Consider the following 288358-nt stretch of genomic DNA (forward strand, 5'->3'; position numbering starts at 1 on the left):
CACAGGTTACAAGTGTTTCCTTCAACTCGCCTCATTAGCGTTTACCTTTTACCCAGTGGTGTAGCCAGAGGCTACGCTTAGGCTGTAACAAACAAAACAAGGCCGGCCTGCACAGCAAGGTGACTGTGTCTCCCCGCACGTGTAATAAGGTTGTGCTGTGATTTCTTCCAGGTCGCTTTCTGAAGCTTCCTCAGCAAAAAAATGCAGGGGAAGGCGACAACGCATTCGTCCACTGAAGGTCACAGAGAGAAAGAGTAACACACAGACGGCTGCTTTGATTTCAACATGACATGCTGACACACACACACACATTAAAACGCCACACAGGTCATTACTCTGACGCAAACCACGCCACGCTGAAGATTATGAGTCTTTCAAGTCAGCTTCAGCTCCCCCCCCCCTCATTCTCACACTCCCCTTCACCCGGCCGTCAGATCAGAGGAGTGAAATATTCATGAGGTTATCTGACTGACAAAGGGGGCAAAGTGGGGCATGTTCAAAAAGGCGGCTTGGCTTTGTGACAAAGGACGGCAAACTGTCACCCTCCTTTTCCTCTGTTCTGCTGAAAAGAGCTGAACGGCATGTAAGCAGCCAATTAGCACGCAACGTGCCGGTTAATCATCACCGTAAAGCGACGAGCTCGTTCTTTAAAAAAGGAGCAAAAACTCTTTGGTTAATGCGGGAGCTCAGAGGTCGTGACCTTCTCGAGGATGCGCCATGCCTCAGGACCCAGGCCTGTTTTAGTCATCTGCATTAGCTCTTATGTGACTTAAAGCCACCGTTACTGAGGGTTAGTTAAGCAGCAGCAATCCATTAAAGAAATAAAAATAAATTCAAACACATACCCCTCGAACTTTCTCAAGTCTCTGATTACTGGGTTATTGACAGATAAATGTTGGCCCTCGCATCGGCCGCTGACAGCTTGGTGGTGACACCTGCTGCTGAGATGAGTGTACTGCCGCAGCCATTATTTCTGTCTGGGAAGGTTTAGAGGAGCGAAAACCTTCCTTGAATTATATATTTTTTCCTTTTAAAGAAGCATCAATCGACTTGCATTCTTGCATCCCGTCAGATTAACCTTTAATCACCTGTGTGGACTTTAAATATAATAATCGCACTGGCGTACGAGGTGTACGTCTCAATTTCCTGCAAGGTCAAAAGCTCAAACCCGCTTATCCGTGCAGATCCAGGGATTGTGCCAATCTCCCGTTTCTCCAGCAACAACACGTGGGCGTTGGACGATAACAAAGAGATCTAGCAGCTCGGGCGATGCGAAAGGAAGCCTCGAGCGCAGGAGTACCCCCTGCTGGCCCCCCATCAGCTCCCTCACCAAAGCCAGACAGTCTCACCAAATGGTAATGTCCCAGTGTGTAGCGGGGGTGGGGGGGATTACAGGGGGTAAGGGAGCCACAGTAGTGCAATTAATGCCCAACAGGGGGAGCAAACAAGCAGGCAGGGAGGAGCTGGCTGTTTGAATGGGAAGGAGGGCTCCATATTTAGGGTCTGGCTGCACTGAGGATAAAAACCCAATGATGGCAATCAAGGGACATTAGGGAGAGCAAAATAACTTTTCTGATAATCTGTAATGTCTGGAGCCAGCTTCCAAAAGAGGATTTCATTCCCAAAGCATCTCTTCAGAGGTTTTAATCATTCTTCACTTCCTCATTCGGCCACACGAGGGCATCAAAGAGCTCACCGTATAGACAGTGCAACAGAAAGCAACAACAATGGCCTGTTTCTGCTCCTGCAAAGCCAACTGCACCCCTGTGCTGCAGTACGTTCTCCTCAAAGACGGCCTGGGAGAAGAAAAATATTAGAAAATTATCTCGGTGTATAAAACAGGATGCGTTTAACCCTGCAACCCGTTTAACCCTGTATATATCTTTCTATGTAGCACTCTTAATTCTTATTCTCATGTATATATCTCATGTATAGCTCATGCACATATCTTTCTACGTAGCACTTTTAATTCTTATCCCTACTTTTATTTTTTCATGTCTATTTAAGTGCTATTTATGACACTATTTAAGTGCTATTTATGACACTATGTTTGCACTGAAGCACCGCAGCAATTTCCTAATGTTGTAAACCTGCTCAACATTTGGCAATAAACCCCCTTTCTGATTCTGATTCTGCAAGCTTTTACAAAACTTTCCAAGTTGTTCGATTTACCCATCTTTCTCTTTATAAACTCTTTAAACTCTCATCAGTAAGTGTGAGCGCCTCTTTAAAAGCTAAGGTTGTGGCAGCTTGTTAGTCTGGTGCATTCAGGTGTGTTAATAAAATGACACAATCTTCCCAGCAAATTCACCCATATGTCAAACTGCGCAATACTCAGAGTAAGTGCAAAAACAGCACAATTAGAAAACTTCCAAGAGAGTCAAATGTGAGGCCATCTCTGCCACAGCTAAAGCCCAAATTTGATCATACAACAGGACAGTGATCCCAAGCACAGCAGCAAATCTACAGTCAGAAAAGAATCAAGGTGCTGCAACGACCCAGTCAAAGCCCAGACCTCAACCTGATTGAAAAGTGCCGATGGGACCTGAAGAGAGCGGAACATAAATGAATGTCCCCAAACTCAATAAACAATGAGCGTTTTAAAGAAGAGTGGGCCAGAAAAACTTTAATAGGTCTGTGAAACCTTCCTTTGTGACATGACTGTACAGCATCTTAGTGATGATAAAAAAAAAAAAAAAAGGGTTGTCATTAGTGTATTGATGGAATTTCCAGCTTTATAAATGTATTTTTTGACTCTACTAGAGCAGTTTCCATGATTCAGAATTAAAAGAGTTATCTTATAGCCCTGAGCCTGGTTCTGCTAGAGGTGTCTTCCTGTTAAAAGGGAGTTTTTCCTTCCCACTGTTGCCAAAGTGCTTGTTCATAAGGGGTCGTCTGATTGTTGGGGTTTCTCTGTCTTTAACTTACAGAAAAAGTGCCTTGAGGCGACTCTTGTTGTGATTCAAATGCTATAGACGAAAACTGAACTGAATTGAATACTGGGTCTTGATTAAGGCCCCCAGTTTGTCCTCTATATAAAAACAAGCTTCTTTAGCTCCTCCCCCTCTTTAAGCCAAATGCCTTCTGATTAGCTGACCCTTGCAAACAGCAAGTGGGCGGGGCTTCTTCTCTTACAGTCACAGCATATTAGGAATATCCACTCTAGCTGACATCACGCAGATCAAAGAGCAGAAAAAAATGTCTTAAATGGAGCGTTCAGAGCCATGTTTTTGTTATTATGTTTTCACCCGTTCAAAAGAAAAATCTAAAACTATCTATAGTCAAAAATTCAGGTATTAACATAAAATTCTGTCTTGCTAATTCTGACGTCTGAGAACGATTTAATTTTCACAAGTATATTTACAGTGGTGGAAACAAGCTTTCTTAAGGAGCGGCCTATCACTTCCTCACACCCTGACCTCAGTATGTCATGCAGGATAAGCTTATTATAGGCATCCATCACCATTAGAGTAGATGAAAACTACAACAGGTCACCTTTAGTAAGAGAAAAATAATAAAATACTGAAACATTGGCTTTTTCTCGCTACACCGACGGCTAAAACGTGTAGCATGTGACGCCACCTTTTCTCAACTCAGTCTCACCCACTTTAAACCAATGAGACGAGAGAATACAGAAAAGAAACACAGAGAGAAGGATCTACCTGAACTATATTTGAACTAACATGGCTTATAGTTTTATGTAAATACAGGACAGCATCGCTCAGAGTGATTCAGGAAACCGTGTCAGGGCTTTTAAGGCTCTCAGTGTGAAAAGGCTGGCAGCTGTGGGTGTTTATGATCAAGGCTACAAAAGTTTGAACGCAGAACAAGTGGATTAGATATGAATGTAGTCACATTTTTCTTTCTTTGTCTTTCGTGAAGTTCATAACGGGTAAGAAAAGCTTGCCGAAGCTACATATACTTGATTTCTTTGCGCTTTTTAACCAATGATGTGAAGCAAAAGGCAGAGAGAAAGAAATACAGAAAAGAAAAGGGGCGATTTTGCTGCTATGTGCAGAAAAAGCAAAGAGTGAAATTGGCACCGCCACTGAGGTATAACGCACAGCTCCCAGTGGCAAGGTTTACATACCAGAAGCCACGAACCTGCCCTCGTCAACATTATTGCCACAGACAGATGGGGTGCACTAGGGGGAATATGGACCGGGCACGAAGAAAAGTCTCACTCCCTCCCACCACTGGGCCCCTCTCCTCTCTTTCTTCAGTTTAATAGCTGCAGACAAAACCCAGCTCAAGCCGCTTAAAGGCCAGAGCTCTCGGAAAGCCACTCAACAGTCATCAGCCGCCATCAAAGGGACTGTACAAAAGCTCGCAGCGCTGCACCTTCGCTGAAGGGGGGATTAGAGAGACGGAAAGTACGTTTTGGTACCGAGTCCTTGCAGCTCGGCATATGTAATGAACAGGAACCTGCAGAGAAAGAGAGAAAAGTCTCCCATGACGGCTGAAAATAATGGAGCATCTGCTGATATTTTTGTGATCAAAGTAGATCGGCACAATACACTGTGAGGTAAAAAACGTCGGCACAAAGCAGCAGCGTTCCCATGGATATTTTTTGCCACTAAGGCATGTTAAGCACCGAACCTTAGAAGCCGCAGATAAGAAGTTTAGGGTCGACCTTGGCTTTCGGGGGTTGTTTGGGACAAAGCATCTTTATCCAGACAGCGTTTATGCTTCGGCTGCTGAAGAGACGCCGTGGGAGCAGATGGGAAGAGGACGCAACAGTAATGAGCCAAGTTTCCCCGCAAGCGACAAGCTCCACACTGGGACGAGCCTGCGGCGTTACCTGCCTCGGGGTATTTCCTGTTTGCTGTAGCCATGACAACGGGATAATCTGCCTTGTGTTCAGAGCTAACAGCCAATCCGGTGAAAGAGACTTCGCTGACTTCAAAAGTGGAGCAGCAGCTGGTGAAGCGCGAGAGGAACCATTTCAGATCTTAAGCTGTGAAACTGAAAAGAAAGCTGAGTTTTAGAGAGAGAGAGAAGACTTCGGCTCGTGTTAGTCAGCGGCGAGGTCAGCACGATCAGCTCTGACACAAGCATACAGTGAAAAACAGCCGCTCAGTATGAATAAACCTCGCCAGCTCCCATATAAAATTCTACAGGATGAAAAATAAAGCTGGCAGGATAATTCCCCCCCCTACTCCAAACTCTCCCTCTCTCACTGCTCCCCTTCCTCTTCTTTCCTTCTCTGCATCCAAGCTAAGTGTTAGCCCTGATCTTTCAACACCACTCCGCCCGTGCCGGACGGGACACGGAGACGACAGAACGAGGGCAGGATCGTTACGTGCAGGGCAGAGTTAAAAATCATGGATGAAGAGCAGAGCCACATCTTTAAAACTGGACGCACTCCTTCAGTGGTAGTTTGTACCTCCAATATGCAGAAATACAGCTCGAATTTCTAAGCCAGCTTCAATAAAAAGTATTATCTAATGTGAATACAGTGCAAAAAAAAGTATGATTTGTGAAAAGGCAATTGCCTGCTAAACCCTAATAACCGGTTGTTCCACCCTTGGCAGTGAGAACTGCAGTCAAGCATTTGTGATAACTGTTAATGAGTCTTTCACATCGCTGTGGAGGAATTTAGTTCCACTTGTCTTTGCAGTACTGTTTTAATTCAGCCACATTAGAAGCTTTTCCAGCACGAGCAGCCCGTTTAAAGTCGTGCCAAAGCATCTAAGTCAGATTTAAGGCTGTACTTTGACCAGGCCACTCCAAAACCTTCAGTTTGTTGAGCGATCAGAGGTGGACTTACTGGGGTGCTTTGAGTGCTCTTGAGCTTCGAGGCACAAACTGATGTTCAGATATTCTCCTTCAGGACTTCGGGCAGAGATACGAACTCATGGTTCCCTTAATATTGACAGCTCTTCCAGTAATTGAAGGAATTTTGATAGGCTGGCCACTTTTGGAAAGGTTTCTTGCTGTTCCAAATTACTCCATTTGTGTTTAATGGTTCTCACTGTGGTTCACTGGATGGTTTACATCCAGACTAATAGCTGCTTCACTTTGTCAGACAGGTTATATTTAAGTGATTTCTTGATTCAGCTGTGCTGGCAGTAATCAGGCCTGATAAACTGAAATCAGCCTTCCAAACAACTTGATCGTTCACAGTTAATCTATGATTTAATAATTACCTGTTCACATAGGTCCAGGTAGGGCTGCATAGCTTTTTTCCATTCATAAATTCAATCATCATTAGGAAACTGCATTGTGCTCAGGTAATCTTTGTCTAATATTAAAATTTCTTTGATGATCTAAAACATGTAAGCGTGACAAATATGCAAAAAACCAAGTCAAGTCCTGAACCAAATCAGGAAGCAGAAAATGCTTTTTTCATAGAACTGTATCTCTGAAAAACCAACACATTTGTTTAAACCTTAAAGCTGTTCTTAGGTCATTTCCAAGGCCTGAAAATAATTCAAACTTTAATCATAACCTAAGCTTTTAGTAATTATTTTTTTCATAGTTGAATGATAATAAAAAAGTTCAAGGAAATCCTCTTTTTCCCCACAGACAGTGAGTAGATATGTTTAATAATCACAATCTCAGTAATAACCAAAGTAAAAAACTGATAAATCTATTTAATATTTCGGTTCAGCTTGTATAAACTGAAGCAGAATATTGAAAATAAATAGAATAATAAGAATAATAGAATAAGAAATCAAAATGAAATACATTATAATCAGTTATTTTCACTCGGACGGTTAGGAGTTTGTGGTAAGTGACCTTCTGGGTTTTAAAAGATTGACAGGTTTTTATTTTTAGAAGAAAAAAAATCAATGTTTAGCTCTGTGACTCGAGTGCAGTGGTGACACACGAGACGACGCACACTGGAGTTGATGTGCTGTACGGTTACATAAAAAGCAGCTAACACAGTTGTGTTACTTTGGGCCTTGTCATCCATAGAAACAGCTCCTCGGAGGTCAGGTGATTTACTGTTGTGGTGTGAGTGAAGATGAAGTCTGGGTCATATTTTACAAAAACTTGCACGTTCCTCTCGGAGGATTAAATCAGTGTTTTGGTGCCTTCAAATCCACATGGCTTACTGTGGCTCATGTCACTGTGACAGTTTCCAGGTGATGCAGGATAATCAAAATACGCCTTAAGAAAAACACAAGTTCAACACAGCCAGGCTTTCTTTGTGTTAGATGGCTAACAGTAGGACAGTATGACGGTGGTTAGCAACGTTCTCTGTTAAGCCAGGCTCTCTGTTTTTTGGGTGCTCGCATAAAAATGGAGCATTTCAGGCATTATCCATATCTTTCTGCCCCACAAAATGATCCCCGTGAGTGCCACCCCCTCCATTTAGAGGTCCTATCAGATGATGACGATAAAATGGTGAATATAACAGCATAAAACATGTAAAAGTTAAAAGCAAAACTGTTGCAAATAAGACATTAATGCTGCAGAAAATAATCTATCTGGCCATTTAGCCTACAGAACAATTAATATTTTAAATCTGAGTTAATTATTTTAAGGCTGCGTGCGCTCCCAACGCTGCTGTTTGTTTCTAACATGATGGCTGCACGTTAAAGCTTTGAAACTTTAAACTGGATACATTTAAACATTAAAGCTTACAGTTCCATAGCCTGATAGAGAAGACGGGGATATGATATGTTAGTTTGTCAGCAGATCAAAGGGAAATTATTTTATTGACTGAACAGTAGGGCTGCACGATTTTGCATAAAATGAGAATCACGATTTTTTTGGCTTAGAATTGAGATCACGATTCTCTCACGATTTTCTTTTCCAGTATAAATATTTATTGCACTTATTAACTGCACATCAACTTCGTAACAGTTGAGACTGAACATAAAAACAATAAATAAACATAAAAACAACAAATGTCTCACATTTTGTCTTTGGCGCAAAATGTTGTACTGCTTGAAATTCCGTCTCCACCGTTGCTCACTGCGTGTATAGAGCAGGTAGTGCAACAATAGAAAAATAGTTGCGGGACGGCACTGTGTAGCGTTTGTCTAGGGTGTTGATCATTTTCCTAAATCCCTCGTTTTGCACAGTGTTGATGGGAGCCATATCTTTGGTCAGGTGATAAGTGATAGCCTCCGTAATTTCTTTGAGTTCGACGTGTATAGGGAAGCGCTGTATAAGGTTCCCATTATTGGTGTTTGGGTGGTTGACCGGAACGGATTTCCTCCTGTCACTTTCTCGTCATCCCTGACGTGCTCTCCGTTGTTTTTTCCCTGCTAATATTAGCATCACACGGCACAGCTTCTGTATCACGTGGTATAAGGCTCCGCCCTTGTCATTTGTTGAGCAGGAAGAGTGAGCGCTTGTTTTCATGCAGAGTACGTCCCGGATCAAAATGCGGTACAATCGTCGTCGTCGTCTTTTTTCTTTTTTAAAAAAAAATCGTTGTCATTTGGAAATGAGATCGCGCATAAGTATGACTCGAGATCGCGATTTTCTAACGATTAATCGTGCAGCCCTACTGAACAGGTATTCTTGGTGTGTGTTCTGTGTTGTAGCAGTTAAAAGGCTTGCGGATGTAAAACATATTTGCCCAGCAAATAAATTATATTGTGCTTCAAACATGCTGGAAATAAATGAATCGCTTCCAGATGATTTTACCTGAAACTTGAAACGTACCCTGAGGTTATGTGTTCATCATAAGTTACCATGGTGATTTTGCCAGGTAAAAAGAAAGCCGCTTTCATGTCATGAAAAACTTACTTTAAGCTCGACACAGCTGGCTAAACCATTAATCTGGCTTTATAGCATACCTCTCTGGACTATGAAGCCGAACTAGGAGCTTACTGGTAGCCTGGCTCAGGTGTTCTCTCCTCAATACAAACACAAAAAAGCAGTAATAATATAAATATGTACTTTTATATATATTCTTTCTTTAGCATTCTTTAGGTTTAGGTTTTTCCTCCATAAGCATTAAAATATGATACAAACAAAGAGAGCTTATTTGATTTTTACTTTGTGACCTTACATTACATGAACCTTGCACAAAATCTATGTTTGAATCATGTTTTTATATTTATTCTTCACTTTTTCTCAGGCTTTTAAAAAATAAACAAACTGTCGTATGCATGTCTACACATGAATTAAATGCAATTTCAATTGTAATCCATCAGAATCTCATGTCTTAGTGGCAGAGCTGTGACACTGATACATCTGTTAACCTTTTTTTTTTTTTGCCTGTCCCATTTGGTTCTTTACCTATCAGAATTGTTGTCTGAAGACCAACAAGGATACCCAATGGATTTACTTTGCCAAATGGATCATCGTGGCATTGCTGTATTGGTCCATTTGATCGACCTTTGTTTTTATTATTTATTATATTTTATTTTCAGATGTCACAGACGGGACAGACATGAGTGAGGGGTAGGAAAGGGAGAAAGAAAGAGGAAGGAAAAGAAAAACAGAAGGGGAGAGGGACAGTGAGAAAGGGGGGGAGAAAAAAAATCTTGTTAACTTAAATGAGCTTAATTTCATTAATTACAGCAGCTAAAAAAATGTTGCTCTCAGCTCATACTTTGTGATCTAAGTTTTTAAAATCAGCCACTCTGCTGCAGGCGGGCGTATCCATCACCGGTTTTTGCATGTGCTCATAGCTAGATCGGTAAACCTTGAGTTGACTCATCCAGCTGATAACCACCTTAGTCTGATTGATGTTGATGTCAGGATAAGTGAAGCCAGACAAGAAAAAAGACACCCTGGGTAAACTTGTATCCAGTTGCCTTTCCCCTCTCAGGCTGGTTTGAGCATAAACTTATAAAATATTTTTAAAAATCGCTTTAGTTTCACCAGCATCACAAATGTTCCTCACTGCAATTTCCAAAATACCAAAACTTGCACCATCAACCTATCAGCAAACTGGGAGGAAGCGATGGTCCATGCCAATGGCTATATAAAAGGTCAGTCACAGTCTGGATCTCCTCTCAGCAATCCTACTTTAAATGCAATTCCCGAACAGAGATACACAAGTTTCTCTGCGACTGGCATTGCCAATCACAGCTGTCATTGCGACATTACACCGCACTGTTACAGCTTTACGTTAGTAATTAAAATCAGCAGAAAGATGACCCCTTAAACCCAAATCAGTGTGATAAGACCTACTTAGAATGGAAGAAAGCATCTCTGAGAAAAATGTGTCTGCTTTAGTTTGAGCACCTGAAATGATATACCGTATTTCCCGGACTACAAAGCGCACCTGAATATTAGCCGCACAAGCTAAAATCAGGGGAAAATCCTGTTTTGTACATACATTAGCCGCACCTGACTAAAAGCCGCAGGTGTTTCAATGTTGACTTATCATATGTAAGAGAATATGCACAAAGGGAATTGTCAGGAAAGAGATGGCTGTTTGGAGACACACCCCTTTTATTAATATTTTGAAAAACAAGTTATGGGTACATACTTGCAAATGTAGTACATAACAATAACCTACAGCACACCAGAAAATAGATTCGGACTACCTTTTAGGCTCAGGTGCAGTGACACGGCTTTAACAAGAAGAAAAGTCAGTCATTCACCACCATCTTCCTGCGCACTAAAACCACCAAAGTCCTCTCCTCCAGTGTCGGATACAAACAGGCTCAGGATGGCTTCGTCATCCACTCTCCGCTTCTCTCCTTCGTTATCACTTTCAAAACCAAAGAAATCCTCGTTGTCAGTGTCAGAGTCGAACACCCTCAGAAGGGCCGTGGCGGTGTCCTCCTCTCCATCATGCAGCAGTCCAGCCCTTCAAAATCCGTTGGTGATCGTGGATGCTTTCACACTTTTCCACGCTGTCAGATTCCACCGGTGGAGTTGGGCATAACTTGCTTTTCGCAAGTTTATCGCCGCTCATCATCCACGCCTCCCGCTGAACGCGTAGCGCTACTTTGAAGTTTGTTTTTCGCGCTACTTCGTACGGCACTACGTTGCCTGGCGGACGGACATGTGACTAACATACCACTCTTGAACCCCGATCCTTCCGCCAGGCAACGTAGTGCCGTACAACAGCGGAACAAACAAAACAAATCGTCTTACGATATGACAAAAATCATGGACAATCCATAGAAAAGCCGCACCTGACTAAAAGCCGCAGGGTTCAAAGTAGTGATGGGATTTCCGGCTCTTTTTAGAGATCCGGCTCTTTAGGTTCGGCTCACTAAAAAGAGCCGGCTCTTTCGGCTCCGAACCGGCTCTTCAGGTTGTTTTGTTGCTTTAATTAATTTATTATTAACAATAATATAAAATTATGCACAAAAGGAATTACTAACGTAAAAACAAGTGGTTTTATTTATATATGTTTATATATAAATATATGCGGTGGCCCCTAGAGACAAAACACGTACAAACTCCAAAACACATTTCTAGCATGAACTGAACTTCCAAAGCAGAGCTACTAGATCACTTAAATTACACAATTGAAAGCATGTGTGTATTGTTTGTGTATTTATACACAGGCACTCATATATATATTCAAATAATTTAAAAAAAAGTTCATTTACCTGTTATTACCACACACCAAATCCGGTCGTTGGTACTTGCTGGCTTGTGTAGCCACAAGATAACAAAGGCTCAACACTGCGCCCAGCATCCTGGAGCACTTCTGTTGTCTTTTGTACGTGTTTTGAGTTTTTATGTGCTTCTGAGTTTTTAAATGCTTCTGAGTTTTTACGTGCTTCGGAGTTTGTACGTGTTTTTACGTGTTTTGGAGTTTGTACGTGTTTTTACGTGTTTTGGAGTTTGTACATGCTTCAGAGTTCGTACGTGATTTGAAGTTTGTATGTGCTTTGTCTCTAGGGGCCACCGTAAATATACTTTTATTTATTCACTCCACATAAAATGTAATAAATAAATCATATAATACAAAAATCAACTATTCACATTTCAAGTTTTAACTATTTAAATTTTCAGCTTTTTCCTTTTACAAATTTAAAGTGAAAAGAACACAAAACACTGCAAACCACAACACAATTAAATATAAATTATAATATGAAAACTAAAAGAACATGCATATTCTCTGTCATATGGACCTGCATGAATAAACTTTCTCAATCCTTTATCATCTGCAACCGAAAATAGTTGTGGATGATTACTATACCTTTCTAATGTTGTTGTCCCTGCCTCTCTTTCTCTCTCTCTGGCTCTGTTCCTGTGCTACTGAGTGTAACTACCGCCCCTCCCCCCTCTGCCCAGCGTAAAGCACAAGGCTCGCGTGCAGAGTGAAGCGGAAAAAAAGTGCGAGAGAGAGGCTGAGAGAAAGAAAAAAAAAAAAAAAACCCACGTGACGGCTCGCGATAAGGAGCCGGCTCGCGTCGTTCACGTCAAAGAGCCGGCTCTAAGAGCCATTTCGTTCGCGAACGACCCATCACTAGTTCAAAGCTTGTGCAAAAAGTAGCGGCTTATAGCCCGACAATTACGGTAATTTAGTGCTAATGACTTGAAGCTTGAACATGAAAAACATGAGCATCAGCAAGGATTTCGACTGAGAAAATATACAGTCGATGAAAAACGATGAAACTTGATCCCAGATACTGATGAGACGCACAAGAGAACAGTTCACGCTCACTTTTGTCTGACAATAATCGCTACAAAGAATTCCAGTCTGGTTTCCACCAGCTTTACAACTACACCTTTAACAATTCTCCTCTTCTTTGATCCAAATTTACACTAAATTTCATAACATTCTCCTGCACATTGTCTCATTTACCATTAACCTCCTAAGACCCAAACTCTTCCACGGCATGCATTTTTAATTTCTCTTTGATATTTGGGCATATTGGGGCCCGATGAATGTAAAAACAAAGAATTACCAGATTTTTTTTTTTACGTTATTTTCGTTTTTAAGAAAAACAAGAGCCACATATGAGGATATTCGTTTAAAATTTTGATAGAATAGTAGCAGTATAATGTCTTCGTAAGTGGATATCAGGCCCTTGTAGAGCAGAATTGAGTATTTTAGTCTAAATCAGCGGTCCCCAACCTTTTTTGCGCCACGGACCGGTTTATGCTCAACAATATTTTCACGGACCGGCCTTTAAGGTGTCGCGGATAAATACAACAAAATAAAACTAGTACCGGTACCGAAAAAAAGAATATTTATTCATAACACACGTGAAAAGACCCAGGAAAACCGAGTTAACGATAAAAACGATAACAAAATAACGCTGAAAACCGATAAAAACCCTGAAAACCATACATTTCACACCTGAGCCTCAACTCTCGCAGCCAAACGACTCACGGACCGGTACCGGTCCGAGGCCCGGGGGTTGGGGACCGCTGGTCTAAATAACCCAAAATGTGATGTCCACATATACGGACGCCAGGTCCTAGGAGGTTAATACATTTATTTAACTGGTTTCCTCCCAACTGACCATCATCAGGTAACTATTATATACTGTAATATATATTGTAATTTAAATTGTAAATTGTATCGTAACTGTTTTGTTCATTTTATTGAGATTTTTGAGAATCTCGAGAAGGTGGTGTTCCCAAAAACACCTAAAAATAAATAACATGTATTATTATTATTGTCATCTTAACATTGTTGACTGACATCAGCTCATCAGCAAATATTATAACATTATGATGAAGATTGCCTTTTGCCTGGCACAAAATACCATCAGGGGCAAACCCAAACTGTGTTGATCTAATTATTTTTAATAGTGACATTTCTATTAAATTTTCACAAGCACTGCATGCCTGCTAGACACCAAACAAATCATCATTTATCTAAGTAAAAATGCCAAAATTCCCAAGGTTTAGCCTTCCAAATGCAAGTAAAATTATTCAATTATGCTAGTGACTGAATATGTTTGGCTTTGGTCAGATAACACCCTTTTGTTAGGAACATTGCTAGAGGCTGAAGTGCAGTTCTGCTATTTTCTAACTGTGGGAGTAGAAAAAGCATCAATTGATTGAGAAAATAATCAACAGACTAAATGATTACAAAGACAATAACAAGCTCAGTCTGTCTGCGTAAAACAAATACAAGTTTTTCTTATTTATTTTTATAAAATAATTGCTCATGCACCTTTTATAAGAATTAAAAGCTTTTGCAGCTTCATTGTGAAGATGCACACGTATTGCAGCTACTTTTAAACCAAACTCTACAACAAAGAGTGCTGCAGTATTGAGCGTTAACATCTAAATGGGTCAACCAAGCGCTCGGCGAACTGTAGCACCATTAGGACCAAGACAGTTTGTCTCACAGCCGAGTGCACAATCTCATTATCTGCATTATAAATGGGTTTAATATACAACCGAGAAAGTAATATACAACTGAAAAAACACAGTACGAAACCAAGCTATGGCTTTAGGTAAGATGACTATGATTAAATAACACTGTTATAATCTGTTGGTTGGTATGGAAGTGCAATGTGAAATCAGGTTACAAAGCGCTCTACTTAAAACGCAAAAATCTATAATCTGTGAAAATGACACAGTGGAGGTTTACAGGATTATTTGAAAATGGTGTTTATGGGTTCAGTGTTGTGGCTGCAGACATACGGCGTGTTTGTGTGTCTGCTACAGTGCAGTACTGCAGATATTATCACAGTACTAGTGGCAAAAAAGTGCTACATTTTTATCAAATCTATGCAAATATTAACACACATGATTTTATATGCTTAAGTTTGTTTTCTCAACTTAAAATTGACCTATTGAGCTCTTATTTTCCATCATTAATATATAGTTACGGTCACTTTGGTAGGTGCATCCGCTCAACTGCTCATTAATGCAAAAATCTAATCAACGCATTAAACATGTAGACACAGTCAAGATGACCTGCTGAAGATCAAAGAAAAGTGATGATCTCCAGGGTTTACAGAGAATGATCTGAAAAAGGGAAAATATCCAGCAGCTGTCTGGGAGATCAGAGATCAAAGGCGAATGACCATACTGGTTCAAACTGATAGGAAGGGAACAGTAGCTCAGATAACCACTTGTTCCAATCGAAGTATGCAGAAGAGCATCTCTGAATGAACAACATGTAGAACCTTAAAGCAGATGGACTACAGCAGCAGAAGACCACACCAGGTAGGAACAGAAGGTGGCGTCACTGACATGAAGCATGGATCCATCCTGTTTTGTATCAGCAGTTCATGCTACTGGTGGTGTAACGGTGTGTGGGTTACTTCCCTGGCACACTTTGGGCCCCTTAGAACCAAATGACCATAATTTAACCACCATGTCCTGCCCGACTGTTGTTGCTGATTATGTCAGTCCCTGTCATGACGACAGTGTACCCATTTTCCGATTGCTGCCTTCAGCTATGTCACACAGCTCAAAGACTCTCAAACTGTTTTTTGATCATGACAACGAGTTCACTGTACGCAAATGACCTCGACAGTCAAGAGATCTCAATCCAATATTGCACCTTTGGGATGAAGTGGAACAGAAGATTCTAATTATGTATGTGCAGCTGACAAATCTACATCTATATGAACCAAAATCTCTGAGGAAAACTTTCAGCACGTTGTTGAATCTGTCCCTCGAAGCATTATGGCAGTTCTGAATGTAAAAGGGGTCCAATTGAGTATCGGCAAGGGGTACGTAATGAAATGCCAAGCAAGCATAAGTAAATGGCCGTGTTTTATATAATGAACGCAGCATGTGCACAAGTAATCACTCTGAACCCAAAGTCCTTTAAATCGATGTAAATGCTGTGTTTCAAGCAGAGCCGATATGCCTAACATGCACATCTAGCCTTCATTGCTATGGCTGTCTGCGAGGAGCAGCCAATCAGAGGAAAGCTTACTGAAATGAGAGGAAGTGAACAGCTTGTTTCAGACAAAGGATGCATTAAGGGGCTACACCAAGATCCTGTATGGGATTAATAGGGTTGTTTTGAACTATAAATCATGCAAAGCTATTATCGTAGAGTCAGAGAAGAAAAATATGGAGCTGAGGATGACACGACGCCTTTAAAATGCTGGAATACACAAAAGAGTTGTTTTCCAGAAGCAAAGATATTCAAATTGTTATCAGATAAAACCATTAAAAGAAGCAAATCTTCATATTTCATCTGAATCTTCGTTTTTTTGTTACATTTTTCCTTGAAAACCTGATCGAATAATCATTACAAAAGTACTATTGAATGAAATCAATCACATTTCTAGGTTTTAGTTTAAGCAGACTTGAGTCCAGGGCAACAAACACCCATTGAACCAGCACATTCCTCTCCAGCCCAAAAAAACAGAAAGAAAAAAAAGGAAGTGCTCTATTGTTAATTTATCCCTACAAACAACACAAAACACAAAGCCAGGGAACATTTAATTGGGTGACCTACTATTTGGGAAACAAAGCCAAATGTGTGTGGCTTCCAGTCTGCCTAATCAATCTCACGGCTGGTGGAAAAACAGCGTGATAAATAAGATTGAGAAACTCTGGAGGTGAATCCACTCAGCGAAACATTGATTGACCTCGATGAGCGTCCCAAACTAAATTTCAAACATCGCTGAACAAAGTGACTGGGGTGTAAACGTGCGCGTGTCCGAGGTGGGGGTGGAGGAGAGGGGGAGTCCTCCCGTGCAACTTTCCTTAAAAAGCCACGTGAAGCATTCAGCAGACTGTAAAAGGAGCCGATCCTCTGATCCCCTATCAGACCTCAGAAGCTGTGACGGCACCTTGCATACTAATAGGACTGTTCTCCGTTCTTTATACTGAAGGGAATATCTGTGCCAGCAGCTGGGTCAGGGAAGACTGCAGTTTGAAACTGAGCTATTTTAGTCCGTTTTTTCATATACCGGGCGCTGACAAGGACCAGCCGTTTCGAGAGAGAGTAGCTCAAAAGCTTCCTATACCATCTCGAATAAGAACGAATGGGTAGGACATTCTTCCTCAGCCACATGGAAACCTAATGTATATGCCATATGGAAAAAGTCTGCTGGAAATATGAATGGGATCACTTCCAAGAGACTAAACCTATGGAAAATGAACACGCAGGCAGCCGCTTTCCTAAATAACAGCCGTTATGCAATATTCTTTGTTGTCTAATTGCACCCAAATGCCTGCGTCTGTGTGGTTTTTTTCATACAGAGCATCAAAATGAAGAACATCTGATATCAGCAAGCAGCTGAGTCACCAAGTCCTTCATAACTCCAGAGAGTGTATGTGAAATCAGAGTGGAGCGGCATAAATCAACACATTTACAGCTATTATGCAAACCGCTTAAAACCAAGTTTTAAGGCTCTTCTGAGCTTTTTCGCTTTATTGCCTCCCAAAGCATCCAGTCGAAGGAAGAATGGCGAGGGCGATGATGTGATAGGGAAACTGATCAAATGGCTTAGTTTGCTTTTTCAATTAAGGGTTGCGAGACCTCGAGAAACTGAAACGAAATGATACGCAAAAAGAGCAGCGTAGTCAACAGCCCATGTGCAATTCATAAGGTTGGAATTAAAATGTGGTGACTAGACAGTCAGCCCATTTTTAAAAGACATTTCACAGAAGGACAGAAGTTCAATTCATCTTCTACATTTCTCTGGTAAAAATAAAGCTACAGCTTAGCTTAGCATAAACAGGGAAACATTAGAAAATGGCTACCTAGGATCTATCCAAAGATAAATCCATTTAGTAGACTGATACACTGTGGTCATAAAGGGATGGACGTGGTCAGCAAAAACACTCAGTCGGTACTAAAAGGCCCAAAATGTGCTAAGAAAATATCCCCAACTCCAAAACACCACCGCCATCAACCCGAACCAGTGGTTCAAGGCGGGATGGATCCAGTCTTCCATGCTAATGAATCCAAATTGAGACCCTCCCATCCGAATATCACAGCTGGAATCAAAACTCATCAGACCAGTCAATATTTTCCCAGTTTTCTATTGTCTATTTTTGGAGAGCTCAATTTAAATTTTATTGTATTTATATAGCACCAAATCACAACAACAGCTGCCTCAAGGCGCTTTATATGTTAAGGTAAAGACACTACAATAATACAGAGCAAGCGCTTTGGCGACAGCTGGGAAGAATAAACTCCCTTTTAACAGGACGAAGCCTCCAGCAGAACCAGGTTAAGGGAGGGGCAGCTGTGTGCCACGACCAGCTGTTCATAGCTAACAGTGGGGGGCACTCAGAGCGGTCTTCTGCTGCTATAGCCCATCTGCTTCAAGGTTCAGAGATGCTCTTCTGCCATAAACATAAACCACCTTTCTCCCTCATGCTCAGTGTGAACTTCCTCTTGACTGTGGCTGCCATGTGATTGGCTAATTAAATCTCTGCGTTAACAAGCAGCTCAACACGTTTATCCAAAGATTTTGCCAGTGACTGTATGCTTGGCTATTAATCCATAAAACTACAACTTCAGCCAAAACTGATGCCGCATTGCTGCTCGATACGTACTAGAGATGGACCGATCCGATATTACGTATCGGTATCGGTCCGATACTGACCTAAATTACTGGATCGGATATCGGAGAAAAATAAAAAATTTAATCCGATCCATTAAATATCACGAAAGCACCTCACAAAACTTGCAACACGCCGTAACTCACCTCAGAACGTTAGCACGTCGGAGCAGTATGCATCACGTGATAGAGCGGCTGTGGCATGCGGGACCTGTCGGTGGTCTGGATAGCATGTGGAGCTTCGCTAGCAACCCGGCATTTCATCTCCGACAAAGTTATCCCCGAGAGAAGTAAAGCAAGTGTGTAAGTCCATCTCTGAATGTTTGTAAAGCATTCCTGCGTTAAGCTTACCAAACATATATGGAGCGACTGCTTCTTCTGGCTGCTACTTCAATCATGAAACTGCTTAACGATCAGCTGATCGGCTTTTCTGTCGCAAGTCCGTCTCTCTTGTTTGTTTTTGGTCCACTTTGCACCAGAAAGAGGAAACTAGCGGCTGAACAACAGCAGCACGTTTAAGCTTGATAAGCTGTTGTTAGAATTTATTTATTATTACTTTCTACTCGAGGATCTTTTTCTACGTAGCTGACGGCTGGTAACTGTGCAGGGGCGGATCTAGCAAAGTTTAGCCAGGGGGGCCGATAGGGCATGAACAGGGAAAAGGGGGCACAAAGACATACTTTTCTTTCTTATTCTCATTTAAAATGTCTAGCTTTTAATAAATAATTATCCGAATCTTACACCCAAAGTTTTAATTTGATGTAAAATGAATAGAAGTCCATTACTGTATATAGTGACTATTAAGTCTAATATATATACCCTAGTAAGCTATAGTACTTTTTCCTTTGGGAAGGTACCATCTGTGCAGTCTGCAATTTTGTTGAAGAAAGATGTTGAATCTATTTAATATTTCTTGAAAAATAATTGATTTCTGTGCATTTTTTTTCACACTGCATCAAATTAAGGTTGATTACGTTGATTAAGCATCATGAGGTGGAGTGTGAGGGGTGGTTCCCTATTTTTTATTTATTTATTTTTGTTGTTGCTGGGACTTGGAACCCTATTAGTTAGGTTGCTTAATATTTACGCTAAGTACTCTTTAAAATACCAGAATAGGGAGGATGGTGTAGGTTTAAGTTTATTAAATTGATCAGTATTGCTGAACTATGAAATATTTTTTTTTTGCATATAGGTATAACAGAATAGCTTTAGTGTAGTTGTTGTTTTAAACTTGAGTATGAACTTATACAAAATGCAGCAAGATATTTTAAAAAAAACAGTTTTGTTGATTAAAAAACATTATATCGGATTCATATCGGTATCGGCAGATATCCAAATTTATGATATCGGTATCGGTATCGGACATAAAAAAGTGGTATCGTGCCATCTCTAATACGTACTCAATTTTCTCTAAGCACATGCAAAAAGGACTACGCTGCTTCCTTTCACAATAAAAGTCTTGACAAATACACTGCATAACTGCTGCAGATAAAAGGGTTTGTAGAAGTGTTTCAAAGAAATTTATATTTAAATATATATTTAATTTAACTAGTTATTACATAGAAGATGAGCTTTTTTCTGTATAAAAAAGGCACATTGTTTTCTGGTTTTGGTTAATATATGGATCTAATTAAGCAAATAAAGAATTTCTATGAAGCTGGTTTTGTGCTCCATGAACAAGAATGTTGGCTTTAAAAAAAAAACAAAACACAAAGTATGAAAAATTAATTACATCTGTGTAAGTATTCATCAAACTGTAAAAAAAAAAAACTAAATAAATAAAACATACTAACAGAGAAAAATCTACTTAAAAAGATACGCGAAAAAAGCAAAAATATGAAGTATAGAGCGTTACAGCATTGATATAGATGAGAACACAGACATCTGGCAACAGCAGGAGACTAATTTTAACCCAACACCTTCAAGAAAACCAGTCTTTCTAATGTGTTGCAATCTGCTGTGATGACAGGAAGTACATAAAGTTTTGCACATGTGTAAAACAAATCAGGTAGTGACAGACCTTTTAGAAGCAAGTCGCAGCCAGAAAAACATGCAAACTTTGGCCCCAAAATATGTTTTTCCAAGCGTTTTCCTCTTGGATGTTATACTTTGTGTACCCTGTCTCCTCCTTATATAATGTCTCTGGCTAAGATTAGCTTGAAGCCTGAGGGCAGGTGGAAACAGCAGCATGCACCTTGAAATCTGTACAGCTTAAAAAGAAAAAAATAACATGTATGTAAAATCTTTTTGGAATAGAATAAAGTGGCATTTACACCCATTTTTGCTCTCTCATTGATCCCTCCAATTAATCTAAACTACCCACCACATTAACCTTTGTAACGTGTGCTACACTGACCACACCTACAGCCAATGTAGAATCACCAATTACCCCAGTATTTTCAAACTAATTCTGACAGGCCAGCTGCTACTGAGGCTAAAAATAACAGAGCATGCAACATTTTTATCAATTATTAAAATAAAGATCCCAGATAAATTTTAGTGATACAGAGGACAAACTCTTTCTTTATATAGGTTCACCCTGCAATATATATCACCTGGCCATCCACGTCTACCTGCAGTGCCTTGGGGCCCGCCCCACAGTTTGAGAACCACTGAGATAAACAAAGGCACAGCGAGAATGTGCAAACTTCTCAAAGAAAAGCGGTCAGAAGATTCAGGAACAGTTCGATATTTTAGGACATTTCCAGCATCCATATTAAGACAGGCCAACAGGCTTCCTGTTAAATGGGAGTTTTTCCTCCCCACAGTCGCCAAGTGCTTGCTCATAAAGAATCATCTGACAGTTTGGGTTTTTATCTTTACTTTGCAATATAAACCACCTTCAGGTAACTTGAATCACATTTAAGAGACAAACATGGGAGTGGTAACTGTCCTAAGCCAGATAGCATCAATTATTTCACTCTAAGCTGCATAGAGGTGAATGCCTTAACTATGTTGGCAGACTCTCCTCAAAAAATAGAGAATTTATTTTTCCTCCAGATGAAATGTTGCTGACTGCAGCTTTAATATAAAAATTAGATTTTCCTTGGGATCAGCAGAAGCAGATCTGGCTTCAGCAGCTGTACACCCCCAAATCCCCCCCTGCTCCTGAGTGCACCGCAGACTGCCAGAAGATTAACACAGTGAAACTGAAACTTTCTTCTTTCTCCCCCCTGCACCGGACACACTTAGAGAAGCAACAGCACATTATATTGTTGTTTCAAAACGGGGTGACGGGGGGGACGGAGGAGGGAGGGGTAATGGATTAAAGGCATGCGTAAAAAAGAAGAAGAAGGCGAGAGGATGGCAGGGGCTTCGCCGTGCATCCCATCTATTACTCCTCAAGTGTCTGTTTCTCACACCAGTCAAGGTTAACAAGCCGAGCTGCCTGGTGTCTGCGTGTGCTGCAAAAAAAACGAAAAAAAAAAAAACAAGGGAGGGGGTGGGAGGTGGAGGTGGAGGAGGGTGAGGTGCTGCAACTACACACTGTGCCTTGTGATGATGCAGACAGGCTGAGAGAGAGCCTACAGTGCCCCCCTTAAATATTGCCAACCACATCACGCTACATTTGTACACCGAGGCTAAAATCACCACGAGGTGGAAATTGCAGTTTCCCCTGTTTTTTTCTCTTCTCTCTGTTTTTTGAGGCTCACAATAAATTGAAGCGAGACGAGGTAAAAAACTCCGGTGCGCACTAATCCGACTGCGCCTACAGGATGAAGCCTAAACGCATAAAGAGTAGTTTTAATGGTGGATGCGGCTGGCAGAGCAGCGGAGACTCACTGTGGGAATAAAACAAACCGCGCTAACGTATCGCGAGGTAGCATAAGCGTCATCCATACCTTTCTCTCCATCACTGTGCGCTTTTTTTCTCTTCCCTTTTTTCTTTTCTTTTCTCTTTTTTTAAGGGCTACTCAACAACGGCAACTGTAGGATGTGTTTCTGTGGAGCTGTCCGGTCCGGCGCGGCGTGGAGCTGCTTTTCTCCCCTCAACTTCCTCACGGGCTTTCACACAGCAGCAAGCGTCTCCCCCCTCGATCACTCCCCCATTACTGGACAGCTAGGCGACTTATTAGCGCTGGCCTGTGGGACGCCGAGCCGGGGATGGAGCCAGAGCCAGGATTGGTGAAGCCTTGTTCGGAAGGGAGCAGGAGCGCAGGCGCGGTCTCTGCTGGAGAGTCGATATAATGAAAAATTACCAGTGGCAGGGAGTGTCATCAAATTATCCTCATCTCTCGCTCTCTCTCTTTTTTCATTTTTTATTTTAAGGGAGGAAGGGAAGATTTTTATTTAACCCAAAGCGCACAGTGAAATGATTTCAAGTTATCCTGCTCCAAACACATGCTGTACATGTAAATGCAGTGCAGGAACAAAAGGGAGGGAGGCGGGATGAGGGGGGGGGGATAAACCCGGTGCACTACAGCAACAAAGGAGCAGCAGCACCACCAGCTCCCTAACCGAGAGATCTGTTCCACTTTCTAATGAGGAGCCGTCGATAAAGAGGCTGTTAAGTTGTGGCTAATTGCTGCTTTAATGGATAATTTACTAATGCTTCACGCGGCAGTTACAAGTTATCACTTCACACATTTTTTTTAGTGCCAGAGTGAAGATTTATGAATGAAATGAGCCAGATTTATAACACGTGGTGGATATACTGTGGCAGCTCATTGTCCGGCTCTTACCTCTGACTTTTGAACTTGATTCTTTATAATATTGGACTTTCTGTGTAATTATTACCAAACGTTTTGTTCTACTAGCTTCATTTGAGCTGTAAAATATTCATGAAAAATGATTTAAACAAAACTAGAAATGCGTGCAAAAATCAGAATTGTGTCTGCAGATTGGGGACTGTCTGTGTAAATATGCACTCGTTTGCATAAAGTGGATAAAGCCAGCATAAATAATATAGTTTTATATTTAGCAGCAGTTCTGCCTGAGTCCTGGTTATTATGGAGCAGGGTAAAGAAAATCATCTGTGACCTGAATCCGCAGCCTCTCCCATAGCTACTGGTGTCAGTGGTTTTAACTATGTGGCCCAGCAGTCTGCTGGTGCCAGGTTTCTGGCACTGGTAATGGTCCTTTTAAGGCTAAGGATGCATGGAACCAGTTCTAGATTGAACACTGGCACTTATGTGGAAAAGGGGTATTTGCTGACATATTAGGAATATCTTTTTATCACTTCATGAATCACGAAATACAGACAACTGCCAGAAAAAGTCTATTCCTGCTGTGTTTCTACTCTGGAACTCAGGATGGGGAAGAAAAAAAAGAAACCTTCAGGATTGAAAGGAATCACTTTGGTCAACAACTGTTGTTTTTAAAAGTGCTATATAAATGAATAACCTTGAAACTTGAAAAAATAATTGAATAGTTTGGTGTATGCAGGTGCTGCTGAAGTGGACAAGTGAAAAATGTAAAGAGCAACATCATGAAACCAGACTCCACTTGTTCAAATATCTAAATGTTGAATTTTGTCAGTGAATGAGTACTAATTTGACTCAAGAGTAGTAAAGTTAACACATAAATTACCCGTTATCACCCATTGGCCAATTTCGAACCAGTTAGGTCCAGTTAATGAAACATGGATGTTTCTGGACTGTGGGAGGAAGCTGGACTGCACAGAGCCAGGCGGTGGATTCAAACCCAGGACAGTCTTGCTCTGACCACTTCATTAAAAATCTCTCATCAGTAAATATACCATTGTACATTAATATTACGCACTGGGGTTATTTATTTATTTTGACATGTGCAACTCAAAATTTCAGGTCATTTTCACAAAACTTAATAACGCTAACTCGTGGTTGGTCTGAGACAAATTTAAAACGCTGAGAAGATAACTTGAAACTGACAACAACAAAAAAAGGACAAAAACAACTTTCAGTTAATAATCTGAGATTTTGATTTAAAGATTTTGTTGGATAAGCATAAATTTACAAAAAAACTAGAGTATAAATTATAAACAACAGCAACAAATCTTCTCCCACTTGCTTACTAACATTAAAGGAACATTTATTCATCTCGTGAGCTTCCTTCATTTCTAAATGTGTTAAAAGTCATTGTTTATGCACCAATTTGACAACATGTGTAGAAGTAAACACCTAAATGTGTATTTTCCAAATGTCATTGATGCAAAAAAATCTTGAAAAGCCCTTACAAGAAAAAAAGATATTATTGAATTTAAACAAATATAGTTATGGAGAAAATGTGAGTTGTCATGTTATCCATCATGTTGTGTTTATTTATGCGGCTGCCAGGTCTCCACTGTGGAAGAGATTTGACCTCAGTGGGATTTCCTGCTTAAATAAAGGTGATAAAATAAAATGAGAACATCTGTACAGAAAGCTGGTTAGTATCCTGAAATCCATTAGCATGTACCTATAGAGAGGAGAGGCCTTAATCAATGAGAACCTTTAAGTCGGCAAACACAGAGTGTGCGAGTAGCTGTCCATCCTGTAGTGTCCACTCAGTGCTGGAGTCTGCCTGACTCAGCATCCTAACCTCACAGGCCGCAGCAGTGGGTGAAACAGTCCATTAGCTGGAGAACAGGATCTACGCTCTCATCTCATCTACGACACACATCCTGCTGCATCAGCTCGACCTCCGAGTGCCTTCACGTTTTACCCAGGAAGAGTTTTCACAAAGTGCAGCGCCACATCTGGGTCATAGTTGTGTTTGGAGCAAAGCTTTCTTTATGCAATGCAGCCCACTGACTCTTACCCACCCGCCCTCCTGAAGCCTTGCAGAAAGAACAACAACACATCCCTGCCATACAGACTTAACCCTGAGTAAGCGATAGAGCACCTAATGTGGACATCGGAGATATTCTGGAGCCGATGTATTAAATTTCATATCAACATCTGCACCCATTAAATAGGGAAGAATTCGCTTTTTATTAAAACGCATACCAGGGAGGCAAAGAAAACACGCAGGAGCTTTTCAAACAGGGAAAGTCTTCATGGACTTTAATGTCAAAATTCAAGGGCTCAATTCATCCTCCCACATATAACAAGAGTGAGAGTTCCCCAGAGACCATTGCAGCTTTGAAATATTTCCAAACATTTATTTTTTATCAACAAGAAGCCAGAGAAATTATGATTATTGGTCTCAGATGAATGCAAATGAAACGAGTTTTGGACTTTTTGGCAGAAGATTTGTTTTTACTTTCAGTCCTGGACGTCAAAATAATCGATCGCGGGCTCTTCTTTAACCATCTTCGACCAGGTGCTTCCACCGGCAGACCTGGCAGGAGATTAATTGATGAGAAAACACAAAAAGAAGAATCACAAGCAGGCAGCGAAAGACACTAACAAACAGCAGCATGAAAGTAAGACAGTCCGTCTCCGAGTGTTGTTTAAGGACATTTTTGGAGTCGTATAGAAGAGTCTCTCTAACCACAGATTAACACTTACTTGCTGCTGTGCTGTTTGATATGAGCGATGGGAGGAGGAGCCCGTGCAGCTGTCTCTCGCTCTATCAGTGAAGTCAGGGTTGAGTTCGGGCAGGCCGACTTCCCCCTGGGCGAGAAAAACAAAACAAAACAAGATACACAGGCACATCCTCGACTCCACGATTACCGCATTTCTCATCTATGATAACGGCGCTCGTATATTTAGTCGCGCTCTCACTTGTGAGCCGTGATGACCACGTTGCGTTTGGGCTCGTTATCGTAGCTCACGCTCTCCACGCCGTAGACCTCGGCCAGCTCGTGGATGATCTTCCGATGCTCTCGGTTCATCGGCGGGAAACAGTGGCTCCTCTTCGACTGCTTTCCCTGCAGAAACGGATGCTTCATAAGGCTACGGTCATGCTCGCTTTTCGCATGTTTAGTTGCATTTCAGCTACAAAGCCGCATTCGTGGTGATGTCGGGCACCTCTAAAAGGTCGCAGCTCAAGTCTGCAGTCACAAGATGACAGGGAAGAATCACAAATACAGATTTTTTTTATTTTACCAGACTTTCTTTGATTGTTGTTTTGGTTTCTTATCTCTTCTTCAGGCCTTAAATAACACTGCTTTGTTTTAAGTGTCACAAGACAGAAACGAGGCAAACAAAGAAAAGTCTAATCTGGCGCTTAATTTAGTTTTGGGGTTTATTTTTAGTGGTATGTCTGTGTATGTTAGTCCTTATATCGACCCCCTCACCGTCATTATTACCAATAGCAGTAAAGAGCAGGTCTGCGACCACTTATAACTCACTTCTGTGTGACGTTTTTGTTGTGTTCCTGTACATATTTGTTCACTGAAGTCTGATCTGACCTGGGCTGGGAGCAGTTTTGCTTCAGTCTAGCCCGTTCACATCTTATAGTTTCTGATGTCCATTAACAGGCGCTATCCCTGTTAATTAAAGAAATATATCTCCTGCTAAGAACCTTGGTAGCATTTGAATTTTTAAAATCTCACATTTCGAAGCTTCTTTCATTCACTGCAAAAATCAAACATTTATTGTGAGACTAGAAAAAGTTACATTTCCTGGGAAAATGCCGTGTAGTGGAAATCATGAGTTGAAAACAGGTGAAAAAGTTGAACTGTCTGCTGAAGACGGCCGAGAAAATAGTGTGAGTAGTTAAGCGGCAAAGAGTAAAGAAACAGGAAAACAGCAGGTTTCACAAAGGATATAGTCTTCTTTAAAGCATGATGGTGTTTGCTGGTGCTGATGGCTGAAGCTAAAACTCTTAGCCACCGCCTTCAGCACCTGGTCATAATGCCACAGATAGCGGCTGTCTGTCAGAGCCTTTGGGCAGCTGCAGAGAAGACGGAAACTTGTCCAGAGCCAAGTTGGACAGGAAGTGTGCCCAGGTGACCCTGCGCTGGAGGGTCCCCTCCCATCTTGTCCATGCTCCTTGCTATCAGAGCTCCACCACTGCTCACGTTCTCCACCTCTACACCTGCTTGGACTTTATTTCATGGCTCTGTTGCATTGGACCTTTCTGACCAGACCTGGCTCTTTGGGAACAAGCCCAGACCTTGTGTACCCATCACCACGGTGACCACCAGTGCCTTTTGTCTCAAGTGCGTTTCCACCACCTCCACCGCTTTTCTCCACCCTCCATTTCCTGCCTCTTCTAACCTCAGTGCCAGCTGATGACCTGCTGAGACCTTACCACAGCAGTCAGCCTCTCTAATCATGTGATTTTATTAATTGCATATAAAGCCCTACACAACTAGCTACATAATGGACCCGCTGTGACCTTATAATAGCAGTCTATAATAGCCTGGTCTGATCATGTGATCAGGGTCTTTTAAATGCTCCACACTCTTCTTTGAAATCCAGGGGTGATGGTGCTTTTGGAGCAGGCTCTCTCAGGCTCAGCCGGTCGGCTCAATCTGTTTTTTAACGACTGTGGAAAATTCCCCCCCAATATTTTCATCTATAGTGCATAACCAAACGCTGCTATGAAAGTATGCATTTATGAACAGAGAGATGCCTGCATGTTTCAGTGTACTACATGTACAAAACTGAGAATTAATAAGCAGGGAGTCTGTGTTTCAGGAGCAAAATGCAAGTGCTTCAGGTATAAGAGTCCAGACACAGTGAAGGCAGCTGACTCACAGTCCCACAGACACACTAGTCTCAACAAACATGATGTTCACATGCACCACAGTCTCCTCGGGCTGGTTGTGTTTAGTTAAGGACATTTCCTGCACAGGCTGTACACAAGAAGGGGATTAACAGGCTCCATTTCATAACGATTGTGGGGAGCTCAGCGTACTTTGCTGTGGTCTGCTGATATCACGAGCAGACTGAATTAACTGATCGGGAAGGCTGGCTCTGCGATTGGCTGCAAGCTGTTGAATCAGAGGTGGCGAGGATGTCGCTGAACAAACCGTCATCTATCATCGATAACCCCGACTACTCTCTGCACCGCTTACCGGACAGGCAGTGGAGCAGCTTCGCTAACAGGGTAGCACATCATTAACACATCTGTCCAGCTGCGAAACATCCTGCGCTTGGATTTTTCATGTTTTCTTGGCTTTTAAATGGCCCCAATTCAGTCACTCTAGCAGGTAAAGCTGCAACCACAAGGGGAGCATTTAATGAGATTGTATGTTACCAAATGTAAAAGAACATTTGGTCGGTCCTCTTTTAAAATTCAAGGTCCACAAATTTGAAACACTTTGCCACCGGGAATAAAAACACATCTGATCATTGGAATGGGTCTTGTTACTGTCTTATTACTATCATCATCCTTCAATGTTTCCATTTTACTGTACATGCCGTTTTCTGTTTTATTTCTGTTTTTTATATTTGTGTTGATATAATGCATCTTAAAAACAATGCTAACTTTTAATGTCTGTTTTTGTATAAATAAATAAAATCACAAAATAAAAATACTTGTTTTGCTTTTTTTAAAATCACTTTTTCAAGTATTATCTCATTGTTATTTTATTTTTTTTAGCAAACACTACTTTTTATTTTATTTGCTGATTTGAGGACAACAAACTTTTTATTTTGTTTTAATATAACTTTACTATAATAACTTTGCTCCAAACTACAAACGTGAGTACAAATCACGTTTTGTGAGCTGACCTCTGGTATGAAGTGATACAAATCTATCACTTTCATAAATACTTTCAGCCTTGTCCTCACTGTTTGGGATCCTCCTGGTTCAACGTGACTGTTTCACGCCCAAAAGTCACGTCCATAAAGAAATGTGTTTGTTTTCTTTTAAATTTGGTGGGGGGCTTAGATCCAAAACCTTTGGGATGAACTGGCCTGTGATCCAGTTCATGTCTGTCAACATCTGTGCTGCCCTATCTGATGTTTCTGTGGCTGAATGGGAGCAAATCCCTGCAGGCAGGTCCCAAAAAAATCATGTGAAAGGTTTAGGGAGAAGAGTGGAGGCTGTTACAGCAGCAGCTTAATGTCTATACATACGAGTTGAAGCGTCCATGTACTTTTGAGCTTGTAGTGCACGCGTGGCCTATTTTATATAGACTGGTCAGTAGGCACATTTGACCTGACTTTTCAGAGTAAAAGAGAACAACAGCTGGTACAAAACTGAATCGCTTTCTTTGCCAGAGGGCTGTTGGAGGGGATTTTAGCAAAATTTAAGCAGAGGAGTAGATTTAATAACTCGTTTTTTTAGGGAAGAAAGAGCCCAAAAAATGAAATCAGTGAAGTCAGCACAACATGCCTTGAGAAAATAAGATAAAACATTTCACTAAGCTGACTCCCGGGCAGAAAAAGGTTTCATTCATGACCCGTCGTTCCAAAAAGAGGCTCAGCTAAGTAATAAACAAGTCCTTTGGAAAAGAAATCAAAGCAGTAATGTCGGTCTCTCAGAGAGCCTCGGTGAATCACAGAGGACTGGAAGAAATAAATAAATACGTGGAGACGTTTCCACCTGCCCGAGAAGTCTCCTACTCGCTTATTTGAGCTTGGAAACTGTGACAAAAGAGCTGAAAATACAACAACTGGGGCACAAAATAATGAAGCTAAATAAGCTGTTAGTGACACAGCCGTAAAGGGCCACTGTCTCCACCTCGGGCTGACACCAAGTTTAATGACTCCATGCGGATCAGAAATGATAGTAATAAAAGTAATAATCAATCATTTGTAATAAATAAAAGAAAAGTTTTTTGTTTTGCTCCTTAACAAACCAGAGCCATTCATCCATCACTCGTGATAAAGCCGTTTAAACACCGGCTGCAGCTCTGGATGGAGCGCGCTCAGTGCTCAGCTTATTTAGCAAGTCACAAATACACAAACACTGTGATAGTACACATTACCTACTACTGCCTCCTAGGTTTTACACTTTTACTGATATTTACACACTGCTGCCATCTTGGATTGTGAAGTCGGGGTTGGTGGGGGTTCTCCAACTTCCTGAGTTGGAAATCCGACTTGAGGAGCCATTCCATAAAAATCCAGACTTTCCGCTTCAAATGGCAAGCAACAATACTGAGCTCGTGTGCTCAACAGAGCCACTTTAAACATAACATATTTTTGTATTTTAATAGTTTTACTTTTTAAACCTTCATTTTCTTTTAATTTTTTAATACTAAGCCCCCTACTGTATTTTACGAAACTTTTTATATAGCATGTCACTGAATTTTATTGAGATTCTTCCTAATTTTGACCTTTTCTTGCATTTTATTTACATGTTTATTTTAAATCATCATATATTATTTTTAGACTTATTGTACTTAATCCATTTATTGATTTCTTTTATTATTATTATGTTTTTATGTTTAACCTTCATTAAAGGTTTACTTATTAAGTGCTCCATATGCATTATACAGTGTTTTACTCTATTTTATACATTTTACCTTATCAAATTAAAACTTCTATTTTTAAATTTCATATTATCTTTTCCCTTTTCTTAAATTTATCTCCTCTCTTCTCTGTAGTTTGTACATTGAGGTATTTTGTTACATCATGCCATTTTATTTTATTCGTCTACTCCACTTTATTTAAGCTAGAGTCTGTGTTTAATGTTTTGGCTGCTCTAACAGCTTTTTACCAAAGTTTGGGATAAATAAGGTATTTCTCACATTAAGCTTAAAGCCCAGCTGTTTTACTAATTATATCCCTTAGCAGTAAACAACAAAAATATAAAGAAATCGTGGCTAAACGGAGCAAATGACATTAATTAACTAGAAAGAACATGATATACATGTTATATTAATGATCATTAAAGTTTCAAAAATTTAAAAACTTAGGGTTAAAGTTCAGTTTAAAACAAAATGTTTTATGGGGTAATTATGTACAAATGCTGCACTGACTTGAATGCAAATATACTGACTAATGCGAGTGACTCAGTAAAATGCTTCACCACTAAAAACTTGGGACTACAGCAGTCTCCCAGATTCTCCACCAGATGGAGCATTACATCACATTAGAGCTCTTAAATAACACCTCACCCCTAAACAGGAAAAGGAGACTCAAATACAGATCGTACCTTATTAGCAAGCTCTACAAGATTGTTGATCTCCTCTTCCACCTCTGTGACAAACTTCAGGTCTTTTCTGAAACGCAAGCAGAGCAGAGTTGCAGTTTCAGTGCAGCGCTCCCTCTGACTTTGAATATTAACCCAAACATGGCGTCACATAACCGTCACCGTGGAGTAAAACAGATATCAGACCTGGCGTCGTCTTTGAGGCTGTCGCTGTACGCAGAGGTGGAGCGAACGTTGAAGGGGTCAGAAGACGAGTCGATCTGCAACGCCTCCGCCAAGCGCCTGTTCCTCTCCAAAGTGGCGCACTCTTGATCGCACTCGAGCCTGAGAAAGCATCGCATTTCTAGGATGACTGCTTTTCACACCTCAGCTGCAGTTCAAAGTAATCCACTGAATGGATTAAAGAACGAAATCTGGCCCTCTCCAGGAAATTATTTACATAATTACTTTCAAACAAGAGCTGCATCTTGGCCATCACACATAAGGACTCGCCTGTTGTTCAAATAATCTTGAAATAATTAAGCTCGAACATCCTGTTCAGCAAATGTTTCACATCTTGAGTTTGAGACCTCTGGTTCGAGCTTTAAATCATTAATTCCCTGCACCACTCTACCTCGTCTGTTTCAGCTCTTTCTTAGAGATCAGCGGGCCGATATCCATGGAGTCACCGAGCTGCATGTCCGAAAGCTTACTGGCCATGGCAATGGCAGCATACCTGCACAACAAAACCAAAAATATCGGATAAATGTTGCTCGTTTCAAATTCTAATTTTATTCCTAGATGCTACATTAGTAGCTTTGCATCATTCACAGTCTAATATAATCTTTACTTATTATTAAACTGGGCCATGGTGGTGCCCTTCAGCTCATCCACTGTCTGAAACGAGCTCTTTAACACTCCTCTGACTTTAAGCCAGCTTTCTTCTGATTGGCTGCTCCTCAAAAAACACTGAACTCCTTGAATCTGAGCTTTTACAGGAGCCTGAAGACTGAGGGTTTTTTTCACAGCTATAACAGAATATATATGTCGCCAAAAAGAGAAATGCCAAACGAGGTCTAGAATAAAACACAAAAAAAAAGCTGAACACATGGGAGCAGAGCTGACCTCTGGTATGAATTGGCTGCTTCTGCACAGGCCACGGTTTCCTTTCTACGACCGCACTCACACTGTACCGCAACCTGCGAACGACACAAAGGATTAGATTTCTCCTCCCTGGAGAAGAAGTGTTTCTGTAAGAGCACAAATACGCAAATTAAAAAAGGTCAGGTCAGTTCACACGAAGAATTCGTGCAGCTGTGAATGGCCTCCCTCTGGAGTCTGAAGCCTGCCACTGATGTGTTATTATTTGTTCCAAGTTAACCATTTATGACAGTTACACAGCACCGCGCCACATGTCCTCAGCCTTCATGCAAAAACAGCGGGTTCACAGCTGGACTATTGAGCAGATGTGACACTGAATTTATTCACTAAACATTTGCATGAGGGAAATAAGTTATTAGAGAGAGGAGGAACTTTTGATGGTGGGAAAATGTGCTGAAAAACCCAAGCCCTGATGTGACAGAGAACATCTGTACAAACTCTGTAACCTGTTTTTGAGCCACTGGAAGTCCAGCTGTTCTCAGTGGCACTGCTCTGTACCTTGGCAGTGCAGGTGGTGCGTGGACAGCTGCTGCCTTTATGACAGGGAGCAGCGCACGGGTGGCCGCAGTCTGGACGAGGCAGCGTGCAGGGCTGCTGGCAGCCGCCTTCTGGCAGGCACTCTCCCCGGTGACAGATGCGTTTGCAGCGGTGCGTCTCGCAGGGCAACGTTTTATTACACATTAGGCCACAAGAAATGTCTTGGAGATGACACGGGATGTTGCTGCGTTGCTGTGAGTCAGAGAAAAGGGTGTCGCTTCAGTTGCAAGAACAAAAACAGGAAACAAGTCGTGCCATCAGTGGGCTCGGGGAACATTACCTCGTGCTTTCCCATGCACCATTTCTGCGTGAGGTAAGTGCAGGGAGGACATTTCTCCTCACTGTGGCAGTTGTGAAACACTAAATCAGAGGCAAATGTCAGGAGCATATTAACAGTTATTCGATACAGCTGCTGTGTGAACCGAGGTTATCTAAACTAAAACTATCTAAAACATACAAATGAGTCTTTGATGGCCATGTTTACTGAGACTGAGTCACTGAAACTAAAGAAAACTGAACTAAAACTGAACATTTTCAAATCTAACTGGGAAGCACACAAACTACAATAACCCTGATGTAAGGAGCTACAGCTAAATCCCACCTGGGTGGTCACACTCGTGTCTTCTCGTGCACACGTTTTTGCACTCGGGTGGCTTCGTTCCACAGGGGATGGGTGGATACAGCACCGTGGACCCGCAGTGACACGTCAGCTCATCAAAACCTAAAAACCCAGTGGGACTCGTGACACACTCGTGGCATCTTAACGCCAAGCAAAATACAGCTAAAGCTTCAAATTAGTGAGACAGAATAAATCTGTGGTACTTCAGAGACTTGGCTCGTGAACTCGATACTCACTGGACTGCCAGCAGGGTTCACAGTTTCCACGGTGACAAGGCTCCTGGCAGCGGTGGAGGCCACAGTTGAGCTTGTAGCCGCAGATCATGGAGCACTTGTGCTCCACGCTCTGAAAACACACGGACAAAAACATTAACATCACCTCACGCGCTTCAAAAAACACTCTTATCAGAAGGCTGCTGCAAGCTGAAATTTAAACGTAGAGTCACCCCCGCATGATGCAAAGTAATTAAGAGCTACAAAGCAATTCAGCTTTCAAATTCAGTCATATCCCAACCCAGTAACATATCCTCACTATTCTTTCCTTCTTACTAATGTCCACCCATTTCCTTTATTACTGTTTATTCTGGCTGTTTCTCCTCACTGCTCGTCTGTCAGCTGGATGTTGTTGGACAATTACACAGCAAGTCATTCCTGTAGTGCTTGCCGTGACTGTATAAAGGCAGCGAGTGTGTCGAGATGTTTCCTGCCGGCTTTGCATTTGCCAGACCCTCAATCTAATTAAGAATTGTTAACTAAAAAGCTAAATTATGCATAAATCAAATACAGACTGGCTGCTATCAGCTGACGATTGCAGTCAGTGTGAAATTAATATGCATTTAATGACTCCCTAGGGCACGAGTGTCAAACATTAGGACCCGGGAGTCAGAATCTGCCCGCCTAAGATTAAAACATGGCCCGCTTGGCACCATTTGCAGTTTTGAAATTGGCTTCTTTTTCTGATATTAAAAATATCTCAGGGATTAAATTTGTCGTTAAAGTTCTTTACACTGACAAAAAGGAGGTTTCACTGGTGCAGCCCACTTAAGATATAAGTGGGGCCACACCGCTGTTCACATGTGGTAAAAAAACAAAACAAAAAAACATTACAATTACTAATAATGTTGATTGGCTAATTTATACTTAATTAAGGCAACACAGCAATAACAATATAGAAGATAAGAGAAGACATACTCTTTATCCCAAAGTTGGGTTGGGCTGGTTGTTATAGCAGGTAAAACCATTAAGTTGAACAGACCAAACATTACAAATACGTTGGTTAAGTAAGTACTCACTTTAAAGCAAAATATGCTCCATGCAGGTCTCTTTGGGTCTAGAGCTATTTAAAAATAACTCTTCTGGTGGTATGGTTTGCCCACCGCTGAGACAAACCTTGTTTCTACAGATGGCACAAAGTCAGACTAACATCCGTAACATCCCTGCTGCACCTGTCACATAATCTTGCTGGTTTACAATGATTCTGTGTCACATACACACCTCTGTGTGTAAGGAGAGCTGAATGGGTGCAGCTCTGACTTAGGACGAGATGGGGAATTCACTGACCATCTCACTTAAACCAGCCATGTGTGTCACATGGTTGCATTTCATTGAGATAACAGCTATTATGTTTAACACACACTTTCTTCTGGACAATAACAATGGTTAGTTGGTTCGGGTGAGACAAAAATATTGGGGTCAGAACCAGTCAGGGAAAGAGAAAAATAAATGTATATGTGTGTGTGAGAACAGAGAGCATAAAGTCGAAAACACTGACCCAGATTCAATGAACACTCACCACACAACAAAGCTCCCCACACTTGTGTCGGCCACAGGAGCGCTTCTTGTTGCAGCGCTTCTCGCAAGTGAAGACGAGCTCCTCTGGAGAGACAAAAGTCAGGATTTAAACACAGGACGGCAGCTCAGGGTGGGCTATACTCATATTTATTAAAACCTCACCTTCTTTTTGGATTTTCTCACATGGGACCTCCTGGAAAGTAAAGGAGAAATCTTTCAAATCTTCAGTGTCTTCAAAATAAAAAAATTTAAAAAAAAATGGAACTGAGAAAAAACACAGCTGCTGATATTTCTGCAAACCTTAGTCTTGGAGCCACATCTGCACCTGATAGTTGAGGTCAGAGAGCAGGGCCCACAGCTGCCCTCGTGGCACAGCTTCTCGCACAGATGGATGATGTCTGAAATAACACAAGTTCATTATCTCACGTCAGGCTGCAAGAACAAAAACAGGCCTAACATGATGTACATCCTGTTTGCACAACCACAACAGGCCACAGAGAAGAAAGCAGTTGCTTTCTTTTAGAAACAAAAGCCAGTTGAAGATTGAGAATAAAAAGAAAAAACAGGATGTTTTACAGGGGAAAGATCAAGGAATTCATTCAGCTTTAGTGACATGATGTTTGCCGTTTTCTCATTGAACTTCCTCTGGCTTTCTTCTGGATTTTAAAAGCTTCATCGCCATTTTATCAATATTACTTTAAAACAGATGACAGAAAAGAACCTGTTTTCTCCTGCCACAGCACATATTGTTGAAAAGCGTCACCTGTCACACATTTTCAGATCCTGTTTTTGCAATCTTAATGAGGCTCAAATCATTTCCTAATTCTAACTGATGCTATGAGTATTTCGACATGACAGAACAGCACTTCTTCTCACCACTCGAGCCGCAGGCCAGGGGTTTGTTGCAGGTCTTCCCGCAGGAGGGGATGGGATCGGAGCAGCTCCGTCGCTCAGAGTAACCCAGCTCCAGGAGTTTTGTCAGCGGCGTCTGACCGCAGGGACACGTATTCACCAGGCTTGGTGAGCGCGGGCACGACTTGCACGGGCCACGATGGCATGCCTGCTGACACCGGTGGGCTTCACAGTTTAGCATCCTGAAAAGAGCAGTTAAATACACGCGGCTGTGATAGGAGCAAAATAAAAGCTTTAGATGGGCAGAATTAGTGCTGAAGAGTTGGACTTACTTCCCACATATTTTTCCACAGGAGAAATGTCCCGAACCATCAAATCCTGCTTTATCTGTGCCACACGGGACTTCCCGTGCGGTCACGCCACAAAAGCAAACTGCCCATAAAAACAGCAAAAGAGTTCATTACATTTATAATGTTCCATAAGCTAAATTCAGCTATTTATCTGCACCAAAGTGAGACTCACCCTGCTGAACTTGCAGCTGGCATGGCTGACAGGTCCCGCTGTGGCACACCTGCACACAGGTGTGTTCAGCACAGTTGAGTACAGCACCACACACTTTGTCACATTGGAGCACAGTGGCCTGACCGCAGCGCACTGGTTGACTTGAGAGACATAATTTAATTAGAATTAAGAAATATTTAAAGTAAAATCCAAAAGGATAAAAAGACAGATTCACATGTGATCAGAGGTCGAGTACCTCGTCTTCCCGCAGATGCAGGATTTCGTTGCAAAGGCAGGACACTGAGGACAAGGTCCAGGGTGGCATAAGCTGAGAAGACAAAGAACATATTAACGTACGGGTTTGAAGTATAAATGTGAACAGCAGGTGTGCGAGTTACTCTAACCAAACCTGGTAAGACAGGATTCTTACCAGCCTTGTAATACATTAATAAGTCCAAGTAATGAATCATATTTAAAATATGGCTCAGTCCCCATTAATTTAGAGATAGATATATATATATATATATATATATATATAAAAAAAATAAATGTCCACAAGCATTAACAACATGGCTGCAAAGTGAGAGTTACTAGTTTATGAAGCCACTGAAGTCATCTATAAAATCTGTCTGCAATTGAATTCCATTTTATTTTACATCTGCTACCAAGGACCCCAACCCCAAATGCAGATAAAATACATTTATTGGCAATGAAATAACAAGCTCAGTCAGAAACTACAGTCTGTCAAAGGCTTCACGAGTCTGTGGGGCGAGTAAGAGTATTTTTAGAGATATGACCACAAAGGGAGTGTTTGGGGTGAACTTTAAATAAAATATCTCCCATACATGCAATCTGTCTCTTAAAATATAACAGCTTATGCTCCCACAGTGTACCATCAAGTAGACCTAAAATTGCATCAAATAAAAACAGTTTCACAGCAAACCTCACAAAGAAATACATTCTTAAAAGTTATCGATGAACTTCTGAAGCCCTACTGTCTTTTAATAACGTAATTTGAAGCTAGAAGCAGCTTTGTGTTTTTAAGGCTCACATATTGCAGGGGTGGTTGCAGTCCACTCCACTTCTCTTCTTCCCACACATGTCACCGCAGCTGTGGGGAATCTCAGTACGCTGCCACTCAGGGTTTGTCACTTTACCTGCCAATGAAACAAACGGAACAACTCTTCCCATCACTCTCTGTGGCAAACTTAACGTAACGAAGCTTTGGGAAGGAGTCAGTGGGATATGATAACAATTTCATTAAATCGTCTAACCCGAGAGCAAGTTCATCACCATTTCTCAGCTGTGGTGTATATCTATGCTTGAATTAAACAAATACTCACCACAGAAGCAAGTGTAGGAGGTCGGGTGTTTCATTGAAACATTCTGGCAGGCTGGACAGCGCCAACCTTCAGCTGAATCTGATACAAAAAAGCTGAACTTTAACATACATGCATCCATTTTTCCTTTCTGCATAACGCTGAATGAAAGGGTCACCCTCTGGGAAGGATGTGCTTTCCCAGTACACACATTTTCAGATCCTGTTTTCATCTGTGGCACTAAAGTAAAAATCACTTAGCCTTAAATGTAGCTTAAAACATTTTTTCTATATTTTTTTCCTATGATGAAGGACAGAAGGTGACGTGTTGTATTGTATAGCGCAGATTCATAATGGGAACAATAACAGAAATCCACTTGGCCTCTCCATTTTCAATGTAACACAATGCACTGCAGAAGCAGCAGGAATTTCACTGCACGAGTTACCGTCACAGTGACCATCCCTGAACACCGAGTACCAGCCACTGTTAGGAGCTCGCTATGCTGAGTACACAGACTACACTAAAATGCTCCCACACAGAGTAAACACTGTGTTCACACGCCGCACCGTCTGCCTGTGAGGCTGGCGATCGAGCCCATTTCTTGATGCAGTTGAGGTGGAAGACGTGGAAGCAGCTCTGACAGCTCCACACCGGCGCCATGACCCGGATCACGTCACAGCACACCATGCACTCGTATTTCTCCTCCGACAGCTGTTCAATCAGACACCCTGCGGAGGAAGAGATCAGAGGTTCAGAAGATGGCAACAAATACTTCGTTTCCACCCACAGAGCTTTATCCAAAACTTTCTGCTCGTATGTCCTTTAGTTCACTGACAGACTCATCAATAATTCAGGTTGCTTCCAACCAAACATCCTAAGATTTTTACACTAAGTAAGCACTATAAAACATGGGCTTGGGCTTTTTTTTTTTAGCTTGATTTGCATTTTTAATTATTTTCTGGCCTTTTTACAAACAAAATAATCAATAAAACATAACATTAAACATTGGTTTCAGGCCCAATATTAAAACTAACTGAACTAGAGTTACTAAAAAGGGACAAAAAAAATCCTCCAAAAACAACCAAAAAGGAATGTTTTCTGCAAATATAGTGAATATGAAATACTTAACAGCAAAATACGGGGAAATTTGAACTAACTTATGTTAGTTTGTTAGGAAACCAGGTTTCCTAAAAAAAAAAAAAAAATCAATAAATTCTGATTAAACATTTTGTGTCTGACAAAACTGTAACAATATAAAAATGTAAAACGTTGATAGAAATGTAAAATAAGTTGGGGAATTTGATCGCCAGACAACATTTTACAGAAGTAAGAGTCAAACCTGTCTGCGTCTCTTTGCTCTTTGGCATCTTGTTCCAGCTCCTCTGACCAGGTTTGTAGTTTTGATAGTTTGCTCTTCTCCCCCCTCTGGCCTGAAGGGGAGCATTCCCTCCTGAGCCTCTTCCACCTTTGCCTGCAGAATCCTGAGATGCTCGCCCCTGATCAGAGTCATCTTGGCCACTGGCTCCCTTCTCTGAGCCTGGCTCCTCTTGTGATGGTTGTTTGGGTGGTTTGATTGGTCCTTGCCGTCGCTTTGGGTCAGTGTGTTTCCTCTGATTATTGTCATGTTGGGACTCTGAGTCTTCTCTCTTCCTTTGATCCTCCACTGTGGTGTTGTTCTCCTTCCAACTGCCATTATGTTCTCCCTTTCGCTGCTCCTGACTAAACTTCCTTGGTTTTTTAGCCTGGGCATCCTGGTCCTCATTAGTTTGTTCCGTATCCCTGTTTGCACTTCCTCGCCGCCAGTTGGGTCCATCAGCACCACCCATGGGATGTGCAAAAGCATGGACACCACTCATGTATCTGTTGCTGCCACCGTATGGATCACCTCCAGGTCTTTGCCGCCATGGCACAGAACCTCCTCTGTTCCCTTCTCTCCATCCTCTTCCTCTGCCTCGCCTTCTGCCTTCATCTCCTCCTTGGTAAGGAGGACGATGATGATCTTCATAATTTGATCTATGGCTAAAAGGGGGATTAGTGCCCTGATTAAAGGGTCCATACTGATGACAGGTCTCATTACTGTTGTTACTGAGGTGTCTGTCATTGCTGTGTCTGGGTCGGCCTCTTCTGGGTTTGTGCTGATGTGACGTTTGATGTTGCGTCAGATCTGGATTGAGGTCAGGTGGGTCTGCAACAAGAAAACAGAACCAAGTTATGAGCAACATCAAATATATTTAGAGCAAAAACACTTAAAACTTTAAACTAGGCAGGACAACATCATTTATTGTCATTTTGCAAGAATTTCGGGGATCGTTGTGATCTATTTACTTATGAGATGACATTTTAAATTGCATAGGACAAATAAAGAGTGCAATAACATTTTGCCATGAGCAAATAATGTTATAGACAGATTTTTTTTTCCTGCATGTGGAAAAATGTTTGCACCCGCCGGTGTAAAATTATCATGACCATTTTTTGTGGTTTGCAATACCGTTTTGTTTACGAAACCCTAAAATACATTTCGGTATGTCAAATGGCCAAAATCAAGAGTTCTGTTGAGTAGAGTAAACCCAGACTCTATGCCTTAACTATATGGGGACGATCTGTTCTTGTGTGCAATTTAAAACCTTAAGGTCAGTATATGTACAAGTAATGAAACTATGGAGTTTGAAATTAGCATGACAGCTCTCGATTTTATGGATAGCAACGCGTACCATCATCTGGCGTGCTATTGCCTTTCAAAGTTCCCCGGCTGTCACGTGTCGTTACCTCATTCACGAACTGCACGATCACTCGGAGATGCTAAGCTAACATTAGCAACCCAGAGCAAGTGAACAGAAAACTGCGTCAGCTAAAAGTTTATGTTTAGGCTGCTTAAGGTTGTCCAGCTAACACAACTAGCAAGAGAGTGTGTAACTGTTAGCGAAGCTGCTAAAGTCAGTACTTCAGAGTGATTTAAGAGTCGGTTTAGGCTGCTTCAGGTTCCTGTGAGTCACTGTTATTAAAACTGCACATTAGTTACCTGAGAAGCCCTCGGCCATTCAGTCTGAGCACAGCTTGTTGCTTGTTCCGCAGCACGTAAAGGGCAGCTTTAAGAGAAATGACACGCGTGTCCACGCCCTCCGGGACCGTATCCACCCTGTTTCCTGTCTTCTGGTTCTTAAAAATGATCCGAAACCCCTTAAAAGCGACAGTAATCTTCCCTTGCCTGCCTCGCACCTTATTATTATGAGCTAGCTAGTTAGCTAACGTTTTCCGCAGATGTCACAAACAGAACTTCCGGTCAGCGGTTAAAAAAATAAAACCAAAATAAAACGTTTTCAGTAAACTTTCAGTTTAAGTTGATATTACTACTGCATGGAGCACACACCAAGAAATAAACGGAGGGATTACAACAAAGTAAAAAATAAGACAGTCGTGATAAAAATACATAAGGAATGAAGTATTTCATTTCTAAGACTTTACACATTATGACATAATATAAAAATAACACTTTTTAGTATAACCTCAGATGAACAGCAAGACGTGACATACTACACACAATACATCGTGTCACAGTTACACAAAAAGCCAAAATGAAGAAACAGTGGGGCAAAAGCTAAGTACACCCACCTTTGTGGCTGCAAATGGAAGTTATATATATATATATATATATCAACTCAAAATCATGCCCACAAGGTGGCGCTTCGTGTTTGGGTTTGTATACCAGAGACTAAGGAGGGCTTTCCCGATTGAAACTTTGGGGAAAAAACAATATCAATGTAATCTGTACTTCTGCTTATGCTTTAATATGCCCTGTGCTGCATACAGAGGTACTTTCATGGAGTAGATTTATGCAGTTTTAAAAAGGAAGTGAAAGTCAATATTACTAACTAAAAACTAGATGGAGTTAATAGACTATACTTTGCCCTTGTCATTATGACCTGAAAAGTGATAGAGGACTAATTTGCAGATGTGTTTTGTAACCAGTGCAGTCCTCTGGACCAGAACCCCCCGATCATGGCCCCGTGGACCTGTACCTAGTGGGCCTATTTAGTCATCCTGGGATGGCTGGGAATCAGTGTCATTGCCTCAAACATTATGCAGATAAAAATAATAGCAAAATGTCTACCAGGCTCTATTACATTAATCCTACCTTTATATTCAAACAGATGACCTTCAAACTGACACACATTTCCCTGAAAAAACCATTGTAACACTAGTCATTTTCCCCAGGTGACAGTTAACAAGCTAAACTACAAGAAAAACCGAGAACAAGGACCACAGAGCAATACTAGCATTAGGGAAATAATGCAATGACATATTTGCTGGTACTAAATCGTAAGTGAACTTAAAAAGCTGCTACTGAGCAAATCCTGAAATTAAACTGGAAAATACTGTACTGGAAACCCAAAGGACATTAAGTCAACTGGCGATTTTTCCACCTTTGATGGCAGCTAAGTGAACCTACAGTGCTTAGATGGGTTTCTAGTCTACAAAATATTACCCAAGAATAAAAACATCCCATAAAATAAAAATTACTCGTGTGTTTGTGGACATATTTCTTTTCCCTTTCAGGCCTACAGCTACACCGATTGACCATTCTGCAGTTACTAAGTCCAGATCACGCATGCGTACAGCAGCCCCCCCTTCCTAGTCAACCAGGCGAGGTGGGCGGGAGAGATATTTGTAAAACATTCAGTTTATGGACAGAAAAAACGGATATTGTAGAATATAATTTCAAAATAAAAGTATAAAAATCATGTGACACGAACACATTTCCCCTTATAAATGCTTACTAGCCGCTATGATACGTTTTATATTAGTACACTGAAAATTCACGATAGAAAAATCAAGCTATCGTCAGCTCTACTGACAACAATCTGAACAAAAATGGATGATAAATGTTATTTTTGTGCTTATCTGTCTCTTAAACACATATTTAGACGTTTTAAGCTTACCGCCTTTTATATATATATATATATATATATATATATATATATATATATATATATATATATATATATATATATATATATATAGTCTTTTCCATTCATTAAAAATGCATTTACGTAATGTAAAAGCGTTAGCTGGTGTTTTATATTGAAATTACTGCCAGGAAGTCGCGCTTTGTCTCAGCGCAAGCTTGACAGCGCTTCTGAGCAGCTCCGAGCGCAGGAGAGAGTGGCAGTGAATGTGTCTGCGGCAGCGTTTAGCTTTTAAAAAACCCTTAAACTACGACAGAAGAAAACGGGACCAAAGTACCAGACGAACTCGGCAGACCGTGGACTATGATAAAATTTAAACCGAGCCTGGTAACGTCGCGCGGTTTTGACGACAAGCGGCTTTTTGCACATCTGTAGAGCATAATGAGGGCATCCGCTATTCTTTACGCCGCTTTTCCCTCCGTGGTTTAGTTAGACGCAGAGTGACACTATTTATAAATGTGTCGCTTTTAGACATCTTCTCGCTTTAAATACACATCGAGAGGGGGACCCAGCCTGCAAATATTTGGTAAATTCCCTCCTGCCGTGGGCCCTTGGGGAACAGTGAAGTCATTTGAGAAGTCACAGGAGAAGAAGACACGTCTTAATCATCTCGATAGTTTAACGCAGTTTTGCAGGGGGAAAAATCGGCTTAGCCTTTCCATCGGCCGTACAGTCCCCCCATCGTGCTTTCTATCTATTTTTAAATCTTACATGGTTTTGTCTTTCTGAGCATTCATCGCCAACCCTCCTGTGGGCATTTACCCCCTCACAGTTAAAGGATGCCGGATCAAATATCGGTGTCCGAGTTTCTCTCGGAGACAACAGAGGATTACAATTCCCCGACAACATCCAGCTTCACCACCCGAATGCAGAGCTGCAGGAATACAGTGAATGTGCTGGAGGAGGTAAGGCCACGGTGTGAGCCTGTTGAGGATGGATGGATAATTACAGCCACACAGACTGTAATATTATTGTTGTTGTTATTTAATAAAGAATGATACTAATGAGGCGAAATGCACCATCTCTGAACGGGGATGCATTTTTTATAGAGCCAAGGCTGCATGCAATCCACCTTAAATTCCGCTGGTAATGTTTGAAAGCTTTTAAAATCCCTTCAGACCTCCAGATGCATTAATATGCGCAGAGGAAAGGGGAAAATAATTGCACCTGTTGCCCCTAAAGTGCACCTATTTCAGCCTAAGACCTGATGCAAAATAGTGTGTTATCTCGCTTGATATGAAGAGTAAGAATAGACGGGGTGGATGGCTTTGCTGGAATATAAAGATGTGCATTCAGGCCTGCAGCTCACTGTGTTCACTATTACATAACTCAAGGCTTTAGAGCATGCTGCCAGGCTGTAGCAGAGAAAACCCTTTTCCTAGTATTCAGATCTGGATTCTGTGTTATTCCTCATTCCTTGCTGTCACACAGGCCCAGCACACTGATTTGTATCTCCAAAAAAAAAAAAAAGCAGAAAACGTTTGCAGGGGAAACACACCCAAAGTCACACGCTGTGATGCTGTGTCACCTCTGATCATGCAGGAAGAGGTGTAATCAGGTCAGGCAGGTGAGCTGTGAAGTGTTTGCCTCCCTTCTTCCTGCCATGATTAAATGGAGCATCAAACCAGGGGAGCGAACACCTTCACCGCCGTCCATTAATGCTAAAATGTGACTCATTTCCCGCTTTGAAGCACATTTAGCTGCAGACGTGAATGACTCCAGGCTTGCAGGAGCGTTCGGTGTGATACCAGCTTTCCATTTAGGATGAAAATGAGCCGGCTGGTGAGTGTGGAGGAGAAAGCACAGGCCCAGTCCCCTTGCTCCAATATACAAAATCACATATAAAAGCACACAATCTGTGCCATCTGTCATGTCTTCTTCTACAGCTTTATCATATCGTAACAATAGGAAATCTACCAAAACAGAGCCGGGCTCGTGTTTATTCTCAACCTGGAGCCGTCTCTCAGTCTGCTGACTGTAACAAGAAGGCTCGCATCATGAATCACCTCTCTGGCTCTGTGCCTCTGAACTGAGAGACTGCAGCAGCACAAACGAAAAACATCTGTTAGAGAGGGCCGCCATGTGCGCTGGGCTTCAGTAGCCGCTCTGGAATTTTTTTTCTTTTCTTTTGCATCGAGATCACGTGACAGAGGAAGAACCGTTAAACTGGCACCAAAGAGCGAGCGACATGCTTTTCAGTGTTTTAAACAATGGCGAGATGCGCCTGAAACATTCCTGGCAGAGAAAACGAGCCTGGCGGGTCACTCAGATTGGGATACACCCATCAGGCTGTGGCAGACACAGGGAGCAGACAGCCAGCTTAAAGCCCTGAATACTTCTAGATTCATGTCTGTTTTATTGAATTAGCAACCCTGTTTGATCCCTGCAGAGTCTTGCAGGGACTCACTTGCATCATGCACAGAAAACCGCCTTCAGCTTCACTGTGCCTGAAGAGGAGTTTGTTTAAAATGCTCTGGAGCTTTTGTCCTCAATTCAAAGCATTCAGCCCTCTTTTTCTCCAAGTCATTTCCTTGGTATGTTGACATGGTGAATTATGCAAAGGTACGGCGTGAATATTTAATATTGTAACCTGAGGGGGTGAGTTGACCCCGCAGGAGAGTTGTCACTCTCTGTGTGCTTCCGTTGAGTCATCTGGAGGTGCAAAGAAGAAGGGGGGGTTGCCGCAGCATCATATCGTCTTAATTCAACACCACGTCAATAATTGATCAGTGCGTAGTGACACACAAGTATTCGTGACTCATGGACCTCCACCCCAGAAATTTTCTCTCCCTGTGGCCGCAGCAGATCACTCGTAGATGTTTACTGTTTACATTTGGATCAGTGCAGAAATGTGGAAAACAATGGGAAGTCAGATGTTGAGATAAAGTTTTAAAAATAACCTTCCTGGCTCGCTGTCTCAGCTGCTTGAGACACAGAGGATGGGGGGGCATTGTGTGCATTTGGTGTGTGGGTGGCAGACCGGAAACAGGCTGATGTGTCTGGCTTTTATTTTGCGGTCATTGTTGGTGCAAAGCAGTTATTGCTGTGTTGTTTTTGTTGTTTGAGCAGTGTTTCCCAGAAAGCATTTGGCAGTCGAACAGTGTGGGGATGAGTTTTTTTTTTCTTTCTTCTTTTTGGCTGTTTAAGTTTGATCACTCATTTCAATTTCTTATCAGCTGCAACTGCCTATTAACTTGAAATATTGTCGGGGCAAATCATTTGGCTGGAAAAACATCAGGAAATTGTGAAAAATGGCCACTGTGATGTTTTCCAGTATCCTGTTTTGTCTGACCAGCAGTGAGAAACCCCCAAAATATTGAGATTCCTTTTTTTTTTTTTTTTTTTGAAGGATTTCCTCAAATGTTTACGTGATTTACGTAGAGACAGGTTAGCAACCACTGGTTGGTATGGAAAAAAGTTTCCCCAACTGGTTGCCGAGTGGTTCCTAGGTGAATTTGTACAGTTGGCTCATAAATTTGTGGATCAGGTAACCTATGTCAAGCCTCAGTTGCGCAGGCCCAGACACAAGCCGAGAACCACAACCAGTCACAAGGGAAAAATGTTCCCTGGCTGATTTTGATTGGTTGCTGGCAGTTGTCAGGTGATATTGCTTGCAGTACATGGTATATGGTGCTGCAACAAAAACCTCCTTGTGATATCTTTGGTCACCCATGGTCTGAAAGTGGAGATTGTTCACCTTCAAATTAAAATTTGGACCTTTTCAAAAAGGTTTCTGTTTGTGATGTGCATCACACTTTCAGTACAGCTCAGCAAAAAGTTCTTGAGTGGTTTTTTGTTGTTGTTTCTTTTCCAAAGCAAAGCTTATTTGTATTTATTAATTTTCTTATGATTGTGATTATTATTTTATTTTATTTTTTTAGGATGTCCATAATTAAAAAAAAAAAAAAAAGAAGACCAATGTCAACGCTCATTCTGTGTAAATCGGGTTCAGAGTTGGGCCTTTGTAACACTCGTGCAACCTTAGATTGCCAGTCCAGTTATTTATATAGCACCAATTCACAACAGGCGTTGCCTCAAGATGCTTTATATTTCAAGGCATAGACCCTACAATATAAAAGAGAAAACCCCAGCAATCAGAATCCTCTACTAGCGAGAGTAGCTGTGGTAACTGTGAGGAGGAAGAACTCACTTTTAAAAGGAAGAAACCTTTGGCAGAACCAGTTTCAGTGAAGGGCAGCTATCTACTGGCACCAGATGGGGTAAAACTAAAACAAACCCAAGCAGAATACATAAAAGTGAAGCACAGAAAATAAAATGTTTGTTGTAACAGGTTTCCCCCGGCTTTTATCGTGACTCAGCCAATGGGAATGTAGCATGGAGACAAAGAATAGAGCTCCAAAATCCATCCCCTCAGTCAGTAGGTATCACGATGCAGTCTTTTTTTTTTGGTGCAGTTTAGTTTAGTAAGACTCGAGTCTCACACTGTGAATTGTAAGATTACTAAAAATCACACTCCTTAACAGGGAAAATAACTAGCAATGAAAGTGTTCATCAGTGCGGCTCAACAATCAGTGTAAACCTTGTGATAATGTGCGGATGGGTGTGTCTAAAAGTTTTCTCCATACACAGCAAAAAAATGAAAGAACAAACCAAATAACTCGACTCCCTAAAAATACCACGGCACAGATTGTTCAGCAGCAGAGAGCAGCAAACCTGACATTTGCTTATATAAAAATGCGGCAGCTTATTGCTCCTGCTTTGTCATACCCTCTCTGATGTAAGTTAATATTAGCAGCGGGCACTTGCTATTCCCTTGAGGGGCCTTGTATTGTCTCTACCCCACAGATGGCACTTTGCGTCACTGGGTTTGCTCTCCTAAAACCACAGAGAGCCGCAGCAGCGATACAAGGGAAACCCTCACTGCATAGGCATTCCTTTGAGCATGCCTCTCACACCACATCACATGGGCTTGACCAGAAAAAATGTTGACTTTTCACAGTCCCTCTATTCAAGCATGGCTGGGCTTGACCTAATGGGCAGGGGCCTTTTATACTTTTACTTTTATATAACAGCCTTTTCAGGCGCAGCATTTTAACCTCGAAGACACAGGTTCTGATGCTATCCAACGTTTGAAAGAAGAAAGAAATAAATGAATGGAGAGTTTTATTCCAAACCACTGCGTATGTATATTGGAATGAAAATCATTGCCTGGAGTCGTCACTCATCAGTGTGCGGTTCGCATATTGTTTTCTTTTTGCTAGAAACAGACTTAACATTCCTGCCATTCCTTTACAGCTCCTCTCTCTATTTACAGAAAGACATTTTATATGACACTTGACTCAGTTTTCGGATCTCTCAGCGATTCCCTGTGGAGTATATATATATTTTTCTTTTACCTATTGATGCAACAGAATAATATATTTTATGCTCAGCTACATGTGTGTTATGAATATCCACGATGGGTGATGGTGAGAGGTCATAAAAGGTTGCAAAACACCAGGGAAAAGGGAAGAGAAGGACAACTGAAGCTGAAAACTGTTTTTAAATTATTTATGCGTTACAAGCAGGCGCAGTCAGACTGAGTGTATTCATTTTTTATTTTCATTTTTTTGGCGCAGTGTAGGAGGCCTAGTTGTCACTATTTCTGTTCAGTAGCTCCTGCATTCACTTACTCAGACATAAATCAACGCTAATAATGACAGAGTTCGTGCAGGTCCTTGAATGGTCTCAAAAGGCAGCGAATTCATTGGCCTAAAAATAAAACCTTAGTTTTTCTGACACTGACGTTTATATTTTCAATATACAGTTAAAAAAAGAGAGAAACGGAATGCTCAGGGCAGGTGCGATATCTGAAAAAGTGAGGATCTTGCAAACTGACCTGAAACTGGGACCATGCAAAAGTGCATGAGACTCGGTGTGTTTTGTGCAGGAAGTGTTTTAAACTATGCACGATGCCATGATGGGAATGGAGGCAAATTAGAGCCTCGATGTTACAGGCTGAAACTGCCTGCATGTTCCTATAAGACAGCCTACTTTCACCAGTTTATTGGATTAATGCAGATTCTAATCTAACTAGACTTGATATGCCTTTCTTTGTTAATTTGTAAGTCATATATTTACCATGGTAATATATATACTATACACACACACTATCTACAGTGCTAAATTCTTATATTAAATATGGCTAAAGTTTCAAATGGCAAAGTCAACATAGTCACTCATATTACCTGTACCTATCTTAACACTGTTTCGCACAGTTTTTCTATTCTTGGCTCTGTATGATGTCATAGAAAGTGGATATCCATAATTGTAGCAGCAGAAGAAAGCAGTTTTAAGGCGTTGGCGGACTTAACGGTAGATGAGCTAAAACAGCTGGTTTTGATGGTGGATAAACTAGAAGGCTGCTTAAAAAAGGCCTTGTATGCGGAAAAATAAGGATTGTTTTCAAAATTATAGAGATACTCTAGTAAATTCCTAAATAAAAAATGTTTGTTGAGATTCTCACAACCACAAGAAACAAACAGCTGGTGTCTCCAAGTGTAACTAATTAATGCTGTTTGATTTTTGTGTTGGTAATAAATTTGATGCGGCATTATTAAAACCTTAAGTATAAAATCTGACTTAAGCTGCAGGAACCTTACTAGTCACAGTCCCACAGTTTCCACCGGCACCCCGCTGGTCAACAGTACCAGCGGTCGCACTGTTAACCCGAGCCTCTGCTGATGATCCACGTATTTGATTTGGCACATATTTTATGTTGAATTTCCTTCCTGACACAGCTCTCCAAAAGTGTCTAATTTTTGGCAAATCTAAAGTAAATGTCAGGATTTAATGAATTATAAAAATCGGAGTAATAAAAAAGACCTTATTAAACAATCTCATGTTTTAAAAAAATGCCTTCAGATTGTCCAGTAGACAATGGAAAACGCAACAATACCGAATGAATGAATCATCTTTATTGTTATTATACATGAAAGTACAATTAAATTTGGTTTGGCTTTCTCTTGAGATAAAAGATATCAATTTGTATTAATTTAATTTATTTATTGTTTGGTAATTATAAATAAATGTAAACTTAACAACTTGACAAATGTTAGTGTTTTAATTAGTTAATTATTTAATTTAGCAAAATAACATATAAGACATAAGAATAACATAAAAAGAGGAATCAGTAGGCGGAGTCCCCTTGAGTCACAGCTACATTACATGAGGTAGGAAATGGATTTAGCATCTCAACCCCTCCTCGATTCACACATTGACATAGTAAAAGTCACTAAGTAAACAACAAAAGTGTACTTGGTCCCAATAAAACATCTGTGGATGTTTAAAGAACATGTTTTAAAGAACTCAACTGTGTTTGTTTGTTTGTTTGTTTGTTTGTTTGTTTGTTTGTTTGTTTGTTTGTTTTTTAATGAATCACATAATCATCACGTTGTCATTGAGTTCAGAGCAGAGCAGGAAGTAAAACATGCAGCGTTTAACGATTAAAATCCTCAAGCTGTCTGTCTGAAACGTTAACATCACCTGAGGATACAGCCCGGGTGAGACGCCGTCATGTGAGGCTTGAGCCCGTCACATGTGACATCCAGTCCAGCAGCACGGGATCAGCTGCCTCAGCAACACCACAAATAAAAGATTTATTCTCATATATTTGGTCGTTTAGCTTTAGAAAGCGAGTTGGCAGCTTCCACCCACATTCAGAAACAACCCAGTAGACTTTGATCAGCAGTTTATCTGAAAGCTCCTCTTATTTGTCTCAGTGTGCTTCAGCTTCTTTTACTTTTTTACTCAGCGTTCAATATTTCAAAAGGAGGAGACAAGTTTTTACTACTTGGCTTTACATAACAAAACGGAGTGCCGGCTGTTTAAGGCTGCTTTCTGCAACATTTACAGCCAGTGAGCACAGCAGTGTCACATTCAGTTATTACTGAAGTTATGGCTTTTTATTCATCATTTGTCCCCTGTGTCACCAAACCCAATGAATCACACGGTCTGAGAGAATGGCAGCATTTTTCATCTCTTGGCACCGTTTCTCACATGACATCTCGTTCCAGTTAAACCGCGCTATTTAAAAGTGGATGCTTCCAGGATTCTCAGTTCGCAGTAAAAGCCCTGGTATTCCTCAGCTGCATTTCCCAGAGATGAGTGTAATATAAAAGTGTTTAGAAAGATCTGTAAACTGTAAGAAGCAAACCTTGCAGGTTTTTGTGTAGAAATATTGCAGAGTTACAGTTATAAATACAGTCATATTACAGCTCTTAAAACTGTAAGCTCTGGATTTATTCTAGAGCTTTCTATTCTAGCTTTCTATTCTATTCTATGCTTTGTCTAATGCTTTGTGCTACCCAATATTCCTATGAAGCTCGTCTTCTCTTCTTTCCGAAACTGCTTTAATTTTGTTTGTAGCGCAAGAGGTCGCAGAGTTACGTTCATTTAACGAGCACTTGTATGATTTTTAAAAAAAATAAAAAATATTAAGGACTCCTCCCTAAAGTCTACTTTCTTCTGATTGGTCAATTTCTGGGTGCCTTTAGAGGGGTAGCACTAGATGCTTGCGAGCTGCCTGTATCTTATAAGGCTGCCGTGTTTGTACCAGGTGTTTTGTAATAACTGACAAGCTAATAGAAGCTTTTTCTGTGAAAGTAGAAAAATTACATGAATCATCAAAGACATGCATGAGTAATTGATTAATTTGGGAACCTCAATTGACTGTAGGTGTGAATGTGAGCATGAATGGTTGTCTCTATCTGTGTTAGCCCTGTGACAGATTGGACGACCAGTCCAGGGTGTACGCTGGCTCTCGCTCTATGACAGCTATAACACCCTCCAGCCCTCCTGATGAGTGTGAAGCAGATGAAGGTGGATTATATACGACAGAATAAATGGGACCCTGTTTAAGCTTATTTTTGCTATTTTTGTTTGCTAACAGATGAGACCAGGACCAAATGCAGCAGTGTCAGATTATGAGCTAAATGTAGATTTTATTTGGGTAAAACTGAACTTGATGAGAGCTTTATTACTATTTTCACCAAGAGGTTTTCAAATTAGGGGTACCTTTTAACATTTGTACCAATACCTGAAAATCAGCACCCAACAGTACCTTTATTTAATACTTTACTCATTTTGAAATAATAAATTCTATTTTTTTTCTTGCAAAGTCTTTACTTCTGAGTTGAAACTTTAATGACAACGAATAGTGAGCTGTAGTGTTAGTCTATTAGTGGTTATGGTTGCATACCAAGGTTTTAGAGGTACTAGCTCACATTACATGTCTGTTTACTGTAAATAACAAGCTGATTTAAAAAACTCAAGTGCAGTCAGGGTAAAAATCCAAAGTTTAAACACCCATTTCTCTGACAACAGTTTGTCCGTCAAATGAATACTCATCAGATTTAATACCTGAAGAAAATGCCTCACTAAAAGTTTCTTCATCATCATCATCCTTGTGTTCATCTTCTTATCAGTTAATGGTGGATGTTCTAACGTTTGCTCCCTTCTGTGAGTTTTGCTTACAGACCTTTGTTTCTCTCAGATTAGATGTGTTGCCTTGGCCAGTTTTGTAGTCGGCACTTCAAACGTTGCAGAGAGTTTTGTCTGCGTCGAGTTTTGAAAAGTGTAACCACATCTGAGCTTGCTTTTGGCTCGCCACCACCATTGCCCTACATGTTTGTCATTCTTCAACATGTCGCAGTAGTGATGTGAGGTGGTCCTAAAATTCACCATAGACTGTAGGTGTGAATTAGTACTCGGTAGCACAAAAGTAATTCTGTTTGTACCCTAAAAAGTACAGCTTGGTACTTAACGGTAACCTTAATGGTGCACTCACGTCGAGTGAATGCATGCAGTTGCATTGGGAACCCATGATTATCTGGCTCTGCCAGTCTTAATTAAGAGCTGGAATCAAGTTACAGTGATGTGTTACCAGAGCTTAGCAAGAAGTCCTACGATTTCGCTCACTTTTTCCCCTCTCCATCTAAAAGTGAGGTTGGATCATTCAGCTCCAGCTGGCCTCAAGCAGAGAGTCCCAGCTGATGGGCTTCAGTGATAAAGTTCATTTTTTTCCAAAGTTGCAATATTTGAACTCACATGGATTCTCTTATATTTCAGTTCTATTCAATGTTATTTATAAACCGCAAAATCACAATAACAGTTGTGTCAAGGTGCTTTACATTGTAATGTAGAGATCAAACAATAATACAGCGAAAACAGAGAAAATCGTAACAATCAGATGACCCTCCCCCCCTCTGACAGAACCAGACTCAGGGAAGGGCGTCCATCTACCATTTAATTCGAGTTTTAAACTGGATGCCCTTCCTGATGTAACCCCAAAGAGCTTGCACTACACTATAGAGCCACTGCTTAGGTCTGCACAATCTTATGACCTATTATAACCATCCATTTTCTTAACCACCTATCCAATCAAGAGTCCCAGCTGTCTTAGAGCACTATGGACAGACCACTAGTCTGTGGCAGGGCTAAGATGGCCCATCTCCCTCACATGTACACTTATGAGCAGTTTGCACTCATCCATGTCTTTTGCATGTGAGAGGAAGCTGCAGTACATGGAGAGAACCCACACAGACATGGGGAGAACATGCAAACCCTAGAGTTACAGTGTTAGCATTTGTAGAACTGCTGTTTGTATTTTTTGAAGATGTGTAGTGTTTTAGGCTCCAGGAATTCACAGAATGGTGATGGTGAATAAAAAAAGAAAAGAAAAAAAGAGCATTTAAAGACGGGGGATGTGCCTTTAAATCTCCCTCTGTAAACCTTGAAGCCATTTTTTAATTTGTTCTGCCTCTGTCACAGCGGGAGGTGAGACTGTGTTGTGTTGCCTGTTTGTTGGCTTGTTTGCGTCTGTAGCTGAAATCTGATAATCGGTCTGTGGGCCACAGCTGTTGGCCTACCTTCCTGCCGCAGCTGCACCGCGTATATCATCAAGGGCTATGAGCTGGCAGCGGATAAGCTGTGGACCAGACTCTCCTCTGGCACTCTGATCCCCCCCCCCCCGCTTTTCTCCCTGATTTAGACAAAGAAGAGTGGGTCAGTGTTCACATCTGTCTGCAGCCTTCCTCACACGGATGGATGGTGTTAAAGTTCCCCTCCATCGACAGCCATTTTAATCTCAGATGAGGAATGGCATGCGATGAAGGGAGCTAGCTAGCTGCAATACAAGTGCATGAAATGATGATTTACATGATTATTAACTTCTACGTTATTTCTATCACAACAAATCACAACAAAAGTTGCCTCAAGTCTCTTTATATTGTAAGGTAAAGATCCTAGAGTGAAACAGAAAAACCCCAACAATCAGATGATCAACTTTGAGTATTTGGCAACAGCGGGAAGGAAAAACTCCCTTTTAGCAGGAAAAAACTAGGCTAAGTGAGGGGCAGCCATCTGTTGTGAGACAGGACAAATACACAGGAATTATCTCGGGAATTATCCCAATTTAGGCTTCAGCAGTGGTTGTTTCCAATAACGTTAACTATGTTAATTCTTATTCATAATTAAGTATATTAAGGTAACGTATTTTGCTTATTTACTGTAACACATTGCTACTCTCAGACCTTGGTGGAGCCAATTGATTCAACCAACATGCGAAGCAAGAGAGTGAAACTTCCATTCCTTTACGTCAACTTTCTTCTGATTGGCTGACCCTCACAAAATGAAGGTTTAAAGAGGAGGTGGGTGGGGCTTCTGTGCCAAAGCTGTGTGCTTGGGACGACCATATTAGGGGATAGCTGCTCTTAGTGACATCACATAGACCCCAGAGTGGACTCTCAGCTAATCTTTGTATTCAATGCTAACTTAGCAAATCATACTGGATATATTACTTGCCACAGCCCTCAGTGATATATAATAAATGACGTATTCATGGTGGAACAAAGTTATCATAATCAGGACGGAGGCAGTTGGTGCCATAGATCTGTTAAACAAACCTGGTTTGTTTTAGGTGCATTTAACTTGCACTTTGTTGTTCTTTGGTTATTGGTGACACTGGTTTGCAGCAGTTGTGTCTATCTCTTGTATTTGAGTCTGACAGCTTCCATAAGCACATTAAATTGCACTGTCATATGAAAGGCATCAGTACATTGGATGCACATTGGTATCGGCTTATATCACAGTGTCTGGCAGTAGCCAATCTTAATCTGTTGTGTTACATCAACCTGTTTTTGCTAAATGTTTAAAGAATGTCTCAGTGAAAAGAGAGATGAATAAAAGCAAAAGCAACTTAACATTAACGGCTTTCTTAACTGGAGCATTCCTAATAGACAGTCTGAGCATTCGTCACAAAGCCCTGCTGTGCCTCAGTGGTGTGCGGTCACCCTCTTTGGTTTAGATTAATACAACTAGTCTTTTATTGATTTATTGAAGCCACAGGGGGAAAAATACAGTCTGACACCATCATGTAGTTATAAGCTACACTGGTACTCCGTAGTGACCCTTCGCCTTCTTTTCTCTGATTTTGGTTTGTACTTGTGTTTTAACAGTAACAAAGCTCACACAGATCCTCTTAACATCCTCCCCCTCTTCCTCCTCCTCCTCGCTCTTCGGTTTTCTTCTCCTTCAGTGATTACATCAGCTCAGTGGTAACACTGTTGTCCTCTAAGACTGGCCTGCAGAACCAGGAGACGGTGTTGTCCTGTGACGGCTGGCTGTCTTGTTGTGGCCTTGGGGATAAACAGTGCATCTCTGTCTGCGAGCTTTCATGGTGTTTGGCCCTGGACTCTCTCTCCTTTGTGTGTGTGTGTGTGTGTGTGTGAGTGTGTGTGTGTATTGCAGCTAAGCAATTGATACACACTTTCAATGTCAAATTTGAATGCTACCTTTCCCAGAACAGCCGAGTCCCCGCTGAGGTCATTCAAGCCTACCTCTTTCCCTGATGTCTTTTAATGTTATAGGAAAGTCTTACATCACTTCCTTTTCAAAACCATGACAGCAGCTGTCAGAGCTCGGGTCTGTGAGGGGAAATCGAGGTGGAAATGAGCATTGATGGGAGTTGGGGCTTTTTGTTGGACATCATGGTAGTGGGGCTTATTTTTGTCCATCTGTGCATCAAGTTGCTCAAATGTCTTTGCATCCAAATGGCCCGTGGGAGTGGATACACCTGTGGGTTTTGGAGTAGCTCACATCTCACCCATTGGAGTCCCGCAAAGTGTGAAATTCGAGACTCAACTGTATGAAAAACATTAAGGAATGCCATGAAGCGCTCTGCAGAACCTGTGCAAGAATTCAGAGGCAGGAAAAATAATGTTACTTCTAATACAGTGTGTTTTTCATCACCCTCTTTGGCTGCATGCCCTGAAGATTTACAACAGGGGTGGCTGGTTGGTAGGAAGCAGAGCTGGCAGGTTCATCGGCTGATCAATGATAAGTCAAAGATTAGAGTAGTTTATTTTAGATGTTTCTTTGGTTGACCCACGCACTGTTGATCTGTTATGAAAGAGATGGGCCTTGGACTCTTGCCTACTCTGAGAGTGATAAATGTTATAAGTGATCAACATCCTGAGTATTTAATTTTAAGATAAAACGCTGGATTTTATCTCCTTGATAATGCATTTAAAATGTGTTTGTTACTGTTGCTAAAACCTTAAGAATCTCAGCCGTCAGTAGTTTAAGCTTGCGAGCAGTCATCCCCATTCTTTATAGTAAATATTTATTAACTAGAGTATCCTGTTTTGTCTATGAAACAGTCCTCAAACAAAAATTATTTTAGTTTAGTGTCAAAGAAAACCAAGAAAAACATCAAATATTTACAAGAACCAACATTTTAGCTTTAAAAAAACAAGCTTTCGATTGCTTATCTGCCACAGTCGAGGAAGCCAGATCTTGACTTTAATACCAAAGCAACAGTTCAGACAAATGTTATTAAAGAGACGGGGATTATAATCTGCAGAGGAACTACATGCTCTACATGAAAGAGATTGTTAGTTGCTGGAGTCAGAGTGCTAAAAACAGCCTCTGCGTTGTTCCTCGGTGGTTTGTTATCGTTATCATCATCATCTCACGTCGGTTAGTTCAGGTGGAGTCAACTCACTCTGAGGTTTGTGGGCCTAAAATCATCCTCTTACAAAGGCTCGTATTAATGTGAGAGTGACGGCATCCAGGGCCTAAAGGAGATGGTCTTAACAAGATAATGTGATCAATCAGCCTTTTTTCCTTTATTATTTAATGACAAACAAAATGATGAAACCCTGTTTTTCTCGGAGGAAGATGTTTCAGGGTTTGGACTTTGGTTCACAGTGGAGTTGCCTCCAACAGCTCTGGTTTCTTCCCAAAGTCCGATGTCATGCTTGTTGGGTTAATTCACCTCCTTAAGTGCCAAATGGTGTTGGCAGCCATGATCGTCCAAGATAGGCTGTCTCTCACACAGTGCAGCAGCTCAATGGGTGTTTTCTTCCTCCACTCTCTCATTCCATCAATGATGGTTTCTCTCCTTCTGCCTTTGCTTCTCTCCCCTTCGATTTTTCCAGATGTGACATCATATTCCCATCATCCCCTCCTCATCATGTCTAATGAATCTTCCTCATCTCTCTCTCTTATTCTTGCATAGAGATCTTTTGGTGTTTGCTCTTTTAAAACTTCTTAATTAGCCTGTCTTTTCATTGATGAATCACCCTCCTGATGAACCCACATCTCTGCTGCATTGATGCTGTCCGCAGTTTTCTTGTTTATCGTCCATGCTTTGTTTCCGTACCTGAGGATAGGTGTTATGCCATCTAGGACTCTTTCTTATCTTTAAGGGCATTTTGTCGCTTGACTAAAATATTTGCAAGGTCAAAGAAGTCTTTCGTGACAAATACAAATCTTGATTTCATGCAGTGATCTTCAGTCGATCTTACTCTTCAGTCAGACGTTACATGTTGATTGATGAAGATGATCATTGTCTCAGTTTTCTCAAAGTTGTCTGTAATTAGTGATTCTAAATAGGCCAACAGACAAACTCGCATCCAAACAAACGGCCAATCTCTGTGTGTTTGTGAAAGGACTGACGACCTCCAATTTTTATAAGCAGTTGGGAAAATGGTTAACAAAGCCCCCTGTTACCAAAGATGTTTTTAAAAAAAGTAATTTTACTTCATTGGTTCAATTATTAATTATTATTAATTGCTGGCTCTCTTCCACAGCATGCATTTGTCCCGTCTTCCTCCCCTCACCCCCAACCGGTCTCAGATGAGCCTGGTTCTGCTGGAGGTTTCTTCCTGTTAAAAGGAAGATTTTCCTTCCCACTGTCACCGAAGCGCTTACTCATAGGGGGTCATCTGATTGTTGGGGTTTCTGTTTTCTCTGTATTATTGTTGGGTCTTTACCTTAGTGTAAAGCGCCTTGAGACAGACGGTTTTTGTGATTTGGAGCTACATAAATAAAATTGAATTGAATACTGCAGTGCAGCAGACTTGAAGCTCTTTGCTGGATTCTGCAAACCCTTCTTTGCAGACACAACGCCTTGTTGTGACTGTTGTTTGCTGTTAGCGCTAAAAACAATTGTTTGATTAGTTGTTGTTATTTTTAAGCAAAAAATGTCAACTATTTCCTTGATGCAGCTCATTTGTCTTTGAGCTATTGGTCGAACAGAAGGTATCACCCCGGACACGTATAGATTAAATGAACGGTAATTTAGCCAAGGAAATGAACTACAGATGGGTATGTGGTGAAAATAGTTGTTGATTTCAGTGTTGTTTGTTTTTATTTGGCATTTCATCAGCTGGAAGAGTTTGCTGCAGCCTTGCTTTTGCCACGGTTGAGGTTCAGTTTTGCCCTGAAGCAAACAACCTTTCTGCTCTGCTGCTGTTTGTTTTCTTTCTTTTATCAAATCCTACACAAAAAGGATGCTAGCTGCCATTTTTTAATCATCAGCTGTGAGTTTCTCCCGCTATAGTAATCTAACAGCTGCTTCACATGAATAATGACTTCCTGACTGAGAAGCACAATAAACAAATAAAAGTATGCTGCTCGTCTGATGTTAGGTAAGTGCAGTCGATTGCAGCAGTGCGTAGGTGTGATTGTGAAAACATCGCTCGAGAAACAAGCAGTGGGCTGCGTGAGAGCAAGCAGAGTGGAGGGAAGCCGCCAAATGATGTGTGAATGTGATACTGCAGCGTGCACCGCTTGAGTTTTCACCGGCCGCAAGCATGTGTGCGTGAGCCTCTGGAGATCTGCAGCAAAGAGTCCTTGCAACTCAGGAAGTTGGCTTAATCCTCCGCGTGGCCTTCGCAAATCTGCAGAAAAGCACACGGCTGAACAGCTCCTTTCTCTGAGTGTTGAGAGAGAGCGAACAGCAATACGTCATGGAGTAATATCAGGGCCTTATTATTTATGTTAGTGACCAGAATCATTAGCAGGTGGAGATTTGTGTAAGAGATACAAGCTTGTAAGCCATTAAAAAAACTGACACTGATAGTTTTGAATGCTGTTGCCCATAAACAGCATACAGCTCATGTTTATATAACCACAGACTTCCCTAAAGCAATTATTCTTTCCTTTCCCTAATATTTCTAATTCAACACAGTCTGTGTTATTTTTTAAAGGGAACATTATTCTCATGTAGTGTTGCAGCCGACAGCAGCGACTGTTGAGATTTCACTGTGTTTTTGGCTTCCTTGCGGGTCGTTCGACTGCTAATGGGACGTTGCTGCTTCTCAAATGGGAATTTGAGAGTTGGCGGCTGAAAGGCATCGCATCGATGAGCTTTGTTGCTGGAACATCTAATCGAAAGGAAGACGGAGAAGGCTCAGTGTTACAGGCTTTCACCGTGTTTAAAAGATGGGTGTAGCCACCAGAAAGGCAGTGTGGAAGTGCATTAACTGTTTACTTCTTCAAAGCCTATTTTGGAGATCTTTTGTGAACTGAGCAGTGTGTCTCATATTTCACGCCTGCTCACAAAACACAGTGACTGGGTGTGCATCAGACGTTAGTGAGGGTGGTCTCTGAATACGCAGCTACCCTTGGAAAACCCCAGAAGCTGTTGTCAAATTGTCCTCAAACCGCACCTTTATTGACAGATGCTGAGGTGTCAAAACTCATCATTAAGGGTACTGGGGAGATCTTAATAATGCCAGGGAGAGAGAGTGAGAGCCTATACAGCTCATGGTGATGAGTTTAAGGTCTCAAAAAAAGGAGGTAAACTAGGGTACAGATAAGGGTGGGCCTACTTTGTGATTGACAGGTCATTACCACATGTGTGTGCAGTGTCCCAAAGTTTTTCAGTCATGTCAGCTTGATGCTTCACAACTTCCCTTCAAGCAACAGATGGCTCCACCCATCCGTCCATATGGATGAACGTAGCTGTAGTAGCGTGACACAAAGTCCCAAGATGAGGACTTTGAGCGTCTCCATGTTAGTGTTTTGAAGCTTTTAATACTTTAATTTTTAAACACCCTGTCTTTAAAATTATATTTCAAGAACAGCTGATCCTGTCTTTGGAATCATTCTTTGGTCAATGTGCTTGTTATGCAAAACAACTTTAAAAATTGAGGAGGAGCGAAGCGGCCGTGGCGAGCGCTCTGGTCGCGGTTTGTGATTCTTGAATAAATATTTCTTGACTCAGAATTTAATTCAAGTATCGCCGGCTCAATTGATAGGCTATGAGAAGCCAGGGGAAGCTCTGACTGAGAAACACATGGACACGTTCATAGGGTAGCTATTTGTGAGTCACACAGGAGGCCCACCCTATGAGATCAGCATCGTATCCATCCATCCATCAAGAGGTGGGGTTCATCCGGGATAAGTTCCCAGTCTATTCCAGTGCTAACAGAGAGACAGACAACCACATTGAAGTGACTAAAATTTAAAACTACCAACTGAGATCATAAACCTAATCTGCGAAAGCAAGCTGAGGCCTTCGATGAAGGAATATGAAGGTTGATTTTTCTCATAGACCTCTGCACTACTTTACTTCTTTTTGCAGCTCGAGGAGTCGACCCTGCAGGCCATTAGCAGGAATGCAGGTTTACGGCACCTTTTATGCATTGGCTTCACTTTCCAACAGGGAAAAAACATTGCGATCCTTTTAGTTTTGAAGTGAAGCTGATATATGAAATATTGTTAAAACAGAACCTAGCTTGCAATGCATCAGCTTGTGTGTTTTAAAAACTGTGGGTCCGTGTGTGTGTGCAGGCCAAGCTTTGGCACTGACTGCACTGCAGCTGCTTCTTATTTAGGGATGTATAGATTTTCTCTCTAATTTGGCTGATTTGAATAAAATGATTTTGTTCCACTGATCAGATGTGGTTCCATAGGTTTCTATTAGCATATTGATTTGATGGAATCCATTGAGAAAATGTTCTCTGTTAGCTGTAGAAGAGATCTAACTTCATCCAGTTGCTGTGTCAGATACACCCAATCAGTCATGCGGTCGTCCCGATGCACCTCGTAACCAAAACCAAAACCACTGGCAGTTGATCATTCTCTTTCTTCCTTTGTGTGAGAAATAGGCCATCTGACCTCAGCTGCTTTTGGAAATGTTGCATCCTCTCATTTTTCCCCATTCTTCTTGGAGCGCTGATGGGCTCTCCGGCTGCAGGCCAGAGAAAGGGATGTGCATTTGTTTCCTGCCAATGAAAACGGCTCCCCGCCCTTCCTGCTTTTTGAGTCATGCCACATAGACTCAACCAGCAGGCAGACAAAATTACTTGACAGACAAACAGACTTATCTTTTATATGACTTTATCTTTATGACTAAACAAGCAAGGCGAGATTCGTTGCTCTGATATACATTATGATGAACAGGTGCTCATTTTTTGTGTGTGTGTTTTTGTAGTGATTGGTGTGCAGTTGGGTCCAGAAGGGAAATGAAAGAGCATTTCTGTGGAAGGAAGCAGAAATAAAACTCAGAGCTGGTGTGGATAATGTTATAAAAAAAGAAATGCCACTGCAGATGTCTGAACTCTGAGGAAGTCCTTTGATAATTGTGCCCTTTTCCTGTTTTCTTCTTCTAGGAAATAATTTACATTTTAGCAGCTCTGAGAGGTTTAGTGTTCGCTCTTTGCTGGGAGGAGAGTGAAACGTGTCACAGTGGCAACACTGAGGCCCAGACAGCTGCTGACAAACAGGTTAGTCAGAGCAGCGTCCCTCAATCTCCACGGCGGAGAATATAGAGCTGCTGCTCGAGACGGCCACATCACATCTCTATGGTAACCGCATAGCTATCCTGCTGCCAATGTGATACCAAACATGGCAGAGGAGAGGAGCACGGTTCAAAAAGGGGATGAAGAAGAACAGCCAGAAAGCGCCTTTTTTGTGTTGTTGGGTATTTTTTCTGTTCCTCGGCTGTCAGCAGAGAGCAGTTGGTGTCATTAGACGGACACAGGACAGGACACTGACAAGCCTGGACGCTTCCTGCTTCCTGTCAAAGGACGGCTGCAGGGGAAGCGGCAGGGCTGCTGAGGGAGGATAAGGCCTCGGGCAGGAAGCGTGAAGCTGAGACAGCCTCCAGTCAGTCATGCCCAGTCACTTGAGCCACCAGTTCCCCCTCAAAGCTTTGACCTCCTGGGCATGACTGTGTGTTTTTTATGTGGTGTTTGGGAGCCAGGAAGTCGGTCCCATTAACCTTTTTGGTCACTTGGGTGGTCACTCTCCACCCCCCACCCTTACGTTGCTAATGTAATATTTAAAGGCTGCAATTACCAAGAAGTTTCATGTGATTTTTGAAAATTTTAGATATCATACTTTCAGTAAAGGAAAAAGTTGTTGAAAATGCCCTCACAGTTTGTGTTTTGCCTTTCACTGGGTTATAAAATTTCTGTTTGCTTAAATTATATGTTGGTATGTCAGACACTGCCATTTTGTCAGATGCCGCTCTCCTTGCAGAGATGTGCACACAGTTTTCTTTGTTGTTGGAGCCTTGATGCACTTGCACAATAATGGATGCTGCAGGATAATGGTCCACTTTAAAGGGGACCTATTAGTTCCAGCTGTCTACTTTTATTCTTGAACTCTGCTTGAGTAACTTTGCGTGATTCACAGTTCAAAATGGAAGGCAGCCCTTTTTTTGGACTTCCTGCTCCTTTCAACTCGGTGTTCTTCTCACTGGCTGCCCCCTTGCAAACAAAAGGTTTGGGCAGCAGGTGGGTGGGTCGTCTGCATTCACGACCGCAGCTGTGTGTCTGAGCTGTATGATATAAAAGAGCCAAGAATGGGGGAAGAAACTGCCCGAAAGTAGGTGTAAAGCAGGCTAAACGGAGCTGAATTGCATATACAAGGTCTCTGGCCATGTTTAATATGAACCTACACCACTGTAAGGTGTGGTGGATATTGTCGAGTGACCGATAGGTTTCTTGCCCCTTTGGGAGGCACTGTGTTTCCGACTTAGTTTTGCTTTTGTTTTTGAGTAGTTTTGGTTTCACTTTCACTTGTTAATTAATTTTATGTACTAAAATGATTCCTTTTGTGTCGGTAAAAGAATTGAAAAGTGTGTCTATAAATAATTGTGTGACCAAGGAGTCCATTTCAAGCATCTATATGTGTGGGTTTCAAAGAATGACCAAACTACAGGACATCGTCATCACATCTTGTATATATCAGTATAGGAGGATTTGTGCTCATACCTTCTTGTTTTTTAGTGTGAGGCTTCAAAATTTTTGGTTGAAGAAGTAATGTCTTCAAGCAGGTTACTGAAGGTAGTCTAGGTAGTCTTTTACTCACATATGATTGATAGAGTCTATAACTGTCTAGAGTTATAACTGTCTTGAGTTATAACTATTAAAAGTGGCTAAACGATTCATGACATCACTTACCCCATTTATCTTTTATATTTACAGTTGGGGAATTTATCTGTAACTAACTAACTAACTTTATATCCACTAACTAATGGTTGGGTCGTTTTTTTGCTTAAGGAAAAATGCCTAAAGGTTACAAACCTTCAGCTCTCAAGTATGAACATTTTTACAGAGTATCAACTAAACAGTAAATCGATTGCTTACTGAGTCATGATCTTGATGATTGATATCAAATTAAATATCTTTGTTTTTTTTCTGTCCTTAGAAAGAAAACAATTGCACAATTTTTGCAAGTGAGATTGGCTCATTCTTTCTTTTTATACATAAAGCAAGTACGTGACTCTTTCATAGAGATGCTGCAGGAGTTTGAGTTTACTGGCCAACAAAGGGTTGAAACGTAAAAGACTGAAATTGTCACTGAAGTGTCTGAATTTCTTTAATTGGGCATTTTATGAACTTTTAAACTCTGTGTTGCTGCTGGTTAAAAAAAAATCTCCTTTCAAGTGTTATCTCCCTTCTTCATCTCTCTTAAGTAAACTCTTGACTTATTTGACTCCATATCTCACAAACCTCCCATAAAAACGTCCCGACACTCCTGCTGGAATCTCCAGGATGGATCATCTCTTTTCTGTGCTTCATTTTCTCATTAAACACTTCATCAACATGCATCACTTTGTGTATGGGTGGAGAGATGAGCAGCTGCAGATGTTTTGGCATCGTCATACTTGAAGAACCGTTGTGTTTTTTTTTTCTTCCTCATGTTTAAACTGAACATTTAATTAAGAAAACACACTGAATAGATTATGGGTGACCCTTTAGGTGGCGGTGCCAGCTGCTCTCAACATGAGCACCACATAGGTCATCCGCCTTATCAGCCTCTGTTTAGTGTCTTCATCCTAATCAGCGCACACTGCACCATAGCCTCTGAGGAATCACAGATCTACTGACCGAATCCGAGCGACGAGGGTGGGGTTTGGCATGTTGCAGAGAGGCGATTTGAGAGGAAACGCGGCTTGTTAGCGAACGTGTCAGCTGTTACGGGGACCTAATCTGTTGTCTAATCGCTTACATGGAGTCGGCACAGTTAGAAAAAAAATGAATAATTCCCCTTTACAGCATGTATAAGACACAAAGCAATAGTTCTGCTCTAATTTTGAAAGATCTGTTTGATAACTCGAATTCAGATTCATATGTTTTCATAGTGGAATAGACTAGATTCTGTTTACATTTTATTGAAATAGAGGTAAACTTTTATACAAATCAAAGGAGGAGATGTCAGCAGAAAAATGGTAAATGCACAATAATGAAAGCTGAATGTGGTGAATGTAAAGTTTTGGCTGTTAAAGAGGAGAAAAAGACACAAAGTGATTCTCTAAGAAAGGTTGATGTTGCAAACTTATAGCATTTCCGGTTAATGAAACTTCACTTGTTCTTATCTGTGGTTTGATTAAAATATTTGATACCTCTCTTATCTGAAGAGAGGTAAATGGTTATATCCTGGTCTTTTGAGTTTTTCTGCTATGCTAAACTGCTTTGCTGCTATCTGTAGACTCAGTGAACAGAAAATGGAGTAATGATGTTTGATTTTTAAACCCAGTCAAGACAAAAAACAAGTGTTTTGCTAACCTATCACACTACTCTATGTTGGTGGCTGCATGGACAAGGGGCTCCACGGTGTAGTGGTTAGCACATTCACCCAACATGTGAAAGATCAGCTGTTGGAGAGCAGGAGAGGAGATGAGCCTGACTCTTACGGATTCTTAAGCTAATACTCATTCTTTGGTTACAGCGTTTATGTCTATTTGCTTGCACAGAGCCTATGTGACCAATGCAAACGCCGGAAAAGTGCGCCGGAACAGGGATGGGCGTAACAGTGTAAAACAGCATCAAAGATAAAGAACTAGCATGAGAAACTGTTTCACTGCAGCTCTGTGTTATAACTTTGATCAACTCGGATGGTTGCCAAGGACTAACAGCAGAGTAACATGTAAAGGATGGTGTGCAAAGGTGTTAACTGGTTGTGTGTCGGTCACTGCAGAGACATGTTTGAGTCAAAAGCCAGCAGCTGAAAGTACCTCTTAGGGTGGTTTCATGGAGAACTCTTTGTAGCATCAAGCAGTTTGCCTGCATGACTCTCGGATACATGCAGGAGCCCATTCCTGGAGTTTTACTGTATGGCATGATTGCTGTATTTCTTCTGTTTACTTTGGTGAACAGAACACGATAAACTAAAACATCAAAGGCTGGATCCATGAGTACTTATTGACACAATTTAAAAATGCTAAGTAGGGGAGGAGGTTATGACTGTGGGACACTTATAATGACTTCTGTAATAAATTATCCGCTTATCCATGACCAGCGATCAGGTTTATCAACAGCTTACTTCTTTCTGTTAATAAAACTGTCCCGAAAACCGTTATACTTGTATGTTCCTGCAAAATGAAATGTCAGAAATCTGTGCCTATATACTAATAAACACCTTCTTAGATGAAGCTCTCAGTTGTTTAACCAGAACAAATAGGTGACAGGTGGTGTTTGATGGTGTGAAGAAAGAAAGGAAATGAGCACAAGTGAAAGTAGCTTATGCAGCGAGTACCCTGACAGCAAACATTGTATAATGCAACCTTTTCTCTGATAATACGCTCTATAGGTAGATGTATAAACACTTGACAAAGTCCTCAAAACCACTTTTGTGGTAGTTCCTGCTACGGTCTCTGGGAGATTTAACCATGAAGCTGCACACATGCATGCACACAGATTTGCATGATAATATGATACAATCTGCAGTTCTGCAATCACTCAGCTGTAACTTGAATAAGACAGCCCCACTGTGCTTTTTGAGGCTAGGCAGTCACTCAGCACACATGTTGTTATCAGAGAACAGGGGTTACAAGATATGTAACCTAATGTTTGTGTCATCATTGAAGTATGTCTTCATACTCTTTGAAGACTTTTATCATAGTAATTATCAGGATAATATCATATACGAAGGCATTGTTGGAGAGATTAGAGGTTTATTAAATTTTGTACTGGCCTGTTTGGACCGCTGTTTAGCCAAACAGACACGGGGCTAAGTAATGAGGCTGTGTGGGGAGGTATGTGGCTGCAGAGACTGTTCCCATGTGCAGAGGGTTCAAAGGGCTCAGCCCTGGCAAAAAGGGCCCTGCGGCAACAAGCTACTGCTGCCATAATTGGGGAAAAGCCATGTAAAACTGTCCAAGGGAGGCCAAGGACAGCTTAATTATGTTGTGAAATTTAATTAGCCAACTGGTGTGTGTGTGTTTATACGTGTATGTGCACGTGCTTCTGCTTTTAACTGAGTGACCTTGATGCAATAGAGCTTTTTGCTTGGGTTTTATTGTCTATTTTGAGAAAACGTGGCAGATTTATGGTTTTATTCCCCGCGGTTAAAATGGGTGGATGGGAAATGCTTGTGCCGTCAGAATGCATTATTCTAAAAGCGATCAATGCAGGCTTACAATTTAAATCATTCAGCAGAGGCAGGTAGCACAGACGTGCATTTGTGTTCCTCGCGTGTCCACTTTTCCTGAACGTCGCATGTTTTTCCAGTTATCTCTGCTTCTCCTGCAGCAAATGAGCCGATAATAGATGTCACACAGGCAGATGGTTTTCAGGGTGTCACAGGTGATTTTCATGCTGCTGTTTTTGCAACACATCCAGTTTGTTTAGCTCACTAGAGGGATAAATGCTTGACCTCAGCGTTGTTGTGCCTGCTCTTTCCACGTGTGCAGCACTAATCTCTTGTATTAAAAGTAAACATCTACCTTTCCTTTTTATTAAGCTATCTTCTAATTAGTCACCCGGGAAATACGACAGGTAAACAACAATTACAGAGAAGGTGCTATGTTAGAATATTCCAGGGAATTATCACTCGATTAAACACGTTGTCCAGAATGAGATATGCTGTCAAATAGGGCTGCCACAAACGATTATTTTGATAGTCGACTAGTCACCGATTATTTATGCGATTAGTCGACTAATCAGATCATCATCCACTGGACGTAAAACTACAGCTTATTGCACCAGCAGCATCTGCTCTTATATAACTATCATTAGCTTACAGCTTTAAGCTTTTAAGGTGCTAACTAAAAATAAAGACAAGATGATAGTTTATTCAATTTTAATGAAATTTGCAGATTGTTTTGGTGAAGTTTAATAAACTCCTTGCTATCTAAAATATAACAGGACACCGGAGTATATTCTCCAGCATCTCACACTTCTGATAATCAGCTGTCTGCTTGACGTTTATTCAGCTGTGTAAAAACTATACCTTTAATCTCAGCCAAACCGATTTACTCAGGAACAAATAAAATACTAAAAAAAAAAAAAAAGCCAAACAACAACATTTTTAATTTATCTAAGTGACTCATATATATTTAACCTGAGTCGCGAAAGACGGCGGTGGGTTTGAAAACAATTTGCCGGGAGTCCGGTGTTCTCACGGCGCTAGTGACCTAGCCCCCGGCTAGCTATCGAGCTAGTGGGTAACAGACGTCTCCGAAAACGTCAGAGCGCTTTTGAAAATATGTGGTGTCCTGATAAACTGAGCCGATATTTGAGGTTTACACAGCTACATTCTCGCCTGAAAATATGTTAAACGTTTATTTTGTGACCCAGAAAGAATAATAAGAGTAAAATTAAAACTAACTAGCTACCGCCATTGTTGGAAACTAAGCTGGGCCGCGCTATGAATTCTGGGACACAGCAGCTTCTTCTTCTTCGGGGTTTAACGGCAGCTGGCATCCTTGTACATGCAGTGCTGCCATCTTCTGTTTCAGTCCGTTATTACACTCTTAAATCCTGCTATTATTCCTGCGTCTTTTGCGATCTTACAAAGCTTCAAACGACACGTCGACTATTAAATCAGTCGTCGACGATTTTGATAGTCGACGTAATCGTGACTAGTCGACAAATCGTGGCAGCCCTACTGTCAAATAAAAAACAAAACAAAAAACACTTTAATGAGAATTCACTGTTTTTATTGGGTGTGAGGTCATCATTGTTCATTCACTCCCTTTTTATTCTTGGTTAGATCATTTTGAGTAGGTGTGGCAGGTTGGAAATGGTCTTGCGTAGCTGTTTTCCTCATGCATTTAGTTATTATATTGATCTACTTCATGCTGCAGCATTGCCATTCTGAAGTTATGTAATAAAGGCAAACAGCAGATTTATGATTGTTTTTCTGGTGTGTCATAATGTCATGCAGGGGAAGAAAGTTGGTAAACAGCACCAACTTTTTTGGATACGGACTACCAATCTGATACCAGTGTTAAATTAATACGCTGTAATGGTCACTCTGAAAGAGAGACTATGAGTGCATTGTTTTACATGTAAGACCTCAGGCCTAGAGATTGGCTGGCAACCCCTTAGAAACCACTGGTTGCTAGGGTAAAACCTGTATTCCCTGACCAGTTGGCGCATTGTTAGCAAAGGCAGTAAAAAAACTTGTGATTGCTTTGGTTCCTAGCAGATTGCAAGTGGTCTCCCCCAGTTCGCATGAACAATGCAGACTTGTCTGCAAACATGATGAAGTGCCAAGTGCAAAAGAAACTGGAGAAAAACTGTTCACCTTCAAAATAAAAGCTGCACTAGGTGATTTGTTATTATTATTATTATTATTTATTTTATTTATTTTTTTAAACTTAGCCTCAGCCTGTACCCTCTAGTAAACAAAACCTAACTGGTTGGGGGGATGTTTTTTCCTAGCGACAAATGGTTACCAGGCGGTAGCCGGCCAGTCTCTAGGCTTGTGTAACATGAGGCCTGATTTAAACAGTACGGTCTCCTAAAATAAAACATAAAACTGTGAGGCGATCACTGCGCATCTGGACAAGACTTGAAAAATCAATCTTTAAGTTGTGTTCAAGTTGTTCTGAATGTAAAGAAATGACTTCCCGTGGGTATTGGACATTGTAGTGGTTAACACACTGAAAGGAAAGAGAGATTCCTGGTTCGATCCTGGGAGAAGAGACAAACCTCTTCAGGGTTACGTCAGGAAGGCGATCTAGCATTAAAAAAATCAGCCAAATCAAACACCTGCTACCTGCTGTGGCGACCCAGTGTGAATAACAGAGCAGCCGAAGTAGCAACAATCTGATCGGTACTAGAGATGGACCGATCAGATATTACATATCGGTATCGATACGTAATATCGGCTGGTAACTGTGCAGGGCCGGGTCTAGCAAAGTTTAGCCAGGGGGGCCGATAGGGCATGAACATGGAAAAGGGGGCACAAAGACATACTTTTCTTTCTTATTCTAATTTAAAATGTCGAGCTTTTAATAAATAATTATCCGAATCTTACACCCAAAGTTTTAATCTGATGTAAAATGCATAGAAGTCCATTACTGTATATAGTAACTATTAAGTCTGATATACCCTAGTAAGCTATACTACTTTTTCCTTTGGGAAGATACCATCTGTGCAGTCTGCAGTTCTGTTGAAGAAAGATGTTGAATCTATTTAATTATTCTTGAAAAATAATTTATTTCTGTGCATTTTTTTTCACACTGCATCAAATTAAAGTTGATTACGTCGATTAAGCATCATGAGGTGGTGGGGGGGTTCCTTATTTATTTATTTATTTTTGCTGGAAGTTTGCAACCCTATTGCTTACTCTTTAAAATACCAGAATAGGGAGGATGGAGTAGGTCTAAGTTTATTAATAATAATAATAATGGATTGGATTTATATAGCGCTTTTCAAGGCACCCAAAGCGCTTTACAATGCCACTATTCATTCACTCTCACATTCATACACTGGTGGAGGCAAGCTACAGTTGTAGCCACAGCTGCCCTGGGGCAGACTGACAGAAGCGAGGCTGCCATATCGCGCCATCGGCCCCTCTGGCCAACACCAGTAGGCAAGTAGGGTAAAGTGTCTTGCCCAGGGACACAACGACCAGGACAGAGAGCCCGGGAATCGAACCGGCGACCTTCCGGTTACAGATGCGATTCCCAACCCCCTGAGCCACGGTCGCCCGACTGATCAGTGTTGCTGAACTATGAAATATTTTGGGTGCAGTGTATTTTTTGCATACAGGTATAACAGAATAGCTTTAGTGTTTGTTTGTTTTTTAAACTTGAGTTTGAACTTATACAAAATGCAGCAAGATATTAAAAAAACAGTTTTATTTATTAAAAACACACTATATCGGATTCATATCGGTAGAGCTGGGCGATAGAACGATAACGATATGTATCGCGATATAACTTTTACTCGATAGAGAAATTAAGCTATCGCGATAGACCTCGCCGCTCTTGTCCTCTTAAAAAAAAAAAAAAAAAAAAGGTCAGCCAATCCAAATTAAGTAGCGCAGAGCCGAACCAATCACAGCCGCAGCGTCACGTCGCGTGACGTACAGCACAAGTGCCAAGCCGCACGTGTGTTTGTTTGGGAAGCAGCCAGCGCGTAATGGAGGAAATGAGTGTGCCGACTAGAAAAATCAACCGAGCGTGACCGAAGAGAAAACAGATGATGGTTCCAATGCCGGAGAGATTGTCGAACGGAAGAGCCATAGAAGTTCCGTAGTGTGAAGGTATTTCGGCTATTTCAAGTCTGACAAAAAACAGAGTAGCGTGCGCTGTAAATTGTGCCGAAAGCAAGTCTGGAAATACAATAAACTGGTGCATGCGTCACACTGTGCGCCACGTTATTGTTTCGGTGAAATGAATTTCTACAATACTGTTAATTCTACTCTCTGCAGTGTTTAAATGCTTACATATACACACAGTTACTGTCCCTCCACACATACGACTCGGTTCTGCTTCTGTGCCCCAGCTTTGTTTACTTTTTCCCACCGAGGCTTCTAGACTTCTGATTGGCCAACATTTCTGCACGGTTAGGAATCTAGCGCCACCTGCTGCTTTGGCATGTTCATAGCAGCGTTTTCCTTCATTTCTGCCTTTATGTGTGGACGGGATTATTTTTTAAAACGAAAACGGAAAATCTCAGTTTTCAAAAATACCCGTGTACGTGTGGACGTAGCCTCAGTCTCTGACTGGAAGCGCTAATTCGTCATTCGGCTTTTGTCAGACTAAAGTAACTGTTAAAACTGTTTGAAAAGCTAAGCTATACAACAAGGAGAGATTGAGAATTTCCTTTTAGTTCTCAGTTTATTTGATATTGACAAAGGTTAGTCAGTTTTGTCTGTTCTTCTGTAAAACAAACTAAGATTTATTTTTAGAATTAATATTTTGTTTCTAAGTGGAATTGACAATTTAGTCTGTTTCGTTTGTTCTATTTTGAAACTTAAACGCTTTAGCGGCTGCCTTTTGTGTAGTTTGCAATATTTGCCTTTATTTATCTGAAAAAGTCTCATGTTCCTTAAGTACACCTACCCTGTTGAACTTATTATGGGAAATAAATATTTAAAAACAAGCTGCTGATTATTTCACATTTTACTTGTGAGCAACGGCACATTTAAATCTTACAAATATAGTTATTTGGCTTATATCGTGATAGATATCGTTATCGCCTGAAATGAAAAAAACATATCGTGATATGAAAAAATCTCATATCGCCCAGCTCTACATATCGGTATCGGCCGATATCCAAATTTATGATATTGGTGTCGGTATCGGACATAAAAAAGTCGTATTGTGCCATCTCTAACGGTACTGGTATAAGAATTTGGAAAAGCTGGGATTTCTGTATCCCCGCCTGCTTCAAACAACAGTGACCACACATTATGAAGGCTGGGTTGCCAAGCTTTGCAGAGTCAGTTGACCTGTGAGTGAATAAATGCTGATTTTACCCTTTCCCACTGAAGGCAAAACCCAGATGTTCGTGGGTGTTTTGTTTTTTTGTTTTGTTTTTTTAACCAACTGAGAAAAGATTTAACAAGATAGGATGGGGAAAAAAGCAATAAAAATGTGAACGTTTATAATTAAATTCTGAGCTAAGAGGGCGTCAAAATCTAACATTTCACTTATTCACTGATGTAATTGACTTTAGTCTTTATCTTTAAGCGGTGCACAGGATTATGTCAGTCAGTGCTGGGATTTCTAACGGGGAAATGTGAGTTATGGGGTGTGTTCGAATGTGATGTGACTTCAGATGTAGTTGTTGTTTTCTCTGGCAGGGAATGAGCTGAGCGATACGGCCTCATGGTGAGATTTTCTTGCATGTGGATGATGTTTATGATGATGAATTTTCCTTGTGTGAAGCCATATTTTTTTTTTGGGGGGGGGTGACGGTAAATCAGCTCAGGGGTCACGCTTGTGGATTTTGCATTGAATGGCTTTTGTAGTACTTCTGTACATGTAACCACCAGTGGAAGATGCATGTGTTTTTATTATTAATACTGGTCATTATTTTAAATCCCTGGTGCTTTGTTTGCAAAGCGCTAAACATTAATCTGTGAAACTGCAAGAAAGTGAGATGTATAGCGTGCAGTAACGGCAGGTCAGCCTCATTTTCGTGTGAATAATTTGTAATAATAAACAACCAGTAATTGCACAAAAGTTCTGCTTGAAATGATGATTGATGCCTCGTTCATTATGAATGAGCACTTCAGCTCTATTATTGAGCAAATATTTGTTGTTCTTATGCCGTAACCTCTTCAGGTTTGGTCTACCATTAAAACAAATATTTAAAGGTTGCAAAGTGTCTTTGCTGTTTTCTGATATGAATGTTCACAGTCACCTTTAAAGGCATGAAACCACTTCAAAGGTGTTAAAAAGCATCATCTCTTCCTCAGGCGCTGGACCAGGACCGAACCTCCCTGCAGAAGGTGAAGAAGTCAGTGAAGGCCATCTACAATTCAGGTCAAGGTGAGAGTCTGTTTCTAAATCTGTCAGGCTTTGCTGTGCTTTGATTAATGTTTGGATACAGCCTTGTAGCCCTTTCCTGAAAGTCAAATCCCCAGAGCCCAGGATTTGTTAAATATCTTTAATAAGAATGAGGGTTGCTGCTTTTTTGTGTGTGTGCGTGTCTGGAATGCAGCCTTGTGTTGGACAGATGGTGTTTGTTGCATGTATCGGGCAGTCCCAGAAACCAACACCTGAGTTTGTTTAGTGTGTTGCTGTGACATGGATCCTCAGTAATTTTCCACTGAACGCTTGCGAGAGCCTCCTTCCTGTAAAATGACAGTTTGTGATGCTTGACCCACAAAAAAAGTTTATTTTTTCTCCTCAGAAAAGAGTCTGTTTACCTTTGTCTCATTGTGGCTCTTTTGGAGAAACAGCTGGGTTAACTTGAAGCCAGCTGTTACGCAAGTTTTTAGTTTCCTCCGAGTTAAAGTAAGATAAAGGCCTTAATCCTGTTAGTGTTTCATATGTGATACACGAGTTTTTGAGACCTCTGCATCATTGGTGTGATTTATTTATCTATTTTCCCATGAGAAAGCTGATGTATACTATCAGATAATGCACAGAAATGCCAATAATTTCATAATTGAGGCTTTAAAGGATTAAAGTGATTGCAAAACAGAGACTTGGACGTCGCTCTGATGGTTTGCTCAGTTAAAATATATTTAAAAATTGTGATATCAGTCCCAGCAGTGTGCCAGCAGTGCTGTGGTGGCAACTGTTTGATCAGTTTACCCCGAGGCCACACAAACTGAGATTTTTCTTTAACCGAAGTCAACTTCTCCAAAAGCTTTTCATCATTTTTGCAGTAGCTGAATCACTGGTGTAGTGAGAATAATGCAAAGTTGTATATAGAAATGTATGTTTTAAACATCATCTGGGATTTCCTACATCTTATCACTGTGTTGTCATGTTTGACATTGAACCCTGGCAACAAAGTAGGAGTAGCAAGATTTACAGCAGAAGCCTTGAGACTAATCCTAACCTTCCCCTTTTTTTCTTTCTTTTTTTGCATAAAAATGATTGAAAACGATGATCGAAAACTTGTATTATTTTAGAATATGTGTCATAGATCTTACAGATCTAACAGTCCTGCTACTGTGATATGAGGATTTTAAAAAAAAATATCAAAACAAAACCAAAAGATGACCAAACGTCGACTGTCAGGGCCCCTAAGCCTGAGCGAGAAACTCCATCTCACTTTGTCCTGATCTTATTTTAAATAAATGCGATATACCTTCGTCCTTATAAATGTTTTCCTGTTGTTTATATTTTTAATCTAACCCATTTAAAAATGTTAAGGTTGTTTTATTTTTTTGCTATTTATCTTATTTTGACTTTGTGTTTCAGTCTTGCTTGGCCTGGATTAAATTGATATGAAAATTGTTTATACAGGACTGTGCAAAAGTCTTGAGCCACGCCTCATTTCTTAATATTTTGCCATAAGAATGTGAAATGGGTGCATACACGCAAATGGAGGTTCAGGCATGAAGATGGGTGCACACTATGAAGCTACAGCAACAATATATTAATGTATTAAAAGATTTTTTTTAAATGATGCTGGCTTTAAAGACACATCCCAGAAAGTTGATGTAGCTCATCTGGATTCAGTGTTTTCCGTGGTAGAAACTTTTTGTCACGTCATCCAAGTAACTTCTTCAATCTTGGTCATAAAAGTCTGAGTTTGTAGCCCATTGTTAGACAGCTACTTCTGGTCATTAAGCAACAGTATGAGGTTAGAGGAACCTGCAGGCAGATAGATGAGTGATGAAATATTTCTCCCTCTGAAAATGCAACGACCAAACGAACCTGGATTTTTGAGCGTGCATCAAAACACCTCCAAAGACGCTCTTTACCAATCAGAAGCAACAGTGCTTAGTATAAAATTACCAAAATTAATGAAGATACATATAATATTTTGTGTTCTGTCTTATCTTTGGTTTTGCTAGGATTTTATTTAAATCCTCGAGGTCGTTTCAATTTTTCTGTGAGCTGTTTTGTAATTTTTCCTCTACAACTCCAACAGCTAGCAGCAGCAGGTGCTCAGGTTTTATACGAGGCATGACGAGGTCACGTCGCCTCAGACGGAGACGCCAAGTGTAGTCTGCATAATGGCCGTCTTCCAGGTGGCTTGTTTCTGTGTACTTAAATTTTCAATTTCATTCATGTAGAAATCACATTTGTATGGAAAACAACAGAGAGCTTGCACTCCTCCCAATTTGACCCTTTTGTGTGACTCCTCTTTGGCCTGAAACTCAACAGACGATGTAATGTAACAATGAAAGTGGAAGGATATTAAGAACTTGAACTTCTAAGCTTGGTGAATCTAAAGACCTCTCATGCTACCCCTCCACTGTAACCCACTTCTTTCCTGCTGGGCTCCTAAACCCCTTAAATACCCAGAAAATCTGTAGAAAATACAGAAAATACAAAACGTCCTCAATAGTAACTTCAGGACTGTTTGAACTTTGAGTTTCCACTGTGACGCGCGTCCAAATTGGCTGCTGTGGGGACTAAGCTCTGCGGGTTTCTAGTCTCACCTGACCTCCCTGCCAGGTCTCCTCTCTAGATTTGGCAACAGTCTAAACACGTCCCCCTCCACCTCCTCTCCAGCTTAACGACAGTGACAGATGGATGCTGCTCTTTGACTGACGGCTCTCGGGGAGTCTCGCAGACCCTGAGAACAACGTGTCTTGTTCCATTGACAGTAACTGTATATAAAGAGGACTTGCTGTTGTCAAAATGTATAAAACAAAGTTTCTCAGGAGTGAAGGTCATGTGTCTTATTTTATTGCTTGTGTTGCTGCTCTGCTGAAGGAACTTTCCACTGCAGAATCTGCTGAGTATTTCTGCCACATTTGTCTTATTGGAAACATCCCTAGGAAAGATTTACACTTCTGTTTGTTTCAGGTGTGTGTCTGTGTTGCCTTTGAGAACAAAAAAAAAAAGCTGGACTGAAATACTTTCTCTATCCACAGCCTTTTTGTTTCTCACTTTCTTTAACTTGAGCTGTAAAATCTTGGCTTTAGAACATTCTTGGTTATAAATTTACAAAGCTCTCCAACTCACATCCAGATCATCAGAAATAAATATGTGCAAAGCTGAAAGCAGCTGAACTTGATTCTATAAAGTGAACTTTATGGTCCTCTGACAAACCTCCTTCGCTTTGATTAACTTTGTTAGTCCATGTTAGAGACCGGGTTTGCAAGAGGCTGCATATTCTTCTTTTGGTCTCTATTAGAGTAGCTTTGCATACTTTTCAGATCAAAATAATGCTTATTTATCTTATTCTGGTGCAGCCCCTCAGTTTATTCAGCTCCTCTCCCTCCATGCTCCAGTCACATGATCTCAAACATTTGAGACTGATCGCATGACCACAAATTATTGCATTATGTTCACTGAACCTGTGATGTCACTGCCTTTGAAACAGTTCCTTCAAAGACGGGGATCGGGTCTGCGGCACCTCGTAGTCAGCTGCCGTCAACATAGTGAATTTGGTGTGCCAAGACAGCAATAAGACCGAGTCAGTCTGCTATCAGTTTGCTGTTTAATGTGATCAAGTTGGCAGTTTCATGCAATCTGTGACATTTTGGTAAATTCACATTTACTAATTACATTTGGAGTCCAGCCAGAACCTCACAGATCTGAAGCATTAATTCAGAGATTGCGCCATAATTAGTCACATAGTTGCATCAGGTGGCTATTTAACAGCAAAACCCCATAGGCATTTATTGCAACCTTTCTTTTGAATAGACTTATAACCATAATACAATCAGCTGGGAATAGGGCTACCACGATTAGTCGACTAGTCACGATTACGTCGACTATCAAAATCGTCCACGACTGATTTAATAGTCGACGCGTCGTTTGAAGCTTTGTAAGATCACAAAAGACGCAGGAATAAGTAGCAGGATTTAAGAGTGTAATAACGGACTGAAACAGAAGATGGCAGCACTGCATGTACAAGGATGCCAGCTGCCGTTAAACCCCGAAGAAGAAGAAGCTCTGTCCCAGAATTCATAGCGCCCAGCTCAGTTTCCAACAATGGCGGCAGCTGGTTAGTTTTAATGTTACTCTTATTATTCTTTCTGAGTCACAAAATAAACGTTTAACATATTTTCAGGCGAGAATGTAGCTGTGTAAACCTCAAATATCTGCTCAGTTTATCAAGACACCAAATATTTTCAAAAGCGCTCCGACGTTTTCGGAGACGTCTGTTACCCGCTAGCTCGATAGCTAACCGGGGGCAAGGCTAACTAGAGCCGTGAGAACACCGGACTCCCGGCCTTCACTTAGATAACTTTAAAATGTTAGTGTTTGGCTTTTTTTTAGTATTTATTTGTTCCTGAGTAAATCGGTTTGGCTGAGATTAAAGTTATAGTTTTTACACAGCTGAATAAACATCAAGCAGACAGCTGATTATCAGAAGTGTGAGATGCTCCAGAATTTACTCCGGTGTCCTGTTATATTTTAGATAGCAAGGAGTTTATTAAACTTCACTGAACCAATCTGCAAGTTTAATTAAAATTTAATAAACTACCATCTTGTCTTTATTTTTAGTTAGCACAGACCTTAAACACTTAAAGCTGTAAGCTAATGATAGTTATATAAGAGCAGATGCTGCTGGTGCAACCTACAGCTTGTAGGTTTTACGTCCAATGGGTGATGATCTGATTAGTCGACTAATCGCAAAAATAATCGGTGACTAGTCGACTATCAGAATAATCGTTTGTGGCAGCCCTAGCTGGGAACCAGTTGCAGAGTATGAGATGAGTTGCAGATGATCATCGGTGCAGACAGTCATATTTACTGCAACGTGTTGAGAATCTGTCTGTGCTTTTAAATTAGATGATGCTTAGACTGGTGAAGGTTTGCAGTTGTCTGAGAGTGACTGTAGTCAGTCCAAGTCAAATCAAAGATTGTGGGTGATGCAGGCTCAACTTCTGGGAACTATTTGGTTGCAATTTGCAATTGGTCGTTAAATAAGAAAAGACTCGATGTAATCACTGATCAAGCGTTTTGTTTAGTCTAAAGCAGAGATGTCAAACTCATTTTACATCATGGGCCACATACAGTCCACTGTGATGATGAGTGGGCCGGAGCATGTATCAGAAACGGACAGAAAATAAGTAAAGGCATAACGGGTCCGCTTTTTAAAAAAAATGTCGCAGTACTGCCCACTCAAGGATTTGGCCACTGGGATGTGAAGGGTTTGGGTGAAGGGCCTCCAGGTGTTAAATGTCCTCAATGAAATGACAGGGCAAGTTTCCGCTCTTGCTATTTGGAAGATAATAATAATATTATTATTATTATTATTATCAATAAAGTGTTATTATTTTTTTATGTCTCGTCAATTGAATTCTGAACTGTTCGTCGAGTGAAGAGCTGCGACTTGAGATCAAGTGCGTGAGTTGGCCCAAATCTCTGGGACGGAGACTGGGAATCTGGGTTGATGATTTCACTCGGAGTCGTTTGCCATCCACTTAGGCTCATCTTCCTATACCTGACAGCCAATGTGTGGTACATGGTGTGTGCGACACCTCTTTTTGATTGCAGCTAGATACAGAGTGGGTCAGCGACTGTAGCAATAACTACGGTATATCAGAGGTGTTGTCTTTTCTTTTCTTTTCTTTTTCTGAACTCATAATGCAAGCCGAGCGCTCTCCTCTGAGTGGGTTTTAGAGGTCATTAAAGCTCATTCTTCTTTCTTAGAAACATGTAAAAGGATCTCAAGATTTTCTGATATGATGTGGAGAAAAATGCCCCAAGAAGCAAAGTTTCTGGCTTTGTTTCTGTTCTCGATGTTTTTTAACAGTTTCAAAACAGGACATAAGAGGTTTCACTTCCTTTTTTTTTTTTAAATAAGCTTATACTTCTTAAATATTAAATGTCTAAGCAGAAAGAGCTTTTAAGGAACTTAAAGCCTAAAACTGATTCAAAAAAACATATAATTCACTACCTGGTCGCTGTGTGTGCACCTGAAGAAGGACACTGATGTTTTTTCCCCTCAGGATGTCATTAAAAGTTATAGCATTTAAACTGACCACTGCCCCATCCCCTTCTTTAAACAGACCACGTCCAGAATGAAGACAATTACGCCCAGGCTCTGGATAAGTTTGGCAGCAACTTCATCAGCCGGGACAACCACGACCTGGGAACAGCCTTCGTCAAGTTCTCTTCCCTCACCAAGGAACTGTCGGCACTCCTGAAGAACCTGGTGAGTCCAGCCTGTCAGCACTCAAAGTGTCATTAAAATAAATGGCTTGGAGAGCCTTTACTGCTGGCCTGGTCTATGCAAGGGTAGAAAGAGGAATCCTTTCCATACACAGCTTACGTTCGCTGTCTTCACTTGGATCAGTGGGATAGATTAGGATTACTTTAGTTTAAAGGTGAAGATTGAAAGGTTGGATGAAGCAGCTAACACCCGAGTTATGCGTTTGTACAGGTTCCAGCTGAATAATACATGTTCATCAATCTCTGCTCTCGCCTACGCAGTCAAAACCATCATGGCGACTGGACAGTATAGCTGACTTTATCCACCTTTTTCCTTACCAGACGGGCTCTTATCTGCCTGGTGTGGATTTCCCCTGACGTTTCTGTTGAATAATGTGTCCTGTTTGAATCCTCTGAATGATTGTTGTTGGAAGAGCCAGACCACGCGCTCTCTCTTTCTCTTTCTTTTGCTCTCTCTCTCATCCTGTGTGGCTCACGGGGAGATTAGACTCCATAAATAAACTTGGCAGCACCAGGAACAACTGCATGCGTGTTTGTGTGCATGCGTGTCTGTGTGGAAACCACCTTAAATCACTCACCTGTCTGAGCTGCCTGCATATTGAAGCAAACATCTCTTGACTTTTTCATTTTGAGTATTTCATCGAGTGCATTTTTCAGACTTCAATAACGGCGCCCTGAGGGCAGCTGGTGTGTGCGTGTACTACAAATGAGTATCGATGAGCGGCGCTTGCCCTAGATGTCCTACATGTGTCATCAGCTGAAATTTAAGGATTTCGCAAACAGATAGAAGCAGCTTTTCTGTGTCTTCTTCTCTGTTTTCCTTCTGAGAAGACAGTGACAGTTTCCAGGATGGCTGTTAGAGCACATCGGCAGCCGGCCAATGAAAGATTGATTCTGACAATAGCATATGCAAGACAGGCACTTAAGAAGCACATTAGCGCCCATTAAGCATTGTTTACTTCCTCGAACGCTGCAGTGAGGCGCTGTGGACTTGGCTAACAGCAACAACGGGACTTAAATGCTTAGTGGTGTTGTGAGTGACCTTGCTGATCCTAATGGTTAGAACTGCTGAGCCTAGCTGCGGCAACCCGAGCTGCTGCAGACATCGTTCTTTGACGGACTCACTTGCATGTGCGCCATTTTCCTGTGGCGTTTGCTCGTTGCTTCAGCCAGCTGCAGCAGGAATGTGTTGATAAAGTGCAGTGAAGGTTAAAAAAACAAGGCTGGTGCTGTTTTGTTTTTCTCTCAAATCCAAAGATGCACTGAAGATGCACTGCTTTAAAACTGTGCTTTTTCATTTCATTTTAATGGGATCAAAGGCCTGTGTGTAAAGTGGAAGGAATGGTTTGTACTTATTACTTAACTGCGGACCGTTTTAGCATTTTTCAACTCATTGTTTTAGTTTCACATCCCCCGCTTTGGTTTTGATTCATGCTCATTACTTTAATCTGACTCAGGATTCATTGTTTATCAGTTTTCTTATTGATCCCTGATTTTATTTGTTTGTTAAAAAATGGTCCTACTTATGTGTTTAGCTTTTTTTTTTTTTTTAACATAATGTTGAAAGCTTGTATGTGAATCAGCTGTGCAAAAACTCCACCGACATGTTTGATGTTACTAATCCTGATTTATTGAACAAATCGGAGCTGGTTGCCAATTCCCATTATAGTCTAGCCCCCAGTAAAAGTTGTATTCAACACTCCATGACCCAGTAGCAGACAAAGCTGGTGATTTGCTGCCACAGCCTTTAGCAATTAAACCACGCAGTGCTAACTGGAATAGTGGAAACAAAAAGTGGGGCACACAAGAGATGACTCGACTTCCCGGCACTGGACATTCGATGGGAGAGCTCCTTTCCCAACAGGAGAAACTGGCAGTGTTGTGGTGGGCTGCAATAATTTCATGTCATCTTTATGAACTCCTACTGCTAAGAGTAAATATTACACTAGACAGTCATGATAGATGTTGGACAGGTGCTCTCACGTCTGCAGCTTCATGCAAACACTGAGCTGAAACTGATTAGACGATCACCTCTTGCAGGATCTCTACTTCTGGATTCCATACTGAAACCAACATCAGAGACTGCTTGCAAACTTTCAGTGAAACTTGTTTCTGAGTTCGTTTGAGGTGATGAAGAAGTCACGCAGATGTTGGTTATTTTTTAGAGCCTGAGTACGACTACATTCAGAGTTTGTCATGAGGTCCTAGAACAGGAGTGCCAAACATAAGGCCCAGAATTGACTCTGATCCGGCCCACTGACAGTTTTTCAAATGCTAAACATTTACTGTCAATTTATGAAAACTAGTTCTAATAAATGAGAACTTTATATGCTAAAATTGGAGTTCCAGGACCGTCTATGCACGACTTAAAATGAGTTTCACATTCCTGTTCTAGATGCATTGGATCATGTCAGATGCATTGCATTTGCATAAAATAATCTAGAGTTTATGCAGATGTCCCATCTCTGGATGCGTTGCACAGGCAGTAGACAATGAACGAGAAACACAGAAGCGAGAGATCCTGTGGACACAGTAACACTCACCAGGCAGCCTGAAATGTGTCTAAGCCTTACTGTTGGTGTTGTGTGATGTGTACAGCCAGACTATTACTGCGTTGTTGTTTTTTTAAGTGCGACTGATGGTGATCCCATTTTTTTAATGTATCTGCACAGCTGTGATTCTATTCTGCTGAGAGCATTTGAAACAATGAAACTGCTCTGCTTGTCAACAATGTGCTGACACCATTCAGCAGTGTTTACCCCAAGTTTCTTCCTGTGTGTAACGTTGAGTATGCTGTCGGCACTTGTTGGACATCATATTAGCTAAAACCGACATGTCTGTTGCAATATTTTTCTATCATATGTGTGTGACTTTGTCTTTGTTTGCAACCCGCCCTACTCAATCACGTGTTCAACAGCCCAACTTGGCACACAGGTACATCTTAGGACCCTGAAGGTCCTTAACTATATTATGACGTCATCACGTTGCCTAGCAATAACCTGGCAATGGGATAAAATTACCCTTGCACTTAGGGCTGCACGATTTTGCATAAAATGAGAATCACGATTTTTTTGGCTTAAATTGAGATCACGATTCTCTCACGATTTTCTTTTCCAGTATAAATATTTATTGCACTTATTAACTGCACATCAACTTCGTAACAGTTAAGATAAGATAAGATAAGATAACCTTTATTAGTCCCACACGTGGGAAATTTGTTTTGTCACAGCAGGAAGTGGACAGTGCAAAAGTTATGACGCAAAAATTAGAATACAATAAGAATAAATACAGTACACAGCTGTACAGAATAGAATAAAATAATATACTATATACAGTAGAATAAAATAGAATAAAAAATATACAATAAGATAAAAATAGAATACGAATGCTATATACAACTGAGTAAAAATACAACGATGCCAGAAAGGATTATTGCACTTAGTGTTATTGCACATGTGTGGATGTGTGTGTTTGTTCAGTTAAAGTCTTTGTTGTGGAGTCTGACAGCAGTGGGGAGGAAAGACCTGCGAAATCTCTCCGTCCCACACCGTGGGTGCCGCAGTCTCCCACTGAAGGAGCTGCTCAGTGCTGTCACAGTCTGCTGCATGGGGTGGAAGACGTTGTCCAACAGGGATGACAGCTTAGCCGCCGTTCTCCTGTCACTCACCACCTCCACTGGGTCCAGAGGGCATCCTAGAACAGAGCTGGCCCTTCGGATCACCCTGTTCAGTCTCTTCCTGTCCCCAGCAGAGATGCTGCCGCCCCAGCAGACCACACCATAAAAGATAGCAGAAGCCACCACAGAGTCATAGAAGGTCTTCAGGAGTGGGCCCTCCACCCCAAACGACCTGAGTCTCCGCAGCAGGTACAGCCTGCTCTGCCCTTTCCTGTAGAGGGCGTCTGAGTTATGAGTCCAGTCCAGTCTGTTGTTCAGATGAACACCAAGGTACCTGTAGCTGTCCACAGCCTCAATGTCCATACCCTGGATGTTCAGTGGTTGCAGTGGAGAATGCTTGTGCCTGCGGAAGTCTACCACCAGCTCCTTGGTTTTACTGGCGTTGATCTGGAGGTAGTTCAGCTGGCACCAGTCCACAAAGTCTTGAGTCAGTCCTCTGTACTCCTTGTCGTCCCCATCAGTGATGAGGCCGACTATTGCAGAGTCATCAGAGAACTTCTGCAACAACTGTTCAGTCTCAACTGTTGTTCAGTAACAGTTGAGACTGAACATAAAAACAATAAATAAACATAAATACACTGGTTAAATGTCTCACATTTTGTCTTTGGCGCAAAATGTTGTACTGCTTGAAATTCCGTCTCCACCGTTGCTCGACACTGCGTGTATAGAGCAGGTAGCGCAACAATAGAAAAATAGTTGCGGGACGGCACTGTGTAGCGTTTGTCTAGGGTGTTGATCATTTTCCTAAATCCCTCGTTTTGCACAGTGTTGATGGGAGCCATATCTTTGGTCAGGTGATAAGTGATGGCCTCCGTAATTTCTTTGTGCCTGCGGGAGTTCGACGTGTATAGGGAAGCGCTGTATAAGGTTCCCGTTATTGATGTTTGGGTGGTTGACCGGAAGGATTTTCTCCTGTCACTTGCTCGTCATCCCTGACGTGCTGTCCGTTGTTTTTTCCCTGCTAATTTTAGCATCACACGGCACAGCTTCTGTATCACGTGGTATAAGGCTCCGCCCTTGTCATTTGTTGAGCAGGAAGAGTGAGCGCTTGTTTTCATGCAGATTACATCCCGGATCAAAATGCGGTACAATCGTCGTCGTCTTTTTCTTTTTTTTTCTTTTTTCCTTTTTTTTTTTTTTTTTAAATCGTTGTCATTTGGAAATGAGATCGCACATAAGTATGAATTGAGATCGCGATTTTCTAACGATTAATCGTGCAGCCCCATTTGCACTACTATAAACAATGCATGAGTTGTGGTGTAATAGTATGAGTCGTCCTAAATGTACCTGGGGGCTGCAGTTTTTAGTGTTACCCAAGAATTTAGCAAGGTCTATTTTCAGCTGTGGATTGCAGTAAATAAACATTTGGTCCTCTAGTGGCTGAAGGTTTAGTAGCAGGATTGTAACCTACAGTGTATTTATGGTTAGACTTGCTATGCTCATGAGTAAGGAACATTTAACCCGGTGTTTTAATACTTTTGGACAGATCTGTGGCACAGCGGAGTGAGTTATATCGAGCTCTGGCTGCACAGACAATACTTGTTTGTAATAGAATTTCATTGTTGGTTCTTTTTGTGGTTTTACTTGGCAGTCCCTTTAACGTCTGCCTCTGATGCTATGGTTTGATATACGAACTAAGTTTTCTCTCCTCATTATAAATCCTCTCCCTCCTCCTCCTCTTGTCTCTTTCAGCTCCAAAGCCTCAGCCACAATGTGATCTTCACCCTGGACTCGCTGCTGAAGGGTGATCTGAAAGGCGTGAAAGGGGTAAGATTTACTTTAAAAACAATTTCTCTTCTTCCTCCTTTTTTCTCTCTCTCGACTCTTCCGGGGCCCCTAATAGTACATCTCAGTGGGGCAGGGGGATAGATGGCCGGTCAGCCCATCTCTCTATCAATTTCAAGTTGTGTGCCTGTGATTAAGAGACTTGGAGGATAGACGGGGGAGTTTAGAGAAGAAACTAAAGATCACACTGTAAATCTGGCTGAAGTAAACACTGCTTTTGTGTTGTTTAAGGCGAATAACTGGGCCATGAACTCTTGATGTTTGAGGTACAAGGAGGGGCGTGGGTGCTCGTTGGGCATTGAGGCCATAAATCGAGAGTGTAGTGAAGCATTTGCTGGGCCTCAAGCAGCGATCCAACTCTTCAAATAACTCCGTCCCTCCTGTGACCTCCTTTGTAGTTTGCTGATTCTTGTTCTTCTGTGTTTCTGCAGGACATAAAGAAGCCCTTTGACAAAGCGTGGAAGGACTACGAAGCCAAGTTGTAAGTGGATAACTTAAGTGTGCTGTTGTATCTGCGCTGTTTGTCATTATGAGTCAAGCTTTATTGATATTACAGCAGTTCTGCAGGGGCCCTTAAAGAGTATCACAGAATTTACAGCACGCAAACCTAATGCGAAAAACAAATAAAGGTCACATTTAGAAATGTAGCCCTTGTAATGATTAGTCCTGTGGTTTTTTTTGTCAGTACAAAGATAGAGAAGGAGAAGCGAGAGCACGCCAAGCAGCATGGGATGATCCGCACCGAGATCACCGGGGCCGAAATCGCAGAGGAGATGGAGAAGGAACGGCGTCTCTTTCAGCTCCAGATGTGCGAGGTAGGCCTTTGTTTACGTCTAACAGCTCTATATTTGCAGGAGGCTCGCTTGAGAGTCAATGATTAAGATTCAGTTTAGAGAAAAACAGATACAAAAGCAACAATTTTGCCCAAAATTGTAAAAAATAAATAAATAAATCACAGAGGTAAGACTTTATCTTAGTGGGATAAGTGTTAAAACATACAGCAGCATACCCACTAGCCTGCTCCTGTCACTTCTGTCTTTTACTTTAAAAAAGAAAAGGATCTAAGCTGATTGAAATAAGGGTCAGTAAAGGATCTACAAACTATTATTTATTGATATTAAAAAAGATCACTCGCTTAATTTCATTCAGTTCATATTTTTCCCCTGGTCCTCAAGATCCTGTCAGGGTAGCTGTCCACAGTTGGTGTGTTTTCATCAAACCCACAAAAAGTCGCTCCAACAGCCAACGGGGCAAGAGGAGCACGACCAAGAGAGCTGAAATCAAGTTATAGAAACAGATTTTCAAAACTTGACCATGATGCCTTTCATTTTTTTCCTCCGACTCTGTAAAAGCAAAATGTAACCACAGTTGGTAAGCTTGTTCTCTATTTCTGAACATCAGTGGCGTCAGGCGAATCCACAGCCTGTGGGGAGAATCCCAGCTGATTGGCTTTCGTGACGTAGCATTTTTTTTCCTCAAATATCTTTATTTCAGGATTTTTCAAGTATTTTAATCACTGCATGGCCTTTCCCTTTGACTCTTTTCTATTAAAACTCCGATATATTTCAGGATATCGAGGCTCAAAAGTTTGTCATACAAAAAAAGAAAAGGTGATTCAGGCAAAGACTGAAACGAAATGCAGGAAATTCAAGAAGGTATAAATATAGAAATATGTTTTTGATACTGATACTGTCACCTAATGTCTCCTGCTTCCTGTTAGCTTGAAATATTAAGACAAAACCACCACTACACACACACACACACACACACACACACACACAAATGAAGAGCAAAGTTTATTAATAGACTGTATAAAAGTAAACATTTATGAAAAGCAGGCCAAAGGTTAAGCTCTGCCAAACTGAAAACCAGTAGCAACAGGTGAGAGGAATTGGTTAATTGAAATTTACGGATAAATTATCATCATCAACTTGTGCAGAGGAGGTCAGGAGAGAGGTACAATTGTCATGGTTTGGGCTGTTTTTCAGTCAGAGGTGTTGGTGTTGTCAAATTTGATGAAAGTATCAACACAGAAAAGTGCAATCAGATTTTGATCCTCCATCCAACACCAGCTGAAACGTGTCTGATCGGTAATGGTTTCACCTTTTAGCATGACAATGCTCCCAAACGCAATGTAACACTAAGGCTACGTTCACACTGCAGGTCTTAATGCTCAATTCCAATTTTTTTGGATCAAATCCGATTTTTTTTTGTCTGCTCGTTCACACTACAAATAAAATGTGACAGCAAACGCGCTCTAGTGTGAACGCTCAAAGCGGCCCGCATGCGCAAAAGAAGACGTCACACACAACGCGCTCTGTTTAGACCCAGAGCAAACAGTACTGTTTGACTGCTTCGGACTTTACGTTTCCCAATTTTGCTTTAAGTTATAAAGTTATTTTGTTATTTACATATGGCCTAATAATTATCCGTATTGCTGTTTTAGAGAGGAGCGGTGCTTCAAAGGATAGTTGCAGATTTCTGTCAGAATCTGCAGATTATACAGTACAAATAAAGTGTTCACGTTTCTCCAACGTTGTCTTCCCAACAGTTTCACTGACATCTACACCGGATGGCCAGGAAGCGTTCGCGATGTTTTCTCCGGCGCTGATAATTGCCGTCTGTCTTGTGTCAGTGACGTAAAAGACGGATTTAATGCGACATGACCGTTCAAACAGCAGTCGCTTTCTAAAACTTCAGATATGTATCGGATTCAGTACCACATACGAAAGTGAGGTCGGATTTGAAAATATCGGATTTGTGCTGTTCACACTGTCAAACCATGATCGGATATGGGTCACATAGGGTCAAAAAAGTCGGATTTGATGCGCTTTCGCCTGCAGTGTGAACGTAGCCTATGTCATGGATCGGCCTAAGAGAGTTCAGACTGTGTTGAAAAACAAAGGTGGTCGTCCAAATAATGACAAACTCTCTTTTTGCCTTTTATACTATATGTCTATGTATATATTCGCAAAATTTGTCCACCTATTTCCCATTTTCCTGTAAATATATAAAGAAATGAGGGGTGGCTCAAGAATACATGACAGTGAGAATCCACGAGTTTCTTCTAATTAATGTTGTAGTTTAGCAAAATATGAATTAGTAATTTCTTTTGGTTAAATTAGTGATTTGTCAAAACTGTAATGTGCAGCACCATGTGTAGGGTTTCAACATACACCTCTGCTACAGTAATGCAAGGCGTGTATTTTCAGTCTTTGTTTGTCAGCACTGGAGCTGAACTGGTTGTTGCAGTGATTGCATGTCAGAGGATAAGAATAAGAAGAAAAAGAGTCGATGACATAAGTTAGATATTTGAGCTCTTACTAAACAATCAAACGTTTGTCTTTAAGTGCTTTCAGATGTTCATCTGGTGCCGTGAACGTGTTTGCTGTTAAACATGTTGTAACTCTGTTTGATATTAGCGCACAAAGAGCAAACTTAAAGAAATCTGACAGCGAGAATTAAGTGTAAAACAATTGCGAGCTCCTTATACGCCCATGAGAATCAGAACAAACTGTTAGAGCTCACTCTGCTCTGCCAAAAACGTCTCTAGTGGTGGGTGGTGACGCCTACGCCTCGTTCACTGTTTTATCCTGGTAGGATTTTTTACATAATGGACCAATGGCTGCTGCACTGCTGTTGGCTGTGTGAATTATTCACTACAAAACTCGCTGCACTTCTTTTGTGCCCTGCCATGCTGATCTGCCCCCTTCTCACTGTGGTTCTCAAGTATTTCCTTGCCCACATTTTCCACCTGTCTTCCAACTTCTCCTTACTCTGTTACAGAGCACGTACTGAATGGCTGATCAAGTCATACTTGATTACCACTGATGTTTTCCAACGACTTCTAAAGCTAAACATGAGCCAACATGAGAATATTAAGAATCTCTGAGCTAATCGCTAACAGCTCAGCTTCACATTAGAAAAGGAAAGTACACCCTCTGTCAGTTCTAAGGTTTTATGTATCAGGACATAATAAAAACAATCTGGTCCTTGGCAGGTTTTAAAATTAGATAAATAAAACTTCAGATGAATAGCAACACTTGATATATTTCACCGTTTTAATTTAGAAAAATTAGGAAAAAATCTAGAAGTAGTGTGTAAAAAAAAAACACTGATTACATCTACAGGAATTAAAAGGATGAGTAGCAGCCAGGAGCTTCCAATTCAAATGCACTTGATTAGCTGATTATCAGCAAGTAGAGCACCTCCATAAAAGTGAGATTTTGGCAGTTTGATGGTCTGAAGCAGTAAGATGTGTTCACACCCTGCAGAGGAGGACCGATATCTGCAAAGACTGCTGCTGCCCATCAATCTGAGAAGGGTTTTAAAATCATTACCAAACAATATGAAGTCTGTCACTGTACAGTGAGAAAGAGTATTTACAAGTGGAAACCATTTAAGCTCTTGTAGTGTTGCCATGCTTAGAAGAATTAGCCACATCTCGGACTCTACAGGCCTCAGTTAGCATGTTAAAAGTTAAAGTTCATGAGAGTACATTTAGAAAAAGACACAACAAGTATAGCTTGTTTGAAAGTATTACCTACCTCTCAAATCTCTAATGCACAGAATATCTGCACAAATGCCTCATACCAACTGTTAAGCAAGGTGATGGAGAAGTGTCGGTTGGGATTTTGCATCCACAAGACCTGAGCACCTTGCTGTCGGCCATTAACTCCTTCAAAACGATGTGAGAGACCGATAAAGCCATACAGAAAATGATTACTTCCTGTTATTGCTGCTAAACGTGGTTCTACAAAATGTTTAGTCACAGGGTGTACTTAGTTTTTCACTGCTTCTGGACTTTGAGTTTTTGTTGAATAAATAATAAAATAGTGTAATCTGTCATGTTGTTGATCACCTGAGGTTTTTTTTATTTTATTTCGGTAATCTGGTAAGGTACCAAATTATATTTCATTATGTCCTGTTATGTAAAAGTGAAGGTGTACTTTTTTTGCACTACTGTAGATGCTAATATGCTAACCTTCTGACAGGTATTCTCACCAACTCTGTCAGGATGCCAGCATATGGTGTGTTAGCGGTGTTATAGGATTGTGGCTCTAAAACCAAAGCCCTTATCTCATAATAGTTTTAGCTCTCCTAGTAACGGCTTTTAATGTGGTAATACCAGCTGCTAATCCGCTTGGCTGCTCTGTTCAGTGTTTGGAGATGCTAGTGTGCATTTTAGCTCACTTTCACATGACCCTTACTTGCATTTTTTTTCTGGTATCATGGAAACTTTATTTGAATCTCAGCTTTTATAGGTCCCCTTAAGGTTTATTAAGATGGTATTTTTTTTAATCTTGTGTCCCTGATGCACATACTTGGCGCCTAATGGCGTGAGCTCAGCTAATCAAGTTTATTTTCGCCTCTGAATGTCTTACAATTAAAATCGTGCTGCTCTTACAGATAGACATGGGATTGTTATCAGCGGGAATCATTTACGCCTTTGCAAAGCAAATGATGTTTGCATGCAACAGAACCTCTGTAAGACAAGCCAAGGTAAAAATAAACCTTGATTAGCTGAGCTGTCATTATTATGCAGCGGCTTTGTGCATCTGAAGTTGTTTGAGACTCATTTGAATTCATAATAAATTATATTGGGCACACAAGTTTTAAAATAAATACATTCTGGGACTTTGAGGAAACTATGGAGCTCCTAATCTTTAGCTATAAGTGTCTATGTGAGATTCCCTCACTCTTTAAGTTTTTATCAAGCGTAGTATTCACACGTTTAGCATTTAAAGAGCTTCATTATCGTGAATTTGAAGTTGTTTATGGCCACTTAAATACAAAGGTCACTTTATGTACTTATTTCTTTTTGTTCTGCTTTTAGTCTCTTCTGACTTCACACTATGTTTATCAGCTAGTCACAACCGTTTCCTGCTGAGCAGCCACTGTTAAGAGCTGCAGACAACTTGATCTGCAAATGCTGCTACAAAAGGGCTGAAAAATGAAGTGAAACAGTAAAAGAAGAAAAACATGAGTAAAAAATGCGAAAAAGTCAAATTATTAAAACATCAGATTTACAGATTTTTAGTAACAGAAAATTTTAATGATGTGGACGAGTGAAAAAAGTAAATCCAAAATGGAAATGAATGGAAAATAATTAGTGCTCGAATTGTGTTCAAGAATATTTTGCAGAAATAAAACAGCTTGTAAGATAAATAATTACAGCTACAGTTCAGATTGTCAGCCAAACACATGAAATGTGGCCTTTAATTCTTTGGTTATTGATTCGAGTTACTCCTGAAGGTAAAAGTGGTTTTAGTGGTTGAACGTTGTTGCTTGATTAATTAATTAATTGTAGAGAAGTCCGGCTCAAATTTGGGTTTAAAAATGTGAATATTTAACAACATAATTTTTAGTTATAAATAAACTTTTGGCATATTTATAAAATATTTGTGTTTTCCCGTTTTGATCATTTAAATTTGTTGCGCACTGTCAAATCTCCCAAAATCAAGATGAGATCTATTTATTAGAGGGATGGCACCGAAGCAGAAGGTTGGAAAAACATTAAAACCTCCTGAATTAATTAAATAGAAAAATATGATACAGAAAGTTAAGTTTACAGGAAGAATGTCCCCAAAATTAAGGAGGAAGCATTTGAGCTATTGAGATATGGCTGGAAATTATAAACATCCTTTTTCTTTCTTGTAAGGCGGCATGTAAAAACATGTGGATGTATTTGGATACATATAATGTACTCCTATCCTATCCCTGCCCCCCCATTCAGATGGCATGTTTGTTTTTATATATAAATGATGTTTTTCCCCCCTTTTTCCCTTTTTATCCTTTTAAAATGTCAAGTATTTAAAAAAACAAACAGGAAAGTGGTTTTACAGCCAATCACTCTAAAGCACCGTAAGAAAGAGGAGAAGCCTTTCATTCATTTAAGCCTACAGAGAAGCTTCATATTGTTTATGATGATCATCTGCAGGCTCAACACGGCGCCTCCTTTCACGTTGTGTTTCATACGCTGCTGCAGAAATGTTTGAACCGGCACTTGAGGGAGATTTATCTTCGCATGATTCCAGAAGACCATCACATTATCCAATTTAGCAGTCCGCCTCCAGCTGATGCTGAATGCCAAAGACGAGTTGTAGCTCCTACATTACATTAGCTCCGACTTCCTCTTTCGCTGGCTTCCTCAGTCCCAGATTTGATTTTAAAATTCTTGAGAGCGTTGCACATCCGTGCTGATTTGCTTTGTCCTCCCAGACCGACAGGAGTCCTCTGAGCAGGATAAAAACATCTTTGTGGTTTTGACCACTTGTGTTTTGTTTTTGTTTTTTTTGTTGTTTTTTTTAAAACGGCCTCACTGAAAACGCCAGTTTGATGACTTTGTGGTTTCAAGAATATATTTATCTTTAAAAAGAACATGTTAACGCACTATAATGAGAACATAACTGCTTGGTTCTGTGTATTCGGGACAAATATAGCTCAGTGTAGAGGCTGAACACGGAGTTTTAAAAACTCCATGACCCACCAGGCGCTGGTGTGCCTGTGGACTCATTAATATTTATATTCAGAGATGTCAAACCACTTCAGATAATGTATGAGCATGAGCTGGCAGGGCCATGGATGTTTATGTTTTTATCATTGTTTCACATGGTCGTGCAGATTTGCTGTAAGATGAGATGAGCTGCGTTCAGGGACGTTACCTAATGTATACAATGGTTGGTGTCTCTGAGTTATAACATGCATCGGTGTTATAAAAGTTCGGATTTGCAGCTAAAATAATATATAGATTAGAGTTAAATTCTACTGATGGGAATTAGATGATGCTGTTCTGTAATTTTAAAAAATGTTGTCTATGTTTTGAAGCATTTTGTAAGTGTACAAGGTGTTGTACCAAAAAAAAAGAAAGAGGAGCTACAGTAATCATTGGGATCAAAAATCTCTTAATCAACAGCCACAGAGGCTGGAGATATCAGTGGTGCTGCTGTTGTGTGCAGGGCGTTTGCTGCAGTCAGTGGTACAATCTGTTCATCCCACTTAACCTCATTTCTCTCACACTCGCTCGTGCGCTCGCTCTCTCGCCGTTACTCAATCACCAGATTACAGGACGCTGTCACTCTCTCACCCTTTTCATCCCACGTTGCCGGTGAACGAGCGCGGAAAGGCCGGGCTCAGCAGGCTGTGCTCTGCTCTGCCCAGACGCGGCAGCAGTGCGAACGTCGCTGCTCATTAACACAAAAGAGTCCAAACTCGCACATTCGGCAGCTCGCTGCGAAACACTGAACCTGCACAAGCCTGGCACAAAATGTGGATAATCTCCCGTCCAACAGGCTGTGTGAGGCAGACAAAGCGGGGGTTGCGTGCATGCACACACGCATATGCACGCATCCACACGTGCTCAGGCGTGTGCTAATGCACCCAAGCATCTGAACACAATACTAGGAGCAAATTGAAACTGTATGTTGGCGTCACAGGCTTCAGAGCGGTATTGTGTAATAGAGTAAAATTTCCCGTAGTGCTAAAAGTGGTCTTTAGCTGTGACTCTTTGTAAATCTCTGGATTGGCACACTGAAGGATTAGTTTCAGATTAAGATCCTCTTTTATTTGTTTGTTTGGTCGGAGCGTCGTCTGAAGGCACCCAGACTGAGCACACAGCCTACAAAGCACTTTCTCTAGAGGCTGTTCCTTTTTTCTTCTTCTTCTTTTTTTTAAAATAATGCTAATGTTAAATATTTCCCATCAACCCTTTGAAACTTTATTTAGATCAAGGCAGACGGATGGTATTCTCCTGCTCTACAAGGGAATTTCACAGTGTTTGTCTGGTCTCGGCTCCCACAGTGTTGAGGCAGGCTTGGCTCGCACATCAAAGGTCTCATGAACATATGTGCACCCAGATGAGATTATCATAATGCAAAGTGCTCATGTTATAAGTATCTAAGGCAAAAGCAGAAGCTTTTACTGTCTGTGTAACAGTGCTGGCATGTTATACCTCATTAAACCCAGAAATCCTTTAAACGTACCCTACATTTCAACTCATGGCTGAACTCTGCTTCTCCCCTTCTTGCAGTACCTGATCAAAGTAAACGAGATCAAGACCAAGAAAGGAGTGGACCTCCTTCAGAATCTAATTAAGTATTACCACGCACAGTGCAAGTAAGTACCACCTTAATCCCCCTAACCCATATGTAACGCTCTCCTGGCATGTCCATCACACCCACCAACGAAACTCTTTCAAAAGAAGTAGGTTGCTGCCTCACTCTCCGTCTTGCCGTGCAGCTCTTGATGTCAATTTTCTTGCTCCTGCATGAATCACAGCTCTGCAGGGTGCACAGGAACACATATATAGCTCTCATAAATATGCACAGGTCCTCACAAAGATGCGTTCTGACACCTCCATGGTTTGGCGGGTAAATAAAGTTGGTGCTCTCCACGCCAGAACTGTGGCCCATGACAGAATGACAGATCATCTCTCAGCGTTCTAGTTCCTGTCATAATACCGGGAGAAAACAATACACTTCCCCTTTAATCTGTCCAACCTGGGCCTTGATGGAGAGAAAAACTGCAGTGGTGATGGATTAGAGGCATAAGGACGCCGGATGGCGAGCTGAGGAAAGTGCAGGAGGCAATTTTGTGTTCACTTCAGCTTTAATTCGACTTCTAAAATTAAGAAAGTTACAATCTAACACTACCGCAGTGTTAGATTAATGTTTCCCTCAATTCTGCACTAAAAGTGGCAAATAAAAGGTTGTCAGAAACTGTAGTCGTAATGGGTGTCAGTTATTAAATTACCCAAAAAACGCCAAGTAGAATGAATCCATCGCTAACTATGCAGCACAGCAAAATGTGCCAAGGGAGGTCAAGTCAAGGGAGGTGAATCCTTTTCTAAAACTGCAGTATAAACACTTAAACTGTGCATTCTGACACTCTGCAAAGTCAACAGTACTTGACACGGAGAGCACGCTGGAGTGGGAGGAGAGATGTGGGATTGTCGGTGCAGAGGCTGAAAGAAAACAAGCAGAGGGAAAGCGGTGGCAGCGAAAATAATGAAAAGAGGAAGGGAGATGTATGTTTCGAGAAGAAAAAAGCATCGACGGAGAGAGAGAGGGATGGAGATGGAGATCATTAGTGGTGATTTGCGGCCGTGGAGCTGCATCGAGGTGTGTACCGCTGACACATCTGTAATGGATTTCAGGATGTGCTAAGCACCTCTGCAAATCTGCCCAGCACTCCTGTGCCAGAACGAGCCCGGCTATACATTAAACTGCCTCCATCGCCCTATCCCTCTCTCTCTCTTTCTGTGACCTTCGTAAAGGCCAAACCAAGCTCACTGTAACACATGAGATTTGATCACATGTCACGCATCTGGATGACTTTTAATGCCAGTGAAGTTCACGTGTTATCTCTGTTCCCCCCCCCAGTTTCTTCCAAGATGGCTTGAAGACAGCAGATAAGCTGAAGCAGTACATCGAGAAGCTGGCAGCTGATCTCTACAATGTAAAACTCCTCTTCGCTCTGGTTTCATCTCCTGCTCATTATAGGGTTTAATTTTTCATAGAAAACAACTTCTGAGCTATCCCAAGAGTCGGTCACCTGCTTTCCTGGACAAAACTAAGAAGTATAGTTAGAATGAGCAAACCGAATTATTTTCACTTCACTTTAATTACACATTATATATATATATATATATATATATATATATATATATATATATATATATATATATATATATATATATATATATATATATATATATATATATATATATATATATATATATATATATAGAGCAAATGTAGCATTCTGACACAGGCGAGGATAATCCTTCACCAAATGCTGACCACCACTTCTTATTTACAGCACTGCTGTGCTTTCTCCTGAAGCAGCAGTTTTCTCAGAATATCATGCTCTTGCACTTTTTAAAGCAAGAAAAGTTGGGCAATCCTGCACCCACTGTCATGATTCAGGAAAATACTAGACCTCACATAACTTGTTGGGCGAGGGAGGTATAGGCTGGTCATCTGCTAGTCTACCAATCTGCCAATCCCTGACCACATCAGTCTGTAAAGCAAAGTATCCTCGGGCAAGACCGTGAACCCCGAGATCCTCCTAATGCGTTCAGCGGAGTGTAAATGTAAGATGGTGTAAATGTAAGATGTAGTATAAAGTGCTTTGAGTGCCTAAGTAAAGAAGAAAGTGGAGCTATGACAGAACCAGTCCATTCACTATAACTTTTTTTTCAGCACCTGTAAACTGTTGTTTTCAAGCCCTGAAAATTTCCTGACTTGGGCCACGTTTGGATCAGACATTATTCAGTCTTTCAGCTCCTTATTACGATGTTTGGTTGTGCTGACGTGAGAGCAGTGCAGTTAATAGTTTGGTACATTCACTGCGCCTAAGTGTATCTTCACAAATCAAAAGTAAACTCTGCGATTTAAGTGATTGGATCATTTGGGCTGTAGATGTTTTGCCTGAATATTACTGCCCTTGTTTCTGGTATAAAACACTGTCTTTTATTGATGTTTCATTTATTGCCTTTAAAGTTTATACATACTTTTTGTTTTTTATTTTTATCAGCTAATTATACTGCTGTCTTTCTTGGCCAGGACACTCTTGTAAAAGAGATTTTTAATCTCAAAAGTCACACTTTCCTGGTTAAATGAACATTGCATAAATAATAAAGAAGGGAAACTAAAGTTCTGTAAAAGTGCATTATTAGCCCTCTTAGCTTTCCTCTTATATCTTTACTTCACTATCTGCAGATCAAACAAACTCAGGATGAGGAGAAGAAGCAGCTGACTGCCCTGCGAGATCTGATCAAGTCCTCCCTCCAGTTGGACCAGAAGGAGGTAAGCAGGTCACACCCTACCACACAAAGCCAAATTTAAACTCACAACTTGCCAGCCCAGCACAAACTAAGCTGTACTGGGCTGAAAACAGGCCTGACTCAGTCATCCCAGTCATTCTGAAACCTCCTTTTTTTTCACGTCCTCTCACTCTGGCCACCACCAACTTTTGGAGCTTGTCTCCAGCAGCACCGAGCGAGTGCCCAGTGCTGTACCATGCTGGTAGCCAGTGTGTGGTAGGCTTTGCTGGTGACCAGCGTTGTGCCTCACTGGCTGCTCAGTGGAGAGCCACTCGCTGCCCGACTCTCACACACTTTCCAGCACTCATACTTGCCAACCTTGAGACCTCAGAATTAGGGAGACATTGAAAAGGGCTGTTGGGGGGGGGGGGGGTGATAAATACATTTTACAGTGTTTATTTATCGGATAAAATACGTTAAATGTCACCGTTATTATTGGCTGGGGTGTCCAAATTCAGAGGCTGTGTGAAAACCCCGGAGGAACCCTCCCGAGGGATTAATAAAGTTAAATTAATCTAATCTAATCGAATAACTTTAATCTCAGCCAAACCAATTTACTCACGAACAAATAAAACACTGAAAAAGCCAAACAATAACGTTTTTAAGTTATCAAAGTGACTTATATATCACGTTTAACCCGAGTAGCGAAAGACCGCGGGGGTTTGAAGACGATGTGTCAGGAGTTTGGTGTTCTCGCCGGCTCAGATATTTGAAGTTTACACAGCTACAATCTCACCAGAAAATATTTTAAAAGTTTTTTTGCAACCCAGAAAGGGAAATAAGAGCAATATTAAAACTAAATAGCTGCTGCCATTGTTGGAAACTGGAATTGGCTGGCCGCGCTATGAATTCTGCGATATGGTTTTTCAATTTTGTTGTCCGGGTGGAAAATCGGGAGAAATTCAGGAGAATGGTGGCTCCGGGAGATTTTCTGGAGGGGCACTGAAATTCGGGATTCTCCCGGAAAAATCGGGAGGGTTGGCATGTATGCCAGCACTGCCGGCTCGTTTTACTTATCAGCACAGGCTGCTTCGGCTGTGCGTTAGCTCACACCCTCTCGGTTCACACGTTCACACTCTCGGTGTGCCTGTCTGCATGAAACAATATATACAGTTTTTCACATTTCAGTTATTCTGTCTGTAGCACCACTTTTAGACAATAAGCACAGAGGATTGTAGGTTTGGTTAACACACGGGCAGGTAGCACACTTTCTCGCACCTGAGCCGGATCTTTCACGCCTCTCCCCTCTATCTCCCCCTCCTCTCTGCCTTCTGCTTGTCTGGAATCAAGTCTAGAAGAGTAAGTGTTGGTGCATGTTGAGCATGCTGGCGTCTGTGTTCTTCAGCTTGACAGTAGAGTGCTTTATCCCTGTAGAGATGTTGCAGAGCATGCCTTTTACCTCCTTTTATTTTTAAGTCTTCACTCTTGGTTTGTTTTTCAGAAGCACTTTGATGTCAGAGAATCCTTTTTGTGTGTGTGTTGTCTATGTGTTGCATGTCTTTATTAAGCCTCTCTGGTCTGTGCACACAAAGTGTTTATTTTGTGTTATGGTGTGGGTTTGCGCAGGACTCGCAGAGCAAGCAGGGTGGCTACAGCATGCACCAGCTGCAGGGAAACAAGGAGTTTGGGAGTGAGAAGAAAGGCTACCTGCTGAAGAAGAGTGATGGGTAAGCTGCTAACACAGCGAATAAATAAAAAAACGCTGTAGTGTGCGTTCACGACGCATTAAAATGTAAAGCAGGCAGGAAATATCTCTAATGATTGACCCCGCCCCTTCGCCTCTCACAGGCTGAGGAAGGTGTGGCAGAGGAGGCAGTGCTCAGTGAAGGGGGGCATCCTCACCATCTCTCATGCCACAGTGAGTGTACACACACACACACACACACACACACACACACACACACACACACACACAGGCACAGCTGCTCATATGAACCCCGTGACCCTCAGCACTGACTGTGTGGATCAAAAGGAGAACATCATGTGGGGAGGTTGTTGTTGTTTTTTTTTTCTCTCTCTCTCGTCACAATCTGGAGGCTGGCAGAGTGGAATTGACATAAATGGGTTGTCATGGCAACCTTGCCTCACCCTCTTACCCCCCCTTGCTGCCTGCTGCGCCTCGGTGACTCATCTCAGAGCGAGTGTGAGGGTACCGCCACCGCTGCCGCTCTTGTGCAGCAGGCAAGTTTCAGTGTGATGTTTTCTTTCCCGCTCCGGACCTCGGGAATCTAACGCGGGGCTCGTATATCTGGGTTAATTCTGTCAACCGCCGGCCACTGAGGTGTAACCTACAGAGCCTCGTAACTCCCACGGGACCAGCTGGACTGTCGGGGGGGGGGGGGCTTAGCGCAATCAGTAGCTCTTAGCTAATTGTGGCAGAGCAGTGGCAGGTGTCTCATCACGCTCGGACAGTCCGTCTGTTCACAGGAAACGATGCATTGTTCAGGAATTTATTATGTTTTTGGTGCTTTTAGTGTTTGCTGAAAGCTCCTAAAGCTCTTGAATCTTACTTACGTCAGTGTGGTCATCAAAAACATTTGAACCTTGTCAATATTAAAAGCAAGACTTTCTGATTGAAATTCCTCTTACAGCTTATAAATACAATTCAGATTAAAGTGACCCCCCCCCCTCCAAAACAAACAAACAAACAAACAACCTGATAACATAACCAACAAATAAACTGAGCTTCAACATTAACTTGACTTTTAATATTATTTAAATGTATCCAGGAGAACCGATTTAGCAATTAGTATCATTTCTATGTGATTTATTAATTCAGACAGCTTTGACAAGTCGGCGCGAGACAACTATTGAAATGTTGTTTTATTAATCCTTTGGGGGAAGGTTGGGGTGTCGAGAAGGGCATCCTGCACAGAAATCTGCCAAATCAAATCTGCAGAGCTACCAGCTGTGGCTTATTTTAATATATGCACTTATTATTTTTAATTAAATTCTTTCAGCCTTGCCTTTTGTTATAGAGCACAGCAGGTACTGGATATATGTCTTTACCAATATTCCCATACCTGTATTCAGTTCAGTTTAGTTCAGTTTTTTCCTTCAGAGCTGCCTTAATTTTTCATGGCATAGATTCAACAAGGCGCTGGAATCATTCCTCAGAGAGTTTGGTTCATATTGACGTCGCAGCTTCACAATCTTGCTGCAGATTTGTTGGCTGCGCATCCATGATATGAATCTCTTGTTCCACTGTACAGTACAGTGAACCATCATCTCCCAGCAGTCCAGACTTCTGCTGCCCAGCTTTGGCGAGCCCCTGAGAACTGTAGATTTTAATTTTGTGGGATTTTTTTTTTGTAAGAGAGGTAACAATGGCACATCACTGCTGACAGTGAAATTCTTAGACTCAGACCCCCCTCAGTATAGCACACAAGGAAGCAATATTGCACTAACACTCACATGTAAACTATACTGGTTTTTAGTAAAAATGGAAAAAAAATACAAATACTATAACAGCTGTAGTGCAGAGATAAAACGTCAAACGTATACATGATAAGGTTCCCACGTTTTTGTTTTTATTGTCCAGTTTTCACAAACTAGTTGGCGACAAGCTGTTAGTTGTGATGCTCGTCTGCTGGTAGGAAATCAGAGCTTCTTTGCTGGACAGACAGTACCTTCCCTAACTGTGCATAGCAGAAAGAAAATAGCCAATAACACAAATGCATCTTTGTATTGGCAGATTATATCAACCCACTGATTGGGACTGGTTCCAATTTGCAAGTTAACTGTGTGGTTTGTGCGTGCAGATTAAAAGTAGGACGGCTTATATGCTGCAGAAACCCCCAAACTTCCAGAATTGAGCTTGAGGAAGACACACTTACCACAAACCACACACGGGGGTGAGAAGCAGAGTTTATACATATATTCTGTTGTTTGTAGCTGAAATACCGAACAGAGCAGATGTTATCCTCTCATAAAGTGTTTACATCACCAGGAAACTTTAGATGTGTTTTATTTGTCGTTATGCTAACAATTTGACTCCGGGGACTCTGGGTCAGTCATCGCTGCGGTCAGACTGAAATACCTCAACAAATAAACTAATGGCGCTCCCTTCAGCCTCAGCTGTACTTTGTGTTTAGAGCTAAGTAGCAGATGATGGCTAATGGTCAACACCATATCTGCTAAACACTAGCATATTGTCTCTGTGAGTGTGCCGGTGTTAGCACAGCCTTACAAATCCGCAAGCATGTCTGTGTAGTAACAGCCTGTGGATTAAATCAGATAAATCATCCCTGACGGCTTTAAGCATACATGCAAATGTTTGAATTCAGCCTTATTTACTTCTAACCGGTGAGGATTGGCAGCGAGTCGGGCGTGTGGGATGAGCTTGGTGGAGTTGGCACTCTGGCGGCTTATTTCCCAGCAGACACAGCAGTTGCTCCAGCTGTAACACAGCGGGGAGGATCAGGATGGTCGCGACTGACGTGAACGTGAGCTTTGTTGTTTTGAACTTTCACGCTGCTGCTGCAAAGACGCTCTGAGGAAGTGGTCGCCTGTGATATGAGAGGAAAATGTTTTCTCTTGTTGCGTTTTGTGATGGAGGAACTGAATCTTTGACCTCAGTTTCTAATTTAGCCCACTGAGCGGTTATCATACTGAGCTTGTAATCGTTTTTCTCTGTCCGAGAGCAGTTTACCGCCGCTTCAGGTTTTTCCCTTTTCTTCAGGCCTCAGTGCAGATGACCTTTAGGTGGCTTTAGTTGGATGTGGCATCTTGCCAGCAGGCTAACACCAACTCCAAGGCTCATAACAGCCTGTTAGCATTTCATTAGCACGTGCCCTCGTCCCCCCTCTGCCCGGGCACTGGCAGGAGACAATGCTCAGTATGTACGTGCCAACTGGACCCAATTATTACAGTACACAGCACAGCCAGCTCAGTCCACTGTCTTAATGGGGGCACCTTGAGTTCAGCTTGTAGTTCGGACCGCAGAAGCTTTGTTGAATAATAAAAACATGACTTGATACAATTATCTACGAGAATTATGCAAATCCTTTTAAAATGAAAATATACCCACCATCTGGTGGCTCCAGCTACTCAAACATGAGCATTTTTCTCTCCTTTTCTATATAATTTCTTTTTGTTGTTTCTGACAAAATGAACAATATGAAGACCCCTCAGTTTGTGGGAAACCCAGAAATGTTTTTCATTCACCAAGTCAGCAAAACGAATTGTGCATATGTTACTCATGTTTTATTTCCTACTTTGTTGTGTTTAAGCGCAAATTGTTCTGGGAATCCATCCTACCTGACAAACCATCCTACCCGTTGTTTCTGCGCATGCGCACAACATGAAATTAAGTGCCAAACCAATCCTACCTTTGTGAATGTGACCGACAAGCATACTTTAATGGGTAAAATGAAGTGGCAAACCATCCTGGCTTTATGAATATGAGCTACAAGCTTACTCTGATGGGCAAAGTTAAGTGGCAAACCATCATACCTACTTAAATTTGTGCTGGAGTTACTCTGTGAGGGCAGAAATGTGCATAAATTACTTAAGGTAGGACGTTTTGCCAAAGTAGGATGGTTTGTCAGAACACCGGATCTGGAAACAAGATGGGCTCTACTGCCAAACATCAAAGGAGGTTTCTGTGCATTTCTGTTATCACTGTTACACCTGTAAAAACACATCTGGGTCACTCTACGTGGACAGGAAACAGACTTGAAATCAATTTTTCTTTAAAAGTGTTTCTTCCCTTCAACCAAACTTTTACTTTCACCCGCCATATTTCTGCATGTACAGCGTCAACAATCGGGTGGATTGTGTGTGAAAATGTTTGCACACTTTGAATTCAGCTTGAGGAGGAGCCTTGATCACTTGTTGAGGCCTCTGTGAGGCTGTGCTTGCTGTATTAGCTGAATGCTAACATGCTCACAATGACAGTGTTAAATGCTGATGCTTAACTGTGTTCACGATTGTTGTAATTAATCGGCACTACAGCTAAGGGTGATGAAGTTTAACCTTTATTTGACCGTATGATGCAGAGAATAATCCATTTATTTGGTTCACAGTTTGACGACAGCATCATATTAAAGATAAGACTACATGTTCCAGGACACAGACGCACAAACATACGGCCTTGCATTCATTCCTGCATACACACTTCCAGAGACGCTAACTTATAGCAATGACTCTTCAGCAGCTTCGTTTAAAACAAACCAGAGATTCAGCCGACCTGATAGGCTGAGGAAGTTTGTTCCAAACATTAGGAGTTACAGCCCTAAAAAGTGTGGAACAGTTTAAGGGCTGCTGCATGTGCTGAAGCTTGGCCATGTAGGGCTTCATGTGTTCTCAATAATTTTCTTTTTAAATGGATTCTGAGTTTCACTGGATGCCAGTGAAGGGAAGCAAGAACAGGGGTGATATGTGAGCTGTGGCTAGTTACCACTCAGACTGAAGGCTTAAGGGCCGAGCGGGTGGGCGGCGTGGACACCCAACTGTTTGAATGAAACCATAGATGCATCTATGAAACATCCTGCACGAGTTCTTGTGAACCCAAGTGTTCAAATAGACCTTTGACAAAAATAACAGGCTATGATGTATAATCGCTCGTGTCATGACAATGCCGGTACTAATACGTTGTGATTAAGGGAGCATGCATACATTAAGGCTGAATTTGGTGATGTAGGCGTTTCAGTGGTGACCTGGCCAGGTGGGTGTTCTTGAACTTGCACTTCCAGGCAATTTGTGCCACCTTAAGACGCTACTGCCAGGAGGCTTAGCCTAGCTGCTGCGTTCTGGACCAGTTAAAGACTGGCTGAAGAGAAAGAGGGAATCAGACGGGAGAAAATTAAGGCGACTGCTAAAAGTTCTAAATTATTGGGTGGCAGTAGAGGTTTGAGTTTTGCAAGGATTCTTAGATTCAAAATTCAAATGCAGGGGAATAATATTGATAGCAAAATTCCTGGTGGGGATCGTAAGAACTGAAAATTAGAGCCTCAGTTTTGCCGGGATTAAGATGAAGGGAATTTGAAGACATCCAGTTATTAATGGCAGTGAATTATTCAATGAGGTAGGAGAGGCTGACGGGTCGCCAGCTCATCCAGGTGATGATATTACCCACAGATATTACTGTTTCTGTGGGTAATACGACGATGATGTCACTGAACGATGAAAAGTGATCCACACAGTCACTGCAGTTCATCCAAGGAACACCAGCTTACATGCATACACATGTCGACTGCTTCTCATTTTGAGATGTTTGACTGAACTTAAATCCCCAAAGCAACGAAATATTTATGTCCCTGATGTGAGGACGGTGTTGTGCTTGTGTGTAATATTTCCACTGTGGTCCAGTGTGTGATCTTTGTGTTTGTTCTTACAGTCCAACAGGCAGCCAGTCAAACTCAACCTGCTCACCTGCCAGGTGAAACCAAGTACTGAGGACCGGAAATGCTTTGATCTCATTTCTCGTAAGTTACACACACACACACACACACACACACACTTTAACGCATGCCTGAATGGCTCTGTGACAAACACTTGTAATATGATGAGAGTTGCCTCTTGTAAAAGGACCTGTGGAAACTCCACATGCAGTTTTCTTTGTATAATAGTGTATTAAGAACACAGATAAGCGTTAGAATCGTTTGCTGCATGCTGGCTATCATAAATGCAAAAGTAGACATTTGCATTTTTTAACTCCACCGTTTATTGTTTGCAGATAACCGGACGTATCATTTCCAGGCCGAGGATGAGCAGGAGTTTGTCATGTGAGTACTTCAGGGTAACGACAGACACATGATCCTCGTTCTGCTTGTTATCGCTGTTTGAATCAGTCTGACACCACTTCGCCTCAGTCTACACACCCATTTATTCTTCTATGTGTGATCTCGCTAAAGGTGTCTTTAGCTGTCAGCTAAAGGTTTTTCATTAATTGGACGGCGGTTAGTCGCTGGTGTGTCGCTTCATTGTCACTCTTGAGCACAGGAAGTGTTTTTCACTTTGTAGAGAGCAGTGAGGCTGCGACTCTGTGGCAGCGAGGATGGCAGTGGGATTGGTGGTCTGGAGTAATTCAGGTCGCTGTAACTTCATACTGTTGCTTCCCCATACCCTCACGCACGAGCAGACACACATACACAGGAATAACCACGGTTGTGCTACCTATTTAAGAGATCCTTTCACACACTTAACGGGTTTAAATTCGTTTTACAGCAATGTTATAGTGACTGCACATGAAAAATAAGGAGGTGTGATATAAAAAAGTGCCTTAGCGTTGTTCACTTTTGCCGTTTCTGTTGAAGTCGAATCGTATTTATGACACAAGAAGTCATATTGTTAATTGGCGAGTTGTCTGTGTAGTCAGACTCCATGAGGACAAATTTAGTTGTCATTGTGGCTAAAAAAACAAGCGTTAGATAATTGGTGTCTGCGGTAACCATGTAACGTCGCTAATTTGTCATCGTGTTGTGGAAACCGGCCGCCTCAATTTTCCAGAAATTTCAAGTGAAACTAGCTTTGTCAGTTTGTGAGAATAAGTCACAGGATGATGAATGCACGAGTTTTCCTGTTTGCTTGACGGATTATGGATCAGATTTTGATTTAAGTAAATAAATATGTTTAGAAAAGTACTGGTATGTGTTTTGAACTACAAGCGCACTTGTTGCCAAATGCGCTGGTCTGATTGGTCAGATCTGTTTATACTCATGTGAAAATCTGAAAGACCGAGTGTCTACTGAAAGAATAAATATCACAGATTCATTCAGTGAAAGTACGCGGTCAGTGTGAGCGGCGGACTTAAGAATGAGTCAGAAAAATATTTTTAAAGCATGAAAAATTCACCCAGATTTTACACGACCAGTGTTTAAAGGCCTTCACTTCTCGAAGCTCAAAGCAACCCTACTTTAACTTAAAACAAAGGCCACAACACTAAAATAATAAAATAAAACACAAATAACAATGAAAGAATAGAACTGAGAAACTGGGATTAATCGATTGTCAACGTACGTATGTGATTTTTAATGAAACTATTAACCCTGTTAATATAATACACGTTTAAGCAATAAAGTATTCTTTTAAAAGCCAGATATTTGTTTAATATTTAATTATTTTTTAAAAAAAAATTGTCACAAGGTTCAATTAAAACTCCATTTAAAAAAAATTATATTTTGGTGATTTTTGTTTTCATGCTTTACAGGCTTTTTAATAGCTTGCCCAACAAACAGGAGCTGGGATGAGATCAGCAGTTGCGTACAGATAAACAAAAACAGTTGAATGCAGTGTTGTGATGGCGTTGTTGGACATAAGATGTGATTCCCCCGGAGCCGAATCACTCATAAACACAGAGGAGTGAAAACAAACCCGAGTCTGAATACTGTCGATCTGCCACTCTGTGATGCTGTGGCTGTTCTTCCTCTGATGGTGGAAACTTTCTTCCAGCCTCGCTGTGGCTTTGCCTCTTCGCTCAGTCCTGCTTGAACACTTCATGTTGCTTGTAGTCCTTTGGGATGCCACTCGCGGCTCTGCTCTGCTCCTTCCGTCACGCAATTCCAACTGCAGTGGTGTCGGCGATGGCGTCGTCTTCTTTGTAGTTCCCTTCAAATATTTAGTGTTTCATAGGGCGCTCGCTTCACGTAATCACGCTCTTCCGCAATTAGGCCGGCAGCATATTATAATGCATATTGTAAGCAAACACGCAAACACTTTTGGCCTGGCATCTGCACACCTACGCATTAGTGGATTAAAATATCTTGTTTTTCCACAGACAATCGAATGCATCGGTTTGTGTGCCCACTGTCTGTCTGCTCTGAGAGGGGATTGAGTGGCAGTGACAGAGGAAGGGCTGTGATCGGCTGTGTGTGTGCAGATTGTGCTTTGTGTAGTGAAATGCAGGAGGTCGTGTTTGTACGCCCGCCTCGTTGTAACGGCCACAGGCCTGCGTGGGTGCACTGGTTCCTCTTTAACCTTTTCGAAGAAACCAAAGAATGGGCAAATATTTGTGTGTTTTAGCATCTTTGTAAAGCAAAAATGCAACATAATCCCTCCTTTTAGCATCCCTGTTGCTGCTTTTCTGTGTATTTTTGTGATTTTGATGCATTTAGACAAGATAAAAGGTCACCGAAGGCTTTAAGAACCTGTGATGGGCGCTTTCCTGACATTTTATCACAAAATGATCCTATGCTGAATTGCTCTCCTTAACTTTACCCCTAGCTGTTTTTATCTCAATAAAGTAAAACTTTATTTTATTGTTTGTAATGTCTCTAACAATGTTCCCTCTTGCAGTTGGATCTCGGTGCTGACCAACAGCAAGGAGGAGGCATTAAACATGGCGTTTCGTGGCGAGCAGAGCAGCGGAGGGGAGGACGGATTAGAGGACCTCACCAAAGCCATCATAGAAGACGTGCTGCGCATGCCGGGCAATGAAGTCTGCTGCGACTGTGGAGCTGCAGGTGTGTTTGTGGAGCTGCGTGAGTCCATTTAAATGTGGACCATGTTTTATTTAAAGCCGCTCTCCTGTCTCGGTAGCTTTACAATGTCACCGCTGCCTTGAACTCCGTGTCCTTCAGTTAGATGGTTGCTGAGCAAGCTACACTGCAGTGTGTGTGCGCGCATGCTGGTGTTGTTAGCATTCAGGGCGCAGCTCTATCCCGATACTCCCCCTCACATTAGAAAGCAAAGAGTCAGCACTCAGGAGTGCCGTGGACACTCAGACCCTCTGACTCTCAGCACACACAGGCTTGCATCCACACACTCCACTCTGTCTATATAAACACACACAGCAGCTTGCAGAGTACTGGGGCGGTGGACTTTATCTCTTGGGGGAGAAAAAAAAAACATTTCTGGGCTTTGAGAAACAACATCATTACATCACGATGTTACATAAGTCACACACGCTTCGTCGACCCCTGCGGTCCTCAGAGAGCGGAGGTAATTTGTCATGTCTGCTCTCTTGTTGCTGCATCCGTTCATATACATGGCTTTGGCATAACACATGTTCCAGATGTGGATTTAAGCATCTGATTCCTGTTGTTTTCCTTTATCTGACCGAGAAGGTGACGCCCATGCTTCCCTTTCCTCAACACATAAAATTAATTTGGTGGTTGAAGGACCTTTTTATGACTTTCAAAGGTCACCTCGTTGTTCCCTCTGCTGCTCATTCGATGCTCTGACTGGAAATTCATCTGTAAGATAGCATTAATCAGCTATAGAGGACCCATAAATTCACAATGCATCTGTTAATTGTGTTGTGTAAATGTGTGCACGTGCCTTCCTGCAGTCTGTGTTTGTGTGCATGACTCACCGGGTTATTGGGCTGTCTCTATCATTTCCACCAGCCTCCTCTGGTGTTAACTTGTCAGCTTCAGACAGAGCAGCACCCCTCGCCTCACAGCATCAGCATCACTGAGGTCACAGTTTAAAGCTTCCTTAATTCCCCCGGATTGCATCAGAACATCAGTCAGCAAAGTCGCTCAGTCTCTGGAGGTTTCGAGGATCTGCCACATCTCTGTGCGCGTGCGCCTTTGTGCTTTGCAGTGGTGATGCATTAATAAATAAAGTCAATGAATATAGTGGAAAAATAAGCTGTGGTTTAGCAGCTCAATCAGGGCTAGTTTATTCACAAGATGGTTGTTTTCTGTTGCAGTGATTTGAGGATATGGTACATGTGGACATGCAAAGCCTAACTGGCAGTTTATGCTTAGTGCTGTTACCCTTACGAATGGTCTGGCTTTACATGCATTTCAGTGTTAATGCAGGACCACAGATATTTCCAGAAAACTGAGGGAGAGAGTGTTGCATCAGTTAGAAAAGATGAGACATTCTGTGGAGGAAGAAAAAAACCTAAGCAATCGCTTTGTTTCCTGTTTCAACTTCTTCTTTTGTGTCATCAGAGTCAAGCACGCCTCAAGCATCACTATAAATGCTTTTGTGGCGGTTTTAAAGTCACAGTGCTTGCGGCCAGTGACTAGTGCGGCAAGCATAACGCAATACAGAACAGGCATCAGTTATATAAGAAGTCAGGAAGAGCTTGAAAAGAGGCATCTGTAGCGGAGGTGGGTTGCAAAGCAGATTGCAGGGCAGCAGCAATTTAAAAAGGAAATAAAACTGCATGCTGCATGTAAGATTTGCTACATGTGGGGAGGTTTATCAGCTGAGCCCTCGATGCTGTCGGATAGGGTTGTCAAACATAAGGCCCGGCGCCCAGAATTGTCCCGGCAAAGACTCTAATCCAAACCACTAGATGGTACTGGAAAATGTGAATGAGCGCATAAAGTTTGGACTTCAAACTGTATTTTCATACATTTTACAAAATTTTTACTGATGGCTGAAGACCTACCTCATTGCTATTCATACTATACAGAAGTAATTAAGTAATAAATAAAAGTCATCTAAAGGTTTCTGTTTGTTTGGGGGTTGTTGTTTTTTTGTTTTTTTTACACAGTATGTGCACAGTGAAAACATTGTTTTTAAAGCAGCATTTCTTTATCATTTAGAAAAACTGAGATTTATTGTTAAAATTGCACTTTTTGTATTAAAATGTCTCAGGAAATAAATACATACTTAAAAGGAAGAAAGGAGAGTTTCTTTGATTTGGTCAACTTAAGATCAAAGCGGGCTGTATATGTGGCCCACAATGTAAAATGAGTTTGACATCCCCACTGTAGGAGGTCAAATCACCACCTGTTTATATATCAGCCTCCTGTAGCCGTAATAACTTGTGTTACACTGTTGTCTATAGACCCAAAGTGGCTGTCCACCAACCTGGGGATCCTCACCTGCATCGAGTGCTCTGGCATCCACCGAGAGATGGGAGTCCACATTTCCCGCATCCAGTCCATGGAGCTCGACAAGTTAGGAACCTCAGAACTCTTGGTGAGTCAGACAAACGGCCTGTCGAGGGAACTGATCTTATTTTCGAGGCACACCCTTCACTGTTTTCACCTGAAATATGAGGAATCATGAAAGAGTATTGTGAAGACAGGATGGAGCCAATTTTAATCTGTAAAGCTGCAGGGATACATCATGTGTCTTTCTTTGGTTGCTGATGTTTCCCTTCTTTCTCCCACAGCTGGCCAAGAATGTAGGGAACAGTAGCTTCAATGAGATCATGGAGGGAAACCTCCCCTCCCCATCACCAAAGCCCACTCCCTCCAGTGACATGTAAGTTTTATATATAAACAAATCTTTATCTCTCAACTCAACTCTCTAACTTTTTTTTTTTTTTTGACATTTTGTCCACAGGACAGTGAGGAAGGAGTTCATCAACGCCAAGTATGTGGACCACAAGTACGCAAGGAAGACGTGCACGTCTGCGGCAGCTAAAATGATCGAGTTGTTTGAGGCGGTTCAGTCCAGGGACCTGCTGGCACTTATTCAGGTCTATGCGGAGGGGGTGGAGCTTATGGAGCCGCTTCCAGAGGCAGGACCGGTGAGTCAAAGAGACATCTAAAGGTCTGATTTATCCAAAGTTAAAAACACGATAAGATAATTTTGTTTCAAACATTTTTTTTTTATGGTGTCGAAATCAATGTCAGTAGAGGTGAATCGAAAAATAAACATTAGTGCTTTTAAAGACTGACGGTGTTAGATTTGTCCAACAGTTTTCTTAGTCTTATAGATAGATAGAACTTTATTAATCCCTTGGGTAGGTACCTCTGGGAAATTCTATAATAAGTCATGTTTTTTGAAACTTTTTAGTTATTTGTTTAACTTGAAGGAAATCTCTCTTTTATTGTGTGTCCACAGTTTAGGAACTGTAGACTATCAAAGTTTGCAGAAACCTAAATTATAGGACTTTTTATAGGTCCTACAGGGCAGAAGAGAAACTTTTTATTGGCAACAAAAGCTCTGGTGTACACAACGTACTGTTAAAGAAAAGGCTCTAAACGTGGAACATAGCCCAGAAAATGGATCAACAATGAAGTCCAGGCTTTATTAACTATATGTTATGGAAGAAAAAAAAAGAAATACTCTTGGAGGCAAAATAGAATAATTTTCAGTCATATTTCCCTTCAACTTGCTGCCTAGGACATCTCCCCAAAGTGATGCAATGCGGAAAGAAAATGGAGAAGCGTAATCTTGTGATTATAAGAGAGTAAAACACCACATCTGCTTTGTAATAGCACTACACATAAAATTGCACGCCTAAAACAATTTGCTGAAGATCATAAAATTGTGCCTTAAAAAGTGCATCTTTACAGATGGGGACCATTTATGCCAGTAAAGCAAAACATTATATCCAACTCTGACGACACCTCGCTTCTCTGTAGCCAGCTACAGATCACACTGTCAGGTAACTCTAAGCCAAAATCAGCCACAGGGTTAAAAGTTTAAAAGGCCAGTAGAGGGTCATACAGCGAGCAGAAATCACAAATAATCAAGAAAAAAAGCACATGAATGAACCCTGTATGGAAATGGGCAGTAATTAAACCATTAAATGGCTTGAGGAGCTCAAATGAATTCAAACATGAACACTTGAAGCCAGAGCTGTCCGCTTCTCCTGACAGGACTATGCAAAAACATGCCTGGAATCATAACACGTGCAGACTGCGACGCTCAGAAGCCGCCTGGTCAGTGCTCTGTGCGTGTTCCTGCAGTGGTTTCATCCTCATGTGTGGTTTCTTCCCAGCAACACCACCGCTGCTGACACGTTCTTGCCAGCTGGTGAATTATTTGGCAGTTAGAAATGGGTGTAACAGTTGGAAAATTCTGAGTCATCCGGGTTAACTTCTCCAGCAGGTGGTGATAGCCAGCAAACCTCCACCACATTGCAGGGCATCATGTGTTTTGGGTCCACATATATTTAGATGGCGACATCTGTAGCGGCTCAGTTCATGCGTCTGTTTTTTATTTTGTGGTTCAGCTTGTTTTGGGTTTTTTTCCCCCTCTCGCTTTTGTTCTCTTGCCTTTTTGCTGTTTTTAGGCAAAAATGAAAGTTGAATAACAAGCAGTGTCTGGTGAGGATACAGTACCGTGAACAACATGCGTGATAAGACTTAATCTGACGTAAATGGGTCAAGGTTTTATAACCCGAACACGGTCGTTCCCTAATGAAAAATTAAGTGCACAATGCTGCAGAGGAATAAAAGAGGATATCGTCTGGTGACGGAGAGTGGGGGGGTGGTGCTGCTGAACGCGCTGTGAAGTCTGACTCACCGATATCTGATCTGCTGCTGTCAGTGCATCCAAAGGGCTGCACCGTGACTTCCCACCCCCAACTCAAAACACAGACAGCGTGACAGCAGTGCGTGATTAAATCCGACCCCCTCTCAGATGCCAACAGATCCACTAAATTTAAGCGTTAGCTCCATATGTTTCGCCTTTACCTCCATCTTTAATGCTGAATCTAAAACACCACCACCTAGATCCAGCTTTGGTGCTGCAAGGCAGATGAAATAAAAGCAAGAGACTCCCAGGAATGGACAAAAGCCGGCATCAGGCCTGCAGAAGTATTATTTTTAGGAGCCATTTTGTTTACTGCAGCTTGTTTAAATGCTGAAAGAGTCGCAGACAGAGAGAGAATACAGAATGGATGCTCCCCAAGATCGCCCCACTGAGTCTTTGCTGTGTTTGATGGCCCCCTGCAGGAAGCTGGAGAGACTGCACTGCATTACTCTGTACGGACTGCTGACCAGACCTCCCTGCACTTGGTGGACTTCCTCGTGCAGAACAGGTACATTTTGTTTTTTAAAGAGCTGCTAAACCTTTTAGAAAATGCAGCTGCGTGCATTCAGCTTGGCTCAGGAGGAGTGCAAAGAGCTGTTCAACTTTCATAAAAACACGCGCGAGTACTTTGGAGTAAAATTGTGTATAAAACAGCACAGCTTGGTGTAAACACTCTGTATTAAATTTGATCCGTCTGTCTGCTGCGAGTCACTTTCTGTGCTCTAGTCTAATAAAGCAGTGCAGAGGAAAAGCTTCACGTGGCTCAGCTCAGCTCAGATTCCCACAAGGCAAACAGAAATGGGTCAAGCACTTGTTCTCTGCCTTAATTTATTCCTCTCCTTTCAATTGTTTACCCACCACTGCTCCAACTGCACACAGTCTCCACTGCTGAACTGAGACCCCCTCATTAATTAAACCCATGTCTAGGACTTGTCTTTTAATATTTTTTTTTGTTGCCTTCATGGGAATTGCAGAAGATCTAAAGATTGCTACTGCGCCATTAGCTGTAGTTTGTAGTTTTTCTTGAATGATTTAATGTCTCACCTCTACTCAAGACGTCTAATGTGCTGTTTCCAATCCTCTTCTTTCATGCTAAACCTCAAAATCCTGAGCAATAACATATTAACCTAAAGCTGCACGACTGTGGAAAACACCCTCAGGCATGTGACCTCACTGCGCGAGTCTTGTTGTTTTTGTTTTTTTCCTAACTCAGCGGTAACCTGGATAAGCAGACGGAGTGGGGGAACACCGCCCTGCATTACTGCTGCATGTACGAAAAGCCAGAGTGCCTCAAGTTACTCCTGAGGGGCAAGCCTGCCACCGACATCAGTGAGTCACACGCCGAGCTTCGTCCTCCAGTTAATGCCATCACCTATCAGACTCCTAACTGTTGATTGTCCGTCCTCGCCCTTTCAGCCAATCAGAATGGAGAGACGGCGCTGGACGTTGCCAGGCGACTGAGGAACACTCAGTGTGAGGAGGCAGTAAGTATAGGACCTCCCCCAAACATACACACAGCCACATAAAGGGTGTTCATCAGTTACCGGGCAGTTTAGTGAGAACACTAGATGGCAGTCAGAGGTCTCTCCAGCCGCGGGCGGTAGCAGCAGCAGAGTGGAAGTAATGGTTGATATATGTTTGTTATTAACAGTCATATGAGCAAAGAAGACAGAAAAACACTTTAAATGCTGTTTGGAATCTCTGAAAAATAAACACAGTTGGACAAATCTTTTATTGTTACAGGAAAATGTGCCTATAACAACATTTTATTTACATATTAACTAGATTTGTACTTGAATTATATCTGTGATTAAGATTATTGGCTATTAGCTCGAGCACATATAGACGATCTAAGTTATTGATCTTTGTGTCACACATAAGTCCTTATGTCCTCAGATGTAATTAGTGGTAAGCCGAGGGGACTTCAGTCTATTTCACCCGCACCTTTCCCGACAGGTAGACAGTATAAAAGGTGAAATCATCCTCTGTACTGACATCAAATCATTAATTTAGAGCCAGATAGTGTGCAGCATGTGTGTATTTTACTAGTGCGTGCCCATGCTGCAGTGTTATTTGGTCTATTTGTGGATTTGGTAAGCTGATATTTTTAATCACACTGAGAAAAGTAAAAAAAAAGTATGGAGTTATCTTGTTTATATGAATAAAGATAAATATTGGACTCGCTGTGTGATCATACACAACAAAGTGTATTTACCTCTTCGTATGATTAAGGGACCACGACCACTTATCATCCAGACACTGCCCACCGCCATATGAAGTATATAATGACAAACTGGCATGCAACACTTTGTCTGAATATGCACCCATGCAGTAGAAAGGGATTTCGTACGTTAGCTTTCTTTACAAATGTGCTTGCACATTTTTAAAAGTCTGTAACATCCTGGAAAAAAGCTGATTTGAAATCTCATCTCCACACCTTCACAGCGCATTTATAGTCAGCTGTTGATTTGACATTAAACTTGTAAATACAGTGAACTTCACTTCATAGGCTGAGTATTGATAGTGTAAATGTCACAGTTTGCAGTAATGAAAAATAATATTTTTCTCTAAATAAAATGTTTTGTTGTGAAATTAATCTGATGCGATGCTTTTATGAGGTGTTGCAGGTGCTTAAACATTACAAATGGGTCATTTTTGCCTGTTGCTAGGTGGTTGCTAGGCAAAATGATGACATCATGAGAACCTGCAGGGGCCTAAAATATATCTGTGTGCCAGTTTTAGTTGCAATCATGTAGCAGGAATTTACAAGCAAACAAATTTTCTGTGTTATGGTAGAATTTCAGGTCTGGTGCCTCAATAAAGAAGATAATTTTAATTCCAGTTATTTGTAAAAATAAATGAAAGACTGAAACATAAATAAAAATTAAATAAATAGAAACTATTATCTAAAAAAAATCATGTTGAACTGTTACTTTAGCTACGTTTTTTTCCTCTGTTTGATAAATTTGTTTAGCAGTTGTGTTGCAGTTTCATATTTCTGTGCCTTATTTTATATTTAAACAATTTTCAAAATCCCTCATATCTATTCCTCACATTTGCCCCTTTTACAAATAAATTTAATTCAATATTTTTCCTGCCCCCTCCTTTTTTAACATACCTTCTCCCCCTGAGTTAATACCATATATCTGTAAAATCTCCATCTCTATACAACCTCCAGATGTTCATGTTTGTGTCCTGTGCATCATCAGTGGCTGCAGAGAGCAGTTAAATCTCCAAGTCTCAGGGTTTTTTTAGTTTAACGATGTGCCAGACAAGAGAAAAGAAGTAAATAATAAAGCCAAATCAGTGACTGTTAGGATAATGGGTGTTATTGACTGGGTGGGCAAAGCTGTGGATTATTATTATTGAAGGTACACGTGTGGGGAAAAGTAAATAACATCTTTAAAATCTTACTGTTTGAGAAGAAAAAGAAATAATAATAATACATTTTTTAAAAACTGCTGTTGTTTTTTGTGTTCACAAACTGGATAATTACTGCCGTCTAGAAAAGAATGATGACTGATGCTCAGCACTCACTGTGGCTCTGACTCAGTCTAACCTGTGACATTAGTCTCTTTACGCTGCCTCATTATTTCTTATTGCGCTGCTTCTTCTTCCCATTCATAGTTTTTTGGGGGCTTTAATTAGCAGCCAGTTTTGATCCACCTTCTCTGTCTCGTAGCCGTAATGATCTGTTTGTGTAGAGCTGCAGTTTGAGTTAACGGATTTGTTTGTGTGTGTCAGCTCGTGCAGGCCGCAGAGGGGAAGTTCAACCCGCACATCCACGTGGAGTACGAGTGGAGCCTCCGACTGGAGGAGATGGACGAGAGCGACGACGACCTCGACGATAAGGTCTGAGCACGATGCCGAATTTAACAAGGAATCTGGTTATGAGTGAGGCTGAAGGTCAGATATGACTGTTCAGATTTCCTCTGCAGCCCACTGGCTGTCTGGCTTTGTGCTTTATTGTTGTTGTTGTCGCCTCCACATCACCAAAAAAAGAACTTCCCCATAGATTCATATATGTAGAGCACGGCTGTGAAGCTCATTTTAGTACATACGTGGGTCACATGCAGATAAATTTGACCTTAAATGAGCCAGACTGATGATAATCTATAAAGAAAACATTTTTTGGGGGTTAAGAAGTCTAAGTACGTTCTGAAAATGTCCACATTTCTGGATTTCAGTATTTGGCCAACCTAAGGTCATTACACAGATATGTCATTCTAGTAAATCAGCATGGCTGGGTACGTTCAGCCTAAGAAATTAATCTGTAAACTTTCCTAATATAAAAAAACTGCAATTTTCTGTTAATTCGAAGAAAATGTTCCATTTTTCCTGTTGAATAAAATATGAAATTGTCCACTGATTAATTTATGTTGAAAACCCACCTAAATTTGTGTGTTTTTGATGGTTTCTAGTATTTATCTTTGTGTAGTTTAAAAAAGCATTCACCGGTTCAGATCAGACTCTTTAATGACCCGGTTCTGGTCCCCGGGCCCTATGTTTGACACAAGGTTAATATAATTAGCTAAAACTAAACAAAAAACTACAAATAGATGTGAAAAACAGTTTAGCTAACTTAATAAAAATAAAAAGCAGAATTTTAGAAAAAAATAAAAGCTAAACGAAATGGCTTTGTGAAACCGGGAAAATAAAATTTTTATTATTTGTTATTTTTGTTAAAAAACTGTAATATAATTTTCCTGATGAGGTTTGATAGACGTGTTTGAGACTCTGGATGTCAACAAGATTTGAAAAGGTTCTGCGTTTTTGTTGTGCTGAACACAGAAACTCATTCAAACAAAACTAAAACTAATCATTTCCACGCAATAAAAACTACTTAGAAAATACACTATTAGAATAAATCTGGTTTGACACTCTGATGTAGAGGCTGAAGTTAACGGTGGATGCAGATGCGTCTTCCCTTTAGAGTAGGTTAAATGCACCGTGGCGTAATGCGGCATGAGTCAGGAAAACGGTTTAATGTTGTAGAAAAAAAAAAGATAACTGAAGATTTGTAAGACTATAAAAATGGAGAAATAAGGCGAGCTTAAGGAAATGAGACGGAGTGTAGTGATGCTGTGTCATTTGTAGGTCAGAACAAGCAGATGTCGGGCTTTCTTCGACAGGCTTTTACGCTTTAAGCAACAGCAGGTTAGATGTAAGCTGCAAACTACTCCAGAACCATACTCATCAAACTGCTCTACTAGGGCTGTTCGATATATATCGGATGACGATATAAAAACATCTATCGTTTCATTTTACGCTATCGTTTGTTTCGTGGTGTTGCAAAATAAACTGTTTACGGTAATATTTTTTCATCGTTTTGATGGTCACTGTAGTGGCTATATTCATTTCTTAAAGTTCTCTCTTTCTCTTATATTTAATATAACCACACTACGGACGGACAAGCGCCTGTTTTTATGCGTTGTCGTTAGCAACAACGACGGTAACAGCATCGCGTGTCCGCTTGTTTATGTTCCACATAAACCTTTCACAATAAAGCTCAAGATCCTGTTGAGACTTTTAAAAATAAACTGAATCACGTGAAAAAGCAGATTATTTACGGATGAGAAGTAAAAAAGAGCCGCCAGGTGCTAAAAAATAAACCTTAGACTCAAACGTTAGAACAGGCTTTTCCCCGCAGCACGCTGTGTAATAAATACCCAAAAAGAAAACGGTGGCTGTTACAACTTATGTCTGAAAATGTATAGTTTCATGCATCGGTTAAAACACTCGACTCCAGCTACATGACGCGCAGCTGGAAACACTTCCCGCAAGTCGAGCTGCCCGAGATTCACATAATTTACAGAAAATGTTACATTTTTGTGATCTATATCGTTATGGGACGATAGAATTCTTATATCGGGATATGAGATTTTGGTCATATCGCACAGCCCTATGCTCTACATAAAAGCTACGTTTGTGTCGGTGGTAAGCTGATATCAGCTCATAGTTCTGGCTGAGCAACATCATCTGTCAGGCTCTGCAAAGGATACCAAATGTTGTAGACTTGAGGCATTATTTTAACACTTCAGTTTGCAAGCCTGCATAGAAAAGTGACTGAAGTAGTTCATAGTGACTAAAAACCTTCTCAAAGCAACAGTTATTTGTCATCTCTGTCTTAAAAGCATTTCAAAATAAAGTGTAAAAGCTCCCTTGAACATCACCAAAAATAATACTAGAGGTTCAGCATTACTGATGGCATGTATATTTTAGTCATCTTAAAGCACAAATGTGTAATTTTTTTGTCGCAGCATCAGTTCTGTAGTATTACAGAGGAATTTTGTGATTGGTAAGTGGTTAGCCAGTGAGTATATTCTGTATAATCCTCCTTTATGACTCTTAGAATTATTTACAGTTGACAAAAAACATATTTTAATAATTATGACCTGAAACTAGCAGGTGAGCTCATAAAATCATCATGGAAATGTTTGGAAACGAGCTGAGGGGCTTTTTACCAAAAATCTAGACGTCTGCTTGTAAACAGAGGAGTCTCCACCTGCTGGCCACTGTAAAGAATGCAGGTTTGGGGCATTTCTGCATTGGGTGAAAGCTGCATCGATCTTTTATCGCGTCTATGCTCAGGTTACAGTGACTGATGTCAGCTTGGTCTCATCTGTCATGTGTCCTTCTGCAGCCCAGTCCCATCAAGAAGGACCGCTCCCCGAGGCCTCAGAGCTTCTGCCACTCCTCCAGCCTCTCACCCCACGACAAGCTCTCCCTGCCGGGCTTCATCAGCCAGAGGGACAAGCAGCAGCGTCTCTCCTACAGCGCCTTTACTAACCAGATGTACAGCGCCTCCACCGACCTCAGCTCCTCCCCGGTGGCCGACGGGCCGCCGCTGCCACCCAGGAACCAGGGCAAAGGTCAGACCTAGCTGCTCCGAGCGGCTTTGAGCCTGCATCGGTTTTCCGACCGCATTCAGTTTTATCAGGCTCTAGCTCGAATAAATTCAGGAGGTCACATTCTGCTAATATCTCCTTTTGCAAATGTCAGCCTGTGATGCAAATGGTCTAAAGGTTGTATGCATGCTCTGCTGTGGCTGATAACTGTGGAGGAAAGATGGCCTGTGGAAATGACTTTATTATGTCTGTTAATGTTTGATTATTTGCAGTCAGGATAAGGTTTGTGGGAATGCTTTGTAAATGACTTTAATGGAAAGTTCCTTCTTTGTGCTGTCAGTCAGTTTCCACACCCTGCAGTGGTATGCAATTTGTCAGCACACAGATCAGAGGGCGGGAAGCGGGTGTCATTAAGATTGCTTACACTGTAAACGTTCAGGAAAACACGGCTGTAGCAGAGGGCAAGGTGGCAAAGGAGGATACACACTTACTTAATCGTTAGCCTGGGCAAAGTATCCACAGAGTGTACTGTGGGCGTGCTGTCTCTGCAATATTGGAATTAAAAATAACACTCCTCCCCCTGTGGACCTGTACTAGCTTTCTCTGAAAACACTGCATAAGCTTAACTCTGCCAGCATCCATCTTAACAGTCATTTAATCCATCGCATAGCATTCAAATCTTATTTTTCCTAAAGCAAAGGGGTGTGAAATTTCACTTGTTTCCAGTTCAAATTAACCTCTTTCTGGTGACCCTTGGCTAAGCCTGCTTTCCACAGTAGCACAACAAGCACCCAGTGTGTAAAAAGGAGAGAAATTATTACATAAAAATGTGAGACGTTGAATCAAAATATGAATTTTTTTTAATACTATGGATACTAAATTTCACACAGAAGTAGATTACAGTATTAATCTACTTCTGTGTTTGCTTCTCCAGCAAAGATGTGTTTGCTTCTCCAGCCAACACATCTTAACAGGAATTATGCAAATTTTCAGGCCCCTGAACTCATTAGTTTCCTTAAAAATGAAATGAATTAAAGGAAAAGGGAGTTTTATCTTCTAGCATCAGTTTTAAAGGGCAATTTAAAAACCCCGTCATCTGGAAAACTACTTGAACTAAGACCTTAATTTTATTTTATTTTTTTTTTTTTTAGATATCTCTACGGTGGCTCAAAAAAAAAAGCTCACGTTAACACAGAGTGATGGATGAATTCCCTAAAATGTTTGGACGTCTGATCTCTGACAGCAGAGATGGAAACTAGAGTTCTCTCTCATTTTCACAATATGACTTTTTGAAGTCCTCAAAAGTCATTCACCCACACAGCTCAGTTAGAGGATGTGATGTAACGCCTCTCTCCCGTACAGCAGCCACAGTCTTTGGCTGTTATACATAACTATGAGCATATCACAGAAGTTCAAGCAGTGCTTGTTATTGGTTTAGTAGCTGGGGATAGTAGCTAATAGCTAATGCAGCTTTATATTAGGTATGTTTGCTCCCTTTGCTTAAGAGTACAGATGAGCGTACTAAGCTATACAAACACAATTTTTCCATTCATATTAATTTTAGCATTTTTTTTCTCACATTTTTATCTTTGGAAAAGCGATGACAAATGCTCGTAGGTACCAAGTATCTTCCTCTCTTCCTCTTCCCCTCTGCGATCTGATATTTCTGTCAGTGTTGTCCCCAAAACATCATAATCAGAACTGACCGGTCGTGCTTTTGTAATGTCAGAGCTTTACGCCTGAGAAAAAATTCCTGCGCACGGGGAAATGTTGTTTTTGAAACCATAATCTTTGCTTAAACCCGGCTGAACTTTGCCCATTATGTCTAACAAGCAGAAGATTAATAATTCCACATTTACTTTTGGTTTCCTGTTGGTCACAAATCCCAGTGTCACGGGTGAAAGCCCACCATAACCTTATCTATAATTAGCCTTTATCGCTTCAGCCACGTTGTAGTGTTTTTATCCTTGATCGTCACAATATGATTGGTCAGTCGGTCCAGTGTTTATGATGCTTAAGGGACAACGCCTGCGGCTGTGTCAGAGACGTCTTCTCATGTGAACTGTGCTTTGATCTTTTTAGTTCCTGTCCTCCTAAATAGAGCTGGGCGATATATCGAGTTTTTAAAACATATCGATATATTTTTATACGAGATATAAGATGTGACAATATCCTTTATATCGATATAGTCTATGTTACGTTATAATTATAGTTGTGGAGCCGCAAGTTTGCCTCTCTTTCGTCCACTTTTGTCTCTACGCAACGTTACTCCGCCTCGCCTTCACTGAAGACAACTCCCCCTCCTACCCCATCGCTTCACGTGCAGGCAGCGACAAGACGGACACGGCAAATCTCCGTTAAAGAGTTACTGCGCATCGCCCCATGCGTGGGGCTGGACGGCGTCAACGTGCTAACGAGCTAACAGCGCTAACCCTAAAATCCTTTCATTCTCTCAAAAGTTGATAGCGCGCCTTATGTATGAATTCTGGTTGTGCTTGGTGGCCGCGAACCGATTTTATGTGGTACACGGCGTTCAGCAATCTGTCAAAAATGTTTGAGTACGACTTTGGTAAGCTACGGAGCTGCACCGCTTGATAGATTGTCGGCGCATTACGGCTACCGAGGAGCTTCGCGGAGTGATACGTACTGTGCATCAACGTAATATTACCGTATTGTGTGTGTATAAGGACCATAAATGGCACCTGTAAGAGACGTGGTTATGAAGCGGATTTCAAACTCCAGGCTATCAGTCACACAGTAAAACTTGGGAACAGAGCAGCTGTGAAATCTGTCTGTCTTTGTTATTACGCTCAGCGTCTTTTAGTTTACATTTTGACTGCACAATTGTGAGCTCTTTGTTTAGCACAAAAACAACCTTGTTTTCTTTTATTTATGGAGCATTATTATTTAATGAATGCTCATAATTTAATTTTGAGTAATTTTTCATGTACATCTGTGCTGTATGTTAATAAAAGTGCCTGTGTGACATCTGGGACACAGCTTTGACTAAGAACTCTTTTTGTTCTTACTTTATGGCTTAAAAAAAATATCGAGATATATATCTTATATCGCCATCCAGCTAAAAAATATCGAGATATGAATTTTGGGTCATATCGCCCAGCCCTACTCCTAAATGTCCCTGAAGAATGAGCATTAATATTTCTCACAGGTTCAGCTACCCGTAAATAACCAAAACGGCACTGGAAACAAGTCATTTTATGCAAAAATAAGATTAAGAGGGAAAACATCATAGATGCATTGAGAATATCACGCTAACCCTTCATTGGCGGCGCTCTCTCTTTCTCCCTCTCTCTCAGTGGGTGCTGAAGAGCTGGCTCCCCGGGGGGCGGCTTCACACCGTTTCTCCTTTTTTTTTTTCTTCTTCTTTTTTTTGCTTTGCTTGCCACTGATAAGATTTCATCTTGTTATTTTACAGCGTGTGGGAGCAGCTCTTTTATAAGACTGACATACTGTAGATTCTCTCCCACACTCCTCATCTCGCTCTGTTTTCTTTCTCTTTTTTGTTTCTCTATTCTTTCAGCTCCACACTTGGCATTCCTTGGCTCTCATTCGCACTACGCCACACTGGCTGGCACTCGACCATACATCAGTGAATATCCTGGTTTTATGTTCTCCCTCCTTACTCGGCTGTGTGCCCCACATACAGTTGTCCCTCAGTTGTTTCTTCCTTTTACAGCTCACTTTTACGGGGTGGTGGCATTTATTTAAGTGAATAACGGCACCACATAGGCAAGCTTTTAATTATTTATTGCCTATGTGATTTTTTTAAATTCTATTTTCCCACCATCCATGGGCTGTAAACTCCTAACCACAGCTGATTCCTCTCTGGCTGAGCTCTCTATTAGCTGCTTTCACCCTACTCTTCTCTGTACTGGTGACCAGTGACTGCTTTGGAGTCCCAGTAGATAAAGGCAGGCGTATTTAAAAAATAAAAGTCCCCGTCCAGACACTCCTGTGTGTATTTATATGTTCAAACAATATTGTTTTACTTGCATTAACTTGTCTCCTCCTCATTATCCTCTCCTTTATCTCCTTTACCTGTCATTTTTTTTATTTGTTTATCTTTTTGGTGGGCTTCATCACCTCATGTGTCTTATGTATCGCTCCTCCAGCTCCTCCCCCATCCGGCCCTCCCTCTTCACTCACACCAGGAGGCAGCTCCACCCTGTCCAAGAAGAGACCGCCGCCCCCCCCTCCTGGACACAAACGCACCCTGTCCGACCCACCCAGCCCACTCTCTCACAGTCCACACAGTAAAGGGGGCGTAACCGGGGGTGAGATGCAAGCACACGTTCTGTAACAGTAGGGCTGGTTTCACTCAGGCGTGTGGTTCCAGTCTGAAGATAGAAGATCACGATTCTCCAGAGAAGTTTTGTTCATTTTTTAAGTTAATTTCACTTAGGAGAGGAAAAACCGAATGTTAACTCTGCGTCCACTTCTAGGTTTTTCCAGAGCGTTTTGAGTTCATACGCTCTTACCCAGAGATTCATAGGTCATGTATCCCACCGGAGGTAGACTCCATTGAATAATTACCACCTTAAAATGTGTTTTTAAAGCTAATAAGTGGACATAGTTTAGATTTTTTTTATTTTAGCTGATTTTTTTTAGTATTTTGACTTTTGTTTATTAAGTTCCACAAACTGTTTCTTCCATTTTTGTCTCTTATGCAGTCTGAAGAGCCATAAACAGTCCCTCTACACATCCTATACATTTCTGTAGAGCTGCATTTGTCGAGTAATTTGTAGTTAATATCTACTGGATGTCCAGTCCAATCCAACTTTATTTAGTAAGCACTTTTAAAAAAACAACATAGTGCTTTCAATTTAAAAGACACCAATAGAATATAAAACACTTGTTTGTTTGTTGTTTTTGTTTTTTAAAGGAAAGTAAAAACCAGTAAAACATGAAAATAACAGAAATAAAATAATTCAAGTAAGTTTTATTTTATAGCTCTAAATCACAACAGCAGTGACGTCAAGGCTCTTTATAGTATAAATATTATAGCAAAGACCCCAACAACTCCATAATCCGATGACCCCCTTTAAGCAAACACTTGGCGATAGTGGGGAGGAAAAACTCCCTTTTAACAGGAAGAAACCTCCAGCAGAAACAGCCTCAGAGAGGCCATCTGCCCCAACAGACTGGGGGAGATGGGAGAACCAAATGTTTTGTCGCTGAAAGCATTAATCCACAAAAACTTAGCATTACAGTGTAGCAACGATGCTTCAACCACTTAGACTATTTAGACTCTATGTCTCCAGCTGTTCGAGTCCACATCAAAGTATAATCGTGTCGTTAGCCTCTGGCGGGAAGTTTTTCAGTTTTCTGGTTTAGCCAGATGTTACCCGGGCCGAGCTGTTGTTTACAGTAGCAGCTAAATTTTAAAAAGCTAACAAAAGACAGATTTTGGTGGAGTTTAATCGATGATTCTGAAATTGTATTCCAGCAAATATGTTCAACCAAAGATCGCTAGATCCTGATTGGCCAACAGCATTTGGACTACAAATTGACTACAAATGGTACCAAAAATCTGTTCCTTTATCTACAGTCTGTATGTTTAAATATATACAGAGAACTTCCATATGGTTGCATTATAAACCATCTAATTCACAACTTTGTGAACATCCTCAAATCACCATTCAGAATAGCTTTAAAGTGCATATTGAGACAAATATGCTTATACAACTGTGGATTTGATTTAAAAAACAATCACATTTTACATGTGGTCATATCTTTAGGGAAATTTTTACTGTTATTGGGGCTACGTTCCCATGTCTCTCACACACGCACACTCTAAACCCAACCACTAATAAAAAGATGGTATTTAGTTGCACAACAACCCCTGTTTCCAAATAACGAGGGGCTCATGGAAAGCTCAGCCAGATGACGCCTTCCTCATTGTTTTTTTTGTTGTTTTTAACCATCACAGCATGTTGATTTATTTCCATATTTATATTAAATTAATCTCTTGGCCAGCGCTCCAATATGGTGTTAAATAATCTCGTATTGCCATCATCGATGTTAATTTTTAGGAAGCGACTCCACCCCTCCTCCGGTGACTAAGATGTCTCCTGTTTCCAACAAGTTTGAAGGCATTCCTCAACAGCAAAGGTATCAGACAGAAACTGTGTGGATGTTGAAGCCTCTTCTTTGTGAAATAGTTTTGTTTTTGTTTTTTTCAAATATAGTTATTTCACTTTTTTTTTCTAGCTCTACTTCAAGCAACACAAAGTCTACACTTGGTCCAAGGGTTCTTCCCAAACTACCTCAGAAAGGTACAGACGTTTGGATATTTTGTGTTTTTAGTGCAAGGAGTTGAATTAAAAAGGTATTAATGAGCCACTATGCGGTTACCTCTCCAGTGGCATTGCGTAAGATTGACACCATACACCATCCGTCTGTGGATAAGCCTAGCCTTCCTCCAGAGGTCTTCCAGAAGTCTCCGCCGCCAGCTGAAACCCTGCAGAAGGTTCCTCTGGTGGAGAGGCCTCAGCCGGGAGACCTTCCCCCAAAACCGCAGGTGTCGGAACTCCCCCCTAAACCTGGAGACCTTCCTCCGAAGCCGCAGCTCTCCGACCTCCCTCCCAAACCTCAGCTGGGTGACCTACCACCTAAACCCCAGCTCAAAGACCTCCCTCCCAAGCCTCATCTTGCAGACATCCCCCCAAAACCTGGGTCAGTCGAGTCTGCTCCCAGGCCGCTCCACGGAGAGCCAACGCCAAGGCCCCAAATACAGCCTCCACCTCCGCCTCAAACTCATCCTCAACCACAACCTCAACCGCACCCACAGCCTCAAGACTCGCCGTCACCTAATCAGCAGGCAAATATAGGGACCCCATTTCAACAGTCTGCTGAAGACACCAACGGGACCCCTGCAGGCACCCAAGAGACACCTGTGCCCCTCCCAAGGAAGATCACAACGGTATGGACTCGCATATTATTTCTAAGGGTTCCTTTTTAAAAAAGAAATAACAGTGTAAACATACACATTTTTACGTCTTTGTATATTTACTCATATATAATATTTCAGCTATCACGTATATAGATGTTAATCATTGCAAAAGTCCCTCCAGCATAGACTTTCTTAATGCAAATAATGTTAACGCAATGCAAAATTTGTTAACATCAACACACTACAAACTCCTGCATTCCTAAATGCCTGCCACTTCACAGTATATCAGGTAAACTTGCCATTGTTTTTGTCACCGTATAATCCAGACTGGACCTTGTGTCTTTTTTTCAGATTGAAAAGTACAAAAGTTACAAACCTACCTTAAGATCCTGGATGTTTTGTCCTCTGTGTCTGAGATAATTTGTAGTTTTAGAGTATAAATGGGTTGAATTCGTTCCCAGTGGAGACTCTCATTGACTCTGCCTCTGAGTGAAGCTGCTTTTATTTAATAAACTCAGTGAAAACACTCCTACAGATCTTTTTATCTGTTGGTAAAACCCCAGAATATACATTTGCTCTGTCACTTCCTCTTGTTTGGTGCGAAACTTGTTGATAAACAGCATATTTGAGGTTAGGCGTGTAGGCGTTTGATACAATGTGCCAGATATGGCATGGACTTAATTTACAACGCCTGCATTTACATATGCAAAGATAACTATTAGAGTTTGCATGAACATGAGATAAAATGTACAGCTGTGGTGTGTTTTCCACTAAATCAGCTGGATTGCTCTATGCCAGTACATGACTATCGGATATAAAAGAAGCACCACTTGACACCTATGCGACATGTCTTTGTAAACTGTTCCTGTCTTCAAAGGTTTGTTCAGATCTCACCAGATGCTCGGGGGACATTTCAGTCTTACAACAAAAACATGGTTACTCTTAAAAAATATCTGTTTTATTGTGTTAAATGTGTCTGGACACATTGTGTTATACTAAATTTAAATACATCTCCGTTATTATTAATAAATGGAGTAAACCCTGCAGGCTAGTTAATTAACACGCCTCACTACTACTCGTCATATTCCAGAGACGCCATCCCAATATGTGGAGAGCGGTCACCTTGGGTCAGCGCTGTCCCCGACACCATTAAAGTTAAAGTAAATTTAAATATAGCATCCCAGATACGAACTTCGCAGACAGACTTTTTATTTCATCATCACTCCCCATTTTTTCGGTGTAACATATTTGTGGGGAGTGATGATGTCGAAGCCTAGATGGCAAACTCTAAATGCGTAATGGTGCTGTTATGAATCGCACAAAGCCAGAGTGGTCGGACTGAACTGGTTTTGCTGTTTGTTTCTGTCCAGGGGAAGAACAAAGCCCGGCGGGTGAAGACGATCTACGACTGCCAGGCTGACAATGATGACGAACTGACATTTGTTGAAGGAGAGGTGATTATAGTAACAGGGGAAGAGGACCAGGAGTGGTGGGTGAGTGTGGCCTAAGCGTATCTTGTACCTTTTGAACATCTCGCAGTTTAAACTAATAGAAAAAAACAAAATCACACAATATTCCTTTGCTTTGCCTCCAGATCGGGCACATTGAAGGAGATCCGGAAAGAAAAGGAGTATTCCCCATGTCTTTTGTGCACATCCTGAGTGACTGACAGCCAGAAAGACTTGCACTACACCTCTGTCCCTAAATTGGGAGGTCCTGTAAATAGCTCTCATAACACCTCTTGTCACAAGACAAGTGTCCTAAAGAAGAAAAAAAACAACAACACACCAAGAAGAAACCCCACGAAGGCTCATCTAGCCATGGATGCCTCATCCATGCTGTACAAAGAATGTGTGTATTCTTCCTCTACCAGTATTATCTTAACCCTATAGCACGGCTGTGACGAAGCCACTCTCAAAACCCTAGCACTTACCTTAAAGTCTATGTTTATGCTGTTACTGTGTATATATGTATGTAAATATATATATTTGTGTGTGAGTGTACATACATGTTTTATTGTACAAAACATGTACCATTGCTCTCTGCCTGTCAGATTAAGCATCAGGGTGGTAGAGTTTGAATTTTATCTGTATTGATTTTACCGGCCCTCAAATAACTATCTGCTCATATTTCTGGGAAAAGGACAAATATGAAATGGAATGTGAAATAGGTCATGTCATTGTTTGTCTTGCATCCCTGTTCACCACCACAATTGACTGAAGAGGCAGGAAGTCTCCCACTGACTCTTCCTGAGATGGAAGAAAGAGAAAAAAAAAAGTCATTTAATGTACTCTTTGTTCTTGCTTGCTTTGTGTGTACTCGTATTATGGTTGTTTTACAGTTTACCTGCTGCTACTGTGTGGTGGAATATCAACGCCTGTGGTTCACTGTAGGTCACTAATTTACTCCTTGTTACACTGTTCACTGTATGTATGCTCTGTGTGTGAACTCAACGCCATCTCCACAGTCCTTTGACCTTTTTTCTGTGCATGGTGTAACAATGACTGGAAATGAGTGGAGTGCTGCGTTCGACGACGCTCACCTCAGGGTTTGAAGAGCCACTATTAATATAAAGCAGGACTGCGCAAAATGTATCCTGTTGTTAAAAGCCACTATTAATGACAAGTACGGGAAACTCCAGAGGACATCTTAGCAATAACTTGATTTTTCTGACAGGCTAGAAGTCTCACAACAACCTGTGTTCACAGTTCAGTGTCTTGTAAAACCTCATGAGCTTGAATTTTTTTCTTTTTAGTTTGAGTCATGTGATATCATTCTGTTACTGGATTCAGTCGTAGGCAGTATAAAAGACGGACGGAGATGGCCGCCGGTTTTGGACTGTATTTTTCAAGCTTCGGCGCTGTTTTAGTCAGTGCCATGTTGGCTTCTCAAAGCCAGAAGTTACCTTATATGGCACACTGCGTTCATAAACAGTATGGGTGTGCTGAGTAACACACTAACGATAATAATACTAGAATTTAACTCGGCAAAATGGAAGGAGAAGCTTCTTGGATGGTCTCTACCACACAGCAAACTGATATTGAGATCTATTAAAAATGCTCTGAAAGGCACCAACGGCACAAAGTGGACGAGGCCTAGCAGACAATTGGGATGCCTTTCAATCTATGTGGTCACACCCCTTACTTATATACCTAGATGGATGAGTTTTTAAAAAAAAGTTATGAAGGGGGGGAAAGAAACTACCCCCGAGACCAAAAATGTTTTTGTTTTTCTACCAGGCTGTAAACATGCTTCTTAATGCTGTCAAGTTATTTTAACATGGGAGTCTACTCCCTTCTGGAGCCAGCCTCAAGTGGCCACCAGAGGAACTGCAGTTTCCCTGCTGGCTTAGTTTCAGCTCCAGCAGTTGCCCCTTGGATTTAGTACATTTCCAGGTTTACCTGTGAACCAGAGATGTCTTTTTAGACGAGGTGGACTTTAGAGAGCCGATGTATTTTCACCTGGTCCACACCAACCTGCAGTTCTTCCCATGTTAAGGAACAAACCCATCAACCCATTGTATCATTAAAAGTGCTGTATTTAAACCTTAAGCCTGGTCTTTTATTTGGTCGCCATGTAGTTTTGAGGTCTTTACGGCTTTAAGCCAAGCATTTATTTTTAAAGTTGCTGTTGATGTTAAGCTGGAGAAATTTGGGATTTCTCTGGAATTTTAGTTTTGGGGTTACTCAGATAAAAATTGGCAACTTGTGTAAACGCCATCTATCGTTTCTATATTAAACTTTCACTGCTAATGTTAAATGTACATAAATATGCTGTTGCTTAGAAGCTGGCGTTTTACTAGCTTAGCATTGAACTGATTTGAGTTCTCAAAGTGTATTTCAGCATGCAGTATAAAGCACAATTGCAATACAGTGGTGTATATTCGATTCAGGCTTAAACTACTTACGAGGTTTTCTGTTCAAAATGCACACCAAACCAAAAACATTTCAAGTAGCCTTAAATCTAGAGTAGAGGCTCAAGTTGTAGGGAGAGAAACTGAAAACTTTACACCCCCATTTAGCACATTGAAGTTTCACACTAGCATTCTTTTGCCAAAGCAAGGCACAAACTACCAGTACAGGACGCTAAAGTGACTCCATGTGCCACTCAAAACATTAAAAGTTTACATTTCAGATGCCGGCTGTTGTAAACGAACTTGAAAATCCAGACCATACTCATTAGAACCAATAAACTCTGCATTTGGTGCTTTACAATTTAAAGCATGACTTTATTACAAACTGGAGATGTTGTGCACCATGAGATGCTGAGGAGTCTTATTCAGCTTTAATATTTAAGGCTATCCCTGAGGAGAGTTTAGTTTAAGTTCTTTCAGATGTACATTAAGATGCAGTTGACGGTTCAACAGTAAAGACACTTAAACCAGTTCTTCTCCACACCATTTTATTTTGAGACATTCAATTTTAAACCAAAAAACCAACCAAACTCTACTTCTGGGTTTATCAACACAGGAATACTATACACTTTAAAGACAACATAAGCTTTTTGTGTCACAACACAAATACATTTCATCAAATAAAACTCTTCCCATGAAGCAGCATTACCAGACCTCTGGTAAACCAAAAACTTATTTACAAACTTGAGTTTTGTGAAGTTTTGAGCCGTGGTTCTTTTCCACTGACTTGATGACTCCTACAGCGACCGTCTGCTTCAGGTCTCTCGCCGCGAAGCGACCTGTGAAGAAGAGCCAGTCAAACGAGGGCACAACCAGGAGGATTCATACACGCAGAGTTGTGTGCATGAAGAGATCTGTGCTTACCTAAAGGAGGGTATGTGAAGAAGCTCTCCACACACATGGGCTTGATGGGGACCAGTTTGACTGTGGCTGCATCTCCAGACATGAGGATCTGCGGGTGGTCCTCCAGCTTCTTGCCAGTGCGGCGGTCGAGCTTCTCCTTCAGCTCAGCGAAACGGCAGGTGACGTGGGCTGTGTGGCAGTCCAGAACTGGGGAGTAGCCTGCTTTGATCTTCCCTGGATGGTTCAGGATTATCACCTAAGACAAAAGCAAGGTTTAGTGGAAACAAACCAAAAAAGTGAGGCAATTTCTTCCTGCAGTGAACCAACCTGAGCGTCAAAGCTTTTAACATCTGAAGGAGGATCCTGCTGAGCGTTCCCAGCCACGTCCCCACGCCGCAGGTTCTTCACGGACACGTTCTTGATGTTAAAGCCAACATTGTGGCCGGGCAGAGCCGTCTCCAGCCCCTGGTGGTGCATCTCAATAGACTTGACCTCTGCAGTGAGCTTGGCAGGGGAGAACGTCAGCATCATGCCAGGCTTCAGGACACCAGTTTCAATTTTACCCACTGGCACCGTCCCAACTCCTGGAGGAGTAAGAAACACTTCAATTTCAGCATGTTTACAGACATTTTCTACTCCAAAAACAATACTGTACTTCCTCTACTGCATTTTTCATAAATGAAGCTGTAATTGAGCTCAGACCAAGAAATCGAGAAAATGGGATCAAAAGCAGCGATTGACATCACCTCCAATTTTGTAGACATCCTGCAGAGGTAATCGTAGTGGCTTGTTGACTGTGCGCACAGGTGGCTGAATAGAGTCCAGGACTTCAAGCAGCGTCTTCCCACTTTTATTCCCTTCCCTTCGTCTCACCTTCCAGCCTTGAAACCACGGCATCTGTGCAGACGTCACTTTTACAGCATTGCAAGCCAACTTCTGGGGTTTAAAGGGGGAAAAAAAGCCTGAAAACATCATTACCCTTTGAGATGCGGTGATCATGTTCTCCCCAGTCCAGCCTGAAACTGGAACGAAGGGCACAGCCGTGGTGTCGTAGCCAATCTTCCTGAGGAAGCCGCTCACCCCTCGCATCACTTCCTCGAAGCGGCTCTGGCTGTAAGGTGGCTCGGTCAGGTCCATCTTGTTCACACAGACTATGATTTGCTTCACACCTAGAGTATAAGCCAGCAAGGCATGTTCTCTGGTCTGACCACTCCGAGACACGCCGGCCTCATACTCTCCTTTGGCTGCAGAGACCACCAGGAGGGCAACGTCAGCCTGAAATGATATGAGCTTTAGGAAAAGGCAGCATTCATAGCAACAGATATTCAAGCACGCGTGTACTTCCTACCTGTGACGTCCCAGTTATCATGTTTTTGATGAAGTCACGGTGGCCTGGAGCATCAATTACAGTCATGATGTATTTCTGGGTGTTGAACTTCAGCAGCGTGATGTCGATGGTGATTCCTCGCTCCCGCTCAGCTTTCAGCTTGTCCAGCACCCAGGCAAATTTAAAGGAGCTCTTCCCCATCTGGAAGTCAAGCAGAATGAGTTTAACACTTGAAAAGTTGGAAGTTTTGCAGAAATTGTTTGTTTTTACTCACTTCATTCGCAGCCTTCTCAAATTTCTCCAGCCTCCTTTGATCAATTCCTCCACACTTGTAGACCAGGTGTCCGGTGGTGGTGGATTTCCCACTGTCAACGTGGCCGATAATCACCACGTTAACATGAGTCTTCTCTTTTCCCATGGTTGGAGATGGCGTTGCAAAACGTAATCAAGAGCGCTGCAGAGCTTCAGAAACTGTTGTTTTCTAGCAAATGGATCTGGCCATCCTCTTTGGAGAGCCTTTATAGCCCCCAGAGGATGCATAACTGAAGACAGGTGTGCTGCTTAATCAAGCTTAATTGGGATCAGTCACACTTTGATGACAAATAAATGCTGCTTAAAGGCAAAGTGGCTTTAAAGCTTGAAGTTTAAAGAATATATTGATCTGCTTTGTGACTGTAATCTGTATTTTTGTTTAAAGTCCCAATGTTTCAGCGCAATCTTTTGATCAGTGTGCAGAAACAGACCGTTACACTCGCTTCTCTCTTAGGGCCTCATCATGGATCCTCTGATGAGCTCAAATTACAGCCAGGTGAGTCTTTCTCTGGAGCTGGAGCGCGCTCAACACTTGTCTCACTTACTGATTGCTGAAGAGTGAACTGAACAGATAACGGGCACGTTTAGTATCTGTGTCAAAAATATAATGACAAAACAGATCAAATCCATCATACTGAGAGTCTGCTGGTTTGAAGTGTAGTGGGAAAAGCACAGCTGATGTTTTGAATGTATTGAGCTTAATCACAATGAGGGATAATGCTGATCCAACCATTCATAGGCCATGTTTGTAGCTGTTTTAATAACTATAAATCATTAAACATTTTAGCAGGAGGCTCACTTAATTTCAAATCAAACTAATGTTTTGTTGCTCAGTGAAATCTGCTCCAGTGTTTGAACGTGAATATCTTAAAAACTACTAGAAATAAAAACATGAACTTTTCACTGGACTTTATTATCATCCAAATGAATCAGCATCTGTAATTTGGGACAAATACATTAAGATTTATCTGAGTATTGGTTAGTTAAAATATGAAAAAGAAGTTCCAGCACTCCAGCAAAGTCCCATATTTGAACACACACTAATAAAACCTTCAAATTACAAAAGATAATTAGTGACAATTTCTAAATGATATATAGATGAATTTCACAACACTACAAAATAAAGCACGTGGAAGCCTTTTTAATAAGAATTTCTTAGTCAGAAAAATTCAACTTTCATTCTGGGTTGAGCAAATATGACAATTTGTACCACAGAAACAAAAATATCAGCAGAAAGTCAATTTACAGATGGTACTCTAATTATAAATCAGAAAATATTTTTGTTAATATGTGCATTTTGTTTTAATTTTCAAGACCCGAGTTCATCATCAATCAACCAGATTCAGTTTCCATAAAAAACATTTTATGGTCCAAAGTTTGAGGGTACAGAATTGAACGATTTCAGTTCATTTTAACTTCACATACTAAATACCTTTCAGATATCTATTTTTGCATAAAGGCGTGTCAACCCACTTTCAGGCCATTTTCCTTCCACAATGAGAAAAAAAAAATGCCTGAAAGTGGGTCAACGGACCATTTAAATGTCAACACAACCCAGTGAGAATTCAGCAGGTGAATGATGACAGAGAATAAAAATCAAAATAATATATATTACTGTGATTATGGAAAAAACTATACCAATAGTATATACCAAATTACTGCAGCTGTACTGCAGCTCTTGTGGGGTGTTACTGGTCTGCAGTGGTTAGTATCGATCAAAAGCGGTCCAAGGAAGGAACAGTGGTGAACCAACAACAGGTTTATGGGCAACCACTTCACTCCCCACATGGATCAGAGAGCCTTCTCTGATCCATGTGGGGAGTGAAGTGGTTCAATCCAACAGATGACCTACTGCAGACCAGTCGGGTCTTTCACCAGGATAACGCACAAAGCAAAGAAATGGTTCAGGAATGGTTTGAGATTTTGACTTTCCCCATATCTCAATCCAATCAAGCATTTGTGGGATGCTTACAAGACAATTTACAAGACGTAAAGGATCTGTTGCTAAGATCTTGGCACCAGATACCACAGCACACCTTAAAGGGTCTAGTGGAGTTCACGCCTTGATGGGTCAGGGCTGTTTTTTTGTGGTCGTACTGTTACGCCTGATCTGTGTATGTATAGCCTTTTAAAAGATTTGCATCTTCAGTGGGTGGAGATGAGTTATCAGAGTGGTTTAGGAGAGAAGGATAGCAGACCTCCTGTGCTGTATGGTTTGGAGAGGGTGGCAGAAGGAAGAACTGAAGATGATTTTCACTTAGCATCTTCAGGACTGTCCTGTGTTGGTAATAATACTAATAAACGGGACCATAAGAGAGAAGAAGACACCCTACAATGAGTTAAAACATTAACTTGTTTATTCCTACTTAAAACAGATTATTATAGATTTGAAAATCTTATTTGGTTTTCATATGTACCCATTTTCAGTGATATAAACTTTTTTAAAGTAACCTATATTTGGCAACAGCATAATAAAACTGGAAAATCTGTTTTTGGTGTGCCACCCCAATATTCTTAGTGGCCAGCATATGGCCACCCCTATAAAACAAAATCTGGACGCGCCCCTGTCAGAGGGACAGCTCAGGCTGAGCTTGGAGACAAAGTTAGAGAGACGTGCAGAGGAGGGACGGTGGATATACCGGGAAAAGGATGTTGAAGACGAAACTGCCAGACAGAAGGAAAAGACCACAGACAATATTCACCATATTTTGTGAATTAAAGTAGTCAGCGTCATTATTAGCACGAATAATTTCAATGACATGCATGGAAATCGAGGATTAAAACTCGCTGATAGATTCTGGGGCGAAATAACAGAACAGCGTCACCTAGAGGCGCTATGCTAGTTTATTGCCCAAGGGCACGTCGGTAGAAAGGCTTCAGCTTTGATGTCCGATTGAAGAACTAAGTGCAAACACTGTCTACTGTCTAATAAGACCTAACTTACGCGGCGGTGGGTTCCATTAAATCTATTTTAGTAGTGATAAGTGGAGGTGACCGTTGACACAGCATCGCGCGTGTCCGCTGACCGGGCGCATCTATTTTCAGTTCTGGAGGGGGAGGAAGGTGTGCAACTCACCCCCATCCGCGCTCAGAGGTGGGACAAACCGAACTCCCCTATCGTTTGACGCTGGATAGCTAACCCGGAAACAGCGGCAGCAAATCGCTGTTCCCTTTCTTTGAGCCCGTACCGCTGCTTGTAGCGTGGTGTCCAGCCGACGGTTGCCGTGTTTCTCCGCGAGCATCAAGGTAAAACACAAAGAAAATACTACTTTATTCGCACTCTTTCTTTCCTTTCTGTTAGTCACCTTCGCTGTCCGCCGTATGCCATTCATTGAAGCTTGCTCTGAGTGTTAGACTTTGCTCCTCGAAGGCAAAACTGTTGAATTAAAAAAAAAAAATCAGGTAAAATCAAACCTAGGTAGGGTTAAGTTGGCGTTAAAGTAAAAGGAGGGGTAAATGCGAGCATGACGGTGTTACATCCTCGGTGTACCGTTAACTTCCCCTTTCAGAACAACGGACTGGTTCTCAGACAGGAGGCATTAGGCTCCGATGCTTAGCAGGATTTCCCTTAATTTATCCACAGACGCTGAGCGATACATGCCTGACCCACAGCACTTCACCGATGACCAGGCTATCAGCTGTGTTTGGCGTGTGTGCACAGTTTTAAACGGACCGTATGGCTGTGGATTAGGACTGCGCGCTTGCAGGCAGCAAATGAAGCTTCATTAAAGGAAATGCACACACAGTGACAGATGGGGCAGCAGGTTCAGGGCTGGGTTTGTCTTCGGTCATATTTTTATTTTAAAAGCTGTGGCTTGATTTCAAAGCGCTGGGAGTTCATATAAAGTGTCAGCAGTAGCAGCCGCAGAGTATACACATACCTGCAAAAGTCCGAAATTAGACCTGCTGTTGGTTAATTGAAGTCACCGCATGCTTTATATGCTCTTTATAGAGGTTTCTTACATGAATAGTTACTACAGTTGCCAAGTAATATCAAGTACCTGAAAATGAGGACCCTTTTTTTGCAGTCCAGCACTGGGATTTCTGTAGACTGCATGCTTAATCTTTGCATCAGTGTTTCAGTATAACCACAGTATATAATTTCCTGTCTGCCCAGAAGTGGAAATGAAACATCCAGACGATTTGTTGACAGTGTTTGGAAAGTGCAATGTCCTACTTCAGATTCGTCTCAAAGGTCTCAGGCTCGCTCCTGCTGCAATTTAGGAACCCCTGAGTGTAGTCAGACATGCACAAAGTTACTCCACCATCTTTAAAGATGGCTCAAGTCACTTCAGTGCGTCACCCGGATATTGCAGACTCATACTTTATTTCACAATTGCTTAGTATCACTTTCCCCTCCATGTGTGGCTCTAAAAGGGAGTGGAGATGGGAGTGTTAGGGCTTTCTCAATAAGGCTTTTTCCAGTGTGTATTAAAAATTTAGGCCTTCAATGTGATTTATTTATTTATTTATTTTAAATGACAAAGGAAGGAGTAACCTGCACAGACTTCTGTATAGTAACGTTTTTCTACAGGCACATTTTGAGACAGAAAAAGCCCTTCAGCCCATTTAGCTGAGAAGTAAAATATTTGCATCCATTTTTCAATGCCGCCGCATATAGAAAAGGCACTGATAAATGTACAATTTCCTTTCCGCTCAAAGTCTACCGAAAGTGGAAGTGAAACGTGTGCAGACGGATGGATTTGTTGATTAGTGCATTTTAAATTTATCTCAAAGGTCTCACTCCTGCTGCACATTAGAAACCTCCAAGTTTAGTTAGACATGTAAAACGTTGCTCCACTATCTTTTCAGATGGCACCAGTCATGCATACCAACCGGATATTGCAGACTCATACTTCAATTCACAGATGTTTACTGTGACTTTTCCCCTTGTGTCAAAAGCACCTCAGATGTGGCTTAAAAACAAGTATATGAGGTCGAGAAGGGATGGAAACTGAATCAAGTATCGCCTCTTTTTATGTTTTAGACCTCTAAAGATTGACTGGAGGACGCAACAGTACCCAAGTGTTGCCACAGTCAGTTGTGAGATGTTAGACGAGGTGAAACTTGTTGCGCCCTGTCTCCTTCCCTTGCTGCTCTTGTGTGAACAGCTGGGATCATCGCCAGTTCCTCCTTATTTTTATTTATTTATTTATTGTCTTGATCTTTCTGCTGTCACAAAAAGTGTAAAAGCGGGGAGAAAAGACTGCTTGCGATAACAAAGTGAAATGTTGTGTGGAGGAAGTTGTTTATGTGAGCTTTTTAATTTTTTTTTAAATGCTCACAGTCTTGAATGAGAAAATATGGTTGACTTGGCCGCGTGTTTTCCCTCATAAATCCTGCAGGTACGGGCATGCAGGTGCGCTTAGGCATGACCTTTTCTTAGAAATCAAATGTGGGCTGGATACTGTGACGTGTCAGCAGCAAATCGAACAAATGTTAGGAGCCCTGGGGGTGACTTTCGCGGGTTTAATCTTGTGTTAATGGAACAATAGGCATTTGGAAAATAATGTAGTTTTGTAGTCAACAGCAGCAGATAGCCTTAGAATATAATAAGACAAAGATAAACAAAGCCTGCATAAAAGAAGTGCACGTTTCTCCCGTGAGGAGAGATTTTCCACGTTTTCTCCGGCAAATGTTGTTCGGATAGTTGTACACGGTACAGCTGGTAGAGAGAATGTAATGGTGGTCAGTTTTAATTATTTATAATGTTTCCAGGAGTCTTCCCGAGCTTTTCAGTCATCACACAGACCGACCTGCACTCAAAGCCAGGGCAATATTATATATTTTATATTTACTGTTCTGATAGCTTTACATTTCCCCACATTGTAGAGCTCACAGGACCCACTCCCTCAAACACACCTGTTGGCTTCAGCTTGGGTTACTGCAGTTATTCTCAGTATGCTGACACTCGGTCTGTATTATATAGAGTGTCTCTGATGGTGAGTGGATCGTCTCACGCTGAACACACTGAACATCTCCTCATCTTTGAGTCATTGTTGTAACACGTCCAGCTCATGTACCATTGTGTGGTTTTTGCAGCAGTGTTGTGACATTACAGGCAGCCCAACACATGTTTATTTACTACACAGTGACAGCTTGGTCCGAGCATTTTTCATGTTTGCTGTGGCCACGTAGCCAAGCGGCGCAAGATTATTTTCTGGTTTGGTAACGTAATTTAAGCTTAAAGGAGGCAATAACCCAAGCACTTGTGCAACACCACACAACCCAACGCAGTCCCCTCAAATAACCGCCAAAAACAGTCCCCACAGAAAAGATTCACGAGTATTTGCCTGTTTGCCGTGCTGTTCGTCTTATTGTGTCCAGCACTCGTTTTTAAAATAGCGCAGCGAGCACGGTTGGCAGAAAAGCGTTGTATTGATCATTTCTCTGGCATTAAGCTGTTTGTGCAGTTTTTGGGATTAACTACCTCGAACTCATCTGGCATGTTCAGCATTCAGCTCTAACACCATTATCATGACATGGCCTTAATCCAGAGGAGCCACAGACTTCAGCATTTCAATTTTAAGATTGTTTTTTCCCCCCCCCCCCCACATATGTGTTTAAAGACACTTAAATTATAAATCCAACATTCTTACACCATGCACTTTGTTTAAAAGTTGCTCGGATCACTGCGTATGTTGGTAACCTGCCTAACATACAATATTATCGCAGTTTTTGACATCTTAAAAAAAGCTGAGTATTGCAGTAATATGTGTTGTAATTTATCAAATTTTTGCAAATGCAAATTCTCCTCAAATTTAAACTTTGTCAGTATTTTTAGTCCAATAAGCTAAAGTTATTTGCTTGAGTTATTTTTTTGCTACAAAATAAGACTGTCAAGCACACCAACACAGTGTTACTGTTGCCTTAATACGAGTCAGTTTGCAATTGGATAGGCTTAGTTAGCAATTACATGCAATGTGTTTCTAATAATAAATCATAAATCATCAAATATCATGTATCTGTTGCTGTCTTCATGGACAGAAGTTCACATGTAAATATTAAATTTGCACTCAGTAAACTTCCTGTTCTTCAGGAACCTAACCAGAACGCAACCAGCTGGCAACTGGTTTAGTCGAGTTGTGCTTGTTCGCAAAGACTCATAACATGTTGGCAATCCGTCTGCATTTATAAATTAGAACGCATGTATTCGCAAACCTTCTATAATCGCTCAGAGCGACTGCAGTCGGTCCAAGTCAGACTGTGACTGTTTGCAGAAAGGTTGCCGCCCAGGTGACCTGTGCAGCCACCTTGCGATAAAAGTGGTTGTCAGTGCGCAGCACCCTCAAGCTCTGGGCGAGCATTTAGTTACCACAGTCTTTCAGAATGTGAAAAGATTCAGTAGAAACACCAATCAGAGGCAAGGTTGCTGTCCTATTTTTATTTGTGTGACTGAGCTGTTAGCTTGCTCTGAATTAGGAGGTAGCTTTGTTGAGTTGAGTGTGTCCAGTGTTGGATGGTTTTCCGGTTGCGCTGACTTAATGTACGTTTGCTTGGCTAACATGATCTCAGGATGGCGGTGCATGAGATGGGCCCTTTTTCTTCATCTTATTCCCAGGGTATTTTCATTTATTTAATAAAATATCAATATTTTGTGTCCCTTTATCAATACAATATCGCCACGCACTGTATTGGCCCCATTACACTCAGTGTTTTCCTCCATGCAGCTAGAAAAACCTGACACCCTCTAAAGAGTTTTTGCTCTTTCACTGAGGGAAAATAGTCAGGACTGCCATTAACAATATATTTTTGAATATGCATTTACTTACATTTACTCAAGCTTACAATACATCTTTGTTTATCAAATGTTCAAAGGAATATCAGAAAAAGACATCAACGTCTTTTAACTGCAGTAACTAGCACCTTTTGCATTAATTACATGTGGGGCCAATTGTGGTTGTGTGCACAGGCACCTCCTCACGCAGGCCACATGGAGCCAGGAAAAACCCAGACTGTTATGACTAAAATGGGTGAAACCTTGTGGTCCTTCATGCTTCTGCATCAAATTTGGTAGAGAATTCTGACTTAGCTGACTGGTATTCATTCTCTAAAAAGTGTAAAGGTTTTTCCAAATCTCACACCGTTCTGATTATTCTTTTTATATATATATATATATATATATATATATATATATATATATGTATATATGTATTTTGTTTGTTTGTTTTTTTACAATAACATAGGTTTAAAGGATTTTTTTTCAATTTGGGAATTAACAAAGAAAGGACTTTTGTGATAGCGGTTGTCTAATATACCCTCTGATCACACGTGATTGTATTCCTCCCTTTGCATGCCGGCTCATGTCCTTAGATTTGAACTGTCGACTTATTTTGAGTCATTTAGTAGTAAATCCTAACTGTAATGCCCCCTCATTCAGAGCAAGATCTAAATCTATTTTTCTTGCAGTTGTTTGGAACTTTATCTCTACTGTTTTGTGGTCTGTTCTTTTGAAACCTCTTTGTTTCTTATGCACTTCCTGCTGCTGTGTTGGCCAAGACGACCTCGGCGAGGGACTTCTCCTGCCTAAATAAACTATTACAAATGATGTTAAAGGGCACTGCATGCTCCCTGCTGTTCAGTCTGCAAACGGATATATTTAATAGTTTACTGATTAACACACGCTGACTGTATTTCGCATTAAATGAGCACAGAAAGGTGGTCTGAGGCTGCGGTGGTCCTCACTCTGGTTTGTGTTTGTAGCTTTTGGCGGGGACGAGTAATATGCTTTTGATATGTGGCTCTGATGTTTATGAGTCAGTGTGTGTGTGCCAGTTTCTAATCTGCAGGGCTGGCTGTGCTGGTAGACTTGAGCATTCCTCTCAACTTTCTCACTTCCGTCTGTGATCCTGCTTCATCTGAAGCCCAAAGCGTGCACATAATGAGAAAAGAAAGCAATCTTGTTTCTTTTCTTTTTCTTTTTGCTCTTGTAAGCAGGCATCTGACGGCCTTTAATGGGATGCTCACTATTTCCTGCTTGGTGTATGCACCAGCAGCAGCATCTCCAATGGAAATATGAAGCGAGGTGGACTTTGCCATGAGAAACTGCTGTTTAAGTGGTCAAGTCTTCTCAGTATTCTTAGTTGTGTTTTTGGACACAGACTTTCAGATGTATGATTTGTTTCCAAGTAAAATTTTCCACTGTTAAAGGGCAAAAAGGTCACATTTGAGGCCTGAGGGGGACGGTGGTGTGTGATAGCTTTCAGTGCTCAAACCAGAAACCACAGTTTGAGTCGTACAAGGAAACGATTTTTACTCTTAGATTTGTGTTATTTTAAGTGTTATTGTCACCGGAAAGGAGTCGGTTAAGTTTAGGGACTAAAATCGACTCAGGTTTAGGAAGGAAAAACTACTCGTTAGGTTTAGGCACAAAACAGCTCGGCTAGGCTTAGGCATTAAATGGTTGTTCTAGACTTAGACTTAAATTGCTCAGTTAGGTTTAGGTTTTATACTACTCAGCTAGGGTAAGGCATTTAGGAAAGGAAAACTATTAAGTTAGATTAAGGCATTAAATTATTCATGTTGGTTTAGGCATTAAAATAGACTTGTTTAAGTTAAGGTATTGAAAACGACTTTAAGTATAGGCACTCTGTTGGGTTTAGCAAAAACTAAAAGTCAGTTAGGTTCAGGTATTAAATTATTTGGTTAGGATTAGGTATGAAAAACTACTGTTAGGTTTTAGCAATAAAAATGAAACTAGCTGATTAAGTTTGTAAAGAGCTCGTGGTTTGGGTGAGACTACCGTGGTTCTCACTTTTTCAAAGCTAGTTTCATCGGTTGCCATGGTGACAGGACCTCTCTGAGGAGTCTGGTGTCTTACATGGTGCAGAAGCGATAGACTTCCCCTTACAATACATTAGTTTCCTAATTGACATCTTGCCATGAGACTGGGCTGTAGTATACCACATTAAGACAATAAATATCACTGCTCACTCAATGAGAAGGAAAAAACACTGTGCTCCTACCCCCACACTCATGCACTGAAAACCCCTTCAGGCTCACACTAGAGAAAATCTACTTTCACTTCATCCTGCTGCATTGAGAGAAATATTCACTCATGACAAAAGCCACAGTGGGGATTTTTATTTTATTTTATTTTTTTGTGATAACATGTCAGATTCAACAGGCATGAGATTCTCATGCGGCTGCCTACATTTTCAGCAGACGCTCAGAGCAGACGTGCTACCACAGATGGCAAATCAGCATGGTACAAATCCAGTTTTTGCATGAAAGTGTTGCTGTGCTGCCCCCGCACCAAACCTCCCATTTCACATAGTATTAAAGCTGTTATATAAAAACGAGTCGCTCCCACTTTCACCCCAATTGCCTGTACATTGTGTAGTCAGGTCTAGAATTTCCTGCTTGCTTCAACCTGATGTAGTACATCTGAATATACATCCTTATGTGAAATAATGTAATGGTGCTTAATATTTTGTTCAGCCAAAATACTCTATTTAGTCCATTAGTCAACAAAAATGATTTTCTGTTTTATGGCATTTTAAATTGAATATTTGTGGTGTGGGGCTTAAAAGGAGTAATTGGAAGATGTCCCCTTGGATTCTGGGTAAACTGTAATGGACATTTTAGAAATTTTATGACACTTTATTGATAATAACCAGGGTTTAATGGGATTTGGCATTAAACCCTGGTACTTAGAAGTACGCTTAGAAGTACATTTTGTTAGGTATACCTGTTTAACTGCTTATTAATGCAAATATCTAATCGGCCGGTCACATGGCAGCAGATTTAAACTGAGCATCAATTGGCATGGTTGTTGGTGACAGATGGGCTGGTCTGAGTCTTTTCAGAAACTGGTAATCGCCTGGGATTTTCCCACTCGACAATCTCTCGGATTTACTGAGAAATATCCAGTGAGCAGCAGTTCTCTGGGTGAAAGTGGCTTGCTGATGCCAGAGGGCAGAGGAGAAAGGCCAGACTGGTTTGAACTCAGTTGTAACATAATGTTTAAACCAAGGTATGCAGATGAGCACCTCTGAACACACAGCACATCGAACTTATAGCAGCAGAAGACCACACTGGGTGACCCTCATGTCAACTAACAGGAAACTGTGGCTACAGTTTTCACAGGCTCACCAGAAATGGTGCAAAGGACATGAAAGCATGCTGCCTTTGATCAAAAGTTCAGGCTGGTGCTGGTTGGGATGTACGCAGTCCAATAGAACATCTCTGTGATGTGATGAGACAGAAGATTCTCCTCCAGGATGTGCAGATGATGACAGCAACTTTTTTTAAAAAATTTTTATTTTTTTATTTTTTATACCATCTTGTACCACCAGCTTTTTTAAAATTAAAATTCTGGCTTTCAAGTATTATGTTTAACAGTTCCCTTGTTAACTCTTTCAAATCAAATCTATGTTATTTAAAAAAAAAATCACAATCTAAGTATCTTCTTAGTATCAAAGACATTTATAATGGATCTGTGTGCCAGCGTCTGGTTGCGTGATTGACTGTAGATCCCTGGCACGGTGTAAATATTCCTGTCCAGCAGAGAGGAACGAGCCCTAAACAAGCATTTGTTGTGTCATTTCAGTTCAAGCATCTCCGGCCCGTGTAAGCGATCTGTGGGAGATTGCTTAATGAAATGATTTTCCACAGAGGCTCCGCTGTGCTCTGCGGGCTTCAGTAATTTCAGTCACACAGCCGATATCCCTCGTCAGTCCTCAGCTCTCGCTCGCCAGAGGGGAAAGGGGAATACAAGTTGTCATGACAACCCAAGTTTTTATGGAAGATTTATTCAGAGGTGTCGAAACTAACAGCGTGAGGGACAGTTTTAAGTCCCAGTGTCACTTTCTTCATTTTGGTTCTGGAGATGCTCACAAGTCTTTTGCCGCTCTCTCTCTCTCTCCTCGACTGCACAGCCAGCATTTTCCATCTAGGCTCCATCATCACAAGAAAACATCCGCCTTTGAAGTTTCATTCATACAGCTGCAGTATTGTAAAACACACTACACAGGTGAGATTGGAGGTGTTGTCAGTTTTGGAAAGAAAGTTGGAGCTTATGATCACATAATGTCGGTGACCCAAATGTCATGTTGAGTGTAAATGTTTAAAATCTCTAGGTTTCTAAGCACATCACAAGTTGTGTGTTTTTTTTTGTTTTTTTTGTGTTTTTTTTTTTAATCACTCTGTATTAAAAAAAAAAATCCCCATTTAAGTCCTTCAAACAGCTGTAAGTATTTAAAAATCCATCTACACCTTGTTAACTTTCCATCCAACTTCTTAAGCACTTATTCAGTTAAGGGTTGCAGGAGTACTGGGGCTTATCCCCGTATGTTGTTGGGTGTGAGGTGGGGTTACCCAGTACAGGTCAACAGGCAATCACAGGGCCAACACACTCACATTTGCACCTACAACCGACTTAACCATTTAACCTAACATGCATTTCTTTGGTCTGTGGGAGGAAGCTGGAGTACCCTCATGGAGCCCATGAAGGCATGAGGAGAACATGCAAGTAGAGCAGGGCGATATGACCAAAAATATTTATCACGATAGACATTTGAAAATTTGTGATAACGATATAACTGACGATATAATTGACACTAGAAAAAATACTTTGCAACTCCACAACTTTATTAGTGCACCCCCCCCCCCCCAAAAAAAACCCCATCAATGTATTTTCACTTCAACAAGCAGCTGTTTTTTTTTATGTGCATTAAAGTTATATAAAAATTTAAGAGTGAAAATGCAAATTCCTCGCTGACAGTTCAACCAAAAGGCATTTTCAGTGGAAATTGGCCGACATATCCTCAGCATAACCATGTATAATATCCACAAAACTTAAAAAGAGGTTATACACACACAATACTGTAATACTATATTGAAGCACAGTACGTATCACTCCGAAGCTCCTGCCTACGACAGCCGTAATGCTCCGACAATCCATCAAGCGGTGCGGCTTCGTAGCTTAGCAAAGTCGTACTAAAACATTTGACAGATTTTCGAGCGCCGTGTACATAAAATCGTTTCGAGGTCAGTAAACACAACCAGAATTCATACATAAGGCACACGGGGTTATAAGGGGCACTGTCGATTTTCAGAAAAATCAAAGGATTGATTTTAAGTGTGCCGTATTTTCCAAAAAACATGGTAATAACGACGGCCCGCTAGCATGCTCTACCAAAAATAGTGCTTTGTTGTGTATCTGATGGACGAAAGCCAAACCAGTTCCACATCACTGAAGTTGGAGCATTTTTACAAACCAATTCTGGTTCATCCGTTTCATTCAACGATCCGCTTTCGCCCTTCTCATTCTCCGCCATGCTTTTTCCGCCATGTGCGTATGAAAACAAAGATACTGCGCATGTGCGTTTTACCCATATTCTATCGCGATATTTCATTTTCTTATCGTTGCCCAACATTATACCGGTATTACCGTGAATGGTATGATATGGCAGAGCCATACATGCAAGCTCCACACAAAGGCCTCCGATGGCTTAGGCAGTTCAAATATTCTTTTACAACTGAAACATCTGAAGCTCAAAATTGGTTTTATCCATGTGGATGACAACCCGATGTGCTCCAAATCTCACTGATTACCTTATGCAGCACATGTTTTAGTGTTTGTAGTGCACACAGCATCAGGGCCACACACGCTGTCCCACATTTATTGAGTCCTTCATGTGGCTGAGTAGAATTAAAGCCAAACAAGTGTACACGGTGTGTTAGCTTATTGCTCCTGCAATCCGAGAGAGCACAGTCCAATATGAGTTTGCTACACAAGCACTTATTGTTGGAGCTTTTGTGATCCAACAGCAAAACTGTAATATTTTATACACTGTGCAGAACAGACCAATCCAGCTCTGGTATGCAGCGACCCTGCCCCCCTTTTTTGTTTTTTCATAATCAAAACAAGGAAATAAATGAAGGAGCAGGAAGTGAGCACATGGTTAGGAGAAAGCTCGTTGCCATGCCACTCCAGCATGTAGTTCGCTGGAGTTTTTGTTTATGTTTGTAACTGGAGTGTAATGAAAATTGCATTTAGCCGCTCCTTCTGTCTTGGTTTTATTTAGATTGACCATGTTCGGATGAAGTACCTGTTGGGAAAAGCGTAGCTGCCTCTGAGGTGACTAAAACCCCAAACTGTGAAACGCCCACATCGGTTAACTGTTAACTGTTTTGTCTCTGATTGCTTTGATTTTTTTTTTTTTTTTTTTTTTTTTTTTTTAAACACTGCTTGGAGGAGTGAGCAAAGTTGAATCACCGCTCGCACACATGCTCACACACAGCCTGAGTGCGCTGAATGAGCTCATCGTGTGGGTCTTTTCCTGCAGCAGCACTCAAGTGAATGACTGTGTACTTCTGCACTCACAGGTTGAGCCATGCACCTCAAAAGCATGGTGGTGGTTAGAAGAACTGATCTTAGTCATTTGCCCCAGGATAATCTGATTTAATTTACAGGCGAGAGAGAGAGAGAGAGAGAGAGCGAGCTTGGGCAGCCTCGTATTTATTGTATTAGCTGTAACAAAGCACTATGAAGTAGCATCTAACCTATGTGCTTGACTTTTTAGCCAAGCTAGCAGCTCGCCTGCACTCCAGTGCTTTCTTCACATGTAAATGTCTCATCAGTTGAATGGATTCTGATGAAGTTTTGTACAGTCACAACTCTGGCTCTAACACAACCACAGTGATATGTTGGATGATGCCTGGTTCTACTGGAGGTTTCTTCCTATTAAAAGGGAGTTTTTCCTTCTCATTGTCACCAAGCGCTTGCTCAAAGAGCATCATGTGATTGCTGGGATTTTCTCTGTATTATTGTACAATGTCTACCTTAAAATGGAAATGAATTTCCATCCACTAGCACGATCAGACAATACAATCTGTGTTGGGTTAAGCCCCTCTGCACTTTGTGTTAAGTCCATGTACTAAACACAAACTACGTGACCCACTGATTTATCATCAACATGTGGCAACTCCAGTATCAAGGTTGTGAAGTGATTAAAAAAAAAAAAAATCACTTCACTAGAATTGTTATGAAGAGAGTGGCGATTATAACATGAGTCTATGGCAGGGGAGGGAAACTCCAGGCCTCGAGGGCATCCTTGAGCCAACACAGCTGATTTAAATGGCTAAATGACCTCCTCAAAATGTCCTGAAGTTCTCCAGAGGCCTGCTAATGAACTAATCATTATGGGGTGCAACAATACTGGTATCGAACAATAAAATTTTTTTTAATTTATTTTATCAACTTTTCTTCTGACGATGCTGTCTGTGTTGAGAGCTAAGTGGATCTGCGTTCGACTACTCCGCCTAGGCTGCACTGTCGAGCGCAGATCCACTGAGCGCAGCGCAGTTGCAACATGGCAACTGCCTCAACAACCTCCCCCACCCTCATTCAGATCTGGCCTTTGGAACTATTTTGGTTTTCATGTGAAGTATGACCCTGATGGTAAACGCGTCATGGACAAATTTAAAACAGTATGTCTGATGTGCCACGCAATGCTCAATTACATGGGTGGCAACTAGTGCGTTAGCGCAGTTAGCTCGTTAACGTGCTGACGCCGTCCAGCCCCACGCACAGGGCGATCCGCGGTAACTCGTTAACGGAGATTTGCTGCGTTATGGCCACGTTAATGTCATTTTAACGAGATTAACGCTGACAGCACTAGTGGGAATATGACTGCACATTTACACTGACATCATCATTGGAACGAGCCATTTCTCTGTAATAAACTCTTTTCCAAAGATGAGTGATTTCTCGATCAAATTTGTTTTTTTTATTACTTTATTTCAGCAACATTCAATTTAAAAACTGTACTTTTGAGTTAAAATATATATTTATAATTTCAATAAATTAAAATGGCAGGAACATTTTTTTTGTATCGAAAAAATATTGAACCCTGACACCAAAGTATGAACCAACCCTGAATTTTGTGTATCGTTGCACCCCTACTAATCATGTGATTCAGGTGTGTTGACCCAGGGTGAGATCTAAAACCTGCAGGACACCAGCCTTCAAGGCCTGGAGTTGCCCACCCCTGGTCTATGGGGATCACTAAACTCACTTATGGGGCCGGCCACATGTGGCTGTTAGAGGAACTGCAGTTTCAGGCACTACAGATTTGTCTTCATTTTCCAGCCCTGGAGGACGTGGCTTGATTTAGTATTAAGTCAGAACAGTTGGCATACACAGACTTTAAAGGAAGCAGTTTATGCACAGTAGACTTCTGAGTAGTTGGATTTTCTTATTCCTCAAGTATTGTTTTAATATTTTTAATTACATTTTGCATGAAAGTCTATCTACAATGGCAAGACTAATGGAACTTTAATTTTAATAGTCTGTGGGACTTGTGCAGAATCACAAGTCTAACAGTATATCAAGTATGAATGGTATGCTTTCTGAAAACTCAATAAAAACACTTTGATTATTATTAACAGTATATCAAAATGCTGTCTTTTTTTTACTGCCACGCCTCTCTGCTGTAATGTAGCTGATTAAATATCCTGCCATGCTGTGTCTTCAGCAGCTGACTTGCACTGTTTGATATTACAGAACCAAACCTTAACTGTAGCACCACAGCTGACATACTGCTCTGCATGATGTAGGCTTAAATGTAACCTCAAGCGATATTCAAGCGATGATTTGGCTGTATGTTGTGACCCCAGCTGTGTTTGAGATGCATAGCGGACTCCCATGATGCCCTGCTACAAATGTTTCCTATGGCATGTCAGCTCTGTTGGATTAAGAGCAAGTCACATTACATTAACGGGGAGAAAAGTAAAATAGGAGAGGCTGTTACACCCCCTTTTTTCAGGTTCACAAGAATGTATCTTCCTTGTTTAGTCTTATTTTCTTCTTCTCTGGTTTCTCGTGTGTAGCTTAGCCCTTTGACAGTGTCTTATTTCATCACGTTTGCCCTCTGCTCAACAAGTCTCTCTCAGGCTTCACTGTTCTTGTGGTTCTGGGGTTTGAAGTCTGATCACATTCATGCATGACCAGCACTGATGCCACCGCTGTGCATTTGTATGCAGGCTGGCGAGAAGAGAGCTGCCTCGGTCCTAATGGTCTCACAGTCTACTGAGCGTGCACTCTCAATCAGGGCTGCATGACTTGTGAAACGAGCTTGTGGCTTGCAGAGACTGTTGAATCTTGAAACTGAGAGTCGTGAGGTTATTCTCTTCTTATTTAGACCTAAGAACCAACCAGATGCACAAAACGTGTGCTAAACGTTTCAGTCGCTTCGATTTCTTATTAATGTGGCGGGTTTAGGCGTTTCCACATCTCAATAAAAGGACTCAAACGTGAGTGGGGTGAGTGAGTTGTGCTGTAGTCCTCTTACAGGAGGAAGCGTGGAGTCTTGTAGAAAACCTGAAGTGAATCAGAGGAAGTGTTACACAATAGGAAGTGGTGTGCTTTTTTTCATGCGATTCTGTTTGTTCCATGCTTCTTTTTTTCTCCTTTCTAAAAATTCACTTACTCTGGCCCATATTTCTCAAGGTAGTCGCATTAGGATAGAACAGGCCAGTTATTGCCTATTGTTTGTGTTTGCATTTTCTCTCATAGTGCTGTGTTTCCTTTTTTGTGTGCTACAGCTCATTTTAAAAGGGAACCCAAAGACAGGCAGTCATTTCTAAAGGGTGTAACCAGTATGTGTGAAGTGTGCAACAGTAGTGTTGTCCAATTTTGGTAAAGTCAAAATGCACAAAATAGTTGCTTAGCTGTGGAGTTTTTTTTGTTGTTTTTGTTTTGTTTTTTTGGTGCATTTCAAATAATTTAGTTGAACTTTGTCTGCAGGAGGAGCAGTGATGCCACGTCTTGTTATCTCTAGTTGCGGATGTTTTTTAGGATTTTTTTCAAGCTCTAGATTGTAAAGTTTTATGTTTTGTTGCTGTTGATCTTTGTTTCAGAGGCTGACCTCTGCTGGAGGACTGTGACCCCGGGGCCACCTGCCAGGCCGGGCCTCCCTGCTCCTGCCAGACACACAGCTCCACTGCTGGTAAGTCCTAAAAGATGCTTTTCTGTTGATGTGCTAATCAAATAGGGAAAAAACTGGAACGGTTCATAATAATTTAAACTTTCAATGACAAATCTTTGTGCCGTGTTGTGGCAACATGTAAACACAAAGCAGGAAATTCACTCTGCAAAGCAAATGCATGTCCGGACAGTGCTCACTAAGTCAGACTGCTCAATGATTATATTAGCTTTGAACCTCATACTGCACGCTAGTCTGTGGTTATTTCCATTGGAACAGTATAAAATTCCCATTCAAAGTCCGCAAGTTGCACACGTGCATCATTTTCATCAATGCAAAAATTGAAGCTATTTTTATCCTCAGCATCTTTCTTTTCCCACCCCTGATTACCATCTGCTTATCTGCTGTTATTTTGTTTGCATGTCTATTTATACCTGCACATATTCACAACTGATATGTTTCCTTATTTGCATTCACTGCAGGTGCTTAAAGGCTTTTGAGATCATCATAAATACTGCCGTCATTCATTTGTGTAACTATATTTTTCCAGTTGTTTAGGTCATTGGCACATACTGAAGCGCGTTGAATTGAATGGAAGCATTTCCCTAAATAGAGGCTGAGTCAGTTCATTTTGCTTTCTTTCCACTGCTAGTGTTTTTTTTTTTTTTCCATGCTAATGTGGGATCAGTATAGGTGGGAGAAAATTCAGTTAGCTGCTGTTTCTATTACAAAGTTTGGCTTCAATCACAAACAGAAGTGGCATACTTTGCATTCTCAGGCCAGATCTCAGGGAAAATTGGTTATAAAGCACATTTTTAAGGGAAAATTGAGGCCAGGTCACTAGGTGCTTGAGTTTCTGTGTCTTTTCACCTCAGACTATCCCAATTTAACAAATCTCTGAGCATAAAAGTGCATTCACTCGTAAAAATAATTAGAAAATCTTCACCATTTATCTTCTTGTCGCTGGTGGAAGAGCTACTGCTGTAATGGCCCGCGTTCATAAAATTTCAGCCTACTTTTCTGACAACCATCACCTCATCTCATTGACGTTTAAGCATTAGTAGCTCTCTGTGCACAAATACAGACATGTCATTATGTAAGACCGCCTGTGGTGCACCTATGCCTGTTATAGTCCTAATGTGCAGTGCTGTGGGTGTATGTGTAATGCTGGCACAGGAAATGAAATGCATTGTGGGCCATAAAAAGGAGTTGAGTAATGTAGGTGCTCCCGGCTTCCTGTCCCCCCCATCAAGGCCAGAGTGTTTATATAACCACAGGGCACGGGGTCACGGCTCCCGTGATGAGCTGGCAGCTCTGGTGGTGGACGGTGTTTAGTAGTTGGTCAATTGTGGACTCAAACTCACTCCTGGTGATTTTAGACGAATATTTTAGTGCTGTGTCGTTCATCTCTCCCTGCTCGTATGCGTGCCCATCCCTGTTGTATTTTCCTCTGTGTCTCCTTGGAGATTGTTACCATGCCACACAGCTATCATTTGATTGGCTCAGCTGTGGAGCTGGAATGCTAGGCTGCTTTGACAGCTAAGCCTCAGGTGGTTCATATATAGGATTGCTAAGTCAGTGTGTGTCCCCATGTGAGGCTTGTAGTGTGTATGCGTGTGTATAGGCTAATGCTTCTGCAGTGCCTTATTGAGACTCAAATCTATTCACTTAAATCGGCCTGAACGGTTGCTGTTTTGGTTGCTGTGCAGTATACGACCCTGCAGCGGTGCAGGGGAACAAACATGTGATGGACTATACGTGAAGAAAGGGAATGAGTTAATGCAGCAGCCTGAGGTCTGTGTGGAAGGGCGGATTAACCCTGCTTAAACCAGGGGGAGGGTGGTAGCCATAGATGAAGCTGTTCTTGGCTCTTATAATTGGATCAATACTGCCCCCAGCTGGTGAAGCCTTGAAGTGTTATTGTTATGGACATGAATGCAAAATATGTGTAATTGTCTTCTATATATAGCTCTAAACTTGCACTAAATTACAGATAGAAGCTGTTTTTAGACCAGTTTAAGTGATTCAGCTGGTAGATCACATAATAAGCTGTTATTATTATTATTATTATTATTATTATTATTTATTTATTTATTTATTTATTTATTTATTACATACTAAATGAATATCAGTTTCTCCACTCCTGACTCAGCATATGGAAGCTGTTCTGGCCTCCTGCTCTCAGCCAACCCCACCCTCTGACTAGGTCATTTGAGATGATGCGTCTGAAAGGGTGTAATATGTAGAGTGGCTCGTTATGTCAGTTAAAAGCCCCCAGCTTCTCCTAGGTTATCTATTATTTATGCCGCTGGAGGCTTGACGCCGTGTAACTTCCTGCCCAGGTTTTCCGTCAGGAAGCTCGCAGACTGCGGCCATATGCGCCAGAAAAACCGAACATGTGGAAAGCTAGTTTTAAACTTGGAACTGACATATATTATTTCTATTTCTTGTCAATGGAAATAGTGTCATTTTCCCCCAAGAGATATGGGAGCGTTTAGCCTTAAATAGTTGTTAACACCGGATGGCGCTGTTGGATCTGGCATCAGACCTTCTCTCCAACTTAGTAAAATGAAATTTGCAAGCCTTGCAGAAGTATTCTGCAGGGTTTCCATCAAGAGACAGTTTACAGTAAAATCAGTTTATTGTAAATATTCCCACTTCCTGTTTGCATTTGTAAAAGTAAACAAAAAGATGCATAAATGTGCCGGTACAAGCTTTGGGAGTGGCTCTCATCCTTCCTGCCTTCTCTGCACAGCTGCTTTCCTCCTCCAGATGGCACTCGCCTCCTACTCAATATAAATGTCAGTTCTCTACAATCTGACACTCATCATCACTCCCAAACCTCCTCTGTGCCCCACCCAAAATCCTGTTGGGGTAATATTCTGCAGGAGGAAAAAACATGCAAGGATTATGTTTGATTCTAAAATTGAAATTAGGCTTAAATTGGAAATTCATCTCTTCCCGAATGCTTTTGTAAGTAAGATTAAAAGATGCTGCTGATGTTGGTGAACTCAAAGGTCAGGCAAGTAATGATGGTTTAGGGTGGGGTGGGGGCGTTGTTTCTGCAGAGGAACGAGGGAGAATGTATGTGAATGGATTTAGGAGGCAGATGCCCCGAGGGAGGTGGCACTTAGAACAGGACAGCGAGTCAATGCTAACCCCACTCCCTGTTAATGATCTCCTCACACATACCAGGAAGAAGTCAGAGGACTCTCAAGGGCAGAGTGGGAGGGTGTGAAGGGCCTGGCTCTGAGGTGGATGGAGCAGAAAATGAAAAAGTAAATTTATATGAAAGATGATGCAAATGTCACTGAGCCTCCTGATTTGAATATTTTTAAAATAAGGAGGATTGATCTGAAATTAACATCATCCAGCCTGTGAGCCCTGCTCTCTCTCTCTCTTCCCTGTCTGTTGGTGTGACTGAAGAGCGGCACTAAGAGCCTCTCCACAGAGCTCAATGAAGCCCGCGTTTTAGCTGACTCTGGTGCATCTGCCTGTTGCCATGGTTTCCATCTTTCATCAGGTGCCGTCCAGAAAGCAGCGCTTAGCAGAGGATGAGGCGCTCCCGCTTTCATCCTTCCCCTCTGATCTGCTTCTCTGGACAGAACGGCAGTTTTCATAACTGAGTTCGTTACAGCTGTTGGCGACAGGGGATGTTTTTAGCTGGAGAAAGACGAGACGGCCGATACCGGATGTCACCTCAAGTGACGCCGTCTGTCTTCCTGTAGGTTTGTTTTGATTTGCCCCGAATCTGGGTGAGTGGGGTATTAGCCGATGTTTACGCGGGTGCAACAATACAGAGGCGTGGCTACGAGTTCAGAGAGTTCACCCACATAAACAAACAAATCGTAGCCTGCCCCCGCTGCTCCTCCCTTTTTCTCGTCACCTTGCACCCCCCAAGCAATTTTTAGTCAGCTGGGTGAGATCGGTAGGAGATAGTTGGGGTGGGTGGGGGGTGAGGAGGAGATGAGGGGGGGGGGGGGGGGGGGGGGGGGGTTAGGGGGAAATGGGGACGCATGCCAGTCCCATTTGGGAAGTGCTCCCCCATTTTCTGCCTGTCGAGTCAGGCCAGTGTCAGCGAGCTCCGGCGGGTCCAGGTCTGGCCGAGTGGGCTAATGCGATGTGGCGTGTCACCCGGGGAATCTAGGTCAAGTTTAAAGCTGCCTAGTTCTGCCCGCCTCTGCCGCAGTGTGACGCTTCAAATCCCTCCCCTTCCACGCACGCAATAATATTCAGCACGCGTCCATACCTGCACTTTTATTTTGCATTTGTTTTATATTTTAATCATTTCACCCTGATCAAAATGAGCTCTGCATTTCCTGTTACAGGCTGTGTTTATTGCAAGCATAAACACACTCATCTCTCACACACATGCCTTGCCCCATCCCACCCCCACTCCTACCCCTATCCACACACACAAACACAGACAGACACCCCAGGCAAGCTCTCAGCCCGTCCACGGCAGAGCCCACGTGACGCTCCGCGCGGAGGCTGGGGAAGGGAGGGCGTTGTTTTTCCCTCCATAGTAAAGCAGCGGGGCACGTGGATTCTCATGCTGCAGCCGAGTAGTGGAATGTCAGCACTATCCCTCCCTCGCATCAGCCAGCTTTCCAGTTGCCCCGAGCCGTTTCTGCAAGGATGGCCGCGGCAGTGCTCTGTTTCAGCCCTGTCCCGCTTTTTATTAAATGGAGAGGCACAGAGCTGGGAGATGTTTTTAAAAAAAGGCAGTGCCATTCTGAGGTCAGGCTGCTGCATGGGCGTGGCACTGTTTTGGTCTCTTCACCGAATGGGCTTGAACCTCCCTCCACCGTCTGTAATCTGCACATATTTGTTTTGGATTGTAGCTTCAGTCGGATGACATTTTCCTGGAATAATGGCAGGGTGTCAGTGTGAAAGTCCGCCTTTATCGTGTTTTTATTGCAACGATCTGCACGTGTTCAGCAGTAAAACTAGATTTTCATCTTTAATAAAAATTAGAGAATTTGCTGAGCTACACAGAAAAATGAAATCACATCCAATCCAGTCACTAACAGATGGGTTCAGACACTTCTCCATCATCTGTAGTTGATTTTACTATCCTGCTAATCCGCTGTTTTTGGCGCATTACCTCATCTGTATTAATATATTCGTGCGCTTTCAAGTCTTACTACTACTGTACTCGCTCTTCACCGGGAGCTCGAACCTGATTGGCTGCTGCATTCTTTTCAATGGCACCAAATTTTTTTCGACTCCATGGATACAGCGAGCTGTTGGTTAGGCCGGCTCAGCCAATGGGAGAGCTGCGCGGGCTCCAGCTTGTCAGATTCTGCCCCCTGGCCTTGGAGGCAGCCCTCCCCTCCCTTCCCACCCTCATTGAGAGCACGCGATGTCTCAGCGGGGGGGTTCAAAACAACACCAAGATTGTCGTCGGCTTCTCTGTGGTGCCCAGGACATGCCAGGACTGCTGGGTACTGCTCAAACTCTCTTTAATATAGTGTCTGCACTTTCTTCACTACGCTATCACTAAGCAACCAGTTACACTTAGTTACACAAATTGTTGGAAATACATCTTTAAAGAAAAAGTCCAAATAAACAGCAAAGTCAGTTATCTGTAAGTGGTTCTTTTGATGAATTTTGGTGGAAGAAATTTGCATAATGGACAGATTTAATTTGCTCTTTTTTTCTTTTCTCTGGACTTTAAGATTCTCTAGTGGACTTTGAAACGCAGCCACGCAAATCCCCGTCCTTTAAATGACCTCATTTTAAACGGCACAGGGGAGCAGCGCCGGGCCTGCAAGGCTGCCAGTGCCCTCGTTGAAGCGCTGCAAGCCCAGGCTGCTCTGCCCAGTCAGCGAGCAGCTGAAAGGTGGCAGTAGAAGATAATGATGATGGAGATGGTGTTGGGGTAGTGCCCACATCATCCAGCAGGGTGAAGTCGGTGACAGCTCTCATCGCTTTCCGAGGCTGCATCAGGTGCCGCTTTCCGACAGCCAGTGAGGTGCTGGCGTTGGCACGGTCAGACATTCAGGTCACATTAGAGGAGGGTAGTTTGATGAGACCGGACAAGGCAGGTGGGGCTTTGCAGGTGGTCTGTGGATTTGGCTGGTGACACAGTTTGTAGAGGCGCTTTTGAAGTAAATAAAAGTTAAAAAAAAATCACTGTTCATCCACTGATTTCATGCTGATGCACAGGAAATCAGAGAGAAGCTCATTTTAAATGCACACCAAATATTTATTAGAATATATTCAAGTTAAATTTAGGATTCCTACTACCAAATATTTATTTTTTGATATAATCTATTACTTGTAACAAAACAACTAAATAAAAACAAAACAGTGCAAATGACGACTTGGACAAATTCAGCTTCAACTCGTCATTCAGTCATTTAAAAACTGTCTGCTCATCGCACTTCGAAAAAAAAAAGAAAAAAAAAGGGACATGACCCAGTGCTCGGTTTTCAACATTCAAGAATCCTCCCTACACGATGCATCTCATGCATTTTAAAAGCGCCCTGTCTCAACCTCTGCTCCTGACTGCTGAGTGCGTACTTTGCTCTGTCGCAGCACCTCCCTGTCTTCCAGAATCACCTGCGCTGGCGTGATTTGCCCCCGTCTCTGCAGACCCTCGCTCGAACGTTTTGGCTCTTCACCTGCCACTCATCTCGGGTGACATCTGCCTGCCAAAATTGAATTGCGTCACTGTTCTGCCCCGACCCCTCTCTCGCAAAGCCCGTCCATCTCCACCCCGTCACCGAGGGCTAAGGCTGCCACCGTTTCTCTCTCTACAAACTGTAGCAGATCTCTGACTTATCAAATGTCTGTCAGCCTCTGTAGCTCTGCACTTTCGAGGAGTCGGAGGATTGACAGCAGAGAGCGGCGCAAGGGTGTCGCTTTTCATTGCACAACTCGCAGCTGACTTGTGAGAATGTGTGTGTGTGTACATATACAGTATATATACTGTATGTGTGGGTCTTCGTCGCCTCCTCATACCTGCAAAGCACTTGAAGATCATCATAGCCACAAAAACTGGGTAGTTTTCACAGGCCCTACATAAATAACCATAAATCATACTGGGTGGTAACAAATTCCAGTTAACAGTGAGTGAGGGCACACTGGTAAATTTGTGTGACTTTGATTGGCCTACCTGCAGTAAAGTTAGGAGTTTGTTTCCAGAAACACACTTGACAGAAATCTTTTCATTGTCCTGCTCTCCTTTTTTTTTTTTTTTTTTTTTGCCCATTATAGGCAAACAAAACTTAAACATATAATTGTATTGCAGTGCTCTGGTTTTCCTACGGGTGTGGCAAAAACATCTTCCTCCAAGGATCAGAAACCCTGGTGCTGTAGTTGTATAAAAGTATGACTCACTTCTGGTAGCAAGTCTCTAAACAAATCTCAGCTCCTGTCTTCAAATGCGTCTGGTCACCTATTTTGGGCATATTCATTTTTTGAGCAGAATTAACATTTTCCTTTGAAACTTTAAGTTAATAGAATAACCAGTAAAATCTGGTTAGCTAGCTTAAAAAGTTTGTCTCTAAATGAGATTTATCTCCTGGAAGTTAACCACCATCCTTGCTGGTGCAGAAATCTCCAGCTGATCTCAATTCTGGATAATTGGACTGCGGTGTCTTTATGTCCCTGCAAATACAGATTCTGTGCTCAGGCTTTGCTTTGGTTTTGGTGCTGCTCTATCTGTACTCCATTTAACATCTGTTTACCCAGTTAATCTTAATAGTTTAAGGCACTTAAAACAAAAAGCTCAACACTGACCACGCTGACCATTGATCAGTTTTAATGATATCAATGATGTTATTATTTCTGCTTACAGGCCAAATTCTTTGACTCTCACTGATCAGCTTTCTGTACAGCAAGAAATTGGCACACCTAGGTTTTAACTCATTCACTGCCATTGACGTCTATAGCCGTCAATTGCAGTGAATGAGTCAATGGGTTTAACTCATTCACTGCCAATGGCTGGCAGTGAATGAGTTAAGCAGGAACTCGTTTGTTTTATTATCAGAGTACATTTAAAAAAAAAAAAAAGAAGCTTGCACGTGGCTCAGGTGTGCAGAAGCTCCACTGAAATGAATTTGAGCTCATTGTTGTGTAATGTGACTGTCAGAAACACTGCTAAGCAGCATTGATCACAGGAAGAGACAAACTTGGAGGGATGCTGTTTGGATTTGGTTCCCGTTCTTAGCTGGACCACGATTGTGATCCTGTCTGGTTCACTTTCTGTTCTGTAGAGGTTTTTGAAGCTTTTTGCTTTAGTAGACAGTTTAGTAGAGAGTGGGTCAGGAAAGCAGAGAGAGCAACTGAGGTGAAAATGCACGAGCTTCTGGTTGGTCTGCTGCATTTCAGCCTTGGGGCGTATGGTCGCCTGCTCACCTTGTGAGCTAAACTGGTGCCTGTCCTGTACAGTTTATTAGTCTTAGAAACCATGAAGAAGATGTACAAATGACCTGTTGTGCTTTGTTTGATGGAAGGATGGATTATATGGATCATATTAAACAGCTGCTGTTCAAACCTTAATGGGGAGCAGCGAATCAGAAGAAACTTAAAGGGAGGAAAGCTAAACCAGCTCGTTTCAGACTGACCCAAGGATTATTTTGAACCACGAATCATGCAAAGCTACTCCAGTGGAGTCCAAACGTGAAGCTAGAAATGAGCTTAAGAGGTCCACTTTGATACCCTATGCCAGGGGTGTCCTGCAGGTTTTAGATCTCACCCTGGGTCAACATACCTGAATCAAATAAGTAGTTCATTACCAGGCCTCTGGAGAACTTCAAGACATGTTGAGGAGGTAATTTAGCCATTTAAATCAGCTGTGTCGGATCAAGGACACATCTAACCTGACCTGCAGTACACTGGCCCTTGAGGCCTGGAGCTGGACACCCCTGCCTTATGCTCTAAAAAGGTGCAATGGTCACTGGTTAATAAATATTAAAAAAATATATGCTTTAGGTTTCTGTATCATGCTGCTGTCTTAGGCTGGGATTATAGCTACACTCTCTACAGACACCACAGACAAGTACTCGATCCTATTGTAGTTTTCTCGAGGCTGTGGTTGGTGCCTTGTAGCATAGCATCTTGTGGACAAATCCAGGTGGTCCAAACCTGGTAGACACGGAGCCTCGCAGTCATCGTCTGATGAGGAAATTCACTCAACTTGCAAATTTATGGATTGCAAAACTGTAACTCTGGCCTTATATTTACTGCTGTAGCACAGTGCAAGTGTTTTGTTTACTGTACCACATTCATCGTACATGTTTGCATTGCCAAGGCATGTTTAATATTAATGTGATGTTTGGGCAGCTGCATTATCTGATTGTGCAGAGACTATTAAGTGAATTTCTTAGTACTGCTCTAAGTCTGATTCACTTACAGTAAACAGAGAAGGCCTTTATGAATGTTTGATTGGATGCACTGTGCAGCAAACAGTTACATACTTCATGCATAACATAAATTATGAGCGATATCCCTGCGGACGATGGTAAAATGGATTAGTTTGCATGCGGCTGCCCGTAAAGGTTTGCCAATGCTGGGAAGAAGTTTAGCAAAGCAGAAGTCAAACTGTTTGTTATTTTTGGGGCCTTTTTTTGGTTTGACATCTGGTTGGTGAGAGCCTGGGTGCAGGAAACACACACTGGGGAGTGTCCGAGGGGAGTGCTGGTGTATGTGAACGGTGGGCACATCTGGGGTATCACTGAGTTCATACAGGCACCAGAGCAGTGAAGCAGAGCGGGAGTGAGGTGCATGGATACAACAATGCATCACCACCTGCTCACTTCACTGCTGCACTCTTCTTCTTCTTCTTCTCTTTTTATTGATTTCTCTCTTCTTCTTTTTTTCTCTCTCAACAGGTATCATAACATGGGGAACCTACTGAAAGTTTTGACATGCACAGATCTGGAACAGGAGCCCAATTTTTTCCTCGATTTTGAAAGTGAGTTTTCTTTTTAAGTAATTTCTCCACATCTCTCCCAATATGGATCACATGGATATTTTACCATAACATTACCAGCTCCAAAACTCCAAAACTTAAATCTTTTCACCACCACTTATCTTTTACACTGTTCCTCCCAGCGGCAAAAGGAATCAAATCTACCACTAGGGCTGCTGCTCTTTTCCATCAACCTGCCTTTTCCATGCTGGAATGTGTGCAGAATATCAATCAGGGCAGAGGTGCAGCAGTGCCCCCTCCCCAAATATAAAGCACTGAAGTCGGGCTGTGGTGTAGCCTAAGGGCCCTCAGCGTGGCTTGAACCTGTGCAGTGCTATTCTCACACTTGGCAAACCCAGAGAGTCAGTCATACCTTCAGAGGAAACGGCTTCTCATAGAGCTCAGAGTGTTTGGAGGTGGTTTTTATACTGAAAGAATACCACCGTTTTATATACAACTAATGCTTTACAATACTGAGCAATGCTGTATGAAGTTTTTCTTTAATAATGCTGTTAGAGGCTGAAATTTTATTTCTGAAGAGCAAATAGAAATAACTACTTTAAAATAAAATGAATAAAAACTATTTTTTAACTAGTTTCATGTTTAAAAATAAAATGTATCCTTATGAACAGTTCTCCAGATCCATGGCTTGGTTCATATTCACTGGCCTCTTCACTATTTACACCTCTTTAGCTGCATATTAACACAAATGTCTAATGAGCCAATCACATGACGGCAGCTCAGGGCTCTTGGACAAGTAGTCAAGACAACCTAAAGTTCAAACCGAGGATCAGAACAGCATCTCTGAACGCACCCTGAAGCAGCAAGCTACAACATCTGGGTTTAAAATGAAGTTAGAGATCACACAGGCTGGAAAAATGTTTCCTGGACTGATAAGTTTAAAAAAAAAAATTGTCATTAGATGTTGATGGTAGGGTCAGAATTTGACATGAACAACATGAAATCATGGATCCAGCCTGCCTTGTATCAACAGTTCAGTCTGGGCCGGTGGTGTAATGGTGAGGGGATATGTTGTCGGCACACTTTGGACCCCTTAGTACCATCATTTAAACACGACAGCCTCCCTGAGTGTTGTTGCTGACCATGTCCATTATGACCCCATTGTCTCTCATTATCTTTTGTGCAATGTCTGCTTCTATCAGGAAAACGAACCATCTCCCAAAGATCAAATCATCTCAAACTGGTTTCTTGAACATGACAGAGTTATGTCCTCAAATGTGCAGCTTACAAATCTGCCGGAACCATTGACGTGATGTTGTCACATCAATATGGAGCAAATGCTCGGAGGAATGTTTCCAGCATCTTGTTGAATCGGTGCTGTGAAGAATTAAAGCAGGTTTGAAGATAAAACGGGTGTAGCTCCTTCTCTAAATGATAAAAGAACATGGCACTGGCCTGTAAGTCTGCCTACTTCTGACACCTTTAACTCAGTCGGACTGCACCCACCTACGAACTCTACCATGACTTTGATGTCAGCTACACACCTGTGAAGTCTTGTGGCTGGATCTTGTGTGGTTGCAGCACTTTTGTGTTGGTGGGGGAAAAATAAAACAAAACTGTCTGCCGGCAGACAAACACCTGCCAGCACCTGCTTAAAACTGCTTTTTGTGGTAGTTCCCACTGCAGGCTGTGTCTCCAGGACTGCATTTTCCCACACTAATACAGACACACACTCCATGCCATGCTGTTACATTTGGTAATAATGTTAGCCAAAATAAAAACCCTGAAACTGTATGGCTGGAGCTTTTACAAATTTTGAGATAACTCATTCTGTTCGTCTTCTCTTATCTTCCTCTGTTTCCCTGCTCTCGGCCGGGAAAAGTGGGTGGTGTTAAAACTTAATGGGAAGCAGTGGGAAGAGACGATTATTTGACTGAACTTTCATTTGCATAATTGAAAGTTGCTCATTAAACTTTCTGTGATATTGAGGGTGTGGTAGATGTCCTAGAGCTGTATTTTACTTTATGTTGAGTCAGTGTGAATATGGATGAGATCCCAATCAGATTTGCCCAGCTGACTTTGTTGTTGGTCCTTTTTTTTTTTTTTTTTTTTTTTTTTTTGGTGCGTGTCCTCTGCAGATGCCCAGCCCACAGAAGCAGAGCGAGAGATTTGGGAAGAGGTGGATGTGGTGCTGAAGGACGCGAAGGCGATCCTGGACGAGTTGCAGGCCTACAAGGGAGCGGGGCCGGACATCCGAGAGGTACGTTCATCCACCCCTTCATCGCAGGACACACTCATGCAGAATTACAAGGAGACGTGCATTTATGAGGTGGTGGAGGTGTCGCTTGTCCTTTATCAGGTGTTGCTTTAGGAATTTGTATCATTTTTTTCTAACACAAATGAGCAGAATAAAGCAGATGATCAATTTTGGATTCAAAGATCAAAGGAATGACCTTCATGGGCCATTAAATCAGTTCTGTCTTTTAGCCTCAGTCTGTTTTTAAAGACTCGACCTACAAATGAACCGTTAAAATTTATTTAATTTCAGCTTCTCGTATCTCATTTTGGTGTTCAGCATCTGTAACTGCTGATTTCATCCAAGCCAGAGCCCTGATCAGTTTAATTGTCTCCTTACTGATGAAGACTTTACCTCTGGCCTGCTGTACCACACCAAAGTGGTCTGTCAAGGACCTGTTTTGTTTCTATGTAATGACAGAAAATGGAAAATATGAAAAACACAGACTCGTTGAGATTGCTCTTATTTTTCTTAAGAGGCATCAAGTAATTTGTAAATATGTGACTCATTTTCTTTTAACATTTCGTTACGGTAAAAGAAAGAGGGTCCCCCCCCCCCCCCCTTCTTTTCTTTTTTACATTATAATCCAGTGGTTTTTCTGCTCCAGCCCAGAGATAAAACTGGGCTGTATGTGCCCCATGAGCATAAATGAGTTTGACACCCGTGATGTATTTCTTTCCAGGCGATCCAGAATCCAAACGATGAGGCGTTGCAGGAGAAGGCGTGGGCGGCCGTGGTCCCCTTGGTGGGAAAGCTGAAGAAGTTCTACGAGTTCTCGCAGAGATTAGGTATGCGTCTGTCTGCGCCGTCTCTACAGTAACCGTGTTATGTAGGCCAGGAAAAATTACATCACTGCTTCTGAGATCTTCATCACTGAGCCTCAGACACGCACCGTTTCAAGTGGAGCGAACTCAGGTGTCCTCTGAGATTTCTTTCAGAGCTAAAACGATCTTGTGTGCGACACCGCGCTTGGAATTATAGATTAGTGTGAGCTGCTGAAACGTCTGTGCAGTTTTGTTGTCTTAATGACTAACGGGGAGAGCCGGTGTCCTTCATGTGCAAGGCATTTTATAGCGACCTCATACCGATGTAAGCGCGACATTAATTGTCCGCTTCTGCATCGGCAGGATTTGCTGCTGAGCTGCACAAGACGTGCGACACATACTTATACACGCGTGCTTTGAACCCCGCCTACATGCTACCGTCTCAACATGCTGCTTGCGTTGCACTGTGCATCGACCTCTGTAGGGTCTTATTAGCATGGATTCAAGGTGGGGGTGTAAGCTCACTGCTCCCTGATCTTCTTATGACCCTGAGGCTTGAGGGGAGGGGACCCGGCATGCGTCAGTGCCCTCAACCCCTTTGACCCCATAATCCCAGTGGCGGTGGAGAAGGCAGTCAGTGGGCGACAGTGGCGGCGGCAGCCTGGTGATGGCTGTTATGTAACAAAGTAGGTCAAATCTCAGTCTCGAGCGCTGCTCTATTTCCCTGCCTGGATTTTAGGCTTCAGGCGCCAGGATGGTGATATCCAAACAGGACTCCCTGAAAGAGGAGAACCTATGCATTTGGAATGAGCGGACACGTTTTACTGCACTGAAATCCAGACGTATACATGGGAAATCCTAAAATTTGTCACAAGAATAGATAATAACATAAAAAAAAATCACAAATTTTGTATATCGGGGACAGTAATATCCTGCTACACCAACACTAAAGTTGGCTTCAGTATAAAAATGTACATTTCTTAGAACAAACCTTTAGACTCAAAGCTCATATCTTTATACAGATTTTGACCAGAAGTCAAAAATTTAGGAGTGGCAAAAGTTGGACTGTGCATAGTTGGATTAATTTTTATTATAATGCTGAAACTTAACAGGTAATTAGCTTACCTAAGCTCCAAGGTGACATCTTAATATTACCATAGAAAGAAAACCATGTCATAGACCACAGATTATGCATTATTAAAGACTGAAAAAAACTTCCTATGTTTATGGACATGCTTTTTTATGGATCCAGTAATTGTGAAAAGTAGCACTCCATTTATTTTGAGTGTGTTTTTAAGCCTTTTCCAGCATGAGAGTAACGATGATGGAATGTTTGGTCCACACTTAGGGGGCCTGGATAGTGTGAAGACATGAATATGGCACCTGCAAATGCGATTTAAAAAAAAAAAAAAAAAAAAAAAAAAAAAAGGGGGGAACGTGTAAACATGGATAAAACATCAGACAAAACACGTAAATTTTAGCCTTTAAAAATGGAAGAAAACAGGAACAAAGAAAAAGTTGATCTTGAAGGACTGAAGGAGAAAACCTGCTGATAGCATCCACTACAGAAAAAGCAGTATAGAGAGAATTACAGGAGGATTACAAGAAAATGAAAGACCACAAAAAGAGGTGTTGTTGCTTTACCAACTGCTGGCTGTTACTTCACTCAGGAGTTCCTGTTTGCAAATGCAAACACAAGAACAGGACTGGGAGGAACCTGGGGACTTCCCCAGACCCTCAGGTAGTCCCCAGAAGCTGCACCCGGCTGTTTAATACACTTTAATTTGATTAATCGCTTAATTGTTCAGTTATGTCAATAGCTGATGTTTTCTTTTGTAGAGCTGAAGACCTTGTTCGGGTAGCAGGCTCTGCATATGGCATAGATGAACATTTATCCCCTTCCAGCTTGTTCTTTCATAACAGCCACGTAGCTTTGAGATACTGATCTTCACAGAACTTTTGTCGATACCTAAATTTAGATCTGCTCCTTTTAACAACGGTGAAAACTTCTCGAGTCTGTCCCCTAGGAAAAAGTAGGATCTAGAAAAGTCCTTGAGTCCCGCTGTCATCTGGCCCCGCCCCTCTCAGCGAGTACAGTCTACATGCCTGCATTCTGCTCGCCTGCTCCGCCGTGACCTGACGAGATCAGACATCTCCCAGCGCCCCGCCCTCGCACGACTTCCCAACATACTAGAGTGGCTCATTTCTGGGGGCCTTTAAGCAGCTCCATCTTAACTTCTGTTTTGACTAGGATTGGGGGTGTGTGTGTGTGTGTGTGTGTGTGGGGGGGGGGGGGCTGCAGTGCTGAGGCCATTTTTAATCAGCTGCTTCGCTGCGAACGCTAGCCCAAGCAGATGGGAGTCATTACTGAATGGCAGACGTGCTCAATTTACCGCACTGCACTGCCAGCTCTGTGTCCTTCGAAAAGTCATCTTCAGATTATTTTAAGTAGACCGCTGTCTGAATCACACTGATCCTGGGTTACGCTGACATGCGCATCGTGTATTTTACAGTTACTGTTGATTACAAATGACAAGTCTATTTAAAGTGCCCATTTGGTAGCTTATTGCATCAGATGTTCAGCTTGTCTGGGTTATATCATTACTAAAGGCTCCCTTCGGCTTCTAGACTGAATTCTAAGTAGGGCTGAACGATTATGGAAAATAATCTAATTGCGATTTTTTTTTTGCCCCAATATTGCGATTGCGATGCGATATGCGATTATTTTTTAAGGTCTTTGTCTTCTGTATTATTAAACAAAGACAAGCAATACATCATATAGTATGGCCAATACTATATTACATTAATTTTAAACTGTTCTTTCCTGGAAGACAGACCTCTGTTATGATGACATGAGGTGATGCATGAATTGATGACTGACATTTTTATTTAACTTCTTCAATCACAACAGTATATTTGAACATACACAATAGTTTATTTTTAGCTTACAAACATCTGAGCATAAAGTGCTGACAAGGAACCCTGGTGTAAACATTAAAATGAAAGTCAGTACAATGTGCAGATTGCAGAAATATACATAAAAAAAAATCAGTGGCTTTACCACACTCAGTTTTTCGACATCTGTGAACTACTAGACAGTCATTCAATTAAAAAATAATATTAAATAAATAAAACTAATAAATAAAAAATACACACATCTTACTGATCTCTGCAGTCAGTAACATTACACATAAAGTGCAAACATAATAGCAATTGTATAAACACACACACAAACACGCCTTTAAAGTTTAAAGGCGTGAAATTGGACGGTCTAGCCTTCTGATTAGCTAATCAGAAGGCTAGTTCTGATTAGCGTCACCGCTGTCTCGGTGGAGTTTAATAAACTCGGCCGTCTGCTTCTTGCTATCTAAAATATAACCAGACACTGGTGTAAATTCTCGACTGTCTCATACTTCTGTTTAATAAGTTTTCTGTTTGACGTTTAGTCAGCTGTGTGAAAACCAAGGAGGAACCCACCCGGGGGATTAATAAAGTTTTATTTTATCTAATCTAATAACTTTAATCTCAGCCAAACCGATTTACTCACGAACAAACAAAACACTGAAAAAAGCCCAACAATAACATTTTTAGGTTGTCTAAGTGACTTATATATTACGTTTAACCCGAGCAGCGAAACTCCGCGGTGATCTGAAAATGATGTGCCGGGAGTTGTGCCGTTCTCGGCCGCATCAGTAACCCTCGAGCTCCCGGCTAGCTGTCGAGCTGGTGGGTAGCAGACGCCTCTGAAAACGTCGAAGCACTTTTGCAAATATGGGATATCTTGATAAACCGAGCAGATATTTGATGTTTACACAACTACTTTCTCGCCTGAAAATATGTTAAAAGTTTATTTTGTGACCCAGAAAGATTAGTATGAGTAATTTTAAAACTTAGTAGCGGCCGCCATTGCTGGAAACTGGAGTTTGGCTGGGCCGCGCTATGAATTCTGGGATATGGTAGTAATTTGGACAGCCTTATAATCGCAGTATAATCGCAGCCTTTGCGGTTAGAAAATTGCACTTGATCATGTCGCGATATTATCGCAAATGCGATATATCGTTCAGCCCTAATTCTAAGCACTGTCTGCATCTATAAATAAAATTCCCTCTGGGCTTCAAAGCTCTTTTAGTTTTTCTTCTTCAGAACTATGTGTCTGAACAAGATCTGTTTGTCTGATAACTTGACTTGCTTGGAAGTTGTTCGCCACATTTCCCTCTCCCTGGTTCCCTGCCGGTGCTCTTCTTGCATGCTTAATCATTGGTCCGTGGGTATGCTATGTCACGGCATGGCACAGGCTTTGTATTTACTTAGTGTCAAAACAATGAGTGTAATCCTGCTTGAATGAAATCTTGCCCCCACCCATTTCATGCCAATGAGATAATTAGTCCCATGTCTCATTTGCATGTGAGCAGGAAAGCCCCCCCCCCCCTCCTTTCTCCTTTCTCAAAGGCCTCCCCACCCTCCCCCCCCCCCCCCCTTTGAGACTGGCACTGGGCCCTGGGCAGTTTGGGCACCACCGCTGCCTCATTATTTGTCTATGTCTTAATCAGGATGCTACAGCCTGCCGACACCCTGCACTGGTCACGTATCAGGCTGCTCCTTGACCTCCTACAAGGCCCAACAATAAAGAGACAAAGAAAGACTCGAGTTTTCTTTCTTTTTTCCACTTATACATGACTTAACTCATGTAATTATGTAATTGTATTACTTTAGGACTCTTTAGGTATTTTTTTTCTATCATTTAATTGGAAAAATGTTTTTCCACGTATTAGCTTTTTTTAAATTGAAGAGTCACAGAAGCTTGTCATTTTCCCAGAACTGCAGGAAATTCAATGTTTTTTTTTTCCAAGTTCTCTAAAAATGTGAGGCTATTCAGTTTACAGTGATATAACACATATAACGGAATCAGCAGAGCAGAAACCTCTCACAATATAGAATGGTTTGCTTTATAAACCATTCTATACTTGGGTACTCCGACTTTCTCTCACAGTCCAAAGACATGTAATTAGTGGTGTCAGGTTAACTGGTAAATTGCCCATAGGTGTGAATGGTTGTCTGTCTCTCTATGTTGACCCTGTCTGCAGATATTTGCAAATCTTCACCAATTGTTATCAACCTGTGTGACTGTATGTGGTTCCCCAGAGGTTGACAGATGTGAAAAATCTCTGGGCAACCACAGTTATTATTTTTTTTAAATGTTAAGCACATTGAGTTTACATGCAATTAAATGTATCTTGCCAATAAAATTACTGTGGCATCCTCTTTTTACTTTAGTGTAACTGAGCTATTAACCATTACTATACAGTGAATATAACTATTAGCTGCAGCTGCATGTTTTCCTCCATTGTTCTTGCCCTGCTCTCCTTTTCAAACCTGAATATTGATCACTCTGCCATGCTACATGCAGCACTTCTTCTTTCCCCTGACCTTTGCATTTTTGCATATAGTGCTGCCTGAGCTGTTAACCTGGCGCTTGAATGGCAAAAACCTGAATGTAAAACTACTCAGTGGCTCTGACTGATGACCTGGAAGACTACACACATCAGCTAAACTGTCTCTGTTCAAGGCTTTTGTCAGGCTCTTCATTAAACGAGTAAAAGCCCAATCGAGGTCCTCTGACAGCGATGCAGGTTCACCACAGATGTCTGTCTTTTTTTTAACAGAGGCAGCGTTGCACAGCCTCCTGGGTGCTCTGACCAGCGAGACTTACAGCGACCCGACTCAACACCTGGAGCGGGAGCAGGCGCTGGCCAAGCAGTTCGCAGAGATCCTCCACTTCACGCTGCGCTTCGACGAGCTTAAAGTATGGCTCTTTATTTCTTTAAGTGTCAAATTTTAGCTGCTTCTGTAGGCTTTGCTCTCAATCGTCCAACAAGCTACTGATGCCCCTGGATTGATTTTTTTTTTTTCTTTTTTCTTAGCTCTGTGCAGTTTTAAGCTGCCGCCAGTGAGCGCATGATTAGCATTTAATTAGAGCCCTGATACTGCTCTGCTGTTTATGATACTGTGGATGTCAGTGAAATGGCCAATAAGGGTTATTGCAAGGGGAAAAAGGTCTGCAAATTGTTGTTGCCCGAGCCAAGTTTTTCACAGCGTGGCAGGTTTTATATAAACGACAGGCAGAGGGAACTTTAAAAGTCTGATCTGGTTTGAATTCGGACACAAACTGCTGAAACGAAGCCGCGATTGAAGCATGTTTGTCGCTCAAATGCCCATTGTCAGAAACATAATTGTGTGAGCACTCATCTTGTAAGACACTGGGCCCACATCCCTGCTCCTTTGACACAAAAACGTAAAAAAAAAAAAAAGGCTCCCCGACTCCCTGAGGCGGTTTGCAGCGACGTCCCAATTAGTGCCCACTACCCAGGCTGGCAGGATGAAAAACATGAAGGTAGGGGGTGCAAGGTGGCATGCCAGGCCCATTCATCAATCTTTCACACCCATGCACGGGCTTCTGACCTAGTTAAAGTGTCTGAGTGCTGTGCAGCCCCTCCCTGGCGAAGAAGCCTGTCTCTCCTGGTGGACGCGGTGGACGCAGACTGAGTACCAGTCTATTGTAGCAGGATTAGCATGCTGTCAGCGCAGCTTTGACTGTGACAAGCTCGTGCAGGAATGAGGATAATTAGCCACATGACGAGCACTCGCTTGTGGTGACTTTTGAAAAGAAGCTCTCTGGTTGGCCAGCTTCCCTTTAAAAAAAAAAAAAGTGGTCAGTTTGGCTCCACACTGAAAACCAGATGATTCATATATTGTAGGGAGTCATGTCAAAGGAGCTAATGGAGCCTTGTGGCTTTTATCTGAGGCTTTGAGGGTGCATAACGTCAGAGAATAAGCCTGCGTATATCCTGTGCTCACTCTAACCTCGCCTCTCCTTAATGAGACCCACAGCCAAAGCTCACGGCAGCAGGAAAAAAACCAAATATTTGCTGACAGGGCGAGCAGGGATGTGGACGTAAAAGGGGGCAGAATGAGTGTCAGACATTCAAATCCAGTTCAGCACATAAAATAGTAATTGTATCAGTGCTCTTTTTATGTCATTTCCCCCCCAAAGCTACATTTCTGCCTTGTTGGCTAAAGCTTTCTGTCATGACGATGGTGTGTTTGATCCAGAGCTGAATGTCCGGCTGCAGGCTGTCTCTCTCCCCTCTCTCTGTATTAGATTGCCTCCAAGCTTACATATATCTGTATATATAATATTTATATTTCTGTTTTGCAGATGACAAATCCAGCCATTCAGAATGACTTCAGTTACTATAGGAGAACACTGAGTCGAATGCGGATCAACAATGTACCGGTGAGCATGTTGCGCCCATCTCTGACATACAACTTCTCCTTTATCTTTTTTAGCATCTGTTAGCTCTTTGTTTTGGTTTAACAGCCCATTTATCTGCTATTAGAGCGTAGCAGATGGTGTTATTTTTGAGTAAAATTTTATTTAATTTTTGTCATAATTTAGTCTGTAATAATCTTATAATTCTTTTAGTTTTAGTCGACTAAAAATCGAAAGATTATAGCAGACTAAACTTGATTCAGTTGACTTAAATATAAAGTGTGAAAGTTTCTCATGGTTTTACTGGTGAGTGCCTTATTTTCTTTGTGATATGCATCCATATGTCTCCTCTTCTCTTCCTCTTAGGCGTTGACATTTTGTCGCACTTTTATGAGAAACGGGGAGCATGGCAGATTGTACCCTTTCCCGTGGGCACATAAAATTTAACCTTACTGTGCAAGGACATTACTTCCGATTGGATCACTTTTAAACTTGTCCCACCTCTCTGCACCACTCGGTTGGTTCTGATTGTGTCTCGCTTCTCCAGAATATTTAGGTTTTTTCAATATTTTTATTCACTGACTAAAGTGTCAGTGCATTTCATCGTCTTCTTTTCCATGAGAAAAAAAGAACGATGAAAACTATGACTAAAATGACTGGTGTGTGATGTTGCAAGAACTTTTTATTTAAATCAAAATATGACCCACAAATTATATTTTCTTTTATTTTACACGGACCACACTGACTTTACTGACTAAACGGTTTTCACTTCAGCTTTTAACTGCTGCAGAAACTCAACACACGTGGTGCTGTGGACATGGTCAGCATCAACTGACCATCAGCGTTGGCCTTACTTGAGAATCGGTGTCGGTTTGAATGTGTGTTATATTTAGAACATTATCACTGCTTTTGCTGCTGACAGATGGCTCTCTCTGATGAAGAAGGGAAGCTGTTTCACTCCACCAGACTCCATTGGCAAAACGAGTATTTTTTCTTTGCAAAACATGGGAATGGTTCATCTATTGCTGGCTTGACCAGATGGTTTGTCTGTGCTGTTGTGCATTTATGGTTATTAAAGCAGTTAGTTTGGGTGTGAATTGAAAAAAGTCACGCTAATTAAACTAACAACTCCCATGTTCTGTCAGGTAAAACTCACTGTTTGTGTCAGTGGTGGTTTCGAAAGGAGTGGTTTGGGTCTCAATGTTCCTGATTTTGGTGTTAACACTTTTATTATGATTCAGAATTATATTTTGAAATACCAAAAGCACCCAAACAGACTAACCGGCTGATGCAGTGGTTAACCAACTGTAAGATTTCTGTTTTTGTCAGCACAAACTGGTGGCTTTGATGACTTCCGTTCCTCATCAGAGGGAGACATCTGTGGCAGCTTATAGCTTATTTGCTATTCTTGCATTGAATCAATGTATGACATAAGTCGCCTTTATGGTTTGCATGTGTAGCTCTGCAGTTTTGCTGCTGAAATACTGGTTGTTGTTATTGTGGTTTCCCTCTTCAAGTTAAGCCATTATCTTCCAGTATCTTTCATAAATGGTGGCAGAGTAAAAAGTTGAAGGAAACAACAGTATTGAATGGACCAGTCACAGTGATACCTTCAGCACAGTTATTTTTCTAGGGAAGTGCACGGCAGCTTCTGGCATAAGTTGTGGTGGAGGGTTTGTTGTTAACGCAGAAGCATAAATCCCGGATAAGCCCCCAAATTACTTTAAATACAGATTAAAGTTAAACTGACAGTAATTTATTTATTTTTAAACTGGCATAATACAAACGGCGTACCAAAAAAAGCTGATGTTGTTTAAAATGTAAATTTAAAAAACAGAATGCAATGATTTACAGATTTTTATGAACCAGATTTTATTTACAATAGAACACAGGAAATATCGAAGCATTGGAAACGACTGTGGCATGAATTTTAGCTCAGCATTTATTGGTTAAATACTTTCTTCTTGGAAAGTGGAGTAGTATTTATACCTGGTATTAAACACGTGTATAATCATTTCTCCTGTAATTTACCTTTTCTTCACTTTGATAATGAAGGCCAATGCCAGTGTCAGTGCTGCGCATTGTGCTTGCTACCTCGCTGTTATGACTGACTGTCTATTAAAGCAGCAGAGCCGCTTTAATGGACTTTGTTTCGCTTGTGCGTTTCCCGGTAAAACGGTCAAAATGTCATGTTTTCTTTCTACCTGTTCATCACTGTGATGAGTGAGGTCCAGGTGCAAATTCAGTTTATGAAGAAATGAGATCTCTTCATGTAGGTCTATGTGTGCCTCTTACTTACATGCAAGGACTTCCCATGCTGTCCATGTGTAAGGAGACCAGAGAAAGTCAATGTCATTCAGCACTTTGAAGTGAATTAAGATAACCTTGACCGACACATAAAGGGGTGGTAAATGCATTACAGAGTTACCCAGGCAACTGGAGCCTGAAATCTCCAATAGAGTGACCATCAGCTACAAAGAGATGTCCTATGTGGATGCACCTTTAGGCTTTAGTTTACTCTGTGCACTTTTGCACATATGCACCTTGCTGTGTGGACACCCAACTTTGTGAACATAACTCGAGAATGAGGTGATGTACGGTTTTCAAATTGATACCATAGATGTGTTTTTTGTCTTGTCGTCCTCCCTTCAGCCCCAACCGGTCATGGCAGATGGCTGCACCTCCCTGAGCCTGGGTCTGCCAGAGGTTGAGGGAAACGTGGGGTAGTAAAATTGGTCATTTTTAGCTGCATATGAGGAAAAATAAACCAAAACTGCACTCAGTTCAGACCCGCCTGACAGGAGCTTTTATTTCTTAAAGCAGAACATGTCATTAGACAAATGGGCCCAGACAAGTTGTCGTTAGGACCTGTCAACGCTGAAAGACGCTCGGGCCGCCGTCCCTCCTCGCAGCTCCGTCGCACTCGGTTTAGTCAGCGCTCAGACGACTGAATCATTCAGACATCCGAGATGAAACGCAACTGTCCCGGCTCAAACATTCTTTGAGCTCATGTGTCATCATCGTTTGTTAAAAAACCCAAAGTGGTTTGAAAGTTTGGGGCGATTATTCATATTCCGTCAGTGCTCTCATGAAGGCAGGAAGTGTTGTTGTTATTTAAATACGCAGACAAATTTAGAACAGGCTGTTCAAGAGACGCCTTATTCTTTTGTTGTCCGCCAGGTGTTTTCAGCGTCTCATCTGAAACGGCAAAGCGGCAGTCAGCTGGGAAACCGGGGGAGGGAGGAGCAGGAGGGCTGTGTCACAGGGTTTATATCAGTGTTTTATTTAACGAAGCAGCTTTTCATCTGCACAAACAGTCTGTTAAAGCTGCTTCGCATCAAATAAACTAATAATACATCCTGATGTTCTCTCGCACCTTTTCATTCAGAGTTTTTTAAATAAAATTTCACAGCATCGCCACAGTGTAGAGCGCAAAGTGGCTTTAATGTCCCTCCAAGCGTGTCAGCTACACGGCCACCTTCGTGGTCGCTTTCTTTTCTCAGTCTCCTTGTAAAGTAGCTTTAACTGGCAGCTCTTCTAATAACAGAGATAACCACGTTTGAGTTTGATTATTTTAAGATCAGAGGTCCAGAACACTAAACATGCAGTCAGTGGATTCAAGCTTTGTTTTTTTTGTTTGCAGGCAGAAGGTGAGAATGAAGTCAACAATGAATTGGCCAATCGGATATCTCTCTTCTACGCCGATGCCACGCCCATGCTGAAGACGTTAAGTGACGGCACAACGAAGTTTGTTTCTGAGGTGAGACTCAGAAACAAAAATATTGGATACTTTATTTTCTTTTAGTGTGTGTGTGTGTGTGTGTGTGTGTGTGTGTGTGTGTGTGTATCCACTCAAGTCATTCCTCCCTCCTTACAGAACAAGAACCTGCCCATCGAGAACACGACGGACTGCTTAAGCACGATGGCGAGCGTGTGCAAAGTCATGCTGGAAACACCGTAAGTGACCTCCTCCGCGTGTTAAATACGCCATTCACGGCTTTGCGTCTTATCCCTCCTCTTCCTCCTCCTGCTGTCAGGGAGTATCGCAGCCGTTTCACAAGCGAGGACACGGTGTCCTTCTGCCTCAGGGTGATGGTCGGGGTGATCATCTTGTACGACTACGTCCATCCCGTAGGAGCGTTCGCCAAGTCGTCCAAAATCGACGTGAGTGTAGACACGTTCACGCCAAACTTCTCACTCGCAGCTTCTTCTACAGCTAACGGTCTCTTTCTGTTCCACAGATGAAAGGCTGCATCAAAGTCCTCAAAGATCAGCCGCCAAACAGCGTAGAAGGCCTTCTCAACGCTCTCAGGTCAGTTCTTGTTCCGATTATTAAAAAAAATAAAAAATAAAAATCCCTGCTGCCCAGCGTGAAATGTGATTGCAGCCCGTGAGCAGGCTTTTAAACTGAACAGGAGCAGGCTGCTCACGCTGTGAGTTGGATGAGTTGGTTCCTGTTCACAAGCAGCAGACAGACCTCATCCCCTTCAGCGCAGTGACTCATCCTCCACGCCGTCCAGCGGGGGATTCGGTCAGCTGTGAGCCTGATCCGGGTTGGGTGTCAAAGCCTCTCCACAAAGGCCGATTACATGTGACACCAGGTCCCCTCGCGCCCTCACAAATTTCACCCACCTCACCTCGCTCTCGCAGCTGCTGACAGCTTTGAGTCGACCTTACATCTGTGTGTTTGTGTGTGTGGGGAGCCCGAGGCGGGCCGGCTCTACCGGGCCACACGAGGTTATTTTCATGCGAAAGCTGACAGATTTTCTCTCAGTGATTGCCACACTGATGTGACGGAGGATGATAGTGTATGTTAGACACATGCAGTGCTGGACAGTAATGAAGTCAAAGTTCAAGCTCACTTTACTGCACTATTTATCTGACATTTACTGGAAGATTTTCTAATTTACCGTTTTGTTTGTATCAAAACAAACAACACAGCCAAGGTAAAAGGAAAGTACAAACTCTTTCATTTCTAAGATGGGCTTAGACGAACAACATCATGGCACATTACACTGTGTCGTTATTTGCAGTCAGTACATCCTTACTGCTTCCTCAGGAATTAAGAGGGCAAGTAGCAGCCAGCTGCTGCTAATCAAATGCAATAGACTAACGATCATCAGCAAGTGTGAGCAGCTCTATAAGAACAGAGGTTTTGACAGTTTGCTGGTCTGAAGCATTCAGATAAGTGCAATGTCAGTCTTAACAGGAGTGGACATCCCAGCTAATTCACTCCAGGATCAGATCAAGCAGCGCTCAGAGAAACTGCAAAAAAAACCAGAACTCAGATCTCAGGCTGTATTGACCTCGTTTTAAAACCTGCTAATGACCAGATAACTTTTATGCCCCGATAGTGCAAACCTTAGAATTGACAGAGGGTGTACTTTCATTTTTTGCTATCAATGTATAATAAATAAATACAGTAATACAAACACTGGGGCTCTTTGCCATGTTTCAGCTTCATTAGCAGCCGCATCAAAGCAGGACTGCAGCTTCCTGTTATTTTCATCAATATTTAAACTGCAGATCGGGCCGGTGTGTCAGGTTGTTGCAGGAGTTCTCAAAATCTTGCGGGCAGATTTACATGAAAATTTTACCACCAGCATGGCCCAACTTGGAATTGATCCAGATCTGGATGATTCTTCTTTTTTATTTAATTGTAGCGTTTTTAAAAAATATGGCCTCAGAGCAGGTTTCAGTATACGGGGCGCCTGCTCTCCCACGTGAGCTGCAGACACAACACTTTTGGAGTCTTTAAAGGAAGCTGCTGCTGCTGCTGCTCCTGCTGCTGATCATGATGAGAAAAATTAGTAGGAACTGGAGTTAAAGAAAATATCACAAACTGAGGCAAGAATTCAATGAATGCATCATGTGGTGGCTTTGGCGTTGGTACGCAGCCTCGGAGCGCTTCTTTTGATCGATAAGACGTGGAAATGCTTCCTTTTGTTAACAGTGTCGACTCATTCTCACTCAAATTAAGCTTCACGTGAAAACACACAGCCTTCAGATTTAAAGAGTGTGAATCTTTTAAAGGTACAAATACTGCAGAAACAATAACTCCTTACTTTGTAATAAGAGTTCCTGGCAGAGCAATAGTTCTTGTTTCTGTGTAGTCTATAAAGTCTATATTAAAAAACTGCTTCAAACTTCATTTTTAGCAGAACAAACCTTGAACATGTTACAACTCGAGAAGCAGAAACCAGAGCATTCACAAGTGTGATTTCCCATCGGACGTTTTGTTTTTAGTAACAGTTTAAATCTTTACATATAATCCAAAGAGGCTTAAGTCGGATCAAAAGGTTAAAGGAGAAGAAAGCTGCCTTCTACTGTTTGGAGGAGATTGACACCAGATCAGGAACCAGTGTGGACGAAAGGAAATGCTTCAGTATTAACATTTACCCCGTTGAAGAGGACGTTTTCAGCTAAACGAGGACTTTCACTTTGAGAGCTCGAGCATATTTTGTTCATAATACTTCAGTATTTTCACTCTTTGTTCTTCTACTGAAGTGCACATTTGCTTTTTCTCTCTCTCTCGCCTGCAGGTACACAACCAAGCATTTAAACGATGAATCAACCAACAAGACTATCAAGAGCATGCTGCAGTAGGACTGAGCTGCTAGGACTGCTGAAGGGAGACGCCGCTCTCTCGAATGTCGCTGCACAGAATGTTGTCTTTTTTTTTTTTTCTTCCTTTGTTTGCTTTTTTAAATGGAAAAGAGCTACTGCTCCGCCCTCTTTTATACTGCAAAATGCTACTGCCATTGTAAACGTCTTTTTTGGTGCCAAAAAGATGTCGCTGATATGTAATGTTTTCGATAAAAGCCCATGCCGCTATGGCAGCTAATGAAAGCATTGTGGATGCTCCGGTTTTTATTTTAAACATGTCTTCTTTTTTTTCCCTGTGTAAGGGGACGGGAGTTCTGACTTGAAAATTTAATACAGAGAGATATATAGAGACGTATATATTATTTTTGGTTGATTTGTTATTTAATTCCATCTTCTGCATGATTACGAAACAAAATAGTCTTTTCCTTGTATTTAAAGTAAAACAAAACAAAAGCAATGGTTCCTCTTAATTTGTCTGCTCTTTTGTGCTTTCATAATTAAATGTTTTGTTATTGAAATGGTACTTGTTGAATTGAGATTAAGAGTACTGTTTTTATATTTTTTATAGGTTTTAATTTGTGCATATGTCTTTTTTTTGTTTTTTTTTAGTTGTGTTGTATTTTTTAGTTGAAAACTTTAAACTGTGATACGTTCAAAATCAAATTAAAACTGGGAGTGTGTACTGTACATGCACAGTATGTTGTGGCTGGAGAAATTAAAAGGAGAACTCTTGTTTTCTACGACCCCGACTCGTCAGGTTTGATCTCTTCTCGCCGTCTCCGGGCGGCCGGAGGGGAAGATTGAGAACTCAGTGACACACAGTTTTTTAAACTTAAAACCAAAATAAGCAACTTTAACACTTCAAAGCAGTCCTCTTAATCTAATTGCCAAATTATGTCTGTTCACCTTCATGTGAAGGTCAATAACGCTCTCAGGGTTGATGTTAAGTAATGGTAGTTACAAATAACTGAAACCAGCCGAGCGCAGCAGAATATTAATAAAATGGATTAAGTGAAATCCACCTTCACTACCTGCAGGACTGACTTAACATTAATGCATTGATAATTACAGTGCAGAAAACCCTTTTTTCCTGTATTTTGAATGTAATTTAAGCATGATTTGATTTATTTACTGATGGTGGGTCTTGACAAAGCCCCTCAGTTCAGTCTGACTGAAACAGGACATTTTTGCACCCCTATGACTGCTTTTAGGAAGGAGGGTGGAGCTTCTGTGCTCGCAGCCCTAGATGACCATATTAGGTATATCCACTCTTGCTGACATCACTCAGAGTCAACAGCAGTGTTGGTCAAGTTACTTGAAAAAAGTAATCAGTAACTAATTACTGATTACTTCCCCAAAAAAGTAATCCCGTTACTTTACTGATTACTTATTTTCAAAAGTAATTAATTACTTAGTTACTTTTTAGAAACACGATTTACAACCTGAAGAGGTGATAAAGCGATAGATCTTTCAGCCCAATTCTACTTTTTCTGCATAATCTATCATACAAAATGTAATCAAATGGAAAAGTCTCTTTTTTTAACTTGTTTTATCAGTTTTAATCTTTTAACTTTATGCATCAAGCAAAAATTAAATTATATGCAACATTCTCTGACTTGAATAAATTTGTTTAACATTTAAACCTATTTTCTGCACATTCCAGAACATAAAATAAAATATTTTGTGTGTTTACACTCAGTCTTTCAAATAGATGCAAGTAAAACGCAGCAGAAAATAAATAAAGTCAAAGACTCAGTGGTCCTGTTGCTCTATTTTCACCTGTAAAGCAGGAGTGGAGTAGGCGGAGGTTTACCCTGGTGCAGGTGTGCCGCGGTCAGTGGAAGAATCCGCGAGTTTCTCTGTGAGTTTCCCATTATGTTGTTGCGCACTCGGTGCTTGCTCGGAAGTTTAGGGGGTTTTTTCGCTGTAAAAAGTTTTCTTCCCACGCACGATGGACGCTAATGTTTTTGTCACTTTTTATGGAATCAAACTCAAAGTAAGGTCAGTACTTCCACGCTTTAAACGCTGCACGCTCATACTCTCTCCCACAATTGATATGTGATCCATTGTTGATCTGCACACAGCTGTTGTCACTAACGGCGCACTCGCTTAAGTCACTGTCATGAGACATTCTAGCAAAAAATCACGGTTTTAGTAACGCAGTAACGCAGCGTTCCTACGGGAAAGTAACGGTAATCTAATTACCGTTTTTGCAATAGTAATCCCTTACTTTACTCGTTACTTGAAAAAAGTAATCAGATTATGCGTTACTGTAATCTGGTCAACAGTAGAAAAAAAGAGTCTGGTGCCTAAGCACCATTTAATATGAGCATCCTTCATTGTGATACTTTATATTTGTGACACTGTGAGTTCCCATGGAAATCGGCTTTTAACAGTCCCTAAAGTGATGGCTCAAAACAAACTGCAAAAGCACCTGATGATCAACGCTGATGTTGTTGGAGGCTAAGTAGATGAATCACAACCCGGGCTTCCACAGCCAGTCAACACTAAGGATGAATGACGACAGAGCAGGTTAATAAGGATGACAGAAAAAATAATGAGTGAACTGTGGATGTAACAGCTGATTATAGGAACCTGTTGGCAGTTTAATCTGTCAGCAGGTGCAACAGAGCAACCATTTTTGGGCCACCCGATGAACGTGAGTCTCTTATAGTTATGTTGTTGGTCTCCACCACCTGTTGAGGGATGTATTTTTCTCTTTAGCTGCTAAATGTTGCACTGTGTTCACTAGTCAGTCTCTGATTTACACTACAGGCACAAACTGAGAAGGGCCCCCTCTTTAAGGTTCAGTTAATGTGTTAGGCTAACCTGCACATATAGAGGGAGGTGTGGCACTCTCCTCCAACAGCACCAAACCTACACCTGTTTTCTTTTAGGTGCCTGTTTGTTTGTTTCAGCTGATTCAGTTTGGCCTAGAATCTTGTGTTGGGTTTTGCAGGTAATTGTTTTTGCATTATTAAACTGCAGCAGGTTGGAGCATCCCATTTCAAATGGGCTCTGTGAGCTATACATTTGGGGGTTTAATAATAGTACCCCAATGTAACCACATGTCCACAGTTCAGTTCCTTGACATTCATTCAGTTTCCTCTTTCTGCCCGTGATTATTGTCTGTCCTCTTCAGACCGCCGGAAGTCTGATAGAGGTACAAAAGCATTAAGAGCTAGTACGAGGTTGAGCAGGCAGTACTTTCTATCCACTTCCTGTGTGTCCTTTGCCCTGCTTTCTTTTCCTGATTTGTCTACATTTACACTTTACAGTTGTGGTCTCATCACTCATCATGGGCATTAATGTTTGTGGTGATTTTTGTCTTTTAATGTTTTCTTTCAACTGTTCCTTTTCCAGGGTGGAATGATCTTTAATGACTTTAAAAACAAGGACTGGGTGCACAAGTTTTAATCTATTTTAGATATTATAATCCACACAGTGTCCAAAGTGTACACACAGGCTCAAATATATACATACAATCAAGTAAAACTTTTAGTAAGCTGTGCTGAAGGTTCTACAAGGTCTTTTAATTTGAGAAGGCCAAGGCCCATTAACCTCTGGTTAGTGCTCATGACTTACTACAGCTGGTAGTTTCTCTTTGGCAGCATAAAGAGGATTTGTTTGACAGCTCTCATTGAACTGACCAATACTCATTACTTCAAACAACTGAACATAAGTACAAATTATTCAGCTTTCAAATCCAAGACTGTACCAACTATCAGGCATGGTGGTGGTAGCATCATGCTCCGGGGCTGTTTTGGTGCGAATGGTAATGCTACATTACACATAGTGGATGGAATAATATAAAAAGGAGGACTACCTCCAAATTCATTAACTTGAAACTTGGACACAGTTGGATGTTCCTGCAGGACAATGATCCCAGACATATAGAAAGTGGTTTGGGATGGATAAAGCAGGCATTATTATGACATTAAGCTCCTGGAAAAACCTTCACAAAGCCCCAAACTCAACACTTTGGAAAATTTGTGGACTATTTGTAAAAATTTGACCAATTCTGTCCAGAAGAGCAGTCACAAATCCAGCCAGAATTATGCCACCAGCCTGTTGATCGCTACCAAAAAGGTACAACTTCCTAAGGGACATTTAACGAAATATCAGTGAAGACGTATGTATATATATTTGAGCCTGTGAAATGAAAACCTACAGACCCAATTCTTGTTTTTAAAGTTATTAAACATGTATGCTGTACAACCGATAAATAAATCATTAAAATCCCCAAATTACCATGACATTCGTGCCCAATATGAGTGCACGTAAACTTCACATCTGCACAGAGGGTTAATTACCGAGCACTAGAGATACAAACAGGCCTGCTGTTGTGCACAGTTTCCACCTTCATGCCGAGCTAAACTAAACGGCTGTAGTCTGTAGAGTCATATTTAGTGTACACATAAACAAGCAGTAGAATAATCCTCTCCTCTCTTCTATGCAATATGAAAATAATAGTAACAAGACAAAAAGTACTGTTTTGTTTGTCTGCTAATGAAAAGCATCCATTTCCCCCAGTGACACCTTTGTTAAATGAGCTTTTCATTTGTCCTCTTTTCGCCTTTTACGACCACTCAAAGTCTGCTATACTTAATGGCTCACTAAGAAACATAATTACACGATGTCAGTGACAAGTGGTCATCTCTCTTTATCTAAAACCAAAAAAAAGCTTTTCAGGATCCATTATTCCTTTCCTCCACATTAAAGGTTTTCTCCTGTTCCATCCATGCTCCGGTAAAAAAGAAAGATCCTTTCTAATCATTCTCACTCTCCTAACCTTTTTATTTTTCCTCCTCTTTTCAGTCGTGACACACAGAGAGAGGGAGCAAAAAGAAGGGGGCCACTCTCGTGTGGCCACTGCAGCAAAACTTCTCAGGGTCAAAGGCAGACAGACAGCAGAGCGTGCATGGGTGTGTCCTCTGCAGCATCGCTGCACTAACAGACTGGGGGGAAAAAAGGGAAGGAAACGAGAGGGAGTGAAGGAGGAGATGGGAGGCAAGCGGAGCGGTTTAATCTTGGGTGGGTTTAAAATCCTTGAGGGAGAGTTATAGAAAAGCACGGTGGGGGTGGGGGTGTATAGCTTCTGTTGCATTTTTTAAATGCAGCTCAAACGTGGTTGCAGGGCATGCGACGCGCACAGAATAGCTGCCTTTTTGTCACCGTGACTCCTTCTCAGTGGGGAGCGTTGACCTTGTTTCCCACCCACCGTGACCCTCCATGCAGAAGCTTTCACTGCATCATCGGTGCTGCAGGCGGAGACGGCGGCCCTGCTGTCCAGACGAATGAAGCCTTTCTGAGCTGTATTCAATCTAATATCAAAGTCAACCTTTCCTCTCACCTGAGAATGATCATAACGGAGCAGCGTGGAGGTGTGGAAGCCAAAAAAAGAAGAAAAAGACTGAATTAATGAAGTTTTTAAAGTGTATTAAACCTCCAAATGTTATTACAGATTGATGCTTGAAGCTACAGGATCAGATCATGTGTGAATATCGGCAAATGCTGATTACACCCACAGCATCCCTGCTCTGTCACTAGAGCCACAGACTTAATAAAAGAAGGAAAAAAGGGAAGGACCATGTCTATGGTATCAGATAAGAGCAGCAAGCTTGGGAAAATGACCTTCACACAGATTAAATCCTGCAAACACAGATATCAGCTAATTAGTGCAACACACAGAATCTCACCCGCTATAACTGGAGTTCCCAGATTCAATCTATATCATCAAATTATGAGAACTTTCTTCTCACCTACCTTTGATCTGCCTGAAAATGTTTTTGTTTGACCATTAAAATGATTGCTTTGAAATCTGAGCTTCTCTTCTACATGCAGCTGATTGGAAACCCCGGGGTCCCAAGGAGAATCAGCAGTGCTGAGAATAGTGGGAGGTGCTTAGGTAACAAAAGGCCACGCATCAGGTGTGGCAGTCTTACTCGGTGAGGGGTTTGATTCAACACGCTCCTCCATGATATGTATATGCAGTGAATGTGCTGGTGTGTTATAGGACATCCATAAAGTCCTAAATGGTTCTTCTATAGCACTTTATACAACTTGGCTCGTTCACCCAAGCCTTTCTAATATTCACACTCCGATGGATGCATCGTAGAGCAACTTGGAGTTTGGTATCTTGGGATGAAAGCTAGAACAGCCAAGGATCAAACCACTGACCCACCAATTAGTAGATGACCTGTTCTACCTATTGAGCTACACCACTGCCAGATCTTTTAAATAATTTTGTCATTATCTCAAAATTTCCACTTATTAACTCCATATTTCTTTTTTCTTTCTGCTGAAGTTATTTTCTCAGTGTTTTAATTAACAGCCTGAAAAAACTGTAACATGGCAAAGAGCAGCTGGAGACAACTTCTAAATCATTTATAACTGTATTTCATAATAATGCAAAATGAAACGTACGATTTTTAGTCACAAAAATTCCCCATCAGTTGACCTGGAGAAGCTTGATAATTCAGGTTAAGTTTAAAATATATTAAAAGGCATAAAATGTAAAATGGTCTGTATTTGTATAGCGCTTTACTTAGTCTCTATGGACCACAAAGCACTTTACACTACATTCAGTCATCCACCCGTTCACACACACGCACTGACAGAGGCGAGGCTGCCGGACACTGGCGCCACCGGGCCCTCTGACCACCACCAGTAGGCAACGGGTGAAGTGTCTCGCCCGAGGACACAACGACCGAGACTGTCGGGGCTACAGGAAGAGTTCTCCATGTTTCTTGAAAGAAACATTCAAAACTCTTCTTTGGATGTTTGCTGCATTTTGTTCTGTTCTCTGTCGAGATGATGACACACTGCTTCATTACGTTGAAGTCTGGACTCTGGGGAGGCCAGTGCATAACTGATAGTTTTACATTGTGTGTTTTTCTATCCAGGTGTGCTTTTGCTGCATTGTCAGTGTGTTTGGGATCATGCTAAAAATGAAACCACTGCAAATCCGATGCTTTTCACATGTTATTGCAGGTTTTACTGTACTTTAACAACGCTGGCTAAAATGCAGCTTAAACCATGACGGCACCTCCACCCTGTTTTACAGATGGCTGTAGATTCTCACTGTTGTACCTCTCTCCTGACCTCATTTGAATGTACTGTCAATGATGTAAGACAAGAATGTCAAATTTGGGTTAATCACTCCATAAGACCTGTTTTCACAGAATTTCAGTGCCTTTTCTCCCTGTTTGCTTTCCTCTTTGAACTGAAGAAGCTTCTCAGATGAGCGGTGAAACATCTTCAAGAAACTTAAAGAAGCCTAGTTGCTTTTCTCTCCAAACACAGATTACCATGACCTGGACGACTGAGAACCTGCACAGAAATATTCTTGAATTCACCTTAAAAAAAGGACAAGAAAAAAAGGCGGCTTGTTCAAGACTTTTGCACAGTAGCTTTGTAGCTGTTTATTTTATGTTAGCACTCACCAGCAAATCTCATCCATCTATTTATTACTGGTTTATAGTTGTTGTTTTATGTCATTGTTGTAGCCTGTATTTCATTATTATGTTCATGGGTGATTTTTATTCGCTTGGCTGCAGTCTACAAATGTTTTATTATAGGATTAAACTTTGTAAAGCACTTTGAACTTTTGTTTTGAACAGTGCTAAATTTATTCAATTTGCACACTATTCATACTTGATGAGTTATGTCTGTGTGCACTGATGCTGTGGATGATTTGAGGGAGAGAAGGCACACAAAGGGAAAAAAAAGAGATAATCCCGAAGCTGTTTGAAGGTCAAGTGTTGCCACATTAAATTTTAAAGTATTTGTCAAGCAAATATTATATCACATCACACATATTTCCTGACGGGGATCTTGGCCTCGAATGTTTGGATTGCTGCTCCTTTGTCCTTGAAGTTTATAGCCTTCAAAATGTTTTCTTGATGTGACCGACTGAATTCGTTTGAGTCCTGCTCGTTCAGCAGGAATTCCTCATGATAAAAATCTCCACGCTCGTTCACGACCACGTTGGGATTGTTTCTGTGGCAGTAATTAAGATGTAGCCTGACAGCTTATTCTTCTTAAAATAAAATTTATTATATTTTCTGTGTTTTTTTCCCTGGAAAACAAGAAAGGAAAAATTCAGTGCCAAGAAGTGAATTTTTTTTGTGTGTTCAGTTGCAGACAACAAGAGGCAGACTGCCAGAAATGAAATATGTTGCACTTCTGATCACTGTAGGTGCATTTCTGATCTGTTGTGTTATGCACCTTTCCCCTCTTTGCACCTGCATTTCTGCAAAAATCGTGCACGCATGCTAGGTTAAAAACAGAAAGAATTTTCCCTGGAATTTGAAAAGCCTCACGCGCTGTTTCCATGCAGATTTGTTTAGCTTTTGTTAGAAGATGTTAGTTTACTGATACGGGGCAGTTAGTTTTCCTTTAACGCGAGCAGCTGAAGAATGAATTAAAAGTAAAACAGATACAGTAGAAGAAGTAATGATTTGATCCAAAACTACAAAATAAACAAACTCACAAATTCAGCAGGGGATCAAATCATCATTTCCCCCACTGTATCCCCTCATTTGTGTTTGTTTGGGATGATACTTGCTGGATTTTATCCGTTATGTCTTCTGTCTAAAACACACCAGAAAAACCAGCCAAACACGGGCGGCCTTTCATCCTCAGTGATCCTGTGAGGCTTCCCATAAACGCCCGAGGGTGAAATCTTCCTGTGTCAGGGAACTTTGTGTTATTTACACAGTAGGCCTTGGAAGATGAGCTAACATTTGGCCCCTCGCAGGGGAACATGGAGCTATACAGCGGCGTCCAGAGGAAGTGAATTATGTTGTTGGTCACACCTCACAGAGAACATCTCACCATGCGGTTTAGTGTTTTAGAGAAAAGTGAAAAGGAGATTCGCTTTATTACAAAACACTCGACTTTTTGGCTTCGTGGAGGGCAAAGCCGCCTCCTTTCCTCCTTTCTGCTCAAGTTATAATTATTTTTTTCTGAAGACACGTGTAAGTGATGCTCTACAGTTTGACATTTCCACTCCCGTGTGTCACAGGTAACGGGCACAACTGTCAGTTTGTTTCCGAGTAAAGAGTTTCTTCTTTTATTCCAGTGAAAACCCCAGCAGCCTGAGAGCCGTGCTCTGTCCATAAACCACAAGGCCCTAACACATTGCTCATCTGTCTCTTGGGTGAGACAAGTTCACTTTTCTCAGAAAGACAACGGCTATCCTCTGAGACCACCCTGCCACCCTCACAACCACCCCTTTCACACACAAACACACTCACAGATGCAGAGACCCCCCCGCCCCTGCTCAAAAATCCCACTTCCTCCTGTACGTTGCTTTAATCGGGGGAGTCTTAGTTAATCAGTCGTGTCAAAACATTAACGGCTCATTGAGGATCACGTTTCATGCCAGCCAGACTGAACCAAGGGTGCCGTAATCTCGGTCCGTTGAGCAGATAGGACTATTTGCTTGGGCAAAGCTTCAACGCTTTATCAGGAACTAAGAGTCAGTGAAAGTATTGCTACACTTCAGTAAGAAGGCACAGGCCAAGTTCCTCTTAAACACTCTCAAAGAAAGTGGACGTTTTATACCAAGAAGCCTGTTTTTTAGAGAGGGAAGCATAGTCCACATCTGGAGTAATAATAATAAAAGAAAATGCCCTAAGTCCAACTTTAAGAAGATAAAAACTTTCATTTAGCTTCTTAGTTCAATAACTGAAGAAGGCGTAAATCTTCGATTAATATTAACAATATTTCAAAGCAGAATCGTGAATGTAAAATTTATATTAGTGACAATTACATGTCCAAAAAGAAAAACAAAATTATGAATATTCAATGTGGCAAAAAACATTAACTTTAGTTGAACTTTTTTCAACATTTAATCAACAGAAAATAAAATTTCCATGTTCTTGGGACATGACACAAACTAATCCAAACAAGCCTTCAGTCTAACGTGCAGAAACACATTTACTTGTTATATTTTAAGCTGGAGAGTTCCCTACAATGGCACATAGGATATCAGAATCAGAATACTTTAAGATCCATAAGGATATTATGTATGTGATATGTGTTTGTTTGTCTCCTTACCAAAACTCCCTACTGAGAATCTAAAAAGCTGTGACGTAAGAGCAGAGCACTCGTCTATTTTAGCAAGAAAAGCTTCGGTATCCGGACGGTGTGAGGAATTATTGGGGTTGTAAAGAGGAAACACACCTAATTAACCTAACGGTCTCTTCTTATCAGGAGTGTAGAGAAACTGTCATGATTTGGATTGTGGAGTTGTTGAACATCCAAAATCAATCTTTAATTTGCCTAATTAAAAAAACAAACAAACTTAAAGAGGTCTCCAGAATACTGACGCTTTTTTTTTGGTAGTCTTTCTAACGCTCTTGTGCCGTTTGGTGTCAGACCTTTTACATGTGAATCATCTATTATCCTGTCAGCACAGATGCCACTTAATTGATGGTTACAGCAGTTTTCTTCATAGACCTCGTCCGTGTTGGCTTAAAGAGCTCGGAAACATAACGTGATGAAACCTAAATGTCCACGTAGCAGCTGATAACCTGATTCTCTTTTTTTCATGCGTGCCACTGATGAGACTTCAGAGGGGGCAGTGACGGTCTGTTAGGCTATCCACTGAACTGAGACCTCTCAACAATTACTGTCTGGCTTCAAAGAGCTCACACATGTATGGCTAACTGCATTAATAATTAGATCTAGTTAAGGATTTCAGTGAGGGAACTTTGTTTTTATACCCTCCCTCCTGTGTGGTAATCCTGTCGTCCAGTTAAATTTTTTTACACGTGCTCACACTTTTTTTACTTCACACATTGGTGTGAAAAGACACCAGAGGAGTGTGAAAGTCTCCCTCAGCGGCTGTCACTTCCTTACTAAGAAACAGAAATGTATAGAAATTATGCAGAGCACGCCAAACCTCGCTGACCTCCAGCAGCAGGCTCCAACCATTCACGCAAGCTGCAAACAGCAGCATGTCAGGTTGCTGCAGCGTGCCACCGAAATTTCACTTAAGTTTCACTTTCCACAGAATTTTACTTTATAAGCTGTTATGTGCAAAGACTTCTACTTATCTTCACTTTTATGTACAAGTCTAAAAAAAGTTATTGAAGTAGTGACGTGGGGGAAGAAGCACTTAAATGTTAATTTCATTGAATTTTTGACATATTTAAGTAATATGACAACATATAGCACATTTAAAGGGGATAGTTAATACATTTTATCTGCTTCGATATTACTGATGAAATTAACAACAATGAGACTACCCCAAACAGGTCTGATTTTACAGCTGGAGGCCGCTCACAAATATGCTTTTATTTCGTAGTGTCAGTGTCCCTGCTGGTAGCATGAGGCAATATCTGGACCCTACAGAGGTTGCACAGGTAGTCCAGCTCCTCCAGGGTGGTGCCATTGTTACCCAAGGAAAGAAATCACAGTTTTAAGAGCATGGAGAAGATTGAGGAAACAGGCATTTACTCTGGGAGAGCTGGACGGGGCTGCAAAACGCCCTTAACCCATCAGCACGACCAGTATCTGCTCCTTTGTGCAAGGACAACCAGGATGAGCACAGCCAGAGCACTACAAAGTGACCTCCAGCAGGCCACTGGTGTGAATGTTTAGATGTGATGTCTTTTCAAAGTGTTCCTTTCATTTTTGTTTGAGCAGTGTATATAATACTGCCAAGCTAAGCTAACAGGGGCTTGTTTGTGAGATTAAAGTAATCAATAAAATCTTATTTTAACTGCAATCTGTGATGAACCACTGCTGGAGAGAATCATCTACTAATTGGAAGTTGGTGGTTCAATCCCTGGTTCCTACATGTTGAAGATAATGAACCCTGAGTTTACCCTGATTCATCTATTGGAGTGTGTTGGGGTAAAGGTGCATAGGCTTAGAGAAAAAGGGCTTGCATGAATTTGTATGTGTGTTATGAGACTCAGAGTTACTTACTAACAGTGTCGTTACTGGAGCACAAAAGGCCATGCTTTTTTTCTTTTTTTCTCCCCCAGCTTTACCTGTTTTGTTTAATCACTAAAACACAGCTTAATCTTCAGTATAAAGGACTAAAACATCTGATTCAACGTACTTTAACTGTAAAGTATTTATTATTCACATTTTTCAGAGTCAGAAAGAAATGGCATGTTATGTTAGAAAACAACTAACTAAATAGAGTTTTCCAATCTGGCAACCCAAAGACTAACATGAATAATAATGGTCAGTAGGTTTTTTTCTCTTGTTTCATCCAGGCTAAAGCGCATTATTTCCAACTGATCAACTTCCCTTAAGTATGTTTAAGTTTGACACTTTTGAGAGAAGTTTTTCAGGTGTTTGTGACATGCCAGTCACAACACATAAATTCCAACTTAAAACCAAGATTGACCTCAAAGCTGCCTGCCTTGGACTTCTTTATTTTTTTGTCTGTATATACAAAACTGTCACATTCACTTCCACTTGCAGTTTTCATTCACTCTGCCTAATGCAATTTCCTCCGATGGAGGTCCTGAAGGGAGTCGACCGTTTTCTGTCTTTCCATCGGTCCATAAATCATGACCCTGAGTCCTGATGACGATGCAACTGTGGTCACGGTTTCCACCATCAGGTTGTGCTTCCAGCCATCCTGTCACTGAGTAATATCCGACAGAACAGCACACGTTCATGTGAGAAGCCCGGCCGTGTGGTCTCACTAAGTTATTGTGATGGTGTATGGTGAAATAGTTCTGTTTTTTTTTAATTCTCGCAAGTATTTCACATGACGGTGTGGAAATGATGGAGACCCTCGTACATTGAAACTCATCTTCTTAAGCAATACGAAAGAAAAAATTCATTAAAGAAATGACACAGGACCTGAGAGTGATACATCTGGACCTTCGGTTGGACCACTGGTATCTGCGGTGAAGCTTTGACCGTCAGTTTTGGCTGATAACGGTGTTGCTCCAACCACTTTTGCTGGGACATCCTATCAGTCCTCTTATCGCACTCTAACCAAGCAAACGGATCAACATTTTCCCTAAACTGTAAACTATTCCCTTACAAACCCTCGCAGTGTGTGTGATAGTCTGCATTTAAACAAACGAGTTTATTTGTCACAGGTTTTACTCCTCTCACATGTTCTGTTACATTTTGATCTCATTGTCATAGTTTTATCAGATGAAATCGAGCCATCATCGCTGTGTCCTCGCCACGGCTTCGGCGGAAGAGGTTGTGGTGCAGAAAGCCTACCAAATCAATATAAATTATATATTTGCATCAATTCTGATGAAATTTATGATATTAAATTGCTTTGCTGTGCTTTGAAAAAAAGAAAATCGATGCATATCACTATGACAGGCCTGTGGAGCTGCAGAGTAAAGAAAAAAAAGAAGTATTGATTGGAGAATATCTCTGATTATGTCCGATTATGCCACTCATAATCTCTTTAATCCATTTAGACTAGTGTAAAAAAGAAAAAAATAACACATACACAGTGTCTTTAAAGGCTGATAGAGTGTTTTTATATTGAATTAGAAACCAGGCAGCGTGTGTGCATGCTGTACTCTGCGAAGGGCATAAAGGGAAGGGAGTGTCAGCCGGTGCGCTGCGCTGCTGACTTTAGCCGAGATGTTCCAGCTGCTACTGAGCATTCACATTACTGTAATCAAGCCCTGCTGGCACTGGTTAGCTGTTCTTCGCCGCCTCCTCTGTGCTACAGCGTTATCTTACGTTACTAGAAAGGGAACGGTGAAACACTGTAAGCTTAAAAAAGACTCTTGTCAGGGGGAGCTTTGAGAGCTGCTTTTGAGAAATAACGCCGCACATGAATCCAGCATTTTGAAAACATTCAAAGACTCAAATAATTGGCTGCTTTATGTTTATCATAAGCTAGAAGACACCTTCTTTTAAATTTTAAACGCAGATCGTCCCAAAATCCTCTTGAATGGCGAGATGAACTTGGCAGAGAACTTCCTAATATCAAGGCAGCTTTTGACCTGCTCACACCCACTGCGTAACTGTGCACGCTTGATCTGATGGTGAGCCTGCAGGTGGTGCAGTAGCATCAGCTTTGGCTCGCAGCTCTGTGCGCCGGCCTCTCCCCGACTGGGAGAGAAGAGCTGCTGACTGGAACACATTTGCCCGCCGCACAGGGAAAACACTGATTCAGCTCTTATGGGAGAGCCCCCGTCTCTGGGGTTATTGAGGTTGGGATAACACCACCGACGCTAAAGACATCCCGTCCTCATCACTCTCTGACACGCCGGGAGCGCCTGTGAAGGTTTTTAATCTGCAGCTATTGATTTACTGTTCAAACGAGAGTTGGCTTCTGGTGATGAGCTGGGATGAGATATATTTTGTGCTCCTTTTCTTTTAACTTCCTTCTAACTGTCTTCATGCTCTTGCTCAACTAATGTGTCAAAACACATAAAGTGCTGCGAGTGTGTGTGAGAGAGAGCGGCCTCAGGGTGACGATAACAGACGGAGCCCAGCGGCTGGGTGGACGACCTTCTCTGGTTAGAGCCTGGCAACACCCTTACAGCTTCACATACCCCTGCAGACCATATCTACCCCCCCTTAACCTCCTCCTTTTCCTCTCCTTCCTCTTTTACTACACCCCTCCTCAGCCCCCTCGCCTGCTACTCCACATGAATAATGCAGGGGCCCTCCTCGATCGTTGCTACCAACATGCCACGGCATGTTTTATTCACGCTAAACTCAGGCAGATCCCCCACCCCACTATCACCGCCACCACCCCCTCATCGCTGACCAGATCTGTGAGCAGCCACCGGCCTCAAAGACATCAGCGACAGCTCGCTGTGTCTGCTCGCAAGGTCTCCTTGACCCCTGCGTCCCTGCAGGAGAGCGACCCCGGTTTTTCTTGGAAGTAAATATTTGCATTTAATTCCTGAAGCCCTGTCACACCCTGCTGAACATAAATGCTCCTGATTCGGTCCAGTCCTTTTCTATCCCATTATAACTCCCTTTCTTTTCTTTTCCTTTTGTTGATGAAGGTGGCTTTTTCAGAGATGATCCTCTTTTATCAGCGAGTCTGCTGCTATCACTTGGGATGCTCTGATACACCAGTGCCCTGTTTCTTAACTATAACCTTAAATCACTCGCTTATGGTTTATGGGTCTCTTTTACAATCTTTACACCCACCTGGTTACGTCAGAGCGATGCTTGTGGTTTGATTGCCTTCTAGACACAACCCAAACACAAGAAGGTATCCTTCAAACGAGGATTTGCGATTTTTCCATTATAAACGTCTCCATTTTTGCACGTCACATGAGTGGGTGACGAGCAGCCGGATTCCTTTGACTAATTGAACTACATGACCTCTGACCTCAAAACTGAAATTAAATTTTCACATGTTAATTAACGGATTAACGGCATTAGAAAAAACACATAACCTCATATAATTGGCTTATAATTGACCAATGAACACCTAAAAGACAGTACCCCATGTTTTACATTTAATAACTTGTCATACTTTACCTCGGTGTGCACGCTGTTTTATATTTGTATATATATTTGTATTTATTTGGCTTTGGCTCTGAGCTAAGCACAAAGCTTCCTGTGTGACCACACCCATATGTATGTGTGCAAATGGCAAATAAAAGATTTTATCTTATCTTTTTTATTTATTTTAAAGATAAATATAATCCTTTGTCCTTGCTCCACCTCTAAATTAAACTTAAAATCTGCCTTTTTATTTTATTTTATTTTTTTTGTTTAATCTTGCTGGCACTTAAAACACCTAAACTAGTGGAACAGGTTAGGTGTTATATATAACTGTCAAATTTAAAGCTAAAATCTTCTTATGACGACCAAAAGATGTGACGTCATAGCTGGTGTCAGTCTGAGTGCTGTGTTGTTTTGTCTTTGGAGCTGAGGAGCTCCAGACAGTGTTTGGGGTCCATCTGTAGGAAATGTTTACCTGGACCGTTGTCCTGAAGGTGAGACGTTGCACCTGTCCTGTGTATCACTTGAACACTCACGCAGCCGAGAGTAACCACCTCCGCTCGTGTTTTGAAAACAACACGCCTGCCTTGCTTTAACAGAAGCTGTTGCGAAATCAGAGTTTTTCACCCTTATCTGATGGCCCGATCACCACGCCTCACTGACTCTCCATGGCCACGCCGGTGGGGATGACAGCGCTCTGACGAGTCATTTGTTACCCTTCGAGACTCATTCCTTTGCCCCCGTCTGAAATGCTTGATTGATTATTCATTTGTGCTCTCGTGAGGGCTGAGCACATTAGGAAGAAGGTACCAGGTTCAAGGCCTTGAGCGCAGGTTCCTCCTGCTGTCTGCAAACATTAATCTTCATGGACTTGGAGGTGGTTTCAGCATATACAGCTATTTTAGCCCCTCCACAGGTGAAGGTAAACGACAAGCAGCTGGGGGGTGTTAAAGCCGAAACCCAGCTCTCGGCCTGTTTTTGTTTTCACCAAAAACAATCTCTTGCATCATCTTGTCTCCTTACTATGCTTCCCCTGAAATATGATCCCTCACCTCCGAGTGGTGAAGCGTCCAGAGTCCAGATGGCCCGCCACGACAGCCTCTTCATCCTCGGAGGTGTCGTTAACAAATAACATACTGCAAATAGCACACATGCTTTTTCACAAAAAAGGAAACCTTGGCATTATTTCTGATGTGTTTACGGAATAGCTTCCTTTTCCCTAAAGTCTCCTCATTTGAACCCATGTTATGAAGACAACTACCCGACCCGCGTGCAGATTACACTTTGTTTTGTTGTGCAACAAAGGTCCACTGTGCAAGTACGATATGAGTCGCACCTGATAACAGGATGACTCCAAACTCAGAAACAGGTCAAAGGCTAAACAACACCTTCATGTAACAGAGGAGGAAGCCTCTGTTACTGGAAATGTCCCACTCTAAGACTACGTCCACACTAGCCCGGATAGATTTGAAAATGGCGTTTTCGTCTGAGAACGCTCCGCGTCCACACTAGCGTTTTCAGTCGTTTTCACAGAGTTGTGCGTCCACATTGAAACGCCCGAAAATGCTTACATTCCAGTACTGTGCATGCATGAAGTGCAAGAAGATTCGGCCTGCCTCATTCTGTCTGCCCTTTATTTACTTTCTGGCAAAATGGCGAAGAAAAGCACCAAGTTTTTTAAATGGACTAACAATGAGGTGGAGTTGTTGCTGCGAGTAACACAAAAGTACAAAGTTGCCAAAGTGAGTGAGAATTAAACAATTTGAAGAAAAGCTATCTGGAGCATGTGCAAACTGATATTAATCTTTAATAGGGCTGTCAAAATTGAGAGCAAACAAAACAACTGCTGTATAATGCCCTCCGCTATCTTTTTTAATTGGTCACATGACTGCATCACATGACTAAAATAAGATAAGATAAGATAAGATAAGATAACCTTTATTAGTCCCACACGTGGGAAATTTGTTTTGTCACAGCAGGAAGTTATGCATCATTGTTTTCAAAAGTCTGCGTTTTAATTTAGTAATTTATGTCTTTTGCCCCCTTCGTGAATAAAAGAAAATGACACTGCCAAGTTCTATACTGTGGTGATGCTTCCTCACAACCCTAAAGGGGCATCGACACAGAAAGTGATTCATGCGTCGCTTTGTTACTGATGGTAAGCCTCTAATGCAGGGGTAGGGAACTCCAGGCCTCGAGAGCTGGTGTCCTGCAGGTTTTAGATGTGTCCTTGATCCAACACAGCTGATTCAAATGGCTAAATTAGCTCCTCAATGTGTCTTGAAGTTCTCCAGAGGCCTGGTAATGACCTAATCATTTGAGTCAGGTGTGGTGACCCAGGGCGAGATCTAAAACCTGCAGGACACCAGCTCTCGAGGACTAACGTTCCCTACCCCTGCTCTAATGTATTCACCACCTTGTAACCTTCTTTGATCTCATTGGTAGTTTCTTCAGTCGCTCGCGTTGAAGGTGAGAAAAGTTTAGAGTTGATCTAAAATGCTGGATGTGACCGACTTTCTTTGGTCTGTTGTCAACATGTTGCTGTGAATCGCTTATTTACTGAGTCACAATTATGCAAGATTGGATTACTGTTTCATTTACTGCCACCATCTTGGGTTGTTATACCCGGGTTGGTGGGGCAGCTTCGGCTTGCCGAGTAAATCCGATTTGAGGGGGCATTCCAGATTTAAATTTGGACTCTGAACTCTGGCTTCCATCTTATTCAGGATTGATGCCACTCAGCTCTCTTTTGTTACTGAGAATACTGCCATGATTCTATAGCTGCACCATTTCGTATAACTGAAACCAACAATGGTTATGTGAAACGATGTTAGTTTACAAAGCCTGAGAAATAAGCTCTAAGAAGTCTGAATGGACACTTAAAGCTGCTCAAGTTAACTAACCTTAAATGTCAGAGTAAAAAGATACAATGTGATTGATGGTGGACGTTAAGGCGAGGTTTAAAGTTTTCAGATTAATCGCTCCTATCTGCTCCACTCACCACTGTCTTGTTTTTTCCCCTCCTCTTTCACTCCTCTTAATTTTCACTGAGTGGCTTTTAGTTTTGTTTAAACAGAATCATACTCTCTGCTTGCAGCAGGAGTGATTGGATACAGTAGAGGCTCTGCTCACTTTTATGTCATAGCAAGCGTTGCACTTTGCAGTTTAAGGATTCAGTCCTCGGGGAAGCCATATCCTGGCTTGCCTGGTGGCAAGCAGTACCTCTGGTCATGATTTCCTAAAGCAGTGCTGTGACACATTTGTTATTTTTGCTCCTGGCTTTTAAGACTGCCACACAATTGGACATTTATAACAAGTACTAATGTCACAGTTATACTCACTATTAAACTGGTGTGTGAAATCTATTTAGGTCTTTTGATTAGTTATTTAATAGGGTTATCTGCATTATTAGCTTCTCCAACAGGTCAACAATGTCAATATTTAAAGTTAAACATTTTATTTTGGTACCTTTTATCCTTTTTTTTTAAAAAAACACTGCCCAAAATCATGGGTGTAAATATGCTGTCAGTGTGTTAAGCTTGGTTTAAAAAAATAACTCTGCTGTTGGAGGATGAAACACCCTGAGCAGACGCATGCTGTCGTTACTAAGGTTTTGTACCAGGTGGAACAAATGCAACAAAAACCACAAAAAGGCAGATTTACTGAGTCCAAAACTAAAGAAGAAAATGTGAAACACACAAACCAGGAAACAAGACAGGTCACAGGAGGGAAAACAGACAATTCACAGTAGTAGAAATAGAAATAGTCACAACCTCTAATCCACCATCAACACAAATTTCCCCCACTTATCTTCATTTTTCGTCTCTCCGTTCTCAGATGTGTTTTTCTTTTGTTACAAGGTGAAAAAGTTCAGATTTAGAGACTTGAAGCAGCTACAGTCACACTAGTGAAAAGAGTGATCGGAGACGACACAATTAAAGTTATTGAGGATGTGCGCGCCTTTCTAATGGTTGCTTTAGAAACGAGGACCACATCTGCAGCCTCTTGCTATCAGCTGCTGTGTTCAAAGCAACTCTGGTGCATCCAGACGGTGATAAAACGGCAACAAGACGGAGTCAGTCTGCTATCAGTCTGCGACCAGTCAGGTTGGCAATTACACGCCATCCTGTTTATGATAATACCAGATAAACAGGAGGTCTGTTTTCTACATACACAAAAATCTACATGAACTTCTTGCATTCAGAGTTCAGAACTTCATAGATCTGAAAAAAGAATTCAGAAATCCCAGCACATAAAGTGTTGCAATTTAACTGAAAATGACAAAGGCGCCTGCCAACCTTGCTTCTGTACAGGAATATAAATAGAAACCAGTTCAGTCGAGTCATCTATTGCAAAGAGAAGCATTCAGACTAGTTACGTTCATCACTGCAGAAGGACTCAGATCGATTGCAACGTGTTCATAAATTAGACATTTGCAAAACTTTGGCAGCCAATCTGAAATGGACAATGACTGTTTGGAGACAAGTTGCTTCCCACAAGGAATCTGTGCACCACATTAGAAACCGCAATTAGACTATTTTTAGACGTCATTTGTGCAATTTTAATTTTAAAAAAAAATCATTTTAATACATTCGTATCATTGAAAACTGCTGGGTTATGTTAGGAAATAAATCAATTTGGTGCCAAGTCTTACAACTTTTTTGTTTGGAGCCCAGACAGGTTTTTGAACCACTTCAGTTTCAAAATTGTGCTGACTAACCCAGAGAAACCTGAAAAAGCAGAAGCAAACAGACCTGTTGTAAGTACTTAATGTTTTTACATGAGACCAGGTTGATATACATGAAGGAGTTTTTCATGAAACATGACAAAGGTGAGAGTGAGCCAAAGGAGGGGGCAGCCAGCCAGAGGTGAAAAACAATGAGGGCGGGTCGGACAGTCAACAAAAACCCCAAAACAAGATACACGAGTAAAGTAATGCTCAAAGTCGAGAAGAAAACCAAAAAACCAAACCAAAACCAAAAATCAAAGACAATGAAAACTAAAACTAAATACCAGACGAGAACTATGGACGAGAGAGAAAAATGTCAAAACAAGCAGAAAAATCCTCATCGTTATGGCACACAGACATTTGAGCATCTTTATTAAATGCGTCACACAAATATGACTTTTTAAACAGATTGCATACTTCCTCATTGTATATGAAGTAATGGGACAGGGGTTTAAAGGAGGCTATTTAAATCCCTCATTTATGGCTCACATGCCTCATTTTATGGCTTGTGGATGCTGAAATGCCCTTTAGACTCAACAAGGAGCCTCCTGGGATTGTCTGAATCTGCTGCTGTCCAAGTTTAGTAAATACAGCCTGAAAACAGATGTCGCTGCTAAGAGGAGGAAGGACAGTAGGCCCAGTGGAGCGATTCTGCCCGACAGAGGTCATGTTCAGAGGTGGGAGAGTAACTGAGCACATCATTGAGTGCTCAGCTTGACCCTCGGTGAGTTATTGTGTAGAGGTGGTCTGCTCTGCAGGGAGGCCCCACTTGGATCACTTTCATCCCACGCTGTGGTGCTAGAAACTGTCCTGAGAGGGTCGTTATTGTTTGTAGGTGAAACATCTTTAAGTGTTAATAACGTTATGGAGGCAGAGAAAGCTTTTCGCCTCTGCCGAGCCCAGGTCAGATAGCTTTCCTCCTGCCGAATTCATGAAAACCGGCACCACCGTACACCGAGCTCTTCGCTTTCTCCCTGTTCAAAGTGTTCCCATCATTCACTCAAGGCTTACTTAACCAGCAGAGTGGAGATGAAAGCCTGATCATTCGAGTACTCCCAAGATCCTTTGATGCCCAACCATGAAGTATGTCTTAGGGCTTTTAGCATTCCTGACTCGGAGAGATGTGTTTTTTCTTTTTTCCCCCTTTTTTTTAAGGCTCGGGGAGCAGGAGGTCCTCACGGTGAACGGTTTCCCTGAATTGAAAGCATGTCGTTCGACTGTTGAACTGAAATGTGAAGTCTGCTTAATCTCTGCATGCTTGTTGCTGCAGATAGGCTAACTGCTGGATGCCTGTCGGGCAACCGTTCTTGAACATAACTGGTAAAATGGATGCAGGAGCCGCTCGCTTGTGATAACAGTTGTGCATTGTTTTCTCCAGATGCAGTAGTGAGTCTGCCATCATGTCTTTTCTATTTTGAGCACAGCTGTCTCTTAGCTGAGTGCCTGCAAGCCAGTTTTTTTTTTTGCTCTCTGCATTTTGTCGATTCTTTGGAGGTTTTGGGTAATGGCATAAGGAACAGCTCTCAGTGTGCAGACAGACTTCATCTCCTTTCCTCAACAGGCTTTGCTCATCAAAAAGCCGAGTCCCAGAAGCGGCCGTGTGCTGCCTGCCTCGGCCCTCGTGGTCTCAGCTGTTCGGGCTCTGGAGAGCATCGAGCCCACTCAGCTGCCTGTTCCCGTCCTAACCCCCTCCCACTGCTCTGCTCACCACAGGCTGTGTAACCCCTTCAGGATTGACAGCATCTATCAGTGTCATTCATTCAGCAGCTTTTTGATGTTTGACCTTTTAGGTTGGGAACGTGCTAGAACTATAAACACGGCGTTTTATCGTCATTATTCTCCGCTGTTCAGGTGCTTTAACAGCTTAACGTGGCTTTAAGTAGCCTTTTGTGTACAATAGAAGACTTAATGAGGAACTATATATCACATATGAGAGCGCAGGAGCAGATAAACTACTTCCCAGTGAACACTGGAAACCAAAAACAGAACTTCATGATGTCTGCAGACAAGATCGCGCCTTCACCCGTTTTATTAGAAGCACTCGCAGACTCGCGCTCCATGGGGGAAGTCGTTTGTCAAAGACAGATCCCCTCAGGAGCTCTGCTGGGTTTAGGGGTTTCCTCTGCTGTTCACGGGGCACATTTCCCAGAATTACACTCATTCATAATGAGTCATCCATAGGGGGAAAACCCCCCCCCCAGAAGAGCTGCCTCTCCCCTCCATTCAGCTGCCCGGGCCCCTAATCTCTGCTAGGACGGCCCACAATGAGAAAGAAAGGCTGGCACTCACATCAAGCACTGGAATCTGCGATGATGACAATGGATAACACTTCATGCCCTAACGTGGACTGCTTCGTCTGGGTGTGCTGTTGGAAACTTAACACGCTTCAAATAGCCAGGATGTTTTCAAACCACATCATGTTAATGACCTTGTGTGTCATTTTTGGCAGTCTAGTTTATGATAACCATCTGTGTTACCGCTTAATAAACACAATATACAGAAGGGCTTGCTTTGCCCGTATATGATGCTATTTCCATAATATTACTGCTCAAGTGTGTGTGGTCATGGACAAAACACACATGATCGTCACCTCCAAAACATCAACAATGAGTCAGCTAGCATATTGTTTTTCACCTTTACGCTCAATATGATCTTCATTAACGCAGCTAGGTCAATATTTAAAGCCAAGACCACATATGGTCATGAGCTCTGAGTGGAGAGCGACAGAATGAAATCCTGATAGAAGTGGCACAGTTGAGCTGTCTCCCTGTCTATGGGTATTTGGGACTGCTATTCCTCCACATCAAAAGGAGCCAATTTAGGCAGTTCAAAAATCTGGTTAGGATGATTCCAAGGGGAGATGTTTCGAGGAGGAGGAGGCCATGAGGCAGACCGACGACACGCTGGCTGGATTGGGAACACCTTGGTGTCTTGTATCTCGCTTAGACTGATGCCCCAGTGACCCAGACCCAGACAAGCAGCAGAAAATGGATGGATGGATGGATTACTGCAAAGCTACAACAAACAGTGTATCCATAACACACCATGCAGAAACAATGGATGTAGTTACATAAACGTAAACGAGAATGAACAACTTGTAGAACTGGGGGAACCTATATAGATGAGAACCGGAAGGAGCGGGTTTGGAGGCGTGGTCCCGCTCCTGAAATTCAGATACTTAATCTCCAGTTATGTGAAACTAGCAGTTGGTGAGTGTTCACAGACAGGTTGGTGTGAAACTACACAAATGAGGAAGAAAGGAGATTTAAGTCATTTTGGATGTGGCATGATTGTTGGTGCCAGGTAAGCTGGTCTGAGTATTTCAGAAACTTCTGATCTACTGGGATTCCCCACATAGCCATCTGAGGGTTTACAGAGGTTGGTCCAAAGAAGGCAAAACATCCAGATGTCACGTCAGAGGTCAAAGTAGAATGGCCAGACTGCTTCGGGCAATAGAAAAGGAACAGAAAGTCATAAAAATCTGCTTACATAAACAAGGTGTACAGAATAGTATCTCTGATTGCACAACATGCCCCAGTGATCTTGTGATCCTCTATGGGCAAGCACCTCTTGCCCCTTCCTGAGAGGAGTGATGCTGCTTCCTGTTAGAAGGACATTTTTCTTCCCACTATCGCCATGTGTTTGCTCATAGGAGGTCATCTGATTTGTTGGGGTTTTGTCTCTCATTGTTTTGCCTCTATTATTTTACACTCTTTACCTCACCATGTGTGTCAACATGTTTATTTCTGCTGTTAACATGGGGGGATCTAGAAGGACTGATTCAGCAAGAGGCTCTTTGAGGAGATGCAATTCACAGCACATCACTTTTGCTTCATTTTTCAACCACACTGCACCGCTTCTTTAACAAACACCTCTGTGAAATTCTCCCTTTCGCGTGCAGTGTCTCCAGGACTTTTGGCATCTGACTAATACTTAACATTTAAAGGGACAGCATAAGTTGACCAACCTGTGACCACTGATTCTCCAAGGCCTCATGAGGTAAGAAAAACTTCTGTTTTAAGCCTTGAGAAAATGTGCATTCTCGCATTAAGAGGGATTTCATAAGAGTTCTGTTGGTTGAAGAATACGTGAGTTTTCACAAGCCATAAAGGTCAGTAATTTCACAACTTCCCACCAAGTTTTGAGGTATAGTGTATTTTGGTATTAATTACAAGAAAAATTGGGTTTACACTGAAGGAACTGCTTCATTTACACTAAAGTATACACCCATTCTTCATTTACTTCCTGTGAACAAATTTCATTTGCATTTTGCACATTCAGCTGCTGGTTATGCCGGCAAATCCTGCTATTGTGATTAATAGATTTAAGCTGTACTAATTAGACACGGCCTGTTTATTCCCTTTAAGTATTTCCAAGTTGTATTGTTGACTTTGAGAAAATTAATCAGGAAGAAACAGATCAACACCACGAAATGTTTTTGCATTTTACTACATAGAAATACAGTGTTCAATTAACCAATCATAGAGCAGTTTGTTTGAAAAGAAATACCTCCCTGAGGCCAAATATCAACTATAAAAGATCTGTGGAGATCTGTCTTCATAATTAATGACATGCTGTTGCACTGTTGGTCGTCTTTAATCAAATAAAAGACTCTGACATAGGTGGAAGCCTTGGTATTAATATAAATATACTGTGCTGTAGTGATGAATCCTACAGCGGCCTGTTGCATTAACAGTTCTGAGGGGTGACCTGAGGAACATCCCTCAATCGCACTTCACAGACACTGCAAAACATATTTTATATATATGCTTAATCCAGTTTGTCTTCTGTGTTTAAACCAGTTCAGTTTAGCTTTTAACAGTTTAACAAGAACTGGTGGCCTACTTTCCCCCCCCTTTCTTTGTCATTTTTTAAAAAAAATGACAAAACAGCCAAACAAAGCCAGATGACATTTTGGTAAATAGCAGTAGCCCTGGTGGAGCTGGTGGTGCTCTCGTCTTCTGGTGTTGTTGCTAGGAGACGGTGGGTCTGAAATCTGGCTTCGATGAGGTGCACCTGCTTCTCGGGGTCTGCCACATTCAGAGTCTGCACAATCAACACATGGGAGAAAAAAAACTGAACTGAGCCATGCTAATCTGAGGAGAGCTTCCCCCTCCGTCCGGCATCTCGTGATTAGATAACCGAGATGAGCTGGGTAAAATCTTCAGGGACAGATGTGCGTGCGGCGCAGGTGTTTTCTCATCATGTGCCCTCTCTCTACTGTACATAGTTCCTAAACAGCTTTTCCAAAACTGCAGAATGTCCTTCCTATGCCTTTTGCGACTCAGTAAACACGCCATGAGCTTCAGTCAATAAAGGACAAAAGGATTTAAAAATCACACAGCTTCTGTGACTTTGAAGCAGAGTGGAGCATCCGCTGCTAAAGCTGTCACACCCGGTTACCAGCTCATCTGTTTGGTGTATAAGGAGGCAAAAGACAGAACTTTTTAGTATGAAAATAGGTCAGTCATATTAGAAGGGACTGACTTCTTGTGTGGGTCATAAAAGTATAAAACTAGAGGTTCAGATTTGGTGACGATGAGGATCTACTGTACACACCATCACATGGGAGAGCTGTGACTCTAACGTCCTCACACCCTTTAATTTATTCAGGTTTCATTCACTTTCTTTACAAACACAAAGCCAGGAGAAGCGAAGAAGAAAAATCTATTCACCTTGAGGATGAAAATAGCTCGGCGACATCCCTTTCCTGGAGTCTCATTGGTCCCCCTGTGCTGCTATGTGTGTCAGCCTCCTTCCTTCCATGTGGCTGCTGGACTCCACTGTACTGTGCATGTGTCAGACTGGAGCGCCTCCAGCTCCCAGTCTGGAAGATGATCAGCTGGGCGCGGCGGGGTTTGCCAGGAAACCAAGGCCAGCAGCCAATAAACACCTCCGTATCCTCACGCTGACCTGCTGAGCTGCAGAGTGTTAATTGTGCTGCGGGTCATTAGGCTGAACACAGGCATATTTCAGACCTGGCCTCTTAGCAGGCTTTGACCTTCTGCTGGGCTCTCTGGGTAGTACAGTATGTGGGCGCCAGCATCAAACTGCCTGGTGTGAGCCCAAGCTAAAATTATCACTTTCGTCATTAATAATGATGAGGGTAACTGACCTAGTGGCCGTGTTATCAGACATATGCTCCATAAACTTCTGTAATAAGTTTGATTTTCTCTCTGTTTCTAGAGGCTGCAAGAACATCAGCATCTGTTTGCTATTGTTAGTGATCCAACTAGTGATCTGTAAAATAATAATGATAATAACTGGTATACAATAAGAGTAGCGAGGTCGTTAGCACCTATGCCTCACACCAAGAAAGTTCCTGGGTGTAAGCCTAGCTGGGGCTTTTCTGGGGGAAGTCTGAATGTTTTCCTCAGCTCTCTGTGGTTTTTCTTCAGGTACTTAGACTTCTTCAGATAGTCCATCGATCAAAATCAAATCAAATCACTTTTTATTGTCACATCACATGTGCAGGCACACTGGCACAGCACATGCGAGTGAAATTCTTGTGTGCGAGCCCCACAAGCAACAGAGATGTGCAAACACAACAACACAAACGAGCAAAATACAAGAATGGCCAACCTGAAACTAATAAATATATGTACAATATATAATAGTGTATGCATTTCTGGATGTGTATACTAAATATTTTCCTACGTGTGTGTGTGTGTGTGTGTGTGTGTGTGTGTGTGTGTGTGTGTGTGTGTGTGTGTGTATACACATTTTTACAAATTAAATAGTAAAAAAAATAAATAAAATAATAATAATAATAATAATAATAATAAAATATATAAAATATACAGAGTTGAATATGTGCAAAACAAGTGGCATTTATATACAGTGTGGAGTGCATAATGTTGAAGTTCCAGTAGTGAAGCTGAGGTGTCTATGACGTGTTCAGCAGTCTGATGGCCTGATGGAAAAAGCTGTCTCTCAGTCTGCTGGTACGGGACCGGATGCTGCAGAACCTCCTTCCTGATGGAAGTAGTCTGAACAGTTTATGGCTGGGGTGACTGGAGTCCTTGATGATCCTCCCCGCTTTCCTCAGGCAGCGCTTCCTGTAGATGTCTTGGAGGGAGGGAAGCTCACCTCCAATTATCCGTTCAGAGCACCGCACTACTCGCTGGAGAGCTTTGCAGTTGTAGGCGGTGCTGTTGCCGTACCAGGTGGTGATGCATCCAGTGAGGATGCTCTCAATGGCACAGTGATAGAAGGTCCTGAGGATGCGGGGGCTCATGCCGAATCTTTTCAGTCTCCTGAGAAAGAAGAGGCGCTGCTGCGCCTTCTTCACTGTTTTGTTTGTGTGTGCTGACCACGTAAGATCCTCAGCCAGGTGTACGCCAAGGAACCGGAAGCTGCTCACTCTCTCCACAGCAGCGCCGTTGATGGTGATGGGGGTGTGTACTTCTCTGCACCTCCGGAAGTCCACTATCAACTCCTTTGTCTTTGCGACGTTGAGGGTGAGATGTTAGATTAGCTGTTTAGGTCCTAAATCAGCCATGGATATGAGGAAGTTAAAGTGCTTGAAGTGCATAGAACAAAGTGCTGCATTAACATATGGTTAGAAATGTGATCAAACCACTAGTCTAAAGTGGTTTAAGTGGTCAGTAAGACCAGATATAAATATAAACACGTATATAAACACATTATATATTCCTAAAAAAGATGAGCCTTTATTTTGGAAAAAAGAAGAACAAAAACCTCATGAAGTGACAAAATTTGCAAATGTCGTGTAGTAATTTTAGTACTTTTTGTACTTTTATTAGTAAACTTTGTTGTTTGAAAGCTTTTATTTTGAAAATTGGTTTTTGTGAGACTTCCTATCCACAGCTCCTTGAGGCACACCTGCTCTGCAACCCTTCTTAGTAAAATAAATGGAGACAGGAGACCAACACGGGGATGTCTGTGTGTTGGGTGGGGGTGTCTGTCTGATGAAAGACTGAGTGCATGCCGACTATATTGCTGCGATAGTTTCTAGAGTAATTGTTATAATAGTGTTGGACGTCTAAATTGCTCTGTATGATTTTATTTTTGTCCTGCTCGTTTTTTATTATTTTCTGTGATACTCATATCAAACAATATTTCCAAAAACATGGTTCTAAGGAATCCCTACAACCCAGAGCCTCCAGCTTCAGGTCTGCTCTGATTACTCAGTTTCAGGTGTTTCCTCTATTTTTGGCTTGTTGGTCCCACCCACCTGCTTTTTAAGCCTTCTGTTTGCAGCCAATCAGAAAGACAGAGGATGGGTTTGTATAAATAAGGTTGATCTTAAACTCTGAACTGTGAAAAACTACCCTAGCACAATCCAAAGGATGTAAGAATATGGAGCTGGAAAAAAAGCACAATTAAAATAAAACTTATCCATAAATTCGGTAAGGCAGACAGATGTTGAACTTTGTTTATTGTAGCCAAAGACTGCATAAAACATAGACATAGACATTATAAAGTTACCTACAGGTTTGAGACTCACCTTGAAGCTTCAGCTTTACCTTTCTGGCCACCGCCCCGTTAGTAATAACCTTGTTTTTGTAACCACTGGCCAGCAGCAGACCTATTTTTTTCAAGCACTCTTTAAATGACCGTAACTCCATTATCATTTATGCGAGAGATAACATTCAAACAGTTTCGGAAAGAAGAGAAGATGAGCTTTACAAGGACATTCGGTGCATCGTGGCAGCAAAAAGCATTGACGAGGTACTGTTGTATGAACATGGACACAAAAAAACATTTTACCATGGGTCCTTCACATTACCATAACTCAACAATTTCAGGCTACAGAGAAAATTCAAATAGTTCCTGATTTATGAGAATAATTTTATTTAGAATTTTACAGCTAATATTACATAATAAGCCCAAGCAGCCTGTATGATACTTGGTGATAAATGGTGAAGGAGCCAGAATACACAAAATTTGAATGAGGTGGTAGCTTGGTTAGTAAGCTGCCTGCCTAAAGACTATGAGTGAAATGCACAGACAGGCAAGCAGTCTAATTTGAGCCAAAAAAAACCAACAGATTATTAAAATACTAAAAGTTTACTCACCATAACCGAAGCACTAATCTCATGGACGGCTGTATCACACAGAAAAATCACTCATCAATTAAAAAATACATGCTAAAGTATCCTTGGGCAAGATACTAAAGCCTGAATTGCTCCTGATCTGTTCATCTGAGTATGAATTTTAGATAGAAAGCATTTAAATGTATATTATAAAGGTCTTGGATGAATGTATGTGAGTGAAAAGTGCTATATGAAGTACATGTCAATTCCCAGTCTGTCCACTGTCCACCCTCCTCTGTCACTGTTACCTGGAAACCTGGCCTGCCTCGCTCACTTGTAAGTAACGAATCAAATCAAATCTGAAAGAATAGCCTTGATTCCACAGCATTAACCCTCTCTCTCCCTCTCTCACTGGCAGTTCATCCCTGCTCGCCCAAGTGAAACACACCTGAGTCCTAAGTTCATTTTTGCTTGAGTTAAAATTAGCATTGATCACCTGGATTTAGCGTTTAAGTCCCTTGAATCTTGCAAATATGACAAAAGGACAATCGAGGCTTGAGGCTACGCTCAGATGAAGCTGGAAGAGAGGCTCTCTTCAAAGCATAAAAATCACTATAACAATGGGAATAGTTATTATTTCTCAGGACGTGAGCCCTGTTAGCCTTAATCTGCTGTAGTTGTTCTCGGATCACTAGTTTAATGTAGTCCAAAAAACCCCCAAAAAACAAGAATACTGGAGAGTACTTTTCAAACACGACAGCTAAATTCAGGTAGAAAAACACTTTAAAGCAATCAATTAAAAGTAACACAACTGAAGTGGGTTTGAATCTCAGCTTTTATCAGAATAAAATGAAAACGATTCCTTCCTCTTACCCAAATTATAATGAACCAATCCAGACGAGAGCGGTTTAGAAGCACCTGTCGCAGTTCACCTTAGGCACTCGGTAATGAAGCTAAGCGACTGACAAACGGAAGAGAAGCTCAGTCATGTGAACAGTTTGTTCCATCTGCAGTTGGCAGGCGTACTTTTGCCGACTATAATTCACCCGAAGAGCAGCAAAACACATTTGCAGGAACATTTCAGCACCTTTCTGACAAGCACATCAACTCTCCCATCTGTAAACCAGAATCTGCAGTTCATCTGTATTCTTAACTCGATGTTTCTTGATGTAGTGTCTGCATGCGGCTTGGAGGGTGACAGACGCTGAGATGCAATCTCATTGCTTGCTCCTCCGTGACCTTTGTTAGACATAATCGAGGAGACAGATGCTATTCACTGCTCTCACTCTCTAATGAGCTGGTGCAAAATCATTTTGTTTTTGCTCATAAGTTATTTGTTTTTTGGGTTTTGTCTTTGTTTTGAGTGGAGAGTGCGACACATGCACCTCACCATCTACGACAACATCAAAATGATCAAAGTGATATAGATTTTAGTAATTTAGCTTTAATGATAACTGTTAGGGTCTCAGTCATGGCTAAAGACCGGTCAGTGATCCCTTGGCAACCAGCAGTTGCTATGGAAACCAGAGTATTTTAACAGCCAGTTGGGGAGTGGTTGCTGGAGGTTGCTGGCAGTTGCTAACAAAAAAAAAAAGGTCTCAAAGAGCTATAACATGCTACATAAATGACTTCCTTGTGATTCTTTTAGCTGCTAGATTGCTGCGGTCACTCGCATGCCCAACGGGAAATCTACGTCGCAACCTACGACTTGACTGCAAACCCCTCTAAACCTGACGTTATAATCTACGTCTGTCACAGGCTGGGTCTCTGACCCAGCGCTCTGAGTTCATGTTTGTATTTGTCTCATTTTGTTATGTGATTTAGTTTGTGTTATTTCCTATCTGCCTTTAGTTTAGGCAGTTATTGTTCCTGGGTTTTCTATGTTTTGGGGTTTTGTATTTATTCATCACGTATTAGGTCTGTTAAGTTGTGTTGTCATGTTTAGTTTTAGTATTTCCTGTTTTATTTTGACAATGTCATGTGTTCTTTGTTCATTGTATTTAGCTTTCCTCTCCTGGTCCTGTCATTAGGTTTATGTCTGTCAGCTGTTCCCCCATGTGTCCCCACTTCCCCTGATCACCTCATGTCTGTATTTAAGCCTTTTGTTTTCTTCATGCCATTGTCGGTTCGTCTGTTTACCTCAGCCATAGTTCTAGTTTTCGTCTGTTAATTCCACGTTAGTCTTAGTCTGTTTATCTCACCAGAGTTACAGTTATAGTCTTAGTCTTTGCCTGTTATTTTCCACCTCAGTTATAGTTATAGTTTTTGGTCTTAGTACCTTTAGTGTTTTGTTTCTTAGTGTTTTGCCAGTTTAGTGTTTTGTTTCTTAGTGTTTTGCCAGTTTGTTTTGGTTTCCTGGTTTAACCCTGCCGTCATTTAAATAAAGCCTCACCTTTCTGTTAAACCTTACTACTCCTCATCGTCATCTGCTTTTGGGTCCTGTTTCCACACACACCGGCGCACCCCGCCGTGACAACGTCGTAATCTGATGTACAATCTCCTGAGAAATGTAACTACATTACATTTTTTTTCTGTCGGCTAGCACTGCACACAATACAATCAACACATAACGCACCAGCGCAAGCATAAATGCCGGTGACGGCTTGGTCCACTTACGTAGGTTGCGTCGTAGGCTCTGCAAAAATTCCCGGCAGTAATCTAAATCAAGCCTTAACTTGCAGGGAAGACGCCAACTCGTCTACAACACTTGCCAACCACCAGTTTCACCAAGTAATAGTGAAACTGTGAAAAGTGCAGCACAAACTGGAACCGCAGACCACTCGCTTTCAAAGTAAAAGTTGCGCCTTTTGAAATGTGTTGGTTGCAGCAGAAAGGCACAAATTTTTACTTTGAAAGCAAATATTCTCAGACTCTGGTCTGCGTCACAAAGAGAGGAAGTCAGGGGTGTTTGCAGGCAAGTCGGCAGCTTTCACGAAAACCACAGGCGACCACGGCAATCTGCTAATGACCAAAGCAATCATAAGGAGGTTTTTGTTGCAACAACCTCTTTGCAGCAACCTCCAGCAACCGGTCGCCATCCAGTCGGGAAATGCATGTTTTTTCTTAGCAGCCAAAGCCTGACAGGACGACACCAACTGTTTTCTAGGCCTGTGTGACCGAGGCCTCAGCAACACCAGACCTTTTCATTTGTGTTTTTAAATGTCCCAAAACTTTTTTCCCCCAAATAGAGGAAGAGGTGAGCTTTATGACCCTTTTATCTTTTGGAGGACCCACCTCTGGAAGCCATCACAGTTATTTACAGGCTTACTCAGGTCAATGGGCAGCTCCATTTACGATGCTCAGTGAGGCAGACCGGGAAAGACTACGACTCTGGAGAGGGCAGGAATCATCCACTCCACTCATTTGATGTGGCTGACTGGGCCGACGTAGATGATATGGTGTGGTTGATGGGTGGTAGAGCCCGCTGGTGGTTTATTTTTCCTGTTTTTAGGTGCTCTGTTGTTTTTGTGTGTTTTTGGTTAATGCCTATTTGCTCAGTGGGGCTACAGGAGTGGACGAGTATTAAAGTAAAAGATGGAGAAAAGCCTGAAGCTTTAGATCTATTTTACTCTATCAACCACAATCTAGGGCTTCTCTAATGCTCTGCTGGTGGTGATTGTGCAAGGTGGTAAAATGCATTGTGCTTATAACTTTGTTTTTAATCATCTTTTCAAAAATGTATGTACAATTTTTAATCAGAAAGAGCAGAAAGAGAAAAAATATACACTTGCAGAATGACTGAAGCCAGGTTCTCATTCCGGGGACTGCCAATTTTAACCAAATTTTCCAAAACCCCCCCACTATTTATGTGCCAACATTCAGAGTTGGATCTTCAAAAGATAACCAGCTGGTACTGCTAACTCTCCAGTCTGGTGCCTTTAAACCACAAGAGAAGGAGAGGTTTCAGCGAGCGCCAGCCAAGCTTTAGTGAATAGAAACAATACAGAAAAGCAGACAGATTTATGGTATTCCTGTTTGATTGAAGTATTTCAAGAACATTACACCCTCCTCATAGCTCCATGCAGGTCTGATGCTTCCGTAAAACCGATTTCTCACATCTTCTACATGCATTTTGTTTCTGATGCACTGAGTTTCCAATACAGTGTGATAGTTCAACTTTACCTGCTGGAGTTGGTTCTTCTTCACAGTGTTCTAACAAAGGAAAATCTTTGGCTCAGAGTCTAGGATGTTTTTGCTAAAATCATTCTGCCATAGTGCAAAGGGCGACGGAAGCAAGAGGTTGAAAAAGATCCTGAATCTATGATCAAAAGCAGAATTTACGAGTTCACTTCTCAAAAATACTTGGCAGAACATGCTGCGAAACCGGTTCCTTGGCGTACACCTGGCTGAGGATCTTACGTGGTCAGTACACACAAACAAAACAGTGAAGAAGGCGCAGCAGCGCCTCTTCTTTCTCAGGAGACTGAAAAGATTCGGCATGAGCCCCCGCATCCTCAGGACCTTCTATCGCTGTGCCATTGAGAGCATCCTCACTGGATGCATCACCACCTGGTATGGCAACAGCACCGCCTACAACTGCAAAGCTCTCCAGCGAGTAGTGCGGTGCTCTGAACGGATAATTGGAGGTGAGCTTCCCTCCCTCCAAGACATCTACAGGAAGCGCTGCCTGAGGAAAGCGGGGAGGATCATCAAGGACTCCAGTCACCCCAGCCATAAACTGTTCAGACTGCTTCCATCAGGAAGGAGGTTCTGCAGCATCCGGTCCCGTACCAGCAGACTGAGAGACAGCTTTTTCCATCAGGCCATCAGACTGCTGAACACGTCATAGACACCTCAGCTTCACTACTGGAACTTCAACATTATGCACTCCACACTGTATATAAATGCCACTTGTTTTGCACATATTCAACTCTGTATATTTTATATATTTTATTATTATTATTATTATTATTATTTTATTTTATTTTTTTACTATTTAATTTGTAAAAATGTGTATACACACACACACACACACACACACACACACACACACACACACACACACACACACACACACACACACGTAGGAAAATATTTAGTATACACATCCAGAAATGCATACACTATTATATATTGTACATATATTTATTAGTTTCAGGTTGGCCATTCTTGTATTTTGCTCGTTTGTGTTGTTGTGTTTGCACATCTCTGTTGCTTGTGGGGCTCGCACACAAGAATTTCACTCGCATGTGCTGTGCCAGTGTGCCTGCACATGTGATGTGACAATAAAAAGTGATTTGATTTGATTTGACCACTGAAGATCATTGTTTTTAGTCAGAAATGGGTCCTATTATCTGGCCATAACTTTAAGGAACCTTAAACAGGCCCTATTAGACTTTTTTCAGTGTATATCTTTCATATATATACTGACACATTATTGGATGTTCACACTGAAGTTATACAAATAATCCCTGTGACCCAAAAGCTGCTCTAAACGATACGCTTCAGACAGTTTTTCTACTCTTGGCTCTGTATGATGTCAGTGTGAATGGTCACCTCTAGCCCCACCCACCTGCTGCTTAAACCTTCAGCCAATCAGAAGAGAAGCAGGGCATGTTTCAGGTATAGGACAAAAACCTAGAGCTGGATATGAGCATAATATTTCTTCTTTAAATAACAACAAAGATCATCCGTAAGTGCAAAGAGAAACATCTGTATTTGCTCGTCTACCTGCGTTGCTGGGCTTTCATCACTTAAGACAGTCGCAATGGAGGAGAAGACAAAGGTGGGAAGCAAGAAATTGAAGTAAAACAGGAAGTAATCAAAAGACATTAGTGAAACAGGAAGACTAAAGGCCATTACACACCAAGCGTGTTGCAAAAAAGTGACACGAAAATTCTGAATTTTCTGGCTCTGAACTTGTTGTGTAACGTACACACACCGATTTACACACCGAATGTGTTTTTGCAGGAAATTCATTGTCACAAAATGCAGCATCAAGTGATGAGCTGGTCCTGAAAAAAATGGAGTAAACTGCGATTTTGGGTTCATGCAATTATCACGAGAAGGCAGCAGCAGAGAGAATTTCATGGGTTGATCCAGGAGTTGATGCTGGATCTCGATATTTCAGGATGTCAGTCGGGCAGTTTGAGCTCTTGTTAGCAGAGTTGTGACCACATCTGAGGAAACTGAGAACCGGTTGACCGGTTGAGCAGCGTCTCAGACAGAATAGTATGATTCGACTTTTTGTATATTCAGAGCTGGTGCCTGTTTTGAGCTACGAGTGCACTTGCTGCCAAATGCACTGATCTGATTGGTCAGATCTTTTTACTTGGAAAAAATTGAGCTTGGTTTGGAAAAAAATAAATGTAGCAGATTCGTCCAGCAAACATTAGACAGTCAGTGTGAATGGCTGCATCAGGAATAGACGAGTCTAAAAAATATTTTTAAAACACAAAATATTTGTACGGATTTTACCTGTCCGCTGTGTAAAGGCCTTTAGTCTAAATGTGATGACAGGGATTGGGGTGGATTAGGGTGATCTTCCTGGTGGACTGGGAAGAAAATAACAGCAGGGAAAACGAAAAAATACAACCGGGATCACGGCGCTGTCAACCTGCAGGCACATTAAAATTCTGTTGTGTTTGCTGTGAAGTAATATCAGGAGAATAAAAGCTCCAGCAAAAGCACCAACATGTCCACACCAACTTTGTACCTAATATTTCTATTCATGGTTTGAACCTCTGGGGTAATCGCTGATAAGCGATGTCATCTGCTGTCTGAGAGACACGGAGACGGCTCGTCGACAAGCACCGCTCCCACATCCTCTGCTCCCACTGTGGCGCGGCTCTTTTAACCTCGACTCCTTCCACACTAAACAGTATTTCCATCAAAATACCTCAGTGGTTTGCATTGATGTTGCAATCAATCGCCTTCTGCCAGTCAAGTGGGAGCTTTCGCCGGTTAGCACATGGAGATCAGAAAGCTACCTAAGATCCCAAAGTGTTGAGAGCCTGAATCAGTTTGAACATCCCACTTGGTATTCACCAATCCTGGATGTTTGTTTTGTTTTCCTGCAGAAAAACCTAATAAATCCCTCCCGAAGAACGTTGGTTCAACTTAAATCAGAGATGCACAATACGTTTTTCTCAGTGCTTTACAAATGGTGAACTTGAGGTTTGAGGGAGAAAAAAAGAGAAGAAAAACTACAAAAAAAGAAGCCTTGACACAGACATCCTTTATTGCCCATTTTACACCTGATTAAACATTTCAAATTCACACCTCATTAAGCAATCAGCTTTTCTTATTTGACCTCATGACCTTACCTTAATTATGGATTAATTATATGATGTCCAAAGCTGGCTATGTATATGTTTATAACTTCAGAACGGCAGCAATGACTGCGATTATGCAGAAAAAAAGGAAAAGGTTAATTGGAAATGAAAATCAGACCCACCAACCTTCATGCTCCTATAGTTACAGCACACATACGGCTACTTGGTGTTTGCTTTAATGTTGGAATTTTATGTGAATACCAAACCCTGTAATCACTGAGTATGTATGTCATTTCTAGAGATGGTCTTCTGTGTGGATGTGAAGGTCTACCTTCATTTTTCTTTTGGCTACCATCTTCTCCTGATCTAGCTTGGATCCGTTCCCAGACAGTCTTAATCTGGTGTTTATAATCGGCTCATATTGTCTGATTTAAATTCCTCTTAGATAAAAACAAGTTGGAAATTAGCTGACGGTGGTTTGCAAATCTGTAGTGACCTAAAAGTCTGTTTCAACTGACGGGAGGTCTCACCTTAGCCAGATAAGCGGCGTAAAATAAAGCTTATGCATAGACTCAATACTTGATAGACTCAATACTTGAAATGTGCAATTCACTTGTATTTTTATTTTTATTCCTATTTATTCTATTTATCCCCTTCGTATATTTTATTTATATTGTCTCTGTATTTATATATATATGTGTGTGTGTATAACTCTGTAACTTCTGTCGGTGCTGTGCTTTTTTGGAAATCGAATTTCCCAGAGGAACCCACCCGAGGGATTAATAAAGTTCTATCTTATCTTATCTCTTATCTTATCTTAATTTCAAAAAGGAAGATCTATAATCGCTCATCTGCCTGCTTTCCTGGGTGTTCGGCTGCTACTTTCCCATGCTGTCAATCGCATAAATACAGGTTGTTTTGTTTATACCACTTTGATTTAATCGCTCCACATAGCACAAACTAACTGAGGACAAGGAGGAGAGGCTACAGAGAGAAAACACCCTGACCAGCCTTGAACCATTAGCTTATTATTTGTAACTTCTAACTATACTACTAGTATCTGATATTGCTGGCTTCTCTATGTTTAAGTCAGCTTGTTGTTATTATACAAATCCTCAGTGTAAGAAAACATACATGTACATACACCAGTGTATGAATGTGAGAGTGAATGAATAGTGGTATTGTAAAGCGCTTTGGGGGTCCCGAAAAGCGCTGTATAAATGCAATCCATTATACAATCCCACAAAGGTCCTAGACAGTCGTTTCACTCAGACAACCTTCGATGTGAGAAACTAGAGCGCTTGCAGTTGTCATTAATATCTAAATCATTATTTTTCATATTTGTTTCACATTTTGTCCATCAGCAGCCAGGTTGTGAAATATTGTGTGCAATATAATCCTGTAACACATTTTCAGGTTAAATAAAGAAACAAAACAAAATAAATATAATGTCCTGAATCAGATCTGAAAAAGTGTTTCCAGGAAAAATAAATCAATGGTTTTCTATAAGGCGGACGGTTCAGGTTACTACCCTCCTCGGAGGTTTGGGCTCGGCGCCAGAGAGGACGGGCTGAGCCACCATGTAGTATGTTCCCCGCATCGCCTGCCAACCAGCTCCTCATTCCTCAGCTTCCACTGAGGTCAGTGTGCGGATCCGGTGGAGGTCTCCCCACACAAAGTCAAAAAGAACAACCTGCATCTGAGAGTAATCTGGAGCACATCGTATCTTTCAGGTCTGAATGTGGCTCATGACCTTTGCCCAGTGTCACTGTGTACCCACATCAAGGAGGGAGGCAGCCATTCAAATTTCCACCTGTTCCCCACCTACACTGCTATAGCTGACCGTGACCTTTGACCAAGCAAGAAGAAAATTTCCATTGAACATGTGTTTCGATTTTATACCGTATCTGATGTCAATCTTGGCGGCCCAGTGACAGTGCAGTGATAATGCAAGTGAGGCAGCGTGTGAGCGTACCTCAGAAAACGCGCGCTTGAATCGGTACATTAATTGAGCAGTTGGATTCATTAACTGTTAGTTAGCTAATTAAAAAGTCTCATTTAGTAAATCAGCCAAAGTCAAGTTGTTAATGTTTGCTTCTTTTAATTAAATCAAGTGTTTCCATCTAACTGCTACATGAGCATTTAATGGCTCAGAGGCATCAGTGGATAAATTTTCACCCAACACTGCAAACATTTAAACTCTGATTTAAATCTAATCCTGATCCTTAACCCAAACTTCGCCTCTTATTCTTATAAATAGATTTTTATCTATTGTTTTTTGTGAGGTGGACCACTGAATTAGTTAAGCACCCTCTTAAATTCCTCAATCTGGCAATGGATGTCTCACAGACTTTAGTTTATCTGCTGTTTTCTGGTTTGCATCTTCTAATACAAACCCACTCAGCCCATTAAAATCCTTGAAGAAATAATTCAAATTGCCTCGGGGAAAAATAAATTCTATGCACAGATAAAGTTAACCCAGTGTTTTTAAAAAAAATGTGGTTTGGTTTCTTAACACAATAAGTAAAGAACAAGTAAAATCACTGATCTGGTGCTTCACAAGAAGAGATGATTGCGCATTGATCTGCATCTCTCTAGGAATCCTGGAAGAAGATGCTAACACGAATTTACAGCCATCTGCAAACCCGTCGGTAGCACCAGCCACATGTAGACATCTCAGGGCTCCTCTGATAATGGGAGTTAATAAGCACAACAACCTAATTACACTTCATAATGGAGATGACTAGCATGTCTCAATAACACAGAAGGGGGTCCTCCAAGAAAATGGGCTCCATCGCCAGCGGGGTGGAGACCTCCTGACTGTGACCCTGACACATTCACCCACATCAAATCAAACTGCAGACAAACACACTGCCGTTGTTATGCGCGTGACGCTTTTTGTGCGTGTGTGTGTGTGTGTGTGTGTGTGTTTTAGAGTGTTTGTCTTTATTGACACTGAGAAAAGACCGCAGGCCATGGAGTCTTCTTCTTTTTAAAACCAGGCAGAGGTCAAACAAAGGATGCTGCTTCGTTCTGCGGTGTTTACTTGGCAACGCCTGACACAGATCTGTTAGCTCAAAATACCACACTGGTAAATTATGAGGGGCCATAAATCAGGTGACAAATATTCTGTCACAGCATTTTGTCTGATGTTCGGACTCTTGTCCCTTAGAGAAAAAAAACTTTAACATTTTATAGCAATCTAGAAAAGACGTAATCTTAAAATCTATAACCAATCAAATAAATGGATGAATTTAAGTTTGTCAAAGTGTTTTAACGTCTGTTTTACTCTAAATTGAATCATAATTTAAAATACACGTTGTGTGGTATTTAATGAGATTTAAAACTTACCATAGAGGTAATTTTTCACTGTGGTGTTGAAACAGGTGAAGCTTCATTTCTTGAGTTTTTAAGCCCCGCCCTGATTTTTCTCACCTATGTTGTCCTTCACACATGGATTCAGTTTTCCTGTCATTGTCCTAAGTATATGTACCTCAAGCTGTTCGCCTAACACTTCCCAGATTGTTGTTGTTACCTTTATTTAACCAGGAAGTCCCACTGAGATCAGATCTCGTGGCGAAGCCATACACACTTAAATACAAGATCAAATACAAAGAAAACATCCCCGGCTTCTTTGTCATGCTCCTTATGATTCTTATAAACTCAGCAACATATATGGGCATGTTTAAAACAAGAATCCATAAAAATGAGGAGGAGATGTAAATGTATGGCATATAAAAAAGTAGCTTCCTTGTGTTTTCTTTGTACTTTTCCTCCTGTGTGACCTTTTGGAGTGTTTTTTGGGGATTTTGTCTTCTGCCTTCTGGTTCGCTGCCGGCCTTCACGTGTATGACTGCTGCCTGTTTCCAGTTAGATTTTGATTTGGGATTTTCTTCTTCGTATCCCTCTTGCGTATCTTGCATTTGTGTCCTCTTCTCTGTGATCCTCACACCACAGCACGTGTCCTCAACATTTTGTGTTATGTCCAACTAGAAAAAGAATAAATTGTTAAAATAGGGATACTAATAAAAGAAATACTACACAAATAGGAGCTGCCTCTGCTGCTGCTGCTGCTGAGCCTAACTTTCTGTAGTGCACTCTGGCCCACTGTGCCTCCAGGCCATGGTTAACAATGCTGTTTCATGTCAGGAACAAAAAAGCCAAACTAAATCCTCCTCATATGTTCAGGTTGTGGAAATTTCAAGCCCTTAGTGTGGTCATTAAAGCTGCCTCTTAATGAAACTCAAACTTCACCTTGAAAAAACAAAGCCAAGCCGGACACGCTAAGGAAGTGTCAGAACGGACGCTCGTGCACGCGTGCAGCATTTTCACCTCAGGTAGAAATATTTCAGGATGGCGTCGTTCTAATGCAGCAGCAGTCGTCCACACACATCTGTCGCTCACGTGTGTTTCTGCTCCCTGCAGCTACTTTGCATTCAGGATATCTGGCTTTCACGCTGATGTTTTCTCAGCTACTGTGTGTGCGTAGAGAAAACTTCCTAACAAGCTGATTTAGTGGGCTACAAGAGCGTTGCGCAAACCCAAACCTCATGTGAGCTTTTTTCAGCCTCTCATGCCCCTTATAGGAAAACGCACGAGGTTGAGGGGTCAGCAAATTCATTGCAGTGAAGGTGCTACAAGTGAGACCGACTCGTTTGATCTCGGTATGGTACTCGTCTCCAGTAAATTAACCAGCAATCGAGGCCGTATAGTTTGGTTTGGAGACCATTTGTGCAGGGATCATTAAGTGGCCAAATTCAGGTATTTATGGAAAAATATCGGAGCTCTTTGTAGAGGGTAAGCGGGCAGCGCAGGGGTCTGGCTTAAAACTGAAGTGACTCAGTGCCCCGATGATGAACTTCAGGGAACAAGTTTAATAACTTTTTTTTTTTAATGAAGGCTGGAAATGTTTTTCTCCACTTCAAAAGCCGCTCATTTCTCAAATAAATGAAGGGCATTTATTGCAAACAGAAGCTTCTGCGTTATGTTTGTCTCAATACATCAGTCACAACTACAGCGTCCTTTAGCCATTTAGCCCAGACGTCCAAGAGAGCTGCTTCTTAATGAAAAATCACTCTCATTTTGAAAGGAGTAAAGCATACCTTGCAGACTGGTAGTGCATGCAAACACCCACCACAGACCCACCACTTCCCTGTTATGCTGAACCTGAGACGATGCTTCCTCCCTGCTTCTTCGCCAATGATCAGAATGACGCGTTTCAACACCACGCTCTCTCCCACACTCCTATGTTATGCCTAAGTTTGAAGGAGTGTTTTCCAGCCCTCGATGGACTTTACTTGAAGAGCTGCCATGAAGTCATCCGCCAACACGTGGCTTCAGGTGGTCAAAGTGTCTGTTTGTCCGCCCCCGTCTTCATACAGCTTTTTAGCTCAAGCAGGGGGAAGTTTCCACGTGGAGGATGTCTCAGCTGTGAAGTCTCATCCTTACTGGTTAACCGTATTTAAGCCGAGCGCAGAAACATTATGTAATGTGGGCTGATGTATTAGCTTCACGTAGCAGCAGATTAACAGATAACCAGGCTGCCTTTGTTTCATTTTTTTGACGTAGTTTGGGTTAAGGGCGCTTTAATGTCACTGCAAATATTGGTTAATGTTCTTAAGAGATGATGATGAAGATGAGTGTCACACTTTCATGACAGGTGGAAGATCTGCAGAGATCTACAGCACTGTGCAAAGGTTTGGAGCCGCTCTTCATTTCTTTGTATTTTGCAAGGAATACAGTGTATAAGGCCAAAACAGAATTTGCACAATTCTAACAAGCTTGAAAGTCGATATTTGGTACGAGAACCTTTATTCTTCAGCACAGCCTGAGTGTTCTTGTCATTTAGTCAAATAGTCTTCAGGAATAGTTCTCCGGACTTCTTGAAGGACATTTAGAGCTCCTCCTTGCTTTTGTTCCTTTTCTGTCAAGATGATCTCACACTGCTTCAGTAATGTTGAGGTCTGGGCTCTGGGGAGGAGAGTCGTCAGTGTGCTCCATTGTGTGTTTTTCAATTCAGGTATGCTTTTACTGCATTGGCAGTGTGACTGGGATCACTGTCATGGTTAAAAGTAAATGCAATCAGATGCTTTTAGAATCGAAGACTCAAAATTAAAAAGCAAAATCTGATTGTATGTTCATAATTTCATACATTTTTCCATAAACTTTCAACACCACTGGTTGAAATATTGTTTCACAATGACCGTAGATGATCCCTGTTGCATCTCTGTCCAGACCTCTTCTGTACATACTGACAGGCATTTGGATTTATCACTCCATCAGACCTGTAGCCACTGATTTCCACTCCGGTTCTTGTGTAATTTGGCAGACCTCAGCCTTTTCTCCCTGTTTCCCTTCCTTAAAAATGACTTCTTAATAGCCACCGTTCCACTGAGACCATTTCTGATGAGGCTTCAGTGAACAGTAGATGGATTGACTAAAGGGTCAGATACATTTCTCAGGCCCTGTTTCTTAAAGACGTGACTTTAAGATGCTGTTCATCTGCTGTAGATCGTTTTTAGGCCTGACTCTTCTGCTTTTACCCTCCAATTTCCACAATTACTTTTAAGGACACACTGCTTACTTTTCCGAAAAATGTTTGTTGATGCAGCAATATAATTTTGTAGTACTTTTCACATCTTGAGTTTGGTGTTTTCATGCTTGAATAATTCGTAGGTATCTTCAGAAAGCTGGCAACTATTGCTCAACAACACTTTAAAAACAGATTCTGGCTCCTTGGAAGCAAAATATAAAGAACTGAATGTTCTAGTAATGAAAACTAGGCCAAATAAAACTAATGGGTCAATATAATATGAGAGATCAGCTACTTAAGAAAACGAATATGCTAAATTATTAAAAACCAATATATCTGGCAGCCTGGAGGTCAACATGTGAGTGAAAACTTCCCCTGCATCAGAAGAAGCTGCCTGTTGAGCACACCAGTTCCATTCACAACTCGAGCCCTTCGGCCCCAGAGGATGTTTGTCTTTCATCCGTCAAACGGTGTATTTTCACAGTACTGTCTGCTTTTCCTTTGCTCTGTAAGTGTCTTTGCTCAGTGGGAGCAGCTGATGTTGTAGCAGAATATGATTTACAGCAGCAAGAGAAGAGTTGCACTTAAACGGGACGCCACGGGGCACGATACGTTTCAGGGGACATTTGTATGCACGCCAGATCGGTGGGGAATCAATGGCTCTTCTTATACACACATACATGACTCATGCACATAAATAACCCAAATCACGTGTATGTGGATGTTGCTGTAAATCTGAAACCCGGTGTAAGATGTCTGCATGTAGGTTGTAACATAAGCTATCAGTGTATCTCCAGATCGTCGCTAAAAATGGGGAGATCTGCGCCCCGGTTTCTTGGAAACACAGAGCTGCCATGCAGCGTTGCTTTCTAAGTAAGGGCACATCTGTCTGTTTTCACATGTGCACATAAAGAGATTTATGAAGCTGTTTTTGTGGAAGGTAAAGCTGCTTCAACAATTCCTCAAAGAACCCATATTACGTTAAGTTAAAAAAGACTAAAAAGCGCCCAAACTCAGATTGTGTCAGAAGTAGAGTCAAAGGTCATAAAAAGGGTAAGTGGTACCAGTCACATGAATTACTGGTCATGTGAGTGCTTCTATAAACATTTAGTTCAGTATTGCGCCTATAACAAGTTTGATATGAATGGAAATTAAAAGCTATACTGCACCGATGACTCATGCATCAACAAGCTGTGTATGATGTGCAGCTGACATGCTGATGTAGGCGCTGCTAAACAAGCGTCCTGCAGCATGTGTCACACGTGTATAGGCAGTCAGTCATGTGCAGATACGACACTGCTCTGATAAATATAGGAGTTCCGGGATTGCATCCAAACGGGCAGCTGTGCTTTCGTGACACTGATGGTAATCGAATATGACTGGAAGTTTGGTGGAGTGACACACTTCATAAGAAACATGACATATATGCATCATTTGTGGGGATTGTGGGCAATCTGTGGGCAGATCCAGGCCTTTTAAGGTCAAAGATGTTTTGCATTTACGTAAAGCCAACTCACATTTCAGTTTTGAACTTCACAGCAGGGGTTGCTACGTTAGTTCAGAGGGGGTCAGGGCCATGGTGGTCACAGCGTATCCTGTCCTGGCCCCTCTCCTCCGGCGAGGGCCTGCTTGCTGACAGCGGAATGACATCACCAGGGGGGCCCTTTGTCCCCCCTTTTGGGAGCGTTGAAATTTTGCACACAAAGGCTGCGTGGCGCTCCTATCTGCTCATCTGAGTGGACGCAGCACTTTTGAAAATCCCTAACAAGATTAAACCATAGCGCAATCAGCTGTCAGTCCGCACACACTAGCTGCTTCTCAGAACTCACACAGCATCTAAGCCCTGCTGTTCAAACTCTACATGCAAAAACCACATCTAAAGTGGGACGAGTGGAAGGATATGCAGCTATACAAAGCCAGAGAGTTCACAGAAGAAGTGTAACTGGGGAAAAAATGCTTTCAGACTGGCATTCATGCTCTGCCACTTTAGACCGAGAGCCTACAGACATGTTTTTTTCTCACATTTCCATTCAAACTATCATTAAACTATTTTGAGAACCGAGTCTTTTGCAGCTGTCTAAATATCCATTTCAAATCCAATCAACTAAATCTATTTAATTAAAGAAAACATATTAACATGAAGTCAAACATGAATTTATAGTCTGCTAATCTAGTCGGATATAACAACAGGTTAGCTTGGTTTTAATCTGCGTCTCCAGTGGAGTACTTCCATACTTACTCCTGCTATTTTGAGTGCTTAAGTTAAGTTTACACTGACAAGTACAGCTACATGAAATGCATGACGAGTATCCAGATGGTGTGCTTATAAAAGTCAAAGAGTTAAACGTGGAGCTCATGTGCACATTGCTCGAGAGTCATCCGTCATACTGGATGTGATACAACCGCTGGTTGCTAGGGAAACGTGTGTATTCCCGACCAGTTAGCAGTGATTCCTGGAAGTTGCTGGAATTGTTTCCTTTTGTGTCTAAAGTAACTATTTAGTTCTTTTTTTTCTTTCTAGTATTAGTTTAGTATTTAAACTCTCAGAGTTTTACCTCGGTTGTTTACTTTTGACTCTGACAGTGAGCTTTAGTCTTACTTCCTCCTCTCTTGACTGTCTGATTGTGTTCACTAGTCCCTCATCATCCAGCTGTGTTCACTCCCCCTCAGTGTGTGTAAATGCTGTGAACGTCACACCTAAATGTTTCTCTGGGCTTCCTGGATTTCTGGCACTGGGTTTTGGGCTAACCAGCCCAACAACAGCTCACCTTTTGTCTGTCTCTGTGTATCCTGCATCAGGGTGAATCATTCAAAGGCAAAACATACATTTCAGTTGATATGGAGATGATACCCAGTTCCATCTATCCATAAACTACAAGAATAACATTTAAAGATCTGGATGACCTCTAATTTCCTGCTTCTAAATTCAGATAAGCCTAAGGTTATTCTACCAAGGCCTCAAAATCTAACCAAATGTTTACTGTGGATGGATTGGATCTGGATGAATTAGCTTGGCGTCCAGTAAAAGGAGGAATCTTGGAGTTGTTTATGACCAGGATATGTCCTCAAACTGCATGTTAAACAAATATATAGGAATACTTTCTTGCATTTGTGCAATATCTCTAAAATTAGAAACATATTGCAGCAGCATGTTTTTCCATATTGGCTTCTCATCTCTCTCTCCCAGAATCAAATTTAAAATCCTGCTCCTCACATACAAGGTCTTAAATGACCAGGCCCCATCTTTTCTTAAGACTTCATACTACCATATCACAGGCTTACCTGTGGTTCTTACGGTATTTAAAAATAGAATGGGAGCCTTCAGTCCACTCTTCTGTGGAACCAGCTCCCAGTTTGATTTGGGAGACAGTCACCCTCTCTACTTTTAAAATTAGACTTAAAACTTTCATTTTTGATAAAGCATTTAATTAGGGTTGGATCAGGTGACCCTGAATCCTCCATCAGTCAAGCTGCAAAATGTCCAGGCTGCTGGGGGATTCCCATGATGCACCAAGCATTTCTCACCCCTCCTTACCTCTTTTCACTCACCATGTGTTTTTTTTCACCACTCTGCATTTAATCATTAGTTATTATTAATCTCTTGCTCTCTTCCACAATGTGTTTTTTAACCTGCCATCCCTTCTCACCCCCAACCAGTTGCAGCAGATGGCTGCCCCTCCCTAAACCTCTTCCTGCCAGATGTTTCTTCCTGTTAAAACAACGTTTTTTCTTCCCACTGTTGCCAAGTGCTTGCCCTTCGGGGTCATCTGATTGCCCCTAAAGGCTGATTACCTTACAGTATAAAGCACCTTAAAGTGACTGCTGTTGTCTCACCTTCTGCTTTGAACTCTGCCTCATTATCCCGATCCTAACCTTTCATATCCCAAAGCATGACATCAGTGGTTTATTAGCTATAAAAAGCAGCTGATTTATCCGGTTTATTTCTGTTGTAAAGTTGGGCATGTTATCATTAAAGAAGCAGGTTTTCTCAGATGTTCTACCTGTGATAACAAAAACTCCAGGACTAACAGGCAATCGGTCCAAACACAGTGTCAGGATTTTATCACGGCTACGTCGTGAAATCAGCATTTATTACATAATAAATTAAAGAAAGAAAAAGAAACTTGTCTATTGTCCTCTCTGATGTTCTTCAGTTGTGGTTTGAAGTATCTGCCATGTTTGTACTGGCTTTATGTTCTCATGGGCTGCTTTAGGTGAATATCCATCCTGTTACATCACCGCACCCTAGAGAGCTGCTGAGTACACGTAAATCAAGGCCATGAAGTGGGATCCTTCATTGTCTTTAATTTCAAAGACATTTCTTCCCTGTACTCGTACACTTAAACCTTGTGCTAATCTGCAGAAACAGATGACTATCTGTTCTTGCTGCTGTTGTCCAGATGTGGTACTATAGTATCTCAGCATTTTCTCAGAACACGACATAACTCAAAAAAACAACAAAGGCACATCAATGTAAATAGTTTTGCGTTCTATATATAACAGCACATGTCAGTAACTCACAGCTTATGTCCGGTTTTGCGTTTGTGCAGCTGCTTTTAGCTTTGCTCTGGCGAAGTCATTTTCTCAGCTAACTGCTGCGAGGACGGGTCGTCACGTTAAAGCTCATGTTGTCTCCATCGAGTGACATTTCAAGTTTGCCAGCTTCAACTTCACAGAGTCACGGAGCAAGAGGGTGGTGCAACATTCAAGAGCAGATGAAATACAGAAACAGCACCGTGTGAAAGCCTTGAAGTCTGGCCGAAAACTGAAAAAGAGCACAGTGGTGTAAAAGGATTCAAAATACACTGTTATCAGATATTCTTGTCAAAAAGATATTAGCATTTTCTTTCCTCCCCTGTTTTTAAACATACAAGATAAAGCGCAGAAGCCTCATGTTCCCGAACCTCCCCAGGGCTGTTTTTAATTGAAATTTTCTACCTCAAAAGAGTTTTAAACGAGCGCCTCTAACAATCAGCGTGAAGGTGGAGGCTGATTGGCTCAATTGCTGTTCAATGCTCATTTGTATCCAGGCGACTCGCTTTGTGTTTGTGTGCTCTGACCTTAAATGCTGAGCATCTGATGACAAGTGCATACATTATCGTACAGACTTGAGAACCTTTTGCATAACATGAGGTGATCTCCTTTATCCCACCTGGGATGCATCACCACCTGGTATGGCAACAGCACCGCCTACAACTGCAAAGCTCTCCAGCGAGTAGTGCGGTGCTCTGAACGGATAATTGGAGGTGAGCTTCCCTCCCTCCAAGACATCTACAGGAAGCGGTGCCTGAGGAAAGCGGGGAGGATCATCAAGGACTCCAGTCACCCCAGCCATAAACTGTTCAGACTGCTTCCATCAGGAAGGAGGTTCTGCAGCATCCGGTCCCGTACCAGCAGACTGAGAGACAGCTTTTTCCATCAGGCCATCAGACTGCTGAACACTTCATAGACACCTCAGCTTCACTACTGGAACTTCAACATTATGCACTCCACACTGTATATAAATGCCACTTGTTTTGCACATATTCAACTCTGTATATTTTATATATTTTATTATTATTATTATTATTATTATTTTATTTTTATTTTTTACTATTTAATTTGTAAAAATGTGTATACACACACACACACACACACACACACACACGTAGGAAAATATTTAGTATACACATCCAGAAATGCATACACTATTATATATTGTACATATATTTATTAGTTTCAGGTTGGCCATTCTTGTATTTTGCTCGTTTGTGTTGTTGTGTTTGCACATCTCTGTTGCTTGTGGGGCTCGCACACAAGAATTTCACTCGCATGTGCTGTGCCAGTGTGCCTGCACATGTGATGTGACAATAAAAAGTGATTTGATTTGATTTGATTTGAAGAAGGAAACGAAAGGAAAGCCCCTCTAACGAGCACATTAGTCTACATATTTCAGTAATGTATAGCTTTATGTTGCAAACATGCCGTATGTACCTACTCCATCCCAGATTAAATTATTTAAAAAAGGAAAAGCTTTAAGCCTGACTCTTACCGACATGACGATCTTAAACAATGGTAACACAAATAGGTCAGGTTAAAGAAGACAAAGCACCGCCTTTATGAGCCAGAGCAGTTTCAGTGCATCAGTGGATATTTGGCTTAACCTGTTTACATTTCACTTATATACAGTAGTATGCCTTTCAAAGCAGTCTCAAGGATTGTAGCTGAGGATTACTGACTGCAGAGTTGAAATAAACGCTGGTCTCACATGTAAACTTGGTGCTTTTAAAATAAAGGAAGTGTCTTAAATAATTCACTGCTCACACTGAGAAAAGCTTCCCGCTCTGGAGTCTCTACTCAGGAGTTTAACATCTGTAGGCTGGAGGTTAATACCGCAGACAGGCAAAGGATCTAATCGGGGTCTTTGCATAATTAAAAAGAAAATGAATATTGAGCAATTTAAGGATAATTTCTGCTTAAACGTTCCTTTAATTTATGTATTTTTTTTTTTTTTTTAGCAGGCAGGGGCGATTAAAGACAGTGACACACAATTCAATGTTAACTTACAGAAGGTCAGCTTTATGATTCACTGGAGGGTTAAAGGTTGTGATGTGTCACTGATGCGACGTTACACATTTAATGTGACAGCAAAAAATCAGTGAATGCCCGTCTGTCAAATCATTGCAAACAAATCTTCCAGGAATCAAAGACCTATGAAAGTATGGACGACCTCTCCACCCTGCTGACCCCGACACGTCCGTCTATGGATTGAGCCGAGCAGGTCAGACTGGTGTCAAGCCTTGAGGTTCAAAGGTGAATGTAAGACCAGCTCTGTCGTGGAAATTACACCAAAGTAATTGTCCATAAGTCCATTTTAATTACAGCCGAATCAAAGGAGAGTCTAGTTAACCCGTTCCAGGCCCGTGACACCAGTCATGGATGGGGGTTAGTATGGAAGGAAAATTAGATTATGCATGCTGCGGTGCACTGGACACAAAAGCAAATTCCCAATTTAATTAACAAACAAAGGCCCTCAAACATGAAGCATCCGCTATAGTGGGCTGCAATGTTTTGAAACAGATTTTTCTTAAAAAAAATAAAATAAAGTAGAAAAATCTTACCAATGAACAATAAAAATGGATCACTCTAACTCCAAAGTGTATTTACAGGAAGCCTATAATTTTAAATTATGAGAAATAGGTTTGCTCTTTTCCCCAAGACAGAGAGAGAAAAATCAATATACCCGAGGGATGCAAACGGGAACTAAAGCATGTGAATGAGTCTGCCTTCTGGTAGATGGACTTTGACCTTCCTGTTTCACTGTATTTCAAATCTTATGCTATGCAGCTTTTTCATTTAACTCTAGGATGTACAAACATGAATAAATTATGATACAAATAATATAGTAATACATATAGTATTTCTTTTGTTTTGAATTCACCTGGATATTTGAGTTATGGGCGTGGCTCGTGTCCCAACAGGCTGACTGGCGTCTGCTAGGCTTCATCTGCTGCTGTTTGTGCATCTTTGAGCATTTTTATTGGATTATCTGACAAAGATTATGTGTCGTCCAGGATGTTTATGTGTAAGCTTTGGGAAGTGAAATTCAAATTTTTCTTTAGTCCGTTATTAGCACTAACTAACCAATACATGTTCATTGCACCTGTACAGTTTATGAATGCAGCTTGCTAACCAAGCATGTATTCGTCCATAACTTCTGGTGATGGTGCCCAAAACGCTGATCTCGTGGCTTCAAAAAGTCCAAAAACAAATGGTTGATGTCCATCTGGTATCCTTCTTAGTTATCCCCAGATTTTTTTTTTGCCTCTTTTTATTCCTGTGAGTTTTGCGGTACAATTGCTGTACTGTAAATGTAACTCTACAAAATATATTGTAACGTTTTCATGTGAATATGCCTGGTAGTTTTTAAATCTATGAATGTTACATTTATCATTCAAGCCTTTCCCAAAGGTGGAACCTGACCCTTGTTCAATTGCTCATTACTTGAATCCCTGCGCCAGTGTGGATTGTGATTAGCATATCAACACCACCGTATTAGCATGCTTACAGCTAGTTAGCAGTCTAGCTGATTCCTCCTGTCAGTCCCACTGCAGCCTGTTCAGCTTTGTCAGCAGCCGGGATCTCCATCTGCAGACAGCAAATGCTCCCTTGGTGAAAGGTTTAGCGCTCCTGCTTTGATCAGATAAATCCTCATGCCAATGGATGCGCTGCACCTTCTTTTGTTTCTGCTCCTTATTGAACAAATGCTGGAAGACAAAGCCATTCGTATGTACTCTTGGTAACCTGGGCTTTAAATCTAGAAATTCTCCGGCATCAGAGCATCTAATTTCTGTGCAGAAGAGGCAACAACATGCAAAGCACTTAACCTCAAAGATGTCGTAAGTGCACTACAGACTGGAGTGCACTTTCTGTTGAAAGTGCCATCAGAAGGAGGAGTGTGCAGAAGTGGCTTTGACATGCATGGAGTTTGTGCCTGGTTGCTCCTTTTTACCCCGATCTTTGGATATGCCCAAGTTAGCGCTAAATGTGTTGCGTTAGCGACCACTAGGCCACATTCCTTATCTCTGCTCTGAGTTTGCCTCCCAAGATTTGAGCCACGTGTGGGTCTGGAGACCTGCTATAGAATATCATCCTGAAAGCAATTCCTCACATTGTGGAATGCCTATTTTTGGCCAGACTGGTGCATTTTTGTGCATGAGAGAAAAAAAAAAGAGTCAAACACTCTTGACAGCACTGCTGAGCAGTCACAGCCAGCTGTGAAGTGTTGCTTTTAAAGACTCTTAGTGTAAAACATCTGTCTGGCTTCCTTAAATCAAGCTATTTGCGGCTATATAATTACAGTCTAGACACGCTGTCTTTTCCTTAACATGAACCTGGAGTTACTTTACATGCGAATCTACAGATTTCATACACAGACGTGGTGGAATAAAAACATGGAGTCTGCTGCCTTGTCAGTCAGATTAGGGGAAAACGAAACAAATGTAAAGTGCTCAGTACGACATCAGCAGCTGTTTGTTATGACTGACTCAGGTCGTGTAACAGAGCAGAAAGCTCACTGAAGTAATTCACTTTTGAAGGTTTCTTGTTTTTTTAAGTTTTCATTGAAATCTTGGAGGAGAACATATAAACTGCATGTTCATTTCTACATTTAACCCTTTTATTGTAACATTTATTTGAGCTCTTCACTTTTATTGTAGTTTCTGACAAGAAAAGAGAAAAAGGGAGATTCTGTGTTCATCCAATAATTTAATTGTTTGAAGCTGTATAGTAGTCACTTTCCTACATATTTCAGGATGTCAGTGGGGCAGTTGGTAACACATCTGATGAGGGAGAGAAATAATTTCAGAGAGCCGATCGATCCGGAGCAGCGTCTAGCTGTTTGTCAGAGGTAAAACGGTACTATTTAACTTTATGTATATTCAGTATCAGCGCACCTTTTTGTGCTACAGGTGCACTTGTTGCCAGATGCAGTGGTCTGATTGGTCAGATCTGTTTTTTCGGATCCCAGAAAAATCAAGCTTATTTCAACCAAGGTTTGCAGAAGAACATCTTTATGTCAACTTTTGTAGCAGATGAGCTACGCTGACTCCTGTCAGCTAAAAATAGGGTAACCGAGGCCGTGGTTCACCTGGCCTCACCAAAATCAGACCATAGAAGACTGGAAAAACATTACCCAGTCTGATATCTGCTGTGGTATTTAGATTTTGGCTTTTCTTGAACACACTCCTGAAGTCAAAAGGGAATGCAACCGAAAAGCAGCCATTTATAACTAATGAAGTGGCCGGTGAGTGTATAGACACTGAATGGACTCATTAGATAATTGTATGAACGGGATACTAATCAGGACGGAGCAGGGAAAAAAGTCAGCAACTTTAAAATAATAATAAAACCTTGAAAACTGAAAAACTATGGCTGTGTATCGATCCAATACCAAGCAAATTAGGGGAAGTATTGCTGATACCAATACAGATACTTTTAACCTATAAAGGGAGCTTATGTAGTGGAGGGCAGTGTGTCAGGGTCTGTGAGCTGCTAAATTCTATATGTGCTATATAGATATAACACATTTAATGAACACCAAACAACAGTGTTGTCATTTTTACTGTACACAGTAATTAGTTAAAAATACCTTGCCAGTCATAACTATTCAATCCACCAAATAACTATACATTTATATACATATAAAACTAAGATTAAGTGTTACAAAATCTTTAAAACAGTCTTGATGTAGGAGAAAAACATCAGGGTAAAAAAAAAGTTGCATTTTTGGCCTCACAGATCCAAGATCAGGTCCAAGTGATGGATGTAGGAGGTGTACGGGGAAGTGTTTCAGGGAGAAGATTATTGTATTTCACAGATAAGGAAAGAAGTGTTACGAGATTTCTTCCACATACTTACGAAAACAGAACCGCGTTCACACACATTTCCTAGACAAATAAAAGATCCTGTTATTTCAGAGTCATGTAAAACACTTCATAAGAGCTTACATGTCAATTTAAGGCTTATGGCGCATATATTGCATCTATCAAAGACATAAGGGTACATTTAATGGTGCATGAATGGGGTAATGATAAATCTGTCCCTATAAGAAGGATTGAACGCAGACCCCTGAGGGAAGAGTAAGTACACTTAATGCGCAGGATAAACGACCGACATATGGTGGTGATATATTCTTAATGTAGACACCTAAATAAATCTGATTCATCAGGGATTGGTTTATGGAGTTGTTTTTAAAATATTGTCAGCAGCATGTTCAGCTGTCTTGTCATTTACATGCACTTTTAGGTCCTTTTGAATTAGTGATGACAGAGCGCAACTAATCAATCGTCATTTACATCACAGATCCCTTTTTAGTTTCCAGAAAAGTTCGACAGTATTGAGCCGCTACCGATCAGAAGCCGATCCGTTACCGTTCATGCTTTGAAGTCATGAACTGCACAACCACATCCTCTCGTACGCTTGGTATAAAAGGGAAAGTCCATCAATCAAAGTGTCCTTTGGGGTGGTTGACGTTACGCAAACAGTAATTTGACTCGTCCTGCCTCTAACGGGTGTGTCACGCTGTCCCCCCCTGGGTTTAGATTCCCAGTGGGGATCTATACAACCCCGACCAGGATTTCTGCATCAATCTGGAATTGTCTCTTCTTTCGGAGAAGAGAGGCCTAATGGGAAAAAATGTACCACCCCATCACCACCTCCTCGGGCTGCCATAATGGAGCATCCATGGTCATTAATGGAGCGTACCTCCCAACTCAAGAGTCCCTATTCAGTCTCTGTCATCATTCACGGCCATCACTTCCTCAGAATTTAATGGTTTTGGAGGTTCCTTTTATCCCATTGTCTCTGCACCTCTGTGTCCCTTCCCCATTTAGAAGCGCAAACTTGAAGACGAGCCTGTTAGCTGGGCGTTGGGGCTGACCTCTGAACCCCTCCACTGGAGACTCCTTCAGCTTTGTTTTGGGCCTCTGTCCCCCTTGCCAAGGCAAATCAGACCCCAAACGGGTCACGGAGAGAGGGAGCCACTGGGGGTCTCATTGTCTTCCCATTCACATCAAGTGGCCTGGAGTGTACATCAGACGCTCCCTATAGCCACACACACTGACAGGACAATGTCCACACAAAGTGACAGCTCCTATTGCGTGAGGAATGCCTGTGAATCAAGAAGGTTCAAAGAAGCACGCCAGCGAACCAAAGACATGGGAATATTTGATTGCCAAGCGCTGTTCCTGCCTCTTTTATCATCTGATGGCTTTTATGCAACAATGAGGAAGATTACACTCACACAGTTTATTGTAATGTAAACTTTTATATGCAGAGGACCTTAATGCATTAGGAAGATGTCCATATGAAGCTATACCCTGCAATGTTCTCACCTGCTTCGCTCAAACAAATGCCTCAGGAAATTAGTTTTTGATCCACCAGGACCTGCCACACTGTGCTTATTCTGCTTTCTGTGCTTTAGGGGGCAGGAGAGAACCAGAAGAAAAGACTGGCTGGACCGCACAGGCAGGGCCGTGGGGTCGGAGCAAGCCTGGGGCTGGGGGTGTGATTAGGGGGCAGCTGAGAGAGGGCACGTGGCCGTCCTCCAATACATATTCCCGCCATGGCCCGAGGCCAGGAAATGGGGATTAATGCAGACTAAAGAGGGGACTTAAGTCACAGACAGTCTATGATTTCCATACATTTTATATAATCACCTTTCTGATGAAAGTGTGCATTCGAATGCATGCAAATCAGGGTGAAAGGATTCATTTAGAGGACTGTGACTGAACTCACATTTGCTCATTAAATTACAGATTCATTTGGTAGGCTTTGCACACTTTAAAATATGCTGCATGTTCCGAATATGTGCACACTAATTTGACTCAGTCGGCTCTTTTCACAGCCCATCGCAGCAGCGTATTCGCCTGTCTGACACAGCTTCTTATAACTCATTTTCTCATCTTTTCTCCAGTGATAATGTAGTGAGATTAGAGCACCAAAGCCTCCCGTAGATCCACTGACCACCCATTCAACACCTCATCACAGGACATATTGCTGTTTTGTTAGGCCTGTGAAAAGCATCTTAAGGGGTTCATCCTCAGCAAAAACCTGCTGGGAGTGTGAACCTGAATGGGACGGTCTCTAATAGTCTTTTCAGTCTTTCCAATCTAAGACTAATCACATCCACAGACCAGGAAGCTGACAGTCCACATCTGAGCGCCAGGTAAGTGATGATTGGCTCTTTTTCAGGCAGCTTGATGTGCATCTGTGCAACTGGCACTGCAACTTCAAAATTACGAATAAATCTATATCGATCAGCATGCATCATTTGTTAAGTCTGAGGTAGTTTTATACATAAGCAGACTTAAATTGCCTTGGATATATTCAAACTATTGGAAATATTGGTGTGGATTAGCTGCCTACATAAAATCGCACATTCTGAACTGCATCTGAACTTTGTGTTCTCGCATGCAGCTCAATGTTTTCATGTTTGTGACAGCTCAGTGCTGCAGTGCAGGTGTAAAAATGGCCATAATGTTCCAACATGTTATGGTTTTTGGAAAATAATCCAATACTGTTGCAACACAACTCCAGAGAGCTTCCATCAACTTTAAAACCCAAATTTAACAGGAATTATTTTTAACTTTTAGATTTGAGTCTGACAAAAATTAAACACAGACATTAGGTGGCTACTCTTTTCTTTGAGATGCTTGGCAGCTCAGCTAATCAAAGATATATTTATCCATGCATGTTGGTCTGCTTTCACGTATGAGTCCAACTTCTTGGAAACCCAGCATTGGATTACTCTCTGGGCACTTCTGCTGAATAGTTGGCTATATCTAGTGCACCGAAGAGGAGAGCTTAATTCAATGGAAGGCAGGGAAACAACAGGATGTCCTGTGCTGGTGTTTCTGCTCTCGCTGCTCAGCTGCTGTCCTGGAGATGGTGTTACACTTCCCAGAATCAACAGGAAGAAAAGACTGAGCCAGCCTGGAGCGAACACTCGGTGATTTAATGTGCTGGAATGCTTGTTTGTTGCTACCTCTGCAGCACAAATGCACACAATCCAGAGCCAAAGCAGCATGTGTGGATAAATGTGCTGCTGATTGGGTAAGCCAAGAGGTATCCCTGGATAAAAATGCCTAATGCAGATAGAAAAATGTCTGTTAGACATGAATAACTGTACAAATTATTATTTTTCTCTTTGACGTGATGTTATTTTTCTTTTGTGCAGAATCTCGTTTTTCCACATCTGCAAAGTTAGCATGAACCACAGTCACACAGCAGCAACAGTAATGGGAACACATACAAGTTGAAATAAGGCACGCTCGTGCTTTAGAGCCATTTTCACAAATCAACTCTGGACAAGTCCGAAGAATTGGATCCAGTGGGCATCCAAAGTATGATTTTTACTGCACTTATCCTTGGAGATTTGGTGCTGAAACCTTACCAAACAGAGTGAAAATGAAACTAATAAGCAAAGTAAAGCGAAGCTCGTGGTCGTTGGTTTTGGTATCAGGGTTTTGAGGGCTTTTGCATGCATGCTTATTATTAAGTGTTTTCTGTTGTTCTAGTGGGTCTTTTAACCTGAAAAACTAAATGCACAGAGCTCTCAAACAAGACACAAAAATAAGGTCTGCTGACGGAGACATTATGACTGAGGATTCATGGCACCTTCTCATCTCTGCTATTTCAAAGAGAGCCTTTTGTTCTGAGTGTCTTGTATTGTATTGATTGGCACGCCTGCTTAATCAAGCACCAACGGATATCTTGTGCATACATTATATGGACATAAGTACTGGGCCACCTGAATGTTACACCTACAGAATGCTGGTGACTTCTATGCCCCATGCACCTCAGCACTTGGCGATTCTGCTCTGTGGCTTTACATGGTTGAGACACGGTGGTTCCTAAATGTTTCCAGTTTGCAATAATACTGCTGACAGTTGATTGTGGAGTGTTGAGAAGGAAACTTCAAAACTGACTTGTTGCAGCGATGGTATCCTGTTATAGTACCATACTCAAATGCATGGTTAGATGCTTGATATCATATACATGTGGCAATGGGACTGAAAACTCCTGAACTGACATATTAAACGTTTTTACACACCAGACGTGTAAAATCCATGTGAATCAAGCTCAATTGTTTCCAATTTTTTTGATCCGAATAAACAGATCTGACCACTGCTTTTTGTCAACATGTACGCTTGTTGCTCAAAACACACATTGCTACTGAATATAGAACGATATGGAAATCATAAAATAATACTTTTTTACCTCAGACACACAGTTTGATGCTGCACGGGGTCAATCGGCTCTCTGAAATTATTTCTCTGCCTCCTTAGATGTGGTTCGAACTCTGCACAACAAGAGCTCAAACTGCCCCACGGACATCCTGAAATATGTACGAAAGCGGCCGTGATCCAGCTTCAACTCCCGGATCAAACCATGAAATTCTTCCTGCTTCTGTCTTCTCATCAGAATTGGATGATCGCAGACTCTCCGTTTCTTCCTTTTCTTGTTCAGAATATGTGGAGGATAAATTATCCACAAAAAGAAAAAACATGTTTGGTGTGTATATATGTTATACAACAAGTTTGGATCAGAAAAATTCTGAATTTCGGGTCGCTTTTTTGCAGTACGCTTGGTGTTTCATGGCCATAGCAATGTTGCTAACCCAACAAAACACTCACCCAAAAAACTTTATGGATCCGTTTATATATACTCCATTAAATATGTACATCATACAGCAAGCAGCAACATATTTATAAATGTTATTTATCTATTTAATTATAGCACACTTTCATTTAAAGTACAGTTTCCTATAACATCTTTCTTATTAAAAGGTTTTTCAAGTGCAGTTTTAAGTTGGAATGATTGCATTAGGTCTACTTGCAAGATACTACCAACAGTGTGACTATATTTGTAATGCTATAAAATAAGGAGAACCTGCATTCATATAAAGGAGCAGCTGTGAAAATTATGCATTGGTGATTAAAAACCTCTGATAGATATCACGTGATCCTTTCAGACGGTGGAGAACCATCTGAAAACAAAAGCTTTCTTTCCCTAACAGGGGCTTCTGAGCCCTGAGGCGTCTCATTTCCTCCTCCCTCATCTGGCTGCTATTCGCTGCTGTCAACGTCATGGAATGTATGATGTCATCCCCTGAGCGCACACACAGCACATGCTCTCACCTGGTTTCCACAGCAACCAAACCACAGCAGTTTCCTCCCACTCATGTCGCAAGATGTGTTCACTGAAAGGCCCCCAGCATACCTAGAAAACACAGGAGAATCAAAAAGCGCTGCGGAGGTTTGCATGTGTCATCCGGGCTGCGATGGACAACAATAGCTTCTTCTTCGGTTTTATCTTTTTTTTGTCTCAAACCAACGAGTCCTGTTTCTGCCTGTGTGACTCACAGCAGCTAAAGTTAAATGTTCTGAGGCTTAAGATTCAGCACCTTTCACCAACAGCTTCTCAGCACATCAAAGGCTCAGTTTGTGTCACACTTTTTTGGCTGCGGCTGCAAACTCAAAAACCAGGACTTGGCAGTCAATTTTACATCCTGATGAGCTTTATCTTTCACTTTCAACCCCCTCAGAGCATACCAGCAGCAAAGAAACAGCTGAAGTTTCCAGCGTGATCAAAATATATCCAAAATTGTGCCACTCAGGTTAATGACAGTGACCACTGATTTATATTTAGACAAACCTAAAAACGCATTCAGGCAGTGAACAAAACTCTGAATATATTTGAGCTTTGTTGCGTGAGAGGTAAGTTTATTTCTTTATTCCCCATTTGGTCAGAGCAGCTGTCATTACCAGATGTTTATAAGTAATGTAGTACACTATGCAGTAAATTATTTAATTACTCACTGAAGAAAGTCATTTGTTACACTACTTGTTACTTTGTAAAATAACATGAAATACATTCACATAAAGGCACCATAATGTAAATAAAGTCACATAACGACCAGCCACAACAATATCAAGCTATAGGTTAGGGTCCCACACACCACCACAAATCCCAACACACACGTGATCTTTCTTTTACTTTTAACATAATGCGACCTCATACCAATCGCTGTAGAAACACGAACAAGTAGAAATGGAGGCTACAGCCTGATTGCTCATCACTCCCTTTGTTACCTGTTGAAGTTCAAGCTCTGGCTGCTGTGCTTGGGTCTGCATACACTCAGCTTTGAAATCACTCTTGGTTCTTGGCTTGCTTTGAGTTAGCATGCTGTCTGTGCAGATGTTTGCAAGGAGTCGAAGTTCTGTTTGCAGTATAATGTGGTTGCTTCTGTCCTGGGTGCAGTTTGCGTTTTACAGTTGTGCTCTTTTGATTTTGTACAATAAAAATTTATGTTTATATCTCAACTCCTGAAAATCTGTATCGCTGCACTTCTGACCTACATGCAGCGTCATCCAAGTGGAACAGATGACAGCATGTTTGCATGGGTCGCAAACTCCTTTGTGTGGGCTAACACACATGCAAACAGATGCAGAATTCCCATACAATAATTTTTTCAGTGGAAACAAAGTTTGAATCAGGACTTTTTCATAAAAAAGTGTTGCAAATCACTAAAGGCTTATCCAACAAGTCCCTAATGTGTGGCAGACACAAGATACCTTTTTAAACCCTGCAACAGACTGCTGACCTGTCCACAGTGTACCCTGAATCTCCTCTTATGGCAGCTGGTATAGGCTCAAGTCACTCCACAACCCTGAAACTGGATAAGTAGAAGAAAATGGAACAATGGATTGACTATAACAAGTTCATTTTAGGAGCTGTTTGAAGGGAAAAGTCTACATTAGTCTCAACAGGTAATGTCAGACCCCGTATCAGGATATTGATGACTAACTGGAAGGGATCATGTCAAAAATTCTCCTGGCTGTAGTTTTCATTGTCTTCTTCTTCTTGTCAGTTTCATATTAATTTAACCTACAGTTTAACCCTCATCCTACATCTTCCCTGTGCTAATAATGTACTCATATCAGCCTAACAATAGCTCTTTAGCTGGTCACTAGGTAGCACATCATTATTGAGGTTTTGCAGAACTGTGACCGTTAACGTCTGCACCATTTTGGACGTATAACATTGTAGGATTGTGTGAATAAGGCCTCGGTCACACAGGCTTAGACACCGGTTCATAACCATCTGGCAATCACTGGTCGTGAAAGAAAAATTTCTATACCCCAGACTCGGAGCGGTTTCTGAAGGTTGATGGCAGTTACACAGGCCGACAGGCTGGTCAGTGAGCCCCCCTAGCAACCGACTGTCACTAGGGAATAATGTGTATTTCTGAAAAACTTACAAAAACCCCTTTGTAATTGATCTGGTGAGTAGCAGTCATAGTTTTAATAGAAGTGATAGCTTGGACTACAAACACTGTCCAGCTACTCTCTGAACTGAACTGAAAAAATATACAAAAATATACAAATCAGATGAATGCTATTTCCCAATAAAGAAAAGGTTGCACACAAGCGAATCTTCTCCATTTCTGGTTTGTTTCACATTTGATAGAGTTGCACTACTCTTTGGCTAGTAGCTAGTGTTTGCAAAACTAAAGAAAACCACAGTAATCTGCTTGGAACCAAAGCAATCATTTGGAAGCCTTTGGTGCACCACCTTCTTCAGAGTGAAAGCCAGCAGGAAAGAATGAAAAGATAAACCATTTTCAAGCTTATTCCCTTGCCGGTTGTGCGATCTAACATTATAACAAACCACACAGGAAGTACGAACCTTAGCTGGTGTTATCTGTGTGCTTTCGCTCCTCTTTTGCTAGCGCTTTGTTTGGCCCAGAAATATGGCGCCTCAACCAAAAATCCTGGTCACGCCCCCTCCCGTGACATCACGCTCCAAAGCCCTGCCAACCAGTCAGGGAATAGACATTTCCTAAGCGACTGGTGGTGGTATCGCATCCAGTATGGTGGGCAACTCATGAGCAACGTGCACATCACGTGAGAAACCTCAATACTTGCCCAACTTCCCTAACCTTTCTAAAGTCTCAGATTTTTAGTTTTTCAACTGTCTTTATAGTTTTAATTATGCTGTAAACTTTAAAATATTTTAGTAACACATCGCTCAGAACATGTCATCTTTGGATGTTCACTTGCTTGCTTACTCTCTGCTAACTTCTAATTCCACTAAACCGTTTAAATCCTGTTTATCATGGATGCCTGGAGACACCTGGGAGAACAGCCTCACTGATTGTTTTATTGGCTTGTGCCTCTGAACAATAGCTTATGGTGAGAAAAAGTCATGCAGGCGTGCACAGTTTTGTGAAATAAAAAAAAGGTAAAATGAACCGCCATGCAGTCATGCTGTATGTTACACAACCAGCATCTTACCAGGTTTCAAACAGCACATTTGAGGATATCAGTCTTCTCATATACTTTTTAGACTTTGAATCTGCCGGTTTTCCAAATGTCAAACTCTTCTTATTGTTTCCAAGTTTCCCAGGACATAATGCTACAGGTGACTTTCTCATTGCAGAGTATTTAGCCATGTCCTGTCTCAAATCAGTGCTGCACGGACCCTCTGCAGTCAGACAAAAGCCAACGTTCAGCTGCCTTTGGCCAAGTCTCTCGTCCACATTGTGTACAAAATGAAATACAGTACTGTGCTAAACCACTTAACTGGCTCAGACTGACAAACAGCTGGCGATGGCAGTTAATCAAGAACCTTTTTCTTTCCTTGGCGGTCGACACACGGCACGGTTTGACTTCTAATAATACAAATGTGCATTATCCAGGCACGCTCTTCGTGCACGCACACGAACACACACACACGTGCTCACTACACTCGGCCTGATCGGCGCAACGCCAGGCCTTATGGGTAACTGGCATGGCTGGTTATCTCCATGGCAACGGGAATGTTGGCCCTGGCGGGTGCCAAGAGAGCAGCTGGTAGGTAGTGGCAGATTAGTCTCTGAACAGATTTACAGCCAGTCAAGTACTGGATGCCCTTTGAACAGAGGAAGAAATTATAAAGAAGCCATTAGAGTGAAGCAAAATAAAGGAGGGATTGTAGTGCGACTGAGTGAGTCCACTGACTGAGAGGAGGAGAAACCTTTTCCTAGCTGATCTGCCAGCACACTGGAGGTGCTGAGTGCAAGTGAAGAGCTTGTGGCTCGGAGCGAATGATCAAAAAGAAGCCCCGGCTTTCTGAGAAAATTATACATGGCTGTGTGCATGCCCCCTGCTGAGACTCAGTAAGTGAGATCTGATACAGAGAGGAATGAATTTCAGACCAATTTATTACTCTCTGTTGATTTATTTCTAATTTACTAGAGTCTCTCAGGCATGTTTATTTGATTTTCTGGGGTTTTAATTTGCGCCAATTTGGTGGTATATTTAATAGCATTTGCCTTCTGCACGCAGAAGAACAAAGAAAACAATGCAAAGCTGTTAAAAACACATTTTAGTAGTTTAAAAGCAGAAAAAGAGATCTTCCATTTTTTTCACATAATTACTGCCTGGGGAGCTCATGGGGTGTTAATTACCCATTTTCTGCATCTTCTACACATCTCCAGCGCGGTTATCTGTACATTTGTTGTGTTTATTTGAAAGATCAAGGCGATGGATGGAAAAAGCTGCAGAAAGGTTTCCATATCAACCATTTCTTACTTGCTGTTTCATGGTCATAAACAAAAGCTAAATCCGAGCCGACATGAACCGGAAATCCTCAGATAAAAGTGTTCTGAATTCTATGGGAAACGGACAAAGTTACTGAAAGTTCCTCAGATCCTGTTGTGTTGATTTCCACCTCTATATTTTTATTCTTGAGCTCTAGTAGAGCAGCTTTGAATAATTTACTGTTCAAAATAATCCTTATTTGTCTCATACATGCAGCTCTGTTCATTCACACTCTGAAAGAAGCAGTTTTTGCTCCTCTCCATTTCAGCTAACTTTCTGCTTATTGGCTGGCCCTCGTAAACAGAAGGTTTGAACAGCTGGTGGGTGGAGCTCCTGTGTTCCTCTCTCTGATACAGAGGTTAAGGATACACATATCAGAGCCTCGTTAAACAGCTGCTAAATCAACGCTTCTGTGAGCCTCAGCTTCAGTTATAAGTATCAAGCCATGATCACAGTATCTGCAGGTCTGCACATTATGAAATACACGCCGACTGGACACTCTATTAGGTACACTTTGCTACTTTGTTGGAAACCTTTTTGCCTTCAGAAATGTCTTCATTCTTCATGGCACAAGTTCAAACAGATGCTGGAAACATTCGTCACAGATTTTGGCCCTTTGTGACATGATAGCATCACACAGTTGCTGCAAATTGTTGGCTGCACATCCATGATGTGAATCCCCTGTTCTCCCATTCCACCACTGCCAATCTGACGGTGGAGGCCATTTGAGTACAGTGAACTCACCGTCATGTTCAAGAAACCAGTTTAAGATGATTTGAGTTTTGTGATATGATGGGTTGTCCTGCTGGAAGCAGCATCAGAAGATGTGTACACTGTGATAAAGGGATGGAAATGGTCAGCAACACCACTCTTTTAGGCTGTGGTGTTTAAATGATGCTCAGTTGGTACAACGGAGTCCAAAGTGTGCCAAGAAAATATCCCCCACACCATTACACAACCAGCAGCCTGAATTGTAAATACAAAACATGATGGATCCATGCTTTCATGTTTTTTACTCCACATTTTTGACCCTACCATCTAAAGCTCAAAGCAGAAATTATCAGAACAATACAGACAATATTTCTTCAATCTTCTAATGTCCAATTTTTGGTTTGCCCATGTTGATCTCTAACCCCAGTTTCCTGTCTGTATCTGACAGCTCATCTGCTTCAGGTTCACTGTGTCGAGTGTTTAGAGATGCTCTCTTCGCCATACCTTGGTTGTAGCAAATTGTTATTTGACTCACTCTTGCCTTCTTATCACCTTTAAGCGCTCTGGTCATTCTCCTCTGATCTCTGGCATCAAGAAGGCATTTTCTGTTGTTCACTGGAAAATTTCTCTTTTTCTGACAATTTTCTGTAAACTCTAGAGATGGCTGTTTGGGGAAAGTCCCAGCAGATCAGCAGTTTCTGAAATACTCAGATCAGCCTGTCTAACACCAGCAACCTTAACAAAGTCACTTGTATCACCTTTCTTCCTCTCTCTGATGCTCAGTTTTTAGCAGGTCGTCTTCACCATTTCTACATGCAAAGATGCATAATTGATGCCAATCATGACTGGCTGATTAGATGTTTGCATTAACAAAACAGCTGAAGAGACATAGCATTAAAATAAGCTGGTTCGTACATCACATTTCTGTCCACGTTTTAAAAAAGGGAACAAGTGGAAATCGAAGAGTCTCTGTGATTGAGTCTATTTCAGCGTTCAGCATATTTTCAGGTCAAATGTGAACATAATGCGACAGACAGATACTTCACGCACTGCTTCGTCACCTTTGTGATGAGTTCAACCACTGCAGCTGCATCCTCAAGCAACGAAACCTGTTTTATATGCTGAGTTAATTAATGCCAACGCTTTAACATGTTATAATGCAGCAGTAAGCTGTCCACACCCTTCTGGTTTCATATCCTTTTTGCATATGCACGTGCTTTTATGACTTTTAAGAAAATGCCCAATCACATTCCTCAATCTGGCATCAAGTGATTTAAATTTAACGTCAGTCTGTTTCACAAGAGTCGGTGTCCATTAGAGTGTTTTATGCCTGTTGTTGTTGTTGTTGTTGTTGTTTCAATTTACTGACTTTTATTGCACCCTGACAAAAAAATGATAGCGTATGAGCAGCAGAGACATCATTTTGAGTGCTGTTGTTCTCTCCCCTTTATTTTATGAAAACAAACACACATAAGAATGATTAGAGCCTATTTTATGACAAAATTACACTGAATTTGATTGGTATTCATTTTAAAACCCTGCAACATAAAGCATCCATCACGACCCAGGGTGCCATTGGTGATTGCACTTTTTTCAGTTCAGTTTGACTTGCTGCACTATTCCCAATCCAGTCTGACTCAGGAATATCAGTCCTCGCTAACAAGCCTCCCCCTTTTTTGCAGAGCTCATCAAGTTAACACTTCACTGAACAGATAAAGGGGAGCATAACCAAACAACTAAACCAGTGATTAGGGTGCAATTTAAGTCTGTATTTAAATTCTGGACTTTTTATTACTCCCAATATCTTGGTGTCAACATGGCAACGTGACCTTGTGTCAGCTTATCAAAGATAATCACACACACACACACACACACACACACACACACACACACACACACACACACACACACACACACACACACACACAGGAAGAATAATACATTATGCAGGATTTCAGCTTCCAAATGAACAATCAGGGACAAGCCGAGGCATGTCCTGGTGAGCGCCCCTCTGCCATCACATCAGTGGCTGAGCATCAAGTGCGACATGAATCCGCAGATTGTTGGGAGATTGCAGTCTTTCTGCAGAGCAGCAGCTGCCCTGCACAGCTGTCCAGGGATGCAGCTTGTGAAAGATGCAGCAGAACTGGTCAAAACTCACCACGAAATCAGAACAGGTGAAAAAAAAGAGACCTGTGGCGCTTATTCTTTATTCATTAAAAACCTAGTGGCTGGAAACATACTGCGCTACATGCCACAGACATGCCTTTTAATGACATAATGGTAACTCTTTTTAAAAAAATGAGTTCGAGAAACAGTCACGCTGGCGCAGTCCCTTTGGTAGCCGTTTGTTTTTAGTGCTTCCTTCCTGTATCTTCTGTGCTTTCCTTGTGTTCTTTGTTCATCCATCCATTTTCTTTCACTTATCCAGTTCAGGGTCGCTGGGGGCTGGAGCCTATCCTGGAGCTGAGCAAGGGATACTGCAAATCTTGGTATCAAATCGATACAAGCAAAATATAGGGCCAGTGTTGGCGATATCAACACCGATACTGATATATGAGATCTGGAATGTAAATTTGTCTGACTCAGCTTCTGTTGTGTAAATGTGCTGGAGGCTATAAATAAAATAGAAATGACAGTCAAACTGTTTGAGGTGTTGATCATATCGCGTTAGTATCAATCCGATACCAATACCAGCCTTGATATTGATCTGCTATTTCAATCCACTTAAGCAGTGTTATTCTGGGGTTTCTGCTGAAAGGGGTGGCTTGGCAGCACATGTGAGTGTATCAGCAGTAACGAAGCTAATTTAGATAAAACTATAATGTTAGAAAAATATGATGAGGTTACACATAACGCTGAGTGAAAGTAACACAGCTGCTGCGGATAAATCAGCCGTGTGAGATGCGCTGATCAATATTTTAGTGTTAAAGCACTGTATGACTGCGTGTGCGCTTTAAACATTCTGCTTAGTCAGACTAGAAGTCTGATTTGAAGGCAGGAAGGAAGGCTGGCAAAGATGCTAACTGCCTCGCTCATCAATATCACAGCTTTATTTAGACATGGGATGATCTGATAGGCTATAACGGAGTATTCCACTAAATTGCTGTTCAATATTTGCATTAGACAGTTTAGCTTATTATTATTATTTTAGCTGCAGCCCAGATGGTGTTTCATGGTCTGAGAGCAAGTACAGAATAAATACAAAAATAGAATTTAAAGTTTAACCTACATGTGAGTACAAATGAGTGTCCCAGATTTTATATCAATGTGTACAGAACAACAAACCTGTTGTAAAATTGTTTGCATCCAAAATATAAATAAACATGTAAAGTTGTGTCTAAGAATCTGTATTTATTGCTGCTGCTCATTCGAGAAACCCATTCCTGCTTTGGAAGATCGTCAGTCAGTCACAGGACTAACATTCATGCCTACGGCCCCCTAACCCCACACATGTCTTTGGAGTATGGGAGAACCCACGCAGACACTGGGAGAGCATGCACGCTCCACAGACAGAAGTAGAACCCAGACGGATGACTGTTCTGACAGTTCAGTTATTTCCTGTGTTATTTTGAAAAGTTACCATGTGGACTTCTAATGTCTGGGTGCGTTACGTATGCATGTGTGTGTGTGTGTGTGTGTGTGTGTGTGTGTGTGTGTGTGTGTGTGTGTGTGTGTGTGTGTACAAATCAAACACCTCCCTTTTCCTAGTCGCCTTTTCTTGGACCCGGTCCTGGTTGACCTGTAGTGAAATTAATTAATGATAATCCTAAAGACTAATCTCACTTTGATCATTTCAATAGCTCATAATCTTGATTTTAAGAGCTTTTTAATCTATACACTTGTGTTCTTCAAGCAAGGAAACAACTCCATAAGATTTAAATACAGAAGCAGAACATTCAGAGTTCGGAGGTTTAGACAGCCTGTCTTTTGAGGTTCAAGCAGATTATGGCATGAAAGGAAAAACACACTAATTAAATAACAAGATCTGCACCACTTGTCAATCATGTTTGTTTTGTTGAAGGATCTGACAGTCTGTCATTATGTAGTATCATCTTTCCTTCCATAAAGGATGGTCAGGTCTGTAATAGATAGCAGAGATGGAAGCACCTTTCCTTGCACTTATAGAGTTTGCTCTCACTGCTGTGCAGATCATGTGGATCATGTGAGTCAGTTAGGAACCTTCCTAAGTAAAAGATCTTCTTCTTCTTCCCATATCAGATCTCAGTTTGTTGTGTGACATTAAGAAAGACCCCAAGACGACATTTTGCATCTCCTCGAATCTCTTGGCTGTCCGTCTCCTGTGTCGGAGTTTCCCTGGGGCGCAAACATGACACAGGGGTCTGTGTCTATTATCTCGTAATTCACCCGTGACAGGGTGGACAATGAAGACATTCATGTCATAAGCTTCAACACTCCACTGCACAGCACTGCTCATTTATCAAACACAACTGTAAAATCAAACTTTTACGGCATGGAAACACTCTGGCAGACGGAGCCAGTGTCTCTTAAAAAAGCCTCTCCTGCGTAATTCTGTAGCTTGTAAATTATCCGGGTGCCTTGAAACCTAACGAAAGAGCTTACAGCCAAGTTTGGTCCTGATGTAAAAATATGCCAGTTCTGCACATTAGGGCCTCTGAACTTTCAGAGGAGCTCAGAGGAGCAGGAACAATGGCTTTGATTTTAAATGCAAAGAGAGAATATCAGTGATGGATAAGACGATAAAGAGAGATAAGATATGAAGAAGACTTGCACTCGGTCAAATATCTGCTAAAAAAGGAAACGCCATAGCTGCACACAGCTTCTCCTAGAGTTTACCGGGAGTTCAGGGCCGTCCTTAAATCATAAAAACAACCCGTAGTGGTGGTGGTGAGATTGGGGGGGGGGGGGGGGGGGGGGGGGGGGGGTGCTGTTTTCATTTTATCTGAAAGTCACATTTCATCAGTTAACAGCACATGTTGAGCCCCTACTGACACTTGGGTGGAAAAAATGGGTATTATCACTCTTTGTTCAAAACAAAATTGTTGTTTGAGAGGAGGAAATCAAAGCCACATTTCTGTGAAGTGATTCTTTGCACACATGCTGCTGAAGATGGGATTCAAAGCTTTATCCCAGCTACCTATGTTGTTGGAGCCAGATTTTCCATGTAGCTCGTGTGAAACCCTACATGTCAGGGAAGAGTGAAGTAGTGCAGCCACCAGCAGTTGATGGATAAACAATAGGCTGCATTCTCCCCTCTCTTTTCCTTCTTCCTTGTCTTTTTATAGACGCCTTTCTTTCTTTTTCACGTCTCCCTGCCTTCCCCTCTGACATGGGTTTAAACCAAGCCATATCATTAGGGAGTCAAGAGCATCTCTGTTGCGCCTGTGAGGTTTCCCCTCTCTGTTATATAATGATCTTCCCGTAGGCCTCTTCTGGTGTTGGCGGCGCTCCCTGCCTGCTAGCCTGGCCCAGCTCTGGCACGACTCCAGTCTAAACAGAACCCACTTTGTCCTCAGCTCTGTTTTTGGCACCAGCTGTTCATGCACGACTCCAGCAGCTGACTCCTTTGTTTTACTTACAGCCGGCTTTTTCTTCTTACATCACCTTTCTTTCTCCCCCCTCCTCTAAGTTTGATCTGTTTTTCAGGCCTCGCTCTTCCCTCTCTTTCTGTTTTTTCTCTTTCTTTCTTTTTGTCTCATTTCTATTGACATTTTTTTCCAGCTCTCGCCTCGAGCTCTTTCTCCCCCCGCTGTCTGCAGAAGAGGCTGTTAGTGCTGTGATGTATGAGGGCAGCTGACGCCCACCTGCTTCCCAGCAGTCAGTCCGGAGGGTGTTTCTGAGCTCCAGCATCAGCTATTGGCTATTCATTCAGCTCTATGGATGAATCAATACCAACGGTCACACCTGTCGCAGCTCCTGCTAAACTCTGACCACAGACACAGCAATAAACTATTAGTAAAAATGACTAATGAAGACATAATTATGTTTCTTTAGCACGGCCAATTGTCTCATGATTGGCTACCCTTTTACATTGGCATGATATCCCTCTAAAGCTCGATTAAGTTGTATTGCATGGAGGAAGGACAGCAGGCTTGTTAGGAATGATTTACAGCCTCACTAAGAGCTTTTATCGTGGTTAATTTGAAGCAGGAAAAATTCATAACTGGAGGAAATTGGCTTAATAATTGAGAGGCACTAACAAGGGATTCTCCAATAATTGCTCCACTGTCTTCAGCTCAGTTACTGAGCATCAGTCACCGGTAGAATGATGGCTGGCGACAAACTTCTCATTGGGAATAACTGATGAGGAGTCAGACAGCTTTAAGCATGAGGAAAATAAGTTTGCATTTCATGTTTTATCTGAAAAGGCACCTGGGTCAAAAATAGTACGTTCAGCATGCAGGGAACAAAAATCCGAACACAGATTTGGATGTTTTGGGAGTGATTCAGAACTTTTTTCTGTGCTGGCAAACTAGCTAACCTCTCAAATTCAACTGTCCCTTTTATTTTGAAATATTGTGATAGTGAATATATTTGAATATATCTGGACTTACTGTTTTTTTGGAGGGTGTTTGTTTTTTGTGTTTGTTGAACTTTTCAATTCTTGTTTTGCTTTCAGTTTCTATTGTGACTTTTATTTTTGCCGATGTTATCACTGAATCTTTGATTCCTGTTTTTTGTCACGTTTTTCCTCGCCTGTTCCTTACTACCTTCCATTCCTTATATCCAATTCATATTAACGGTTACATTTCCTGTGCATCTTGTTATATGTTAATATTTATGTCTGTATTAGTTTCCAGTTGTAGTTTCTTCCTGTTTTGGTTTTGTAACAACTTTCTTTTCATCCCCCATCTCTCCTATCCCCATTTATCTACATTTATTGTGTATAGATAGTCCTGCACCTGTCTTGATAGCTTTGTATCCAATGTTTCTTTGCTGTTCCTTGTGTGTAACCTACTGTGAGCTTTAGTTCACCTTCTGATTTGGGGTTTTTTTTTGTTTGTTTTTTGTTTGTTTTGTTTTTTTTTTACTTGAGTTTGTTTCCTTAAGTGTTAATCTATTGGTTTTAGTCCTGTGTTTGTCCCTGTCTGTTCCTCCCTCTCTCTTATTTCAATATTAACAGCTGGTGGTTTTCCCATGTTCCCAGATTTGATGTTTAGTTATGAGTTAGTATTTATATCTACATTAGTTACAGTTACATTAGTACTTTTATTTATTTCTTATTTTGTTTTGCACCATGTTTCCTGTCATATCCTCCACCCCTCCTATTCCAAATCCCCTTTTAGCCCTAAGTGTATAACTAGTCCAGTCTTTTGCCTATATAACCTCGTCCCTTATATTCCTTCATTGTTTCTCAGTGATCTTCAGTTCTCCTTCTGATTTTTGGACTTAAGTGAGTTTTTGGAGTTGCCAGCTATTTATTAAAGCTTATTTTCTATTAAATCTTTTTGCTATAACTCCACACATCACACATCATTGTCTCACCATCTAAGCTTATAAAAATGGATCAGTGAGAAATTGTTCTTGACTTCATCCAATAGCAGAAGACAGAAACTGTTTTCAGTTGCTCCCTTATTCACAAGGGGTCACTGTAGCAGATAGCTTCACATGTTTGATTTGGCAGATCATCTATGCTGGATGCCCTTTCTGATGCAGCCCTGTCTCCATAATAATAATAAATAAATAAATTCAGAGTGGTGTATAAACAGTAAAAAGAGGTGAGTGAAAAAGAAACACGCATTGCACCATGGGAAGCCCCCAGCAGCCTAAACCTATTGGGGTTTCAGGCTCACCTGATCCAGCCCTAACTATACGCTTTGTCAGAAAGGAAAGTTTTGAGCCTAATCTTAAAAATAGAGATGGTGTCTGTCTCCCAAATCCAAACTGGGAGCTGGTTCCACAGAAGAGGGGCCTGAAGGCTGAAAGGCTCTACCTCCCATTTTACCTTTAAATACTTTAGGAACCACAAATAAGCTGGCAGCCTGAGAGCTGCTCTATTATAAGTGATACGGTATTGTGAGGCCTTTAAGATCTTTAAGATGGGATCTGATTATTCACAACTTTGTATATGAGGAGAAGGGTTTTAAATTTGATCCTGGGTTTAACAGGAAACCAATGAAGAGAAAGCAGTATGGGAAAATATAGTCTCTCTTTCTAGTCCCTTTCAGTACTTTTGCTGCAGCATTTTGGATTAACAACTTTACAGCGAGTTTTTTGGATGTCCTGATAATAATGAATTACAATAGTTCGGCCTAGAAGTAAGAAATACATAAACTAGTTTTTCAGCATCATTCTGAGACGGGATTTCTAAATTCAGGGATACTGCACAAAAAGATTGCATGTTTAATGTACATGTTTGCTAGCTTTACTTTTAGGATCTGGAAACTACGTTTATCTTTTATACTGTCTGTGGTTGTGATCACGATGCATTTTATTAGCTCTTTTACCTCCCAGTTTAACGACCATCAGTGTTGCCCCATATTGTTACATGGCAGCCGCATTAACTAATGGAGGTTTTATGGAGGCAGGAGATATGTGAACACAGAGACCACACCTCAAATATGATTAGATGATGTTTACTGTATGGAGAGAGCACAGATCTAGGCGGAGACTGCGGCCTGTGGAAGAACTCAAACTGCAGTCAGTGAGGAAAACTGAGGAAGAGCGAAGACTCCCAGGCCTGGAAGATCCACTGAAACATCCAAGGGGAGGCGAGAACCAAGAAAGAGTGATGGAGGGTGGGGCACAGGAACAAGAACAAACCCGCAGGGCAGGAAGGCATTTACAGATGTAGAAACAGCAGGGGAGTGTATGAAATTGATATAAATTCTATATAATACTCCTATACAACTTAATATTTTCAACCCTTTTCAGCTGGTTTGGTTTTTATTTCTGAATTAAAGAAATTCAGAAAACATAAAAAGTCGTCTTGTTTTACTGGTGTAAATGGTCACCATGTGTGTCTGTGGACTTCATACAGCACAATTTTAAACTTAAAGAGTAAAGTGTAGTGGCCTCAGTGGCCATGTGTTGTGGTCCCCCTGTTTATTGTAATTTATCCTTTTAAATTAAGGCTTTAATAACATGATGTCATGGTGAAAATAACATATTGCTTCCAGCACGTTTTGCATTTCAGTTTCCTTTTTCAGCTTTATGTTGAATAATGTGTGAAATTCTTCAAGTGTGCTTTGTCGACACCACGTAGCTAAAACAATGTGGGGAAAAAAAAGTGTTGCGATAACATGTAGAATAACCTTGGCAGATTACGTTTCTTTGACATAAAGAAAGATAAATGGAGCACAAAATAGAAAAATTCAAAGCCTAAACTATGAAATGAAGTGAAATTATCTTCCGTCCTCTTTTTTTTCAGTGTAATAAAGGCATTGAAAGAAAACCCTTTAGTCTCGGTGGGTTAAACAGGCAAGAAAGTCGCCTATTATCTGCAAAAGACACACAGAAAATAATCAATTAAACTGCTAAGGCTCACCATGGGGAGAACAATGTCAAATTGGAGTCGGATCTTCGGAAGCTGTCACCGCTCATCTTCATTTTATCACGCGCGGAAGAAGCAGCAGCCGGGCTCAAAGAAAGAAGAAAACGAGACAGTATCAACTGCGGGGTCAGATGTCGCTACCAACATGACTTTATTATTTTCTCCATACATGTCTGAGCATTAGTTACGGGGTAATTGAGCAGAGGGGTATTGATTTGATGTCCAGGCTAATTATGTGCTGGAGCTGAATGGCTGCGTAACTGGCCGCTGTGACAGGTTTAAGGGCCGAGGATGGTGGAGGGGGGTCTAAAGTTTGAATTTTATGTAGTGCATCTGTCAGATCGGGGTGTAAGAAGAGTGCTACCTGCTTGCTGTTAACAGCTCGGTGTGTTCGATTGATTTGTGCTGCAGGCGTCTCTCTGCGGCATGTGTGCTGTCAGCCTTTATTGATGTGTTATTTACTATTGCATCATGTTACAGATGGCTTTGGTTTAAAAATTGCACCCTATGAAGTCTTAACTGAAAAATGCACGCTTCTGATTGGCTGGCTGGTTGTCACATATGCATGTAATGTTGCTGTGTTACCTGCTAAATTTTCTAGCCGTGAATATCAAATTGCTGTGGTTTGGATGAATCTCGCTGGGGTGCTGTGTCTTGTTATTGACTCGCCCAGCATGTTTCTGCATCACATGTAGCACGCAGAAGATTTCTTTCTTTGAATTAGAAGATCTTTATTATGGAAGAGAACATGTTCGTTTAGCATCAGACATCTGTGTTTGTTTCCATCAGACTGAAGAACTGCTGTCGGCTGGTACAAGCAAACGTAGAACAACACTAAAACATTACAAAGCACCCAACTAATTTAGCGCATTGAATAAAAACATTACATAAAAATATTTAAAACCCTTCAGAGAAATCTGTCTATTGCCTCAGTTTGTGAAGTTGTTGAAAGGGAAGAGTTTTAAGACTCCTTATGAGCAAAGTGGTTAATAAAAGAGGGAATTAATCACTTATTTCTCATCATCTGACAGAACTGCGATGGCTCCTGGTCTTATGGTTTCAGCTTCATCTGGGACATCAGTGTCTCCCAGAGGAAGACGGCAAATATTGCCATCTTAGAGAAGCTGTTTAACTTTTTTTGTCTAGGGAAACTAGCTGAATATAACGCACATGCATCTGCCACAAATAGGTGTGCCTTTACCTGTGGGAGGGGCCAGAGCACCAAGAGAGACCCCACCCAGGCACATGAAGGATGGATGGATGGAAGGATAGATAGACAGATAGAGGACCTGAACTTGAGGAACACACAGAAACCACCCCTTCATGTGGGCGAAGGAGATTTTTTTAAATGTAAAATAATGAATGCATTATGAATCTTCTTTGACCTTCATAAAGACAGACGTAGTTAGACTGATGTCTAATTGTAATTGTAACAGATTAAAATATGCAATAATTTCACTATAATAAGATAACTCCATTACAAGCTGCAAACATCTCTCCTTCTTTCCTTATACGTTATGTCCTCACTTCTTATTAACAACAGAGCCACAAGTTTTCATCGCTCTGCAACCACAAAATGCACCCGCTTTTGTTTCAGTCGTTTCAGCGGTTGCTCTGTTTGTGCAGGATAAACTGTGAAATGACCAAAGCACAAATAACAATTTCATCCGTGCAGGAGGGATGGATGCCACTTATCATCCGGCACTCGCTCAAACCACAAGCGAGATTAGAGTGAAACGGAAACTCAAACACCACCACCACCCCTCTGCTTTGTGGAGACACTCTTACTCCTGAGATGTTTCACTAATGGCAACCTCTGCTCCCTTTTCTGTCTCTCTGAACGTCTCCGCCTCTGCTGCCTTCTCGTCTCACTCAGCACCGCTACTTAAAGACTGATGAGGAAATGGCCTCTTCCTGATGTACCTTGACAGGATGAGGGAAAGTGCATAAACGTGCGGTTAGCGTGCATGTGTGTGGGAGTGTGCAACCGGCGAACATCCACAGCTCAGCTGCCTGTGGGGAGAATTTGCTGTGTAATTACAGAGGAGAGAAAATGAGAGAGACAGCTCGAGATAGGGACAAAATAGAAAGCTGAGAGGAATGTGCTGATTAATGGGCGATCGAAGGCAGCGTCCCTAAGCAGCCTGCCTCATTAAAGTTCAGTCTGACCCACCATTCCCTTCATTAGGCCTTAAAACAGCCTGTTAAAATGCTGCCCGTGTGTGGTATCCTCATTAAAGCTACAGATGATAACCAAACAAAGGCCAGATTCCTTTTTGTCAGTTCAGACCGCTATGTTTCAGCCAAAAAAGAAAAAGAAAAAGGGAGACAGACAGCAAAGAACGACAGGAAGAAAAGGACCCTCTTGTTTTGGGTGGTATAAAAAGAAACTATAATTAGAGCTTGGGAAATTACAGCTGGATCATCAAAATAAATACTTTGAAGTTCCACTAGTTATTGTTTTTACATACAGACTACTGATGAATCCAGAAAATTCAGGAAAAAACACCTGCTGCATTCTCATCTATCATCTGCTACTGTTGATTGTGTTTGTGCTGTTGTTGGTCCTCCATCGTGGCATACTGTTTTATTTTTTGCTCCCTTCTTTGTTCTCACTTCTTTCTCTTCAACCAATCAGCATTTGACCTACACACAGAATCATTGCCAAGCAAAAGCCACAGCTGGTTTATTGGAGGATAGCGTACAGTAGGAGCCTGTGTCTCATGTTCTATTGTACAGCACTTTGTGACTTTTGTTTTTTGAAATAATAATAAGCTTTAATTACTTAATTACTTAAATCAGGATCAAAAATCAATGCTTTTCAGTGTGTATTTGATAGCTAGGCAAACAGGCAGCATCAGAGTCAAGCAGCATCCTCAACAGGTTACACATGAGATCATCACAGAAATACCAAAAACAGCTCCTCAGCTGGACGCTTGACAGGCAGTTTAGTTTGTAGACAGCCATAAGCAGCTCAGCCTGTGTAGGTGGATACATTCAATGATACATCAATGCTGGAGCAAAGAAATCCCCAAATTATATGGAGGGTCGTGCAGTAACAGCTAAAAACGATAAAATGTTCTGCAAAAAACTTAAAAAAAGCAAAAACTCAACAAAAAGAAACTATCAATCATTTAGGAGGAGACAAGTAAGTCGCACACGTCTCAAGTGCCAGTATAAATGCTTACTGGGCAATGTTGACATCACGGTTAATGTGAGTGGTGACCGGTGCATTGAGCTGGATCCAAAAGCAAATCTATGCCCACAGTCTGATTTTAAAAGGCCAGACTTTACAGACTTTACTGAACTCTCCTGAGGTGTCACCACTCAGATAAAACCTTCACATCAGTGCTCTCTAAACTCCGGTGTCTTCTACCTGGCTGTGTCGGCTACCTCATGTGCACAAAAATTGAAAGGTGCATGATCCGTTGGCTCGCGCCAGCATGCATGACATTTTTATGAGGGCGACAACAGCAGGTGCAAATGGACAATGCCACAATCCTGGCAGATCGCCTGATCTTAGTGCCAGCCCACATCAGCTGATGCCTGTGTTGGTACCCTTCTACACGACCAGTTGGCAAATCTGATATAACTAAGCAGCATTTCTTTTACATTTGCAAGCTGCTTTGCAACCCAGCTCCACCGCAGCTCCTTTTCTCATGCAGGGACTTACTCAGTGTCATGTCTGTTGTGACCAGTGTTGGGACTAACGCGCTATTAAGTAACGCGTTACAGTAACTACATTATTATTGTGATAAGCACGAGCACGGTAACTAGTTATTATGCCAAAATCAGGAACGCGTTAGTCGTTACTGGGGTTTAGATAGGCTCGTTATTCGTTACTTCGTGTGGTGGCTATCGCGGAGCTTCCACAGCAGGTGGATGAGGGAAAAGGGACGCAAGAGGAAGAGAGAGCTGAGGCGGCCGCCGGTCCAAGTGTGAATTGAACTTCAGGTAAGAAGTTATAACCTGCAGTCTCTCTGGGTCAGATATAAACCAAGTTTAGGTGGAGTTTATTTTCGTTATGCTGACTTTTTCCGTACTGCGTACTAGCTAGCATGACGGGGTTTCTATACAGCTGGGTGGGTGCTATGATGTTACTGATGTTGAACTTTATTTTGTTCATAAGGTTAATTATTAGAGTTGCCAACCATCCCATAAAAAACAGAATCGTCTCGTATTCAGAGAAAATATTATGGTTTCGTAATATTTTCTCAGTTTGTCCCGTATTTCAGGTACAATGAAAAAGACACCAAGCTGGAGCTGCACAGCTGCCTCTTCTCCTCTCATTCTCTCCCCTCCCTCTCCTGTTGCTATTTCAATCATAAAACTGATCAATGATCAGCTGATCGGCTTTTCCCTCTTGTTTGTTTATCGCCCACTTTGCGCCAGAAAGAAGAAACCGCCGGATGTCGCGTTAAACAACAGCAGCACGTTTAAGAATGATAAACTGTTGTTAGAATTTATTTAATATTAATTTCTAATATCAGCTGATGTTTGCTGGAGCCACAGCCGTAAAAGCTGCTGGTCATGATATGATTTGGTTATCTGGTGAGAGGGAAACATGAAGATGAAACCAGGAGATGTCCTTACTGAATCATCAGAGCTGAACAGGTGATGGAGAAACAGGTTTACCTTTTAGGTGACATGGATGAGTTGAAGGGAAGTTATGAACTGTTTCTGAGAGACAAATAACACCAGGATCCTTTTTTAGGTAGCTGACAGCTGGTAACTGTGCAGGGGCGGATCTAGCAAAGTGTTGCCAGGGGGCCAGGTAGGGCATTAACAGGGAGAGGGGGGCACAAAGTAACTTACTTTTACTTTTCTTTCTTATTCTCATTTAAAATATCTAGCTTTTAAAAAATAATTATCTGAATCTTACAACAAATAATTGATAGATTGATACATATATACCATCAAGACTGTGTACATCACATGTTTTCATTCAAAGGCTTTATGATTTTTCCTATAATGGTGGGCCGGTCAGTCAAAATGCCTGGGCCGATTTTTTGTCCCAGTCCAGCCCTGTATGCAGCTCATCTGCAGTCGTCTGTTACCTACATCTTCCTATTCAGAAGGCAGAATTTCCGAGTTCTGAGTACAATCAAAAGCACCATGACCGCAGTTTTTGTGTTGGATGTAAAAAGCGCACACGACGCTGTGACGTAGGCTAGAATCATGGCGGCGGTCAATGACGGTCTAGGCGTTGGATTTCTCTCGTGGAAATATGCAGATTATTTTTTCCTTTCTACTGGTAGGTGGCACAGTGCACTTGTGGCAAGTAAGCAAGCTAGAAGACTGGCAATCTTGCTGGGTGTCCAGTTAATTCTGAGTAAAACCAAAGTAAATTTCCCTAGTAACTAGTTACTTTGAAAGTAACGAGTAACTTGAAGTAACTGAGTTACTAGTAACTAGTAATGTAACTAAGTACAAATTTAAAGTAACTTACCCAACACAGGTTGTGACTGATACCCTCAGCAGGCCTTGCTGATGCTTTCCCTGCCTCATGCTTTACAGTTATGTGTATGAAAGGGTAGGGAGGTCCCAGAATAGAGCCACACCACCATATAAAAATAACCACAGATGGAAATAACAATCTTCTTTTGACTATAGTGTTCATGACATTTTATTTTAAACCTTTTTTTGTGACCGATAGTTTGGGAGCCATTCATTATTACAGTGAATGATGGATCTCCCAGCTCGACCCTCTTGTGCAAATATCCCAGTTTTAGTTCAAAAACCAAAATTCCAATTTCAGGCTTCAAAACCGTAGTCCGTAACTGAGTAAGAGATGAATCATGGTGGCCATGTCGATCTTATACACACTGTGGTTGTTTTGATTTCACATCCTGTTACTTTACTGTTTCTTTCAAAGTAATGCCTGCACCAGACAGCTGTTTCCAGCCGAAAAGCTCTAAAAAACAGCTGTACACTGCAGGCTCAGCAGCAATTACCAGACAGACACAGTAAATGGTGAACCAAATGGTGCATTTAGCAGCCAAAAAGCCAGATATTTCCCTCTGCATGTGGTCCAAACCGAGGGCAGGGATAAAAGGATAAACGAATCCAAATGGAAACCAGGGCTGCTCCATATCTACCAGACGTCAACTTTATAAAGTAACGGCAAAGTCAAGTGTAACGTTCGCAGCAGATTCGCCTCCAAAGTGGCCAAAAACTCAGGTTTAAAATGAAGTGCTGTCTGCTGCCACAAACATGCCTGCCAAACTCTGGCACTGCGCTGCAAAATGAAAATTTACCACTTCTTCATGCACCTCTACTGGCAGCACAACAGCAAGTTTGTCTTTTTTGGAGGTTTTTTGTAATATTTTGCAAAAGCAATGCCTTTCAAAACAGTTACAAACTGACATGTAAAGGTTAAGGTTTGCGTAGTAAACCTCAGTTCAGCTAATGAATCATATTCTGGAAAACAAACACATGCTGAGCATAACGGATGTTCTTAGTAGCCATGATTCATTGTTTCACTACTTAAGTTTTAGAGGCTTGATGCATTAAAATATCTGCAATGTCATAAGACACACATGTGCACAAGCACCGGTTTTCCCTTTTCTGTTCTTATCAATCATCTCCGGACTCCTGAGATTCCCCCTTGTGACTTTTAGCAGGACTCCGATCACCGTGTGAGCTCGGCAGGACACCTGAGATTTGAAATGATTTCCTTCATTAGCAGACTACAGTTAGACTTTGGCAGCTAGGCTCTGAGCTCGTCACGCCCCACAAATATGTTCCATGAAGAAACAAACATGAAGAAACTGAGTGATGAAGGGGTATCGGACTGCAGCGTGCAGGTGGAAGCTGCTCAAGGGCTGGCAGAGGCAGCATTAGCAGAGAGTACAAATCTCTGTGATGTGAGGAGAGTCAGGCATGTAGTGTGAAAGACACCACACAGCGTGGTTGTCCCTCTGAACTGAGTTTCTTTGCAACTGCGTTAAATAACATTTCACAACAGCTTTGATGTAAAAACCAAACTGATAGATTTATGAAGTGATTTGCACCTTCGAAAGAAGCAGAGCGCGGATCACAAATGACCTTACGGTGATTTAACATCAGTGTCGCAGCTCCTACATGCTTGGCTTAGTCACAATTTCACGTCAACGAAGGCACTTGCTGGATTTCTAATCAGAAATCAAGTGGCTGAAAATTTCCTTAGTGATGCAGACGTGTTTGTTCAAGAAAATTACAGCAAGAAGTTTGACTGGGCGCAGAAAGGAAAGAAGTGGAGGTCAATCGAGGTTAAGTGTAAATGTTTCTACTGAATTTAAAAGGTCAGGTCAAGAGGAAGCCTTTTAACTTCCTGTATTTGTTGCGGTCTAAAGTATGAAAAGGTCATGCGCTTTTTAGCCATGCTGATCTTTGTCGAGACATCACTTTACAAAACGTGACACAGGTGATGCGCCGCTGTCAAAAGCAGCGCTAACATTTGTCTCTGCACATCTCGTTCACTCTGCTGCAGCGCCTCATCCAGATCTGTGAAATAAAAAAATAATTGTAAAATCTGTGCCGTTGTCTGTGCCCCCGTCAGGTCACATCGACCGCTTGATCAATCGTGCTGCGGGTGCTGTCTGGAGGATAAATCGCCGTGGTAACAGAGTCTGCCATGCCGGACAGCACATGGGAAAGACTGACTCATCACGCTCAATAAAACAAAGAGCAAACAACAAGTGCGTCAGGGACGGATGTGCCACAGCTATAAATGTCAAAAGCATCATTTCCCGAGGAGAGCGGAGTCGAATCACAGCAGATCTCTCCAGGCGGGATGTTATGACAGAGAATATGTTACAGCCCGATGACCTCATGGTCATTTTCCCTGCCTAAAACAAACAAAACAGGCTGGTTTCAGTTTGTATGTGCATAGCCCACAAACAGAAAGGTTTATGGGGTGAAAGTTACAGTTAATGGGAAACCTAAGCATAAGGTCCATTCAGTAGCTGCCCCAGAGCTTTCATTCAAAACACTGCCCGCCTCAGCAGGTGAAGTTTGACCACTGTTTATGGAAAAGTGTTTCCTGAGCAATTTAAAGAGAACCCGTTCCCCTCATTTCCAGCTTCAGAATTTATTTTTGGACTTTGCATGACTCACAGTTCAGAATACTCCTTTTTTTATATTATACTCAACTTTTCCTGTGCAGCAGCTCAATTCACCAATTCAACCCCTTTACCTTTGTGGCAAGTTCTGATTGGCTGCCCCTCACAAGCAGAAGACTCATTGTGTAGAGAGGTTGTCAACCTACACAAATGTGCTCTCGTACACATTGCTTGACACTGCGTGGCAGTTGAATGCTGATTGGCTCACAAATGAGTCCGAAACGGGTGAAAACATTCAAACGTTTACTTTTCATTGTTTTTAACTCTCGGTTTCACATCACCCGTCCAACAACAGAACAAGAGAAGCTGGCATATTTTTGACAATGCCCTGATCTAATCACAGACACTCTCTGCACAGACTGCCAGCATGCTACCATCACTGAGCCATAAACTTCTCTTGAGATGACCACATCCCAGCTCTCTGACATCACATAGAGCCATGAGGGGAAAAAACAAAAAAAACCTCTCACTGTCAGTGATGTAAAGCAGTCTGAAGCCTGAGCCTTTGGCTCACGGGGATTATTGACAGCTGGGATAGACTCCAGCCCCACCACCACTACAGGAGACCCTGAGTTGAAGCATCAACCGTTGTAGCAGTGTGTATTGTTTGAATAGAAAATAAGAGAAAGCATAATAAATTGTGCACACCGGCTGATTACAGGTCTACAGAGGGGGCTGAGATGCACTGCCAGTGATGTAGATGCTATAATTTAAAGATTCAATGAAATAAAAGAACAGGTTTAATATTTTTTCTTTATTTCTGTAGCCTGTGTTTCGTGCGTTTATGCATTTTTTATTCTTAGGAAGAGCATTTTGTTTGATCTAAAAAGTGTTACACAGATGATTTTGTTTTTGTTTTCCTGAACATCTGCTTAAAAAATAATAAACATCAACAGAATAACCTTACATTTTGTCAGCACTACATAAAACACACCTTGATCCTCATCTGAAGTACTGTTTTTTAAACGTGGATGTTGAAGCGTCGCTGAAACGATCTTAAACCCTGTGTTCATTCATGTCATTTTCTTCCCCCCACAGCAGCCCGCAGTCACGCTTCAACCGTGAGTTTCTATAGCAGAGAAATCTCCGCGGTTAATGGAGCTGAATTCAGTCTCTCCTGAAAACAGCGACGTAGCATCAGTCAGTGGGAGGATGGAGTCAGTGGGCGTAAAGAGAGAGAGAGAAAAAAAATCCCCATGATGATACTCGGTGATTTATTTATGTGGGAAATTTCAAGAATGATGTATGTAAAAAGCATCATAAGACAAATATAAACAGTCTTTGTTGTTTAAATCAAAGGAAACACGTGAGTGGAGGAAGAAGGGCTGTTTGTGCTTCCTTTGCATGAGCTGCCTGTTTGATTCACTGTTAAGTACTCCAGCTGACTTTAATGTTATAACTAAAGCTTACTTACTATGACTTGTAGACCATTCAGTCTCATCCACTGGGGGCAGTCACAGGCTTGGCTGGGTCAGGTCACCTACTAATGGGAAGATTGGAGGTTTGATCCCTGACTTCATTAGAATATGAATGTGTTATATAAGGACAATATCCTGCATTCTAGAGAATTAAAAGTACCATTTTTACCTTTTCTGCAACAGTTTAAGACAGACGTCTTTATTTAGTAGGGATCAGTAAGGAATTCTGAACTTCTTTCACATAATTATTAACTTGTCTTCATTTATTTTTTATCCCAGTTGAGTCAGCTCACATATATAAAACTAATTTACCCTTCTGTCCTCTAATGTTTGCCTGGATCCAGATGAGAGAGTCGAGGAGGTAACCTGCTCAAATGTGAATCTGTTACCTGTTCAGCTGTTTCAGGATGAAACATTTTAATTTATCAGCCATTTAAATAAAAAAAAATAAAAATAACTAGCCTTACTGTCAGGAGATGTCACACAGTTATACCCTTGTTTGGGCATGATTTTCAGGAATCATGTGGATTTGTTAGACAGGGAGTAACTCGCTTAGTTTTGTCCTATTGTACAGAAGAGGATTAGGACCACTAAAAAAAAAAGGGGGGGGGGGAGGTTTTTTTTTCTTTAAATCAAAATTCAGAATAAAACAAACAAACAAATAAAAACACAAAATATTTATTTTTGGCCCTAATCCTCTTCTCATCCTCTCTTTTTCTTTTGGCTCCAGTGAGGAGAAGACGCTGTGCTGCTGTGCTTGTGTGTGGAAGGGAATTTTATATTAACTACAAAAGGTGCAGAGATTTGTATGAAGTCATAATTTCAGTACATGTTTTGAGAGTTAGAAAGGCCATCGCTTAAACACGTGTGTTCTAAATACTTGGAAAGGGACAAATCCCCCCTATTTCACCCTGAAATCTAATCCTGCTTCTCAAACATTAGCTCAAGAATATCACAGGATTTATTTATATATGTATATATTAGGGGTGCAACGATATTCGTATCGATATTGAACCGTTCGATACAGTGCTTTCGGTTCGGTACGCATATGTATCGAACAATACAAATTTTTTTATTTATTTTATCAACTTTCCTTCTGACGATGCTGTCTGTGTTGAGCGCTCAGTGGATCTGCGCTCGACAGTGCAGCCTAGGCGGAGTAGTCGAACGCAGATTCACTGAGCGCAGGGCAAGCTAGCCAGACAGAAGTTAAGCTCTCCTTGCAACATGGCAAACTGAACCTCCCCCACCCTCATTCAGATCTGGCCTTTGGAACTATTTTGGTTTTCATGTGAAGTATGACCCTGAAGGTAAGCGCGTCATGGACAAAAGTAAAACAGTATGTTGGATGTGCCACGCAATGCTCAATTACATGGGTGGGAACTAGTGCGTTAGCGCAGTTAGCTCGTTAACGTGTTGGCCGTCCAGCCCCATGCACGGGGCGATCCGCGGTAGCTCGTTAACGGAGATTTGCCGTGTTGTGGCGTTAACATCATTTCAGATTAACGCTGACAGCACTAGTGGGAACACAATGAATATGACTGCACATTTACCCGGACATCATCCTAGTGCAAAGACCAGTGGAAGCAGACAAACAAGCACGCATGCTACAAACTTTACCTGCAGCCGTTAGCACATGATTCTCCTTATGGGGTTTAATATGCTGCTGAGAGTATGCAACACGTTCTCACTCCCAAAGCGTAACATTTTACGCTAGGTGACAAATCGTCAACATATTACGTTTTCGGCTACCCACCACGTTCCTAAATGACGACCTCGGAAAAAAGAGGAAATATGAGAACCGCCTGGACTCCATCTACACATGTTCGCTCTTTTTCTTCAAATCGCTTAGAAACACGCTATTTAACATCATTATAGTCCTGGTTAACATCAGGAATAAGGTTATGGTTAGGGCTAGGGATAAGGTTAGGTTTAGGGCTGGAATACAGGGCTGGAACGTCTATTACCGCGGGAGCGTCATTGCACTGGATTCCAGCCATAACCCGCCGCGTACCATAAGAACGCCGAAGGTCTCCTTTCGCGTTCCCCAGGAACGCCGCGGGACGTGACAAAACGTCGACATGTTACGCCTCGGGAGTGAGAACAGGCTGGAGTATACCCCAGAAGAAGCGTATAGTATAGCTTTTATTTTGGAAAGAGCCATTTCTCTGTAATAAACTCTCTTTTCCAAAGATGAGTGATTTCTCGATCAGATAGATTTATTTTTTTTATTACTTTGTTGTTTCAGCAACATTAAATTTAAAAACTGTACTTTTGAGTTAAAATATATATTTAGAATTTTAATAAATGACAAATTAAAAAGGCATGAACATTTTTTTTGTATTGAAAAAATATCGAACCGTGACACCAAAGTATCGAACCGAACCGAACCGTGAATTTTGTGTATCGTTGCACCCCTAGTATATATGTTTCTTGTGTGGGAAAATCCATGCAGATAAGCAGTTTCTGAAATACTATGCGACATTCAAAGTCACTTTAATCAACTTTCTTCCCTGTTCTGATGCTCGGTTTGACTACATACTTTAATGCACTTTAATGAATTTCCATTATGAGATTGACTAGTTTTTTGAGTTAAAGAGGTGTACCTAATAAAGTGGCCAGTGAGCTATATTGTTCATGTTCTTCTTTCATTTTTCTCTCACTCTGCAGAAGCCGGAACATAGAGGTTGTTAGTTGTGACGGTACGTTTCTGTGCTGCATGTAAAAAGTGAATTGTGACCAGTACTCAGATTACTTTTTGTTCCTCAGCAGCGCTACAGCCACGTAGCTGAAGGCTAACAGTGAGATTGGGTTAGCTTACATACAGTATCCCCACGTATCAGCACAAAGGCCTTTTGCACCTTTTGCGCTACAACTTCAAAGGATAATGTGCACACTGTCTCCACCCTACAAAAGCTGCTGCTCTATTTTTATATCCTGTGTGAAGTAAGATCAGGTGATCTGTGTTGTGAAAGCATGCCTGAAAATGTTTGTTTGATGTTTTCTGTGAAATGTGCAGATAATTGTACAGCTTGTGTAACGCGGGTGACATAATTATTTGCTGACTGATCCTGGAGCTCTGCCTCTACGTCTGCTGATTTAACCTGCGCCCGCAACTGCCAGCATTTTCGGGTTTCTGGTGCGGCTGGCAGATATCTGCCCATGGTTCTGAGATTGTGTTTCGACAAGCGTGTTCCCTCTTTTCCTCGCCACACAGACTGTTTACCTGCATGTCATCAAACCGTACTTAGACACAACTGGTCACCTGAGCTCGGATTCAAACGTAAGCCGGAGCGCTTCCCACGTCTACAGATCGGCATATTCAAATATTTGTTTAGAGGTTATTTGAGACTGTACTGAGATCGCTGGATACAGGAACTGTAAAATCTCTACTAGCAGCTCGAGTAAGTGGCCTTTGCTGCATCAGAGAAACGTGTCTAAACAGAAACAAATGAATAAATACATAAATCTGAGAACTCCTGCTTCTCTTTTGGTTTTGGTAGGTAGATGGAGCTACTCCCCTGTAGTTAACCTGGCTCAGCTTGAGCGACTCTCAGTGGGTCAGTCACACTCACACTTCCACTCATCACTGAGTTTCACTGAGTAATATGTGGCTTCACCGGTGGAAAGCTATCCTGTAAACTCACTCATTTCTCACTGTATTGGTTTGAAGATGAGTAATCATGTGCTCGTTCTTCTTCTGGCCTTCCCTTTGTTCACTTTTTTAATGAGAGGAGATTGAACAGTCAGCCTCAGCCCTTCCTTTCTTCTTTCCACAGGTATCGCTGCCGGCTTTTATTTGATTTGCGGACAGTTCAAATGAAGGCTCGGCGCACCGAATGGCCATCTGCTCTAACCTTGTTTCATCGACCATAAACAGACCGGCTCCATCAGCGAAAGAAAAAAAAAAGTCTTGGCCAAATATTTGCTGCTCTTCGACCCCATTTGGTTTACTGTGTTCTCTGTTTGCATTTCAATGACCCACGGTCAGTGTCAGAACGATGACACGTGTGTCCCTGACGAGCTGTCCCCCGATAAGACGCCAGCGCGAGGGAAAGGCGTCGAGGCCTTGTGGGATAGGAGCGAGGGTGAAGGATGGAGCAAATACAGACAGGCTGCTGGTTCACACACACGTAACAATCGAGCTCTGGTATCAGCCTCCTCACACACATCAAAAATCCCGCCGCAGTGCCAACCGGCTCCCCGATAACTGCAGAAGCCTCGTCCCCTTTTGTCTTGTGGTTCCCACCTTTATTGGCTTGTAAAATATCCTCTCCGAAGTGTCAGGAAAATGCGTAGTGGAGCAATTGTTATTCATTGCTTTATTATCTGAATGGCACTTGTTGACTAAATAACGCCTCCCACTGTGCTGCCTTCTCAGTCAAGCATAATGTAGTGCCTTTAATCCCAAACCTCCTAATTACTGCTCATGCAAATCGCAGATCAGGGGCTCAACAGATATTTTAGAGGGCGAGAGGATAAGGGAATGCAGGCGAGCGGCATGCATGGGTGTGTTGCACTTTTTTGGGGGGGGGGGGGGGGGGTTGCTGCAGATATGGAATTAGCTGAGGAGGCCGGGATTGTGTGGATTAGAGATTTTACCCTGCGTGGTCTCCCTATGTGTAATTCATTTTGGCGTCCTTGAAATTGCTACTGTGAGAAATTCAGCAGCTGCAACAGCAGCACTCACAGCACTCAAAGAGCCCCCCCCCCCCCTCCCCTCCTACACCCACAACACCCACACCACCAGCACCACTCCCACATTTCTCTGAAGCACGGCTGAAGCCGTTGGGGGTGTGAATGCAATGCTTTGGGTTCTTTTTGTGAAATTTGCAGCTCCTAAAAATATTTGAGTCTTTGTGGTGAACGGATGACATATTTCACAGACTGATGCCTCTCAATGTGAAACTGTAATCCTGTGAAAGTGTTCGAGAGTTGGTTTGCCCAAAACACCAAATATTTTTTCACCCTCAGCTGCATCATGCCGTGGAGCTCGTTTTGCTTTCATCTCTGGAGTTAGGTTTTTTTTTAAGCTTTTTTTTTTTGCTACCAGGAAACCCTGCTGCTAGATTTTCTCCTCCAGTTCTCCGAACATTAAGAAGTGACATCTGAGGAGCACCCTGGTTGCTTTCGCGTGGCCAGCCGTGAATGCTAACGGCTGGTAAACCGCCAGGAATCTCTGCTGTGTGTCAGAGCCCATCTTTTTTTTCTTTGATTTTTCATATTAATAATAATGGATTGCATTTATATAGCGCTTTTCTAGGCACCCAAAGAGCTTTACAACTCCACTATTCATTCACACGCTGGTGCAGGCAAATCACAGTTGTAGCCACAGCTGCCCTGGAGGAGACGAGGCTGCCATATCGCACCATTGCCCCTCTGACCAACACCAGTAGGCGGTAGGGTAAAGTGTCTTGCCCAAGGACACAACAACCAGGACAGAGAGATCTGGGGGATTGAACCAGCAAGCTTCTGGTTACACATGAGCTTCCCAACCCCCTGAACCACGGTCCACTGCCCATTAAAAGCATAAAATGATTTTTAAAAATCAGCAGCTTGAAGGTTCTAGGTTTACAAACTACCAGGAAACTGTTTCTGGAACATCTGGTGCATTGCTGCAGAGATCTTTGGATTATTAAATTTACTTTCAAGTTTACTCTTTGACCACTGCGGCACAACGACAGATATCTGTGCATCATATATTCATATTAGTTATTAATTAAATAGTTTTTTTTCTGTAAAGTTGGGCGACTTCAGTGTGGCGTTTTACTTTCGCCAAGACTCAAAAATCTTCTTTTGATTGTTTATGTCTCATTCATTATGCAGTAAAAACAGAATGACAGCCACCTTCTAACAAGATAAAATTGGTGGTTTCCTATTTGATTACAAGTAGACGCGTCAACCAACTTTAGATTGAAGTTTAGTTTAAGCCTGGTGGGAGGCAACCTGTCTCCAAACAATCACTGTCCAGCTCAGTCGACTGCGATCTCTTTCAGATTGGTGCAGATTTTTGTCACAGACAGATGTGCCCTGATTAGTGTAACTCAACTCAACTGCTTTTATTCCTATACAAACAGCCAACTTCTGATTTACCAGCTTATCATACATAAGATCACGGTATTGAACAGATTGCCAACTTGAACCCATTTGCAAACTGATTCCATCTGACAGCAAATTTATCGCCATCTTGTCGCACCCAAGTCTCACTGATGACAACAGCTGACTGTAAACAGTTGCAGACCTTGTCATGAATTGGTAAATAAGGACTCATGCAGACTCATTAGGCAGGCATACAGAACAAAAAACAGACCTTTATTTAGACTGTAGACCTGGATGCAAAATAACAAGTGCATGAACTGATGAACCAAGTCCAAAATGCAATGTCCAATAAATAAAGCCTAAGACACCAGCAAGGAAGCACTCACAGACAGTAACATGGAGGTTAACAGATGCTCTGAAGAAACAAAAGGAAGACAGTGCTGTAAATATTTACAGGGCAAATTAGGGGACGTGGACACAGCTAGGGAAAACACAGGTGCACAGAATCATACAATCAGACGGAGGTGTGAGATAAGGAGACAACTGTTACTAAAATAAAACAGGAAGTAACTAGCAAATACAAATGTTAAACACACAAGCCTGATGGGAAGACTACAAAGTTTAAACAAGAACGATTCAAATATTTTTTTTTATTGTCAATTTGCTACAAATAAACATACAGGATAATTAAAATGCTGTTTCTCTCTCACTTTAGCATAAAAGTAGGATTAATAAAAGATAAAGGACACTCCAGAGATGTACAGCTACAGCAGCAGGTATGATGTTGGTGTATGTGGTCACAGCTAGGGCTGGGCCATATTATACCGTTCACGGTAATACCGGTATAATGTTAGGCAACGATAGGAAAATGAAATATCGCGATAGAATGGGAGTAAAACGCGCATGCGCAGTGCCTTTGTTTTCATACGCACATGGCCGATTGTTGAGTGAAACAGATGAACCAGAATTGGTTTGTAAAAATGGTGCAACTTCAGTGATGTGGAACTGGTTTGGTGTTTGTCCGTCAGATACACAACAAAGCACATTTTTTTGCAGAACATGCAAGCGGCCGTTGTTATTGTCGTATTTGTCGGACTAAGATGCTCTTAAATCTGGGAGTAATCTGGGTCCTAAACTCCGTATGCTTCAGGTCAAACAACACTGCAGCATCACTTAGAGTTAAAAACTGTCTAAATTCTTTCATCTTTAATAAAACGATCAGCATTGCTGCTTTACCAGGTGTAACTATAAAGTTTAACTTCCAGGCATCCATGAAAACAAAAGTTATTACATTTAACGGAGTTAGAAGTTAGCAGGAAGCTAGCGGAAGTTAGCTCGCTAGTTTCGCTAGTTACCTAAGCATGATATTGCATGTTCTGACTGAGAGATTTCTGAAAAAAATCAAACGTACAGCTCTGCTATCACTTCCAACATAAATGAAGACAGGAAACTAAACAGCAGTGACGTTTGTAGGGTTACTGAAGTTGGGCTAGCTGGTATATAATGATGTGCTACGTGATCGCTAGCGACACAGCTATGTTAGCATAACATAAACAGTGAAGCTGGAGGACGAACACTAACACTTTTCCACTTATAAAAGTTAACGTGAAGGTTCTTCATGGTTAGAAACAAATGCAATCGCATGGCAGGATGCTGTAAACGGACCAAACTTCAGTCAGGAGAACAACTGAGATAATCCATCCACAATACGAGGTTAGTCATTAATATACTGCAACAACATGGGAATAGAGCAGCTGCCAGAGAATTCAACATTAATGAATCAATGGTACAGAAGTGGAGGAAGCAAGAAGAATGAGTTTAATAAAGTTTGATTTATCTGACTGCTTTGTTTCGCTTAATATTCCTTATAATCCCGTGCACCTTATGGTCCGAAAAATGCGTACTGCACACTGCAGTTTAATGTTGCAAAGCACCTCTTTTTAACTTCAGTGGATATTATACATGGTTATGCTCAGGATATGTCAGCCCATTTCTACTGGAAATGCCTTTTGGTTAAACTTTCAGCAAGGAATTTGCATTTGCACTGTTACATTTTTATAAAGCTTTAATGTACATAAAAACCAGCTTCTTGTTTAAGTGAAAATAAATGGAAGGTTGTCTTTTTGCGCTAGTAATGTTGTGGAGTTGTATTTTGTCTCGTATCAATTATATCGTCGGTTATATCGTTATCGCAAATTTTCAAATATATATCGTGATAAATATTTTTGGCCATATCGCCCTGCTCTATTCACAGCAAAGTGCTAAAGGCAGCAGAATCTCAAAATCAACAATACAAAAAACCATTAAAGCTAAAAACTCTGAGACCATGACAGAACTGTTCCCTGTGCCACGCTCTCCGACCAATATTTTCTTTAGTATGACCGAACCTTAAGTGTCACCACAACGGCTCATCTGCCTCCATCTCACTCTGTCCTCACACCCTCCTCTGTCACACCAACCCTCTGCATGTCTTCCTTAACTACATCCATGAACCTGCTCTGAGGTCTTCCTCTTTTCATCCCATCTGGCAGATCTTCATCATCCTCGTCGTCATTGAAAAATATTTATTTGCTTTGTGCTAAGAGGTAGGTGAGAAGACTGCCACTGCTCTCACATCCGTTTTATTTGATAATAGCAAAGCTAAAGCTAACTGGGAATTAGCATACTTTTGTTCTTATTATTTTAAACAGAACAAAATTAGAAAGTGAAACTTCTTCCTGTTTAAAGAGAGTTTTTCCTTCCCGCTGTCACCAAAGCGCTTGCTCAAAGGGGGTCATATGACTGTTGGGGTTTTCTCTTTATTCTCCGTATTATTGTAGGGTCTCTTCCTTACTGAGGGAACTGTTGTTGTGTTGTTTTGTGCTGTATAAATAAAATGCAATTAAACTTAACTGAAATGGAAATTAAATAATCTCCCCCTATGCTTTGCACTTTCAGAAACAAACTCCTAGAAATACTTATTCAATTCAATTTAATTCAATTCAATTCAATAAAACTTTGCAACAACTCTGAGTTTCCACATGTTACATGCAATTTTGTCACTGCTCTCTCTTTGCAACTATTTTATATTAAGCCTTTGTAAGTGGCTGACACTGCCTGTATTTTCACTTGCGTTCCATGCGCTTCTGTAAAGCTTGATTTAGACTTTTGCAGGAAATCTATGTCCTAACTTATGCAGTAACTGGAAACTCCTTTCATCCCTACACTGCAGCCTTTCACGCCTTTCAAGTCGACCTGACGTGTAGTTACGTTTCTCCAGAGGTGCACATCAGGTTACGTAGAAAGTTGCAGCATCCGGTTAAAATTGAGATCCAGTTATGGTGTAAATTACAACACAGAGCTGACGCAGAAGTATAATTAATGATCAGGGTTGACCAGTCAGGGTTGTTGCGGTCTCCGCTGAGGTGACTTTTAGTTATATTTCTGAGTTTTGAAAAAGATTTAAGACAGTTGCATAAATCTCACTGTACTCTTTGCACAAATCAAATCAGCTTATTTGATTAGTTAGGAAATCGAGTAAATTAATCCATTATAAGCCAGCTGGTCCTTATTTCTTTCAGGGTGTCATGACAGAAAAAGAAAAGCTCCTCAGGCACTGTGTGAATTATAGAAAACATTGACAAACATAAAGGTTAGTAGCACAAGCAGCACGACACAGCTCCGGGAGTCAGGTGTTCATAAAACCGTCACATGCACTCATAAAACATGATTGCACTCACTGCAGTTATAAGATAAACTCTGTTTCGCCTCCTCCCAAGGCCACTGAAGGGAAAAATTAAAGCATTTTTTAAACCCAAACCAGAGTGTCACAAACTGCAGCTTTTAAAAATGCATGTGCATGTGATGAGGGCCACATTTTACGGAGCGTAACTCACCGTCAACATGGTCCCCGACTGCTACACCAGTGTGTGTTGCAGGGGGTCATAAAGTTCCTAGATGCTACCATAGATTCATAAAAATAAAGACCAAAGTGTCTCAGTGTGTTTGATGTGTAAATTTGAAGCTGCTTCTCTCAATACAAACAGTTTTGTTTAAAGTAGACAGTAAGATGACTATATCACCAATCATCTGACGTTGTATAAAGCCACAGGGGCCTCAGTCGCAGTAAAAAAAAAACCTCCGAGCCCTCCACGCCCTCTCCTGTCAGCCTGAATGGTGCTGCAGATCTCGATCCTGCAACCGAGGTTTTAAAACATTTTGGCCTCAGGAGACAGGACGCACATGCTCAGATGCTTGTTTCATTCTTCGAGTGTTTGAGTGGCAGAACAACCAATGTTGAGGCCACAGAAACTAAAAGACCATATGGTGGTGCAACATAAAGCCATCAAACCATTTGCCCCTTGACACAGAGATACTCCTGCTAATAGGATGCCCTTACACCGTAAAAACAGTAAAGCTTTTCCATCATTATAGGGTCACATGTCTGGGGCTTGTTGGCCAACTTTTCCACCCCTCTAAAAAAGAAGCAAAAGCCATTTCAGTCTGTTAAAACATGTTTTTACAACCTGGAGTTTAATCCCACTCAAAAGGTCACAGAATTATCCCACAGTCAGGAGAAAAAGTGGGGAGAAGAACCTCACGACATCATCCACAGTTGTCCTTTTCTTACATGCAGAACACGACAGGAGTTTGGGTGAAGAAGGTGTCTGGATAGAGCGTGCTTGCTGTGAATTCAGTGGACAATTATCAATCAGACATCAGACATCCCTATACATTTGTATAGGGATCTAAAGCGGTATCTGCTGTTTGATGTCTGATTCCATTGTGTCGAGCATTTGCTTTTGTTACCTGCACCACCCCCTCGGGTAATTCTCTAGAAAAGTTCAGGGCTGCGGTGCGTGTATGAAAACGGCTTATGAGGTCATGAGGTGATTTACAAGGAAGGGGGGGAAAGGAGGAACTAAAGGAGAGAGGATACATCAACTCTTGTGAGCTCCTAGCTCCCAGGCAGAGATCAAAGACTGAAAGTTAAACCTGCACACTCAGAACTCAGCACTCCTGCTTTCAACATCTGAAAGCTGATGCTTCTGCAAGAACTTTCCTGTCACTGTGTAGACAAACAACTGCATCAGATTTGTGAGCGTGAGATTTCCCACTTTTAAATTTAATAGGGAAAAACATGTTTCCAGTGGATGGAAGTCTTTTTCACTAATCCCTGCTTCTTTACTAGAGAATTACAGGCAGCATTTCACCCATTCAATCCTCTGAAAGTCATTCAAATAAAATGAAGGATCACTTTCTATTGAAACTATTTGGAAACCAACACAAGATGATTGCTGTAATTTTATTTTTTATCAAGTGGCAGTTTGAGGATAAAAAATGAAGCCACCACAGTAGTACCAAAAATTCTTCTGTCCATTATCTTAAACTTATCCAAACTAAGTAGGATTTTCCAGATGTCCTTCTCCCCGGCTCAATGTGACCTTTCCAAACAGTTGGCATTAATGGAAAACCTCCAAATGGGGGCACCCAGAAAACCAGATGCCTGAACCGTCTCAGCAAACTACTTTTAACACAAGGGAGCAATGGCTCTGCTCTGAGCTCCCTTTGGATGTCTGAGCCCTCGATCCTTTCTCTACCGAAACTGAACTTGGCCGCAACCTTTTTCTGACTCTTTCAATCAGTATCCTGACCCCACGTCCTACGCTGCAACGTAGTCGGACCGTTAAATTAAAAAGTTTGCCTTTTGACTCAGCTCTCTCTTAACCACAGCAGTCCATTATAACACCTGCATTTCTGCTGACGCCACAGCAATAGCCCGGTCCAAACCCAACCCAGAGGGACTCTTAGATCCACCATACTCACCATGGCCTCAGACTTGGAAGCGCTGACTCTTATCCCAGCATTTCACACTCTGCTGCAAGAAACACTCCAATGGGTGCTCAAGGTCATGTTCTGGCACATTCCAGTTCCTTAAATGGCTCCATAAACTCCTTTTATAAAATGGTGAGCTTTTAACATATTGACAGCCTGGTACAGAAACTGATGTGGTTTCTGTAGCTAATTTCCCCTTTTTGAATTGTATTAAAACTTAAAGTTATGCAATATTAGACACTGGACTGCTTTGAGTGACATTTAGGTGCAGACTAGACTTTAGTTACCGCCGCTAATCTGAGTTAGCGACAGTAACGCAAAGACTGTTTGCTGTGTTGGTGCCTGTTTTAATTGATTCATCTACCAAATAAAATGGCTTGCTGTCGTGTTAATTGTGCTAACAACTTATCCAAGCAGTCATTTCAGGTAATTATCAGGTATCTGCTAATGCTATGTATACATCTTGCTAGCTAATGTTAGCTAAAAGCTGAGCACTGTGATCTGTTCAATATAGTCCTTTCCCACCAACACCAAACATCCAAAAATGCCTTCAAAACATTAGGTGTTGTCACAGTAACATTTGTCTCACATATTTCTAACATATCGTCATGTACACATTGAGGTTTTGGTTGCTAGGGAAACATATGTACTCCCAGACTAGTTGGCAGTGGTTGCTGGAGGTTGCTGCCTCTCACCAGGTGAAAGCAGTTGAAAATAAGCTGCTACACTAAAAACCTCCCAGTGATTGATTTAGTTAGTAGCAGGTTCCCATGGTTGCCTGTAGTTTTTCATGTTTGTTTGCAGATTAGAGCTACAACCATCATGTTTCATAAGGCAAATGGTCGCTGTTTCTGGTTTATATTTCACTTTTCAGTTTCTCCAGAGCTCAGCGAGTAGCACACAGTGTTTGTGGACAAGTCCATCACATGTAAACTACAGGTGACCGCAGCAACGTGCTAGTGACCAAAGCAATCACAAGGAGGTTTTTTTTGTCAGTCCGTTGGGGAATCCACATTTTAAAATACACAAGGGTCGCTGACCTGTGTAGGCTTGTGTGACTGGGGCTTTCCCATTCGTCTGTCACAGCGAATTTGGCATTATACAGAGAAGCAGTCGTTAAACTGCACGCTGTCCAGCACAACACAGCAATGCATTGCCATCACAGCCTATATGTGCTGAGTGGGTGGTGGTAACCCCTATGTTGCAGAGACCTGTTTGCTCATTGGGAAGTAAACATTAATGTTAAATGTAAATGTCAAGAAGTCAGCACAACCTCAACACAGCCTCTGATCTTTAATGTCTCAACAAACACCAAAAAATGACCAAAATAAGGGATACAGAGTCTGTAGAAACTCTCAAACATAAGCCCCATATAAAGCTGACTGAAGAGGATTTATTTGTAATTTTTCAAGGGTTAATAAAGCAGCAAACTGCCGACTGGAAACAAAGGTTGGCCAAATGGCCTGCAGCTCTCTGCTGCCGTCAGTGTCAAAGACAATGAGGATCTCTGTATTAAGCTGCGCTGGCTCACCTTGGCTTGTAAGCAGTCTCTCATCCAGCTCAGTCCTCTAAAGCGCAGATGGCCCTCAAAAATGACATCTGCCAGGTGACTGAGGCCCCATGTTTGCAATCTCAGCATTTTGATTGAGGTTAAGTGAAGGCTGTTCATTGTGCTTTGGGCCCCAGTGTGTGACTCTTACCTGGGATTATATCCCTCCATTAGTTAATCACCCACACGCTAAACCTCCTAAACCCAGCGCTCGAACAATAGAACACATCTCACACAATCAATCAGCTTTTTACGGCAGCGCTCGGAGAGATTCTTTGCCGGGCCACATATTATTCATATTGGCCATAAATTGGTCGTTTCTGGTGTCACATCTGCTGAGCTTTATCTCTTAAAGGGAAGTCTGGCATCCACGTGTAGGCATTTTAAGTAAATTACTAAACGCATTCCTCCTTTACCGGCATGATCACTTTATTGTCATTAAAGAGGTTTTACTGCTTTGATGTGTGAGGCTGTAACTCTCAGTGGGTGGTAAACGTCCAGACGCGGTGGGAACATGATTGCGTAGTTCTGGATGAAAGTTCTTAGATAACAGCCCTGTTTCATTCATTGCATAATTTACCCAGAACCCAAAGCACCGGGTCACTCTGACCACATCTGGTGGACACCCACATTACAGGAAGGGTAAATGAATTCCTAAAAAAAATGAAAAAGAAAAACACATAAACAGCATGAGCTCATTGATTTGCCAATGATTAAGCAAGGTTCCCCTGATATTATGACATAGTCACCATGCACGTCTCTTTCATCATTTGCTCACTTTTGTCACATTCAGTGCATCTGCAATAAATGGTAAAGATAGTAATTTCAGAAGAATTTAATTTTTTCAGGAGTAAAGAAAAAAACAAAAAACAGAAGCTGACAGTGAGCTGCAAAGTTTAGTAACCTGTGAGCTTTGCTTTACCCTGCTTCCCAAATGAGGCAGTGCATGGGAGAGTGTTAAATGTCTTCAGTAGAGCCATTCATAGTCTCTCTACCGCTGGAAACGCTGGCGAGGAATTCAGGGAATGCAACTTCTCGGCAGAGATCAAAAGGGTTGAACATTAACTGCTCTGAACTCTTCAGCCCTCCAGTGCTGCTCCCAGGGACTGCTCCTCAAGTTCAAGGGTCCCGCAGGAGCCCTGTTGAATGCTCAGTGTCAATAACAAGTACATCACATGGAGCGATTACACGTGAAGCCGCGGGTCATCCCTTTTTTCTGGCCCCAGTGCCCTGCCAAGTGCCTCCAGCATCACACACACACACACACACACACACACACACACACACACACAGACTGGGAAACCTTCTGATGATTAGGTCCACTTACACCTGGAGCAGGAAGGAGGTGATAAACAGATATATAGAAATATGTTCAAGAATAATCAGCCGCAGATATATTTTGCAAGAGTAGACGGCTACTCTCCAGGTGATATTTCAACACCTGCCTGCAGAGGTTTGTCTTCATCAGTCACGGTAAATAACCCCAAATGGCCAAATGGGTGCCTCACATATCTAGGAACTGTGTCAGCAGCCTGCAAATGAGTGTGCCCAAAGATAAATGAACCAGATTAGCGACCATAAATACGTGATCTTTGCACTGAGATGCCTCTGGTCCCTGCAGTGCACCATCTCTGCTGATCTCACTTGGATCCACAACACAAAAGCCCTGAGAAAGAATAACCTGGACCAGAAGCTGCTGCTGGCCTACTGCTCCTCAGTGGAGAGGGTGCTCTCCTACAGCCTGGGTGTTTGCGCAGAGTGTAACTAACACTGTCCAAAAAAACCATTGGCTGCCCTCTGCCACCCCTGGAGGCCATCCCCAGATCCTCCTGTCTCCAAAACACCAGGACCATCACAGATGACCCCTTGCACCCACCCCACCGCCTGTTTGACGCCTCAGGTCAGTTAGGTCCCACAACAGCTTCTTCCCCTGGGTCATTCAGACTGTTAAAAAACACTGCCCACCCCACACCCCACCCCTGCCCACTCACTGCATCAATCTGAGCCATGGTCTGAGTAAACCCTCACCACTCAGGCCACTCACTCCATACTCAAACCAAGTCCTGCACGCTCCTTCCAACCACTTTGTTCTCCATTGTGTGCCTTCCTCTTTCCTAGCAGTCTTTCAGGCCTTTTTACTTTATGAGCCAATTGGAAATCTAATTCAGGCCTGTTAAATTCACGTTTTATTTCAAGCCACATAAGTAGGAAAAGCCACACACACTTACAGTACGCACACACTCATAATACAGCTGAGAAGGGATTAGTGTCATATGCTACAACTGTCATACATAGAGTATCTTTTTGCGGATCCCTGGCAGTCCTCCCGAGTAGTAAGCAGCTACTACTGAACAGGACTTTGGGTGGGTGCCATGTTTTGACAGTGAAGGATTGCAACGTTCGTGCAACAGCTGTGGGTCTCTGTCACAGGGCAGGAATCAGAGGTAACAGAGTTCATTGGGTGATGCTCCGGTGTAGCAGCCTTCTCATGGAAGCAGCTCAACCAGCTCCCCTCTGGGCGCCTGGACAGATTTATGACCCAGCAAATGAACCTTAAAGCAGGATGCTCCGGGGAGCCGGAAGCTTGGGTGTGGACGAATCTCAATGTCAGCTATGGTTGAACTTATTAAAACTGTTGGCCTAAAAATACTCTGCTTTAAAGATCTGTGTACATGTGATTTAAATGTTATAAACTTTATTTTCCAGCATGTTTGCCTTTGGTAGGGCAAAGATGATTGGTGAATATATGCATGCATGTCTAATGAGTTTCTTTACAAGTCTTGTGGTTCTTGGAGTATTTAAAAGTAGAATGGGAGGAAGAGCCTTCAGCTTTCAGGCCCCTCTTCAGTGGAACCAGCTCCCAGTTTGGATTCAGGAGACAGACACCCTCTTTACTTTTAAGATTAGCCTTTAAACTTTCCTCTTTGATAAAGAATATATTTATTTCTGGATCAGGTGACCCAGAATTCTCCCTTTGTTACGCTGCAATAGATCAAGGCTGCTGGGGACTTCCCATGATGCACTGAGTGTTTCTTCTTCACTCATCTTTTCCCCCCCACGCAACATGTATTTATTCACCACTCTGCATTTAATCATTACTTATTATTAATCTCTGACTCTCTTCTGCAGCGTATCTTTTGTCATATTTCCCTCCCCTACCTGAGCCTGGTTCTTCCTGTTAAAAGGGAGTTTTTCTTTCCCACTGTCACCAAGTGCTTGCTCATATGGGCTTGTCTGATTGTTGTGGTTTCTATTATTGTAGGGTTTTTACACTATAAAGCACCTTGAGGTGACTGCTGTTGCAATTTGGTGCTATATAGATAGAACTGAATTAGAATTAGAACTGAAGATTGTGTTTCTATCGTCATTTTCCACAAATGCACTGAAGGCCTTTCTCTTCAAGACATTACCAGAAAAACATCTGATGCAAATGACTAGCTAAGGCAAGATAAATGATCTTTAACCGCTTAGGTCTGTGTGATGCTGAATTCAGCAATGTGTGAAAAGAGCTCACTAATACACCATATTGAGGGGGCGTCCATAGCAGTGCTCCTTCCTGCACGCTCTAAATCACGGGGAGTGTTTCCAGTGGTCTGAACCTCTGTGGACTGCTGTGAGGTACATGTGAGAAAGGATAACTGTAAAAAAAAAATCGAACATCCGATTTTCCCCCAAATACCATGGGACATCAAAGGCCTGGCAATTTTCTGGACTCATGTTAATTAAGTTTTGATTCCTCTTGATGATACCAGAATTATCATCATCATTATCACGACTGTCTGTCTATGTGCATGTTTTGTTTTTATAGCCATTCCATGTAGTTAATACTTCCTCTAAATTTCAGACACAGCTAACTGGGCACAGCCAACATCTTTTGCCATTTTTTTCCTGAATGAGCTGCATACCCACTTCTGCTGTTATTACAACAAGAGCTGGATTTCCCTTTTTCTCAGTTTTTATTTGTATTTCATTTTGACTTTTTATTTCAGTTTAGTTTCAGTTAATTTCCAGAGCGGTTTTATTGTTTCAGTTTAGTTTTTTTTATTAGTTTCAGTGTCAGTTTTGGTCTTTTTACTTATTATTGAATGGACGGCATGTGCAAGAGGGAGGATTTGGGAAAATCATTTAATGACTACTAAATCACTGTGATTTTTCAGCTTTTCGTGTATTTTGAAACTGGGTTTGTTGGAGATCTGTCTTGAAAGCACTTTGAATCATTTTTTCATTTCTCAAAAAAAAGTTCAGTGGGCTAGATCGTGAGTGGACAGAAACCCTGTGGAGCTAGTATCGATCTGACACCAATATCAGCGTTGGTATCGATACTATCGATATTTGGATCTGCCCACCTCTAAATTTATTTCATTTACCAAGTTCATAAAATTGTTTCATTTAGTTGATATTTTTTCTAAAAGTCTCATTTTTAATTTAGTTAGCTAAAGTGCTTTTAGCTAGTTTTAGTTAACTATAATAACCTTACTTTCAACGGACTCTTGTTGGGGCTTCCTTTCGATCAGCCAGGTACAAGAGTTTGTAAAGGTCTGCAAACACCCGCTTGTAACTGCCGACTGTGTATTTACAACACAGTCATGTGCAACTGCTTTCAGTTCTAAGGATTTATTTATGGGGACATTATAAAATATTATCTTGCCCTTGCATGCTAAAAGTATCCAAACACAACCGCAGAAGAACAACAAAACGTAACATATGTGTTGTTTATTTATTAAGAAAAAAAGCAAAAGCCAAAATGCAGAAGTAGGGTGAGAAAAAAAAGATTTCATATCTTGAAGAACTACATTTAGCAGTAATAACTTGAAGCGATTGTTTTTTGTGAGACTTTTATCTACATTTGTTTAATGATGCACGATTCTGCCACAGCATTTCAGTGGGGTTGAGGTCTGGACCTTGACAGCACCATTGCAGCACCTTGAGACGTTTCTTATTCAGCTGTTCTGTTGTAGCTTTGCTGTTGTGCTTCAGATAATTGTCCGATTGCATGACCCAGTTTCAGCCAAGCTTCAGCTATCAGATAGGTGCCTCACATTTGACTCTCGAGTACTTTTATATACAGAGGAGCTCGTGGTCGGCTCTCCGACTGCAAGGTGGCCAGGTCCTGTGGCTGCAAAACAAGATCATATCATCGCCCCTCCACCACTGTGCTTAACATTTGGTATGAGTGTTTTGTGCTGATATGCTGTTTTCTCCAAAGGTGCTGCAGTGCATTATGGCAAAACATTTCCACTTTGGTTTCGTTTATTATCAGTGTTCCAGAAGTCCTGTAGTTTGTTCAGATGCAAACATAAGCGATGCTGCCAGATTCTTCTGCAAACCCTTCCACGCAAACCATACTTGTTCAGTCGTTTTCTAGTTGTACTGTCATGAACTTTAACATGCTGAGACCTGTAGAGTCTGAGATGTGGCTTGTGGGGTTTCTTTTTCAGTTTCTCTGAGCATCTTTCTTTCAGCATTTGCGCTTGGGACGAATTTGAAGTCCGCACATGGGAAGATCATGTTAACACTCTCCTGAACCTTCCAGACCAGCAAACTCCCAAAAACGTCTGCTTTTATAGAGGTGCTCATGCTTGCTGACGATCAGTTAATCAGGTGCATTTGATTAGAAGCACCTGGCTGCTACTTACCCTCTTAACTCATATAGAAGTAGTAAGTTTTTCACAAGACTGAGGCTACGTCCACACGTACCCGGGTATTTTTGAAAACGCAGATTTTTCTATGCGTTTGCACCTTTCGTCAACACGTAAACGGCGTTTTCGGTCACTGAAAACAGAGATTTTTAAAAACTCCGGCCAGGGTGGATATTTTTGAAAACTCAGTTTTTGCATTTACGTGTGGACGAGAAAAACGCAGCGTCAAAGGTGTGCGCCTTTTTTGACGTCACACTGTGCGCCACGTTATTGTTTCGGTGAAATGAATTTCTACAATACTGTTACTGTTAATTGTACTCTGTGCAGTGGTTAAATGCTTACATATACACACAGTTACTGTCCCTCCACACATACGACTCGGTTCTGCTTCTATGCCCCATCCTTGTTTACTATTTCCCACCGAGGCTTCTAGACTTCTGATTGGCCAACATTTCTACACGGTTAGGAATATATCGCCACCTGTTGCTTTGGCATGTTCATAGCAGCGTTTTCCTTCATTTTTGCGTTTACGTGTGGACGGGATTATTTTTTAAAACGAAAACGGAAAATCTCCATTTTCAAAAATACCCGTGTACGTGTGGACATACCCTGATTCTGCATTTTGTCTTAATTGTTGTTAAATAAATAAAGACACAGTGTAAAAAAGTGTAAAAAATCACATTGTGCTGTTTACCTGAGGTTGTATTTCACTACAGTTTTTTATGTCCTCATATGTAAAACCTTAGAAGTCAGGGTGACTCTGTGATCTATGGTTTATTTGCTACAAAGTGAATAAAAGAAAAAAACTGAATGAACAAACTCAAAGTGTGGTGATCCACTTTTTTTTTAATCAATGAATATATTTTTTGTCAGGTGTTGTTGCAGCTTTCGGAGTATCCAGAAATTTAGAGCTTATACTTGTTGACTTTACACACACAGACACAATATTAACAATCTATTGTTACATAATCTAGCTTTATTGGTAAAATTGCTATTTTCTTTAGAATTTTGTGTGAATGTTGTGCAATATGTAAGCATATGTCGCCACACGTGGCGGTTTGATGTCTCTGTCGTAGTTTTGCAACTTATTGCACTTGTTTTCTTTATGTCTGTGTACTTATTTCTCTTTATTTTGTATATTTCTTTAATAGCTGTGCATCTTTTGGTAGATATTTGTGAAGTTCTTTTCTCTCTTTTGTTTGTCCATCTCATACTGCAGATCATTTTGGGTCTCCAGTCACTTAACAAATATTTACGGTCACTTCATAAAAGGCTCTAGAGGAGAGGCTTGTACTCACTGGAAAAGCTCCACGAATGACGTGGTGGGTCACGTTTGTTGCGAGCACGGGTCAGGGCTCAGCTGAGGTGGCCTTAAGCCCAAAACCCTGCACGATGGAGCTATTTCGGTCGAAAGTTAGTAATGACATGCATACTTGTGTGCACGGCAGAGATACAGAGGGCCCTTCATGTACACACCATCCACGAGTCTCCTCCTCCGTGAGCTAACACAGCAACCCATTCACTGTCCGTCACACTGCAGCACATGATCCTCACGCCCATGGCCGTCCTAATCAGACCATTTATGAACGTGGTGGCGTATAAAAGGGACATTTCGTCTTGCGGCCGTGACTGCGCACAAAGACAATAATTGATTTATTCAGTTTCAATAATAAAAGCTTCTTCATGAGGTCAATGGCGTTATTCCCCCAGAGTCATCACTGTCTGTTGAATCATCAAATGTTCTCCCTCGGTGACCTTTTCTTTTTCCCTTTGCGTCTGATCACTTGATAGTAAACAGAGAAACGGTGGATTAATTTCAGCCGCCGTGGAGATGCACTCAGTGATCTCAGCTTTTTCTGGAGCTGGACTGTCATTTGTGGACACACATGATTCTATGCTGCCTCTCCAGAGCTATACTCACGCACAAAAACAGCAGGCGCTATATTAGAAGGGAGATGCCGAAAATTACAAGCTTTGATCCACTCGTGGTTTCTGCATGTGTCAGAGAGAGCAGGAACTGTTTTCTCGCTCTAACATCACAAGGTCTCAAAGGCTCTTCAGATCTCTGTGCGGAGATATCTGCTGCTATCTCTTTGTCTCCATGAGTCAAGTGAACGTGCCCAATTTAATGAAAGTGCACGGGTTGGTGTGGGTGCGCATGTTATTGAATCAGGAAGCCCTGTGATGTCATTGTCGAATATGCTAAAATCGGCGAATCTCTCGTTTCTTATCAGCGACATCTGTCAATACAACTTCCTGTCTGATTTAAAGCACTCTGCTCTGACAAGAAGCGAACTGCAGACAATTTGCATGCGTGACCTGAAGTACTCACATGATCTCATGCCCCTGACATTTCTTTTCCACTATAGGTCTCTCTAATGCAACTTTCAAATTGTGACACCAAGATGTCACTTTAAGAACTTTAAAATAGAGGTTTGAAAAAATAAAAAGCTGTTAAAGTGAAATAAACCTTTAATTAGATTTAATGTGCTGCTGATAAACGCTCCATAGGGCATTGGTGACACAAATAAAAAGCCCATTAGAGTAGTAACTCTAGCACGTGCTGTTTATAGTACTACACTGACTCACCTGTCCAGTAGCTGTTTGCACTTATACCTTGTTCATACTTCCCATGGTTGCCCTCACAAAAAGAGGGGAGTACAAAAAGTGCAAACATGCACCACGCTTTGCTGCTTCTCGACCTCCCAATTTTTGTAACTCTGCACAAGAGGTGTAGCAAGGCTGAAGCAAAAAGTGTACAATCGATGCCAGGTAAGCGTAGGAGCTCAGATATCCCCAGGTCATACAGACAGGAAGACGCTGTCACAGCCTGAAAAGTTACACTTTGGAAGGAATTTGGAAAAATCTGCTACGCTGCTTCTTGTCTCGACAGTAATGAGGCTGTGGTTATGTCACAACTGATGCGTGCAACATCCAATGAGATGGATCCATCAGCGGGTACATTCAAAGAGAAGAAAGAGGCAACAATATATTGTTGTATGTGTCATTAATAGCAGTATACTGGGGTTTAAAGTGGGCCGGAATAATCTGGAACAGTGTTTTTGGTGCAGATGTTCCGGTCACGGTACTTCAGTATCTAGCTAGCGCTACAGAAGAGGAGTGAGTGGAAAAAGAGTAACAATTTTGAGTGTCAGGTAATTTCAAGTGCAATGTTTCTATCAGCTCAACAACTATCAGCAAACACGTAAACCTTTCGGTTGCAGTTTGCTGCACAGTGTGTTGCTAGCTAAAGGTACAGCTCCTGGATTTCCCAGGAAGAGAAAAGATGTAAGAAAGACAGGACAGGAGATGATGAAGAAGAGAGGTTATATTTAAAGGTAAGGACTGCTGATGGGCATTTAATGAACTAGAAAATTAAAGCTCACATCTTATATTTGGACAAGATATCGAATATGTAATATATAGTATGATATTAAGTTTTATGTTTTTTTCATATTCTGAAACATCCTGCAAGACAAACTGAGATTTACTAAGTTTGTCTTATTAAAAGGTTCTATGAAAGTACTTAAGGGTTTAGTGCGACACAAAGCTGATCACACTGTAGTGAATTTACAGTCAATAACTGTGTTACACTGGTGCAGAGCAGCACGGTCAGAGTTTGGTTATATCAACTGTAGCAGAGATCAGTTTGAACAAAGTTAATGATAAATTTATTCATTGAATTCCACATTTATACTAACTTTATACTGACTGGTAGAAAGACGGTAAAAGAAAAAAGTATACTGTCAGTTTAGGGTGATGGAAATCAGCCAGTATAACTCATGAAATGTTGCGTAACATCTTGTTGAATTTTGTTGCGTAACTCCGCAAAGAGCAGTAAACCTCAGAGCAGCAGCAGCAGTCTCACAGGTCAGCTGATTACAGATGATTCTTTTCCCCCTGCTGGGCGACTAAAACCGATCTTAGGATTCCTCCTCCTGCCAATTCCACTTTAATGCCTGAGATTTCATTTTTCTGTTTAGGTGTGGAGGCAGTGTTTAAAAGAAAAAAATTGTATTCTCATGTTATACTAACATAGCACAAAAATTGCTGGTACAAATATCCTCCAAAGACCAAGTATGTGTACTTTAAACACATCTGGCTATTTCATTAGCATGATGAGAAATACTGTTAACAGCTGCTATGTTGCTGCGGAGCCTGACTCCATCTGTTCCACAGAGATCAAACACAGAGCCATGCTAGCCAGAACCAGCCCGCTGGAGGATCTAATCCATTCGAAATCAATAGTTTTGCAAAGAAGTCAAAATTGCAGTGAACGTGGGTGTCGTTTTTCTTCCCACTGTATTTTGCACCAATAGATCACATCATGAGAGCAATTTGAGCCAGACATCTGAATCGCTGTCACTTTTACAGCCTTGTTACTGACTAAGGTTATAACTGTAACACTGAACTGTGACAGTGAAACCTGCCTACACATTTCTTTAATTTACGATGGTAGAGTTTCTTTTTAATGAGAAAGACTGAATCTGGAAAAACTGAGACATATTGTTTAAATGGCACTTAGCTTTTTTAAGACACGTCAAGTTGATCAGCAACTGTTTTTCTTTCAAGATTTCAGCACCAACTCTATGCTAAAAGGATGAGAAACCTCTGAATCATGCTTTGGTTTAGCTGGAGAGACTGAAATCCATGTGACAGATCCCTAAACATATATTTACCAACGGAAACAAGAAGGGATTTCTGAAAATACTACCTAGAATAAATTGCATAGGCAAAAGTAAGACGTATAAAGTCATAGTCATGTTTTACTGAAAGTCACACATAAGTATAGGGAGCCATACTTATGGGGAATGCTGTTTGTGAGTCACTGCTTATTAGAGCAATATCATCAGCGAACGGAAGTAATTGCAGTCGGCAAGCAGTGACATAATGGATGGAATCGCAACAGGTATGATGATTTATGCTTTTCTATTTTTTAATTTTATGCATTTATTTATTAGATTAAAAAGATTGAGGTAGGCAGAATATTTGGGTGTCAGCATCACTTCCAAAAGTAACTGTATTTTAGGGCCTTAAAGTGGACGTCAGATGAAAGCGAGGTTAGAAAAACTACATCTGAGAGCTTTCATCGGCAGACTGACTACGAGGTATATGAATATAAAACTTATATATATACATATTTATATAATGAATTATGAACAAAACAACATAAGCAAACACTTGTGAAGCAACTTAAAAATGTTGCTTGGTTTGTGCATGCGTGCAGACACAAACGCACTCAAGGTATATTACTAATAAAGACTGAGCCAATAACAGCAACAAAGAAGAAGTTTCAGCACTTAACCATATTTAATCTGACTCGCAAATGGGAAATGTTCATCTTAGATTATCAGTAACTTTAGGGCGCAGTCACTGCCCCCCTTATCGGTGACATAAAACGCAAAAGATTAAATCTGCTATAAAGAAAGGTAGTGAATGAATGAATGACTCTAGTTATCACACTGAATACACATACATTACTCATGTATTTACACTCTCGATGTTCATGCAATTACAGATGTGGATGGCGCATAACTGGTTGCGACTCCTCAGTGTTTTATTGGTGCATAATTTGCTTTTAAATTACAGTTGTACCAAGTCAGAAACATGAGGCCTTAACCTGCCCACAGAGCTAAATACTGTGGTGCTCGTCTGTGAAGTGAAGCCTCCCTGGGTAAACTTCAAACAGCTTGGTCATTAATAATTCTGATTAAGGATGTAGTCTGCCCAATATTTGCAATTCTGATAACTGATACTTGGCGAAGACGGGAGATGGGCGCATTAAGGCGGCCTGGGGGAATTTAACTTGGAAAGGTGAGTGGTGTCTAGTACTGCAAGCTTTCCTCAATTATACCTCAGAAAAAGCTGACAACACCCACAGAGCGCTTTGGTCTTGAGGGAGCTTAAAAAAATATCTCCACAACTGCCTCTTAAATTATTCTTGTCCAAATTAGTCTGTGTGTTTTGCTGGTGAATATTTCATGCACCTTTTTTCCATTTATTACGGTTAATACTGTATGTTAACTTCTTACCCCGTCATATCAAGGCTGGACCAAAGTATGCTGATTTAAATGCACAAAGGGGAAACTGCAGTTTTATTTTAGGTCCGCGCTACGAAGAATATGGTCTGCATTCTGTGAACGCGCGACACCATCATTCCTAGAAGTGTCAGAGCTGATGAATGTGCGAGGGCTTCATTCAAGTTGTGATATTTAAAGCGACAAGTTTTTTTTTTTTTTTAAAAAGACACGCTGACTTCCGTCTGAAAATGCAGTGATGCAATTTCCTTGTAGTCTTGTGCAATTTAAATGTTAAACCTCAAGCCTTTAAGATTAACAGCAGTTTGTCTGCTAAATGCGTCCCCCTCCCGAAACAAGGCTTAAAGTGAAAGGGGGGGTGTTTGTTTTTATTCTGCTTTCACATTCTGTCAGCTGTAAAGCAGTTCTGAGAAAGCAGCTCTGGCTTATGTTAGTTTGCCTAACCAGTGTTCACACACCCGTGCCAACTGACCCTTTCTCAGGAGGGTGGGCGAAGAGCGGCAGGGAAACCCACTAACGTAAACCCAGCAGGTAAACACACGCGTGAGAAGTCCCGTCCTCGCCTGAGCCGACAAACCAGCCCTCAACAACACGCTCGGCTCCCTTGGATTTCACAGTGATTGCTCGCTGCCTGCAACCTGATCGCCGCTTTTCTCCTTTCTCATGCCCTGTCTAAATGTCAGCATCTGTGTAAACGCTAAGGTAATTCGCATGTGGCCTCCCTGCTGCGAGCGTGGAAAGAGCAGAGGATGATTTAAAGAGGATGAGTCAGTGCGCACATCCTCTTAAAGATCAGCTGCCTCTGTGTTAATTATTATTACCAGATAATAGGGCTTCTCATAGTTGTCGTTTTTAAGGAGAGACCAGGTGATATATGAATGTACATTACTGGTATGCGTAATTCAAAAGAAGAGTCTTGAGTCAGGTGTGATTGGGTGGAACACATAATGTGTTTCAGGTTAGGGGTACAAAATATTCAGTGGATGCTTGAAAAATTGAAAGCTTACCAGGGGAAGCCCCCAGGCAAACACCAATGTAATTTACAAATCATTTAGAGTGAGAGCAGCACTAGTTTTCATAGCCGGTACATATGCATAAAGAGAGCAGCAACTTCCCCTAACCATGACTCAGAGTGAAGATGCTGAACAAAACAGATTAAGCTAAGTTGAATTTTCAATACCTATATGGCTGTGCACTTTCCACAGCCATCAACGGCATCTTTCTGAGGAATAAAAAAAAAAACCTTGTCGTGTTTTATTGTGTGACAATGTTTGAGGTTTTTTTCTTTTAAGCTGAGGTGTGAGATGAGTGTAATGCAGACAGTTGTAGACTTGTCAAAAGTCTGCGTGACAGTTTCATTAGCCCGTTCGAGACAGAAAAAAAAAAAGCACAAATGCAAATGTGTGTCAAGAGTCACTGCAAGTGTTTGTCATCATAAACTGTTTTCGCGCATGAACTCCAGACGATGTCGAATCAGGTCAGGGCATCATCTGAAGCTGTCGTGTCGTGCACAGATTCTCCTGAGCAGGAGGCAGGTTCACTGCGAGAAACACTGATTGGTTCGGGCGAGGGCGCTTCCTGGATTGAGAGACATGTGACGTCCACTCGTTCCGCCGGGAGTTCTGTTACTTGTGCTTTTCTCATACGGATGCAATCAGACCGCACACAGACTGTTTAATTTTTGTGATCCCAAATGCACCGCCGTCAGGTCATCTCTAAAATATTTTAAATTAAAACAGAACTCAGGGCAGAAGAAAGGTGCCTTTGAATGCCTGTTTGTTGGTACCAGATAAGCCGGTCTGAGCATTTCAGAAATTGCTGAAATACTTGGATGATCAGAAAAAGAGAAAATATCCAGTGAGCAACAGTTCACTGTGTGAAAATGTCTAGTTGATGTCAGAGGATAATGGTTAGACTGCTTTGAGCAGATGGGAAGTCAACAGTTACTCAAATAACCACTCATTACCACTAAAGTATGCAGAAGAGCATCTCTGAATGCACAATGCTTCACACCCAAAAGCAGATAGTCTACAACTACAGAAAACCACACTGGATGTCATAACTGTCAGTGAAAAACAGGAAATTGAGGCTGCAGTTCACAAGGGGTCACCAAAATTGGGTGATTGGAACTTTTCCTGGTCTGATGACTCTCAGTTTTTGTTCTGACATTCAGATGCTAGGGTCAGAATTTAGCGCAAAAAACATGAACAAGGTGTAACGGTGTGGGGGATATTTTGTGGACAAACTTTGGGCACCTCAGTACAAACTGAGCATCATTTAAACGCCACAGCCTACCTGAGTGTTGTTGCTGACCATGTCCATCCCTTTACGACCACAGTGTACTGCTTTCAACTGTTAGACAAATCAGACTGTTCACTGTAGTCAAATGGCCTTCAGAGTCTCAGGATCTCAGTCCAATAGAGCTTCTTTGAGTTGTGGTTGAATAGTAGATGTGCAGCCGACAAATCTGCAGCAAATGTGTGATGCTGTCATGTCAACATGGACCAAAATCTCAGAGGAATGTTTCCAGCACCTTTTTGAATCTGAACCACAAAGAATTAAAGCAGCTCTGCAGGAAAAAACAGATCCCAAGGTTTACCTAATGATGCCAAAAAACGTAATTAGTAACATATCTAACGTATTGCTTCCCGTACGCTGTGTCTGCTCTGAGCTTTACATACACTGGTACATCTTTGTAGTCGGGGTAGAGTCGCTCTGACTGTTTCCTTCTGTTTTCAGTGTTTATGCTAGCTAAGCGAATTACTTCTTGGATCCAACTCCATACTTTGCATACACAGTACACACTAAGTCAGACTGATCTTATCACCTTACTCTGGCAAGAAATCAAACTGTGTTTCCCAAAGTCAGCTGTTTACCTTTAACCCACTTACAGTGTTATGTGAAGCTAGCAATAAGGCTACCTATCAGTGTTTACATATATGATTGCTCCCAATGCTTTCCACCCTGGAAGAAGTAAATCAGAAGAAAAGATAAAAACGACTGAAAAAGCACTAACCTTAACTTTCATAAACATTATTACACTCTTTATTTGAACTCTTTTTGAGTGTACTTTTTTAACTTAAAGGTCAGGAAATTCCTGATGGAGTACAATGTTTTTCATAAAAGCTAGACAGTATGACTTTCAGCTTGGTTCCATTGTTACCAAGCTGCTAGATCCCACAAAATGGACAGAAAAGTCCAGGCGACCTGTCCGGGGTGTGCCCCACTTCACCCCTAATGACAGCTCAGATAATCCCCAACCCTGCTGTGACCCAGACTTTAATAAGTTGTTGAGAAAATAAATTCAATCACACAGGCCTAGATCTGATCTGTGACCTCCTCTGGTTGTTTGTGAATATGTGTATTTTTCTACACAACGTTGCTGGCTCTTGCTGGGTGAAATCAAGCACAAAGATGGTACTTGAAATCAGAATTACTGATTAACCCTATCCAAGTGCAAGTGATCGGACCGTGGGAGGAAGCTGGAGTACCTGGAGAGAACCCACGCAGAGAACATGCAAACTCCACACATACAGGCCCCGAGCTGGAT

The 288358-nt window shown here is 41.6% G+C and overlaps 4 protein-coding genes across 4 annotated transcripts; 2 read left to right on the plus strand and 2 right to left on the minus strand.

Moving 5' to 3' along the window:
* Nucleotides 1-25281: 25281 nt before the first annotated feature.
* Nucleotides 25282-41233, minus strand: nfx1 (nuclear transcription factor, X-box binding 1). Its single transcript, XM_085362854.1, has 23 exons — nucleotides 41001-41233; nucleotides 39321-40166; nucleotides 38548-38709; nucleotides 38006-38083; nucleotides 37714-37819; nucleotides 36919-36990; nucleotides 36684-36823; nucleotides 36494-36593; nucleotides 36186-36403; nucleotides 35610-35707; nucleotides 35472-35502; nucleotides 35311-35393; nucleotides 33756-33864; nucleotides 33502-33621; nucleotides 33181-33260; nucleotides 32862-33092; nucleotides 32328-32401; nucleotides 31837-31938; nucleotides 31410-31547; nucleotides 31227-31293; nucleotides 25952-26097; nucleotides 25736-25840; nucleotides 25282-25565 (listed from the first exon to the last, which is right to left on the minus strand). Exons 1-23 carry the CDS (start codon nucleotides 41017-41019, stop codon nucleotides 25490-25492), a joined length of 3201 nt encoding a protein of 1066 aa, XP_085218980.1. The 5' UTR covers nucleotides 41020-41233; the 3' UTR covers nucleotides 25282-25489.
* Nucleotides 41234-43134: 1901 nt separating this feature from the next.
* On the plus strand, nucleotides 43135-129384 carry asap1b (ArfGAP with SH3 domain, ankyrin repeat and PH domain 1b). Its single transcript, XM_085362855.1, has 29 exons — nucleotides 43135-43850; nucleotides 73348-73420; nucleotides 79528-79673; nucleotides 85059-85133; nucleotides 85583-85632; nucleotides 85837-85966; nucleotides 94180-94265; nucleotides 95531-95606; nucleotides 96872-96958; nucleotides 98542-98642; nucleotides 98764-98833; nucleotides 104315-104402; nucleotides 104654-104702; nucleotides 107212-107378; nucleotides 109667-109800; nucleotides 109997-110088; nucleotides 110170-110356; nucleotides 112515-112600; nucleotides 113306-113421; nucleotides 113509-113576; nucleotides 115837-115944; nucleotides 118736-118964; nucleotides 122482-122550; nucleotides 123074-123235; nucleotides 124994-125072; nucleotides 125172-125236; nucleotides 125324-125883; nucleotides 127224-127346; nucleotides 127448-129384. Exons 1-29 carry the CDS (start codon nucleotides 43725-43727, stop codon nucleotides 127520-127522), a joined length of 3477 nt encoding a protein of 1158 aa, XP_085218981.1. The 5' UTR covers nucleotides 43135-43724; the 3' UTR covers nucleotides 127523-129384.
* A 1054-nt stretch (nucleotides 129385-130438) lies between these two features.
* Nucleotides 130439-132354, minus strand: eef1a1l3 (eukaryotic translation elongation factor 1 alpha 1, like 3). Its single transcript, XM_085362856.1, has 7 exons — nucleotides 132211-132354; nucleotides 131958-132137; nucleotides 131588-131884; nucleotides 131356-131506; nucleotides 130937-131193; nucleotides 130631-130865; nucleotides 130439-130545 (listed from the first exon to the last, which is right to left on the minus strand). Exons 1-7 carry the CDS (start codon nucleotides 132352-132354, stop codon nucleotides 130439-130441), a joined length of 1371 nt encoding a protein of 456 aa, XP_085218982.1.
* A 3055-nt stretch (nucleotides 132355-135409) lies between these two features.
* On the plus strand, nucleotides 135410-177402 carry cyribb (CYFIP related Rac1 interactor Bb). Its single transcript, XM_085362240.1, has 12 exons — nucleotides 135410-135494; nucleotides 150114-150202; nucleotides 160021-160103; nucleotides 162200-162321; nucleotides 163040-163145; nucleotides 168785-168924; nucleotides 170338-170415; nucleotides 174035-174151; nucleotides 174269-174348; nucleotides 174429-174555; nucleotides 174633-174703; nucleotides 176934-177402. Exons 3-12 carry the CDS (start codon nucleotides 160031-160033, stop codon nucleotides 176995-176997), a joined length of 978 nt encoding a protein of 325 aa, XP_085218366.1. The 5' UTR covers nucleotides 135410-135494; nucleotides 150114-150202; nucleotides 160021-160030; the 3' UTR covers nucleotides 176998-177402.
* Nucleotides 177403-288358: the final 110956 nt, after the last annotated feature.

Source organism: Diplotaxodon limnothrissa, linkage group LG9, assembly GCF_057381915.1.
Source record: "Diplotaxodon limnothrissa isolate DT_005_m linkage group LG9, D_limnothrissa_male_GT1.1, whole genome shotgun sequence".
NCBI classification, from domain to species: Eukaryota; Metazoa; Chordata; class Actinopteri; order Cichliformes; family Cichlidae; genus Diplotaxodon; species Diplotaxodon limnothrissa.

Excerpts from the sequence above, each read along its gene's own strand:
- nfx1 (XM_085362854.1), bottom strand. Across the intron at positions 37,820-38,005 it reads CTCCTACACTTGCTTCTGTG|GTAAAGTGACAAACCCTGAG; the intron begins GTGAGTATTTGT and ends TTTCATTGGCAG. Across the intron at positions 36,824-36,918 it reads TGCATCTGCGGGAAGACGAG|TCAACCAGTGCGCTGCGGTC; the intron begins GTACTCGACCTC and ends ATGTCTCTCAAG.
- asap1b (XM_085362855.1), top strand. The coding sequence starts at position 43,725 with ATGCCGGATCAAATATCGGTGTCCGAGTTTCTCTCGGAGACAACAGAG. Across the intron at positions 109,801-109,996 it reads TAGGAACCTCAGAACTCTTG|CTGGCCAAGAATGTAGGGAA; the intron begins GTGAGTCAGACA and ends TTTCTCCCACAG. Across the intron at positions 113,422-113,508 it reads CAAGCCTGCCACCGACATCA|CCAATCAGAATGGAGAGACG; the intron begins GTGAGTCACACG and ends TCGCCCTTTCAG.
- eef1a1l3 (XM_085362856.1), bottom strand. The coding sequence starts at position 132,354 with ATGGGAAAAGAGAAGACTCATGTTAACGTGGTGATTATCGGCCACGTT. Across the intron at positions 131,885-131,957 it reads TGATAACTGGGACGTCACAG|GCTGACGTTGCCCTCCTGGT; the intron begins GTAGGAAGTACA and ends ATATCATTTCAG. Across the intron at positions 130,546-130,630 it reads CTTCACATACCCTCCTTTAG|GTCGCTTCGCGGCGAGAGAC; the intron begins GTAAGCACAGAT and ends TCTTCTTCACAG.
- cyribb (XM_085362240.1), top strand. The coding sequence starts at position 160,031 with ATGGGGAACCTACTGAAAGTTTTGACATGCACAGATCTGGAACAGGAG. Across the intron at positions 163,146-168,784 it reads CGAGTTCTCGCAGAGATTAG|AGGCAGCGTTGCACAGCCTC; the intron begins GTATGCGTCTGT and ends TTTTTTTAACAG. Across the intron at positions 174,349-174,428 it reads AAAGTCATGCTGGAAACACC|GGAGTATCGCAGCCGTTTCA; the intron begins GTAAGTGACCTC and ends TCCTGCTGTCAG.